The 250,831-nt window shown below is 44.5% G+C and overlaps 3 protein-coding genes and 1 pseudogene across 7 annotated transcripts; 2 read left to right on the top strand and 2 right to left on the bottom strand.

The window, feature by feature from the left end:
* The first annotated feature begins 24,804 nt into the window (after positions 1–24,804).
* Positions 24,805–27,751, top strand: LOC135545308 (transcription factor HES-1-like; annotated as a pseudogene).
* A 2,272-nt stretch (positions 27,752–30,023) lies between these two features.
* On the top strand, positions 30,024–31,717 carry LOC135545307 (transcription cofactor HES-6-like). Its single transcript, XM_064972928.1, has 4 exons — positions 30,024–30,353; positions 30,470–30,556; positions 30,663–30,738; positions 30,885–31,717. The coding sequence occupies exons 1-4, from the start codon at positions 30,270–30,272 to the stop codon at positions 31,328–31,330; spliced, it is 693 nt and encodes a 230-aa protein (XP_064829000.1). The 5' UTR covers positions 30,024–30,269; the 3' UTR covers positions 31,331–31,717.
* A 21,444-nt stretch (positions 31,718–53,161) lies between these two features.
* Positions 53,162–144,590, bottom strand: LOC135546622 (phosphatidylinositol 4,5-bisphosphate 3-kinase catalytic subunit beta isoform-like). 5 transcript variants are annotated; one of them, XM_064975195.1, is made up of 25 exons: positions 144,154–144,589; positions 136,789–136,911; positions 124,591–124,664; positions 92,417–92,603; positions 84,894–85,122; positions 78,328–78,566; positions 70,388–70,570; positions 69,242–69,409; positions 65,508–65,597; positions 64,062–64,313; positions 63,805–63,901; positions 63,493–63,623; positions 63,347–63,397; positions 60,963–61,151; positions 60,630–60,751; positions 60,262–60,405; positions 58,312–58,411; positions 57,702–57,898; positions 57,467–57,576; positions 57,059–57,137; positions 56,366–56,533; positions 56,034–56,157; positions 55,805–55,950; positions 55,548–55,680; positions 53,162–55,427 (listed from the first exon to the last, which is right to left on the bottom strand). In XM_064975195.1, exons 4-25 carry the CDS (start codon positions 92,567–92,569, stop codon positions 55,290–55,292), a joined length of 3,243 nt encoding a protein of 1,080 aa, XP_064831267.1. In that variant the 5' UTR covers positions 92,570–92,603; positions 124,591–124,664; positions 136,789–136,911; positions 144,154–144,589; the 3' UTR covers positions 53,162–55,289. The 5 variants fall into 5 exon arrangements, with proteins under 5 accessions (XP_064831267.1, XP_064831268.1, XP_064831269.1 ...); XM_064975196.1 differs by lacking the exon at positions 144,154–144,589 and adding an exon at positions 139,584–139,869; XM_064975197.1 differs by lacking the exons at positions 136,789–136,911; positions 144,154–144,589 and adding exons at positions 126,160–126,568; positions 126,716–128,348.
* A 12,657-nt stretch (positions 144,591–157,247) lies between these two features.
* Positions 157,248–160,604, bottom strand: LOC135546621 (forkhead box protein L2-like). Its single transcript, XM_064975192.1, has one exon. The coding sequence runs from the start codon at positions 160,285–160,287 to the stop codon at positions 159,370–159,372; it is 918 nt and encodes a 305-aa protein (XP_064831264.1). The 5' UTR covers positions 160,288–160,604; the 3' UTR covers positions 157,248–159,369.
* Between the last annotated feature and the right edge of the window lie 90,227 nt (positions 160,605–250,831).

The following is a 250,831-nucleotide window of genomic DNA, read 5'->3' as shown; positions in this document are numbered from 1 at the left end:
CTGTCTGCTAGCTTTTCCCTCCCTCCACTATATAATTATCTTCTGTCTACTTAAATCTCACTTCTTCTCGAGGGTCTTGCGGCATTTCTTCCGCTCCTCTGTCTCATTCTCCTGTTCCTTCTTCTCCTTTACCTTCACTTCTTCCTTCTTCTCTTGCTTCACTTGGAACCTTTCCTCATCAGGCAGGATGATCATCTCCTTTACCTCAACATAATCAATCTCATCAGGCAGAATGATAATCTCCTTTACCTCAACATAATCAATCTCATCAGGCAGGATGATCATCTCCTTTACCTCAACATAATCAATCTCATCAGGCAGAATGATAATCTCCTTTACCTCAACATAATCAATCTCATCAGGCAGGATGATCATCTCCTTTACCTCAACATAATCAATCTCATCAGGCAGGATGATCATCTCCTTTACCTCAACATAATCAATCTCATCAGGCAGGATGATCATCTCCTTTACCTCAACATAATCAATCTCATCAGGCAGGATGATCATCTCCTTTACCTCAACATAATCAATCTCATTAGGCAGGATGATCATCTCCTTTACCTCAACATAATCAATCTCATTAGGCAGGATGATCATTTCCTTTACCTCAACATAATCAATCTCATCAGGCAGGATGATCATCTCCTTTACCTTCAACATAATCAATCTCATCAGACAGGATGATCATTTCCTTTACCTCAACATAATCAATCTCATCAGGCAGGATGATAATCTCCTTTACCTTCAACATAATCAATCTCATCAGGCAGGATGATCATCTCCTTTACCTTCAACATAATCAATCTCATCAGGCAGAATGATAATCTCCTTTACCTTCAACATAATCAATCTCATTAGGCAGGATGATAATCTCCTTTACCTTCAACATAATCAATCTCATCAGGCAGGATGATCATCTCCTTTACCTTCAACATAATCAATCTCATCAGGCAGAATGATAATCTCCTTTACCTCAACATAATCAATCTCATCAGGCAGGATGATCATCTCCTTTACCTTCAACATAATCAATCTCATCAGGCAGGGTGATCATTTCCTTTACCTCAACATAATCAATCTCATCAGGCAGGATGATCATCTCCTTTACCTTCAACATAATCAATCTCATCAGGCAGGGTGATCATTTCCTTTACCTCAACATAATCAATCTCATCAGGCAGGATGATAATCTCCTTTACCTTCAACATAATCAATCTCATTAGGCAGGATGATAATCTCCTTTACCTTCAACATAATCAATCTCATCAGGCAGGATGATCATCTCCTTTACCTTCAACATAATCAATCTCATCAGGCAGAATGATAATCTCCTTTACCTCAACATAATCAATCTCATCAGGCAGGATGATCATCTCCTTTACCTTCAACATAATCAATCTCATCAGGCAGGGTGATCATTTCCTTTACCTCAACATAATCAATCTCATCAGGCAGGATGATCATCTCCTTTACCTTCAACATAATCAATCTCATCAGGCAGGGTGATCATTTCCTTTACCTCAACATAATCAATCTCATCAGGCAGGATGATCATCTCCTTTACCTTCAACATAATCAATCTCATCAGGCAGGATGATCATCTCCTTTACCTCAACATAATCAATCTCATCAGGCAGGATGATCATTTCCTTTACCTTCAACATAATCAATCTCATCAGGCAGGATGATAATCTCCTTTACCTCAACATAATCAATCTCATCAGGCAGGGTGATCATTTCCTTTACCTCAACATAATCAATCTCATCAGGCAGGATGATAATCTCCTTTACCTCAACATAATCAATCTCATTAGGCAGGATGATCATCTCCTTTACCTCAACATAATCAATCTCATTAGGCAGGATGATAATCTCCTTTACCTCAACATAATCAATCTCATCAGGCAGGATGATCATCTCCTTTACCTCAACATAATCAATCTCATTAGGCAGGATGATCATCTCCTTTACCTCAACATAATCAATCTCATCAGGCAGGATGATCATTTCCTTTACCTCAACATAATCAATCTCATTAGGCAGGATGATCATCTCCTTTACCTCAACATAATCAATCTCATTAGGCAGGATGATAATCTCCTTTACCTCAACATAATCAATCTCATCAGGCAGGATGATCATCTCCTTTACCTCAACATAATCAATCTCATTAGGCAGGGTGATCATCTCCTCTACCTCAACATAATCAATCTCATCAGGCAGGATGATAATCGCCTTTACCTCAACATCAATCTCATTGGTTTCTCCTGTCAGATCTCCATTAGTGTCCTGAGAAACACAATACAACATTGAAACATCTTTCCAGTGCAGCTATAATCTGACAATCTACACAAGCTTTCCTCTACGTGACACCATGTATGTGGATCTGACTGACAGAGAGAGTGGAAGCCTGGTTCTTATCAGGCGTCTTACCAGTACCAGGGTTTCAGTCCTGTCGGTGTTGCTTGTCTGCCCTCCCTTAGTCTGGGTGGAAATGGGTGGCAAATGCGTGGTCTGTGGCCATGCCAGGGTGGGCAGTGGAACCTTCAGTGGGGGTAGGCGATGGGGGAGAGGGAGGGGTGGAGCGGCGGTGGTCTGGAGGCTAGAAGGAGGGATGATAACGGGGAGGAAGAGGGTGGCAGTGGCTGTAGTAGCGGTCCGTGGAGCAGCGGTCAGAGAGACAGAGGTCAAGGAGGTCATAGTCACTGGAGTAGGTGACCTGTAGTTCTGACTCTTGATGGGAAGATTAGAGGTATAAGATTAGCTCACATTATTAATCACAAGATCACAGTGACAAGATACAGCCCACTGGACACAGACATCAGTTCAACATCTACTCCATGTTGGTTCAACATAATTGTCTTGACAAAACAACAGTAATTTAACCAGTGTGTGTCCAGTGGGAGTACATGTGTATCAAAACCTAACAGGTCTCACATGCTGGGAGAATATTGTAGCTGCAGTAATGAATCAGTAATTAATATATGTCTGTATTAATACTGTATGAATCCAGGAAACAACCTACCACTGACTCAAGTGTAGCGAAGTCATTCTGCATGAGAGGCGAGACAGAGGTGCAGGGTTAGATTATGTGGCTAAACCTACCAACTCTCACAGTCTCACGTCAGAATTAGACGTTCATCCATGTTTATCAAACGTCAACTTTCAAAGTTGTTCCAAATGTCACATTTTGAAATGTTTAAGGTTAAGTTTAGGCATTAACTCCAAATGGTTAAGGTAAGGCATTAACTCCAAATGGTTAAGGTAAGGCATTAACTCCAAATGGTTAAGGTAAGGCATTAACTCCAAATGGTTAAGGTAAGGCATTAACTCCAAATGGTTAAGGTAAGGCATTAACTCCAAATGGTTAAGGTAAGGCATTAACTCCAAATGGTTAAGGTAAGGCATTAACTCCAAATGGTTAAGGTAAGGCATTAACTCCAAATGGTTAAGGTTTGGCATTAACTCCAAATGGTTAAGGTAAGGCATTAACTCCAAATGGTTATGGTAAGGCATTAACTCCAAATGGTTAAGGTAAGGCATTAACTCTAAATGGTTAAGGTAAGGCATTAACTCCAAATGGTTAAGGTAAGGCATTAACTCCAAATGGTTAAGGTAAGGCATTAACTCCAAATGGTTAAGGTAATGCATTAACTCCAAATGGTTAAGGTAAGGCATTAACTCCAAATGGTTAAGGTAAGGCATTAACTCCAAATGGTTAAGGTAATGCATTAACTCCAAATGGTTAAGGTAAGGGTAAAGTTTGGGATAGGCTTAAAACAAAAATATAAAAAACAACTTTCTATCGCTGGATTCAAACTTCCAACCTTCAGAATCAGATGCTTACACCTGTCTGCCATTCCTGTCCCCAACACCCTCGCAAAACCGAAACCTAGTTGAAGGTAACAGTGATCAATGTTGCCCCCTAGTGGCTGGTTTCCATGTCATCTCCTGACATCCTCAGATATGGATGGACATTGAATACTAACTTGTATAATGGGTGACCTGGCTGGGCTAAACGTAACACGCACAATGCATTTTTATAAAAACCTAACAAGCCTCCAACATGAGTTAGCCCAATCCAAAATACTGCTGCAATACTGAAGGCTATGAGTTAACCCAATCCAAAATACTGCTGCAATACTGAAGGCTATGAGTTAACCCAATCCAAAATACTGCTGCAATACTGAAGGCTATGAGTTAACCCAATCCAAAATACTGCTGCAATACTGAAGGCTATGAGTTAACCCAATCCAAAATACTGCTGCAATACTGAAGGCTATGAGTTAACCCAATCCAAAATACTGCTGCAATACTGAAGGCTATGAGTTAACCCAATCCAAAATACTGCTGCAATACTGAAGGCTATGAGTTAACCCAATCCAAAATACTGCTGCAATACTGAAGGCTATGAGTTAACCCAATCCAAAATACTGCTGCAATACTGAAGGCTATGAGTTAACCCAATCCAAAATACTGCTGCAATACTGAAGGCTATTATCATTCACAATGTGAATTGTAAAGAAACCTGAATGCTATTCTTCCCTCCTTGTTCTTGCCATTATGCCAGCTGACCTACAGCATGCTGTGGTGTGTGGTGTTACCTCAACTTCCACAGCGGCTATTTTCTGCACTCTGTCCAGCATGGGTTCGATGCCCTCCTCCAGCTCTCTCCAGTAGTTTCTGAAAGAGCCCACGATTAACTCCTGCTGGAGCTTCCAAGCATCCAACATCATCTGGTCTTGCTTGATCTGCTTTCTGATCATGTGACACATGTCGATGTCTTGTACTTTCTCAAAACCTACAAACACATTTTGGACTTTGTCCATGAACTCTGCAGCTGTTTCCTTATCAATTTTCACTGGCTGCGCATTTTGACCTGCTTCACTCTCTTCGTCTTCTGCCACCTTTACTATTTGGCCAGCTCTTCTCCCATTCATTACCTTCTTTACTTGTGGGTGTCTTGATCTTTTTCTGTCTATTCTTCCTGCAACCTCTAGTGCTGGCTTCATCAATCTCTCACCCTTCCCAAACCTCCTAACCATCCTCTCAAAATCAATCCTCTCCTCCAGCTTAGCTTCCTCTTCATTTTTGTTCACCTCCAGAGCTCTGTCCAGGGTCTGGCCTAGGGATCCCAGGTCTTTGGTGACCTTCTCATGGTAGTATGCCAGATCCTCCTTCAAGTATCTCATGGTTCTCTCTCTGGCTTTAACCAACAGGGCCTTCTCTTTCTCCTTCTCCTCACATAGGGGGACTGTCTGTATCATTCACACACACACACACACACACACACACACACACACACACACACACACACACACACACACACACACACACACACACACACACACACACACACACACACACACACACACACACACACACACACACACACACACACACACACACACACACACACACACACACACACACACACACACACACACAGGTCAGCAACAGGTAGTTTTTGGTGAAAAATACTAAAATCATCAGGAATTCAGCTAAAAATGTGTTTAATTCAGGGAATCTGTTCCCAACTATTCCCACTAATAAAATAAGAGATATACTGTATGTGATTGTGTCTCAATGTAATCAAGGTATGAAATTAATTTTCTTTTCAAATAAAATCTCTTTAGGGTTTAGTTGTGGTCAATTTGCAGTGTACAAAGTATTATATGGAGGTGGATATAACAAAATAATAAAAAAATACTCAATCATACACATTAATATGGTATTATGCAAATAGTTACAGCCACATTAAAGTTGACGAACACAGTGGAACACACACACACACACACACACACAAACTATAAGGTCATGCTGCAGGACTGGAGTCCTACCTGTGTGTGTGGCAGGCAGTTGATGGTGGTCCTGTCAGGTGAGGGTGGTCTCGGGCTCTGTTCCACTGGGTCTCGGTTCTTAGCGATGGGCTGCAGAACACCCGTTGGTCTCATAGTCACCTGAGGTCTCCTGTTCCTGCTTCTGGACACACACGGTCTGGGTTCAAAGTCTGGGTTCCTGACCGGAGGACCTAACTGGGAGCACAATGACATGAGAACATGACACTCAAATCCATGCATCTAGCATTTGAACACCATTTTTTTGTTTTTAAGCCATAGCATAGGTCCGCTTACCTGATAGAGTAATAAGGAAATCCATGTGTCAATCACACATGTTCAATAATAATAATAATACTAATAATAATAATAATAATAGGCTATATTTAAATAGGATAGCGCTTTCATTACAGAGTTATCTCAAAGCTCTACTGAGGAAAAACATTACAGAAATGATATACAACAAAAACAACATACATTTACAACAGAGGCAGGTAGTTTTAGGCCTATATGCCACGTGACATTGCTCTTAATTACCATATAACGACGACGGGGTCTGCGCACTGGCTTATAGTACCCTTCCTTACAAGTGTCTGTCTGCATCACTGGAGGGAAGAAGGCCCCAAATTACATTCCGGACAGACAAGATTTGTTAATGAAAAAAACAAAAACATTTGCTTACTTAAATATTCTCTAAAGACACCTTGTTCAAATTTGGTAACAAATAATACATTCACTGCCTTACTTTAAAATTGACCCTCTCTACTGCCATCACAAATCAAGCAAGTAACCTACAATGTAGTGTTCTAGAACTCTTGTAATGTTCTACTTGTTATTATGATGCTCTTGAATAATGTATTTATTATGCACAGATGCAGTGTCATCACATGGCTGAGTTTTGGCCAATACAGGAACATGCAACAATGTATTAAATGTCTGTGTGCATCTTCTAAATAATGGACAGCTGACTCTGATAGGCTAATGGATAAATTATGTAAACCTCATTTCAAGTTTACTGGGTCAGGGCTGTTCTAGGCCGGCCTATATATTACAACAGAAATGAATGGCTATTTACAAGTTCAATGTGTATTTATGGAATCAATCAAATAAGAGACCACCTACAATAGGCACGGGAAATAAATATATTTTAGGTTTCAATGCAGAAAACAGCGTGGTGAATAGACGTGAATAGATTGTAATGGGTTTCTTCCAACTCCTCCTCTGACGAAGAGGTGGAACAAGGATCGGACCAAAATGCAGCGTGGTTCGTTCGATACATCTTTAATGATGAAGAACACGAATAATACAAAACAACAAACGTCGAAAACCGAAACAGCCCTGATTGTTTTTTTTTGTTTTTTTTATTTTTTTTTTAAATAATTTATTATCTTCAATACCATTCATTCTTTACAACTCATAATTTACATACATACTCAAATAATGGTATTTTAATTAAACTAATTAAACTAAACATAAACCCCAAACAAAACCTCAGGGGAGCATCTTCCCTCCCCGTCACCCTACAAAATACCTTTCCCTATCTCCCCGTCCCTAATCTATCCTCTTACAAATCTAAATGACACCCAGCCCTAAACCCCACTTCCACCTCTCCCGAGCAGCATGCTGCCCCCACTTCCTCTCCTCCCTCTTCATCCTCCCCCTCAAATCTCCTCCCACCCTCCTCACTATCCCTTCCACCCCCCAATCTCTCCCTGTCTTCACCATGTTCTGCCTTGCTTCCCATAGCCCCCGTTTAAAGAGACTCATGAGAAGCCAGAGCAGAAACCTGTCCCTATCCGTCCCTCTCGCTCTCCCTACACCCCTCTCTAACCTGGCCCACGTCAATACAAAATCCCCCTTTACCAAACCTAACAACACCCGTGCCCTAGCCCATACTACTCCGGCAAAGGCACAGTCCCAAAAGACATGGCGCACAGTCTCCTCCCTGCCACAAGAGGATCTTGGACAGGTGGGGGATTGCACCAAACTATACCGGTACAAGATGGAACGTACCGGCAAACACTTATGAAGGCTCAACCAATTCAGGTCCTTGAGCCTGTTGTCCAGACCCCGCGCCTGCACTCCCTCCCAGACCACTTCCGAGATGCCCACTACAGGCGCCGATCTCCCTGCCTTTCTGACCTCCACGTACAGGTGCCTATGATCTAAACCTACTCGGGCAACTTCAACCTCAGGGTGCGCACGCAGCCACTTGGCCGCATGACCAAAGTGCCACGGCAGCTGTTCCGCCCGAGGACCCGTGTTAGACCACACCATTACGCTTCTCGCCTGATACGAGAAAAACACCCGCAGGAGGTAACCAGACGGGTGTATCACTGGCTGAGCAAGCTCCGTTAACAAGAAAGAAACAAAAATTGTGTCCAGCTTGAGGGGGAAATGTGGTACCCCCCTACCTCCCTCCCCGATGGGACAGATCATGCGTGCCCTGGCGACCCACTCGCACCTGCCACTCCACATAAACTGAAACACAAGCCTCACTAGAGGCCTGCTCAGACAAGCCGGCAATGGGTAGATGTATGCCAAATACAAGAGACGGCAAAGCTAGGTATTTGTCTTTTATGGGCTGTGCGCAACCGGTCTGCTAAAACCTTTGCAAGTAGCTTGTAATCTACACACAGCATGGTCAAAGTCCGCCAGTTGCCACGGTCTGTTACTTCCCCCTTCTTATATAAGTGACAGCACACCAACAGCCATTGATCCCCCCGGGACCCCCGTCTCAAGGATGGCCTTCAAGACTTCGAGGACCACTGGTCCAAGTATACCCCAAAACATGAGATAAAACTCAGCCGGCAGCCCATCCATCCCAGGCACTTTCCCTTTTCCTATCCTCCTAAGAGCGCTCTCAACCTCTTCTAGTGAGATGTGGGCCTCCATCACATCTCTAATGTCCTCCGGCAACCGCCTGGACAAGTGTTCTCTAAACACATTTCCCTGCTCTACATCTATTTCCCTTTCCTTAAATAAACCTTGGAAATGATCAGTTGTCACCCTGACCATATCCTCTGATTCTCTAACTATACTAACATTTTCTTCCCTAACACCATGCATTACCTTCCTACTCTGTCTTGCCCTAACCAACTTAAAGAACATAGCAGAACAAGTCTCATTATGTTCTAGAAAGCCACTATGCGCACGCTCCAGGAAAGCTCGAGCCTTCCGCTCCTGCAACTCCCTGAGCTGCGCCTTTAGGGTTGCGGATCTCTCCCAGTCAAACGACCCACCGAGGTTGCCTGCCTCGTATTCGAGTTCAATTAACCTTTGGATACGATCCACCTCCCTCCTCTCCTCCCTTTTTTTCCTCTTGCAATACCCTATTATAAAAGCCCTAATCCTCACCTTAACTAATTCCCACCACTCTAACACCCCCTCGCACATGGATCGGAGGCCTCAAGCCTCCAAAAGAAACCATAAAACCCATCAACAAAAGCCTGCTCCTCCAGCACATCCCGATCTAGCTTCCAGTACCCCCTACCAAAGAGGCAGACTGGCAACCCCACCTGAAGGAGCACCCCGTCGTGATCCGAAAAGAAAACAGGCAACAGCCTCCCAGACAACTTACCCAAAGACCTGGGTACAAAAATATAGTCGAGCCTCCGCTCAACCCCCCTGGAGTTGCGCCATTGTAGGACCGTCCATTTTTGGAGTAGTGTGCAGACCACCATCTACCAGACCATGGCAAGCCATTAGCCTGGCAATGGCGCCTGCACTGCTATCCCCCCCTCTTCCTAAATCTGTATTAAAATCCCCCCCTATCACTAATTTCCTATTTGTGACACACAGGGGCGTCAGACAGTCCACCATCTCCCTCCTGTCTGCCACCACCTGTGGCCCATACACCACCACTAATCTAAATTTACAATCCCTTATCGTGACATCCACCCCTATAACCCTCCCCTGCATTACCACAAAAGAATCCTCCACTTTTACCTCCCTGTGCCCACACAAAATCCCTACCCCCGATGAGTGCACCCCCCCAACACCCCAAACCAACTCCCCCTTGTCCCACTCCCTCTTAAACCTACTAACATCCCCTCCATCCCTCAGGTGAACCTCCTGTAAAAAACGAAAATCAAACCCCACACCCTCCAAATAACTAAAAACCACCCTCCTCTTAACAAAATCCCTTAAACCCCTTACTTTTAAACTAACAAAAGTAAAATTAGACTCCATGAAAAAATAAAAACATGTAATACACTCAAATTCTAAACCCAGACAGAAAAAAACAAAAACAGGAGACTCACCCGATGCTCCCCTGCTCCATATCTACCGGTGAGAACACCATCCGTAATCCCGACATCCCCCCCTCTTCCTCCATCACACCATCCCAGGATGCAGGAATAGTGTTTGGCTCCGGGGTGCCCTGCACCCTGGGTCTACCCCCACAATCCTCCCCCTCCCCAGTGTTGCAGCTGGTTTGGAAAAAAAATTGGGGAGGCTGAGTCCCCAAACAAAAACTCCCCACCTCCTCCTGTACCCAGTCCTGAGTCTTGTTAGGTGTGTCCCCAACCAACAGAAGTTGAGGGCCTGGGGAAACCAGCAGCAACCCAGAGGTTTCTCCCACCCCCATCACTCTCTTGGCCATCCCCTCCCCCTCACTGCCGGCCAATCGCACCCTCCTCTTCATTCTCTTCTTTGGTGATGGCGGCAGTGGAGAGATACCACCCTCCCCCCCGCCAGCTCCTCCACCATACCCCTCATCTCTTCTACCAGGGCACTTTCCCCCCAGTCCACTTGCTCTTCCACCGTCTCCTTCTCCACCACTCCTCCCTCGCTTTCTTCTCTCTCATGCTCCTCCACTCGATTGCCTTCTTCCGCCGCTTTTCCTGGTTCTCCTACTCCCGTGCCTTCCGTTTCCTTCTCTCTTCCATCCGCCGCTTCTTGCTCCTCTTCCTTCCTTGTGGCCTTCCCCTCTGGACCTGTACTCTGGTCATGAGGCGTGCTTCCTTCCCCTCCTCTTCTTCCCCCATCCCCCGCTCCTGCTCCTCCCCCAGCCGCAGACGCATATGACCTCTGACGAGCCACACCCATGGCACGTCTTAGGCTTGTCACAATCCCTCGCCTCGTGATCCTCAGATGCACAAAATCTGCATTTTCTTGTACTGCACGAGGCGAATATGTGACCGTAGGCCATACAGCGCCTGCAAAATGGGGGCTGACGTGCATAAAACAACGTCCCCCTGTCAGCCCCTAGGGAGAACATAGCATAACATGGAGGTAGCCACCATGTCCCTTTGGGTCCTCTCTGAGGAGGGCCTGGAAGCCTCTCCTCCCATTCCAAAACCCAAGGGAGTCTTTGAGGTGCCTTGCTGAGGAGACGTTATCCATGTATCTCCCCAGAAAAGCCCTCACCTCTTCGTCCTTAACGTAAGGGTTGTAAATGTTGACAGTTACAACCCTAAAGTTATTCTTCGTCTGGCTTGTTATTTCGTAGTGGCACATCGGCCTCTCACCTCCCACTGCTCTTGCCCTTCTCAGGATATCATTGTGTTTTTCCTCTGTATATAGTGCCACGTCGTATGCTCCCTCCAACGAGTTGCCTTGGAAACAAAACACGTCCTTCACCGTCAGCTTTAGAATCCCCATCAATATTATCCTTCCAAAAGATTCCTGTCCTAAAGGCTCCGACTCCTTTTCCTTCCAAGCAAACCGAATCGTGTTGGCCAGCCCAATCCCAGGGACCGACCGTGTTGATGTATTTAGCACCATCTCCGCAAGGAGAATGGCGCTCGTTCTCTTCTCTTCCAAAACAAGTAAAAAGAAAAACCAAAGTGACCGAGCCTATCTGGTGCAACTACACAGAGACAGGAACAATCACCCACAAACACACAGTGAAATCCAGGCTACCTAAATATGGTTCCCAATCAGAGACAACGATAATCACCTGACTCTGATTGAGAACCGCCTCAGGCAGCCATAGACCAATCTGTACACCCCACACAACCCCAAGACGAAACACACTACAAATAAACCCATGTCACACCCTGGCCTGACTCAATAAATGAAGATAACATAATAAATATAGACCAGGGCGTGACAGATAGGGAGGGTCCGGGTGGGCGTCTGTCCATGGTGGCGGCTCCGGCTCGGGACGTGGAACCCACTCTATGAATGTCTTAGTCCCCCCTCCTCGCGTCCTAGGATTGTCCACCCTCGCCGCTGACCATGGCCTAGTAGTCCTCACCCAGAACCCCACTGGACTGAGGGGCAGCTCGGGACAGAGGGGCAGCTCGGGACAGAGGGGCAGCTCGGGACAGAGGGGCAGCTCGGGACAGAGGAGCAGCTCGGGACAGAGGAAGCCCAGCACTGAGAGGAAGCCCAGCCAGGTAGTTGAATCCGGCAGATCCTGGCTGGCTGGCGGTTCTGGCAGATCCTGGCTGACTGGCGGATCTGGAAGAGTCTGGTTGACTGGCAGATCTGGAAGAGTCTGGTTGACTGGCAGATCTGGAAGAGTCTGGTTGACTGGCAGATCTGGAAGAGTCTGGCTGACTGGCAGATCTGGAAGAGTCTGGCTGACTGGCAGATCTGGAAGAGTCTGGCTGACTGGCAGATCTGGAAGAGTCTGGCTGACTGGCGGATCCTGGCAGACTGACGGCTCTGGCTGCTCCACGCTGACTGGCAGTTCTGGCTGCTTCATGCTGACTGACGGCTCTGGCTGCTCCATGCTGACTGGCGGCTCTGGCTGCTCCATGCAGATTGACAGCTCTGGCGGCTTCTTTCAGACTAACAGCTCTGGCAGCTCCTTGCAGACTGGCAGCTCCTTGCAGACTGGCAGCTCCTTGCAGACTGGCAGCTCCTTGCAGACTGGCAGCTCCATGCAGACTGGCAGCTCCATGCAGACTGGCAGCTCCATGCAGACTGGCAGCTCTGGTTGCTCCAAGCAGACTGACAGCTCTGGCTGCGCTAAACGGGCAGGAGACTCCGGCAATGCTGTAGAGGCGGAAGGCTCTGGCAGCGCTAAACAGGCGGGAGGCTCCGGCAGCGCAGGAGAGGCGAGGCGCACTGTAGGCCTGATGCGTGGTGCTGGCACTGATGGTACTGGGCCGAGGACACGCACAGGAAGCCTGGTGCGGGGAGCTGCCACCGGAAGGCTGGTGTGTGGAGGTGGCACAGGATGGGCTAGACCGTGAAGGCGTACTGGAGATCTTGAGAGCAGTGTTGGCACAAGACGTGCAAGGCTAGGGATGTGCACAGGAGGCCTGGTGCGTGAGGCTGGCACCAACTTCACCAGCCGACTAACACGCACCTCAGGACGAGTATGGAGCGCTAACCCAGGTGCCATCAAATCCCTGACACGTTCCGTCGGGCGAATTCCATGCAAAAAGCACCAACACAGCAACTCCCTCATTTCTCTCTCCTCCAATTTCCCCGTTAACTCCTTCACAGTCTCTGCTTCGCTCACCTCCAACACCGGTTCTGGTCTCCTCCTTGGCTCCTCACGAATAACAGGGAGAGTGGGCTCAGGCCTGACTCCTGACTCTGCCACACTCTCCCTGAGCCCCCCACCAAGAAATTTTTGGGGCTGACTCTCGGGCTTCCATCCGCGTCGCCGTGCTGCCTCCTCATACCAGCGCCTCTCAGCTCTCTCCGCCTCCAGTTCTTCTTTGGGGCGGCGATATTCTCCAGGCTGATCCCAGGGTCCTTCTCCGAACAATTTCTCCTCCCAAGTCCAGAAGTCCTGTGATCGCTGTTGCTGCCTTTGTTGCTTCTCCTGTGGCTCCTGCCCGTTGACACGTTGCTTGGTCCGTTTGTGGTAGGTGATTCTGTAACGGGTTTCTTCCAACTCCTCCTCTGACGAAGAGGTGGAACAAGGATCGGACCAAAATGCAACGTGGTTCGTTCGATACATCTTTAATGATGAAGAACACGAATAATACAAAAGAACAAACGTCGAAAACCGAAACAGCCCTGACTGGTGCAACAAACACAGAGACAGGAACAATCACCCACAAACACACAGTGAAACCCAGGCTACCTAAATATGGTTCCCAATCAGAGACAACGATAATCACCTGACTCTGATTGAGAACCACCTCAGGCAGCCATAGACTAATCTGTACACCACACACAACCCCAAGACGAAACATACTACAAATAAACCCATGTCACACCCTGGCCTGACTAAATAAATGAAGATAACATAATAAATATAGACCAGGGCGTGACATAGATGCTAACTGTGACGGTTATGTAGTTCGGCTGTGCCTTGGAGTGCGGACCAAAGGCTCAAAGTGATTTCAAGCACCGACTGAAAATGCCTTTAAAACTTTAAAACGACCAACAAGAAAATGTCCGTAAAGTAGCTAGCCTACATTTGTTACAAACGTAGGCAAATATGCCAAGGTTAGGCTAGCGTATCAATTAAGACCAATTAGTAGACTACATCATAACTGGTGTCGTGGAAATTTCCTCTATTTACCAAATCATGAGAGCAAACCACACACAAGTCAGAGTTGGTTATCAAAGTCCATCTTTAATTATATGAGCTCTATCACAACCCTGTGACTCTCAGATCAATTCAGTGTCTATCAATGACTTCTCTTAGAGTCCCTTCCACATTTCAACTGAGATCCTTTACAGCAAAGACACACAGGATAAGACAGCATCGGCATAATTCATAGTTCAGCTTTGTCTCCTTTCTCAAACTAAGAACCATAAACCAATCCTCCATATCAACAGGCATATATCAAATCCATCCTATCTTGACAAGATCACAGAGACACACTGACTGGCACATACACGCTTACAGATACACGCTTGACCTCTCCCTTCTCTCCGGCCCAAGCAACTTAGTCTTGACATAGAACAGATACTGCAACCCCGCCACAGTATTATACAAAAACAACATTCTGATGAGAAGTAACTTACAAACATATGATGAATATAAAACATCTTACCTATGTTACCAACTAATTCTGATTATTCCCCAACACTGATGGAGCCCATTATTATTCCGGTAAAATAAGGGCTGTCTGTAAAACCATATTTAGCTAGTCTAAAGTTGCAACATATAATTGAATACTGCTACTGAAGCAGGTTTAGGCCTAGACACCAGCTGCACCAAATCTTCAGATTGGGCTGGAAATATTGAAACAATTAGGCTAATTCACTTGATCAATAGGTTTCAGTGCAAATGCGATAGCCTACTGCCCACACAACGTTCTTTTCACTTGGACATTCCATAATAGTTCATTGTTAGGCCTATGAAAAACAAGTGTAATCGCCAATTGTTGCATATTGGATCAAATGTGGCTTGATCATGTTGGGGAAAACAAGATCCTAATACCCCTGCCACCTAATACCCCCTGTTGGCTATCAACAACAAGGCAACTCCTATGACTAATTGGGAATGGGACGCAAGCGTAGGATTGATCACCCTGTCGCTGGCCGCCTTTGGGGAGGGTGTATAGTGTGAAAGGCCGAAACACCCTAGGAACCAAAGGTACACTACTGACGATGCGCTCCCCAAATTTCACCACGTTCACTGTTTATTAACTCTTGGAAGTGCTTGCACAACGGATAGTAACATCTCATCATGTGTTCTTGGAATCTGAATATCTGGACTTGTCCAGTGACTGTTGAGAAAGATCAGCTGACAACAGGGGAAAGTCCTTGTGGCGGCACGGAGAGACGGCTGACAGGAGGGAATAGACCCCACTGGGACAGTCATGGGGTAGCTTCCCATTTCTGTAGTTTCCCTTGCTTCGCAGTATGTTGGAAACACCCGCTTTAGCTACAGAAAGTCAACATACGAGAATACCCCTAGAGTCTGCGAGAGTGGGGGCGGAAGATGACTCATTGGCTGACAACATGGTAACGACTGGACTAGAAACAACTACGAGTAATGAGAGCACAGCACAAGAGAACACCACAGCAACTGTCACAAGTTCTGCTGCAACAGTGGGCCACAAACAGATGCAGGTATGTGTCTGTGGTTGGAGGAAAGTTACATCACACCATGGGCTGAGGATCCACCAGGGGAAAAAGGGGTGTTTGGGTAAAGAGAGACAGAGAACTCGCATTGATTACTTTCTGCGAAAGCGATCAAATCAGTCGAATGAAGCACAGCAACTGGATGCAAACCATAGTTTGCAGTGCATCAGTACCACTGTCATGGAGGACATAAACTCAAGCACCGAAGTAGCAACTGAGGTGGAACCAACAACAGGAGTGGAACTCACCCAGCCTCCCAGACCTGCAGTCGAGAGGAGACTACCAGGGCACAGACCGTATGTGAAGTGGCCTGGCGCCAGTGACAAGAAGTTGTGGGAAACAGTGAATACTGATCTTACTTTGACCCTCGAGAGACTTCGAGGCACAGTGGAGAAGAAGTTGGAGAGGATGGGGGACATCATCTATGAGTACGGGACAGAAAGATTTGGAGTGGAAGAGGCAAAAGGCGGGACAAAGGTTCCAACCCCACCAGTTTCCAGGAGGCAACAAGAAATCAAGCGCCTCGTTCAAGAAAGGCGGCAGCTTAAGAAACAGTGGAAGAAGGCCTCGGAAGTGGAAAAGGAGGGCATAGAGGCACTTCAGGCTGACATCAAAACCCGGTTGGCATCCCTCCGTAGAGCAGAGAACCTACGGAAACGCAGAAGGAAGAAAGAACAAACTAGAACTCGATTCTACAAAGATCCTTTCAAGTTCCTTAAAAGTCTCTTCACAAAGGAAAAAAGTGGAGCTCTAAAAACAACAAAGAAAGACCTAGAGGAGCACCTGAGAACAACAAACTTTGACTCAAAGCGACATGAACATCTGGCCATCCCATCAGATATCCCACCCATTGAACCCCGGAACATCATATTGAGATCAGCCCTCCGACATGGAAAGAGGTGGAAAACACAGTTCGACGGGCAAGAACAGCATCAGCCCCGGGGCCAAATGGAGTCCCGTACAAAGTGTATAAGAACGCACCAGACGTCCTGAGGTTCCTCTGGAGGCTTATGAGAACAGCTTGGCAGAAGAAGATAATACCCAAAGTGTGGCGTAGGGCAGGCGGGGTCCTGATCCCTAAGGAGAAGGATGCAGTGAACATCAGCCAATTCCGCCCAATCTCCTTATTGAATGTCGAGGGTAAAATCTTCTTTAGGGTCATTGCCCAGAGGATGGCCGAGTACCTGCAAAGGAATGCGTACGTCGATACATCTGTACAGAAGGCAGGAATATCAGGGTTCTCTGGCTGCTTGGAACATTCCAGCATGATCTGGCACCAGATCCAAATGGCCAAGGTGGAGAAAAGGGACCTCCATGTAGTCTTCCTCGACCTCGCCAATGCATTTGGCTCTGTGCCTCATGAACTCCTGTGGTCTGCCTTCAGATTTTTCCACATACCGGACACCATCACAAACCTGGTGAAGTCGTACTTCCAGGATCTGCAGTTCTGCTTCACCACCTCAGAGTTCACCACCTCATGGCAGTGCCTGAATGTAGGTATAATGGCGGGATGTACCATTTCTCCGTTGGCATTCACAATGGCAATGGAGGTTATCATCAGATCCTCAAAATGGGTTGCTGGTGGACAGCGAGTCGACTCTGGTTTCCGCCTCCCTCCACTCAGAGCCTACATGGACGACATTACAACATTGACCACCACTGTCCCATGCACCAGGAGACTGCTCAGAAAACTCGAGGAGAACATCATCTGGGCCCGTATGAAGATTAAACCATCCAAGTCACGCAGCATCTCGATTGTGAAGGGAGTACTCTCTGACCTGAAATTCTTCATCGGAGATGTCCAAATCCCAACAGTGTCTGAGCAGCCGGTAAAAAGCCTTGGAAGGTGGTATGATGCAAGCCTGAAGGACAAAGACCAGGTGCAACAGCTGCGCAAAGACATCAGTAGTAGCCTACAGTCCATCGACAACACCCAGCTACCTGGAAAGTTAAAGGCCTGGTGTCTGCAGTTTGGTCTCCTACCCCGGGTGTTGTGGCCCTTAGCACTGTATGAGGTTCCAATCTCAACAGTGGAGAAGATGGAAAGAGGAGTCACAGGCTACTTAAAGAAGTGGCTCGGAGTTCCACGATGCCTTACCACCATAGGCCTCTATGGAGATGGTGTCCTCAAGCTGCCCCTCACCAGTCTAACAGAGGAATTCAAGTGTGCAAAAACCAGGCTCCAGATGACACTGAATGAATCTCGAGACCCAGTGGTGAGCAACAACGCGCCGACCTTGGCAACTGGGCGCAAATGGAGGCCAGGAAAAGCAGTCCAGGAGGCAACAGCAGCCCTCAGACATGCTGACATTGTGGGTCATGTTCAGCAAGGAAGAGGAGGCCTTGGGCTAACTAGCCGTGCTGCTTGGAGTAAGGCCACTGCACCAGAGCGGCGGAAGATGGTAGTGCAGGAAGTACGCCATCAGGAGGAGGCTGCAAGGAGGGCCAAGGCAGTCTCTCTTGCCAAACAGGGACAGTGGACTCGATGGGACAGTGTGGAGAAGAGGAAGATCAGCTGGAAGGATCTGTGGGCCATGGAAGCGAGGCGGTTGAGCTTTTCAATCAGAGCAACATATGACGTCCTTCCAACACCAGTTAATCTTCACCAATGGTATGGTGAAGATCCGGACTGTGCCCTCTGTTCCATGCCAGCCAACCTCAGGCACATTCTCACAGGGTGTAAAACAAGCCTCACCCAAGGACGCTACACTTGGCGTCACAACCAAGTCCTTAAAAACCTTGCGTCCGCCCTGGAGGACAAGCGAGCTGCCACCAACTCCCTACCACCCACAGCAGCATCACACTCCTTACGGACAAACTTTGTCCGCGAAGGGGTTAAACCACCGAAGAGCGGCTCTACACCATTAGAGCGAGACCAGCTGCGCTTGGCCCGCGACTGGAAAATGCTAGCTGACATTGGCCGGCAACTTGTGTTTCCTCCGGAGATCGCAACCACCACCCTAAGACCTGACATGGTGCTCTGGTCCCGTTCACTCAATAAGGTCTTCATCATTGAGCTCACAGTACCCTGGGAAAACTCAGTAGATGAGGCTTATGAGCGAAAACATCTGCGCTATGCTGATCTAGCTGCCGAAGCACGGCATCATGGCTGGAACACAGAAGTCCGACCAGTGGAGGTGGGCTGCAGAGGTTTTGTGGCAACATCTACAACCAGACTGCTTAGAGACCTGGGAATTAAGGGCCAGAGCCAGCGTTCGGCAATCAAAGCTGTATCAGAGGCGGCAGAAGGCAGCAGTCAGTGGCTCTGGATGAAGAGGAAAGACCCCAGCTGGGCCCCGAAGTGAGAGGGCCAGGAGGTATGCGGTCAACAATGCTTGACTCAGGGAGGAGGACGCCCCTGCCATGCATAGTCCCATGGGATGTTGGCTATCAACAACAAGGCAACTCCTATGACTAATTGGGAATGGGACGCAAGCGTAGGATTGATCACCCTGTCGCTGGCCGCCTTTGGGGAGGGTGTATAGTGTGAAAGGCCGAAACACCCTAGGAACCAAAGGTACACTACTGACGATGCGCTCCCCAAATTTCACCACGTTCACTGTTTATTAACTCTTGGAGGTGCTTGCACAACGGATAGTAACATCTCATCCTGTGTTCTTGGAATCATCACCATGCTTAAAAAGTTGAATAACTACAGCCATCAAAACTATAAAGGGGTTGCCGCGAATTTGAAAGTCACTACAGGCGCCATAGTGGCAAGTAGCCTTCATATTGCAATACATATTCTGTAATCTAAATACAGTATCAAACCAGGTACAGTGTAATGACACAGTACAATACCGTAGAATTGACTTTATTATACTTCTTTTAAAAGGACATGCTACCTCAATCTTAATTCGTTAATTAACGGATGGATGGATGGACGAATGAAATTGATGGCGGGGATTTGGGGTTTGTAAGTCACAGTATTTTACTGTAATATCATGGGATTGGTACAAGCAGGTCAGCTGTGAGGTACACCATATCAATGAATATTTGCTGTTTCACTTCCAAGTTAAACAACAGCATCCAAACTGTAAGTGACTACAGGGCAAAACAGACTAAAAGAACATGGCAAAATGCTCAACCAGATTTAAGGCTTGCTGCCACTCCAATCTGTCCCCTATACATTTTTAAATGATGGTGCACTACTAGCGCATACTTGTTTAATTGTTAGGCCTACAGCACTCTTACCAACAACAGCCTCTTAAAAGACATGCCTCAAAATATGTTAATGAGCCAGCCTATCATGCACCCACTAGGGCCAAAGGCTTTTGGCACTCCAAAAATTCAGTGTATCCTGTGGGATGGAATTACAGTAGCTATCGAAATACAGCAATTATTTCCCTACCTACAACATTTTCCCACAATGCACCATAATTTACAGTATGATGCAGTTTAACATTTGACAGTATTTTACTGTTGATAATACCAAAATGACCTATAAATAACAGTGTAATACCAGTGTGTTAATACAACACTAAAGTTTTAAATGTTCTCACATTATGAAGAGGTATATTTACTTTAGAAGGATATAATGTTTTTGATTCAATTAATAGATAGGCATGTGTAGAGGGATAGTTGTCTAATAGAGGGATAGTAGTCTAATATGGAAAATAGATAATTTCATTGGAAGGATGGATGAAGGGATTGAGACTGACAGGACAGAGAGTAAAGCACTATTTACAGTTGAAGTTGGAAGTTTACATATACTTAGGTTGGAGTCATTAACACTTGTTTTTCAATCACTCCACAAATTTCTTGTTAACAAACTATAGTTTTGGCAAGTTGGTTAGGACATCTACTTTGGTCATGACACAAGCAATTTTTCCAACAATTGTTTACATACAGATTATTTCACTAAAATTCACTGTATCACAATTCCAGTGGGTCAGAAGTTGACATGCACTAAGTTGACTGTGCCTTTAAACAGTTTGGAAAATTCCAGAAAATTATGTCATGGGTTTAGAAGCTTCTGATAGGCTAATTGACATAATTTGAGTAAATTGGAGGTGTACCCGTGGATGTACTTCAAGGCCTACCTTCAGTGCCTCTTTGCTTGACATCATGGGAAAATCAAAAGAAATCAGCCAAGACCTCAGAAAAGCAATTGTAGACCTTGACATGTCTGGTTCATCCTTGGGAGCAATTTCCAAACGCCTGAAGGTACCACGTTCATCTGTACAAACAATAGTACGCAAGTATAAACACCATGGGACCACGCAGTCGTCATACCGCTCAGGAAGGAGATACGTTCTGTCTCATAGAGATGAACATACTTTGGTGCGAAAAGTGCAAATCAATCCCAGAACAACAGCAAAGGACCTTGTGAAGATGCTGGAGGAAACAGGTACAAAAGTATCTATATCCACTTAACCTGAAAGGCTGCTCAGCAAGGAAGAAGCCACTGCTCCAAAACCACCATAAAAAAAGCCAGAGTACGTTTTGCAATGCACATGGGGACAAAGGTCGTACTTTTTGGAGAAATGTCCTCTGGTCTGATGAAACAAATATAGAACTGTTTGGCTATAATGACCATCGTTATGTTTGGAGGAAAAAGGGGGAGGCTTGCAAACCGAAGACCACCATCCCAACTGTGAAGCACGGGGGTGGCAGCATCATGTTGTGGGGATGCTTTGCAGCAGGAGGGACGAGTGCACTTCACAAAATAGATGGCATCATGAGGAGGAAAATTATGTGGATATATTGAAGCAACATCTCAAGACATCAGTCAGGAAGTTAAAGCTTTATCGCAAATTGGTCTTCCAAATGGACAATGACCCCAAGCATACTTCCAAAGTTGTGGCAAAATGGTTTAAGGACAACAAAGTAAAGGTATTGGAGTTTCCATCACAAAGCCCTGCCCTCAATCCTAAGGAAAATTTGTGGGAAGATCTGAAAAAGCGTGTGCGAGCAAGGAGACCTACAAACCTGACTCAGTTACACCAGCTCTGTCAGGAGGAATGGGCCAAAATTCACCCAACTTGGGAATCTTGCAGAAGGCTACCCAAAACGTTTGACCCAAGTTAAACAATTTAAATGCAATGCTACCACATACTAATTGAGTGTATGTAAACGTCTGATCCACTGGGAATGTGATGAAATAAATAAAAGCTGAAATAAATCACTCTCTACTATTATTCTGACATTTCACAATATTAAAATAAAGTGGTGATCCTAACTGACGTAAGACAGGGAATTTTTACTAGAATTAAATGTCAGGAATTGTGAAAAAATGAGTTTAAATGTATTTGGCTAAGGTGTATGTAAACTTCCGACTACAACTGTATTTCTTCCAATTTGGCCAATATTAAAGGCTTATTAAAAAAAAAAGATAAATGTTGATGTGGTAGTGCATGTCCCTCTATATGCATTTCCAATGCGCATTTCAAATCTGATGTTGCAAGTGTGAATTGCCTTATATATATATATATGCCTCTAGATCCGGAATAAGTAACCTGAAAAAGCGGATGTAGACGGGCACACTGGCCCAACGGGAATGATTGTGTTCCTCATAATTAGCAGCCAAAACGAGCGCCGTTTAGGGCGTCTGGGAATGGGAACTAATTGTGGCATTGTCATTCTCACGCTAATTCTGATCACGGTGACGCGAACAGCAGGAAAGGGCGCGAGCACCTCTTTACAAGTTGGCCTTTTAATTCGGGCTTTCTGATATTCTCTCCGCTGTTGCCTCAACTATTTTGATCGATTAGTTGATTTTTGGCACTTCTGTGCCACCAACCCATACCCATAACAAGGTGGAACTTTCTTTTGGAAGTCCCCATTATAGTGCCTGCACAAAAATGTCACAAATTGGCACTCCAACATTGAATAGACAATTGAATCAATTAGGTAGGCCTATATAAAAATGTGATCCACGAAAATGTTTTTGCGTTGTGACACTATATAGATACGATACAGTCCTGTGAACGTAACAATTTTTTCTGTCGGTGGTCGCTACTTTCTGGAAAAGGACGCATGCGCCGCGACCGTGGGATATTTATGTGGGACCCTCTGAAGGACGTTTCCGAGTGACGAGAGACAAGCGGCTGACTGCACGTGGGTTGCGTGACCATATGTCCCATTGGGCTTTGTATGGTCAAAGACCTCCCCAAAAGTCACCCAGGTTTTCTGGAGTTTCACAAGAGACCCCACCACTGAATTCATCAGCCACAGCCTCTTCAGAAAGACACCCATTGTGACTGTATAGGCCTACCGTCTGGATGTATAAGTGGTTTAGAAAGTGAACTCATTCCGGTCCACTAATTCAAAGCCTTGTACACTTGCCTGTCTTCTGTCAGTGCCAACTGCCTACTGAAGGTTCGTTAAGTATTAAGGCTCTAAGGACCACATACCTTTTAGTGTAAATGAATCTATCAAATAAAAAACAACAATATCATCCATAGCTCATGCAAAAATGAGGTAAGCTGTTTTGACATGTCATGTCTTGTTAATAGGCCACCATTCAGGGTTCAGGAAGTAAACTGAAATTACAATTCAATTATTATTATTTTATTTTTCAATGACTTCTAATAAACTGAAAAGTAGAAGCTATTTATTTTCAAAAGTTGTATTATTATTTTTTTTTAAATTCAAATTACTTCCTGAATTGACTGTCTTCAATTCGAATTGACCACTTTAGGCGACACTGTTTCATGTTTGCAAATTCAACAAGTGTTATGACCACTAATTTCACAACTAGGCCATATGCTATTCTCATGCATAACAATGTGATATACAAATATAGCTCATGAATAATCCAAATGAAGTGATCAACGACCACACATAAGCTATTGCTCATACTGACGCTTTATTGTGATGCTGGTTGGTCACACACCTGACAGAAAAACAGCGGTAAGGGCGCACCTGCCCTAACTTCCCATTAGTCACTTCCTACTCCGGGGCTCACTGAGAGAGAGCCTTCTCCCAGTCTGGACCGTCCACTTGTCCTTCCACAGGGTTAGTACTCTCTTCATGGTGTTTAGGTTCGGCTGAATACCGCCCATTGTTCGGTGGGGTTTCCCACGTTCTAGCGTTCGCCCGGCAGTCGTGTGGCTCAAGTCAAACACAGAGCCGCCGCCGTGAATCCCTTAGCCGAAGACCGGCTCGCGGGAGGGACATCTGTCCGTGTGGTCACTCTGACATCTGCTCTCCCTAACTCGGAGTTAGAAAAATTGACAACATATGTTTAGTTTACAGTTTTCAAACCCTTCCTCTGTCTGGCTCAGGCTAATCAAAGTTGTAAGTAAAAATATATATGTATATTCATTAATAATAAATTGTGATCAATATCCGACAGGATGTTCAAGTCATTTATCCTTGTTGATATTCGACAACTCAAAGAGCATCGGAATTCATGTGGAATTAGGTCAAACTACACTCATCCATATCCCGCACCTGCAGAACCAGCAGGTGATGGGATTTAATTTTATTACAAAGAAATTCAGAACATGAAACAAGCACTTTCAATCGATGTATTGAATTTTAATCAATTCATTCGATTGAAATCTGACCAACTTTAGAAAATCCGTTTCAGGAGCCTAGACCTACTGAATTGCTGAACGAGGGCAGAGTTGAAAATAGTTTGAAATAATCGTCATTAACTTTGAATGTAATTGCTATAGGCTTTTCAGTCATGAACATATACAATAGCCCTTGCCATTGCGCGAACATCATTTTGGGTACATCTCAGGAAAAGCATATAGGATACATTCAATAAAAAATATTGACACTTTTCGTTATAGGCTTTTGGCTTAATTGTTCAGAGCAATTAGTTTAGGCGTACTCCTCACTCAGGATTTATTCACTAAAGGGTGGACATCTGTCTCATGTATTTCTTTCCAGAGCTGGTAGCTCGGCTATTGAAAAGAGGCAGTGACCTGTCATCCCTGACTGATGGGAGCGGGCGCTGGGAGCGACCCCGTGTGTGGGAAAATACCTCCGCCAAAGAGCTCGAGCATTCAAATGCTAATTCTGCCCTATAAATAAGAACGGTGCGTGGTGCGGAGGGCCTTACAGACCCTAGACTCAGCCGGGAGAGGAGAGCTATACTCTAACTACACAACTATACGGAGCGTAAAGGATAGATGACAGCTAGCACCATGGCTCACAACGTGGGGAAACAATCGAGTGCCAAGGAGGAGAGAAAGGTATTGCCTTTGTTCCCGCGGATATATATAAACCTAATCAACAGGTGTCTTTTATCGGATATGCTCACACTTAATGATTGTCTGGTCCAATTTGTGACTGTCTGGTCGCCATTAACCCATCGCTTTCCATCTCTAGCTGCGGAAGCCGATAATTGAGAGGAAAAGACGGGAGAGGATTAATAACTGCTTGGATCAACTGAAAGAAACCGTGGTCGGGGCGTTCAGTCTTGATGTGGGTAGGCCTATATACACTGTATTTTAATTGTTATAAATGCTCAATTATATGGAGTGTGAAAGACACAGTGTAAGTTATTCGTTGACCCTAACTTTCCATTTCCCCAAACAGCAATCGAAACTTGAAAAGGCGGACATTCTAGAGATGACAGTGAAACACCTGCAGAATGTTCAGACTCATAGATTCAGTGGTAAGTGTCCAGTCAAGTGGCTTGACTGAAGAAGCCTGCAAGTGCCAGGAGAGTTTTGTTGTGCCTGCATGTAATACTCAATGTAAGCAGCTGGGGCCGTGTCAGCACGTTGGAATGTTAGACACATTTAATGGAGACTGGTGGGAATATTTTCATCAGTGATTGAATAACAGTCAATAAGAACAATAAGAATAATCATGTGAGTATTAGTACTCATTTAGCTTTATTATTTTATTTAGTTTTGATCCATATTCTTTCTTGGTTTAAACTTAAAACAATTGATTAGTCAAGTGTTCTTAATCTTGGTCCAGGGCACTCAAAGGGGTGCACATGTTTTGTGTTTGTCGCAGCACTACACACCTGATTCCACTAACCAGCTCATCATCAAACCTTTGATTCGTGGAATCATGTGTGTTGTGCTGCGACAAACACAAAACATGTGCACCCCTTTGAGTGCCCTGGAACAGGATTAAACACTGCAATGCATTATGCGAGTGGCGCAGCGGTCTAAGGCACTGCATCTCAGTGCAAGAGGCGTCACTATAGTCCCTGGTTCGAATCAAGGCTGTATCACATCCGGCCGTGATTGGGAGTCCCATAAGGTGGCGCACATTTGGCCCACCGTTGTCCAGGTTTGGCCAGTGTAGGCTGTCATTGTAAATAAGAGTTTGTTCTTAACTGACTTAACAAGTTAAATAAATAAAAACATCGATATAATAATTACTCATTTATTTTGGGCAATAGGCCAGTCTGGATGCAATACATCCTGTCACCAACAGATGACGCTATGACCCATGTTTCAAATCAAATCAAATTTTATTTGTCACATACACATGGTTAGCAGATGTTAATGCGAGTGTAGCGAAATGCTTGTGCTTCTAGTTCCGACAATGCAGTAATAACCAACAAGTAATCTAACTAACAATTCCAAAACTAATTTCTTATACACAGTGTAAGGGGATAAAGAATATGTACATAAAGATATGAATGAGTGATGGTGCAGAGCAGCATAGGCAAGATACAGTAGATGGTATCGAGTACAGTATATACATATGAGATGAGTATGTAAACAAAGTGGCATAGTTAAAGTGGCTAGTGATACATGTATTACATAAGGATGCAGTAGATGATATAGAGTACAGTATATACGTATACATATGAGATGGATAATGTAGGGTATGTAAACATTATATTAGGTAGCATTGTTTAAAGTGGCTAGTGATATATTTTACATCATTTCCCATCAAATCCCATTCTTAAAGTGGCTGGAGTTGAGTGATTGACCCAGTGTCTCCTTCCATCCACAGCAGACCCCAACTTAGACTGAGATGCACAGCAGAAGTACAGGCTACATCCAGTTCATGATGCACGAGGTCCACAACATGCTGCTCAGCTGCGAGTGGATGGATAAAGCTCTTGGCTCCCGCCTGCTCAACCACCTGCTCAAATCTCTGCCCCGCTCCAGTGAAGAGCGCCTCTCTCAGGCCAACCCCAACCTCAGGCCTGACACCCACCCACCCAGCCAGGGGCCTGGAGCCCACACTACACCCCTCAGAGGGGACCCCAGGTCTGGTAGGCAGGGACAGAGGGAGGGGCCCCTGTCCCACATTGTGGGGCCCCAGGACAGCCCCCTGCTCCTGCTCGGGAGCCCCCAGCACCTCAGCCCCCACCTGGGCATGCTGGAGATGTGGAGGCCCTGGTAAACTGTACTGGTGTGCTGGATCTTTACGTTAGACCCTCCTCTGTTATGTATCTTATAGATATGCTACTCGGAAGACATTCGATTGTGGGGCGGTTGTGTTCCTGATCTAGGTGTGCTATATATACAGACCTTTCAGTGCTTCCTCTCCAAAGTCTATTTTCCGTAGCCTGCATTGTAGAAGGCGCTTATTCATATTTTTCTTATATTTATTGTATTAACGTCTTTATTTATTAAATAAGAAAAACATTTAGCTTCTTAGCTCTCGTCGCAAATAGCTTTTGTTCTGCTACCTTCTTTGTTTATATTATTAACCAATATTAATACAAATGTGTATGCAATGTGTATGCAATTTCTGCAGTTATCTATTTTTTTATGTGAACACACACACACACTTTCTCCCTCTTATATATAGAGGGCTGTTTAGATCCTATCAACATCATGAGATTAATCCTTGTTAAAAAATATATGAATGATGCTGAGGCCTACAGCTACTATATATTATAGTAAATGTATAAATGGTTAAAAAATGATTAGGCTTATAACATTCATTGTATTTCATTTATTAGACTCTTGCTTGCAGTGTGAATGAATATAAGCAAATGGATTTAGTAATATTCAATTCATGATCTGGTCCAGTTGGACAGGCCATAAATATACAGGTAACTGTCAAAATAAAGGAAACCCTTGAGTAAACGAGTGTTTGGTTAATCACTGGTAATATTTGTGTAGGGCCTACTGGTAGTAGTAGAAGGTAACACGTTCATAATTATTTTCAACTACAGTATTGGCAAACCATTATTTGTTTACAATAGTGAATTATTTTTTTTCGACAAAATGAACGTTATTCATAGGCCTACTGGGTGCATTTTAAAGAAATTATTGAATTCGAAAATTTAAAATGTTGCTGTAGTACATGGTCCCTCTATAATAATTGGCCACAGAGCTAATGAAGCCACCGTGTGTTGGCAGAGAGGGGAGAAAAGAGAAGAGGTGGAGAAGTGCGCCCGATCGATCCCTCTGCGGTTTCTCGAACAAAAGCGGGCCGAGACAGCTGCTCTCTCCCCAGTCCAGACCATTAAGAGGAGAGCTGGAGCGGAGCGTGGGGGTGGCGAGGTGCCAAACCCCTCCACTTCAAAGCCTCTGGACACGGCCTTCATTTAGGTTGTGTATTTGTTCATGGTGCCTAATTGCTGTAGCAAAAACCTTGTGTAAAACTCACTCGTTTTGGTATCATGTTGTTTATCTGGTGACAGGACAGATTTTCGTGCTTGTTTAGATAGACACAAATGCGCTATTGCATGTAATTTGCATGTCAATACGCTGTACATATGTACACATGCAACGACGCCAAATGGTTAAACACCTATCAGACATAAAGAAATAGACAATTGTGCGTTAAAAAAACACAGACAGTGAAATGGGGATAATGGATAAGAGTCCATTTCTAGAAATAACATAGGCTGCGTTTACACAGGCAGCCCCATTCTGATATGTTTTACACTAATTGGTCTTTTGACCAACCAAATCAGCTTTTTTGCCAATAATTGTGCAAAAGATCAGAATTGGGCTGCCTGTGTAAACACAACCATAATAACCCAATTGTTATTGAACAAAAACCTGAAGCTATTTTGGAGGTATAACTGTAAGGGATGAGCAAATACAAACATGCATGACTTTTAAAAAGTATAATTTAAAACTAAGTCGGGTCTATTCAGCAGGTTTTGGGAACCTATTTGTTCTGTGCGTTTTAAGGGGAATGAGGCATCTGAGAGTGCAGTTGAATCCAAATCAGAAATCACCAAAGGGAGAGAACAAATGAGGCGCAGGCTAACACCTGTCGCTTTCTTTGGGGAAGGACCCTTAATTCCCAGGCTGATTCAGTTTAGGCCCAGGGGCCTCTGCCAGCAGCTGCCAACTGAGGCATCGCGTTACATCCGAGAGCCCGCGCTGGGGAAATCTTCAGAGCCCTGAACAGGGACATACAACAAAATGGGACTGGGTAGGGCAAACAAATATTAGAAGAGAAAAAATGACTCAGTCTTGAGATAATCAGCAGTCAGGATTTAAAATAAACAAATATATTACAAATACTCCACATCCAAAGAAATATCTCTCTAAAATGTTTTTTCCTACCCATGGTATCTGCATAATATCTATCCATGTTCTGCCATGAATAGTTCTATTGGCCTCCCTGGTGAAATACATTGGACACATTGGAGCTTTGATAACCCAATGAATAATGAATGGTGTCACGTTCTGACCTTAGTTCTTTTGTTATGTCTTTGTTTTAGTATGGTCAGGGCGTGATTTGGGTGGGTTGTCTATGTTAGTTTTTCTATGATTTGCTATTTCTGTGTTTGGCCTGGTATGGTTCTCAATCAGAGGCAGCTGTCAATCGTTGTCCCTGATTGAGAACCATATTTAGGGAGCCTGTTTTCTATTGTGTTTCGTGGGTGATTGTTTTCTGTTGTGTGTCTGCACCAGCCAGAAGTGTCTTCGGTCGTTTCTCTTCGTTATTTCCGTGTTCATTCTAATGAATATGGACATATACCACGCTACACCTTGGTCCTCACCTTCTTCCACCAACAAAGGCTGTTACAAATGGATATATAATTTGCGATAGCAGCCTCTGTCCCATCCTATTCCTTTTCACAGAATATAGCCTATACTGTACAATTATGGAGGACACAAACACATGGTACAAAAGACGTGTTAGTAACATGCAATGTACTTGTAAGCTACCTTTGTATTTTTCCCCCCAAATTGTCATTATTAAACTTTAGCCTAAATGAATAGCCTTCGGTTGAACAACAACAAAAAACACTGACGCCGAATACGCAACCCAATATATGAATTATTGTGACCACCACTGATCCTCACCGCGCAGCAAGGGCTGGCCGAAGACAAAGGAAAGGGCTCTGATTGGCTCTCACGGTGTGTACACTGTTGTCCGCTGGCTAGTGCAGACAAACCACACATTCATATGCAAATTAGTCCTTATAAATAGCTACACCAGCTCTTTAGCGCCAGCAGTGCGTTTATCAACGATTGTACAATAATCATAGGGCTTCTCGCCTGTCGTGTTTAGATTTTCTCTGACCGGGTCCGTTTGCCAGCTGCTCTCTTTCACGGACCGGGAAAATAGCAGTGGAATAGAAACTGGGATCTCAGACTGACTGCACTGCTCGGGCTCAAAACCAACATGGCCCCCTCGGCTCTGCACATCAAGAACGGATTTGGCATGGATGAGGATGACTACTACGGGATTAATAAAGGGGATAGAAAGGTACCGGTCATCTATGGTTGTAGCGTCGCTGAGCCCATTCTATAGAGTAGCCCACCCTAGTAATGCAGTTATTACATTGTTACAAAGCACTAACAGCCCAAGTGTCATTGTTACAGGCAAGAAAACCTTTGGTGGAGAAGAAGAGGCGTGCTCGTATCAATGAGAGTTTGCAGGAGCTCCGGACCTTGCTCGCTGACACCGACGTGAGTTTGTCGCACCTCCCCTGCTGTAGACTCACCTGGCGCACCTGTCATACAATAGAAGCGAATGTAATCTAATATTTTTCACTTTTGCTCCCCTCGGTTTCAGTCAAAGGTGGAGAACGCAGAGGTACTGGAGATGACGGTGAAAAAAGTGGAGCATATTCTCAAGGATCGTCCCCAAGGTAATCTGTGAGCAATGGAATACACTATCGACAATTCCATCCACTCATTAAATTGCATTTAGGCATAGATCAGGTGCTGCTTATCATAACGCCCACAGTGGGAGTGCAATTGAATCTAAGTAGGCCTAATTTCCTTTCTTCCTCAGAGACTGACATCATGAACCGGGAGGCCAGCGAGAGGTTTGCAGCAGGCTACATCCAGTGCATACACGAGGTCCATATGTTTGTGTCCAACTGTCCCGGGATAGACGCGACGGTGGCGGCCGAGCTACTGAACCACCTGCTGGAGTGTATGCCCTTGAACGAGGATCACTCCCAGGACATGGATATAATATCGGACACTTCCAGCAACAACGGCAGCATTTGGCCAGCCGGCGAGGCAGTGTGCGCGGCACTAGCCTCACCCGGATGCAGGAGTATATCCAGCGGCTCTTCCTCGGCCCTCTCCCCCGTCGCCTCCACCACCTCCAATGAGGACCTGTGCGAGACAGACAGCGAGCACAACCAGGGCGCGACCGACGCACTGGGGAACCAACAGGCCCAGAACATGCCCACTATCAGCTACTACAAGTCCATGTGGAGGCCCTGGTAGTGGCCCGTTCTGGTCAACTGTCCGCCTTTGGGATTTAATAGAAACGTTTGGAGTCTACCTGGCCCCAGGTTGTGACATCATCTGTTACATACCTCGAAAGCGCTTGTCGCTGGAAATTCACTTCCTACTTTTGCGCAATTGGGAACTTCTCATGTTTGTTTTTGTAAATATCTTTATGTAAAGAGGATTTGCATAAGAAAAAGCTATTGTGATGCCTTGAATAGGCTATAAAAATGTTTCCAGTTAAGATTCATACAGATAAAAGGCCCTTTACTCGCCCTGTAACCTTTAAAAGAAACACGTATATTTCCCCAACCACTTGACGCTGTAACAATGTGTAGAATGTTTTGTCCTTAAAATGTCAATGTGATTAATAAAATAATTTAATGAAAATGAGTCTTCATATGTAAAATTAGATTGTTTACACCATTTTACAGAATGATTAAAAAGTAAACCAATTAAAAGGCATTTCAAGCTGAATGACATGACGTCTGTTAGCATAACATTTTAAATGATTGGCAGAGTACCTAATATCACAAGACAATTGAATCGCCCAATTGACAAACAAAGCAATTAAGAGTAACTGCAGCCTGAAACAAACTAACACTTCAGGCATCTTACTGGCCAGGTAATTAACCAATTGCCAAAAAGGCATTGAAACAAAACGATAGGCCTATGAAAGGACTGCGCCATGCTCCCATAATCAAAATCAATTTCTTGAGGCATTTAATCATTCAGTATTTTTAAAGCACCTGGAAACAGAGTCCACAGATCATGTAGAAGTCAATATTGAAAGACACATTTGTGAATTGAATTGAATATAAAGCATAATTACGCACAGCTATCCAAAGCAATTAGCCTACTTGGCCTTTTGACCATGAAAACGCACTCGGCTCCGCTGCATATAGACTACTGATAAGAACATGACAGGTCCTATAGGCTCTCACGGTGGAGTATGAACACGTTCAACCTCCTTTGCTCATTGATTTGCTTAGACAGACATGTTTCAATCACAATTACAGTAGACCGACTGTGCCCTAATGAGTGCCAATGATAAAGATTAAAGTCCACTGGAAAAAAACACTGAAATAGCTGGGTGATTTTGCAACTACAGGCACTTTTGGCATTTCTTATAAAAAAATGTAATACAAGTTTCCTGAAAAATACTTTCATTACGGATGTTAATTTCTTGTCAAATACACATTAATAGATTCACAGACTGTTGTCATCTTTTGATGAAGGAATGAATGGCTAACGCGTCGGATTAGCGTTGAGCAGCCACAGGGGGTTTGTCGCTGGTCAAACCTGGCCACACATTTGGCGAGGTGGAACAACGGGCATGGAAGCAGAGGACGCAATGATCAAAGCTTTGGATCGGCAGGCTACCATTTGATAGAATGGCGACAAAGCCAGCGAGTTGAGAGATACTGACACAGACACAGCTGTAGCCTATAGCTTTGATTCGTCTTTGCACCTGTCAAAGGACATTTCGGAGTGAGAGAAATGTAGACCTAAAGGTTCAAGAGTAGGAAAACACATATTTATCAGTTGGGCTAATACAAAACAACTATATCGTTTTTAAAATACCAATTCATAGATTTTTGCCATGATGACGTCTGTAACATGAGCCATTTTCCTCATTAGTTTTTCAAAGCCTGTTGCTGCTTGGTAAACCCATAGTTCAAAATGTGCATAAAGCAGTCTGTTGCATCATTACAGGGACCCCGGGTCTGTTTCCCATCTTTATCATAAAGGCGCATAATCACCATTAATCTAAGGTGACATGTTGGTGATATTACAAAATTAGTTTTAGCGTCCCGTGAATGATAAAGGTAAATTAACAATTGCACAGCATCCTAACGCATCAGCTGCGGATTCGTGATGGTGAATTTCAATTCCGGGCTTAAAGGTTAGTGACCGGTGCCAGTAGGCATGAGGCTTTCAAACGTGGATGGGGGGATATGGTTCTGAAACGGATCCCCTGGGACTCCCATTTCATCCTTGGATGAGTCTCTCCTCTCAACTGTCTTTGACTCTAAAGAATAATCACGGATTGTTATGGATGGCATGGACCAAAACGCAGCATGGTAAGTGTTCATAATTCTTTATTACTCAAACACTCGAACAAAAATAACAAAGTGAAAAAACGAACAGTTCTGTAAGGCAAATAAACTATACAGAAAAATACTACCCACAAAACACAGGTGGGAAAAAGGCTGCCGAAGTATGATTCCCAATCAGAGACAAAGAAAGACAGCTGCCTCTGATTGGGAACCACACTCGGCCAAAAACAAATAAAAAGAAAAGATAGAAATAAAGAAACTAGAATGCCCACCCTAGTCACACCCTAGCCTAACCAAAATAGAGAATAAAAGCCTCTCTATGGCCAGGGCGGGACACTGACATGACAACAGAACGCTTCCGCCTAGCCCTTCACCGCTCTGACAGTTTCTTGACCCCGCTGTGTTTGATGCTTTCACGCACAACACTCATACAAAGATAACCCTCCCAGAGACGATACTGATTTGAGTCAGGGAAGCCAATATCCCAATAGGCCTATATTAGAAATTGCCTGTTGCTTTTGAACAATATTCACAATCTTACCATCTGGGTTTTCATCGTCTTCATCAGGTTCCAGCTGACATTCAAGTAAAATGTAGGGTGAAAACCCGATGGACCACCATCCCAACAAAACAAACCCTTACTTGTCCAGATCAACATTGGGGGGGAAAGGAAACATTAACATTTTAATGCACCTACAAAAAACGCAATGAACTGTGCTAAAATATCAGGTTCTTAAAATGGCAATGAGACAAATATACACTGACATATACCATGAGACAAATATACACTGATATATACCATGAGACAAATATACACTGATATATACCATGAGACAAATATACACTGATATATACCATGAGACAAATATACACTGATATATACCATGAGACAAATATACACTGATATATACCATGAGACAAATATACACTGATATATACCATTAGACAAATATACACTGATATATACCATGAGACAAATATACAGTGACATATACCATGAGACAAATATACACTGATATATACCATGAGACAAATATACAGTAACATCTGAATTCGTTTTTTGCACACACATTCCTTGCCCTGGTTCTGTGCACACTCACTGGACTCTACCCACACTCTCACACATGCTACACTGAGACTACAACACACACATACAATAGATACACACACACACGCTGATGCCGATTGCCTAGTCACTTTTACCCCTAACTTCATCTACATATTACCTCAACTACCCTGTACCCTTGCACATGGACTCTGTACCGGTACTCCTTGTATATAACCTTGTTATTGTGTCACCATTTCTTTTATTACTTTTCAACTCTATATGGTTGGGAAAGAGCTCGTGAGTAAGCATATCATGGTAAAGTACCTGTTGTATTCAGCACGTGACAAATAAAATGTGATTTGATCCTGCAATTGTTCCAGGCAGTTTCCTATGCATTCATAACCCAAGTTGCTATATGGTTTATGTCCAGCAGCATTGACATGGATCCCTGTTCACTGTATATAGAGCTGGTTTGGTTCCCAATATCCTGTTTATTCAACGCTGGCGTCACACCTCCCATTAATAGCACGGAGGAAAATACAGTCTCCCTCATACTTACACGTAAAGGTTTACAACATTTCAAATTTATACATGAAAAAAAAGAGAATTACAGTATTTGCACTGTGCATGTATCCATAGGAAATACACTAACAATGCAGAGGTTTAGGAACTCAGTTTTATAAATATTGTTGCTCCACTGAGCTGCCTTACTCTTGGAAAAAACAATAAATGACTAGTTTAAAATGGCATCCATTCCTTCAAACCAACAGAACTATGTAGGTGACTGTCCATTGTCTCAGCCAAGTCCACTTAATCTCATATAGGTAAAACATGAAGACAATAGACTTACATTCACAGCCTGTTACACAGGACAGTCACAAACTGAAAAAGAGAATGGTGTAACTTTGATTACTTATGAGGATCAACCTGCAGTACCTTACATATGCAAGAGAGTGTGAGACTGGATGAATTAATTGATTTGGCTTTGTTTGAAAGAAAAATAAAACATTTGTAGTAAGTATATATTTATACTGTCTGATTGTCACTGTTGTTCAAGTATGACTGCCAGGGGCAGACTGGGACCAGAAATTGCCCCTTGCCTTTTCTAACATGCGGCCAAATTTTTCCTGTGAGGCCCCCACACAGGCACATTTTTTCTATTGAGGACCCAATTTTTTGCCAGATAATGAAAATGTTGAGGAAAAACACCCAGGTTAGACAGGCCCACTGGGCTAAAAATGGACCAGCTCACTGTTGCGATGACGGACAGATGCAAGGAGCAACAAGCTTCATAACTTTACAGCAGAAAGAACACCCCGGCGGTCCTACAATCTAAGCTAGATGCCCTCAATCTCTCACAAATTACCAAGGAACCTACCAGGTACAACCCTGTTACGCACGCCTCTATGAAGAGGGAACGCAACACCCTGCTACAACTAAACTCTCCGTGAAGTGAAAAAGGTATGGACTGTAGGTGCAAGAAAGAATGACAACAGGCAGAATGTGGTACCGTTTACCAGGACTTTATTCCTTCACACGGTAATATGGGGAAAAGGGGCTGGACGGAACCAAAGAAAGTAAATCTCAAAGCCCCCCCTCTCCTATCTTACCTGCCTACCCACTACTTACCTAATTTAGCACCACCTGGTGCCCTAACCAAAATACAAGGGGGTGGTCCGCCCAGGTCTTACCTAGTGTGCCTAGACAGTGAATATGCTACGGGTATATGTATGCCCGCGGGCCTCTTGCCTAAGCACTCCCTAGGTGCCTTCCCCTTCCCCCCTGGGAACAAATGAAACAGAATATTAAACAATTTCACAAACAAACTAAGAAACAAAGGACATCAAATAAGCTCTATCTGAGCAACAAACTCACAAAACATACCAACTCTCAGCCCAGCAAAATCTCTAGCAAAATCTCTGCAATGACCTCCCTGCAAGGACCTCCCTGCAAGGACCTCCCTGCAAGGACCTCCCAGCAAAAATCTCTCTAGCAAAATCTCTGCAATGACCTCCCAGAAAAATCTCTCTCTCCTGAACAGAACACTGGCATTTATATAGCTTCAGAATGAATGGGTAATTGGAGACAGCTGCGTCTTGACGAGGGGGTGGGGTCAGCTCTCCAATTAGCCATGGAGTCGACCAATCAGCTGCTTGAGGGATTTCAGGAAGCCATTTCCTAAAATAAACACATGCAAATACACAAACTACAACACATAAACTGGGGAACGTAACAAACCCCAAATCCGTAAACATGGACTCCCTCAGATATCATCATGACCAACTTGCCCTCTAAATACATCTCTGCTGTTTTCAACCGGGATCTCAGCGATCACTGCCTTATTGCCTGCGTCTATTATGGGTCCGCGGTCAAACGACCACCCCTCATCACTGTCAAACGCTCCCTAAAACACATTAGCGAGCAGGCCTTTCTCATCGACCTGGCCAGGGTATCCTGGAAGGATATTGACCTCATTCCGTCAGTAGTGGATTCTTGGTTGTTCTTCAAAAGTGCTTTCCTCACCATCTTAAATAAGCATGCCCCTTTCAAAAAGATGTAGAACTAAGAACAGATATAGACCTTGGTTCACTCCAGCCTTGACTGCCCTTTGACCAACACAAAAACACCTGTACTGCACCAGCATCGTATAGTCCCCACAATATGCAACATTTCAGGGAAGTCAGGAACCAATATTCACAGTCAATTAGGAAAGGCTAGCTTTTTCAAACAGAAATTTCGCTGCAGCTGTACACAGCCCATCTGTAATTAGCCCATATGTCTAGGTTTGTACACTATTGACCCACATGAAGACAGACTCGTCTCTGTGTGTGTATACATGTGCATGTGTGTTTGAGTGTGAGAGGTGTGTGTGTGTGTGTGTGTGAAGCCTGACATTTGACGTACCTTGACGTTGATGGCCTTGGGCAGACGCCCCCCTCCTCACCCAGGGCTGTTCCTTCACTAGCTCCCTCTGCTGGATGGAGGAGAAATGTGTCTGATTCTTCTGCATCAGTGTCAGCCTCTTCTGGTCCTCCCTCAACACCTTCTGGATGTCCCTGCAGGACAAGGAGAGAGAGAGCTCTATTATAAATTATTAACAACAGTGCTTCTCATCTACTCTTCATAGTGTTACAATCATGGCCTTCATAATTAGCTAATAGCCAATTACTAAGTATGATCATAATTCCTATTTCATTACTTGTTATTATTATCAGCAAACTCTAAAGATAAGGTGTACTAGTGTTGGTCAGTAGAAATCATTGTCTCTATAGTTTGGGGCAACATTCTGTTAGAATGGCCTGAATAGAACCATCATGGTGAAATATTGTTGTCACAAGCTACTAACAAAAACGGAGGTACTTATAAGCAAAGAGCAAGTAAACATTCACTTCCTTTCAGCCATTGACATTGTTTTCAAGCAAGATTCAATAGGAACAGTAATAAAATACCAATCAAAAACCAAGTCATAAGAAAACTATCCCCACAATGACCCCCTTCTGTATTGGTGGGTGGTCCTGTCAATCATTTACTATTAGGGCATCTGATAGGTCATCATGATGTTCTCGTCAGCGTTGGCCCTGAGCAGCCAAAGGGGTTCCTGATGGACATACTTGATTAAGTGTTCTCCATCCCCCTCCCCTGGCCTTGACTATGGACTTGGCTCCAGCCTCGGATTCAGCCTCCACCCTCTCTCTGGCCTTAGCCTTGACCTTGGGGTCATTCTCCAGGGAGTCCACACGGCCAAAGTACTTGCAGCTGTCATTGCTCCCTAAAGACAAGAGGAATATTTAATGGCATGAGCCTTGAGACAGAGGGATAATGTGAGGTAATGTGAGGTTGAGAGTTTGAGAGAGACACAGTGTTGCAGTTTGGTTGGGCAAGGTGAGGTACGGATGACTGCTGTGTTTGTGCTGACCATTCCTCCTACCAGAGGCACTGCTTGATGTTCCCTTGTCACCAGAGCAGGACCAAGATCTACACCCAGAGTCAGACACAGAGGATGAGTCGGTCTCATCATGCAGCAGGATGTCCAGCTGGTCACAGGAAGAGTCCTCACAGTGAAGACACTGCAGTACACTGCTGTTGTACAGTGCTGCTGTACTGCTCCACTAGGGGGTGCCATGTTGTCCTCTAGCTGCAGCAGGTTGAGCTGCAGGGGCGAGCTGCAGCGAGACAAACAGTGGGTGGGGTGGGGGGGTGGGGTGGGGGGGGACAGACAGCACCCGTCCAGTGGAGGAAGGGGTGGAGGGGAGGGACACTCTCCGGTCTCCATGGCCAGTGCTTTGGGGGGCTCGGAAGGCAGGCCGAAGGGGAAGGCTTGGGTGGGGTAGGAAGCCTGGGGGACAAACTGAGCCTGCACTGGGAAGGAGGGCTGGGGTGGGAAGGCCTGCTGGGTAGTGTAGGCCGTCTGTGCTGGGAAAGGCAGCTGGATAGAGTAGGTGGTTTGGAAGGGCTGCTGGGTAGTGTGAGCCATCTGAGGGGCTTGGAAGACCTGCTGGGGGTTGAAGGTATTCTGAGTGGGAATTCCAGGGGATGGGGATGCTGGGAGGTGTAGGCTGGTTGGGCAGAAACGAAGAAAAGTGTAGGTGCTGCAGCCATTTGACCAATCTGTCCCAGCTGTCATATTTCACCCATTTGTCCCATCTGAGAGAATATATAGTTGGGCACAACCAACACTCTACTCAGCAAACTGGATGGAGTCTATCACAGTGCCATCCCACCACTGCGAACTGTAGGCTCTCATTGGCTGGCCCTCACTACATATTTGTCGCCAAACCCACTGGATCCAGGTCATCTATATGCTAAAGCATCGCCTAACCTCAGCTCACTGGTCACCATAGCAACACCCACCTGTAGCACACACTCCAGTAGGTATATTTCACTGGTCATCCCCAAATGCCAACACTTACTTTGGTTGCCTTTACTTCCAGTTCTCTGCTGCCAATGACTGGAAGAATTGCAAAAATCACTGAAGCTGGAGTCTTATATCTCCCTCTCTAACTTTAAGCATCAGCTGTCAGAGCAGCTTACCGATCACTGGACCTGTACACAACCAATATGCAAATAGTACACCCAACTACTTCATCCCCATATTATTACTTATCCTCTTGCTCTTTTGCACCCCAGTATCTCTACATGCACATCATCATCTGCACATCTATCACTCCAGTGTTAATTTGCTAAATTGTAATTATTTTTCCTTTATGGCCTATTTATTGCCTTACCTCCCTACTCTCTACGTTTGCACACACTGTACATATATTTTTCTATTGTGTTATTGACTGTACGTTTGTTTATGCGTAACTCTGTGTTGTTGTTTTTGTCGCACTGCTTTGCTTTATTTTGACCAGGTCGCAGTTGTAAATAAGAACTTGTTCTCAACTGGCCTACCTGGTAAAATATATATATATTTTTTTAAATCACTGGGGCCAAGCTTCCTGCCATCCAGGACCTTTATACCAGGCGGTGTCAGAGGAAGGCCCTAAAAATGGCTAGATTCCAGCCACCCTAGTCATAGACTGTTCTCTCTGCTACCACATGGCAAACAGTACCAGAGCTAGGTCTAGGTCCAAGAGGCTCCTAAACAGCTTCTACCCCCAAGACATAAGACTCCTGAACATTTAATCAAATGGCTACCTAGACTATTTGAATTTCCTGCCCCCCCCCCCTCTCTTTTTACACTGCTGCTAGTCTCTGTTATTATCTATAGTCACTTCTGATGAGTCCAAATTTGAGACTGCCGTGTCTTTGTGAGACGCAGAGTAGGTGAACAGATGACCTATGCATGTGTAGTCCCCACCGTGAAGCATGCATGGAGAATGCGGTGTAGGAGGAGAACTGGTACTTCCTCTTCACCATGACGGGGGTGATACAGCTCTCCAGATACCTGATGACACTGTCCAGACAGCTGATCTGCTGTTAGGAGTAGACAGTCTGGTCCTAACAGTAGAGCTCCTCCACACTGTCAGCAGCAGTAGCAGTAATGTCCTTGACAAGCAGAGGTGGCACCGCTGAGTCCTTCAGAAACGTCACAGGACTCTTATGCTGCTGTGCTCCTGCTGGAGATGCATCTGTTAGCAAACACACACTCTCACAGACACACACACACACACACACACACACACACACACACACACACACACACACACACACACACACACACACACACACACACACACACACACACACACACACACACACACACTCTCACAGACACACACACACACACACACACACACACAGACACAGACACAGACACACACACACACACACACACACACACACACACACACACTCTCACACACACACACACACACACACACACACACACACACACACACACACACACACACACACACACACACACAGAGAGAGAGATGGTTTGAGTGGGAAAGAGAAAATAACAGACAATGATTTAGAACACACACATTTACAAACTCCAAAAATGTCAATATTTCTCAACACACACAAACACCACTTACTGTCTGTGGTTTTCCTGGATTCAGGTTTGGAGGGAGAGGGAAAGTAGATCGGCTGGTCCTGACTCTTCAACATGTGGACCCTTTTACAGATCTCCTGGAATGTCCTCTGTAAGACAGAGAGAGATGGTTTGAGTGGGGAAGAGAGACAGAGTGATCTAGCCGAGAAAATAACAAGACAATGATTTAGAATACTGAAGACAACCAGAAGAAATGCAGAGAGTGGTACTAACTCACCGGTGTGGATTTTCCTGGTTCATCAACCACATTCCTGTTCTCAATAGTTTTCCCATTCCAGTGGGAACCGTTGCTGCCATGGCTACCGTAACCACTGGAGCCCATGTTGTGGACCGGCTGTAGGAGGACAAGAACGTGTTGTTGTAGAAACACACAGATGTGATTTTATTAGGATCTCTTTTTTGTCCTAATTTGGACTAATCTTTCAAGAGTCCTTAAACATTAAAGGCAACATTACAGGCAACATCCGTACCGAGCGAAAGGCTAGAGCTGCAGCTTTCAAGGAGCTGGACTCTAATTCGGATGCTTATAAGAAATCCCACTATGCTCTCATACGAACCATCAAACAGGCAAAGCGCCAGGACAAAGATTGAATCCTACTGCATCGGCTCTGACGCTGGTCGGATTTGGAAGGGCCTCGGACTAAACACCTCCCTCTGCAACTGGATCCTTGACGGGCCGCCTCCAGGTGGTAAGGGGAGGCAACAACACATCTGCCACTCTGATCCTCAACAATGGGGCACTTCAGGGGTGTATGCAGTGTCCCCTCCTGTACACCCTGTTAACACAAGCATGACCCCAACACCATCATTACGTTTGCTGACAACACAACAGTGGTAGGCCTGATCCCTGACAAGGATGAGACAACCTATTGGAAGGAGGTCAGAGACCTGGCAGTGTGATGCCAGGACAACAACCTCTCCCTCAATGTGAGCAAGACAATTTAGCTGATCAAGGATTATAAGAAAAGGAGGGCTGAACAGCCCAGTACATCACTGGGGCCAAGCCTCCTGAAATCCAGGACCTACAGTACCAGTCAAAAGTTTGGACTCACCTTCTCATTCAAGGACTTTTCTTTATTTGGACTATTTTCTACATTGTAGAATAATAGTGAAGACGTCAAAACCATGAAATACCACCTATGGAATCATGTAGTAACCAAAAAAAGTTAAACAAATCAACATATTTTAGATGCTTCAAAGTAGCCACCCTTTGCCTTGATGACAGCTTTGCACACTTTTGGCATTCTCTCAACTAGCTTCACCTGGAATGCGTTTCCAACTGTCTTTAAAGACTTCCCACATGTGCTGATCACTTGTTGGCTGCTTTTCCTTCACTATGCGGTCCAACTCATCCCAAACCATCTAAATTGGGTTGACTTTGGGTGATCGTGGAGGCCAGGTCATCTGATGCAGCACTCCATCGCTCCCCTTCTTGGTCAAATAGCCCTTACACAGCCTGGAGGTGTGTTGGGTCATTGTTCTGTTGAAAAACAAATGATAGTCCCACTAAGCCCAAACCAGATGGGTGGCGTATCGCTGCAGAATGCTGTGGTAGTCATGCTGGTTAAGTGCGCCTTGAATTCAAAATAAATCCCTGACAGTGTCACCAGCAAAGCACCCCACACCATCACACCCTCCTCCTCCATGCTTTACGGTGGGAACCACACATGCAGAGATCATCCATTTACCTACTCTGCGTCTCACAGCGGTTGGAAACCAAAAAAAAGCACATTTGGACTCATCACACCAAAGGACAGATTTACACTGGTTTAATGTCCATTGCTCATGTTTCTTTGCCCAAGCTTGTCTCTTCTACTTATTGATGTCCTTAAGTAGTGGTTTCTTTGCAGCAATTCGACCATGAAGGTCTGATTCACACAGTCTCCTCTGAATAGTTGATGTTGAGATGTGTCTGTTAATTGAACTCTGTGAAGCATTTATTTGGGCTGCAATTTCTGAGGCTGGTAACTCTAATGAACTTGTCCTCTGCAGCAGAGGTAACTCTGGGTCTTCCTTTCCTGTGGCTGTTCTCAAGAGAGCCAGTTTCATCATAGCACAAAATAATTTTTGCGACTACACTTGAAGAAACTTTCAAAGTTCTTGAAATGTCCTGCGTTGACTCACCATGTCATGTCAACATTCGTAGTGTCATTCCAAAAAGTGATCAAATTCAACATCTACTCACAGTCTCCAACCTTGACTTCCTCTGCCTCTCAGAGATACGGCTCCATAAAACCTCTCCATATGCTGCTTTGATTGTGATTGGCTACAATGTTTTCAGGAGACTGGATTGAAGGAAGAGGAGGGTGATGATTTACATTAAAGAACATATCCGATGTAAACAAATTGAGTGGTCAAGTGATAATGAACTAGAATGTATTGCCCTGAACGTTACACTGTCTCCCCAAATGTCTTTTACCCTTATTGGAATGTATAGGCCACCTTCCACCAAAAGTGTGTTTTTTGATCAGTTTAATAACATGCTTAGTGAATGTGACTTTGGTAAAGAGGTCATCTTAACGGGAGATTTTAACATTAATTATGAAGACAAGTCTGGTAGGAAAACCCTCAAACGGATCACTAATACCTTTAACCTTTACACTGCTAGTTAAAGGGCCATCCAGGGTGACTTGTTGCTCTAAAACACAGATTGATTTGGTGTTCACTAATAAACCAGAGAGAGTGACTAAATCATTCAATATGGTTACTGGGTTATCTGATCATAATCTGACACTTATAGCCAGAAAGCTGTCTAAGAGCAGGTTTAACCTCTCTACTGTTAGAAAGCCGGATCAACTAAGAATACCTAAGAGTGAATTAAACTATTTTGAAAACACAATTAAGGGAATTAACTGGAATGATCTCTTGTTCTATACAGACATGGAAACTGATAGTCAGGTTTTTCTATCCACAATCTAGACTAAATGGTTTCCTAAAGAAAATCAAATCCAAACCTGGCCAAAAGAGCCCTCTTCCTTGGCTGAATGGAGAAATCTGGAAATTGATGAAAGAACGAGATGCTCTAAAAATAGCCCTAAGATCCATATTAGAGCATGACAGACGTAGGTTTACTATGTTGAGAAATAAGGTGATGAAAGAAATCAGACAGGCCAAGGCAAACTTTTGTATTAACATAATTGGTGAAGCAAAGGGAAATTCTGAATTGATCTGGGAGAATCTAAAAAAGTTAACAGGGAAAGACCATAGTAACACTGCAAAAAGACTAGAAATCATGGTGAATAACAATCTAACACAGGATGCAGTCGAAATAGCAATAGCCTTCATTCCTACTTTATTGACTCTGTCAGGGTACTGACACAGAACCCCTTCACTGGATTTTTGACTCAGTGCTAGTAAATACACTCAACATGTCTTCATCATAAAGGAGGTTTCTGAGTCAAAGGTGAACAAGGTGATTCGCTCACTAAAGAACTCTAAAGCCAAAGATGTGTTTGGGCTGGACTCTACCTTTCTTAACTACAACTTGGAGTCACTCATTGGCCCCATTACTAAGGTCACCAACACATCTATGGGTCTCGGGGTGTTTCCAAGGGTATGGACGTCGGCAATAATAACGGCCATCTTTAAATCGGGTGACCCTGCTGACGTGAGTAACTACAGGCCCATTAGTATACTACCTGTGGTGTCAAAGGTTGTTGAAAAGTGTGTAGCAGAACAACTGATTGCCCACCTCAAAAACAGCTCCTTCACATTACACTCCATGCAGTTTAGTCAGAGCAAAACACTCCACAGAAACGGCCAACTGCTTTCTTCTGGAAAATGTGAAGTCCAAGATGGACAAAGGGGGTGCTGTTGGGGCTGTGTTTCTGGACATAAGGAAGGCTTTTGATACTGTTAACCATGAGATTCTCATCACAAAATTGTCCAAGTTCAACTTTTCCTCTGATGCCTTGAGATGGATGAAATCATACCTTGAAGGCAGAACTCAGTGTGTCAGAGTGAGCAATGAGCTGTCGCCCACTCTTAGCTATGATGTGGGCGTGCCCCAAGGGTCAATACTGGGGCCCCTCCTGTTCAGCCTGTACATTAATGATCTGCCTTCTGTCTGTACTGGGTCTGAAGTTCAAATGTATGCAGATGATACAGTGATATATGTGCATGCAAACAACAAGCTGCACAAGAACTCACTACTGTAATTGTCCAGGTTACAAAGTGGCTCAGTGACTCGTGTTTGCATCTCAATGTGAAAAAAAACTTTTTGCATGTTCTTCACAGAGGGCAACAGATGCTACTGAGCCAGATGTCTATGTGTCAGGGGAGAAGCTCCAGGTGGTATCTGATTAAGTACCTTGGCATCATACTTGATTCCAACCTCTCTTTTAAAAAGCAGGTGAAAAAGGTAATTCAGATATCCAAATTCAACCTAGCTAATTTCCGATTTATACAAAATTGTTTGACTACAGAGGTAGCAAAACTGTACTTCAAATCTATGATACTCCTCCACTTAACATACTGCTTGACTAGTTGGGCCCAAGCTTGCTGTACAACATTAAAACCTATTCAGTCTGTCTACAAACAGGCTCTCAAAGTGCTTGATAGGAAGCCCAATAGCTATCATCACTGTTACATCCTCAGAAAGCATGAGCAATACACCGACGCATGTCTTGTATTCAATATCCTAAATGGCCTGGCTCCCCCTCCACTCAGTGTTTTTGTTAAACAGAAAACCCAAACATATGGCAGCAGATCCACAAGGTCTGCCATGAGAGGTGACTGTATAGTTCCCTTAAGGATAAGTACCTTTAGTAAATCCACTTTCTCTGTGAGAGCTTCCCATGTCTGGAATACACTGCCATCAGACACACATAACTGTACCACATATCACACTTTCACAAAATGCATGAAGACATAGCTAAAGGTCAATCAGATGTGTGAACATGGTCCCTAGCTGTGTGTTGCCGCTTTCCATGTTGTCTGTTGTCTGTAGCTTGTGAGGTGTGGAAACACTTTGTTGCTTTTATGAATTTTGTCTTGCTGCTTTTTGTTCTATGTTTCTCTGTCTGTATGCTACGTCTTGCTTGTCCTATGTTGCTCTGTCTGTATGCTATGTCTTGCTTGTCCTATGTTGCTCTGCGTGTGCTCACTGCTCAATGATTGTCTATATTGTAATTGTTTTTAATAACCTGCCCAGGGACTGCGGTTGAAAATTAGGCGGCTGGTTAAAACCGGCACTTTTACTGAAACGTTGATTAATGTGCACTGTCCCTGTAAAAATAAAATAAACTCAAAATATTTTAGTGGTACTCTTCTGCAGTTTTAAAGCAAGTTTTATTCAATTCTACACTTTTTGCCATGCGGAGGAGAGAAACATTTGCAGTTTTACAGCCAATAACGTGCAATTCTACATTTCTTGCCATAGTGGAGATCATTTTTTTGCAGTTTTAAGCTAATCTCCTGCAATTCTACACATTTTACAATGACTTATGGCATGTTAGTATGACATCTGGGTTAGAGGGACCAAAGTCAAGGGACCAAAGTCAATGGGGGCACCTTAGAGGTCAGGACCCCTAGGCACTTGCACTTCATGGTCAGATGATTAGATACATTTAGATAGCTGACTAGACTAATTTACCAATTGACATATTTTTAGCTGACATGGGCTAATTGAGTGACTGTCAGTGACTGGACATAAGAGAACAACTGCTGATGCACAACCAAATCTCGAAATTGCACCTTGTATATTCTATTATTCTAACTGGCAACAGCAAGTTCAGACCCAGACTGAGTTCTTAAAAATATAAATAAATTGTGACCACTTATTATAGGACATTTCTTCCCTGCCTGTATCATCACAGCCTGCAGTTCAACAGAAGAACTCTGTCCATCACAAATGCAATACACACTATGACACTTATCCTTATCAAATCAAATGTATTACATACACATGGTTAGCTGATGTTATTGCGAGTGTAGCGAAATGCTTGTGCTTCTTGTTCCTACAGTGCAGCAATATCTAACAAGTAACACAACAAATACCTAATACACACACATCTAAGTAAAGTAATGGAAAAAGTATATATCATTATATATATGAGCAATGTCAGAGCGCATAGGCTAAGATGCAATAGATAATATAGAATACAGTATATATGAGATGAGAAATGCAAGATATGTAAACATTATTAAAGTGGAATAATTAAAGTGACTAGTGTTCCATTTAAGGTGGCCAATGATTTCAAGTCTGTATGTAGGCAGCAGCCTCTCTGTGCTAGTGATGCACAATCGAGAGCATCCTGTCGGGCTGTATCACCGCCTGGTACAGCAACTGCTCCGCCCACGACCGTAAGGCTCTCCAGAGGGTAGTGAGGTCTGCACAACACATCACCGGGGGAAAAACTACCTGCCCTCCAGGACACCTATACCACCCGATGTCACAGGACGGCCATAAAGATCATCAAGGACAACAACCACCCGAGCCACTGCCTGTTCACCCCGCTAAATTCCAGAAGGTGAGGTCAGTACAGATGCATCAAAGCAGGGGCCGAGAGACTGAAAAACAGCTTCTATCTCAAGGCCATCAGACTGTTAAACAGCCACCACTAACATTGAGTGGCTGCTCCCAACATACTGACTCAACTCCAGCTCACTTCAATAATGGAAATTGATGTAAAAAATGTATCACTAGCCACTTTAAACAATGCCACTTAATATAATGTTTACATATTCTACATAACTCATCTCATATGTATATACTGTACTCTATACCAACTACTGCATCTTGCCATCTTTATGTAATACATGTATCACTAGCCACTTTAAACAATGCCACTTAATATGTTTACATACCCTACATTACTCATCTCATATGTATATACTGCACTCTATATCATCTACTGCATCATGCCTATGCCGCTCTGTACCAGCACTCATTCATATTTCTTTATGTACATATTCTTTATCTCTTTACACTTGTGTGTATAAGGTAGTAGTTGTGGAATTGTTAGGTTAGATTTCTCGTTGGTTATTACTGCATTGTCGGAACTAGAAGCACAAGCATTCCGCTACACTCACATTAACATCTGCTAACCATGTGTATGTGACAGTTAAAATTATTTGATTTTGATTTAACAGTCTGATGGCCTTGAGATAGAAGCTGTTTTTCAGTGTCTTACCAGCGGAAGTACTAAGTGACAGAACAGATTTATTTATCCAGAAATCCTCTCCATTTAAAACACACCCCAATATTACTGTACTAAGTATTGTATTGATCTCAGATCTGTATGCATCTAACCATTGGAACATTTATGGAAATATATGATTAAGCAATGTCCATACGTTACAGACATAATTGCTAAAATTATATATACTGAACATAAATATAAACGCAACATTTTACAGAGTTACAGTTCATATAAGAAAATCAGTCAATTTAAATAAATACACATTTTCACATGACTGGGAATACAGATACAGTGCTTTCTGAAAGTAATTCAGACCACTTGACTTTTTCCACATTTTGTTATGTTACAGCCTTATTCTAAAATTGATTAAAACATTTTTTTAAATCTACACACAATACCCCATAACAATTCAAAACGTTTTTTTAAACATTTTTTTGCAAAAGTATGAAAAAGAAATAACGATATCACATTTGCAAACGTATTCAGATCCCTTACTCTGTACTTTGTTGAAGCACCTTTGGCAGCGATTACTGTCACAAGTCTTCTTGGGTATGACGCTACAAGCTTTGCACACCTGTATTTAGGGAGTTTCTCCCTTCTTCTATGCAGATCCTCTCAAGCTCTGTCAGGTTGGATGGGGAGCGTAGCTCCACAGCTATTTTCAAGTCTCTCCAGAGATGTTTGATCGGGTTCAAGTCCGGGCTCTGTCTGGGCCACTCAAGGACATTCAAAGACTTGTCCCGAAGCCACTGCTGCATCGTCTTGACTGTTTACTTAGGGTCGTTGTCCTGTTGGAAGGTGAACCTTCGCTACAGTCTGAGGTCCTGAGCACTCTGAAGCGGGTTTTTATTTAGGATCTCTCTGTACTTTGCACCGTTCAGCTTCCCCTTGACTAGTCTCCCAGTCCCTGCCTCTGAAAGACATCCCCACAGCATGATGCTGCCACCACCATGTTTCACTGTAGGAATGGTGCCTGGTTTCCTCCAGACATGATGCTTGGCATTCAGGCCAAAGAGTTCAATATTGGTTTCATCAGACTAGAGAATCTTGTTTATCATGGTCTGAGAGTGCTTTAGGTGCCTTTTGGCAAACTCCAACCAGGTTGTCATGTGCCTTTTACTGAAGAGTGGTTTCTGTCTGGCCAATCTACCATAAAGGCCTGATTGGTAGAGTGCTGCAGATATGGTTGTCCTTCCGGAAGGTTCTCCCATCTCCACAGAGGAACTCTGGAGCTCTGTCAGAGTGAATCGGGTTCTTGGTCACCTCCCTGACCAAGGCCCTTCTCCCCTGATTGCTCAGTTTCACCAGGCAGCCAGCTCTAGGAGAATATTGGTGATTCCAAACTTCTTCCATTTGAGAATGATGGAGGCCACTGTGTTCTTGGGGACTTTTAATGCTCCAGATTTTTTTGGGTACCCTTCCCCAGATCTGTGCCTCGACACAATCCTGTCTCGGAGTTCTACGGACAATTACTTCGACCTCATGGCTTGGTTTTTGCCCTGACATGCACTGTCAACTGTGGGACCTTATATAGACAGACATGTGCCTTTCCAAATAATTTCCAATCAATTGAATTTACCACAGGTGGACTCCAATCAAGCTGTAGAAACATCTCAAGGATGATCAATGGAAACACGATACACCTGAGTTCAATTCATATCAAAGGGTCTGAATACTAAATAAGGTATGTTTTTTATTCGTAATACACTTCAAAAATGTTTAATAACCTGTTTTCGCTTTGTCATTGTGAGGTATTATGTGTAGATTAATGAGGATTGTTTTCATTTAATCCATTTGATAATAAGGTTGTAATGTAAACAAAATGTGGAAAAAGTCAAGGGGTCTGAATACACTGTTGATCACAGATACCTAAAAAAATTAAAATAGCGTTTTGAATCAGAAAGTCAGTATCTGGTGTGACCACATTTGCCTCATGCAGCTTGACATTTCCTTCTCATAGAGTGGATCAGGCTGTTGATTATGGTCTGTGGAGTGTTGTCCCATTCCTCTTCAATGGCTGTGCAAAGTTTCTGGATATTGACGGGAATCGGAACACGCCGTGTCGTACACGTCGATCCAGAGCATTCCAAGAATGCTCAATGGGTGACAGGTCTGCAGGCCACGGAGAACTGACATTTTCACTTTTCAGGAATTGTGTACAGATCCTTGCAACATGGGGCAGTGCATTATCATGATGAATGGCACGACAATGGGACTCAGCATCTCGTCATTCTGTCTCTGAGCATTCAAATTGCAATCGATAAAGTGCAATTGTGTTCTTGGTCCGTAGCTTATGCCTGCCCATACCATAACCCCACCGCCACCATGGGGCACTCTGTTCAAAACGTTGACATCAGCAAACCGCTTGCCTACATGTGACCTACTTGTGTGCATGTACTGACATGTATGGGTAACGGATAGACACACACACAAATGTTTTTAAAAGTATTTTGTCTGTAATGTCTTGGACCCCAGTAAGACTAGCTGTTGCCACTGACGTCGACTAATGGGGATCCTAATCAATCGACTCCATACACGTGGTCTGTGGTTGTGAGGCCGGTTGGACTTCCTGACAAATTCTCTAAAACAATGTTGGAGACGGTTTATGGTGGATAAATTAACATTCAATTCTCTGGCAACAGCTCCGGTGAACATTCCTGCAGTCAGTGTGCCAATTGCACTCTCTCTCAAAACTTGAGACATCTTTGGCATTGTGTTGTGTGACAAAACAGCACATTTTAGTGTGGCCTTTTGTCCCCAGCACAAGGTACACCTGTGTAATGATCATGCTGTTTAATCAGCTTCTTGATATGCCACAACTGTCAGCTGGATGGATTAACTTGGGGGTTAGGAGAAATGCTCACTAACCCGGATGTAAACAAATGTGTATGGAACATTTCTGGGATATTTTATTTCAGCTCATGAAACATGGGACCAACATTGTGGTTGCACAATCTCTGCTATTCTGCATAACTGCAGGCTTCAGAGGTTTCATTGATTTAATGGACTTCTGATTGATTACTCCATTTCTGGAGCTGCAGGTGACAACCATTACCCACATAAAAAGATCATAGTTAAGAGAGCGTTAAATCAGCTGAACATGTAGAATATGCTCTGTCATGTTTATGACATGCGCATAGGTGTAATGTATGATTTATGAACATGCATATTAGATTTGCCATGATGTAGCTTCCATGGCTCCCTCTGCTGGTCATTCCTGGAAGTCATACCATAGCAATGGGAAAAGGGGATACCTAGGCCATTGCACAACTGATTGCTTTCAACCAAAATGTGTCTTCCATATTTAACCCAACTCCTGTGAGTCAGAGTGGCTGCCTTAATAGACATCCCTGGGAGGTTAACTGCTGGTCAAGGGCAGAACGACAGATTTTTACCTTGGCTCCTCCTGGATTCGATCCAGCAACCTTCCGGTAACTGGCCCAACACTCCTACACGCCAGGCTACCTGCTGCCTTATAGATACTTCATTTTCTAATACTGCAACTTGTGGAGCATACCCTTGCACATGTATCAATAAGGGCATTAGTTGATTGACAAATTTAATTTAGAGCTTTTTTTAAGCTCTCAACCCGCTCCACTACAGCCCCACCTCGATGGGGGCGTGCTCAGCCATCCGTTTCCTGTAGTCCATGATCAGCTCCTTCGACTCGATGACAATGAGGGAGAGGTTGTTGTCCTGGCACCACACTGCCAGGTCTCTGACTTCTTCCCTATAGGCTATCATAGACCATAAGAGACATGTTGCACACAGATCTACAGAAGGCAGGAAAACCCTCTATCCCACAAGCCTCTCCCCCATTACCATTCAACGGTGGTGGACATTGAAAAGGAAATTGATGTCAAGCGTGAGTCACTGGCCAAACGACACAAACACACATCTCATGGCTTGTGATTATTAGACACACAGTATCTTCTTCTCTGGCTTGTTACATTCACTAATGTCCGGGTTTAAGGCCGTCAATGACCTGTTTGGTATTCACGGAGGTCAACACGGTCTGCTTCAACGACAGTCATTCACCTGATTGTCAACTTTGACCAAGGTTTGGATACATAGGAGAAAGATACAGGCCCTCTGACATCAAGAGTGACCTACAGCTGTGTTATGAGGTGAATATGGTACCGGAGGGAGATTCAAACAGAGCGAGTGGGCCGCCATCATCAGTGCCACTGGAAACAGAGCAATATAAAAGACTAGTTATTTCAACTGCAGACAGAGAATAGGGGACAAACAATTGTGTAGGAAGAAAATTGAATAGGGGAGGGAGGGGCTATCCACCCACCCATTCCCCTTTTTAATTCAGATTTCTTGAAGTAAACAACTATTACCCAAGCTAGAGTGCTGGGGAAATGATACAATGTAATTATTCCATAAATGCTCCATAATTAACCATTGCAATCAAAGATGAGCACATGTAGTAGTTGTGTCAATGAGTGTTGCTGACTTGGAACAAGCTGTATGTAATTATATCACTACATTTTCACACAGGCACTTTTCCCCTTCAGTTATCACTTTTGACCCAATAAAACAAGCTTGTGTTCAACTTGACAGCTCATAGGAGGTTGCCAAGATGCCCACTGACACCTTTCGCAGAGAAACAACAACCTATCAATCATGGCATTTGCAGGTATAATCAGCTACATAGCACTGTGACCTGCCATCCCCAGATGGAATCCAGGTAGCTGCTGACCCACAAGGTCTATTCAGGATCCATAACCTGGCAATACGGGTTATTGGCTACTTCACCATGTATGACATCACCACATGACATCAGTAGAGAGGCATGTTGGTCCCCTCCAGCAGAGCCCCACTGTGCTCTCCCTCCTTCACTCACACAACCACAGTGGAAAGAATGCAGGCTCTCTGGGCCTGGACTCAATCTGCATTCATCACAGTGCCATAGCCACAGGGATCAAATCTGTGCTCGTCCTTGTGCACTGCCAATTTGTTACGCAAATATACCACATCTTATGCACAGACTCGCTGGCACTGCAGTGATTGAAGGGGCACACACGCACAGTCGCACCCACGCAAACACACAAACGTATTACAAAAGAAAAATGCAGTTAGATGGAAAATAACTTTAATAAAACTCACATGAAAACAAAAAACTGCAAAACCATAAAAGCCTGTACATTTGACAATATTCAGTGTCTGAGAGACTTAAGAAGGCTAGCGGTGAGAAATACAGCAGCAATACACATGAACCCAGTGACAACCATTATAGCCTCAGGCATTAGGGCCCAAGGGTTCATTTACATAATATACATGAACCCACAGTGACAACCATTATAGCCTCAGGCATTAGGGCCCAAGGGTTCATTTACATAATATACATGTAGACTCCTATACGGATATTGCACAAAATCAAAACACAGATACTGGAAGAGCCCCTCATGACAAACCCAGGAAGTAGCTTTGAATCGCAGTGTTACGCCTTCTGCTGGCAAACCCCTCCCACAGGTCCAAAACTCCGCCCATTTCAGTTGATGTAAAAAAAAAAAAACATTTTTCACAAACATTCGATTTTTGAACAGATTATTAAAAACACAGTAAAAACAAACCTAAAACGACAAAGTTCTCTTTTGTTTTGGTCCTAAAAGGCATTTTAGTTACATGCTTCGGTTATTTCTTAGTGAGTTCTTTCATTGTGGTTGTCATGTGAGCAGTTTTGTGCTTTGAAAGACTAGTTCTGGCATCCTTAGGCAAGTCTGTCTAAGACAGAATCTCTATGGGGTAGTGATAATACCTCTATGGGGTAGTGTGGTGAGGACTCACCCTTTGTGCCTGTTCTGTTTGCCCAACAACCACCATGGTTTGATAAAATGGAACACAGGAATGTTACATCCACATTCCAAAGCAGGAACACAAAATAAAGTTTTAGAAACATTTTAAGCTCTCTCTCTCCCTCCGTCCTTTCTTCAAAATGGTGCCAGTGTTTGATGGTCCAATTCATCCCTTTTCTCAAAGCAGAAGCTGCGTGACCAAATTGAACCGCCCCACCCACATGGATGCCTCTTCCCTGGAGCTAAACCACCAAATCAAATCGGTGAATGTTAACTCCACCAAATCTTTCCCGAGAGTTTGTTTTATTCCAAGTAGGATAGCAGCCTTCATGAGAAATATGATAATATTGGTAACTATCTGGTTGTCACCGGGATGGTGTATTCAGTGTGGAGCGCACAGCATGCACGCCAAATCAGTGTTCTTTGCCCCAGCTTGCTGAGCACTGCTTTCCCGCAGTTCTGTTAAGGTTACAGTGAGGGAAATAACTAGCTAGCTACTAGAAGGGGACAGCGGAGTGCGTAAAGTTGAAAAACCTGCACATAAACGCTTCTGTAGCTGTCGGGAGGAGGCGTCCAGAGAATTTGGTCATGAGTGACTCTTTCTCAAGACCATAGGATCAGAGGGTCTCTCTCTCTCTCTAAGTCTGTCTCTAGTAGTCTGGCACATATACATCTTAAACATCTTAGATAGAATTAAATCTTAAATGGCAATAAAATAAAAACAAAAAAAAAAAAAACTAAAAAGATACAATCTGTTCCAGTTTTTAGGCACACTTTCAAGATGGACTGGAGCCTCGTGAGGAAAGGTCCAATAAGACCCACTTCCTCTGGCCATGCGCACGTTTTGGTGTCATTTAAAGACACGCGGGTGAGCCGCTTTGGTCCCCAGTCTTTACGTGTGCTGTCAATCAAACTGTCTGGTGCAAGGCCTGGAGTGGGTGTGATCAACCCCAACCTCTCCCTTTAAGTCCAACACGAGGCAGATCAGAAGTCCTGCTGATAACCACCCCTGTCCCCTTCCTCATTAGTTTAGTCCAGGCTCTATTCCTCAGGTGTTGGGCTCTGACTCTCACTGAGCGAGTGCAACACGCAACCACATTACCCACAAATATGTCACAAGATCAGGGAGAGACAATGGGACTGCTGGACTGGCTGGAGGCACACAGCAGCTTCAAAAGCCAGAGGAAAGGCAAAGGGAGGGGGATTTTAAGCCTGTAAGAGCATGTGTGTTTAAGATGGTCTTCTAGGTCCCCTTCTTTAAGGCCCCAAGCCCAGTCCTGTCTGGTCTTCACCCCTTAGCAACACCGTAGCCCGCTCAATCACGGTTGTCCCAGCCCTGGATAGACCTCAGACCCTCCTAACCCCTGACCTTTAACCCTCCAGCTTCAGGATGTCTGTCTGTTCTAGGAGCGGTTGTCCTTGACCACGTTGTGGGCCATCCAGTTGACTTTGGTGGTCCAGCTCTCTCTCAGCGCCTCGTCAAACTTCTGGCGGAACTGTTTCAGTGCCTCGTCGTCGGTCTTCCCCAGGGCCAGAGAGTCCTACAGGGGAGAAGGGAGGAGACTTAACTACTCTTATCATAACAGATTACTTCTGTAGCACATGTAAACTGTAGCCCATGTGACGTGGCCAACTATATACTGCGTGCGTGTGTGAATTACTTTTAGGTACTGTATATCCTTGACCGAGGTGAGCTCTGGCAGTCCAGCAGTCAGCATGAGGGCAAACAGGGTGATGAAGAGGTTCCCATTTCGCCTCAGAATCAGGTAGGCTTGTTCACAGTAATTACGGAAACTAGGCACAACACACACATTCTGTTTACTATACATTTACTCAAGTAGATAATTGATAAAAGCTAGGCAACAGATAGTGTTCCCGGCCTGGATCACCCGAGTAGTGAAAGGGGACAGAAGCTCACCTGCCAAACTTCTCAGTGTTGCCCGTCTTTCCCTGTTGGATGACGTGGATGAAGTCATGGGTCAGGATGAAGGGGACGCGTTCCCTCTTGATGCCAAACTTGGACTTGAAGTTCCCCAGGATATGCCCAAAGTCTATGTGGAAGAGCTGAGACACAGGATTTAAGAACTTCAGTCCATTAATGAACCTCTGTGATTTAGCCTGTCGTACAGGGGAGCACCTCAACCCACCTGTCCAGTGCTGCGGACCATGATATTGTCACTGTGGCGGTCACCTATCCCCAGGACGTAGGTGGCCACACAGTAGCCTGCACATGACAGGGTGAACTCCTCGATCGCCTTCTCCAGAGCATCTCTGCATAGTACACAAACACAAAATAAAGTGTTGGCCAAGTGGGAGCTTTCACTGGGTTTGCACTGCCAAAGCATAGCAGTTCACTAACATGTTGCCTGTTATATACATACAGTTACATATCTATGAAATAGGTCAGTAATACACAGAACATTGAGAAAGAGCCCTGGTGTAAGACACAAACAAACCCATTGGAAAAGTGTGGTTTTACCCAGTGTTCTTCTCTTTGAGCCAGTTGAGCAGAGCGTCCTTGTTGAAGGCTGCGGCGGCCGCCACGTTGCTGCTGGTCAGCTGGATGTTGGCGATGGTATCCGCCGACGACACCACCTCGATCAGCCCGGACCGGTCACCAGTCGCTAGGCAACCGTAAGGCACAATTCTGCACAGACACATTTTGTTCCAATGAATCATCATCAACACCATTGAGATGCACCCTATAATTATCTCCATGTTGTTTCCTTTTTCCCAGGCTCGGTCTCAGCACGTGACCAGAATGTACGCATGATCACACTCCAAATAACACATCACAGTGGTTTTATGACCCTGTCTGCAGAGCTCCTTCTGCTCGCTGAGCCCTTGTCCCTGTAAGCTAACAGCCTGCCCCCCAGCTCAACTGTCAAAACAATCCCACACACTGCTCAGCTCCAGATGTGGTACACTGTGTATGTGTTAAGAGTATGAGAGCGAGCGCTAGTGTGTGTGGATTTGATTAGGATGAGAAGCGGGAAGTGGGTGTGTGATGCTGGAGGTATGGATGTGGGGAGGTTAGAGGTCAGGCTAGCAGGGGGTGATTTAAGGGTCCCCCCCCAACACAGCTTCCCCTTCCCTACAGAGAACAGGAACAAACAAGCCTTACTGACAGAGTCTGACTGAGGACACACAACTTTTATATTAATATACACACCTCAGGTCCAGATTGGCCTCCTTCCATAGCAGGTCCATCAACCTCAAGATCTGCAGTGTCAACATGTCTTGTCTCAGGTCTGGAAAGAGAGAGGAGTCTTTCATTCATCCTTCCAGCTTCAAACCACCTTCCATAATACACATCCCTCCATCTTGACCTCACTGCTCTCTCCCCCTGAACTTTAGTGATCTTACATTAAATCTCTTAGAGGATGGTAGCCTAGCGCTTAAGGGCACTGGGCCAGTAACTGAAAGGTCGCTAGTTTGAATCCCCCAGCTGACTAGGTGAAAAATTGGTTGATGTGTCCTTGAGCAAAGCACTTAATCCTAATTGCTCATGTAAGTCTCTCTGGGTAAGAGCGTCTGCTAAATGACTAACATGTCAATGTTCGCTCCAACCCCCTCGTACCGTCTCCATTCTTGAAGATGATTCCCAGGGTGTCTCCCCCCAGCAGCTTGTTGTTGTAGACGATCCACAGAGGCTTCATCTTAGAGTCCATGTACCGACACTTCTCCACACTGGCAGGGATGAAAGAGGGAAGGAATGAGGGAGAAAAAGCAAAAAAATAGAGCAAGAGAGTCAAATCATAGTCATCCACATCCCCCTCTCGACTCCCATCGAACCCTCTCCCCCTGGCCCTTACTTGATTCCAGAGAGCAGGACACTGGGGTTGAGAGGGGAGTGCAGGTCAGAGAGGGTCTCTGTGTAGCCACTCTGTCTCAGACAAGTCATCATGGCCTCTTTGGTGAGCATGGCCTCCTTGGTCTTACTGCGGGCGTTCTTGATGGTGCCCAGCTTGATCAGCTCATTTACAGACTTCAGCTTGCTCAGAGCCTCCACCTATGGAGAGAGGGGGCATAATGTTGTTACAACATAGAAGAAACGCAATGTAATAATGATGAAATTACACCACTTCTGTATTGCCTTTCAAATCTGACACAGATGCTACGCATGACAGCATGGGCTTCCTGAAACATCTCACAGTGTGGTAGTTAATTCCAGAACAGGAAGGAGAGCGGTGAACAGGAAGTGGGAGGAAGCTGCCAGCAGTGCGGATGTCAGGGCTAATACAGTAGAGGTCAGAGGTTAGAAATCAGGCTGCTGTCATCTGACTTCTTTATAAATAGCCCCAGTCTGAACTGAAGGGAAACTATAGAATTAGAGGTGGTGACAGAATTAGATATACTGTAGTGATTCATTCACAGGTTAAGGTTGGCGTCAGGGCGTGAGCGCGCCCGTGTTGGGGACCTTACCTGTTTCTTCAGGACCTCAATGTGAGGGATGCTGCCGCGACAGTAAGCCTCCAGAATGAGAGAGAACTGGACAGCGACGGCTGGCATGTGCATCTCTGACCTACAGGGGGCAGCACAGTCACCCTACAGTTACAGTGGCAGTCATACCTGGGGTGAGTTAATGCACATGACCTCACGGAACCAACAAAAAAATACAGCCTGAGGATTATTATTATTATTATTCTTTTTAAATCTTTACACCCACGCGCCCGCCCTGACGCACGCGCCCACCCTGACGCACCCACCCTGACGCACGCGCCCGCCCTGACGCACGCGCCCACCCTGACGCACGCGCCCGCCCTGACGCACGCGCCCACCCTGACGCACGCGCCCACCCTGACGCACGCGCCCACCCTGACGCACGCGCCCACCCTGACGCACGCACCCACCCTGACGCACGCACCCACCCTGACGCACGCACCCACCCTGACGCACGCGCCCACCCTGACGCACGCGCCCACCCTGACGCACGCACCCACCCTGACGCACGCACCCACCCTGACGCACGCACCCACCCTGACACACGCACCCACCCTGACACACGCACCCACCCTGACACACGCACCCACCCTGACACACGCACCCACCCTGACACACGCGCCCACCCTGACACACGCGCCCACCCTGACGCACGCACCCACCCTGACGCACGCACCCACCCTGACGCACGCACCCACCCTGACGCACGCACCCACCCTGACGCACGCACCCACCCTGACGCACGCACCCACCCTGACGCACGCACCCACCCTGACGCACGCACCCACCCTGACGCACGCACCCACCCTGACGCACGCACCCACCCTGACGCACGCACCCACCCCGCACGCACCCACCCTGACGCACGCACCCACCCTGACACACGCACCCACCCTGACACACGCACCCACCCTGACACACGCACCCACCCTGACACACGCACCCACCCTGACACACGCACACTTAGACAAGCACCCTAAGCCTCCTTCACTCACGCCGCAAAACTTACCCTCGTAAAACTGACTTCTCTACCGATCCTCGACTTCGGCGATGTCATCTACAAAATATCTTCCAATACTCCACTCAGCAAACTGGATGCAGTTTATCACAGTGCCATCCGTTTTGTTACTAAAGCACCTTATACCACCCACCACTGTGACCTGTATGCACTAGTCGGCTAGTCCTCGCTACATATTCGTTGCCAGACCCACTGGCTCCAGGTCATCTACAAGTCCATGCTAGGTAAAGCTCCGCCTTATCTCAGTTCATTGGTCACGATGGCAACACCCACCCGTAGCACGCGCTCCAGCAGGTGTATCTCACTGACCATCCCTAAAGCCAACACCTCATTTGGCCGCCTTTCCTTCCAGTTCTCTGCTGCCTGTGACTGGAACGAATTGCAAAAATCGCAGAAGTTGGAGACTTATCTCCCTCACCAACTTCAAACATCTGCTATCTGAGCAGCTAGTCGATCGCTGCAGCTGTACATAGTCCGTCGGTAAATAGCCCACCCAATTTTACCTACCTCATCCCCATACTGTTTTTATTTATTTACTTTTCTGCTCTTTTGCACACCAGTATCTCTACCTGCACATGTTCATCTGATCATTTATCACTCCAGTGTTAATCTGCAAAATAGTTATTATTCGCCCACCTCCTCATGCCTTTTGCACACAATGTATATAGACTCTCTTTTTTTCTACTGTGATATTGACTTGTTAATTGTTTACTCCATGTGTAACTCTGTGTTGTTGTCTGTTCACACTGCTATGCTTTATCTTGGCCAGGTCGCAGTTGTAAATGAGAACTTGTTCTCAACTAGCCTACTTGGTTAAATAAAGGTGAAAAAAATAAATAATTACACACACACACACACACACACACACACACACACACCCTTACACGTACACACCACGTCTCACTCTCTCTCACCTGAGATGCCAGAAGAGGAAGTGTCCTATGTTGCGGTTGCACTGGGCTCTGTTCAGTAGGAAGCGGGTGAGGGCACAGTCATAGTAGGGTTCATAACGTAACACCTGGACCAGCTGGAGCAGGTACTGAGACAACTCCTCATCACTGGGAGGGGGGAGAGCAGGGGGCGGAAAAGGGGTGAGAGGAAAAGAGAGGAGAGGGGGGAGAGCAGGAGCAGAAGAGGGGGTGAGAGAGAGGGAGAGGGGGTGAGAGAGAGGGAGAGGGGGGAGAGCCAGAGCGGGAGTGGAAGAGATAGTGAGTAAGACATTACAACAGTAAGTGAACTAGGAATAGTTATGTGTGAGCGTGTCTGTGAGCGTGTGGGCTACCTCATATCCCTCAGGCAGCCCACAGCGTACTCTCTGACGTACTGGTCTGGATAGTTAAAGTCAAGCAGCTCCAGAGCGTCCCTGGGACTCAGCTTGGGCCAGATCTGCAGCAAGGCCTGGAGCTGAGAGACAGATCATTCACTATGATTAATAACCAATACAGGAGCACAGCAGATCTTTGAAGGGACTGATGAGGGGCACAGTGGTATGGGCTAGGGATTCATTTAGGATCTGACCATTGAGGCACACTAGTTTATTGCCATTGAGAAGAAATTGAGTGTGTTAAAAAACACTATCAATACACAAGACAGATTCATGTGACACAGTATGTACCTGGGCCATGTCCTCATGTTTGCCCCACTTGACGGAGAGCAGCAGTTTGGGCAGTGACTGGGGGAAGTTCTCCATGCAGTCGTAGCGTAGTGTCCAGATGAGGTCCTTCTCATTCTCACACAGCTGGGACAGAGGGTCCCTCTCCATGATCTCCTTCAGCTCGATGTGGAACTTCTTACCGCCTCGGCCCTGTGGGGAAACAGCAGAGGTGGTAAGTTACCACTAGGTGGCAGCACAGGGTAAGAAATCACATTACGTACAGAGGAGTAGCAAGGGGTGCAAAAGGTAGAAGTAACCATTAACCACAGATCTGGAATCAGAGTACACTGCATGTAATCCTATCCACCATCAGAGAGATACAAATAGATCTGTACTTGCATGCATGTTTGATTGCTTTATTGATCAACAATGAAACATTGTTAGTCGACACAGAATAAGAGCTTGAAGCTTGAGACCGTAAGAACGCTATGTAAGTACGCTACAGTCACAAGACGCAGGCCTCCAAATTGTCCCTAGAATTTCTAAGCAAACAGCTGGAGGCAGGGCTTTCTCCTATAGAGCTCCATGTTTATGGAAAGGTCTGCCTACGCATGTGAGAGACGCAGACTCGGTCTCAACCTTTAAGTCTTTACTGAAGACTCATCTCTTCAGTGGATCATATGATTGAGTGTAGTCTGGCCCAGGAGTGTGAAGGTGAACAGAAAGGCTCTGGAGCAACGAGCCACCCTTGCTGTCTCTGACTGGCCGGTTCCCTTCTTTGCACTGGGATTCTCTGCCTCTAACCCTATTACATGTGCTGAGTCACTGGCTTACTGGTGCTCTTTCATGCCGTCCCTAGGAGGGGTGAGTCACTGATGTGATCTTCCTGTCTGGGTTGGCGCCCCCCCTTGGGTTGTGCCGTGGCGGAGATTTTTGTGGGCTATACTCGGCCTTGTCTCAGGATGGTAAATTGGTGGTTGAAGATATCCCTCTAGTGGTGTGGGGGCTGTGCTTTGGCAAAGTGGGTAGGGTTATATCCTTCCTGTTTGGCCCTGTCCGGGGGTATCATCGGATGGGGCCACAGTGTCTGACCCCTCCTGTCTCAGCCTCCAGTATTTATGCTGCAGTACTTTGTGTGTCGGGGGGCTAGGGTCAGTTTGTTATATCTGGAGTACTTCTTCGGTCTTATCCGGTGTCCTGTGTGAATTTAAATATGCTCTCTCTAATTCTCTCTTTCTCTCGGAGGACCTGAGCCCTAGGACCATGCCTCAGGACTACCTGGCATGATGACTCCTTGCTGTCCCCAGTCCACCTGGCCGTGCTGCTGCTCCAGTTCAACTGTTCTGCCTGCGGCTATGGAATCCTGACTTGATCACCGGACGTGCTACCTGTCCCAGACCTGCTGTTTTCAACTCTCTAAAGACAGCAGGAGTGGTAGAGATACTTTTAATGATCGGCTATGAAAAGCCAACTGACATTTATTTCTGAGGTGCTGACTTGCTGCACCCTCGACAACTACTGTGATTATTATTATTTGACCATGCTGGGCATTTAAGAACATTTGAACATCTTGGCCATGTTCTGTTATAATCTCCACCCGACACAGCCAGAAGAGGACTGGCCACCCCGCATAGCCTGGTTCCTCTCTAGGTTTCTTCCTAGGTTTTGGCCTTTCTAGGGAGTTTTTCCAAGCCACCGTGCTTCTACACCTGCATTGCTTGCTGTTTGGGGTTTTAGGCTGCGTTTCTGTACAGCAATTTGAGATATCAGCTGATGTACAAAGGGCTATATAAATACATTTGATTTGAAAACCTCTACCACACACACACACATCCCTGCAAGGGACATGTTTTGGCAAGCCCTCTGCTTCACACGGTGTTAACTGTGTGTCCTGTTCCACAGGGGCTTTAGGATGGGTGATTTGGTTGGTCCCCACAAGGTCAAATGCTATTACTAGGGGGTTTAGGGTTAAGGTTAGAATTTGTGTTAGAATTACGTTAAAAGGTTAAGGCTAGATTTTTAGGGTAGGGTTAAGGTAAGAGTACAGGTAAGGAATAATATGATTTTGAATGAGACTGAATTGTGTGTCCCCACAAGGTTAGCTGTACAAGACTGTGTATGTGTGTGTGTGTGTGGGGGGGGGGTGGAACAGGAGGGCTGATCTTAGCCTCAGATTCCTCCGAGAGACACTATTGTGACAGTGCACCAGCCTGCCAACACCACCCTGGATCAGGACTGACTGGGTTGCCCTGGAAACCAGTCATAGCAATATCCTCCCCTCTGACACATTTGGTGTCTGCTTTCTGTCCTAGAAATGCTTGCAACATGCCTGGCGCCTGCTGCTCTGGAGTAAAGGGAGCACTTGTGTGTGTAAGTGTTTGAGTTGTTGGAACTCACGACAGTACCATGGGCAAGCAGTCGCTTGACCCGGCGATCTCTGCAGCTTTCTCCAGAATCTGCAGAGGTAGACCACACACACATCCATGTCAGTGGTCGAAATACTTCATAATGATTACCATGTTTGAATACGTCAGGGTGTGTGTGTCCTCACCTTGTCGAAGGGGGGGAATAGGATGGGGTGAGGGTTGTAGTCAGGGAGGTGGATGTGGAGTGCTGTAGTGTTCTCAGTGTAAGGGTTGGTCTGGATGGTTCCTATGGGATTCAGCATCTCTTCAAGTTCATCTGGGGGACACAGAAAAATCACTCAAACATGCCACTAACATTTAGTGTATAAGTATGTAGGTGAGTTTCAGAAGTGTGTGTGTGTAGGTGTGAGCGTGTATAGGTTAATTAAAGTGTTTGTAAAATGCATGAAGTGTGTGTGTGTGTGTGTGTGTGTGTGTGTGTGTGTGTGTGCGCTCACCAGGAAAGGAAGACCAGCTGTGAAGGATGATATCTCCAGTCTTCAGCTGTCCTTTATAGTCAAACACCATGGTGTTCACCCAGGCTACAGGGTAGTGCTGCAGAGAGACAGAAGAGAGAGAAAGAGAGGACAGATAAATATATGTATGTGTGCGCGCATGCCTGTGCTTTGTGTGTGTGTGTGTGTGTGTGTGTGTGTGTGTGTGTGTGTGTGTGTGTGTGTGTGTGTGTGTGTGTGTGTGTGTGTGTGGGTCATACCACTTTGCCAGACTTGCGGATGGTCTGGTACTTGTTGATGTGGGCGTTCTTGGTGGACTTCTGCTTCTTGACCTTGTCCATGACGGCGTAGACGGCGAAGCAGAGGCGGGCCATGCGCGGCAGGTCGCTCACGGTAATGTCGAACTCCAGCGTGCGATTCCACACGTGTTCAGAGCGGCCACTGCTCTCGCTGCTCACCGCTGGCTTACACAGCAGCTCTGTGCCATGGAACAAGCCTGCACGTACCTGGACCTGAAGAGAGAGAGAGGGGTTTAGTTCACCATAACAGCATCATAGTGAGCACTAACAGGGATCTACTGTCCATGGGTTAGAAATACAGTTGAAGTTGGAAGTTTACACACACTTAGGTTGGAGTCATTAAACATAGTTTTTCAACCACTCCACAAATGTCTTGTTAACAAACTATAGTTTTGAGAAGTCGTTTAGAACATCTACTTTGCGCCTGACAAGTCATTTTTCCAACAATTGTTTACAGATTATTTCACATATAATTCACTGTATCACAATTCCAGTGGGTCAGAAGTTTACATACACTAAGTTAACTGTGCCTTTAAACAGCACATGGGGAAAAACATCGTACTTTTCGTACAAAATCATACAAATGACCATTGTTATGTTTGGAGGAAAAAGGGGGAGTCTTGAACACCATCCCAACCGTGAAGCACGGGGGTGGCAGCATCATGTTGTGGGGGTGCTTTGCTGCAGGAGGGACTGGTGCACTTCACAAAATAGATGGCATTATGAGGGCAGAAAATTATGTGGATATATTGAAGCAACATCACAAAACATTAGTCAGGAAGTTAAAGCTTGGTCGTAAATGTGTCTTCCAAATGGACAATGACCCCAAGCATACTTCCAAAGTTGTAGCAAAATGGCTTAAGGACAACAAAGTCAAGGTATTGGAGTGACCATCACAAACCCCTGACCTCCATCCTATAGAACATTTGTCGGCAGAACTGAAAAAGTGTGTGTGAGCAAGGAGACCTTTAAACCTGACTCAGTTACATCAGCTGTCAGGAGGAATGGGCCAAAATTCACCTAACTTATTGTGGGAAGCTTATGGAAGGCTACCAAAATGTTTGACCCAAGTTAAACAATTTAAAGGCAATGCTACCAAATGCTAATTGAGTGTATTTAAACTTCTGACCCACTGGGAATGTGATGAAATAAATAAAAGCTGAAATAAATCACTCTTTACTATTATTCTGACATTTCTCATTCTTAAAATAAAGTGGTGATCCTAACTGACCTAAAACAGGGAATTTTTGCTAGGATTAAATATCAGGAATTGTGAAAAACAGAGTTTAAATGTATTTGGCTAAGGTGTACGTAAACTTCTGTTTTTAACTGTACATCCCAGAGCAAACAGTAAAAATGCAACATCAATTCCAGGTTTGCTATCAAGTAATCATCATCAGTGGTTACCTTGGCTGTCTCCTCAGCGTTCACCTTGCTGCCTTTGATTAGGACGATCTTAAACGGGGTGGACACCTCCCATACACACGTATTCACTTGCTAAAGAGAGAAGAGTAACAGAGGGATGAGGAGTGAGAGAAGGAGAGAAGCAACGGGAAGAGGAGAGAGAGAAGGAGAGAAACAGAGGAAAGAGGAGTGAGAGGAGAGTAACAGAGGAAAGAGGAGAGAGGAGAGACGCAACGGGAAGAGGAGAGAGAGGAGAGAAGCAACGGGAAGAGGAGTGAGAGAAGGAGAGAAGCAACGGGAAGAGGAGAGAGAGAAGGAGAGAAACAGAGGAAAGAGGAGTGAGAGGAGAGTAACAGAGGAAAGAGGAGAGAGGAGAGAAGCAACGGGAAGAGGAGAGAGAGGAGAGAAGGAACGGGAAGAGGAGAGAGAGGAGAGTAACAGAGGAAAGAGGAGAGAGGAGAGAAGCAACGGGAAGAGGAGAGAGAGGAGAGAAGCAACGGGAAGAGGAGTGAGAGAAGGAGAGAAGCAATGGGAAGAGGAGAGAGAGAAGGAGAGAAACAGAGGAAAGAGAGGAGAGAAACAGAGGGAAGAGGAGCGAGAGAAGGAGAGAAACAGAGGGAAGAGGAGAGAGAGAAGGAGAGAAACAGAGAAGAGGAGAGAGAGAAGCAGAGTAACAGAGGAAAGAGAGAAGAGTAACAGAGGGAAGAGTAGTGAGAGAAGGAGAGAAACAACAGGAAGAAGAGAGAGAAGGAGAGAAACAGAGGAAAGAGAGAAGGAGAGAAACAATGGGGAGAGAGAGAAGGAGAGAAACAGAGGAAAGAGAGAAGGAGAGAAACAATGGGGAGAGAGAGAAGGAGAGAAACAGAGGAAAGAGAGAAGGAGAGAAACAACGGGAAGAGGAGAGAGAAGGAGAGAAACAGGAAAGAGAGAAGGAGAGAAACAGAGGAAAGAGAGAAGGAGAGAAACAACGGGAAGAGGAGAGAGAGAAGGAGAGAAACAGAGGAAAGAGAGAAGAGTAACAGAGGAAAGAGAGAAGAGTAACAGAGGGAAGAGGAGAGAGGAGAGAAGGAGGGAAGCAACGGGAAGAGGAGAGAGAGAAGGAGAGAAGCAACGGGAAGAGGAGTGAGAGAAGGAGAGAAGCAACGGGAAGAGGAGAGAGAGGAGAGAAACAGAGGAAAGAGAGAAGGAGAGAAACAGAGGGAAGAGGAGCGAGAGAAGGAGAGAAACAGAGGGAAGAGGAGAGAGAGAAGGAGAGAAAGAGGGAAGAGGAGAGAGAGAAGGAGAGAAACAGAGGGAAGAGGTGAGAGAGAAGCAGAGTAACAGAGGAAAGAGAGAAGCAGAGTAACAGAGGAAAGAGAGAAGAGTAACAGAGGGAAGAGTAGTGAGAGAAGGAGAGAAACAGAGGAAAGAGAGAAGGAGAGAAACAACGGGAAGAGGAGAGAGAAGGAGAGAAACAGAGGGAAGAGGAGTGAGAGTAGCAGAGTAACAGAGGAAAGAGAGAAGAGTAACAGAGGGAAGAGGAGTGAGAGAAGGAGAGAAACAACGGGAAGAGGAGATAAATATTTTCATGAGTAAGCAAGGAAAACAGTATACTTTAGTGTAAAGGAATATTCAACACACATACACTGAAGGGTGAGTCACACTGTTGTCAAGCAGAGTAGACTTGCCAAGGTCAGCACAGCAGGAAAAACACTACACATGACTGGCCCTCAACTACAGACCACAAACATGAATAAACAGCAGACTTCCTGTGTTGTATGTGTGTGTGTGTGTGTATATATATATATATGTCTGTGTAAACGAAAGTATTATTTTTGTAAGTGTGTTTGTGAACAAGAGTGTTTTTGAATGTAAGCGTATGTACTGTGTATCAGTGTGTGTATTTAGGTGAGTGCTTATGCGACAGAAGAGTACATGTATATTTTTGTAACGTCTGACTAGAGTACACCACCAAAAGAACAGTCTATCCTCTCAACTAGAGGTCGACCGATTAATCGGAATGGCCGATGAATTAGGGCCGATTTCAAGTTTTCATAACAATCGGAAATCTGTATTTTTGGGGGCCGATTTGCCGATTTTCTCTTCTTTTTTTACACCTTTATTTAACTTGGCAAGTCAGTTAAGAACACATTCTTATTTTCAATGATGGCCTAGGAACGGTGGGTTAACTGCCTCGTTCAGGGGCAGAACAACAGATTTTCACCGGGTCAGCTCGGGGGGATCCAACCTTGCAACTTAGTCCAACGCAATAACGACCTGCCTCGCTCTCGTTGCACTCCACAAGGAGACTGCATGTTACGCGAATGCAGTAAGCCAAGGTAAGTTGCTAGCTAGCATTAAAAACTTATCTTATAAAAAACAATCACTAGATAACTACACATGGTTGATGATATTACTAGATATTATCTAGCGTGTCCTGCATTGCATATAATCTGACTGAGCATACAAGCATCTAAGTATCTGACTGAGCGGTGGTAGGCAGAAGCAGGCGTGTAAACATTCATTCAAACAGCACTTTTGTTTGTTTTGCCAGCAGCTCCTCGTTGTGCGTCAAGCATTGCGCTGTTTATGACTTCAAGCCTATCAACTCCCGAGATGAGGCTGGTTTAACCGAAGTGAAATGGCTAGCTAGTTAGCGCGCGCTAATAGCGTTTCAAACGTCACTCGCTCTGAGCCTTCTAGTAGTTGTTCCCCTTGCTCTGCATGGGTAACGCTGCTTCGATGGTGGCCATTGTTGTTGTGTTGCTGGTTCGGGCCTAGGGAGGAGCGAGGTGAGGGACGGAAGCTATACTGTTACACTGGCAATACTAAAGTGCCTATAAGAACATCCAATAGTCAAAGGTATATGAAATACAAAATGGTATAGAGAGAAATAGTCCTAGAATTCCTATAATAACTACAACCTAAAACTTCTTACATGGGAATATTGAAGACTCATGTTAAAAGGAACCACCAGCTTTCATATGTTCTCATATTCTGAGCATGGAACTGAAACGTTAGCTTTCTTACATGGCACATATTGCACTTTTACTTTCTTCTCCAACACTTTGTTTTTGCATTATTTAAACCAAATTGAACATGTTTCATTATTTACTTGAGGCTAAATAGATTTTATTGATGTATTATATTAAGTTAAAATAAGTGTTCATTCAGTATTGTTGTAATTGTCATTATTACAAATAAAAAAATATATTTAAAAAAATTGGCCGATTAATCGGTATCGGCTTTTTTGGTCCTCCAATAATCGGTATCGGTATTGAAAAATCATAAGCGGTCGACCTCTACTCTCAACCTCTCCTCACAACCTCGAACAAAGCTCTACCATCCTGGAGAGCTGCTGCGTATACAGGCCTGTTGTGTTTCAAGTCCTACTCACTTCTCCTTCTGTCAATGGCCCAACTACCACAAGACATCACTGTCTGACCACAGTCTTTCTTCTTTTCAGATCAGATAGTCTTGTTGATGTTGACATTTAGTTGTAAAGATTGACATTTGAAGCATTGACTGACAGATGTGCAATTTACTGTCCAATGTCACCTGTCACTGTGGAACAGTCGTCATGGTACCTTGGCAATTAAGCTCTAATGAGCAATTAAACTGCACCTGGCCTTTAGAACCAGACGGAACGTCAGAATGACGTCAGAGTGCACCTGCTAAGAGCGGCTAGCAATGTTGAGAAAATGCTCAAAAACATGCACCTACCACACACACACACACACACACATAGTTTGACTGACCGAGGGCCCCCTCCTCTTGGGGGGAAGGGGTAAGGGGGGGTTGGAGCTCTTGCGGTTGACCACAGCTCCGATGGCCGAGATCTCCTTCTCGAACATGGCCTGGACTGTGCTGACCTGGACCAGGGTCAGGTGGGGACACTCCTTAGCCTGGAGACAGGCTTTGATGTACTGGGACAGAGAGGAGAAGACGTGTTAACACACAGAAAGTACTATTCTGTATGCAGTCTTTGGTGCACACACATCCAAACTGAATTTATTTTCAATGTTTTTTTTGTAATGTAGCAGATGCTCTTATCTAGAGCGACTTACAGGCGCAATTAGGGTTGAGTGCCTTGTGCTCAAGGGCACAGACAGATTTTTCACGTAATGAAATTTAAATTCTAACCAGCGACCTTTCGGTTACGCTCTTAACCACTAGGCTACCTGCCGTCCCTTACAAATGTGAATGGTGGACAGACAGACAGACAAGTCTAAATGTTCTGGAGAGATGACAGAAGAGGGAGAATACACAAACTGAGGAGGGATGAGAGGTCAAAGAGGAAATCAGACACACAGATGGAAGGTAACCCATATCTAATGTACAGACATGATTCCTGGATCTAAACACTGGGTCACAAATAGGACTCACAAATAGGACCCTTTTCTGCAGGGTGTAATGGTCACAGTCGGCTTCATCACACACGGAAACACACTCATACACAGATGGATTCAGTCATGCACACATACCAGGTCTGTGAGTAACAGTAATGTGTTCCAGGAAGACAGTGTTATTTATGAGGCGTTATTAGGACAGCAGTCAGATGACTGTTTCTGGATCACTGCATCTCATTTATGGTCAACGAGACATTCCTAAACCCACTCCCTACATGCTCTGACCTTGGAACACTTACCGTTATGGTCGAAGACTATATACTACTTATGACATTAATGATTAAGGAATGGTTGAGATAAACAAGGTCACTGTCAGAGGAGAGTTGAGGTCAGCACAGCACATGTAGAGGGTAAGAGAATGAGAAAAGGAGCAGTTTGATGGTAAGAAAGCACTCTACAGAGGGTTTGGGGGTTAAAGGTGAAGGGGTCATAGGGTATAATTTGGGTCCCTTTGCACTGTGTGCACTGAGGTCGAGCCTAAGAGTAAAGGGTCACCTTGTACTGTATCAGGGGGTGGTCTCCACAGAGGAACTCCAGCTTATCGCTGACCCTCAGAACGTACTGCTCGGCCTGGCGTCCCTCCTCCTCGGGGCCGTGGGTCGTCAGCCATTTCCTCAACGCCTGTTCCATCAGCTCACTGGGACTGGTGCTGGGCCACACCTTCAGACTGGCTGTGTCCTGGAGAGAGAGAACATTATCCTCATTAACGGCAACACACAGAAACATGGTGTGGTGTACTTCAAATGTTCTATATAGAAGTGAAATCTCATGATACTGAGGTGAGAGGACAAGGGGCGGACAGTAAAATAACAGAGAGAAAGACGGTGAAGGGGGGGTAAAGGGATATAGATTATCCTGCAGTGTGTGACAAGGTTTAACACCGAATGCTTACAGAGCATTCAGACAGAGAAACACCCCCCCCCCCACCCAACCTGCCTTGCAGCCTGGCGCCAAACCTGGTCGTGTGGGCACAGCCTTCACCCACTCACAATGCTATGACAACCACATACTGCACATCACCATGGTGACACCACCCAGATTGGTCAAGTTCCAAATAGAGCGGTAATAATTATTCAAATGATTTCACACTGTCATTACAGCCAATACATTAGGACTATGGTGACTATGGCTACTTTCAGGTAATTGCCTTAAATAAAATGGTAACTATAGTACCTTGTAGCTTCAAGTGCATGAGTGCTGTTTCACAATGTAATGTCCAAGTAAATAGCATGTTTACAAGTAGTAAAATAAGGGTTTGTTCAGTCAACTGAAAACCAGGGCAACCAACCAATGGAGTTAACAAGACTATAGACAATAAAAAGGTCCACTTCCTATGCCTAATGTGGACTCATAAATAACACACTGACTTCCTGCCACCATCCACCTGGACAGAACACAGACGGTAAGGGTTTGGGCCATGTAGTGTGCAGTGGGCTATGACCCTAGCGTGGTGGGGGCCCGAGCGTGGTGGTGATCTGAGCTCATTTGTTGACTTACCACCGAATCTATAAAAAAAAAAGTGGCAAACTCCATATGTATAACTACCAGTGATTTATTGAGTAAATACCACCAAATCTACACACACTTATTTCAGATAGGACACACAGTAGTTTGTAGTGAAGTTGATAGTGAGAGGTGTGTTTGTGAGAGAGAGAGGGAGGGCAAGAGAGCGATACAGAGTCAGCGTCCTCAAATGTCCTCTTTTTCCTTGGTTTCAGTGGAAATGCCCTTTGGTCAGGCGCATGTGTGTGTGTGTGTACGTGCATATAGGAGTGTGTTAGGGGCTTCATTGTCTCGTGAGGATGGAACTATGACTGATGGTGGTGGTGACCCATTTAGTGCCGTCACTCTGCCAGTCTGGTTCAGTCATATGACCAAGTGCTATTAGGGGCCAGCCAACTGTCACATGACCCGGTCCCATTAGGGGCCAGCCAACAGAGGAGATAAAAGAGGAGAGAATATCTGTCTGTGAGAGAGTTTGTTTACTGGCCTGTAGCCTACTGAGTATACCAAACACTAGGAACACCGTCCTAATGTTGAGTTGCACCCCCCCTCTTCCCTCGGCCCTCAGAAAAGCCTCAATTTGTCGGGGCATGGACTCTACAAGGTTTCGAATGCATTCCACAGAGATGCTGTCCCATGTTGACTCCAATGCTTCCCACAATTGTGTCAAGTTGTCTGGATGTCCTTTGGGTGGTGAACCATTCTTGATACACCTGGGGAAACTGTTGAACGTGAAAAACCCAGCAGCATTGCAGTCCTTGACACAAACCGGTGCTCCTGGTACCGACCACCATACTCCGTTCAAAGGCATTTAAATATTTTGTCTTGCTCATTCACTCTCAATGGCACACTTACACAATTCAAGTCTCAATTGTCTCCAGGCTTTAAAATCCTTCTAATCACCTTCATCTACACTGACTGAAGTGGATTTAACAAGTGACAATAAGGGATCATAGCTTTCACCTGGTTAGTTTGTCATGGAAAAAGCAGGGGTTCTTAATGTTTTGTATACTCCGTGTATCTATACTGTTGTCTGTTTATGATGACTACTGATTGATGACAGCTGAGAGTGTGTAGTATTGTTAATGTGATGACAGCTGAGGGTGTGTAGTATTGTAAATGTGACTACTGATTGATGACAGCTGAGGGTGTGTAGTCTTATTGTAAATGTGATGACAGCTGAGGGTGTGTAGTCATATTGTAAATGTGACTACTGATTGATGACAGCTGAGGGCGTGTAGTCATATTGTAAATGTGATGACAGCTGAGGGTGTGTAGTCATATTGTAAATGTGATGACAGCTGAGGGCGTGTAGTCATATTGTAAATGTGATGACAGCTGAGGGTGTGCAGTCATATTGTAAATGTGACTACTGATTGATGACAGCTGAGGGCGTGCAGTCATATTGTAAATGTGACTACTGATTGATGACAGCTGAGGGCGTGTAGTCATATTGTAAATGTGACTACTGATTGATGACAGCTGAGGGCGTGTAGTCATATTGTAAATGTGATGACAGCTGAGGGCGTGTAGTCATATTGTAAATGTGATGACAGATGAGGGCGTGTAGTCATATTGTAAATGTGATGACAGCTGAGGGTGTGTAGTATTGTAAATGTGACTACTGATTGATGACAGCTGAGGGTGTGTAGTCATATTGTAAATGTGATGACAGCTGAGGGTGTGTAGTCATATTGTAAATGTGATGACAGCTGAGGGCGTGTAGTCATATTGTAAATGTGATGACAGCTGAGGGCGTGTAGTCATATTGTAAATGTGATGACAGCTGAGGGTGTGTAGTATTGTAAATGTGACTACTGATTGATGACAACTGAGGGTGTGTAGTCATATTGTAAATGTGATGACAGCTGAGAGTGTGTAGTATTGTAAATGTGATGACAGCTGAGGGTGTGTAGTATTGTAAATGTGATGACAGCTGAGGGTGTGTAGTATTGTAAATGTGATGACAGCTGAGGGTGTGTAGTATTGTAAATGTGATGACAGCTGAGGGTGTGTAGTATTGTAAATGTGATGACAGCTGAGGGTGTGTAGTATTGTAAATGTGATGACAGCTGAGGGTGTGTAGTATTGTAAATGTGATGACAGCTGAGGGTGTGTAGTATTGTAAATGTGATGACAGCTGAGGGTGTGTAGTATTGTAAATGTGATGACAGCTGAGGGTGTGTAGTATTGTAAATGTGATGACAGCTGAGGGTGTGTAGTATTGTAAATGTGATGACAGCTGAGGGTGTGTAGTATTGTAAATGTGATGACAGCTGAGGGTGTGTAGTATTGTAAATGTGATGACAGCTGAGGGTGTGTAGTATTGTAAATGTGATGACAGCTGAGGGTGTGTAGTATTGTAAATGTGATGACAGCTGAGGGTGTGTAGTATTGTAAATGTGATGACAGCTGAGGGTGTGTAGTATTGTAAATGTGATGACAGCTGAGGGTGTGTAGTATTGTAAATGTGATGACAGCTGAGGGTGTGTAGTATTGTAAATGTGATGACAGCTGAGGGTGTGTAGTATTGTAAATGTGATGACAGCTGAGAGTGTGTAGTATTGTAAATGTGATGACAGCTGAGGGTGTGTAGTATTGTAAATGTGATGACAGCTGAGGGTGTGTAGTATTGTAAATGTGACTACTGATTGATGACAGCTGAGGGCGTGTAGTCATATTGTAAATGTGATGACAGCTGAGGGCGTGTAGTCATATTGTAAATGTGATGACAGCTGAGGGTGTGTAGTCATATTGTAAATGTGATGACAGCTGAGGGTGTGTAGTCATATTGTAAATGTGATGACAGCTGAGGGTGTGTAGTCATATTGTAAATGTGATGACAGCTGAGGGTGTGTAGTATTGTAAATGTGACTACTGATTGATGACAGCTGAGGGCGTGTAGTCATATTGTAAATGTGATGACAGCTGAGGGTGTGTAGTATTGTAAATGTGATGACAGCTGAGGGTGTGTAGTATTGTAAATGTGATGACAGCTGAGGGTGTGTAGTATTGTAAATGTGATGACAGCTGAGGGTGTGTAGTATTGTAAATGTGATGACAGCTGAGGGTGTGTAGTATTGTAAATGTGATGACAGCTGAGGGTGTGTAGTATTGTAAATGTGATGACAGCTGAGGGTGTGTAGTATTGTAAATGTGACTACTGATTGATCTCAGTCAGTCGTCAACTTCTGGTCTCGTCTCTGTGCTGTTTGTTGCTACATGCCAAACTCAGTTTTTAGTTTTAATACATTTACCAATGTCTTAGTTTTTCCTCCTCGCTCAACTTATTCACCCCCTTGCTGTTTTTCCCATTTTGTTGTACCACCAAGCAAGCGGCACTATGAAGACCAAGGAGCTCTCCAAACAGGTCAGGGATAAAGTTGTGGAGAAGTACAGATACGGGTTGGGTTAAAATAAATATCAAACTTTGAATATCCCACGGATCACCATTGAATCCATTATTTTTAAAAATTTAAAGAATATGGCACCACAACAAACCTGCCAAGAGAGGGCCGCCCACCAAAACTCACGGACGAGGCAAGGAGGGCATTAATCAGAGGCAACAAAGAGACCAAAGATAACCCTGAAGGAGCTGCAAAGCTCCACAGAGGAGATTGGAGTATCTGTCCATAGGACCACTTTAAGCCGTACACTCCACAGAGCTGGGTTTTACGGAAGAGTGGCCAGAAAAAAAGCCATTGCTTAAAAGAAAAAAAATAAGCAAACACATTTGATGTTTGCCAAAAGGCATGTGGGAGACTCCCCAAACATATGGAAGAAGGTATTCTGGTCAGATGAGACTAAAATGTAGCTTTTTGACCATCAAGGAAAACACTATGTCTCGCACAACCAAACACCTCACATCGAACCAGAGAACACCACAGTAAAGCATGGTGGCAGCATCATGCTGTGGGGATGTTTTTTATCAGCAGGGACTGGGAAACTGGTCAGAATTGAAGGAATGATGGATGTCGCTAAATACAGGGAAATTCTTGATGGAAACCTGTTTCAGTCTTCCAGAGATTTGAGACTGGGACGAAGGTTCACCTTCCAGCAGGACAATGACCCTAAGCATACTGCTAAAGCAACACTCGAGTGGTTTAAGGGGAAAAATGTAAATGTCTTTGAATGTCCTAGTCAAAGCCCAGACCTCAATCCAATTGAGAATCTGTGGTATGACTAAAAGATTGCAGTACACCAGCAGAATCCATCCGACTTGAAGGAGCTTTTCAGTTTTGCCTTGAAGAATGGGCAAAAATCCCAGTGGCTAGATGTGCCAAGCTTATAGAGACATACCCCCAGAGACTTGCAGCTGTAATTGCACGCTCAAGTTCTGTTTTTCTTGTCTTTATTTCACAATAAAAAATATTTTGCATTTTCAAAGTGGTAGGCATGTTGTGTAAATCAAATGATACAACCCCCAAATTCCAGGTTGTAAGGCAACAAAATAGGAAAAATGCCAAGGGGGTGAATACTTTTGCAAGCCACTAAGTCGTAACATTAACACTATGCCATCTAATTGCAGTCGCTATACTCATAATATACAGGAGAACTATCACCTTATAAGCCATGTGGCAAGCACAGCTTCAGATGCAATCGTTAGGCAACAGCAATTTAAGTGTAGGAATGCTGTCGGCATGCTCAACCGGTGTCACTCATTCAGCCGACAGAAACTTCTGCACATTAAGCAATGAGTCGGAGGCCGAGCTTCCTCAGGTGATACACAATGTCAACTTTCACTGCTATGTGGACAACACCGCTGTACATTTCGATGAAACATGGTGAAGCCCCAAAATTGCCTACCTTCGAAGCTTGTGTTTCAGACATAAGGAAGTGGATGGCGGAAAATGTTTTACTTTTAAACTTGGACAAAACAGAGATGCTTGTTCTAGGTCCCAAGAAACAAAGATCTGCTGTTGGATCTGACAATTAATCTTGATGGTTGTACAGTCGTCTCAAATAAAACCGAAGGACCTCTGCGTTATTCTGGACGCTGATCTCTTTTGAAGAACATATCAAGAATATGTCAAGGACCGTTTTTTTCCATCTTCGTAACATCACAAAAATCTAACTTTTTGTCCAAAAATTATGCAGAAAAGCTAATCCATGCATTTTTAATTTCTAGATTAGATGACCGAAATGCTCTACTCTCTGGCTACCCGGATAAAGCACTAAATAAACTTCAGTTGGTGCTAAACACGGCTGCTAGAATCTTGACTAGAACCCCAAAATGTGATCATATTACTCCAGTGCTTGCCTCTCTACACTGGCTTCCTGTTAAGGCAAGGGCTGATTTAAAAGTTTTACTGCTAACCTACAAAGCACTAAATAGGCTTGTTCCTACCAATCTCTCCGATCTGGTCCTGCCATACATACCTACGTTACGGTCACAAGACGCAGGCCTCCTTATTGTCCCTAGAATTTCTAAGCAAACAGCTGGAAGCAGGGCTGTCTCCTATATAGCTACATTTTTGGAATGATTTGCCTATCCATGTGAGAGACGCAGACTCGGTCTCATCATTTAAGTCCTTACTGAAGACACATCTCTTCAGTAGATCCTATGATTGAGTGTAGTCTGGCCCAGGGGTGCGAAGGTGAAGGCAAGGCACTGGAGCGACGAACTGCTCGTGCTGTCTCTGCCTGGCCAGCTTCCCCGTCTCCACTGGGATTCTCTGCCTCTGACCCTAATACAGGGGCTGAGTCACTGGCTTACTAGTGCTCTTCCATGCCGTCCCTAGGAGGGGTGCGTCACTTGACAGGGTTGAGTCACAGACGAGATATTCCTGTCCTGTTTTGCACCCCGTCGGGCTTGTGCAGTGGAGGAGATCTTTGTGGGCTATACTCAGCCTAGTATGTTTGTGGTCTGTTGATATCCCTCTAGTGGTGTGTCCCCTGACGCACCCGTCTCAGTCTCCAGTATCTATAAAGTATAGTCTATGTGCCGGGGGACTAGGGTTAGTCTGTTATATCTGGTGTAATTTTCTTGTCTTATCTGGTATCCAGAGTGAATTTAAGTGTGCTGCAATTCTCTCTCTCTCCCCCTCTCAGTGGAACGAAGCCGTAGGATCATGCCTCAGGACTACCTGGCCTGATGACTCCTGCTGTCCCTAGTCCACCTGGTCGTGCTGCTGCTCCAGTTTCAACTGTTCTGCCTACGGCTTGGGAACCCTGACCTGTTCACCGGAGGTGCTACCTTGACCTGCTGTTTTCAACTCTCTCGCACCTGCTGTCTCGACCTCTGAATGCTCGGCTATGAGAAGCCAACTGACATTTACTCCTGCGGTACTGACCTGTTGCACCCTCTACAACCGCTGATTATTATTTGACCCTGCTGGTCACCTATGAATCTTTGTTCTTCAAGATGTTCAATCTGGCCTTAAATGGTCATGTACTGTTATAATCCCCACACGGCACAGCCAGAAGAAGACTGGCCGACCCTCAGAGCCTGGTTCCTTTCTAGGTTTCTGCCTTTCTAGAGTTTTTCCTAGCCACTGTGCTTCTACATCTGCATTGCTTGCAGTTTGGGGTTTTGGGATGTATAGCCTAAAACTGTATAGCACTTTGTGGCATCTGTATAGCACTTTGTGGCATCTGTATAGCACTTTGTGGCATCTGTATAGCACTTTGTGGCATCTGTATAGCACTTTGTGGCATCTGTATAGCACTTTGTGGCATCTGTATAGCACTTTGTGGCATCTGTATAGCACTTTGTGGCATCTGTATCTGCTGATGTAAAAAGTGATTTATAGATACATTTGATTGATCGATTGATTACAACTGAGGGTGTGTAGTATTGTAAATGTGACTACTCGAAGACAGCGACATTCACCCCATTGTTGGGCATATGTTGCTCTCTGAGTGTGTGTGTGTGTGTGTGTGTGTGTGTGTGTATTTCTGATGGGAAATATTGTGCTCCCATTGTTAGGTACCTGGGACTGGTCGAAGTGCATGGTGACTTTGAGGCTGGCTTCGGCCTGTTTGTCGTTGACACCGTCTGTGACGGGTGTGGCTCCTCCCCCTGGCTCCAGCTGCGGAGAGAAACAGGCCTGCAGCCACTCGCTCCATGTCATCAGCTGTACCCGCTGCATCTTCTCCTCGCTGATACGGAACATCTTACTGCGGAAGTCCTTCACCTCCTGGTCCTGCAGAGCGTCCAGCTCGTGGAGACCTGTGAATGGTTCATGAAGCTTCATAAGTACTTCATGACAGCTTTATAAGCATTGCATAACGACTTTGCAGGTGATTGGAAGTGCATAACAAGGCCACAAGAGATTTTCCAGCATTTTATACCAAAGATGTATTTTATTGATCATGTTCCGTTTGTGAACACCTATGAGCAGTCATTAAGCTATATAAGCACGGTGAAAGAGGTTCTAAGAGGCCACACACACACACCATAATGACATGTAAAACCTCTACATGAGTGGGTCTCACAGCACTGCATTAAAAGGCATTACCATTCATGTTTAATGCACTCCCTCTGACTGACACATACCTGGCATGGTAACAAGTAGCAATTCATGTTTATGAGGGATTACAAATGACAATCCAATCTCAACAGTGTTGAACTCTAGCCTACTGTTTTCATTGAAATACAACTGTCACTGGCTATAAAATCTAGATCCTAAATTCATCATATCTACTAGTTGAACAGAGCTCGGTATTTTGGGGCCGTCAAATGCTTTGAATGATAAAAACATGTTGACATTTAAAACCATTAAACATTCATATGACCCTCGGCTCTCAGAGGATGCCTCTGGTCTGCATTATTAGCCAGAACTCCCTCAGTGTGTGTGTGTGTGTGTGTGGCTATCCAGAACTCCCTCAGTGTGTGTGTGTGTGTGTATGTGTGTGGCTATCCAGAACTCCCTCAGTGTGTGTGTGTGTGTGTGGCTATCCAGAACTCCCTCAGTGTGTGTGTGTGTGTGTGTGGCTATCCAGAACTCCCTCAGTGTGTGTGTGTGTGTGTGGCTATCCAGAACTCCCTCAGTGTGTGTGTGTGTGTGTGTGTGGCTATCCAGAACTCCCTCAGTGTGTGTGTGTGTGTGTGTGTGTGTGTGTGTGTGGCTATCCAGAACTCCCTCAGTGTGTGTGTGTGTGTGTGTGGCTATCCAGAACTCCCTCAGTGTGTGGCTATCCAGAACTCCCTCAGTGTGTGTGTGTGTGTGTGTATGTGTGTGGCTATCCAGAACTCCCTCAGTGTGTGTGTGTGTGTGTGGCTATCCAGAACTCCCTCAGTGTGTGTGTGTGTGTGTGTGTGTGTGTGGCTATCCAGAACTCCCTCAGTGTGTGTGTGTGTGGCTATCCAGAACTCCCTCAGTGTGTGTGTGTGTGTGTGTGTGTGGCTATCCAGAACTCCCTCAGTGTGTGTGTGTGTGCGTGTGTGTGTGTGTGTGTGGCTATCCAGAACTCCCTCAGTGTGTGTGTGTGTGTCTATCCAGAACTCCCTCAGTGTGTGTGTGTGTGTGTGTGTGTGGCTATCCAGAACTCCCTCAGTGTGTGTGTGTGTGTGTGGCTATCCAGAACTCCCTCAGTGTGTGTGTGTGTGTGTGTGTGTGTGGCTATCCAGAACTCCCTCAGTGTGTGTGTGTGTGTGTGTGTGTGTGTGTGTGTGGCTATCCAGAACTCCCTCAGTGTGTGTGTGTGTGTGTGTGTGTGTGGCTATCCAGAACTCCCTCAGTGTGTGTGTGTGTGTGTGTGTGTGTGTGTGTGTGTGTGTGTGTGTGTGTGTGTGTGTGTGTGTGTGGCTATCCAGAACTCCCTCAGTGTGTGTGTGTGGCTATCCAGAACTCTCTCAGTGTGTGTGTGTGTGTGTGTGTGGCTATCCAGAACTCCCTCAGTGTGTGTGTGTGTGTGTGTGGCTATCCAGAACTCCCTCAGTGTGTGTGTGAGTGTGTGTGTGTGTGCGTGTGTGTGTGGCTATCCAGAACTCCCTCAGTGTGTGTGTGTGGCTATCCAGAACTCCCTCAGTGTGTGTGTGTGTGTGTGTGTGTGTGTGGCTATCCAGAACTCCCTCAGTGTGTGTGTGTGTGTGTGTGTGTGTGTGTGGCTATCCAGAACTCCCTCAGTGTGTGTGTGTGTGTGTGTGTGTGGCTAGCCAGAACTCCCTCAGTGTGTGTGTGGCTAGCCAGAACTCCCTCAGTGTGTGTGTGTGGCTAGCCAGAACTCCCTCAGTGTGTGTGTGGCTAGCCAGAACTCCCTCAGTGTGTGTGTGTGTGGCTAGCCAGAACTCCCTCAGTGTGTGTGTGGCTAGCCAGAACTCCCTCAGTGTGTGTGTGGCTAGCCAGCACCTCAGGGCTGTTTTGAGTACCGCTTACTGACAAAAGCCTTTTACAGATCACATCTGACAAAAAAAGCAGAGCCAAGAGGGAGAATATCAACATGGGATGAGTCTCCTTCAATTACTATCACTGATTCCCTCTCTGAACACGCCTGGTTGGCCAGCAGCCTAGGGGACCTCCATAGACCCCTACCATCTATGTCCCCATACACCCTCAGGCCAACACGACTGTGTGTGTTTGTTCACACACACCCGCAATTGCTAATAACCCATCCGCAACCACCCGACTATATGTGAACTAAATAAACCCCTATATGAAGACTAAATAAACCCTTGCTCAACAGAGTAATGTAATAGATAGATAGCATGAATACTTCAATCTAGTTGACGTCGGTAAAGTTCTCTCTGTCATCATTGGCAGAGCAAAGACATTTAGGGGTTGGGGAGAAAATACAATAACGCAGCAACAAAAATATTTTCTGTGCAAAATATCCAAATAACATTAATTTGACTGGTTGTAAAGAAAAAGAAAGCTGTGAAAACGACCCAATGTGTTTCTGATAAGATTTCAGTTCGGCTTGGATGCATATTTTATGTGGTTGAAATATCAGCTTTTATGATGAAGTACATACTATCTGTAGAGGTACTAACTGAGCATTGCATTCCCTCAAGATGCAGAAAGAAAATCACATTTCTCGACTCCTGTAAAATTAAAGGTAAAATTAAATTTGGTGTATAATTTTACTGCAAGAAATGCTTAATCCTACAGTCAGTGTCCAGGTTCCAGTTTCCATTTAACCCATCTGAACAGTAGGCTACTGTTCCCTTGACGTGCCATAGGCCTATTTGAATTCTCTGTCGAGTTACCGTCAAATTTGTATAGCGCCTCACAATCATCACACAGCCACACTGCTATCATCCTCTTTTACCCCTTTACCAACTATTTCCTAAACTGTACTTTTCTGGCCTTCCCACCTCTTCATTTTCAACTCTCCTTTCGGCAGCTTTTGTCTTATTGAATTAAACTTCGACAATGTTCTTTTTCAAAATCAAACTTTGTCACATGAGCCGAATACAACAAGTGTAGACTTTACTGTGAAATGCTTCATTACAGGCCCTAAACCAACAGTGCAGTTCAAGAAGAAGAAACGATTTAGCCTCTGTATTGATGTTATCCATCTCTGTCTGTTCCTAAAGCATTATTTGGCGATTGGCTGTGTAGGCTCTTCGGTACGTGTACAGTTCGGCCCTAAAGCTTAGGCTCATGACAGCCTAAAATAATGAAAATAAAATGTCAATACAGCAGATGGATATACAATTGTTTTTACAGATTGAATTAAGAGAAACAACCTGTACGCCACCCAATATTTAACCTTTAATGACCCTAAACCCGTCCGTCCTGGATATAACCGCGGGGGGCGCGGGTAATGAGTAAAACCGCATCACCAGTGTGTAAGCGTGCATGCATATACATGTGTGCAATAACATTTATTTTTGTGTGTATCAACTCAATAGACTGACCGTTCCACCCAGGGGCTTTATCTTCCCTACCATTACCGTGATGGTCTGGCTTGCCGCCTCCACTCAGCACAGCGCCTTAGCACCATCACAGATAATACTGAGTGACAGACGATGTAACAGACATCAGGAGCCTGTCTATTCAAATCGGATTGTTTTGCATCCGACGGGCCTGACGTCAGCTGATATTGGGATGATGACATAAAACATCTGAAAAGACGACTCACATCTGACAGCCAAGGCAAAGATATCAATACACTGGAGACAGAGATTAACCGGTGGTGGTGTGTCTGCAGAGTGTGTGTGTGATCACTATCTAGGAGCATCACTACCCTGTTCAAACATCAGTGTGGGGGTCTACTGTAGCTGTGTGTCTGCAGAGTGTGTGTGATCACTATCTAGGAGCATCACTACCCTGTTCAAACATCAGGTCGAACATCAGTGTGGTCTACTGTAGCTGTGTGTCTGCAGAGTGTGTGTGTGATCACTATCTAGGAGCATCACTACTCTGTTCAAACCACAGGTCAAACATCAGTGTGGGGGTCTACTGTAGCTGTGTCTGCAGAGTGTGTGTGATCACTATCTAGGAGCATCACTACTCTGTTCAAACCACAGGTCAAACATCAGTGTGGGGGTCTACTGTAGCTGTGTCTGCAGAGTGTGTGTGTGTGATCACTATCTAGGAGTATCACTACTCTGTTCAAACCACAGGTCAAACATCAGTGTGGTCTACTGTAGCTGTGTCTGCAGAGTGTGTGTGTGATCACTATCTAGGAGCATCACTACCCTGTTCAAACATCAGTGTGGGGGTCTACTGTAGCTGTGTCTGCAGAGTGTGTGTGTGATCACTATCTAGGAGCATCACTACTCTGTTCAAACCACAGGACAAACATCAGTGTGGGGGTCTACTGTAGCTGTGTCAGAGTGTGTGTGTGATCACTATCTAGGAGCATCACTACCCTGTTCAAACCACAGGTCAAACATCAGTGTGGGGGTCTACTGTAGCTGTGTCTGCAGAGTGTGTGTGTGATCACTATCTAGGAGCATCACTACTCTGTTCAAACATCAGTGTGGGGGTCTACTGTAGCTGTGTCTGCAGAGTGTGTGTGTGATCACTATCTAGGAGCATCACTACCCTGTTCAAACCACAGGTCAAACATCAGTGTGGGGGTCTACTGTAGCTGTGTGTCTGCAGAGTGTGTGTGTGATCACTATCTAGGAGCATCACTACTCTGTTCAAACCACAGGTCAAACATCAGTGTGGGGGTCTACTGTAGCTGTGTCTGCAGAGTGTGTGTGTGTGTGATCACTATCTAGGAGCATCACTACTCTGTTCAAACCACAGGTCAAACATCAGTGTGGGGGTCTACTGTAGCTGTGTCTGCAGAGTGTGTGTGATCACTATCAAGGAGCATCACTACCCTGTTCAAACCACAGGTCAAACATCAGTGTGGGGGTCTACTGTAGCTGTGTGTCTGCAGAGTGTGTGTGTGATCACTATCTAGGAGCATCACTACTCTGTTCAAACCACAGGTCAAACATCAGTGTGGGGGTCTACTGTAGCTGTGTCTGCAGAGTGTGTGTGTGATCACTATCTAGGAGCATCACTACTCTGTTCAAACATCAGTGTGGGGGTCTACTGTAGCTGTGTCTGCAGAGTGTGTGTGTGATCACTATCTAGGAGCATCACTACCCTGTTCAAACCACAGGTCAAACATCAGTGTGGGGGTCTACTGTAGCTGTGTCTGCAGAGTGTGTGTGTGTGATCACTATCTAGGAGCATCACTACTCTGTTCAAACCACAGGTCAAACATCAGTGTGGGGGTCTACTGTAGCTGTGTCTGCAGAGTGTGTGTGATCACTATCAAGGAGCATCACTACTCTGTTCAAACCACAGGTCAAACATCAGTGTGGGGGTCTACTGTAGCTGTGTGTCTGCAGAGTGTGTGTGTGATCACTATCTAGGAGCATCACTACTCTGTTCAAACCACAGGTCAAACATCAGTGTGGGGGTCTACTGTAGCTGTGTGTCAGAGTGTGTGTGTGATCACTATCTAGGAGCATCACTACTCTGTTCAAACATCAGTGTGGGGGTCTACTGTAGCTGTGTCTGCAGAGTGTGTGTGTGATCACTATCTAGGAGCATCACTACCCTGTTCAAACCACAGGTCAAACATCAGTGTGGGGGTCTACTGTAGCTGTGTCTGCAGAGTGTGTGTGTGTGATCACTATCTAGGAGCATCACTACTCTGTTCAAACCACAGGTCAAACATCAGTGTGGGGGTCTACTGTAGCTGTGTCTGCAGAGTGTGTGTGATCACTATCAAGGAGCATCACTACCCTGTTCAAACCACAGGTCAAACATCAGTGTGGGGGTCTACTGTAGCTGTGTGTCTGCAGAGTGTGTGTGTGATCACTATCTAGGAGCATCACTACTCTGTTCAAACATCAGTGTGGGGGTCTACTGTAGCTGTGTCTGCAGAGTGTGTGTGTGATCACTATCTAGGAGCATCACTACTCTGTTCAAACCACAGGTCAAACATCAGTGTGGGGGTCTACTGTAGCTGTGTCTGCAGAGTATGTGTGTGATCACTATCTAGGAGCATCTCTACCCTGTTCAAACCACAGGTCAAACATCAGTGTGGGGGTCTACTGTAGCTGTGTGTCAGAGTGTGTGAGTGAGAGAGTAGGTGTCACCTTTTCCAATGAGCACGCCGATCTTGGAGTCGAGTAGGCGTTCGGCGCGGCCACAGTTACGTGTGACCAGTTTGAGCATGGGCCAGAAGGGCCTGACATCACAGAGGCGCCTGGTCTCATCCTCCAGCTCCTCGTGCACCGCTGCCTGGTTCACACACTCAAACATGTGGCCCTCCATCTCCCCCAGAGAAGGGAACAGGGGGTATGACTGGGCCTGCTTCCATAGGAGCTATGAGGAAGGAGGAGGAAGAAGAGGGGGATAACAGAGTTATTACAGAAACTATGGCAAGACAAGTTGACAATCTACCTGTATCACAGGCGACACAGAGACAGGCTCAGCCTCTACAATATAGGATCTACAACAACAAGTGGAACCTCAATTATTAGCCAATAGCATCATGACTCACATCACAATAATACAGAGTCTAAAGCCAACAGTAGTTCTAAGAATCAGCATGACTGAAATGTTAACAACCAATGGATGAACAACAACCATATGATGATGACAGGGAAATATAAACATGACACAGGTCCTGAATAAACCAATCAGGACATGAATCATACTTCCACAAACCAATCAGGACATGAATCATGTCCCGTTGCGCAGTCACAGGGTGTGTTTGTGTTTGAGCCAAAAGGTCACCAAGAAGATAAACATGGGGACAGAGTAGAAGACAAGGAGTCATGTCACCTCATGTCATACAAACAAGTTAAACCCCTTGCCACAACATTCTTCTGCCATAATCAACTTACTGATCATAACATCAGACCAAGTCCCCAAAGTATAGACCTATAGAGGCTAAAACAAAAACACTCCCGGTTTTCAACTTTTACCACATCCTAGATTGAATTACTGTTTACTATTTGGCTGTCCTATGTTCACATGACAAATAATTGCTGTTACTTAACAAATGTGTTGTTATTATCCATTGTGTGACATCTAATTATCTGTCACATTTAACCACCATGCTATTTGTAACCAACCAGAGACCACATGATCACTACTGTTAACTAAAATGACACTCCCTCTTAGAAGTCAGCACCTTGAAGCAACAGAATAACTTAAGACATTTTATTACAACTTCATTTCTTTCAACAGTATCTTTTGAATATTTTTGTCTGACATTCAGTTTATTTTTTATTTCATACACATTGGATGGGCATGCAATGTAACAATGTATTTTTCCCCTAAAACGACACTTATTGGGTACAAGTAACAACGGTTCCTGTGCTGTTGGCTAGTCGAGGACGAATATCAGGCCACATATCCTTATATTAGAATAAAAGTGAAAGATTAGGTATTCTAATGGTGGCTGAGCGGATGTGTCATTGTGCCCCTGATAAATGTCATGCCCACGTCCTGTCTGCGCTCCACCCAGCTACTGTGCTGTCTAGAAAATAGTGCCTGGGTGGGGTTTAATGTTAGCTGGCTGGCAAGCCTTTTGTCTGGTGACGTCTCTCCTCCTAAACATCTTTAGTTGGGGGAAATACATCTCCCCCAAATGGCTTTATTAGCATGGGAAACATATGTTAACATTGCCAAAGCAAGTGAAGTAGATAATATACAAAAATGAAATAATCAAAATGAACAGTAAACATTACACATACAGAAGTTTAAAAATAAAGACATTACAAATGTTATATATATGTATCATATATAACATTTGTAATGTCTTTAGTATTTTGAAACTTCTGTATGTGTAATGTTTATATATACACACACACACAGACTGTTGTAAAGATGTACAAATGGTTAAAGTACAAAAGGGAAAATAAATAAACATAAATATGGGTTCTATTTACAGTGGTGTTTGTTCTTCACTGGTTGCCCTTTTCTTGCTGCTGTGACGGCACACTGTGGTATTTCACCCAGTAGATACGGGAGTTTATCAAAATTGAATTTGTTTTTTTTCCGAATTCTTTGTGGGTCTGTGTAGTCTGAGGGAAATATGCGTCTCAAATATGGTCATAAATTTGGCAGGAGGTTAGGACGTGCAGCTCAGTTTCTACCTCATTTTGTGGGCAGTGTGCACATACTTCTCTTGAAAGCCATGTCTGCCTACGGCGGCCTTTCTCAATAGCAAGGCTATGTTCGCTGAGTCTGTACATAGTCAAAGATTTCCTTACATTTTGGGTCAGTCCCAGTGGTCAGGTATTCTGCCACTGTGTACTCTCTGTTCAGGGCCAAATAGCATTCTAGTTTACTCTGTTTTTTGTTAATTACTTCCACACATGGGAAATAATTATATTTTGGTTTTCTCATGATTTGGTGGGGTTTAATTGTGTTGCTGTCCTGGGGCTCTGTTTGTGTTTGAACAGAGCCCCAGGACCAGCTTGCTGAGGGGACCCTTCTCCAGGTTCATGGCTTTGTTATGGAAGCTTTGGGAATCACTTCCTTTTAGGTGGTTGTAGAATTTAAACAGCTCTTTTCTGGATGTTGATAATTAGTGGGTATCGGCCTAATTCTGCTTTGCATGCTTTATTTGGTGTTTTATGTTATACATGGAGGATATTTTTTCAGAATTCTACATGCAGTCTTAATTTGGTGTTGGTCCCAATTTGTGAATTCTTGGTTGGTAAGCGGACCCCAGACCTCACAACCATAAAGGGCAATGGGTTCTATAACGGATCCAAGTATTTTTAACCAGATCCTAATTGGTATTAGAGGTCGACCGATTATGATTTTTCAACGCCGATACAGATTATTGGAAGCAGCGTTACCCATCGCTCCAAAAAAGCCGCGGCACTTGCAGAGCAATGGGGAACAACATCTCCAAGTCTCAGAGCTAGTGACGCTTGAAACGCTATTAGCGCGCACCCCGCTAACTAGCTATCCATTTCACATCGGTTACACCAGCCATTAGGCTGATAGGCTTGAAGTCATAAACAGTGCTGTGCTTGCGAAGAGCTGCTGGCAAAAAGCATGAAAGTGCTGTTTGAATGCTTACGAGCCTGCTGGTTCCTACCACCGCTCAGTCAGACTGCTCTATCAAATCATAGACTTAATTTAACATAACACACAGAAATAGGAGCGAGCCTTTGGTCATTAATATGGTCGAATCCGGAAATTATCCTTTCAAAAACAAAACTTTTATTCTGTCAGTGACTGTGCGTGCAATGAACGCAAGAGAAGTGACAATTTCACCTGGTTAATATTGCCTGCTAACCTGGATTTCTTTTAGATAAATATGCAGGTTTAAAAATATATACTTCTGTGTATTGATTTTAAGAAAGGCATTGGTGTTTATGGTTTAGTCGTCCAACGATTGTACTTTTTTCGCAAATGCGCGTTTGTTAAATCATCCCCCAGCGTTGCATCAATTATATGCATTGGAAAGCTACCGCGGTCATCCCCCTCTTCGAAGGGGATGACACTCTAGGCCCAAACTGCTACAGACCTATATCTATCCTACCCTGTCTTTCTAAGGTCTTCGAAAGCCAAGTTAACAGATTACCGACCATTTCGAATCCCACCGTACCTTCTCCGCTATGCAATCTGGTTTCAGAGCTGGTCATGGGTGCACCTCAGCCACGCTCAAAGTCCTAAACGATATCATAACCGCCACCGATAAAAGACATTACTGTGCCGCCGTTTTCATCGACCTGGCTCAGGCTTTCGACTCTGTCAATCACCACATTCTTATTGGTAAACTCAACAGCCTTGGTTTCCCAAATGATTGCCTCGCCTGGTTCACCAACTTCTCCAATTCTCCAATAATGTTGCTCTTGCTGCTGGTGATTCTCTGGTACACCTCTATGCAGAAGACATTCTGTATACTTCTGGCCCCTATTTGGACACTTAACCAACCTCCAGATGAGCTTCAATGCCATACAACTCTCCTTCCGTGGCCTCCAACTGCTCTTAAATGCAAATAAAACTAAATGCATGCTATTCAACCGGTCACTGCCCCACCTGCTCGCCCGTCCAGCATCACTACTCTGGACGGCTCTGACTTAGAATACGTGGACAACTACAAATACCTAGGTGTCTAGTTAGACTGTAAACTCTCCTTCCAGACCCACATTAAGCATCTCCAATCCAAAATTATAACGCAACAAAGCATCCTTCACTCATGCTGCCAAACATACCCTCGTAAAACTGACCATCCTACTGATCCTCGACTTCGGTGATGTCATCTATAAAATAGCCTCCAAAAGTGCCATCCGTTTTGTCACCAAAGCCCCATACACTACCCACCATTGCGACCTGTACGCTCTCGTTGGTTGGCCCTCAATTCATACGCGTCGCCAAACCCACTGGCTACAGGTTATCTACAAGTCTCTGCTAGGTAAAGCCCCGCCTTATCTCAGCTCACTGGTCAGCATAGCAGCACCCACTCGTAGCACGCACTCCAGCAGATATATCTTACTGGTCACCCCCAAAGCCAATTCCTCCTTTGGTCGTCTTTCCTTCTAGTTCTCTGCTGCCAATGACTGGAACGAACTGCAAAAATCTCTGAAGCTGGAGACTCAGACCTCCCTCACTAGCTTTAAGCACCAGCTGTCAGAGCAGCTCACAGATCACTGTACCTGTACATAGCTCATCTGTAAATAGCCCATCTATCTACCTACCTCATCCCTATAGTATTTATCTTTACATGCTAGTATCTCTACTTGCACATTCATCTTCTGCACATCTACCATTCCAGTGTTTAATTGCTAAATTGTAATTATTTCGCCACCATGGCCTATTTATTGCCTTACCTCCCTTATCTTACCTCATTTGCACTCACTGTATATAGACTTTGTTTTCTTTTGTTCTACTGTATTATTGACTGTGTTTTGTTTACTCCATGTGTAACTCTGTGTTGTTGTATGTGTCGAATTGCTATGCTTTATCTTGGCCAAGTCGCAGTTACAAATGAGAACTTGTTCTCAACTAGCCTACCTGGTTAAATAAAGGTGAAATTAAAAATGTAAAAACGCAGGACACGCTAGATGAACTAGTAATATCATCAACCATGTGTTGTTATAACTAGTGATTATGTTTGTTTAGGTTTATTGCTAGCTAGCATCTTACCTTGGCTTCTAATTGCATTCGCGTAACAGGCGGGCTCCTCGTGAGGCAGGTGGTTAGAGCGTTGGACTAGTTAACTGTAAGGTTGCAAGATTAGTTCCCCGGGCTGACAAGGTAAAACTCTGTTGTTCTGCCCCTGAACAAGGCAGTTGACCCACCGTTCCTAGGCCGTTATTGAAAATAAGAATGTGTTCTTAACTGACTTGCCAAGTTAAATAACGTTTTTTTTTTTATCGACGGCAAAAACAATGGCCGATTTCCGATTGTTATGAAAACTTGAAATCGGCCCTAATTAATCGGCCATTCCGATTAATCGGTCAACCTCTAATTGGTATATCAAATTTTATGATCATTTTGATGGCATAGAGGCCCTTCTTGCCTCGTCTCTCAGATCGTTCACAGCTTTGTAGAAGTTATCTGTGGCGCTGATGTTTAGGCTGAGGTATGCATGTTTTTGTGTGCTCTCGGGCAAAGGTGTCAAGATGGAGTTGTTTTTGTGGTCCTGGCAACTGGACCTTTTTTGGAACACCATTATTTTGGTCTTACTGAGATTTACTGTCAGGGTCCAGGTCTGACAGAATCTGTGCAGAAGATCTAGATGCTGCTGTAGGCCCTGCTTGTTTGGTGACAGAAGCACCAGATCATCAGCAAACTGTAGACATTTGACTCCTCGCCTTCTCGCATTCTGCCGTCACACACAGATGCTTTTTCATTTCATTGAGCTTTCCTCCATATCTCCTCTTCACTGGCTCCAGGGAATAGATTTCCACTGAACAAGCCCTCAGTAGCCCTCTCTAAACCTAATTCAACAACAGGTAGCCAGACTGTAGCTTAACGGCTAGCCTACTTACCAGGACATAACACATAAGACTGCACAACTACAAAAAAAGATGTTAGCCACGTTATCTGGACATACGAAAAGCAGAGACACAAACAAACACTTCTGTGAATTGGAGTGTTCAGTTACTCCTCATTAGGAACACTGGAGTCAGGGGTGATTCAGAGAAACAGACATTACATACTGTTCACACTCACAGAACAAACGTTTGAACAACTCCAGGTGCTATTCAACTAAGCCTGTCTGAAGAAAACATGCCGTCTCTGTGCGCGCGTGTGGGGGTCTCTCTGTGCGCGCGTGTGGGGGTCTCTCTGTGCGCGCGTGTGGGGGTCTCTCTGTGCGCGTGTGGGGGTCTCTCTGTGCGCGTGTGGGGGTCTCTCTGTGCGCGCGTGTGGGGGTCTCTCTGTGCGCGCGTGTGGGGGTCTCTCTGTGCGCGCGTGTGGGGGTCTCTCTGTGCGCGCGTGTGGGGGTCTCTCTGTGCGCGCGTGTGGGGGTCTCTCTGTGCGCGCGTGTGGTCTCTCTGTGCGCGCGTGTGGGGGTCTCTCTGTGCGCGCGTGTGGGGGTCTCTCTGTGCGCGCGTGTGGGGGTCTCTCTGTGCGCGCGTGTGGGGGTCTCTCTGTGCGCGCGTGTGGGGGTCTCTCTGTGCGCGCGTGTGGGGGTCTCTCTGTGCGCGCGTGTGGGGGTCTCTCTGTGCGCGTCTCAGACTGGTGGATAACACCAGGAGGGAGAGGGATCTCACCAAAGGGTAAAATAAAAAGCATCCTCCAAAGTATTTACACTTTAAACTAGAATCATAAAAAAAACACTAATTGGGACCAAAATATAACACCTTAAATGACAGTAAAAACTACAGTGGATTGTTATATTGCTGACCTTTGGCCTCCATCTCACCCCACCTCAACCCACTAGCCGGGTCACGTATGATGTCATAGCATTATTTGCATGCAGTGAGTGCAGCTCAGAGACAAACAAACCGCGCCAGCCGCCAGCTGTGTCATAACACCCATTAGACAGCGTCTGTCTGGACTGAAGAGGAGACGGCAGTCTACAGCAGCCTACAGCTTGTTCTAGTTGTTATGATGGCCTTTTACAATGGCTCAGAACCAGAACTTCAGCCAGTCAACACATTCTTTAAAAACATCCTAACCAATCTGCGTTAAACTAATGAATGTTGTAAACTAATGTGTTGCCTTCTATTCTAATTGGAGAGATAGGAAAGCCTGTAAGGTTGAAGATGCTGTAGAGCTGGGAAGGCAATGTGGATAGAAATCCATAGCATTATAATTGTACTGAATTCTCATGAGAAAAACATCTTGATGCACAGTAGGCCTTTTCTAGGAGTCTATACTTTCCAATGCTGCTCTAAATGGCAACTGCACTGATTTGACTGCTGTCTGAAATGATTAAACCTAAGGATAGACACTCCTGTTAACTACAGACAACCCAGCAAAAATACCTACAAGCGTCATAAAATCACGTAATTCCACTGACACACACAACAAACACATACCCACTCTCCCAAAACACATACCCACTCTCCCAAAACACATACCCACTCTCCCAAAACACATACCCACTCTCCCAAAACACATACCCACTCTCCCAAAACACATACCCACTCTCCCAAAACACATACATACTCGAGCCTACCCCCTGTTCCCCTCCTACCAGTTTGATGTGTTGTATGGTGGCCTCTCTGGGGACGTCCATCTGAATGTAGATGCCGGTGGGTAACAGGAAGTCCACAGTGACCAGGTCCTCTCCAGACAGCTGGGAGTGGGCTGCCCACATGTCCATGAGGTTTGTCATGGCAGGAGGCATCGTAGGGACCAACACCCAGCTCAACCATAAGGACCTGGGATGAGGAAAGAGGACCGTTAGGGGGAGTAACCATGAACTGCTGAAGAACCACACAACCACATGGTACACAACTCAGACTTCTTCCAATTCCTATTGTCCTATTGAGAGGCAGGCATAATCTGATGCCCTTTACTAATGACTAAAGGTTGGGTGGTGTCTGGCTGAGGAGCCTGTATTGCTCCATCTTCACCCCCGGGGGGAGCCCTCTATAACACTGAGACCGGCCATGGTTGGGTGAGCGCCAGCCCTCAGAGGAATGCCCACTAAGCAAACACAGGAACAAAAGGTCACCAACCTCTCTTCTCACCCATGACAACATGCTCTGGTTCCCCCCCTCGCCTGGACCCGAGGCCGTTGCCAAGGCAATTATCAAGTAAACGGGGAGTCAAGGTAAATTTAGCTGCCATTTCTCAAATCCTCCTGTGAGTGTGCAATGATGGATGTTAGTGTGGGACTAGAGTTGCCAGGTTTTCAAAATTCCTTTCTAAAATGTAACGGATGTGATGTTTCTGGTTTTAGGGGGTGGTTCAAGTACCACCGCCCAAACACACACACAAACAGTAAGTGCTTCAGCAGCTTTGGTAAAGAACCACATGCTTCCCAGTTTCCATTCTGGCTCAGTGTTTCACCACAATAGACCATCCACACTCACCGTTGCCTTTCTGTAATGACCTCTTCCTAAAGAGCTTGTGTTTAAGTGCTCTAGCAGACCACAGTTCAATCTCCATTTTGGCTCAATAACACTAAAGGTAAATCAAGCAGCAGCCCCATTGTCTCTAATGGTGTTAAGTGCTTGGGTCCATTTTGGCTCCGCAGCGAATGCAGGATCATGCCCATTTGGAGCCACCATCTTGGCCACCCTTCCGGCGCCGACAGAGATGGCCGCCTCGCTTCGCGTTCCTAGGAAACTATGCAGTTTTTAGTTTTTTTTACGTGTTATTTCTTACATTAGTACCCCAGGTCATCTTAGGTTTCATTACATACAGTCGAGAAGAACTACTGTTTATTAGATCAGCGTCAACTCACCATCAGTACGACCAAGAATATGTTTTTCGCGACGCGGATCCTGTGTTCTGCCTTACAAACAGGTCAACGGAATGGATCGCATGCAGCGACCCAAAAAAACGACTCCGAAAAAGAGGGAAACGAGGCGGTCTTCTGGTCAGACTACGGAGACGGGCACACCGTGCACCACTCCCTAGCATTCTTCTCGCCAATGTCCAGTCTCTTGACAACAAGGTTGATGAAATCCGAGCAAGGGTAGCATTCCAGAAGGACATCAGAGACTAACGTTCTGTGCTTCACGGAAACATGGCTCACTGGAGAGACGCTATCCGAAGCGGTGCAGCCAACGGGTTTCTCCACGCATCGCGCCGACAGAAACAAACACCTTTCTGGTAAGAAGAGGGGTGGGGGCGTATGCCTTATGGCTAACGAGACATGGTGCGATGAAAGAAACATACAGGAACTCAAATCCTTCTGTTCACATGATTTAGAATTCCTCACAATCAAATGTAGACCGCATCTACCAAGAGAATTCTCTTCGATTATAATCACAGCCGTATATATCCCCCCCCCCCCCCCAAGCAGACACATCGATGGCTCTGAACAAACTTTATTTAACTCTTTGCAAACTGGAAACCATTTATCCGGAGGCTGCATTCATTGTTGCTGGGGATTTTAACAAGGCTAATCTGAAAACAAGACTCACTAAATTTTATCAGCATATCGATTGCGCAACCAGGGGTGGAAAAACCTTGGATCACTGTTACCCTAACTTCCGCGACGCATATAAGGCCCTGCCCCACACCCCTTTCGGAAAAGCTGACCACGACTCCATTTTGCTGATACCTGCCTACAGACAAAAACTAAAACAAGAAGCTCCCACGCTGAGGTGTGTCCAATGCTGGTCTGACCAAGCTGACTCCACACTCCAAGACTGCTTCCATCACGTGGACTGGGACATGTTTCGTATTGCGTCAGATAACAACATTGACGAATACGCTGATTCGGTGTGCGAGTTCATTAGAACGTGCGTTGAAGATGTCGTTCCCATAGCAACGATTAAAACATTCCCTAACCAGAAACCGTGGATTGATGGCAGCATTCGCGTGAAACTGAAAGCGCGAACCACTGCTTTTAAATCAGGGCAAGGTGTCTGGTAACATGACTGAATACAAACAATGCAGCTATTCCCTCCATAAGGCTATCAAACTAGCTAAGCGTCAGTACAGAGACAAAGTAGAATCCCAATTCAACGGCTCAGACACAAGAGGCATGTGGCAGGGTCTACAGTCAATCACGGACTACAGGAAGAAATCCAGCCCAGTCACGGACCAGGATGTCTTGCTCCCAGGCAGACTAAATAACTTTTTTGCCCACTTTGAGGACAATACAGTGCCACTGACACTGCCTGCAACGGAAAAATGCGGTCTCTCCTTCACTGCAGCCGAGGTGAGTAAAACATTTAAACGTGTTAACCCTCGCAAGGCTGCAGGCCCAGACGGCATCCCCAGCCGCGCCCTCAGAGCATGCGCAGACCAGCTGGCTGGTGTGTTTACGGACATATTCAATCAATCCCTATACCAGTCTGCTGTTCCCACATGCTTCAAGAGGGCCACCATCGTTCCGGTTCCCAAGAAAGCTAAGGTAACTGAGCTAAACGACTACCGCCCCGTAGCACTCACTTCCGTCATCATGAAGTGCTTTGAGAGACTAGTCAAGGACCATATCACCTCCACCCTACCTGACACCCTAGACCCACTCCAATTTGCTTACCGCTCGAATAGGTCCACAGACGATGCAATCTCAACCACATGCACACTGCCCTAACCCATCGGGACAAGAGGAATACCTATGTGAGGATGCTGTTCATCGACTACAGCTCGGCATTCAACACCATAGTACCCTCCAAGCTCGTCATCAAGCTCGAGACCCTGGGTCTCGACCCCGCCCTGTGCAACTGGGTACTGGACTTCCTGACGGGCCGCCCCCAGGTTGTGAGGGTAGATAACAACGTCTCCTCCCCGCTGATCCTCAACACTGGGTCCCCACAAGGGTGCGTTCTGAGCCCTCTCCTGTACTCCCTGTTCACCCACGACTGCGTGGCCACGCACGCCTCCAACTCAATCATCAAGTTTGCGGACGACACAACAGTGGTAGGCTTGATTACCAACAACGACGAGACGGCCTACAGGGAGGAGGTGAGGGCCCTCGGAGTGTGGTGTCAGGAAAATAACCTCACACTCAACGTCAACAAAACTAAGGAGATGATTGTGGACTTCAGGAAACAGCAGAGGGAACACCCCCCTATCCACATCGATGGAACAGTAGTGGAGAGAGTAGCAAGTTTTAAGTTCCTCGGCATACACATCACAGACAAACTGAATTGGTCCACTCACACAGACAGCATCGTGAAGAAGGCGCAGCAGCGCCTCTTCAACCTCAGGAAGCTGAAGAAATTCGGCTTGTCACCAAAAGCACACACAAACTTCTACAGATGCACAATCGAGAGCATCCTGGCGGGCTGTATCACCGCCTGGTACGGCAACTGCTCCACCTCAACCGTAAGGCTCTCCAGAGGGTAGTGAGGTCAGCACAACGCATCACCGGGGGCAAACTACCTGCCCTCCAGGACACCTACACCACCCGATGTTACAGGAAGGCCATAAAGATCATCAAGGACATCAACCACCCGAGCCACTGCCTGTTCACCCCGCTATCATCCAGAAGGCGAGGTCAGTACAGGTGCATCAAAGCTGGGACCGAGAGACTGAAAAACAGCTTCTATCTCAAGGCCATCAGACTGTTAAACAGCCACCACTAACATTGAGTGGCTGCTGCCAACACACTGACACTGACTCAACTCCAGCCACTTTAATAATGGGAATTGATGGGAATGATGTAAATATATCACTAGCCACTTTAAACAATGCTACCTTATATAATGTTACTTACCCTACATTATTCATCTCATATGCATACGTATATACTGTACTCTATCATCGACTGCATCCTTATGTAATACATGTATCACTAGCCACTTTAACTATGCCACTTTGTTTACATACTCATCTCATATGTATATACTGTACTCGATACAATCTACTGTATCTTGCCTATGCTGCTCTGTACCATCACTCATTCATATATCCTTATGTACATATTCTTTATCCCCTTACACTGTGTATAAGACTGTAGTTTAGGAATTGTTAGTTAGATTACTTGTTGGTTATTACTGCATTGTCGGAACTAGAAGCACAAGCATTTCGCTACACTCGCATTAACATCTGCTAACCATGTGTATGTGACAAATAAAATTTGATTTGATTTTAACATGATCAGCTATGCAGATACAACTGTTCTTTGACTGTCATTCAACACTCAGAACTAGAACTGGGCCATTCTCTCAGGGAGACAATTACTGAGCCACCAAGACAGGGCTAAGTAAACACACACACCGACCCATTGGTAAGTTGTGGAACTAAGCACTAGATCTGGGACGATAAACCAAAAATGATCAACAGCGACCATATCGATCACTTTTCGCAGGCATTTTTCTGATTTCGTTCATTATGATAAGTAGCCTATACTAGAGAAATGTGAAGTTTGAAATGAAATAAGTTTGCTGATATGGGTGATTGTTAATGGGACAATTGATGGTGGTACAACCATCAAACGAGTAGTAGAAGTTTAAACGTATTGCTCTATTTATCGTTATCTCATCAATTCAGGTGATTCATGTCCATATCCTCCAACTCTACTAAGCACCTCATCAAATGTGCAGTTGAATGCCTGTCTCAGACAAACAATGCAGGAAGCCATAGGGTGACGTCATGAAGGAGCCCAGGTTACACACATGAAAGGAAACATGACACCACAGTGCGTCTGTCTGACGCAGTCACACCTAACATGAGGAAACACACACTGGACATCAGTAGACTGGCGGCAATTGCAATGAGTGTGCTGTACAACGACATACTATGGCATGGATGGAGCTGCCTGACATGTCTGCTCCTGCCACACACACACACACTCCAGGTGAGCAGGGTTACCAGGTGCATGATGGAAGCCAACCAGCCAGAGGTCTGATTCTGGGTCAGGTTTCACAGGGAGAGGGAGCTGGTGTGAGAACAGAGGACAGGCCTGGGGGGAGAGGCTGGTGTGAGAACAGAGGACAGGCCTGGGGGGGGGAATGGTGTGAGAACAGAAGATAGGCCTGGGGGGGGATGGTGTGAGAACAGAAGACAGGCCTGGGGGGGGGAATGGTGTGAGAACAGAAGATAGGCCTGGGGGGGGGGAGAGGCTGGTGTGAGAACAGAGGACAGGCCTGGGGGGGGGGGGAAGGCTGGTGTGAGAACAGAGGACAGGCCTGGAGGGGGGGGGGGGGAGGCTGGTGTGAGAACAGAGGACAGGCCTAGGGGGAAGAGGCTGGTGTGATGGAGTTAATATGGAAAAAAGTTTGGCGTTGTAATGACTGAATTTTCGGGGTTTTTTCATAGCCAAACGTGATGAACAAAACGGAGCGATTTCTCCTACACAAATAATCTTTTTGGAAAAACTGAACATTTGCTATCTAACTGAGAGTCTCCTCATTGAAAACATCCGAAGTTTTTCAAAGGTAAATTATTTTATTTGAATGCTTTTCTTGTTTTTGTGAAAACGTTGCCTGCTGAATGCTAGGCTTAATGCTATGCTAGCTATCAATACTCTTACACAAATGCTTGTGTAGCTATGGTTGAAAAGCATATTTTGAAAATCTGAGATGACAGTGTTGTTAACAAAAGGCTACGCTTGTGAGCCAATATATTTATTTCATTTGTGATTTTCATGAATAGTTATTAACGTTACATTATGCTAATGAGCTTGAGGCTATGATTACGCTCCCGGATACGGGATTGCTCGACGCTAGAGTTAAGTGTCCAACGGAGGGCCAGAGGTATACAGAATGGTGTCGTCTGCATAGAGGTGGATCAAATAATCACCAGCAGCGAGAGCGACATCATTGATGCATACAGAGAAGAGAGTCGGCCCGAGGATTGAACCCTGTGGCACCCCCATAGAGACTGCCAGAGGTCTGGACAACAGGCCCTCCAATTTGACATACTGAACTCTATTGGAGAAGAAGTTGGTGAACCAGGCGAGGCAATCATTTGGGAAACCAAGGCTGTTGAGTTTGCCAATAAGAATGTGGTGATTGACAGAGTCGAAAGCCTGAGCCAGGTCGATGAAAATGGCTGCACAGTAATGTCTTTTATCGGTGGCGGTTATGATATCGTTTAGGACCTTGAGCGTGGCACCCGTGACCAGTTCTGAAACCAGATTGCATAGCGGAGAAGGTACAGTGAGATTCTAAATGGTAGGTAATCTGTTTGTTAACTTGGCTTTTTTAAGACCTGAGAAAGGCAGGGAAGAATAGATATAGGTCTGTAGCAGTTTGGGTCTAGTGTCTCCCCCTTTGAAGAGGGGGATGAACACGGTAGATTTCCAATCTATGGGAATCTCAGACAATACGAAAGAGAGGTTGAACAGACTAGTAATAGGGGTTGCAATTATTTCTGCAGAAAAAGAGGGTCCAGATTGTCTAGCCCGGCTGATGTGTAGGGGTCCAGATGTTGCCTCTCTTTCAGATCACCAGCTATCTGGATTTGGGTGAAGGAGAAGTGGGGAAGGTTTCGGCGAGTTGCTGTGGGGAGCGCAGGGCTGTTGACCGGGGTAGGGTTAGCCAGGTGGGAAAGCATGGCCAGTTGTAGAAAAATGCTTCTTGAAATTCTCAATTATTGTGGATTTATCGGTAGTGACAGTGTTTCCTAGCCTCAGTGCAGTGGGCATCTGGGAGGAGGTGCTCTTATTCTCCATGGACTTTACAGTGTCCCAGAACTTTTTGGAGTTTGTACAACAGGATGCAAATTTCTGTTAGGAAAGCTAAGGCTAGCTTTTCAAACTGCCTGTGTATATTGGTTTCTAACTTTCCTGAAAAGTTGCATATCACGGGGGCTATTCTATGCTAATGCAGAACACCACAGGATGTTTTTGTGCTGGTCAAGGGCAGACACGTCTGGAGTGAACCAAGGGCTATATCTATTCCTAGTTCTACATTTTTTGAATGGAGCATGCTTATTTAAGATGGTGAGGAAGGCACTTTTAAAGAATAACCAGGCATCCTCTACTGACGGGATGAGGTCAATGTCCTTCCAGGATACCCCGTCCAGGTTGATTAGAAAGGCCTGTTCGGTGAAGTGTTTTAGGGAGCGTTTGACAGTGATGAGGGGTGGTCGTTTGACCGCAGACCCATTACGGATGCAGGCAATGAGGCAGTGATTGCTGAGATCTTGGTTGAAAACAGCAGAGGTGTATTTGGAGGGCGAATTAGTTATGATGATATCTATGAGGGTGCCCGTGTTTACGGATTTGGGGTTGTACCTGGTAGGTTCATTGAACATTTGTGTGAGATTGAGGGCATCAAGCTCAGATTGTAGGATGGCCGGGGTGTTAAGCATGTCCCAGTTTAGGTCACCTAGCAGCACGAGCTCAGAAGATAGATAGGGGGCAATCAATTCACATATGGTGTCCAGGGCACAGCTCGGGCAGAGGGTGGTCTATAGCAAGCGGCAACGGTGAGACTTGTTTCTGGAAAGGTCAATCTTTAGAAATAGAAGCTCAAATTGTTTTGGTACAGACCTGGATAGTAAGATAGCCTACTGAGTTCTCTCTCTGCAGTAGATTGCAACACCGCCCCCTTTGGCAGTTCTATCTTGGCGGAAAATATTCTAGTTAGGGATGGAAATTTCAGGGTTTTTGGTAGTTTTCCTAAGCCAGGATTCAGACACGATTAAGACATCCGGGTTGGTAGAATGTGCTAATGAAAACTTAGTGAGTAGGCTTCTAATGTTAACATGCATAAAACCAAGGTTTTTACGGTTACAGAAGTCAACAAATGAGAGCACCTGGGGAGTAGGAGTGGAGCTAGGCACTGCAGGTCCTGGATTAACCTCTACATCACCAGAGGAGCAGAGGAGAAGTAGGATAAGGGTACGGCTAAAGGCTATAAGAACTGACTGTCGAGCACGTTCGGAACAGAGAGTAAAGGGAGCAGGTTTCTGGGCACGATAGCATTGATTCAAGGCATAGTGTACAGACAAAGGTATGGTGGGAAGAGAGTACATTGGAGGTAAACCTAGTCATTGAGTAATGATGAGAGAGATATAGTCTCTAGAGACATTTAACCCAGGTGATGTCAACGCATATGTGGGAGGTGGAGCAACATGGTTGGTTAAGGCATATTGAGCAGGGCTATAGGCTCTACAGTGAACCACTAACCAGGACAGTAATGGACAAGGCATATTGATATTAGGAGAGGCATGTGTAGCCAAGTGATTGTATGGGTCCAGTGAGTGGTTGGGCTGGCTGGGGACACAGCGATTCAGACAGTTAGCAGGTCGGGGCTAGCAAGCTAACATAAGGGCCTTAGAGGGACGTCGCGAAGGGGCAAAGTCTGTTCTTGCCTCCTCGTGCGGTGGCGTCGATAGACCAGTCGTGGAATTAGTAGGGTTCCAAGTAGAAGAGGGGTCCGAATCCAATTGGCAAAATGGGTATAGTGGTCCAAGAAACTGGCCGATGGATCAGCTAACAGTCCAATATGCTGTAGATAGCTAGCAGGCCGCGGTCAGCAGAATAGGCCTTCAGGGGACATCGCGCCTGAGGGCCTGTTGGGCTCCTCGGGCAGATTATGTCGGTTTTCCAGTCGTGAAATATTGGCGGGGTTCAGTCGGAGGTAAATAGAAATACTTTAGAAAAAAAAACAGATCCACACCACATTGGGTGAGGTGGGTTACAGGAGTGTATTTTTAAGTTGAGCTTTAGTAAAAATATTAAAAAGAATGCGAAGAAAAATATATAAAAAGATGTATACATGGGACGAGACAAGACGTCTGACTGCTACGCCATCTTGGAAATATATTTTTTTGCCGTTTAAAAGCTATATGTCTTGAAATTCCACCTGCAGCCGTAAGCCTGCACCTGGAGCCGGCCCAGGGTGCGTATTTCGGTAAGAAATTTAACACTGGGGACTGAATCCAATACGTGTGATACATGTGTCCCGAACATAGCTAAATGAACATAGAGTTGAAGTCGGAGGTTTACATACACCTCAGCCAAATACATTTAAACTCAGTTTTTCACAATTCCTGACATTTAATCACAGTAAAAATTCCCTGTTTTAGGTCAGTTAGGATCACCACTTTATTTAAAGAATGTGAAATGTCAGAATAATAGAATAGAGAATTATATATTTCAGCTTGTATTTCTTTCATCACATTCCCAGTGGGTTAGAAGTTGGCATACACTCAATTAGTATTTGGTAGAATTGCCTTTAACCTGTTGATGCTCTGGGGGCGCAATTTCATTTTTGGATGAAAAACGTTCCCGTTTTAAACAAGATATTTTGTCACAAAAAGATGCTCGACTATGCATATAATTGCTACCGTTCGAAAGAAAACACTCTGACGTGTCCAGAAATACAAAGATCTTCTCTGTGCGTGCCCTAAAACGTGAGCTTCAGGCAAAACCAAGATGAGATGGCATCCAGGAAATGACAAGGATTTTTGAGGCTCTGTTATTCATTATCTCCTTATATGGCTGTGAACGCAAGAGGAACGAGCCTGCCCTTTCTGTCGTTTCCCCAAGGTGTCTGCAGCATTGTGACGTATTTGTGGGCAGATCATTGGAAGATTGACCATAACAGACCACATTTACCACGTGTCCGCCCGGTGTCCTGCGCCGAAATTGGTGCGCAAAGTCACCTGCCAGTATTTTTCCATGGGACACAGAGAGGAAAGCAAGCTTCCACGAACTGCATGTCAATGAAGAGATATGTGAAAAAACACCTTGAGGATTGATTCCAAACAACGTTTGCCATGTTTCGGTCGATATTATGTAGTTAATCCGGAAAAAGTTTCACGTTGTAGGTGACTGCATTTTCGGTTCGTTTCGGTAGCCAGACGCAATGTAGAAAACGGAACGATTTCTCCTACACACAGACGCTTTCAGGAAACACTGCGCATTTGGTATGTGACTGAGACTCTCCTCATTGAAAACATCAGAAGCTCTTCAAAGGTAAATGATTTTATTTATCTGGTTATCTGGTTTTTGTGAAAATGTTGCGTGCTACATGCTACACAAAATGCTATGCTAGCTTTGCATACTCTTACACAAATTAGTCAATTTCTATGGTTCAAAAGCATATTTTGAAAATCTGAGATGACAGTGTTGTTAAGAAAAGGCTAAGCTTGAGAGCAAACGCATTATTTTAATTTTATTTGCGATTTTCAGAAATCGTTAACGTTGCGTTATGCTAATGAGCCTGAGGCTTTAGTCACAAACCCGGATCCGGGTTGGGGAGTTTCAAGAAGTTAAATTGTTTAACTTGGGTCAAATATTTCGGGTAGACTTCCACAAGCTCCCCACAATAAGTTGGGTGAATTGGCCTATTCCTCCTGACAGAGCTGAAGTAACTGAGTCAGGTTTGTAGGTCTCCTTGCTCGCACACACCTTTTCAGTTCTGCTCACACATTTTCTATGGGATTGAGTCAGGGCTTTGCATTGGCCACTCCAATACCTTGACTTTGTTGTCCTTAAGCCATTTTGCCATAACTTTGAAAGTATGCTTGGCGTCATTGTCCATTTGGAAGACCAATTTGTGACCAAGCTTTAACTTCCTGACTGATGTATTGAGATGTTGCTTCAATATATCCACATCATTTTCCTCCTCATGATGCCATCTATTTTGTGAAGTGCACCAGTCCCTCCTGCAGCAAAGCACCCACAGAACTTGAGGCTTCCACCCCCGTGCTTCACGGTTGGGATGGTGTTCTTCGGCTTGGAAGGTTTGCAAGCCTCCTCCTTTTTCCTCCAAACATAATGATTATCATTATGGCCAAACAGTTCTATTTTTGCTTCATCAGACCAGAGGACATTTCTCCAAAAAGTTGAATCTTTGTCCCCATGTGCAGTTGCAAACAGACTATCTTTTTTTAATGGTGATTTTGGAGCAGTGGCTTCTTCCATGCTCAGCGACATTTCAGGTTATGTCAATATAGGACTCGTTTTACTGTAGATATCGATACTTTTGTACCGGCTTCCTCCAGCATTTTCACAAGGTCCTTTGCTGTTCTGGGATTGAGATGCACTTTTCGCATCAAAGTACGTTCATCTCTAGGAGACAGAATACGTCTCCTTCCTGAGAGGTATGACGGCTGCGTGGTCTCATGGTGTTTATACTTGCGTACTATTTTTTGTCCATATGAACATGGTACCTTCAGGCATTTGGAAATTGCTCCCAGGGATGAACCAGACTTGTGGATGTCTACAATTGTTTTCTGAGGTCTTGGCTGATTTCTTTTGATTTTCCCATGATGTCAAGCAAAGAGGCACTGAGTTTGAAGGTTGGCTTTGAAATACATTCACAGGTGCACCTCCAATTGATTCAAATGATGTTAATTAGCCTATCAGAAGCTTCTAAAGCCATGACAACATTTTCTGGAATTTTCCAAGCTGTTTACAGGCACAGTCAACTTAGTGTATGTAAATTTATGACCCACTGGAATTCTGATAGTGAATTATAAGTGAAATAATCAGTCTGTAAACAATTGTTGGAAAAATGACTTGTGTCATGTAATGACTTCAAACTTCCGACTTCAACTGTAGATAAATGCAAATCTCACAGGTCGAGTTAACCTGATGAGATTTCCCTGGTATCGTGAGTCAATGATTGTGTGTGAGACATACAGGTGTGATGTCATTATGACAGTGTAAAGGGTATGGGAGAATGTGTAAGGTGTATGTGAAAGCAGAGGAGTCACTGAAGAACTAGGACATTCTAGTCCATATTAATTACCCTTAGCAAATGACACACGTATTACACTGTCACACTTAATTAAATAATTCCATCATGGTCAGTGTGGAAAGAAAGGACTGTTGTCAAGGTAACACTGATCTATTGAAAAGGTCTCCAACAACTTTGTGACTAATACTTTATGATTATTAACACGTATGTCCTTATGTTCTTCGTAAACTGTCGCAGAGTCTCACTCTAGTACTCTAGTCTACGGTGGGGCAGTGTGTGTGTGTGTGTGTGTGTGTGTGTGTGTAGATAAGAGGCCCCTGTGACACAAAACTATTACAGTAAGTTAAGAAAGAGGATCTACCCTACACCCCCCTTCTCACTCACACACTCTATACTAGTGCAGCCTGAGTCAGCGTTTCCTCTAGCTCGGGGGGTGTTCAGGAGGGGAAGGGGGCTTAGGGACTGTCCTGACCACATCCAGTCACACTGGTCCACATCAGCCCACACGTTGCTATGTCATACCCCTTCCCGCTCTGAACATGTTAACTCCCCTTGTGAGTGGGGAGGTAAATGGTGTGTCTGTGTGGGGGGAAATAGAGTGTGTGTGTGTTGTCAGCAGGGCACTGAGTGGGGGGGGGAATAGGTGTGGTCAGTAAGGCGATGAGTTGTGGAAGTGTTGTGGTACACAGTGGTAGCACATGTAGGTGACTAAAACACATTCTGATGTAGCACCGGTATGTGTGTAAACCTGTGGTTCTGACTCAGTGAGGCCTGACCTAACAGGTGGTGTGTGTGTGTGTGTGTGTGTGTGTGTGTGTGTGTGTGTGTGTGTGTGTGTGTGTGTGTGTGCATGAGGGTTGTGAAAGGTGTGTATATGTGAAAGTCCCACCCTCACTGCTGCTCAAACATGACAGAAAATGTAGAAAATCACTAGACGGTCCTATTTGTGGATTTAGTGTGGCTATAGACTTCAGACAGGATATGATAACAGGAAATGATAGAAAAAACTGAAGAGGATAAATACCCTCTACTGTAGTTCACATGTAGACCTACTGTAGCTAAACCAGTGGTCAACAATCAAATGGAAACATTAGGCCTATTATTGAGGATGTATATGGTATATGGTGAAGATAACAACATTGTGTGTGCAAGGCTTTGAATGCATTTACTAAAAAACACACACACTGCGGTTTTCCCTCTGTCCCTGTCTCTGTGGTAAACATCAGTGTCATCTCTTGTATTTGTCCAATTTAGGGGAAATGGCCCAGAATATTGGATTTAGCACTCTCTCTACAACCCTCCTCTACCTCCTCTCTGCTCTGTCCCTCTCTCTCACCCCTGTATCAGAGGGCACTGATGTGGCCAAGAGTTATGGCCAGGCAGACATCACAAATCATTGTGACATCCTAAATCATCCATTGTGACGTCATAAAGGCCTGTTCTAAACTCCCTCCCCACTTATGGCTGCAGGGTGACTGTGTGTATAATAGTACTACTGAGATTGGGGATGGCGATGCAGGTTCTGATTGGAAGGGGTAGGGAGTAGAGGGAAGGATAAACCTTTGAAAGGAGCAGCATAGCCTAAAGTTCACATACCACATGCTCAACACACGCCTGAATACTGAACATCACTCTACCAATCATCTCCCACTCTTTGAAACTGTTCCAACAACACTGCTAAGCTTGTGTGTGTAATGACAGTTGTGTGATGCAGCATCACTACAGCAGGGAGATTGGTGGAGGATTGTGCCAGTGTGTCATATCCCCTCTGAGACAAGTCTGGCACCCCCCCTCCTTCGTGGTATGTGAACACATACACCTACTCATAAACAAGGACCATTCACAATACACGCGCTCCACAGCCAGACGTGAACGCGCCACAGACACACCAGCTCTCCACAGCCAGACACACCAGCTCTCCACAGCCAGACACACCAGCTCTCCACAGCCAGACACACCAGCTCTCCACAGCCAGAAATGGTTCTTATATCATGTAGTCTTTGGAATCCACTCAGTGTGCAGCGTGGCTGCACTTGACATGAACCTCAGGCCTCTGGGAGAACATTTGGGTGGAGGCAGAGAACTCACTCCTGCCAAACATAACGAATGGAGAGAGAGAGAAAGAGTAACAACGAGATGGGGAGGGAATGAGGAGAGAGGAAACAGCAAGAAAGAAGATTGAGAGACGGCAAAACATGATGTTAATATGCATTTCTCTCTGTGTGGATACAGTAAGCTGCAGTGTTAATTGTGTTCAACCTGAGGTCACACCCCTCCAACGCCTGTGTCATAATTATGACCTCGTGACCCCAACATGGCTTTTAACATGGCTACTGGCAAACATACTGCGAACTAGAACACAGAAACACAGAGAATATTAAACCCTGGCAGGATGACACAGGGGCTGCTGGAAGTCACCTCGGATAATCAACACATGCGATAGAAATAGGCCAATGGTGTTAAAACAAAGTTACACCTACATTACGATCATAGGAGCTTTAATGAAAGAAAAAAAAGCTATTGTTATGCTAATTAACAAATTCACTGTGTAAATATAATGAAATATTCATAGTTGCACATAACATAGCCTGCCACCTTATAAAGAAAGATCTCGGTTGGAGGAGAAGTGCCCATTTGTCCTTTAATCCAGTGTACTTTGTGTTTTTATTTATGCATACACGTGTATAGATGATGTAATACATTATAGATGATGCCTGTAACATGTTTGACTACGTTTTTTTTGTATCTCAAAATCCAATTTGAGTGGTCCACAATCTGATTTAAGTTTTTCATTCTTATCATTTTATATTTTGCTAACTCCACATATGTTGTCACTGGGCTGAAAAAAAAAATGTTTTAAAGCTAATTTCCTTAAAATTCTACACATTTTGCAGTGGTGCTGAGATAAAATGTGCAGTTTTAAAGATAATTGAATGTAATTCTACAGACTTTGACATAGCTTCTGCCGTGTTCTTATTCTGAGTGACTCAAACATGAATAAATGTAGATTTTGGTGATTGAAAAAGAGATTTGAGAACTAGCAATCATATTTTTGGTAGTGGCGGTAACAATGTAGCAGCAGTGGCCCACCACTGCTAAATGGATATAGGGAAAAGACTGCACAAACACTCACAGCAAAGGTCACAATAACAAGCAGCTCTTCTAACAAGGAGCTCTCCATTACTGAGAGTTTTAGAATGTTCACACCTCCCTCAGGGAATGAGAGGGAGAGAGAGAGAAAGTGGAGGACAGAGTGATAGCAAGAGGAAAATAGAAAAAGAGGAGGAAAGGGCAAAACGAGTGTAGAGTAACAGAAGAAGCATACTTTTATTAAGCAATATTATTTCAGGATTAAAAGTTGCAACAGACAGGGAATCAGAGATAGAGGGAAGAGGGAAGAGGAGAGAAAGTTGTTTATGGGTGGAGGGAGAGAACAAGAGGGTTAAATGGGGATATATGGTGCTGGCAATAGAAGGAGAGAGAGAGGATGAAGAAGAGAACAGAGAGGGGAAGAGAGCGAGGATAGAGAGGGAAAGAAAGAGAACAGAGAGAGAGAGAGAGAAGGGAAGAGAGAGATGGGAGTTATAATGTTTGCCTGTGGCGGGCGAGCTGACCTGGGTCTCTACAATAGTCCTCTGTCCCCCGTCAGCTCAATCATCTGTGTGTGTGTGTGTCTTTCAGAGTGTCAGTGAAGGCAGTCCCGTGCCCCACCCCACACAAACACTGGCCTTGTGTCAACCCTGCCCCCACCCCTCTCACCCCATCAGACCCGTTGCATTCCCCCTGCAGGGAAAACTGTTAGGCCACAAAAGCCAAACAGGCCACTACAACCCAGCAAAACACAAGGGCCACAGAGATCAGTTACGATGGCGCCGGATGGGAGGGCTGCAGTCTTATTGGCTTTTTTTTAATTGTTCCAAACTTGTTGTTTTACATAATGTTGCTGCTACCGTCTCTTATGACCGAAAAAGAGCTTCTGGACATCAGCACTGCAATTACTCATCTCAAACTGGACGAGGAGTTCTTCTTCAATGATTCGGACGCGAGAGATATACTACAGACACCTGACCAGGCCCAGATCCTCGCGATTCACTGGAGAAGGAATCACAGATTTAGTGGGAAAAGATCAGGGTGCCTTGCAAGGATCAGGTGACGAGTGGATAATCTGCCCTTGTCTTCCGTCCAGCAAGCTCATGTTCAATCGCTGGGAAATAAAGGGGACGAGCACGTATATCCTACCAACTGGACATTAAAAACTGTAGTATCTTATGTTTCACTGAGTTGTGGTTGAACACTACATTTGGGAAATCTGACCATAATTCTATCCTCCTGATTCCGGCTTACAAGCAAAAATTAAAGCAGGAAGCACCAGTGACTCAGTCTATAAAAAAAAGTGGTCAGATGAAACAGATGCTAAACTACAAGACTGCTTTGCTAGAAGACTGGAACATGTTCCGGGAATCTTCCGATTGCATTGAGGAATACACCACACCAGTCACTGGCTTCATCAATAGGTGCGACGAGGACGTCGTCCCCACAGTGACTGTACATACAAAAGGGAAGCAAGGCCGAGAGTTGCCCAGTGGCACGAGCCTACCAGACTAGCTAAATAACTTCTATGCTCGCTTTGAGGAAAGTAACACTGAAACATGCATGAGAGATCACGCTCTCCACAGCTGATGTGAGTAAGACCTTTAAACAGGTCAACATTCACAAGGCCGCAGAGCCAGACGAATTACCAGGACGTGTACTCCGAGCATGCGCTGACCAACTGGCAAGTGTCTTCACTTACATTATCAACCTCTGTCTGAGTCTGTAATGCAAACATGTTTCAAGCAGACCACCATTGTCCCTGTGCCCAAGAACGCCATGTGACCTGCCTAAATTACTACCAACCCGTAGCACTCACGTCTGTAGCCATGAAATGCTTTGAAAGGCTGGTCATGGCTCACATCAACACCATTATCCCAGAAACTCTAGACCCACTCCAATATGCATACCGCCCCAACAAATCCACAGATGATGCAATCTCCATTGCACTCCACACCATCCTTTCCTACATGGACAAAAGGAACACCTATGTAAGAATGCTGTTCATTGACGACAGTTCAGCGTTCAACACCATATTGCCCTCAAAGCTCACCGCTTAGCAAAGGGCCCTGGGACTAAACACCTCCCTCTGCAACTGGATCCTGGACTTCCTGACGGGCCGCCCCCAGGTGTTAAGGGTATGTAACACATCTGCCACACTGATCCTCAACACAGTGGCCACTCAGGGGTGCGTGCTTAGCCCCCTCCTGTACTCCCTGATCACTCGTGACAGCATGGCCAGGCACAACTCCAACACCATTACATTTGCTGATGACAACAGTGGTAGGCCTGATCACCGACAAGACAGGAGGGTCAGAGACGTGACTGTGTGGTGCAAGAACAACAATCTCTCCCTCAACATGATCAAGACAAAGGAGAGGATTGTGGACAACAGGAAAAGGAGGACCGAGCACACCCCCCCATTCTCATCGACGGGGCTGTAGTTGAGCAGTTTGAGAGCTCCAAGTTCCTTGGCATCCACATCACCAACAAACTAACATGGTCCAATCACACCAAGACAGTCGTGAAGAGGGCATGATAAAACCTACAAAGGTAGTGTGTACGGCCCAGTACATCACCGGGGCCAAGCATCCTGCCATCCAGAACCTGTATACCAGGCGGTGTCAGAGTAAGGCCCTAAACATTGCCAAAGACTCCAGCCACCCTAGTCATATACTGTTCTCTCTGCTACCGCACGGCACCAGAGCGCTAAGTCTAGGTCCAAGAGGCTCCTAAATAGCTTCTACCTCCAAGCCATAAGACTCCTGAACGGCTAATCAGATGGCTACCCAGAATATTTGCATTACACCCCCCCCCCCTAGAAGGGAAAAGAATAAAAAGTAAAATAAGAATAACAAATTATTAAAGAGCAACAGCAAATAACAATACCGGGGCTGTATACAGGGGGTAGCAGTGCAGAGTCAATGTGTGGCGGCGCCGGTGTCAAGGTAATTGGGGTGCTATGTACAGTGGGGCAAAAAAGTATTTAGTCAGTAACCAATTGTGCAAGTTCTCCCACTTAAAAAGATGAGAGGCCTGTAATTTTCATCATAGGTACACAGACAAAATGAGAAGAAAAAAAATCCAGAAAAATCACATTGTAGGATTTTTAATGAATTTATTTGCAAATTATGGTGGAAAATAAGTATTTGGTCACCTACAAACAGGCAAGATTTCTGTCTCTCACAGACCTGTAACAACTTCTTTAAGAGGCTCCTCTGTCCTCCACTTGTTACCTGTATTAATGGCACCTGTTTGAACTTGTTATCAGTATAAAAGACACCTGTCCACAATCTCAAACAGTCACACTCCAAACTCCACTATGGCCAAGACCAAAGAGCTGTCAAAGGAAACCAGAAACAAAATTGTAGACCTGCACCAGGCTGGGAAGACTGAATCTGCAATAGGTAAGCAGCATGGTTTGAAGAAATCAAATGTGGGAGCAATTATTAGGAAATGGAAGACATACAAGACCACTGATAATCTCCCTCGATCTGGGGCTCCACCAAGATCTCACCCCGTGGGGTCAAAATGATCACAAGAACGGTGAGCAAAAATCCCAGAACCACATGGGGGGACCTAGTGAATGACCTGCAGAGAGCTGGGACCAAAGTAACAAAGCCTACCATCAGTAACACACTACACCGCCAAGGACTCAAATCCTGCAGTGCCAGACGTGTCCCCCTGCTTAAGCCAGTACATGTCCAGGCCCGTCTGAAGTTTGCTAGAGAGCATTTGGATGATCCAGAAGAAGATTGGAAGAATGTCATATGGTCAGATGAAACCAAAATATAACTTTTGGGTAAAAACTCAACTCGTCGTGTTTGGAGGACAAAGAATGCTGAGTTGCATCCAAAGAACACCATACTTACTGTGAAGCATGGGGGTGGAAACATCATGCTTTGGGGCTGTTTTTCTGCAAAGGGACCAGGACGACTGATCCGTGTAAAGGAAATAATGAATGGGGCCATGTATCGTGAGATTTTGAGTGAAAATCTCCTTTCAGCAAGGGCATTGAAGATGAAATGTGGCTGGGTCTTTCAGCATGACAATGATCCCAAACACACCGCCCGAGCAATGAAGGAAAGGTCCTGGAGTGGCCCGAGCCAGTCTCTAGATCTCAACCCTATAGAAAATCTTTGGAGGGAGTTGAAAGTCCATGTTGCCCAGCAACAGCCCCAAAACATCACTGCTCTAGAGGAGATCTGCATGGAGGAATGGGCCAAAATACCAGCCACAGTGTGTGAAAACCTTGTGAAGACTTACAGAAAACATTTGACCTCTGTCATTGCCAACAAAGGGTATATAACAAAGTATTGAGAAACTTTTTTATTTGACCAAATACTTATTTTCCACCATAATTTGCAAATAAATTCATAAAAAAATCCTACAATGTGATTTTCTGGATTTTTTTTCTAATTTTGTCTGTCATAGTTGAAGTGTACCTATGATGAAAATTACAGGCCTCTCATCTTTTTAAGTGGGAGAACTTGCACAATTGGTTGCTGACTAAATACTTTTTTGCCCCACTGTACATAGCACCCCAATTACCTCGACACCGGTGCCGCCACACATTGACTCTGCACTGCTACCCCCTGTATACAGCCCCGGTATTGTTATTTACTGTTGCTCTTTAATAATTTGTTATTCTTATTTTACTTTTTATTCTTTTTCCCTTCTAGGTATTTTATTAAAACTGCATTGTTGGTTAAGGGCGTGTAATTAAGCATTTCACTAAGGTCTACTACACCTGCTGTATTCGGCGTAGAGGTCGACCGATTATGATTTTTCAACGCCGATACCGATAATTGGAGGACCAAAAAAGCCGATACTGATTAAATCAGCCGATTAAAAAAAAAAGGATTTGTAATAATGACAATTACAACAACTGAATGAACACTTATTTTAACTTAATATAATACATCAAAATACATTTAGCCTCAAATAAATAAACATGTTCAATTTGGTTTAAATAATGCAAAAACAAAGTGTTGGAGAAGAAAGTAAAAGTGTAATATGTGCTATGTAAGAAAGCTAACGTTTAAGTTCCATGCTCAGAACATGAGAACATATGAAAGCTGGTGTTTCCTTTTATCATGAGTCTTCAATATTCCCTGGTAAGATGTTTTAGGTTGTAGTTATTATTGGAATTTCCTATGACTATTTCCCTCTATACCATTTGCATTTCATTAACCTTTGACTATTGAATGTTCTTATAGGCACTTTAGTATTGCCAGTGTAACAGTATAGCTTCCGTCCCTCTCCTCGCTCCTCCCTGGGCTAGACCCAGGAACACAACGACAACAGCCACCATTGAAGCAGTGTTACCCATGCAGAGCAAGGGAAACAACCGCCCCAAGGCTCAGAGCGAGTGACGTTTGAAATGCTATTAGCACGCGCTAACTAGCTAGCCATTTCACTTCGGTTACACCAGCCTCATCTCGGGAGTTGATAGGCTTGAAATCATAAACAGCGCAATGCTTGATGCACAACAAAGAGCTGCCGGAAAAACACGCAAAAGTGCTGTTTGAATGAATGTTTACGCGCCTGCTTCTGCCTACCACCGCTCAGTCAGATACTTAGATACTTGTATGCTCAATCAGATTATATGCAACGCAGGACACGCTAGATAATATCTAGTAATATCCTCAACCATGTGTAGTTAACTAGTGATTATGATTGATTGTGTTTTATAAGATAAATTGCGAGCTAGCATTAAACTTACCTTGGCTTACTGCATTTGCGTAACAGGCAGTCTCCTTGTGGAGGGCAACGAGAGAGATGCAGGTTGTTATTGCGTTGGACTAGTTAACTGTAAGGTTGCAAGATTGGATCCCCTGAGCTGACAAGGTGAAAATCTGTTGTTCTGCCCCTGAACAAGGCAGTTAACCCACCGTTCCTAGGCCGTCATTGGAAATAAGAATGCGTTCTTAACTGACTTGCCTAGTTAGATAAAGATTAAATAAAAAGGTATAAAACATTTTTTTTTAACCTCTTGAAACTCTAGGGGCGCTATATCATTTTTGGATAAAAGGACGTTCCCGTTTTAAGCGCAATATTTTGTCACAAAAAGATGCTCGACTATGCACATAATTGGTAGCTTTGGAAAGAAAACACTGACGTTTCCAGAACTGCAAAGATATTTTCTGTGCGTGCCCTAGAACGTGAGCTACAGGCAAAACCAAGATGAAACGGCATCCAGGAAATGAGCAGGACTTTTGAGGCTCCGTTTTCCATTGTCTCCTTATATGGCTGTGAATGCGAGAGGAATGAGTCTGCCCTTTCTGTCGTTTCCCCAAGGTGTCTGCAGCATTGTGACGTATTTGTAGGCATATCATTGGAAGATTGACCATAAGAGACCACATTTACCAGGTGTTCGCCCGGTGTCCTGCGCCGAAATTGGTGCGCAAACCTCAGCTGCAAGTATTTTTCCATGGAATTCAGAGAAGAAAGCAGGCTTCCACGAACTATATATCAATGAAGAGATATGTGAAAAAACACCTTGAGGATTGATTCCAAACAACGTTTGCCATGTTTCGGTCGAAATTATGGAGTTAATTCGGAAAAAGTTTGACGTTGTTGGTGACTGAATTTTCGGTTCGTTTCGGTAGCCAAATGTGATGTACAAAACGGAGCGATTTCTCCTACACAAAGATGCTTTCAGGAAAAACTGAACATTTGCTATGTAACTGAGAGTCTCCTCATTGAAAACATCCGAAGCTCTTCAAAGGTAAATGATTTTATTTATTTGGTTATCTGGTTTTTGTGAAAATGTTGCGTGCTAAATGCTACTCAAAATGCTAAGCTAGCTTAGCATACTCTTACACAAATTAGTGAATAGCGATGGTTCAAAAGCATATTTTGAAAATCTGAGATGACAGTGTTGTTAAGAAAAAGGCTAAGCTTTAGAGCAGGCGCATTATTTTCATTTTATTTGCGATTTTCAGAAATCGTTAACGTTACATTATGCTAATGAGCTTGAGGCTATAACTGTATACAGGTTTTTTTCATAGCCAAACGTGAACAAAACGGAGTGATTTGTCCTACACAAATAATATATTTTTTGAAAAACTGAACATTTGCTATCTAACTGAGAGTCTCCTCATTGAAAACATCTGAAGTTCTTCAAAGGTAAATGATTTTATTTGAATTATTTTCTTGTTTTTGTGAAAATGTTGCTGGCTGAATTCTAGGCTTATAGCTATGTTAGCAATCAATACTCTTACACAAATGCTTGTTTAGCTATGGTTGAAAAGCATATTTTGAAAATCTGAGATGACAGTGTTGTTAACAAAAGTCTAAGCTTGAGAGCAAATATATTTATTTCATTTCATTTGCAATTTTCATGAATAGTTAACGTTGCGTTATGCTAATGAGCTTGAGGCTATAAATAGAATCCCGGATCCGGGATTGCGCGACGCAACAGGTTAATAAATAAAAAGTCGGCGCCCAAAAATACCGATTTCCGATTGTTATGAAACTTGAAATCGGCCCTAATTAAAATCGGCCAACCTCTCATTTGGCGCATGTGACAAGTAACATTTGATATGATTTGATCACACGGCACTGGGACCCACACCGGATTAGTGTAATGTGTGTACTCTGTGTGGTTTATTTTGGCATGAAGCTGTTGGACTCCTTTTCTCCTGCTGCCACGCAAACACACTCACACCCAAGTATATCCATATATATATAGCAAACACTGGCTACACATACTGCATATATTTTGTGGGCAGTGAGCACATAGCCGGACTTCTCGAGAGCCAGGTCTGCCTACGGCAGCCTCTCAATAGCAAGGCTATGCTCACTGAGACTGTACATAGTCTCTCCCTATTTCCCACGTTTCAGGCCACGCCCCATTCCCTGACTGTCAAATGAGCAACAAGCAGACGCCCACTGGCTAAGTGGCTGCTATGGCCCTTCCGTTTCGTTGTGATCGCGGTTGAGTCTTCACAGCAGCGCGTCGAGGGTTGAAACAGGTTCAGCTCTGTCTTCTGACAATCAGCTCATTTAACAAAAACGAACATTGAGGAAGTACCCCCCTATGAGCAAATGTGGAAACTATGACGACAAAAGAGGAAATATGATGAGCGATAGAGCCATGAGGCTCAAGACAAGGGCGGAATGGTGATAGTTCCTCAATATTCTCCTCTCCTTAAATCATATTCAATCATCTAGAAAATAAAGGTAAGTGAAAGAAATATGACAGATGCCTCAAGGTGATTAAGCACCTATGTCCAAAAGTTTATCTATTTGTCCTTCCCATTTTACCAGAAGAAATCGAGGAGAAACAGAGACTGATACCTATTTCTACCTAAGAATAGTAGGCTAAGGCAGGAACAGGGAAGTTGAGCTATCCTCTTTCAAAGCAAGACTGATGAAGAGGTATTCTAATGTCACTGTCAAAGCACAATGCTAGGAGTGTCTTCAAACCAGTCGCTGGCTCCAGACTAGCTATAAAGAAGTCCCAAACTGTCTCTGCTCCCGATAATGCTCAGACAGAGAACACTGGGAACAAACGTATAAAAATAACCCCAAGCTGTCTTGAATGTAACACAATGCACACACACACACACACACACTCTCCCTCTTCCTGTGTGCGTGTCTCAAACAAAGGCACGAACAGGCTCCAGGTGACTATTGCCAGGGACACTGTGCTCTAGTAAGCAATACTTTAGTGTCCTTCCGATAGTCTGTCTGTCGGTCTCTCTCCATCTGTCGGTCTTGTCCTTCCCTGCAGGTTTTAACTTTCCAACTCTGTCAGTCAGTCTGAGCTCTTTTAAATTAAAACCAAACTGCACGGTTGCTGTACATACATTGAATGAGAGTACAATAACATACATTAACAATAATATGGAAACCTACCCCTATACTGTATACAGAGCATTCTGAAACTATTCAGACCCTTTGACTTTATCCACATTACAGACTTATTCTAAAACGGATGAAATAGCTTTCCCCCCCACTCTGTCTGCACACACACCCCATAATGACAAAGCAAAAACTGGGGTTTGGAAATGATTGCAAAAAAACGAAACAAATGAAATACCACATTTATATAATTATTCAGACCCTTTACTCAGTACTTTGTTGAAGCACCTTTGGCAACGATTACAGCATCAAGTATTTTTTGTTTATTTTAACTAGGCAAGTCAGTTTAGAACAAATTATTATTTACAATGACGGCCAACACCGGCCAAACCCTAACCAGGACGACGCTGCGCCAATTGTGCGCTGCACTATGGGACTCCTGATCACAGCCGGTTGTGATACAGCCCGGGATCAAACCAGGGTCTGTATTGACACCTCTTAGACCACTGCCACTTGGGTATGACGCTACAAGCTTGGCACATCTATATTTGGGGAATTTCTCCCATTCTTCTCTGCAACTCCACTCAAGCGCTGTCAGTTAAGATGGGGAATGTCGCTGCACTATTTTCAGGTCTCTCCAGAGATGTTCGATCGGGTTCAAGTCCGGGCTCTGGCTGGGCCATTCAAGGATATTCAAAGACTTGTCCCAAAGCCACTCCTGCGTTGTTTGGCTGTGTGCTTAGGGTCATTGTCCTGTTGCAGAAATGTTTTGGTACCCTTCCCCATATGCGCCCTCGACACAATCCTGTCACAGAACTCTACGGACAATTCCTTCAACCTCATGGCTTTGTTTTTGCTCTGACACGCACTGTCAACTGTGGGACCTTCAATAGACAGGTGTGTACCTTTCCAAAGCATGTCTAATCAATTTAAAATTTACCACAGGTGAACTCCAATCAAGTTGTAGAAACTTCTCAAGGATGATCAATGGAAACAGTGCACCGGAGCTCAATTTCGAAAGCAAAGGGTCTGAATACTTATGTCATTTCTGTTTTTGTTTTTAATAAATTTGCCACAATTTCTAAAAAACATGTTTTCACTTTGTCCTGATAGGGTATTGTGTGCAGATTGATGAGGAAAACAAATAATGTAATCCATTTTAGGATAAAGCTGTAATGTAGAAAATGTGGGAAAGGTCAAGGAGTCTGAATACTTTCTGAATGCACTGTGTTTAAACTCAGCACAAAAACTATGAAATTCAGGGTCCTGAAAAGTGACAAAGACAACAAGGTTTAAACAATGTTACCCATATGCTTTTAATGACTTACAAACAACTCAAATCTATTCAGAATGCCCTCTTAAATCAGCTGATATCTCAAAGGTCTGTACAGAAACCCAGCCAAACACCCCAAACAGCAAGCAATGCAGGTGTAGAAGCACAATGAATGAACATGCACCTGTGAAACGGTCGTTAAGTCACTAACAGCTTACAGAAGATAGGCAATTAAGGTCACAGTTATGAAAACCTGGGATACAAAAGAGGCCTTTCTACTGACTCTGAGAAACACCAAAAGAAAGATGCCCAGGGTCCCTGCTCATCTGTGTGGACATGCCTTAGGCATGCTGCAAGGAGGCATGAGGACTGCAGATGTGGCCAGGGCAATAAATTGCAATGTCTGTACTACGAGACACCCAAGACAGCGCTAAACGGAGACAGGACGGACAGCTGATCATCCTCAGCGGCAGACCACATGTAAAAACACCAGCACAGGATCGGTATATCCGAACATCACACCTGCGGGACAGCTACAGGATGACAACAAAAACTGCCTGAGTTACACCAGGAACGCACAATCCCTCCATCAGCGCTCAGACTGTCTGCAATAGGCTGAGAGAGCCTGGACTGAGGGCTTGTAGGCCTGTTGTAAGGCAGGTCCTCACCAGAAATAACCGGAAACAATGTTGCCTACGGGCACATTTCCACCGTCGCTGAACCAGACAGGACTGTCAAACAGTACTCGTCACTGACGAGTCGCGGTTTTGTCTCACCAGGGGTGGTCGGATTTCCATGAGCGTTACACCGAGGCATGTACTCTGGAGCGGGATCGATTTGGAGGTGGAGGGTCCGTCATGGTCTTGGGCGGTGTGTCACAGCATCATCGGACTGAGCTTGTTATTGTTATTATCTCAACGCTGTGTGTTACAGGGAAGACATCCTCCTCCCTCATGTGGTACCCTTCCTGCAGGCTCATCCTGACATGACCCTCCAGGAACTTGCAGGTACCTTGGTGGAAGAGTGGGGTAACATCTCGAAGCAAGAACTGGCAAATCTGGTGCAGTACTTAATGCAGCTGGCCACACCAGACACTGACTTACTTTTGATTTTGACCCCCCTCCCCCCTTTGTTCAAGGACACACGATTCCATTTCTGTTAGTCACATGTCTGTGGAACATGTTCAGTTTGTCTCAATTGTTGTATCTTGTTATGTTCATACAAATATTCACACATGTTAAGTTTGCTGAAAACAAAACGCAGGTGACAGTGAGAGGACATTTCTTTTTTTACCGAAATAGATCTACCATTAGTCCTTTATAAATACTGGCTAGTCTCACATGCAGTGAGTTAACCTTATGGGTAGTGGCCACACTGTAGTGATGTGTTAATAATACCACCAAAACAATACGAATAGGCACCACAGAAGGGTTTCCTAGGATTGTATGTGGAAGGTTTCCTGGTAGCACACCACATATCACCCAAAAGGCATTCCAGTGAAAAGAATACAACTATAAATCAAAACACAACAAAAATATATTCTTGAGAGAAAAAACAAGTTTGAACTCCAAATCCGGGAATGGCCAGTGCCATTCCACTTTAGCGCTTAGACAGTCAAAAAAGGTTTGTGCCACCGTCGTAACCATTTCTTGTGCTCTCGGGTGATGGTCAAGGTAGGAAGACGGGAAGAGCGACAGGACCAAAGAGACAGGCTGAACCAGAGATAATAGAATCGGGGTCTTTTTCCACATTATTCTGAGTGGCAACAGATGGAGGGAGTAGGTTGAGAGAGGGAGTAGGTTGAGAGAGGGAGTAGGTTGAGAGAGGGAGTGAGAAAGAAGGGAGAGAAAAGCGGGGTTGACAACATCCACTCCTCATCCACTCGGCCTACGGAGCCCACTGGTTCCACTCGGCCTACGGAGCCCACTGGTTCCACTCGGCCTACGGAGCCCACTGGTTCCACTCGGCCTACGGAGCCCACTGGTTCCACTCGGCCTACGGAGCCCACTGGTTCCACTCGGCCTACGGAGCCCACTGGTTCCACTCGGCCTACGGAGCCCACTGGTTCCACTCGGCCTACGGAGCCCACTGGTTCCACTCGGCCTACGGAGCCCACTGGTTCCACTCGGCCTACGGAGCCCACTGGTTCCACTCGGCCTACGGAGCCCACTGGTTCCACTCGGCCTACGGAGCCCACTGGTTCCACTCGGCCTACGGAGCCCACTGGTTCCACTCGGCCTACGGAGCCCACTGGTTCCACTCGGCCTACGCTTTGACCTCTTTCTCCCCTCTCTCTCTAAAAGAAAACCTGCGACTGGTCAGGCTGTCTGACCTGCCCGCTCGACTCTATCCCCTCCTCCCTTCTTCAGACCATCTATATATATATATCCCATTTAGCAGACGCTTTTGTCCAAAGCGACTTACAAGTCGGCTGGGGCCACTACTTTTACATATGGGTGGCCCCAGCGGGAATCGAACCCACGACGCTTGGCGTTGCAAGCGCCATGCTCTACCGACTGAGCCACACAGGACCCTGATTATGCTCCCGGATACGGGATTGCTCGACGCTAGAGTTAAGTGTCCAACGAAGGGCCAGAAGTATACAGAATGGTGTCATCTGCGTAAAAGGTGGATCAAAGAATCCCCAGCAGCGAGAGCGACATCATTGATGTATACAGAGAAGAGAGTCGGCCGAGAATTGAACCCTGTGGCACCCCCATAGAGACTGCCAGAGGTCCGGACAACAGGCCCTCCAATTTGACATACTGAACTCTATCGGAGAAGTAGTTGGTGAACCAAGCGAGGCAATCATTTGAGAAACCAAGGCTGTTGAGTCTGCCAATAAGAATGTGGTGATTGACAGAGTCGAAAGCCTTAGCCAGGTCAATGAATACGGCTGCACAGTAATGTCTTTTATCGATGGTGGTTATGATATCATTTAAGGACCTTGAGCGTGGCTGAGGTGCACCCGTGACCAGCTCTGAAACCAGATTGCATAGCGGAGAAGGTACGGTGAGATTCGAAATGTAGGGGAATCTGTTAACTTGGCTTTCAAAGACCTTAGAAATGCAGGGTAGGGTGTTGACTAAGGGGTAGAGGTAACCAGGTGGAAAGCATGGCCAGCTGTAGAAAAATGCTTCTTGAAATTCTCAATTATTGTGGATTTATCGGTAGTGACAGTGTTTCCTTGCCTCAGTGCAGTGGGCATCTGGGAGGAGGTGCTCTTATTCTCCATGGACTTTACATTGTCCCAGAACTTTTTTTGAGTTTGGACTACAGGATGCAAATTTCTGTTTGAAAAAGCTAGCCTTAGCTTTCCTAACTTCCCTGAAAAGTTGCATATCACGGGGGCTATTCGATGCTAATGCAGAATGCCACAGGATGTTTTTGTGCTGGTCAAGGGCAGACAGGTCTGGAGTGAACCAAGGGCTATATCTATTCCTAGTTCTACATTTTTTTGAACGGAGCATGCTTATTTAAGATGGTGAGGAAGGCACTTTTAAAGAATAACCAGGCATCCTCTACTGATGGGATGAGGTCAATGTCATTCCAGGATACCCCAGCCAAGTCGATTAGAAAGGCCTGTTCGATGAAGTGTTTTAGGGAGCGTTTGACAGTGATGAGGGGAGGTCATTTGACCGCAGACCCATTACGGAAGCAGGCATTGAGGTAGTGAGATCTTGAGTGAAAACAGCAAAGATGTATTTGGAGGGCGAATTAGTTACGATGATATCTATGAGGGTGCCCGTGTTTACGGATTTGGGTTGTACCTGGTAGGTTCATTGATCATTTGTGTGAGATTGAGGGCATCAAGCTCAGATTGTAGGATGGCCGGGATGTTAAACACATCCCAGTTTAAGTCACCTAGCAGCACGAGCTCAGAAGATAGATGGGGGCAATCAATTCACATATGGTGTCCAGGGCACAGCTGGGGGCAGAGGGTGGTCTATAGCAAGCGGCAACGGTGAGACTTGTTTCTGGAAAGGTGAATTTAGAAGTAGAAGTAGAAGTTCGAATTGTTTTGGTACAGACCAGGATAGTAAGATAGCCTACAGAGTTCTCTCTCTGCAGTAGATTGCAACACCGCCCTCTTTGGCAGAAAATATTATAGTTCGGGATGGAAATTTCAGGGTTTTTGATGGTTTTCCTAAGCCAGGATTCAGACACGACTAAGACATCCGGATTGGCAGAATGTGCTAAAGCAAACATAGGGAGTAGGCTTCTAATGTTAGCATGCATGAAACACAGGCTTTTATGGTTTACAGAAGTCAACAAATGAGAGCACCTGGGGAGTGAGAGTGGAGCTAGGCACTGCAGGTCCTGGATTAACTGCTACATCACCAGAGGAACAGAGGAGCAGTAGGATAAGGGTACGGCTAAAGGCTATAAGAACTGGCCGTCTAGCATGTTCGGTACAGAGTGCAAAAGGAGCAGGTTTCTGGGCACGATAGCATAGATTCAAGACATAATGTACAGACAAAAGGTATGGTAGGAAGAGCGCACATTGGAGGTAAACCTAGGTATCTTCACATGGTCTTTCCTATCATTGCTATGTGGATGACACTCAACTACTTTTCTTCTGACACCCAGGTTGCGACACACATCTCTGTGTGCCTGGCAGATATCTCAGCTTGGATATCGGCCAATCACCTCAAGCTCAACAGGATGGATCTGCGCTTCCTCTTGGGGAAGGCGAACCCACTCCAAGACCTCTCCATCATGGTTGACAACTCCATGGTGTCCCCCTCCCAGAGTACAAAGAACATTGTTGTGACCCTGAACACCCTGTTGTTCTCTGCAGACATCAAAGCAGTGACCCGCTCCTGTAGGTTCATGCTCTACAACATCCGTAGAGTACAACCTTACCTCACACAGGAAGTGGTGCAGGTCCTAATCCACGCACATGTCCTCTCCCATCTGGACTACTGCAACTTGCTGTTGGCTGGGCTACCCGCTTGTGCCATGAAACCCCTGTAACTTACTACTAGACCATGGTACTTTCCCTACAAAGCAGCAAGAGGAAATTCCCCTCCTTCCTTCAGGCTATGCTCAAATTTCTTGAACTGCATAGTTGGTTAGGGGCTTCTAAGGAAGCATTTCACAGTAGCACTGAATTTGCTGATAGCTACTTTGAGGAAATATTTACTATGACAGATGTGGTTGTCCCACATAGCCATCTTAAAAATTAATTAACTTTAGTCACACTGGATAAGAGTGTCTGCTAAATGACTCAAATATAAACAACAAAAAAGGAGAACGATAGAAAAGATACATGTCCAAGAGAATAAAAACATGTTTGGCTTTACGTTACATATTTCTCTCACACAAAGCTCTTAGAGACAGACCATTGCTTATTGAGTTCATTGGATTCAATAAATCTTGCTAGGAGCCAAGCAGAGGCACAGTGTCACCATTTACCACAGAACACTACTTTGGTATGTATACAGGCATCTATGTACACAAGCACAATTATGGAGTCAGTCATAGCCCCATAGTCACAGGCTCAGTCATAGCCCCATAGTCACAGGCTCAGTCATAGCCCCATAGTCACAGGCTCAGTCATAGCCCCATAGTCACAGGCTCAGTCATAGCCCCATAGTCACAGGCTCAGTCATAGCCCCATAGTCACAGGCTCAGTCATAGCCCCATAGTCACAGACTCAGTCATAGCCCCATAGTCACAGGCTCAGTCATAGCCCCATAGTCACAGGCTCAGTCATAGCCCCATAGTCACAGGCTCAGTCATAGCCCCATAGTCACAGGCTCAGTCATAGCCCCATAGTCACAGGCTCAGTCATAGCCCCATAGTCACAGGCTCAGTCATAGCCCCATAGTCACAGGCTCAGTCATAGCCCCATAGTCACAGGCTCAGTCATAGCCCCATAGTCACAGGCTCAGTCATAGCCCCATAGTCACAGGCTCAGTCATAGCCCCATAGTCACAGACTCAGTCATAGCCCCATAGTCACAGGCTCAGTCATAGCCCCATAGTCACAGGCTCAGTCATAGCCCCATAGTCACAGACTCAGTCATAGCCCCATAGTCACAGGCTCAGTCATAGCCCCATAGTCACAGGCTCAGTCATAGCCCCATAGTCACAGGCTCAGTCATAGCCCCATAGTCACAGGCTCAGTCATAGCCCCATAGTCACAGACTCAGTCATAGCCCCATAGTCACAGGCTCAGTCATAGCCCCATAGTCACAGGCTCAGTCATAGCCCCATAGTCACAGACTCAGTCATAGCCCCATAGTCACAGGCTCAGTCATAGCCCCATAGTCACAGACTCAGTCATAGCCCCATAGTCACAGGCTCAGTCATAGCCCCATAGTCACAGGCTCAGTCATAGCCCCATAGTCACAGGCTCAGTCATAGCCCCATAGTCACAGGCTCAGTCATAGCCCCATAGTCACAGGCTCAGTCATAGCCCCATAGTCACAGACTCAGTCATAGCCCCATAGTCACAGACTCAGTCATAGCCCCATGCTACTACAAAAGATTCTAGAACTTTGAAGGAGACACTATATAGTTCTTCCATCCTGGTCCTGGGGATTCATAAAACAGACATCTGAACACAGGCCAGAACTAGGGATGGAGAACAGTGACTTACTAGAGCAGTGAACGAGGCCAATATTTCAGGTTGTAGTTAGACATCAAAGCGAAACTGCATGGTGACAAGGCTACGTAGTGTTCACCTAGCAGATTTTCCCAAACTATGCTGGTGTATTTCCAACATTCTCCGCCTGTCGGGACACCACCCTGCCAGATTCCAGCACTCTGAGCGCAATGCATTCCAGAACACGCACGCAACCACACACATGCAAACATTCGCAGGTGTCCTTTACAGTCATTTAGCATTTTCTTTACCGTAATGTAGGTGGGAAAAGCACATTCTAACTTCCCAAACAATTTGGCGATGGCATGTTCCCTTGGGGCTTTCCCTAAAGACACAAACACATGCAGGTCTTACCTATAGTCTCCTGGAGGCTTTTATTCCCTGTGGCTCTCCTCCATGTTGGGTGTGTCAGGGGAGGGACACTGCATCTGTGGAGCAGAAGGAACAACATCAGTGTGTGTGGTTGCGTGAGTGAGTGAAAAAATAAAATTACAAGCAGTTTCACAGAATCTGATAGGGCATGACTACTTTGCGTGTGTGGTTTTCCCTGGAGTGTGTGTGGGGTGATGCTTTGAATAATGATCTTTGACACACACACCACGTATACACATACATATACAATGGGGCAAAAAAGTATTTAGTCAGCCACCAATTGTGCAAGTTCTCCCACTTAAAAAGATGAGGTCTGTAATTTTCATCATTGGTACACTTCAACTATGACAGACAAAATGAGGGGGAAACTGCCTCTGAAAGCATTTGATTTGCTGTTTAGCAGTCTTATGACTTGGGGGTAGAAGCTGTTCATGGTCCTGTTGGTGCAAGGCCTCATGCCAAATCATTTCAGCCTCTTGAAGAGGAAGAGGCGATGTTGTGCCCTCTTCACAACTGTGTAGGTGTTTGTGGACCAAGGGTTGGAACCAGTTCAGGGATATGAACCGAAAACTGGATTTTTTTATTTATTGAGGAACAGAACCCAAATCTGAAACGAAAGTGATCCATCTTCTGGGAACAGAACCTTAATTTTAAAAAGCATGGAAAACTTAATAGCGTTCCAGAAATGTTTTTCCAGTCCGACAAAAATTGTTACAAGTGCCTGCGCAAAGCCTTCACTGTCAATCAGAAATGTATTCCTGCATCTGCCTGCCAGCTGGAAATCTTTGCCAGTGGGTGTGTGGGTGTGCATAGGTTACCTGCCCCTCCCCTGTGAAGCATAGGTTACTGTAGCCTACAGACAACATTACAAGTGTTCAGAAATTAGGGAGAGATGTTTCATTAGAGAAGAACAGATTCACTTTAACGTTCGTTAAGGATACTATAGTCATGTTTCACATTGGATTTATTAACTACAAAAAGGTAAGACGTGTTTTTAATTCTAGTGCTGCTCTGGACACAAGCTTATTAGCTAGCTAGCTGGTCCAACATCAAACCAACTCGAAGGTTCAAAGGCATTCAAAGTTCCTCCATAAAAGTCACTCCTCCGTAGGTATAATTCTATGGGCCTAATTCAGATAATGCATGTCATAACAAGATGCCCAGTGCTTCAAGGCAAGCTTTCTCAATTCTCTCTCCTCACCCGCAAAATTTCAGTTACATCACACCCTACACTGACTGGCAGCACAGTGAGTGTCTTTCATTATGATTCAACGATGCTGTTACGGCAAAATACAACTTTCCTATACAGACTAAACCGCTTACCCATCTATTTCAGAAAGGAACAATAAAAAAACAATACTTTGTCCCCTGTTAGAACAGGTTCAGAACTTTAATTTGCTGGTGTGAATATTGGAACCGAATTTAAAAAAAAAAATGGTTTCGTTCAGAATGAAAACTATTGGAAAATGATTTATGTTCCATCCCGTGGTGTGGACCATGATAATTCCTTAGTGATGTCTGACACAGAGGAACTTGAAGCTCTCGACTCACTCCACTACAGCCCCATCGATCAGCTCCTTTGTCTTGCTCAGATTGCGGGAGAAGTTGTAGTCCTGGCACTGCCAGATCTCTGACCTCCTCCCTATAGGCTGCCTCATCGTCGTCGGTGATCACGACCACAGTCGTGTTGTCAGCAAACTTGACGATGGTGTTGGAGTCGCCCCCGTGTTGATGGTAGGCATGGTGGATGGGTTGTTGCCTACCCTCAACGCCTGGGGGCAGCCATCAGGAAGGCCAGGATCCAGTCGCAGAGGGAGTTGTTCAGTCCCAGAGCTCGGAGGGGATTATGACGTTGAAGGCTGAGCTGTCGTCAATGATCCATATTCTTACATTGGCATTCATTTTGTCCAGGTGGGTGCATGCAGTGTGGGGTGCAATAGAGATCGTGAAATTTGTGGACCTGTTGGGACAGTATATGAATTTGAGTGGGTCCAGTGTGTTTGGGGTGGTGGTGTTGTACATGTGACATTCAAATTTGAAACTGATGTGAGCAATGAAAAGCCTTTTAAAACATTTCATGGCATAGTGAGTCATTCAGGCAGGTTACCTTGACATTCTTGGGCACAGGGACTATGGTGGTATGCTAGAAACAAGTTGGTATTACAGACTGGATTAGGGATTAGGTTGAAAATGTCAGTGAAGACACTTTCCATCTGGCCCCGCGGCCTTGCGAACGTTGACCCGTTTGAAAAGGACTTACATCGGCTACAGAGAGCGAGACCACATGGTCAGTGAGTGTTTGAGAAGGAACTAGAGGAGCGAGAGATGTGGTTCTCTGAGTGTGAGACTATATGTATATATCTATAGGCACTTTAACCAAAGTGGCATTTCACTGCCCCTCTTTCCTCTCCAGCCAAGAGTAGACAACAGGTATTGCAAGTACTTCATCTCAGATAATCCTGCAGCTCACCCTTCCTCCTCCAAAAAAAAGGAAAAAGGTGTTCAATTAGTTAAACTAAGTATATTAATTCTAAATTGTACATAATATACTCAGTACGCACATACCACAACATTACCCTGCTGTTTACATAAAGCACATGTATTACACCACCTCCGTCATTTAAAGGGCTATATCCCCTCACTATGGGCAGAGGAAATGTAAACTCCGTGGTATGGTAGATAAACATATTGCAGGCACACACACGAGGAGGAAGGCTGCAGACTTCCTGTGTTTTCCCAATGGCAAAGATGGCCAATCTTGTTAAGGAGGGCGTGACCCTGGGCAGCCCAGGAAAACATGCCAGAGTTTAGTTGTGTGTTTTTTTGTCTGTCTGTTCACTACACAGTGACACTCAGGATGGAACACGTCAACCACCTTTAAGGGACTGGATAAATTCACAGAAAGAGAGCGATGAAATGGTCGTAATCAAATATACTGCACGCAGTCACACACACACACAGTCCATTCTGAGTTTCTCCAGAATAGGGTTTGGAAATGGACAGCTAAACATGTCAAACAAACAAGCAGACACACACACACACCGCAAAAAAAAACCTACAAGCGGCAGACTCACGCTCATTCCAGGAACTGTGTGGCTGTAGCAGTACTGATACGATCTTGTAGTCTGGAGAGTCAATGTTTAACTGACTGGATGGATTCATAGGGATCTGGGCTTATCAAAGCTCTCACATCACATGACCCAATACATCCAAGAGCTGTGTGTTCCTCAGTCTGTCAGTGTCTTCTTTTATGTGTGTGTCTGAATGAGTATACGGTTCATTGCCATCTGTGCGTCTGTGTCAGTCTCGGCCTGTATCGCTCTACCAGGAAACCCTGATGCTAAACGCTAACCAAAACGCCAAACCCCTAGCAACACAGCCCACAAATCAAATGTTATATTTGTCACATGCTTTGTAAACAGTTGTAGATGAACAGTGAAATGCTTACTTATGAGACCTTCCCAACAATGCAGAGAAATATATAGAAAACAATAACAAGGAATAAATACATAATGAGTAATGATAACTTGGCTATATACACTGGTACCAGTACTGAGTCAATGTGCAGGGGAATAAGGTCATTTTGGTAGACTTGTACATATATGTACGGGTAAAGTTACTAGGCAACAGGATAGATAGACAGTAAGAGCAACGGATGTGATGAGTCAAAATAATTAGTGCAAAAAGGGTGAATGTTGATAGTCCTGGTAGCTAGTGATTTAACTAACTACACAAAACTAAAATAAAATGCAACATTATTCCCATGAGCTGAAATAAAAGATCCCAGACATTTTCCATACCCACAAAAAGCTTATTTAACATTTGTTTACATCCCTTTTAGTGAGCATTTTTCCTTTGACAAAATAATCCATCCCACCTGACAGGTGTGGCATATCTAGGAGCTGATTAAACAGTATGATCACTAAACAGGTGCAGTTGGTGCTGGGGACAATAAAAGACCACTAAAATGTGCAGTTGTCACACAACACAATGCCACAGATGTCTTCAAGTTGAGGGAACGTTCAATTGGCATGCTGACTGCAGGAATGTCCACCAGAGCTGTTGGCAGAGATTTTAATGTTAATTTCTCTACCATAAGCCACCTCCAATGTCGTTTTAGAGAATTTGCCAGTACGTCCAGCCGGCTTCACAGCCGTAGACCACATGTAACCATGCCAGCCCAGGACCTCCACATCCAGCTTCTTCACCTGCAGGATCGTCTGAGACCAGCCACCCGGACAACTGATGAAACTGTGGTTTTGCACAACCGAATAATTTCTGCCCAAGCTGTCAGAAACCGTCTCAGGGAAGCTCATCTGCATGCTCGTCGTCCTCTCCAAGGTCTTGACCAGACTGTAGTTCGGCGTCGTAACCGACTTCAGTGGGCAAATGCACACCTTCGATGGCCACTGGCATACGGGAGAAGTGTGCTCTTCACGGATGAATCCCGGTTTCAACTGTACTGGGCAGATGGCAGGCAACGTGTATAGCGTCGTGTGTGGGCAAGCAGTGATCTGATGTCAACATTGTGAACAGAGTACCCAATAGTGGTGGTGGGGTTATGGGGTCATGGACAATGAACACAATTGCATTTTATCAATGGCACATAGATACTGTGACGAATTCCTGAGGCCCATTGAGCGTGTCATTCATCCGATACCATCACTCCATGTTTCAGCATGATAATGCACAGCCCCATGTTGCAAGGATCTGTATTCAATTCCTGGAAACTGAAAATGTCCTAGTTCTTCCATGGCCTGCATACTCATCAGGCATGTCACCTATTGAGCATGTTTGGAATGCTCTGGATCGACAGGGTGTTCCAGTCAATGTCCAGCAACAGAGCCATTGAAGAGGAGTGGGACAACATTCCACAATCAACAGCCTGATCAACTCTGGGTGAAGGAGATGTGTCACGCTGCATGAGGCAAATGTTGTCACCCCAGATACTGACTGGTTTTCTGATCCCGCCCCGGAATCTGTGACCAACCTACGCATATCTGTATTGACAGTCATGTGAAATCAATAGATTAGGGTCTAATTATTTTTTTTTTCCTTATATGAACTGTAACTCAGTAAAATCTTAGAAATGTTATCATGTTGCTTTTATATTTATGTTCAGCATAATTAGCAGTCTTATGGCAGAGACACAGGGGTGCAGTTATTGATCCATTCCTGTAAAACAGCACACTACTACTAGAGAGGAGGAGACTAGAAATAGATCCACCGTACATCTAATCTGCCTGGAACCCCAGTAAAAAAAGGGGCATTGTTGTTCAAGCGTGCTTTGCAGGCTAAAATAACACTGGGCTCTTCACTGAATCAATGGCTAACTAGCGGGCAGGCTCATGGCGCTAGTCAAACAACGACAGCGTGACGTAGCACTATGCACAAAGCCGTGGTGGATGATGCAGTTCTGGGTGCTGCATCGGAGCTCTGAGCGTAGATGCTTACACAGACAGAAAGCCTTAACACACACCCAGTATACACTTCTTCAAAAATAGTCAGAAATAATCTAAGATAAACACTAATGCATATTTCTTGAGTTAAGTTTTTGCAGAGGAGTTCTTAGTCACTCAATTTTGCATCTGACAAAGATGTTTGGTGCAGTATTTCTCAAGTGAAAAAAATCTGCATGAGGACAAATCGTCTCTCGTTGAATGACAGGCACTTCCTTTAAGAATCCTTGCTGTTGACCAATCGCGGAAGAGGGAGGTCGTAGACTTTGGCTTGCCTCAAGAAAAAAGGTGCTCAAACAGTTCAAAGCAAACATAAATGTCACAAAATCTACTTTTTCTTAAATTAGGAACATTTTCTATAACTTTGACTTCAGAAATGTGGAGTAGATCTGGAGAAAAACCACAAATTGAATCACTTTTTAGATTAAGTTCACGGGGGTGTAGAATTTCCATAGGCACTAAGTAACAGCCCATTTTTCACCTTGTCTAGAGAACACTGCCTACATGACATGAAGACAGACCCGTATCAACTGACTAGATCTGAAGACCCACCAGCCAGAGACACACCACAACCTAATCTGCCACCTTTAAACAATTCCCAAACTGTTCCACTCTTATCACTGTACCAACACCACACTGGCAGCCTGGCTCAGTCAAACCCTTTCTACCACTTACCTTTCCCATCACACACCCCCTTCATCTCCTCCACCCATCCCCTCTGTGGTATGCAAGGAATGTAGATTCTGAGGGGTGAATCACACCCTCCCCACCCAACTCTGTCTCCCTCTCCACCTCCCCACTGACCCCACTCCCACTTCTTACCCATGTCCTGCTACCCCCTACCCTCAGAACTATACCACCCCCTTTCATTACATTACAAAATGGCACCCCCTGAGGTGCAGTGTCACCATCTCAACACTGTGGACTTGTCTTCTTATATCACCAGAGGCTGCTGAGGGGGAGAACAGCTCATCATAAAACAAGGCCTCAATACACACTCAGTGTTGATAGTACCTTCAAACCATGAGTGTCTCAGAGTACAATGATCCACTTACTGTTCTCAAGCGAGATCTGTTGTCCTTCCACCTGAGAGCCATTGGGGATCCATTCAAAATGCTGCACTTACAACAATCTCCATTGAGCATGTTTTAATCCAGAACTAGGCTTAATATCTAGGTCTGAGTTACGGTTATACATCTGATAACTGAGTCTCAGTTGAGCATGTTTTAAGACCAGAACTAGGCTTAATATCTAGGTCTGAGTTAGGGTTATACATCTGATAACTGAGTCTCAGTTGAGCATGCTTTAAGACCAGAACTAGGCTTAATATCTAGGTCTGAGTTAGGGTTATACATCTGATAACTGAGTCTCAGTTGAGCATGCTTTAAGACCAGAACTAGGCTTAATATCTAGGTCTGAGTTAGGGTTATACATCTGATAACTGAGTCTCAGTTGAGCATGCTTTAAGACCAGAACTAGGCTTAATATCTAGGTCTGAGTTAGGGTTATACATCTGATAACTGAGTCTCAGTTGAGCATGCTTTAAGACCAGAACTAGGCTTAATATCTAGGTCTGAGTTAGGGTTATACATCTGATAACTGAGTCTCAGTTGAGCATGTTTTAAACCAGGACTAGTCTAGGTCTGGGTCTGAGTTAGGGTTATACATCTGATAACTGAGTCTCAGTTGAGCATGTTTTAAACCAGGACTAGTCTAGGTCTGGGTCTGAGTTAGGGTTATACATCTGATAACTGAGTCTCAGTTGAGCATGTTTTAAACCAGGACTAGTCTAGGTCTGGGAAAACTGGCCCTAGTAGTTGTACTCTTCACATCCTCTCAGCAACAACTAGACAAGATGGTGCCGGCAGACATGGCAGCTCTGCTTCTAGCTCCTAAGCAACTTTAAACAAGCATTTCGCTACACCGCAATAACATCTGCTAAATATGTACAGTACCAGTCAAAAGTTTGGACAAACATACACATTGAAGGGTTTTTCTTTATTTTTACTATTTTCTGCCAAGAGTGTGCAAAGCTGTCATCAAGGCAAAGGATGGCTACTTTTAAGAATCTCAAATATATTTTGATTTGATTAACACTTGTTTACGACATGATTCCATAAGTAATTTCATAGTTGATGTCTTCCCTATTATTTTACAATGTAGAAAACAGTCAAAATAAAGAAAAACCCTTGAATGAGTAGGTAGAACCAATAACATCTGCTAAATATGTATGAACTCGGCCTCCCGGGTGGCACAGTGGTCTAAGGCACTGCATCTCAGTGCCCGCTGTGCCACCAGAGACTCTGGGTTGCGAGCCCAGGCTCTGTCGCAGCCGGCGGCAACCGGGAGGTCCATGGGGCGACGCACAATTGGCCTAGCGTCGTCCGGGTCAGGCCGGTAGGGATATTCTTGTCTCATTGCTCACTAGCGACTCCTGTGGCGGGCCGGGCGCAGTGCATGCTGACCAGGTCGCTAGGTGCAGTGTTTCCTTTGACACATTGGTGCGGCTGGCTTCCGGGTTGGATCCGCGATGTGTTAACTTCTTGAAACTCCCCATCCCGGATCCGGGTTTGTGACTAAAGCCTCAGGCTCATTAGCATAACGCAACGTTAACGATTTCTGAAAATCGCAAATAAAATGAAAATAATGCGTCTGCTCTCAAGCTTAGCCTTTTCTTAACAACACTGTCATCTCAGATTTTCAAAATATGCTTTTGAACCATAGAAATTGACTAATTTGTGTAAGAGTATGCAAAGCTAGCATAGCATTTTGAGTAGCATTTAGCACGCAACATTTTCACAAAAACCAGATAACCAAATAAATAAAATCATTTACCTTTGAAGAGCTTCTGATGTTTTCAATGAGGAGACTCTCAGTTACATACCAAATGTGCAGTTTTTCCTGAAAGCGTCTGTGTGTAGGAGAAATCGTTCCGTTTTCTACATTGCGTCTGGCTACCGAAACGAACCGAAAATTCAGTCACCTACAACGTAAAACTTTTTCCGGATTAACTACATAATATCGACCGAAACATGGCAAACGTTGTTTGGAATCAATCCTCAAGGTGTTTTTTCACATATCTCTTCATTGATATGCAGTTCGTGGAAGCTTGCTTTCCTCTCTGTATCCCATGGAAAAATACTGGCAGGTGACTTTTGCGCACCAATTTCGGCGCAGGACACCGGGCGGACACCTGGTAAATGTGGTCTCTTATGGTCAATCTTCCAATGATCTGCCTACAAATACGTCACAATGCTGCAGACACCTTGGGGAAACGACAGAAAGGGCAGGCTCATTCCTCTCGCATTCACAGCCATATAAGGAGACAATGGAAAACAGAGCCTCAAAAATCCTTGTCATTTCCTGGATGCCATCTCATCTTGGTTTTGCCTGAAGCTCACGTTCTAGGGCACGCACAGAGAATATCTTGGTATTTCTGGACACGTCAGAGTGTTTTCTTTCGAAAGCTATCAATTATATGCATAGTCAAGCATCTTATTGTGACAAAATATCTTGTTTAAAACGGGAACGTTTTTCATCCAAAAATGAAATAGCGCCCCCATAGATGTAAGAGGTTAAGAAGCAGTAAGCGCTCTCTCACACACGCTCTCTCTCTCACACACACACGCTCTCTCACACACACACGCTCTCTCACACACACACACACACACACACGCTCTCACACACACACACGCTCTCTCACACACACACACACACACGCTCTCTCACACACACACACACACGTTCTCTCACACACACACACACGCTCTCTCACACACACACACACACACACACACGCTCTCACACACACACGCTCTCTCACACACACACGCTCTCTCACACACACACGCTCTCTCACACACACACACGCTCTCTCACACACACACGCTCTCTCACACACACACGCTCTCACACACACACGCTCTCTCACACACACACGCTCTCTCACACACACACACTCACTCTCACACACGCTCTCTCACACACACACGCTCTCTCACACACACACGCTCTCACACACACACGCTCTCTCACACACACACGCTCTCTCACACACACGCTCTCTCACACACACGCTCTCTCACACACACGCTCTCTCACACACACGCTCTCTCTCTCACACACGCTCTCTCTCTCACACACACGCTCTCTCTCTCACACACACGCTCTCTCTCTCACACACACGCTCTCTCTCTCACACACACGCTCTCTCTCACACACACGCTCTCTCTCTCACACACACGCTCTCTCTCTCACACACGCTCTCTCTCACACACACGCTCTCTCTCACACACACGCTCTCTCTCACACACACGCTCTCTCTCTCACACACACGCTCTCTCTCACACACACGCTCTCTCTCACACACACGCTCTCTCACACACACACACACTCTCTCTCACACACACACACACGCTCTCTCACACACACACACACGCTCTCTCACACACACACACGCTCTCTCACACACACACACACACGCTCTCTCACACACACACACACACGCTCTCTCACACACACACACACACGCTCTCTCTCTCACACACGCTCTCTCTCTCACACACGCTCTCTCTCACACACGCTCTCTCTCACACACGCTCTCTCTCTCACACACACAAACACGCTCTCTCACACACACAAACACAGGAATGCAACATAGCACACATTACGCTCCCAAACACACAGGTCCTCAAGGGGGCTTTACAGAGGACCCTGCATCATCAAGGACTGGCCGTAAACAATAGACTGTCCATTACAAGCACAATACACAGCCACACTAGGACACTTATATTACAGCTCTATTACACACTTAAAGTCCATATATTTGAATGATCTAAGAGAACTGTGATGATGGTGTGAGAGGAATGTGTGTTTCACTCTTTACCTTAACCCCTGTTCTCCCAGGTGGGAAGGGGCTGTGTGTGAGGGGGATATAGTTGTCAGAGGAGCCCTGTTCTCCTCCCAGGTGGGAGGGGGCTGTGTGTGAGGGGGATATAGTTGTCAGAGTACCCCTGTTCTCCTCCCAGGTGGGAGGGGGCTGTGTGTGAGGGGGATATAGTTGTCAGAGTACCCCTGTTCTCCTCCCAGGTGGGAGGGGGCTGTGTGTGAGGGGGATATAGTTGTCAGAGTACCCCTGTTCTCCTCCCAGGTGGGAGGGGGCTGTGTGTGAGGGGGATATAGTTGTCAGAGTACCCCTGTTCTCCCAGGTGGGAGGGGGATATAGTTGTCAGAGGAGCCCTGTTCTCCTCCCAGGTGGGAGGGGACTGTGTGTGAGGGGGATATAGTTGTCAGAGGAGCCCTGTTCTCCTCCCAGGTGGGAGGGGGCTGTGTGTGAGGGGGATATAGTTGTCAGAGGAGCCCTGTTCTCCTCCCAGGTGGGAGGGGGCTGTGTGTGAGGGGGGTATAGTTGTCAGAGGAGCCCTGTTCTCCTCCCAGGTGGGAGGGGGCTGTGTGTGAGGGGGATATAGTTGTCAGAGTACCCCTGTTCTCCCAGATGGGAGGGGGCTGTGTGTGAGGGGGATATAGTTGTCAGAGGAGCCCTGTTCTCCTCCCAGGTGGGAGGGGGCTGTGTGTGAGGGGGATATAGTTGTCAGAGGAGCCCTGTTCTCCCAGGTGGGAGGGGGCTGTGTGTGAGGGGGATATAGTTGTCAGAGGAGCCCTGTTCTCCTCCCAGGTGGGAGGGGGCTGTGTGTGAGGGGGATATAGTTGTCAGAGGACCCCTGTTCTCCCAGGTGGGAGGGGCTGTGTGTGAGGGGGTATAGTTGTCAGAGGAGCCCTGTTCTCCTCCCAGGTGGGAGGGGGCTGTGTGTGAGGGGGATATAGTTGTCAGAGTACCCCTGTTCTCCCAGATGGGAGGGGGCTGTGTGTGAGGGGGATATAGTTGTCAGAGGAGCCCTGTTCTCCTCCCAGGTGGGAGGGGGCTGTGTGTGAGGGGGATATAGTTGTCAGAGGAGCCCTGTTCTCCCAGGTGGGAGGGGCTGTGTGTGAGGGGGATATAGTTGTCAGAGGAGCCCTGTTCTCCTCCCAGGTGGGAGGGGGCTGTGTGTGAGGGGGATATAGTTGTCAGAGGACCCCTGTTCTCCCAGGTGGGAGGGGGCTGTGTGTGAGGGGGGTATAGTTGTCAGAGGAGCCCTGTTCTCCTCCCAGGTGGGAGGGGGCTGTGTGTGAGGGGGATATAGTTGTCAGAGTACCCCTGTTCTCCCAGATGGGAGGGGGCTGTGTGTGAGGGGGATATAGTTGTCAGAGGAGCCCTGTTCTCCTCCCAGGTGGGAGGGGGCTGTGTGTGAGGGGGATATAGTTGTCAGAGGAGCCCTGTTCTCCCAGGTGGGAGGGGGCTGTGTGTGAGGGGGATATAGTTGTCAGAGGAGCCCTGTTCTCCTCCCAGGTGGGAGGGGGCTGTGTGTGAGGGGGATATAGTTGTCAGAGGACCCCTGTTCTCCCAGGTGGGAGGGGGCTGTGTGTGAGGGGGATATAGTTGTCAGAGTACCCCTGGGTGTTGTAAATCAGTTACCTTCTGCCTGCCTGACTGAACAAAAGTCTGACCCAGCCTAGGTCATGGTGCAACACACACACACACACACACGAGGGTGAGAAGGAGGAGTAGCAGACATTTCCATGATGTCTGCTCACCAGTGCACAAATACTAGCACAATATATTGTACATGTACATTAAAATCCACACGTGCACATTTTTGTGTCGGTGTCACACAACACACCTTACCTGTATGAGTGATGTACAGTATTTGGTTAAGAACAGCCAGAGGTCAGGTGGTAAACAACAGGCAGATGAGGGAGAGGAACTGCAGCCCAGACGGACCAAAGTGTCCAGGAAGGGTGGGTCCATCTATCTCTCAGCAGGGCAGGGGAGAGAAGGTAATGAGGTTTCTTCACCTTAATTAATACAACTAGAAAATATCCCATTGTCATCAACTGAAAATGTCCCTGACTGTACATACACAGAGTAGGTAGGCGGCAGGTAGCCTAGTGGTAAGAGCGTTGGGCCAGTAACCGGAAAGTCGCTGGTTCGAATACCCGAGCCGACAAGGTGAAAAAATATATTCGTGTGCCCTTGAACAAGGCACTACACCCTTATTTGGCTCCAGGGGTGCAGTACTACTATGGCTGACCCTGTAAAACGACACATTTCACTGCAACTATTTGGGTCACATATGACAGTATGTTCTGTAAGGTTCACTAAAACTACTTAAGGCGGCGTTGTCATGGTGAGTAGGGCAGTGTCACTCCCTCAAGTTACAGAGAAGTCTAAACCTCCAGGTCAGGACCACATCCCTCTTCTCTACCTCAGTCTGACCTTGACTGACAACTCAAACTGAATTCTTCCACTACTCTATGTTCACTACAGACTTCAGTCAGACTGCCATCGTTGAAGTCATTTGCAGTGATGTCAAAATGAGGAGTGTTGTACAAAACAAAGCCATTGGATCATCTAACCAGAGTATCAAAGTCAATGACGAATTTACAAAACAGAGCTTTACTCACAGGTGTCCTGGCTTTGGCCCAACCCATTTGTTTCTGTGACCACTCAAAATGATTAGAATGTGTCTGCATTCTAGAAATTGTCAGGGAGGTACTCAGTTTCAGACTCATTGTGAAGAATAAACTAACGTCCGTGGGCATAGCATTTGGCCAGAGCAGGGAGTTTGGGTAGCCCGGGAAAGTCTACCCCTCACCTCTCATCAAGCTCTTCTTCTCCAACTCTACTTGCCTCACTTCTCTTTCTCTACAGTATAGCCATCCAACCCCATTCTACACCAAGCAAACCTCAATCCAACCCCCATTCTATACTAACCCTCAATTCAAAACTAGATCTGTCTATGCCCATCTGCATCTTTCTTTCCTTCCATTGACCTATCAACCTTTCAACTTCTATTTCCTCTCTCCTTTACAAAACAAAGTAATTAGAGATCGACCGATTAATCGGAATGGCCGATTAATTAGGGCCAATTTCAAGTTTTCATTACAAATCGGAAATCTGTAATTTTGGGTGCCGATTTTGCCTATTTAAAAAAAAAAAATTAAAAAAAATACACCTTTATTTAATCTTTATTTAACTAGGCAAGTCAGTTAAGAACACATTCTTATTTTCAATGACGGCCTAGGAACGGTGGGTTAACTGCTTTGTTCAGGGGCAGAAGGACAGATTTTTACCTTGTCAGCTCAGGGATTCAATCTTGCAACCTTCCAGTTAACTAGTCCAATGCTCCAACCACCTGCCTCACGAGGAGCCTGCCTGTTACGTGAATGCAGTAAGAAGCCAAGGTAAGTTGCTAGTTAGCATTAAACTTAATCATAATCACTAGTTATAACTACACATGGTTGATGATATTACTAGTTCATCTAGCGTGTCCTGCGTTGCATATAATCGATGCAGTGTGCATTCACGAAAAAGGATTGTCATTGCTCCAACATGCACCTAACCATAAACACCAATGCCTTAAAATCAATACACAGAAGTATATATTTTTAACCTGCATATTTAGCTAAAAGAAATCCAGGTTAGCAGGCAATATTAACCAGGTGAAATTGTGTCACTTCTCTGATGAGTCAGGCGAACTAATTTGCCAGAATTTTACGTAATTATGACATAACATTGAAGGTTGTGCAATGTAACAGGAATATTTAGACTAATGGATGCCACTCGTTAGATAAAATACGGAACGGTTCCGTATTTCACTGAAAGAATAAACGTCTTGTTTGAGATGATAGTTTCCGGATTCAACCACATTAATGACCTAAGGCTCGCATTTCTGTGTTATGTTATAATTAAGTCTATGATTTGATAGAGCAGTCTGACTGTGCGATGGTAGGCACCAGCAGGCTCGTAAGCATTCATTCAAACAGCATTGCACTGTTTATGACTTCAAGCCTATCAACTCCCGAGATTTGGCTGGTGTAACCGATGTGATGTGAAATGGCTAGCTAGTTAGCGGGGTGTGCGCTAATAATGTTTCAAACGTCACTCGCTCTGAGACTTGGAGTAGTTATTCCCCTTGCTCTGCATGGGTAACGCTGCTTCGAGGGAGGCTGTTGTCGTTGCGTTCCTGATTCGAGCCCAGGTAGGAGCGAGGAGAGGTATGGATGCTATAGTGTTACACTGGCAATACTAAAGTGCCTATAAGAACATACAATAGTCAGGTATATGAAATACAAATGGTAGAGAGAGAAATAGTCCTATAATTCCTATAATAACTACAACCTAAAACTTCTTACCTGGGAATATTGAAGACTCATATGAAAGTTGGTGGTTCCTTTTAACATGTTCTCATGTTCTGAGCAAGTAACTGAAACGTTGGCTTTCTTACATAGCACATATTGCACTTTTTTCTCCTAAATTTTGTTTTTGCATTATTTAAACCAAAATTAACACGTTTCATTATTTATTTGAGGCTAAATTGATTTTATTGGTGTATTAAGTTAAAATACGTGTACATTCAGTATTGTTGTAATTGTAATTATTACTTTACATGTAAAAAAACAACAAAAACACATAGGTACCGTCTTTTTTTGTCCTCCAATAAATCGGTATCAGCGCTGAAAAATCTAAATCGGTCGACTTCTAAAACTAATGTATATTAACCACCCCTTCTATCCGCCTTTATTGTCTGCCTGCATAGCTGTACCTCTCCTTTCTGCCTCTTCCTTTCTCCCCGATGTTCATCGCTCCTCCTCCCTCCTCTCGGAATTCCTCTGCAGGTCTTGGCTTGTGAAGCAGGAAAGTGGATAATTCCACTTTCCTGGCTGTTCTCTTACTGGACATGTCATACTTCCTATATGTCTGCCTGTCCTGTATATGCTCATTAAAGCACCACTATATGTGTAATTATATTATATATATATATATTTTTTTTTTTTTTTTACACACACATACATACATACATATATATATATACATACATATATACATATACATATATACACATATACATACATATATACATATACACATATATTACACACACACATACATACATATATATTACACACACATATATACATACATATACATATACATACACATATATATATTACACATATAGTGGTGCTTTAATGAGCATATACAGGACAGGCAGACATATAGGAAGTATGACATGTCCAGTAAGAGAACAGCCGAGGAAATTAAGCCACAGAAGGTAGTTGGCTCGTGGGATACAACTGTTTGATGGGGCATGACACACACCCACCCCAAACATACACACACAGGAGCACAGCTGCTCACACACTGGCTTCCTTTCAGATTTCCAAGAGAATATTACACAAGCCATCAATGGCTGTGAGGGGTGATTCCATTTGACTGTGACAGCAGGAAGTGTGTGTGAACCAGTTAGGGAGCGAGGGGACAGTTGAGGGGGATGGTGGCAGCAGAATTTGCAGATGCAGGTGTCTCATTCCTTTAACAAGAACACTGACTACTGTACAAAACACACCCAACCTCAACTGTATTGTATAAACAGGCAGGTGGTGAGTACATTTACATGAAGAATACTTGACACATTGGAAAGACTTAACAAAAACACAGAAATACAATGCTATTTAGCCCAAAACGGAGAGTACACAGGAAAGCTTTGACTATGTACAGTCTCAGTGAGCATAGCCTTGCTATTAAGAAAGGCCGCTGAAGGCAGACCTGACTCTCAAGAGAAGACAGGCTATGTGCTCACTGCCCACAAAATGAGATGGAAACTGAGCACCGCTTCCTAACCTCCTGCCAAATGTATGACCATATTAGAGGCACAGATTTCCCTCAGATTACAGATAAAGAATTTGAAAACAAACCCGATTTTGATAAACTCCCATATCTACTGGGTGAAATACCAGTGTGCCATCACTGCAGCAAGATTTGTGACCTGTTGCCACAAGAAAAGGGCAAGCAAGTGAAGAAGAAACACCATTGCAATTACAACCTATATTTGTTTATTTATTTTCCCTTTTGTACTTTAGCTATTTGCATATCATTACAACACTGTATATAGACATGACAGTGTAATGTCTATTCTTTTGGAACTTCTGTGAGTGTAATGTTACCTGTTCTTTATTTCACTTTTGTATATCATCTACTTCACTTGCTTTGCAATGTTAACATGTTTCCCATGCCAGAAGAGGAGACACACACACACTGCAACTGGCTAATTTAAAGGTGTAGGAACCGTAGAAAACAAGTCCTTTTAGCCATCACTGTTCACTATGAGGAGATCAAAGTTCTCATGCGACGCAGATCTTTTAATAACTTTTACTCCGTCATTAAGTTTCTTAGGAGAGGCCTGGTTGTGGAGTAAATAGCAGGTTGTCTAAAGGGCTGCATTGTTAAGGAGACTGACGTCAGCAGCGTTATCAGTGCCCCCCCCACCCACCACCTCAGAGGGGGCTTGAGAACAGCCCCGCCCAACATGGGGCTGCCTGGCCAGCAGCCAGATTAAACATCTCTCCTCTGTTTCCCACAGGGTTAACAGACCAACTCAAAATAACATTATCCTTCAAGAGAGAACTAAATACAAGTCCAATTGATTAGTAGACACATTTCAATGAGAAGCTACAGTAAATACTTAACATTATCTGTATACAATCAGAGCTCCAAATGTCAACTTAATCATGACGTGTTCACCAATGATCCTCGCTTTCTGCACTATTGAACACAGTACAATCATGAGGCTACACACAAACCCTTTTAATAGTTTAATATTATCACTCACAGACAATTCAGATCTAACCTTTCTTTCCGATAAGTGCATTAAAGCTCTGAAATATAATTTGTTGGCCACCCTCTGGGAAAACTCTTAAAATAGTGTGTGTATGTAGAGCACAGCTACCAGAACAGTGTGTGTGTGTCTGTGTGCGTGTATGTGCTTGTGTACTGTATGTGGAAATAAGTCAAGTGTGTTTATTAAGTGTTTATGCAGACAAATTGTCCCCTCGGAGGAACAGAGTTCTCTCTCACATGACTGAGAGAAATGCTCCATTCATGGCTCTAGTCGCCACCACCTCTCCCCCAGACCCCGTGTGTTAGTGCTCCGGGGGCTGTGTGTGTGTGTGTGTGTTGTAATTTGCTCTCATAGCCACACTATAGTTGACACACACTCCTATTTGTGTCCCCGACGGTCCCCTGACCTGTGACATCATGGCTCCCTCGTCTCGTCCGGCTGGGATGCTTACTGACTTACTGTCACATGGTGCTTCGGTCCCAGCCAGGCACTGATTCACAAAACCAACACACACAGTCTGAATCCAATGATTATTTAGACAATAATAGAGCAATGGGATTTGTGTGTGGAGTGAGATGGTAAAGAAAGAAGAGAGAAACATGTCTTGAGGTGTAACACATGTCAATTCCGTTGTCTTATCTTGAATGGGAGTGAAACGGGTGTGTGGACCAAATCGACACATCTCAGTCATACAGTGAAGCTAAGTCACATACTGTTCATATCCACTTTAACCACTATAGAATATGCTGCCAAATCATTAGACCTGGCCTACTTTAAAATGCATTATTCAAAAACCACTCCACCATTTCCTGGTCGCTAAAATTAAAATAGTTTACCTAATTTCAGTATGTGACAAAACAACCAAGTATAATAATTGTGCCATCTTAACCACTGTAAAATATCTTTACCAAAACCAAAAATATAGCATTTTCAGCTGTTTAAAGCTGGTGTACACAACCTAAAGTAAAAGATGCAAAAATGAAACTTAAGACAAGAGAAGCATAGAAATAGTGCACATAGGACAGATCTACCACGTCTTAGACTTGTTTTCAACGAGAAAGAAATATATAAGTTATAGATCTGTCAATGTGAATTTCGTCAGGTCGCACAAAAGGTTAATATTGCTCCTTAAAGGAGAAAATCTGAGATAGACATGCTCAAACTTGCATGAGCATTTGAGTTCATGAAATATATGTAAAATTGCGACACTTAATTCACTAATATTTAATATTATAAAAGACAGGTAAGGTGCGTCATCACATTGGCTAAGCAATAACTATGTCAAAGTCTCAAAGACATAGGTCGCTTGGAATTACAGTACTAGACATTTGTTTTTTGTCACCAAGTGTGCTCGGACATAGCCTATCCAAGTGCTAGCAGAGGCCTATAAGCTGACAAAGTGGGACAAAAGGCCTGGCGAAAATGACAAACAATGTGCTACAACAATTACTTGAATAACATATTCATACATTTTTGGGGACATGGCAGACAGTCATCTATAACGGCATTGACAGGCAGGCAATCATGACTCTACTCCAGAAATGCACTATCCACCGGTCAACTGCTAAATTCTACCCAGCCTCACCAAAAACTTCCCGGTTTTAAAACTACCGCGAGACAAACGTCGATGAGACTTGCCCTATTTTACCACTCTGCCAATGTTCCACGGCGGAATTCCCTTCCGTTTGAGAACGCGAAGGCATAGATTACATAAATTAATCATGACATAACCGACAGCAAAGAAAATCTATGTTATCAAGTGTAGCCTAAACATGTCCCCATCGTGTCATCCGTAGCCTATAGTCAAACCGTGGTTCTGTATAGACTGAGATCAGGCGAAAAGCAGCAGCGACTGCGTCAAACCAGAGTTTTAATGACAAGTCACCAAAGAATATTATACAACGACACCTAACATACCCGACCCAGCTGCATTGTAAAATAAATAGATTAATCATTTTGAGACCAAAACATGTCGCTACTTTCAAAGGCCCATATTAATAAACGACTACAATCCGGTGATATTTTGCATTGTCTACCTAACTCGGGGGGTTTGTAGTTCACATGGTCCCTGGTGTGGGCGAAACTTACGGATGAGAACACTAGGGATAAGGCAGAAAGCGTCATTGGGTGCTCAGAGAGCAAACCAATCATTAAACTCGTTTCGAAACGTTGCCTATTGTTTGACAAAAATAGGAAACGAATCTTTTCCCGACAAAAGTGCAAATGTAGCTTATAACTTCAAACAACAATCTGGGTGAGGTCTCGACACAACATAGCACTTCAACTCCACCTCGGTCGACTTGCTCAATGACTCCATGTAGGCTAGCCTACTAATTCGAGGAAGCGATGGAATAGTGCCAGGGACTTACCTTGAGTGATATTCTTGTTGGGAATATGAAAATAACGACCGTACGAATGAGGAAATAGGCCTAGTTAAAAGTTGTTTTCTCTCGATTGAATCCACAAGAACGACAGGTTTTCTCGCGTTTGAATCCACAAGAACGAGAGTTAGGCTTTAGAAACAGAATATGCCGATGCGTGGCAAGAGCCGTGAGAGCCCGCTGTCTTCTCCCTGCAGGACAATGCGGCCAGGTAGGCAGATCGGCGTTGGCTTCCTGTTTTTCAGAAGGTGAAAAACGCACAGCTCAGTTGCTGTTCGTTTTTTTCTTATTCTCTCCCTTCCCTTTCTCCCCCTCCCTGCGTAGCCTACACTGTTCTTGCAGCCGCCTAGTGCTCAGCCGGCTTTGCATCTCCTATGTTCATATCCCCGGCATGTAACTTCGGGCTAGAGATTTCACCCGGAAACACAAAGTTCTGAAACCTCTCCAACTAATTGAGATGGGAAAAAACGCGAGTGGAATTTGCCAGTTGTAACATTCCAACGCTGCCAAAGGCGCGTCGATTATCCCGGTGCATTATTTTGGGAGGGGGTCGCGTGTTGTCTTGAGCCAGTCATTATACAGGACTTTCTGTGCCAGCTGGTGCCTGCCTGGTTGTGATGCTGTTTTTAAAAAAAATAGGTACACTATGCCTTATTTTTAATGCTAATAACTGTAAAGGCAGTGCATTAATATATAGCTTAGCCTACTATGAATAGGCCTACATAACCAACATGTAGCCCCATAGGCTAATAGTCCACATTAAACTAGGCTACATGATTCATCATGGTTATGACTTAAACCGTCTCAAAGAAAGTAATGATAAGCCAGGGGTATTTTATTAGGTATTATTCATTGAATAATAATGTGTGCACCATGCAACACAAGTCAGTTGCCTCATCATCAATTGAAGGGGCAGCAAGTTGACCCTTTGGCAAGTTGGTCGTATGTCCTCTGATCCATCATATTTTGTCAAGCACAGTGGCAAAACGCAAGAAAAAAATATTATTTGGTCAGATACATTAGTCCACCGTTGAAGCAGGGAGAAAAGTAACCGATTAATGAAAGAGCTGTGATGCCCCCTGCTGGCTTGGTTATATAAACGAATACATTTTCTTACGTCATTCTTGACCGAGAACAGGGATGCGTTCAGTTCGATTCAATGTTTGCTACGTTGAGTGAAGGTTTGTACTGAACGAAGGGTTCCCCCAAAACAGTGAGCACCGTTTAACAGTCTTTGAGGTACGTTTGCTCCCTTTTGGTAAGTTTGCAACAAAGTGTGGCCTTATTAATATGCGTATGACCATTTGAAATAGCAAAACCCATGCAGCGTACCATATGGTAATCCCCCTCTGGACCACCATCAGATTTTCAACTGGTTGTTCAGTTGTTCAGTACCGTTTCCGTTGAATTCAACGTTGCACACCGTCATACTGAACACACCCCATGAGTGAGTTTAGGAAAGGAGATAATGCAGAACTAACCAGTAGTGTTCCAGAGATGGTCAAATGCTGTGCACTGTATGGGGAATAGGATGTAATGTGTGGGTGATGATAACACTGATTGAGAAATAACATTACTAAAGTTATCTGACCTATAACGCTGATTGAGAAATACAAATCTGTCGTTCTGCCACTGAACAGGCAGTTAACCCACTGTTCCTAGGCTGTCATTGAAAATAAGAATTTGTTCTTAACTAACTTGCCTAGTAAAATAAAGGTAAAAAAAAAAACTCATATGACCGATAACACTGATTGAGAAATAACATTACTAAAGTTGTCTGACCTATAACACTGATTGAGAAATAACATTACTAAAGTTGTCTGACCTATAACACTGATTGAGAAATAACATTACTAAAGTTGTCTGACCTATAACCACTGATTGAGAAATAACATTACTAGAGTTGTCTGACCTATAACACTGATTGAAAAATAACATTACTAAAGTTGTCTGACCTATAACCACTGATTGAGAAATAACATTACTAACGTTGTCTGACCTATAACACTGATTGAGAAATAACATTACTAAAGTTGATTGAGAAATAACATTACTAAAGTTGATTGAGAAATAACATTACTAAAGTTGATTGAGAAATAACATTACTAAAGTTGTCTGACCTATAACACTGATTGAAAAATAACATTACTAAAGTTGATTGAGAAATAACATTACTAAAGTTGATTGAGAAATAACATTACTAAAGTTGTCTGACCTATAACACTGATTGAAAAATAACATTACTAAAGTTGTCTGACCTATAACACTGATTGAGAAATAACATTACTAAAGTTGTCTGACCTATAACACTGATTGAGAAATAACATTACTAAAGTTGTCTGACCTATAACACTGATTGAAAAATAACATTACTAAACTCATATGACCCCAGATTTCATAAACATGTGGAATATGTGAGACATTTCTCCTAGAGCTTTAATCTGATGGATGGAAATGTTTACCATTTCCAATGCCACTTCAGTCTCTCTCTATCTCAAACACACACACACACATTATTGAACTTCAAGAAGCACTTTCATTATTTGGTGTAGTATAATATTTAATTCCAGAAGAGGGCGGTACATAGCATCCTAGAATGTGCATCAACCTTTATCCCAAAGACCTCTAAATATATTTTGTAGGGCCAGGTTCACGGCCAAGAGCATGCCTAGTTTTCATTCAGTAAAAGTCATGAATTGAATGTAAGCTTCCCTCATTGGCTGAAACCTAAAAAATATACCCCTACCCCTCATTATTACATTTGTAAAATAGTAAGCCTAAGAATGTAAATAAGTATACAAGCATGAATAGAATACTGTAAGTATTGTGAAGTCACTTGGTGACTTTGGTTCCACCACATCAGCATGGGAGACAGCAGCCTACAGTGGGAATGTAATACATGCCTCTAAAACATCATAATAAAAATGCCACCAATTTGAGGACAGCCCCACTGAATACAATACCCCAATTGAACCCCTGTTGGTTGATAAAGTGGTGGTTATATACAAGCAGCCCTCACATGCAGCTTTCCAAACCATTCCCAGCCTCTGAGGCAAGCTGGGAATATGACTAATGAAATAGATTGTCTTTCAAAGGAAACCTTCTGCTCTGTGAAGCTGGCCAGAGCCATGGACAGGCTGTGTCATGTGTCATATGGCCTACATAGGCAGCCCCCCCATAACATTCTCATTATCTTAAATTTGCTAAACATAATCCGGGCTCAAAGGGAATGGCCAGATCGCTGTATGGCTGACTCCAGCATGCTTCTATTACGGAGTTATTCTCCTCTTATTCAATTAAATGTACCGTAACTCAATCCAAACCTGCTCGCTGCATAATCTCATAACACGAGATAAGCGTGTAATAAAAAGCACATTGGATTTGAAAGGAGACCTCATGCGAATGCGTATAATTACGGGTATCAAAATGTAATCATTTGTTTAATTGTGAGCCCTTGCCAAGAGGTATGTAATTGTTTGAAAGAAATACGTTGTTTCTGTGGCTGAAATTGGATTGTACTGTGATGGGATCTGGGATGTGACGAGGCTACGCTTGATTGGAGAGTTGGAGACCCAGGGTCAAGCTTAAGGCAAGCTTCCTGTTTTATGCACATACACAGCCAATGGAGAGAAAGACTCACTGGAGAGACATCCTCATCGTTCTTGATGGTACAGTACATAGAAAATGACATAACTCGTGAAAATCATGTCGTAATCAACATGCAATTATATGCATTATTGTGTTTTAACTGGGCTAGTTAAATCACCTGCATAGTGCCATGTCACTACATCCTGGTCCTATACCTCTAGCCTGGATATGCTGGTCATTTTTCTAAATAATTCCTGTATCCGTGATGTTTAATGAAGCATTTAATGAACACAGAATGGAACCATGCAACGTGTAATGGTTTACAGGGGTGTGCCCCTAGAGAATGGATGTGGCCCCAAACTGGCATGTGGAAACAGACTCTTTCAGGGGTACAGAAGGAGTGAATTGGAAACACTGACCAGCACCCCAGCCCTAGGACAACAACATTCAAAGTCAATATATTATAATTGTTGTGGTAGAAGGGCACCTAAGGATATGCTTGTTTTAGTATGTTTTATCCTTATACAAAACGCCAAGTGAGCCTGGCAACCCCATCCACATTGCTCCAGCCAACTGATGTTTCTTATCAATGATGAGTCTCCATGAATTTGTAGAATGGGAACACATTCTGTCCTTTCTGATTGGTTCCAGAAACCAATAGGTGTGGCCAGACTTTAGTGATCAAGTTATTCACTTTGATGCTCTGATTGGTTAGATTTGTTAGAGATTATTTAATCGCTGATTAATTGGTTTTGTACAACGCCCCTCATTTTAAATTCACACAAACGACTTCTAGAATAGCAGTTTCAGACAATATGTGTAGGCGGTAGGATCGATAGAGCTGAGAAATTAAATTCAGGGTGAGTCGTCAGGCAAGTCTAATATGTCATATTTCTCAATGAAAATGGATGTAGACACATACCTGAAACTAAACAATACAAATATGTAATTAAAATTCTGTTTAGCAGGTGTTGAGCTATAATGGGCCCCAAGGGTCCCAGGTTTCACGATTAATCCGTGGAAATTAGAAATGGCCCCGGAGAGCTGCTTAGCCCACTCTTGCCAATTCACCAGAAGTTTTCTTAAAGCACAAAGAGGGGAAGAGGTTAAAAATAGCCTCCATCAACGGGCACTATGGGAAAAGGATTCGCATTTAAAAACCGACAAAGCAATTTAGAGCTCATAATCAAGAGAAGGGGAAGTGTTTTTTTTAGAGTGTATCGCATTTCCCTTTGCAGAAGCGGCCAGCCACTTCTGCCAGTCAGAGGTAAGCCAGTGGTCATTCAGCAGATTGTGTGAAGGTACAATTCAAGCAGTTTGAACATGGTGATACATGGATTTATCCTAAACTAGCCTATATTCCATTGAATTTCAGATGGTCATATAGCCCAGTCCCAGGTATGCAACTATTTGAAGTTCTACAATTTCAACCCATATGCCAATTATTTATGTAAATTACAAATAGGAAACATTTATGAAATGCACATAAATGAATCACCCATAAGTATTCCCTTACAGTGTTACCCCACATTTCTGGAGCTCCAGACTTATTTGTAGACACGCGCGGAGCACCATAGCCTATAAACGATGCCCTGTTCCTTGGCAGTGGTGCGAGGTGACATTTTGGTGGCCCCATTGTGGCGGGGAGAGAGAGAAGTCGGTGCGTGATGTTACCCTGGGTACACGGTTAGTCATTCTCCCTGAGTGGATGGCAGCTCATCTTGCGTATTTATAGTCACGTATTAATTATATACGTTTAATTAACTTCTGTCTTCTTTTGGCCGAGGGTCCTGTCAACAAACCCGTGTGTGTATTTACTATTTATAATCTATCGTAGTGTATCAAAACACATCGTCATTATTATTTTGGTAGATTCGGTTATTATTTCATGTAATTTATTGTTTCTCTGGCTTTTCATTAAGATAAAAAATCCACTGTAATTGAAAACGTCACGTAGATCAGTGTGACGAGTAGATTACATTGGAGATCCACCAAGGGATGCTCAGAAAGAAAAAAAAACGTGTTTGCAATGTCATATAAATAGGACAAAGCTTTTGGACCGAATTAACTTTTAGTATTTCTGGTACAAGGGAGGGGAAAACTCACGCTGATCCTAACAATTGCCGGATTTTCTGCGAATCAAATCTTTTCATATTTTCCTGTTTCGAGCTAGTGTATACCAAACAGTGGTGACCCCACTCTCCTTTTCAATTGGTTTGGGGTGATGTGGGCTGCGTCCAAATGGAAACGGTTGAGCTTAATTCTCAAACATTCCCAAGAATGCCATAAATTCCATTGTGTGAGAGCATTGGGAAACTGGCAACCTGTGAGTGACTCGGGTGTCCGGGGGTGCCCTAGCGTGCGCAGCTGCCGCACTCGCCTGTCACCTCACGAGCCGGGGATGAACGCACGCACACTGGCGTTCCCAAAACGTGTTCAGGTACGCCTGGCGAGAGGGGTTGGATGGAGGAAGAACTTGAGGGTCAAATGTGTTCTGTGAGAATGATTTGACCTCATTCGTCTTTTTGATTATAATCTGTCATCTCTGAGAGCACAACAAAGGATACAATCACGGTTGTTCACTGGGTGCTCAACGGAAAGACACGCAAAAACAAAAACAAACATTGTGCGAAACCTTTTCACCTCATCATGAAATAATAAAGAAATAATAAAAACATCCTTTTGACCCCCATTGGATGCAAGGCATGTGTGTACCCCCATTCCTCTCACACCGACACACACACACCAGTGGTGTAAAGTACTTAAGTAAAAATACTTCAAATGTGTCTACACTACTTAAGTATTTTGGGTTGGTATCTGTACTTTACTCTATTTTTGACAACTTGTACTTTTACTTCATTTACATTCCTAAAGAAAATAATGTACTTTGTACTCCATATATTTTCCCTGACACCCAAAAGTACTCCTTACATTTTGAATGCTTAGCAGGACATGCAGGAAAATTGTCCAATTCAGCCTTCTGGTTTCCTGTTGCAACAAGGCACTGAAGTAATATTGCAACAGAAAAAAAAGCAAAGGCAAAATCCTAGAGTAAAACCTGGTTCAGTCTGCTTTCCAACAGACACTGGGAGACAAATTCACCTTTCAGCAGAACAATAACCTAAAACACAAGGCCAAATCTACACTGGAGTTACTTACCAAGACAGTTTTGACTTGAATTGGCTTGAAAAGATATGGCAAGACTTGGAAATGGCTGTCTAGCAATGATCAACAATCAACTTCACAGAGCTTGAAGAATTTGTAATATTGTACAATCCAGGTGTGCAAAGTTCTTAGAGACTTATCCAAAAAGGCTCAAAGCTGTAATCGCTGCCAAAGGTACTTCTACAAAGTATTGACTCAGGGGTGTTAATAGTTATGTAAATTAGATATTTCTGTAATTCAGGCTGTAACACAACAAAATGTGTAATAATTCAAGGGTAGGAATTCTGAATGCACTGTAGACATATAGGCTATCCCGACGGACAAGCTAAGGTTGTAAAAAAACAAACAGATTTGTGCCTGACTTGAGTATGAGGCTCTTCATCATCATCATCATCATACAAATAAAAATAAACGTTTTACTTCATGATAAAGGCTTTACGAGTTGTGATTTAACTACACTCCATACTGAAATGTTGTCTACATTGGGTGCCTACTCAGAAGAGCACGCTCAATAGCCTTGTTTTGCAGAAAGTTTATGATTAGGCTAATTTACATGTTGTACCAATATGATTATTTATTTTGGTTTTGTAATAGTTTTCATGTCTTATTATTATGGTATCATAATTAGTGTAATAGTGTGCATAAGCCTCGCATAGCTTAATAGGTTTACACATTTTTGACGTATGCTAATTCAATTCAACGCTCCATAATGCGGTGCAAGACTCTTCAGCTAAGATACAGTGAACTCCTGATATAAGCAACTGTTTTGAATTCATGTATATGAGAAACTTACAGGAATAATATGTACTGCATTGCAATTAAAGGTATCGTATACATTTGGAAATGTGGATATCATTTGGACTCCACGTGAGGCCTATTCAAATGCAATCCTCTTCAGTAAAGTGATGCAAGCATTGTTGTGATAGTTTTACACGTGCCACCATAATAGTTTGTGTGTTTTAATGTTTTAAGTTTGAATGTTTTATAAGCACTCACGTGTTTCGTGCTTTCTGTTGGTAATATGGATCAAATGTTTATAAAGAGTTATTTAAACGCCAGGCTACTATGGTACCTAATTTTTGCCTACTCCGTAACCCAAGGTATGACATGTTCGGGACCTACATATCTCTCCTAAATTATCAAATGAATGAGCTTCCAAGAGAGAGTGAATACGCCTGTTAGAGCACTGACCATCGAGATCCGATTAAATTATATATAAACTATATATTATATATTTTATTCTAAGTCCTAATTAAATGGCAATTACCGCATCTGCATGTTCCATATAGTGAAGGAGCGAGGAATTCCTGATTCGAGCTATTCTTATCTCCCGCAGCCGTGGGGACATCTCGCATGCAGGACCACTGTTCCAGCGCGTCTGGCTCAGCTCAGCTGAACTGGCAACCTTTCTGTTAAAATGCACACCTGTCGCACCCACACACTGAACAAAGACATGCATGCGCCCCATGCACCGCAAATGTGTGTGTGTGTGTGTGTTTAAACAATCTCACGGCTTTCCCAAATTTACTTCAGATTCTGATGTTTATCCACGTTTCTCCAAACGTTAAATTTCGAAGTTGCTCCAAAAGTCAAAATTCTAAGTGTTTTTGACATGTTAGGTTGACGACTCCTGCATCATTCAATTTTTCCAAATGTGAAATTTCGAAGTTAAGGGTTAAGGTTTTGGATATGATTAAACCATTATGTTTAGGGATTCATTCCTAATATTTAAGTTAAGGGTTAAGGTTTGGGCTATGGCTAAAAAATACAAATAATTAAATGAACGTCTACCACTGGGATTGAACATACAACCTTCGGATCCGGAGTCATGGGACTGTTTTTGACACCCTGGATTGACTCCTCTTGCTCAGTATCATTTCGTTTCTCCAAATGTCAAATTTTGAAGTTAAGGTTTGGGATAGGATTTTTAAAAAGTATACCACTGGGATTGAACATGCAAGTTTAGGCATTTATTCCCAATGGTTAAGTTAAGGGTTAAGGTTTGTCCACAACTCCCAAAACACAAGCCTACTTGAAGAAAATAGCGCTCACTGTTGCCTCTAGTGGCTGGTTTTTAAGGAATTTCCTGACTACTTCAGGACAGGGACAGAGGTCCAATTTCTAAGTCAATCTTGAGCGATATGCTTGGTGTGTTATACTGTATCTGTGCATACAATGTTATTGGGTCTGGTTTTATGCACATACATACAGTGCCATCAGAAAATATTCACACGTGACTTTTTTCCCGCATTTTGTTGCGTTACAAAGTGGGATTAAAAATGATTTAATTGTTGATTTTTTTGTCAACGATCTACACAAAATACTCTGTAATCTCAAAGTGGAAGAATTTCTAACATTTGTAAAAATAAAAATAAAAAATACATTAAAAACTAAACATCAATATATCTTGATTACATATAGTAAGTATTGGACTCCCTGAGTTGAAATCACCTTTGGCAGGGTAACTAAAGTTATCTGACCTATAACACTGATTGAGAAACAACGGGTCGGCAGGGTAGCCTAGTGGTTAGAGCGTCGGATTAGTAACCGAAAGGTTGCAAGTTCAAATCCCCGAGCTGACAAGGTAGAAATCTGTCGTTCTGCCCCCGAACAGGCAGTTAACCCAATGTTCCTAGGCCGTCATTGAAAATAAGAATTTGTTCTTAACTGACTTGCCTAGTAAAAATAAAAAATTAAAACAGTTGACAGGGAGCTTTCCACAGTCTCTAAGAGCTTTCCACACCTGGATTTTTCAACATTTGCCCATTATTATTTTTTAAATTCTTCAAGCTCTGTCAAATTGATTTTTATGTCTTGCCATACATTTTCAAGCAGATTTAAGTCAAAACTGTAACTTGGCCACTAACTTGGCCATTCACTGTCTTCTTGGTAAGCAACTTCTGTTTTAGGTTATTGTCATGCCGAAAGGTGAATTCATATCTCCAGTGTCTGGTGGAAAGCAGACTGAACCCGGTTTTCCTCTAGTATTTTGCCTGTGCTTAGCATCATTCCATTTCTTTTGTATCCTGACAAACTCTCCAATCCTTAACGATTACAAGCATACCAATAACATGGAACCACCACTATGCTTGAAAATATGGAGTGATACTCAGTAATGTGTTGTATTGGATTTGCCCCAAACAAAATACTTTGTATTCAGTACAAAAAATACATTTCTTTGACACATTTTTTGCAGCATTACTTTAGTGCCCTGTTGCAAACAGGATGCATGTTTTGCCAAATAGGTTAGTATTGTGAAGTAACTACCATTAACATCCATTAAAATCTGTAACTGTTTTAAAGTCACCATTGACCTTATGGTTTCTTCCTCTCTGGCATCTTAGTTAGGAATGACGCCTGTAACTTTGTAGTGACTGGGTGTATTGATACACGATCCAAAGTGCAATTATTAGCTTCACAATGTCTAAAGGGATATTAAGTGTCTGCTTTTTATTACATTTGTACCCATTGTATTTTTACCCATCTACCAATAGGTGCCCTTCTTTGCGAAGCATTGGAAAGGCTTCCTGGTCTTTGTGGTTGAATCTCTGTTTGAAATTCAGTGCTCGACTGATGGATCTTACACAGAAGAGGTAGTCATTCATAAATCGTGTGAAACACTATTACTGCACACAGAGTGAGTCCATGCAACCTATTTTGTGACTTAAGCACATTTTTACTCCTGAAATACTTATTGACTCAAGACATTTCAGCTTTTCATTTTTCATTAATTTGTAAAATTTCTAAAAACATAATTCCACTTTGACATTATGGGGTATTGTGTGTAGGCCAGTGACCCCCCCACAAAAAAAAAATTGATCAATTTTAGATTCAGGCTGTAACACAACAAAATGGGGGGAAAGTCAAGGGTGTGAATACTTTCTGAAGGCACTGCATACTGTACGAACAGTAAACTAAAAGAGAAAGATCTATTGCAACATCTAAAGTAGGCCTAAAATGCATTGGTCATGTCTTTGTCAAAGCGTGTACTCAACAAATGTAAATAAACAAAACGCAACTCTACGGTTGCATGTGCCGGGACATTGTTTTACACGACATGTTCGGGTCCTCTATACCGATACTCAGACATACTCAGAATCCTGTTCCTGCTCATATCATCAGCATGAATGTTGGCTGTGGAATTGTAACAATTAATACAACATATTGTATGTTTAATGTTGAAAATAGCGATGCTAACAATTATAATTATTATACTATTCTAATATAGGCTACCATAATCATAATTTTACGAATGTATTAATACGTTCAGGTGGATAAATAGACAAAGCAAGATATTAATTACATATCCATCTTCGGCTAAATGTAGGCTAATCTCCGAAGATGGTACATTTACCAGGTCGCTGAATTTAAGAAGCATGTTTATAATACACTGGCCTTTCATACGCGCCCTTGTCTCCTTGTTGTTTAGAAAACATGAATGTGAAGAAACAGAAAATATACACAGTTAGGTCTTCATTCCAACCATGTCGCACAGGATGGAGATGTGTCAAAAGTGCTGTACGCGCGCTGCTCATCCAGCGCGCTAAACAGAGAGACATACCAGGTACAGTAAATACATCTGTGGGATGGAGCGCCACGTGGCTTCGCTGAGCTTGAATGAGTGCACAACTAACAACTCATTAGTCTATGTCTTTGAACGAATGTTTGTTCTTTTTCCTCTTTGCTGAGGTGGTTTTAGTCCCTAAGTTAAATAAAAATGTGTATTAGAGTGCACAATTCTAAAGTTGGATGACTTATATATAGGTTCATTTTCCAGGTCTAATTAATTCAGTCTTCTATTATCAATATGAGTATTATGACACATTGAGTTGTTTCTCATGTTTATTTATTTATATCCTACAAAGATTTGTTGAATTTAGCTTCTGCTATAACAACATAAATCACACATGAAATTTCACAACAAGCATTTTCCTCCATTCTCGGCTATGTATGGCTAAATGCATTTACTTTCGTTTGTGGGTCGAAGCGATTTATTCTCTGATATTCAAAATACATTAAATGACTATTTGTTTAGGTTAAAAATAACAAATTGGTCGCTTGGTTGTCTGTGTTTAAACGAGGGATGCTATACACATAGTTCAATACGCTATATAGGCTCATATGCATATCTATTCTCCAGTTATGGAATACGCCCACACAGAAAGCTAAAAACGTTAACCATTATGCTTTCTGTTGGGCTGCATGTATCTACATATTGCCTCATACACATGTGATTACAAAGGTGGGCTAATGCCCAACCGAGGCCCTTCAGCTGAAAGTAAAACGATGCAAAAGTGGCACCAGGCCTATTAATAAACATGCACCTGCTGATAGTATGATAACTGCTTTATATACAATGGCTGTTTATCAAATGTGCTTCAAGGCATAGACTATAACTGGGAAAACACTATATAGGTCAATAAGTCATGAGTTTCATTTTCATCATAATCATCTTCTCCAAGCGTACAAACGACAAGGACATGTACTCTTTTCGTGACTCACCTTGCCCGCACAATGAATAACGAATTAAAGGGTCACAATATCCTCTGTGCGCATCACATTTGCATCCATACAAGCATATCAAGCAAACAAGTATTTGGTTATCATATATTAATGGCAACTTGTGCTAACTTGTATGTATAAAAATCCTTAAATCATCATTTTAAAAACGTTTTAAACCATACGAGAGTCACCCGATAACTCTTCGAGTATGAACCTGAGTGTGTTGAAATGGATAATAGGTGGACGAGGTGTGAGAATAGACGTGTATTGAAAGCTTCTCACTCGTCACCACGTCTCTCTTTTCAAGAGCGTCACTGCCCCAAGGGTTGGCAACCGCTCTCGTGGGCCTCACGAGGAAGTGCACGTAGGCCTACATCTGATTCAGCGCGTCCAGACAAAAACGATAGACGTGTGTAAAGTTATAACATCATTCTCCAGTGATAGACCATAGCAAATTAGGCATCAACATGAAACATCGTTTCAATCTAGGCGGATGTATTTGTTTTGTAGCCTGTAGGTCGGTTAAGTGTAGGGATTGTAGAGACTGAAATACGTTTTAAACGTTCACGACACGACATATTGCCTAGAGGCTTAGTAGGTTTTATGGTTTGTTTAGCAAAAGATGTTGGAAAACAGTATGGTGCCATCCATTACTTTGCGCTCAACCCAGCCCACTCACACGTCACTTGTCTTAGCTCATATGTAAGAAATGGTCTTAGCTCATATGTAAGAAATGGTCTTAGCTCATATGGATACACATAGCTTGATTTCCAGCAGATAAGCCAATAAAGTTCTAGGCTATATAAATTGAAAATATTTGTCCAACATGCCTTAGGATAATTTATTCGAATATCTGGACAACCCGACTGATAGCCAAGCAATGTGTAAGACACGTCAGTCCCCGTCAATCGTTAGATAAGAATCGTGCAGTAATGGTAAACTACATAGTGTAACAGAACATTTGTTTCGTGTGGATGGCAAAATTATTTCGAATTCATCCATGACTAAACTCATTGGTTCACCAAATTCACCTTATTGTAAATGATAATAACAGGCCATAATAATAATCATAATAACAATAATAATGACATTCATTTATAATAATAATAATACAGTAATAATAATCAAGTGCCACTGAGCAATTATGCATGAGCAGTTGATAATCACACAGAGAAAACCCTCCATGCTCCTTGGAAAAGCTCACTGAGCTGAAGCCACAATTCGTTTAAACACATAATGGAGGTTAGCCTACATCATATGGGGATAATGATTAAATGGAATGACTGGGATGGCGACCCTTAACTTCTGCAGCATCTGTTTCTGCTAAGCATTCGCCCTCGGAACAACGACTGCCAAAATACCCTCTGAAGTTCACAACGTCTTCTTAAACACGCACAGCTTTTTCTTTGATTTTCTCTCTTCAATTGTTGCACTCTGCTGACAAATGAGTTGCCGTAGATGTATTTTGTAACTCTAATAATGAATGTAGACTATTCAGATAAAGCAGAAGTTCACGCTTTCATTTTGGCCAAAAGTTGTAATGCATGCAAGTTCCCAGAGCAGGCCACGCAGTGTTTTCATGTGTTAAGCAACAGGGTTGGCACTGGAATCAAATGAAGGTCGAATTAATAGCTTAGCAGTTCAAATGCTTTAGAATTCAATTGCATTTTCCAAAACTACTTTCGAACTGAAGAATATATATTTAGTGTAAAACACTGAAATATACAACCAACTACCAGTAAACTAAACTTTAGCTAAACTGTACAAAACTATTAGGCCGTATTACGCATCTGCTAGATGTTTGGATATGTTTTACGCAAAGGATTTACATGCCAAACATGTTGAAATAACTGAAATTTAACATGAACATTTTCAAGACAAAAATACACATTCGGGTTTAGACCTAAGTGAACAACTTTCACGGATAGAATTCCAATTAACTTCATCTGTGGAATGTATAGTTCTAAGCCTACGTTGCAAGCCGGATAATAACGGCCATGCATTTGTTTAGTGATAGACCACATAATAATAATATTAATAATAATAATAACGAACATAATATTATCGTTGATAATTGTTGAAATTTGTGGTTTAGACAATACCGTTTTTGCAAAAATAACGATTAATTAATGACCAATGTTTTACGTTGAAAGAAATACAAGTTTATTAAGAAATTCAAAATACTAGAAAAAGAGGGAAAAGTGCTAATTTAACATGGTCCCAACATGAATGAGACAAAAATAATTACGATTATAAAAAAACAAGAAAGGTTAACAAAATCTGGCACTGGACTGAATGTTATCGGAAACCAAACCATCTCTATCAGAGGTCACGAAGCCTAAAAAGTCGATGACCCCCGAAGTAACACATCTTTGGTATTGCTCCTTCTGACGGTGCCCTATCTCCCCACCTGCATCCCGAGTAAGAACTGTGACACGGTAATAAAAAAAATAAAGACAGGCTAAAGAATCAACATTTCACCTGGTTTTGCTGGAGTCCGCTCAGTGCACTATACTGGTTCAAATACGTAGGAGTTCTAATTCAATTATCACTCGTTCAGGTGATGTTTAAAATTCCAAGACATGGAGAGGGTTTTGTTTGTTTGTTTTGTTTTCATGGAATTCGTATCCCCGTGAAAAGGGAACTGGTCGGATTTGACAAATATAACATACAATAGCACGGCCTTCTGTCCAATGCAATAAAAAGTTATGCTACCTCGTGCTTAGTTGTGACCACTTAATCTCACAATTTACAGTTTTTGAAAATTCTCTCACCATCCCCACTTGGATGTCTTTCCATATGAATGTTCAGTACATTATTTGGATCAAAAGAGCCCGTCATAGTATTGTCTCTTCAAAAATAATTTTGTTTCTGTTTTGAATACACAGGAATTGACTTATTGTCTTTCTCTCACAAGAGTCCATTTTACAAGTGGCCCTCTGGTAAACTCTAAATGTCAATCCTCGTGTGTAACGCGGAGTGTTTGCTCTCGTGATCCCAATACGAACAGTGCATCATGGAGAGCTCCGTAGGCTGGCGGGAGCAGGCGAACTGCAGGCCACCTCCGTTGCTGGAGGACACCGGGGGAGGCGCAGCGGTCGCCGGGCTCAGCTGCTGGGCATGGTGAGCGTGCGGGTGGTGGTGATGGCTCATGCCGTTATAAGAGTTCACCATACTGGGGAGACCCATGCTCTGCACCCGGGAGTACGGGTTGTATGAGGAGGGAGCGGACAGTCCTTTCACATTTACTGGACTCACGTTGCCACCGGCCATCTGACAGGAGGTGTAGGACATCGGGGTGGGCGGTTGGCCCAGCGACCACGAGTTGTTCATGAAGCTGGACTGCAGGTACTTTGGAGGGGACAGGTAGCCGTACCCATCACCGCCGAAGAGGGATTTCCCGGGCTGGAAATGGGTCGGTGGAGGTCTGAAGGGACGTTTCATTCGACGTCTCCTTCTGTAGTTTCCCTTCTCGAACATGTCCTCGCACGCCGGGTCAAGGGTCCAGTAATTCCCCTTTCTCTCGCCGCCTCCCTCGCGAGGAACTTTGATGAAACATTCGTTCAGACTCAAGTTATGCCGGATACTGTTTTGCCAGCCTTTCTTGTTTTTCTCGTAGAAAGGGAATTTGGTGATTATATACTGGTAAATACCAGATAGAGTCAGGCGCTTCTCTGTGCTCTCTCGGATGGCCATGGCAATGAGAGCCACATACGAATATGGTGGTTTTTGAGACGGGTCCGTTTTCTCCGAACCCTTTTCCTGGACCGGTTCCTCCTTCGGTCGCTCCTTGTCCTTCGCGGTGTTGGTGTCGTGGACCATCAGGGCCATTGCGTCATCCTCTGGGTTTTGGTAAGTGTCCATCATTGCGCACACCAAAACAAAAACAAATCCAGCACAAATACAGAACAACAAACGCGATTATCTACACTTGCAGAAAATTATATTCGCCTTCGCACCTCAAAATGGACTCCAATACAAAACTCTGACGCTGCCTCCTTAACGTTTAGCGCGCAGAGAAATTCGAGTTTTGAGCCACAGTTTGTGACTTGTTATGCACTAGCCTCTCCTCTAGAACATACTTTCTCCCAAACTGGTTTGTGATGGAAGCGCAGCCCAGGTTGTGGTTTGATTCCTCTCTTAGCCCAGCCCTTTTCGCTTTTTTCCCCCCACAGGCAGGCGGTAGGCCTGCGAGTGGCGGTAGCTCTCCAGTGCGTCGTGCGACGTACTGCTCTGTGATTTGAGCGCATTAGACGAGTTCCGCCTCTGTTGGTTTACAGCTGCGTGGTGAGGAATCTCTCTTGTCTGCCCACTTCACATTATCAAATACATATTCCTATTCACACACGGTACAAAAATAACACGTGTTATAGTGGGGCTTAGACAATATACCACTCATTGCAAATTAATAGGAAACAGCTTAGAGAAAAGTTAGTGTGTCAAATAAAAATGATTAAGAGGAAGAGAACTTCAATGTACCGTAAATCATTTCATGAATTTCAATGACATTAAAAAGCACTTGTTGCATGGGACAGAGTTATATTTGACAAAATAGCCAACTATTACTTCCTGTATTTATGTTGACTTATAGTTAGTTTGCACAAAAATAATAGCCTATCGACTATGCATAACTGATAATATTTTTGTTTGCATGGACTGCACTTTTCAATATTGTCCAATGATAAAACAAAGTAGGCATAATATAAATAGTATTTTAAGCTATTGTAAGTAAATATCATCGGCCTATATCCTCAGATTTACCTCAATATGTTTCTAAATTCCGTCTGACTGCAGGCTGAAGCCTCATTAGCTACTGACCGCTTGTCCGCAGCAGCCGCAGAAAACCTGGATTGATAGTGCCGCTTAATTAGCAGGCGTTGTGGTGGAGGTGTATGGAGGGGGTATACATTTCCCTGGCCACCCATGTGGGTCCCGTCGACTTTTTCCGGGATGGTATTTCCGTGCTATGAGAGTTTACGCAGGTGGAACAGCATTGGCATATGTGTCATCGCCCGCCACCAGCCCACAGTCTGGACCCGGCCGGTCGCTTGTAGAGAAGCCCCGGCTCTCCTCACCAGGGAACAGCTGAACAGCAGTAAGAGCCAACCGTCTCTCAGCGCGCAATTACTTGAGGATACCGAGGGCAGCTTCCAGCCCTAAAATAAAGACTTTTCTCAGGTTCCTGATGATTGTTTTCACATATGTTTTTGGACCATAAACATATGCTGAAAATATATGACTAATTGTGTCTAGTTCAGATAGCGTCGACAAAATAAATGAAGTGGTTACTTTTACTGTAAGAGTACTTTTAAAATGGGTGTCAACTTATACAAATAGCAATGAAATAAAGAACAATAACAATGCATCATCATACATAGTCTCTCCTAGGCCTACAATGCATAGAAAGGCCAATCAAATCTTATATTTCTGCATGAGTGTGGAAAAATGCACAAAATAAGTGTAGGAACGTATTTTGTTGATAAATGTGCTATAATATGCTACATATTTAGGATGTGTTGTATTATGCATGGTCAAGTCAAATGTGTTTGGGGATATCATTTCACCAAAATGCCCAAACATTCGTTTTCACAAAGATTACAAATATATTTTGGATAGCAAACACACATGAAAGTCAAGGATACAGTTGGTTTGTTTTATTATTTTAAATGGAGGTGAATACAGGCCTATACTTCATTAACGTTCTACTTTAACAAAGCGACACAGATGCGGTACAGTGGTTTTTAAGTGAGTGAAAACAAAGAAGACACCACAAAACTGGATCCTTTCGATGGGCAGTGCTGACAGTGCCCGTGTGTTTAGTAATACCTCGTGATTTGGAGAGTTGTTTAGTCTTCTTTATTGTTGCGGAGAAAGGGTGGTCTCTTCTGTTCCCATGCGCCCAACTCCATGATGATTAGAAGATGGAACACAAATTGATAGAGAGAAGAGAAATTGCTGAACGGTCAACAATCATAGATATTTTCATACAATCATTTTGTTATTATCATATTGTTATTAAACAATCAGTAATAACAACAGTCGCAGTAATGTCTATTGCACAATAACACCAATGACTGTAATAACACCATTCGACTACCAGTAGGTCTACTTAAGGTTCAGAAGGTTGAAGAAAACGAAAAGAAAACGATTAAAAAAAACATTTTGGAACATCGTGGGAAGGAAAACAAAATAGAACATTTCAAAACAATGTTTAAAAGGCTACAAAGTCTCAAACTCAAGGCTAAAATTGTAGATCTGTTTTAATAACTGTTTTTGTTAAAACTGGAATATTTTGAAAAACGATTTAGCATTCATGTGACAATAAATAATGTATTGTTGCCTAGGTCAGGACTTGTCTATGCCCTGCATGGTTTACAGTCGGAACGCTTTTTGATTTCAAGGAATCTCTTGGCAAAATAGGTTCTACTGTATTGGAACCAAGTGTTGGCCTATAGGTATTTATCAGCCATTAATGGCACTTATATGGTTTCTATTTTCCATCTAACATTTTATGAATACCACGAGATTGTTTATTTTTTTATCAACAATACATACCTTTTATTGACAACTCTGGACGCTTGCTTGAGTCTCACTCCAAACGACTGCAAGGAGAGGTCGACATTTCCCCGGGACACCTCGCTCACCTGCGCGAGGCATCTGGGCCTGACTGCCACAGTCACGCGCGTCACGTCACAACAAGATGTAAATAAACATGTTAAGAATCAGTAAACACCCCGAGCGCGAGGCCAATGTGTAACCTGAACTATAGCTTGGCTTTAGAGCTCGCTGTGGAATGTTAATTCGATTGTCGCTTGTTTTCTTTATATCACGTTTTAAATTGGATAAAAGTGAATGAAGGAAAGTTGTTGGTTGTCAAAATAAGGTGCATATTTTTAATGAACCTATTATAACCTTTACACTGTGCTAAGACATGGTATAGGCGCACTGAGAAATTAACAGTCTCAATGAACCAAGATTGCACCAAACGGATCATGCAAATATTCACAATAAAATGGTGCAGAAAGAGAATAGTTGTATAGAGGGCAAGATGGGTATTGCCTCTGGATATACTATTGAAGCTAGGCTATACTGTCTAAAACACCAGGCATCATTATTCTTCAACGACTGACTGATTTCAATAGGAGCTCACATTACCAATGGGACTCGTCATTTGGTGATGGATATGTTCAAATATTAAACTAAATGACGTAACATGCATACGCATTAACCAGGCCTACTACCAAGTTTAAGCTAAATAACAATTCAATTGTTATATTGAACGAATTCATAGCCTATCTGGACAAAAAATGCATACATGCAACAAACCATAGGCAAAGAAAGCTTTATCACTCATGTACAACAGAGAGAATAGGAGAGAGATGAGATAGACGCAGGGTAGCCTATGTTTTCCTCTTAGATAAATACACACCCTCTACAAATCCCTCTCAAATTATCTCTTGATCCCCAACAATCATCGGCGAATAAACGCTTACTGCAATAAAAAGATACAATGTAAAACAACTCCACAGCTGACAGGGTTCTGTTGCGGCTTCTCAGACACGTGAATTGCAGTGATGATATATCACGTCGTAAATTCACCGAGGTTGTTATAGTTTTCTGTAAGTAGAAGTCCAAATAATAATATGAACAACGACATTAATAAACTATCCGATTATTAGTGGCAACCACCACAATGATACAGAGAAATAACAAAAACACCAAAAATTGATAGAGCGCGTGAATACGCCTCTGTGTGTGTCGAAAAGCCCGTTTGTAGGCCTACTATAGGATAACAAACCAAACATGGCAGCACCATCTCTTAACCGGCCCTCAGCTTTAATGCACTTTGAAAGAGCGAAATTCCTGTCCTCGCGCACTTCCTGCGCTCGGTCTAGGCGAGGATGTTTATGATAGGGTGCGCGAGAGGAATGCGGAGGACGAGATCCGCCAGGTCAGGCAGGGACCAGGCCGGGGCGAACTCACCGAGTCACAGCCCACGGAGTGAAGCCATGCACTGGCAGCAGTATATCCATTTGTACAAGACAGAAATTAGGTTTAGGATATAGGGTAGTCTATAAACATAGAACATGCATTTGTAATTGTGGTTAACAATACCCATCATTTTTGAATTATGTAAATGTGAATGTTCTCATTAATAATACGTTTCCACAAATTCTCGATCAATATTTGTTATAGTAATTGAACTGCCTCAATAATATTTTCCCCACAGTAGGGCTATACTGCATCTGGCTATCACATTCAGACGTAGCCATGCGTAGCTCTTATAGATGAGCCGAGCATTATTACTGTTTGGTATTTAATCTAATCTGTGTAAATTATAAAAACCATCTACCAAATTTCCTGAACCGTTGAAGAACAGATCTTTTTTAAACATAATTTTTGCATACCTATACATGTTTTCGTTTAGTCTTTATATCGAATAAATCCCTCACAACTATTACTATTTGATCAGTTAAAAACCAACTCAGATCCGCCTTTCCCTTTTGACCGTTTAAGCGTCAACGGTATTGATGTGGTCCCAGCCCAAGCCATATCTCTGTTACCTGTGACACACTTTTTTGTCTGTTTCTTGGGCCACGTGGAGAAGAGATGGATTCTTCTGTGAGGAAGGAGGACGCGTCACAATGCTGCTCCATCAGGTTTTCTAGGCTATACCGACCTACAAAATATCCATTTCAGTTAGTCTACATTCTGTCATCTATTCATGTAGCCTATTGAAATATAGATAACGGACTACATATATTTTGCAAAATAGTTTGGTCTCTGTTGAAAACAAATCTGCTTCTGTGAAAGTTCCCAGAACATTCGTTAGGTTGCAGCAAATGTTCTCAAAACACAAAAACCTGTTCCGATGTGCTGATGATTAGACAATGTTTGTAGGACTATACAAAATTCGCCCGATTGTTGCAAGAACGATCCCAAAACACATTTAATCTGTTCCTTACCTGGAAACCTAATGACAACATTTGGAGAATGTTCTGTAGTTGTTATAGATTTTTAGTGAATGTTAGGAGAACATTCCAAAGATATTTCAGTTAAATCATTTTTTCTTTAATTACATTTTGTTATCAAAAGCATATATGCTGTATATTTATTTTATCCTAATGTTAGATACAACCTCAACTAGAACTTCATGGGAATCTTAACTGGGATAACTGGTGAGTAAATATCATGTAGTTGAAAATAAAATGAAACCAACCCTGATCTGAACTAACAAGAAAAGCACTCTCTCTTTTAATGATTACTAAATGTTTCTCAGTCTTAAATTAGGAAAACAAATATTTTGAAATGTTATGTTGTTATGTTATATTTCTAATAGAGACTGATGAATACAGATATGACAAGTAGGCCACCTCAGGTGTTGGTGCTTGAATGCCCTTTGGTTTGTCCAATCAGGCCTTGTTGCTCGGGTCTCTGGAGTAATCTGTACCAAAAACACACCCTGCAAAACACATATTAAACATGAATGAGTTCACTGTTTGATGCAGGTATGTGTGTATTTGAGAGTGTTGTGTAAGGAAGTGTGTTTTTGCATGCATGTGTATGTGTGTGCATTGCATGTGTATGTGTGTGCATTGCATGTGTGTGTGCACACAATCATTTTATCATGACAGAAATGGGCAATGAACAGAAATGACAACAAAACAAAACATGCTCCATCAGCCCCTCCAGGGTCACCCGGCGCATGAAGGTGTCGGTGCATCTGCATTGAGCAGGTTGATAATGGTGCCGGAGGGGATGGCTCCTGTTTTACGGGCTCCAAACCAACTGTGCTATTTTGTTTATTTTTTCGCATTTTTTGTAATTCATATTGTACATAATTTTGCTGCTACCGTCTCTTATGACCGAAAAGAGCTTCTGGACATCAGAACAGCGATTACTCACCTCGAACTGGACAAAGATTTTTTACTTAATGAGTCCGAAGCGAAGGATATACTGCTTTGTCAAGACAAGGCTCAACGAGCTGTATAAGGCCATAAGCAAACAAGAAAATGCTCATCCAGAAGTGGCACTCCTAGTGGCCCGGGGACTTTAATGCAGGCAAACTTAAATCCGTTTTACCCAATTTCTACCAGCATGTCACATCTGCAACCAGAGGGAAAACAACTCTAGACCACCTTTACTCCACAAACAGAGATGCATACAAAGCCCTCCCTCACCCGCCATTTGGCAAATCTGACCATAACTCTATCCTCCTGAATCCTGCTTACAAGCAACAACTAAAGCAGGAAGCCCCAGTGACTCGTTCAATACAAAAGTGGTCAGATGACGCGAATGCTATGCTACAGGACTGTTTTGCTAGCACAGACTGGAAAATGTTTCCATGATTCATCGAATGGCATTGAGGAGTATACCACCTCAGTTATCAGCTTCATCAAAAAGTGCATCAATGACATCGTCCCCACAGTAACCGTACGTACATTTTCCAACCAGAAGCCATGGACTACAGGCAACATTCGCACGAGCCAAAGGTTAGAGCTGCCGCTTTCAAGGAGTGGAACACTAATCTGGATGCGTATAAGAGGGGAGGACAGGAGAAGGGGAGATGGAGGGATCTGATGAAAAAGAAGGAAGTACCTACAGCCCTCATGCAGCGCCTCAAATGTGTCTCTTCCTCTCCAGAAAGGAGAGGACAGAGCAAATAAACAGGGACCTCCCTCCTGCTATCTTCCTTCTACCCAACCTTTACCTCCCCCTCTACCTCTCCCTTGTTATCCTCCCTCCAAACCCCCTCTACCTTCTCCCCGTTATCCTCCCTCTACCTCCCAATGTTATTCCCCCTCTAACCCTCCCGACCTCCCACTGTTATCCTCCTTATACCCCTTTTACCTCCCCTGTACCTCCTCTACCCCCCCTGTTATCCTCCCTCTACCCCCCAACTCACTCCTGTTATTCTACCTCTACCCCATTTACCTCCCCTGTTACCTCCCACTACTCCCACTCTACCTCCCCCATTATCCTCCCTCTACTTTCCCCCTGTTATCCCCCCTCTACCCCCCATCTCCCCGTTATCCTCCCTTTACCCCCCCTGTTATCCCCCCTCTACCACCCCCGATTTATCTTCCCTCTACCACCTCTATCTCTCCCTGTTACCCCCCTCTACTCCCACTCTACCTCCCCCTGGTGTCCTCCCTCTACCCCCCCTCTACCTCCCCATGTTATCCTCCCTCTACCTGTCCTCTACTCCCCCTCTTTCTCCCCTCTACCTCCCCATGTTATCCTCCCTCTACCCCCCTCTACCTCCCCATGTTATCCTCCTTCTATCCCTCCTCTACCTCCCCTCTACCCCCTCTACCTTTCCTCTACCCCACCTCTACCTCCCCATGTTATCCTCCCTCTATCCCTCCTCTACCTCCCCTCTACCCCCCTCTACCTCCCCATGTTATCCTCCCTCCATCCCTCCTCTACCTCCCCTCTACCCCCCCCCACCTCCCCATGTTATCCTCCCTCTACCCCATCCTCTACCTCCCAGTGTTATCCTCCCTCTATTCCTCCTCTACCTCCCCTCTACCTCCCATGTTATCCTCCCAATATCCCTCCTCTACCTCCCGTCTACCCCCCCATGCTATCCTCCCTCTACCCCCTCCACCCCCTGTTATCTCCCTTTCCCACCCCCCAGTTATCTTCTCTCTACCACCTCTATCTCCCCCTGTTAACCCCCTCTACTCCCACTCTACCTCCCCCTGGTGTCCTCCCTCTACCCCCTCTACCTCCCCATGTTATCCTCCCTCTACCTGTCCTCTACTCCCCCTCTTTCTCCCCTCTACCCCCCCTCTACCTCCCCATGTTATCCTCCCTCTACCCCCCATCTACCTCCCCATGTTATCCTCCTTCTATCCCTCCTCTACTTCCCCTCTACCTCTCCTCTACCCCACCTCTACCTCCCCATGTTATCCTCCCTCTATCCCTCCTCTACCTCCCCTCTAACCCCCCTCTACCTCCCCATGTTATCCTCACTCTATCCCTCCTCTACCTCCCCTCTACCCCCCCTCTACCTCCCCATGTTATCCTCCCTCTACCCCATCCTCTACCTCCCCGTGTTATCCCTCTATCCCTCCTCTACCCCCCTCTACCTTCCATGTTATCCTCCCAATATCCCTCCTCTACTTCCCATCTACCCCCCCATGCTATCCTCCCTCTACCCCCTCCACCCCCTGTTATCCCCCTCTACCCCCCCTCTACCACCCCCATTTATCTTCTCTCTACCACCTCTATCTCCCCCTGTTACCCCCCTCTACTCCCACTCCACCTCCCCCTGGTGTCCTCCCTCTACTTCCCCCCTCTATCTCCCCATGTTATTCTCCCTCAACCCCCTGTTATCTCCCCCTCTACCCCCCCCCCCATTTATCTTCCCTCTACCCCCTCTATCTCCCCCTGTTACCCCCTCTACTCCCACTCTACCTCCCCCCTGGTGTACTCCCTCTACTTCCCCCTCTACCCCCCTCTATCTCCCCCTGTTATCCCCCTCTACCCCTGCTGTTATCACCCTCTACCACCCCCATTTATCTTCCCTCTACCCCCTCTATCTCCCCCTGTTACCCCTGTCTACTCCCACTCTACCTCCTCCTGGTGACCTCCCTCTATCCCCCCACTATCTCCCCATGCTATCCTCCCTTTACTTCCCTCCTCTACATCCCCCTCTTATCCTCCCTCTACCCCCCGGTTATCCTCCCTCTATCCCCCCTCTACCCCCTCTACCTCCCCCTATTATCCTCCCCCTACTTCCCTCCTCTACCTCACCCTGTTATCCTCCCCCTACCTCCTACTGTGTTGTGCGCACACACACACACACACACACACACACACACACACACACACACACACACACACACACACACACACACACACACACACACACACAGCACGCACAGACAAACACCTTCCAAGCTACTGTATAGTGTGACGTTATACCCTGTATCCACTCTCAAAATAACTAGTGTGATTGTGTGTGTGTTTTTGTGTCGGTCTGTTTTAAGAGAGAAAATGTGTTAAAAAAAGGGTGGGGGGGCTTTCTTACTTTCTAAATCCCCCTTTCCAACACACAGATAATTGTCAAAAATGATAAAGGAGCCCCCCTCCTCCATGTCTCCTCTCTCCCCTATCCTTCACCCTGAGCGGAAGGTGGCTGTGGTGTATTCTGGTGGCGCTGTGTGTTTGTCTTCCTTATCGCCCAGGGGAAGCCTATGGGAAGCGCTAAGCTCCGCTCCTCTGCTCTTCTCTGCGCTCCCCTTCCCTCCCCTGCTCTTCCCTGCGCTCCCCTTCCCTCCCCTGCTCTCCCCTGCACTTCCTTGCTCTCCCCTGCTCTCCCCTGCCCTGATGTCTCAGTAATATCATCCATCACACCCTTATTAACTAACAAGCCTGTAGTATCTACAGTAACCTAACAGTAACGCCACAATGGGACTGCTGCTTGGACAGTAAAGTATCTATTCTATTGGTTGTCCTCTGCCTAGGTCTATGAGCTGCATTCCTATTCCTCTATGGTGTAAAACAACAGATGATCTAACCACTGTGACGGACAAGAGAAGAAGAGGGGAGAGGAGGGGAGAGAGACAATGTGTTCCTGTTAACCTCTGCTGAAAGGTGAAGCTCTGGAGACTCCTGCCAACAAGATTCTCTTTGAGGTTTTCTTGAACCGGGGCAAGGGCCTAAATGACTCACAGGAGCGAGTGTGTGTGTGTGTGCGTGTGTTTATATATGTTTGTGTGAGAGAGAGTAAGATAGGGTTATGTTTGAGGAAATCGGTGTGAGTGTGTGTGTGAGTGAGAGTTTGTGCGTGTGAGTGAGTGTGTATGAGAGAGAGCCTCACCTTCCAAAATAAGAGAGAGAAAAAAACAGCTCATTACAATGTAAAGCCAGGCATCACAGGCTAATAGGGATTCTTTCCCTTTATTTTTGCCTGTGTTGCCTGGCTTTACAGTGTTAAAACCCACCTTTCACAAGGCTAACCTTCCAAAGACACCCGTCAAGTTAGAATCACACTCAAATCTTCCCAACCCAACAATAGTAAAAAATAAAATAACTTTTCCTCATCATATCGGATGGGATTAGATTCCAGACCAAATCATAACAAGTCACTTCGTTAGATGTAATTGCCCAGGTAGCATGACTTCTATGACCAAACAAACATGGCTGCCGAAAGACACTGAAGACAGATCAAGCTACTGTTTGACAGGAATCAGCGGACAGAACTCAAACAACCACCATTTTACAACCCACACAACTCAGTCCCTCTCTCTCTCTGGCTTAGTGTCAATAAAAACTACAAACTGATTACACTGTTCTGACGTCTAAATGCAGAAACACGCAGATAAAAAGAGGATTAAACGTTGAATGGCACAAAGGAAAAGATGGCTGGAATCAATCTTGAATGTGTTGACCTTCACAGTTGAGATGTATAGTCTCACATTAATGGTGCAGAACCAGAAAGATACAGTCAGGTGGGTAAGACTGGGTTCAATTCTGCATAAGTGGAATGTCTGTCTGTGTGTCTGGCTGGCTGTGGCTGTTGCTGTGGCTGGGGTTAGTGAGGATATTGGGGCCTGCCTCTAGCTCTACCCTATGAATCAGAAAACCCACCACCAACGCTTCATACTCACTTTCCTCATATCCCACCCAATACCTTGCCTCCTCCTTCCCCTCAGTGTTGTCAAGTTACAAGAGTTACTCAATGTAACACAATGCAATACTTTATCTGTGCTCTCTGTGTCTACTATTCAATTGAATTGAAATCAAGGGGCTTTATTGCATGGGAAACATATGTTAACATTGCCAAAGCAAGTGAAGTAGATAATGAACAAAAGTGAAATAAACAATGTAAATGAACAGTAAACATTACACTCACAGAAGTTCCAAAATATTAGTTCAGAAGTTCCAAAAGACATTTAATATGTCAAATGATGTGTATATACAGTGTGGTAACGATGTGCAAATGGTTAAAGTACAAAAGGGAAAATAAATAAACATGGGTTCTATAAATATGGGTTCTATTTACAGTGGTGTTTGTTCTTCACTGGTTGTCCTTTTCTTGTGGCAGCAGGTCACACATCTTGCTGCTGTGATGGCACACTGTGGTATTTAACCCAGTAGATATGGGAGTTTATCAAAATTGTGTTTGTTTTCAAATTCTTTGTGGATCTGTGTAATCTGAGGGAAATATGTGTCTCTAATATGGTCATACATTTGGCAGGAGGTTAGGAAGTGCAGTTCAGTTTCCACCTCATTTTGTGGGCGGTGAGCACATAGCCTGTCTTCTCTTGAGAGCCAGGTCTGCCTACGGCGGCCTTTCTCAATAGCAAGGCTATGCTCACTGAGTCTATACATAGTCAAAGCTTTCCTTAAGTTTGGGTCAGTCACAGTGGTCAGGTATTCTGCCACTGTGTACTCTCTGTTTAGGGCCAAATAGCATTCTAGTTTGCTCTGTAGCGAGGCTATACTCAATAGCAAGGCTATGCTCACTGAGTCTGTACGGAGTCAAAGCTTCCCTTTAGTTTTGGTCAGTCACAGTGGTCAGGTATTCTGCCACTGTGTACTCTGTTTATTTTTTTTGTGAATTCTTTCCAATGTATCGAGTAATTATCTTTTTGTTTTCTCATGATTTGGTTGGGTCTAATTGTGTTGCTGTCCTGGGGCTGTGTGGTCTGTTTGTGTTTGAGAACAGAGCCCCAGGACCAGCTTGTTTAGGGGACTCTTCTCCAGGTTCATCTCTATGTAGGTGATGTCTTTGTTATGGAAGGGTTGGGAATCACTTCCTTTTACAGCTCTTTTCTGGATTTTGATCATTAGTGGGTATCGGCCTAATTCTGCTCTACATGCATAATTTGGTGTTCGACGTTGTACACAGAGGATATGTTTGCAGAATTCTGCATGCAGAGTCTCAATTTGGTGTTGGTCCCATTTTGTGAGTTCTTGGTTTGTGAGCGGACCCCAGACCTCACAACCATGAAGGGCAATGGGTTCTATAACTGATTCAAGTATTTTTAGCCAGATCATAATTGAAATGTCAAATTTGATGTTCCTTTTGATGGCATAGAATTGCCTTGTCTCTCAGATCGTTAACAGCTTTGTGGAAGTTACCTGTGGCACTGATGTTTAGGCCAAGGTATGCATGTTTTTTGTGTGCTCCAGGGCAACGGTGTCTAGGTGGAATTTGTATTTGTGGTCCTGGCAACTGGACCTTTTTTGGAACACCATTATTTTTTGTCTTACTGAGGTTTACTGTTAGGGCCCAGGTCTGGCGGAATCTGTGCAGAAGATCTAGGTGCTGCTGTAGGCCCTGCTTGGTTGGTGACAGACACACCAGATCATCAGCAAACAGTAGACATTTGACTTCAGATTCTAGTAGGGTGAGGCCGGGTGCTGCAGACTGTTCTAGTGCCCTCACAAATTGGTTGATATATACTGTATGTTGAAGAGGGTGGGGCTTAAGCTGCATCCCTGTCTGACCCCACGGTCCTGTGGAAAGAAATGTGTGTGTTTTTTTTTCAATTTTAACTGCAGACTTGTTGTTAGTGTAAATGGATTTTATAATGTTGTTTTTCCCCAACACCACTTTCCATCAATTTGTATTGCAGACCCTCATGCCAAATTGTCTCAAAGGCTTTTTTGAAATCAACAAAGCATGAGAAGACTTTGCCTTTGTTTTGTTTGTTTGTCAATTAGGGTGTGCAGGGTGAAGATGTCATATGATAATTTGGTATAAAGCCAATTTGAAATTTGCTCAGCACATTGTTTTCACTGACGAAATGTTCAAGTCTGCTGTTAATGATAATGCAGAGGATTTTCCAAAGGTTGCTGTTGATGTATATCCCACGGTAGTTATTGGGGTCAAATATGTCTCCACTTGGGGGGATCAGTCCTTCGGTTCCAAATATTAGGGGAAATGCCAGAGCTAAGGATAATGTTAAAGAGTTTAATGATAGCCAATTGGAATTTGTTGTCTGTATAATTTATAATTTAATTGAGGATACCATCAACACCACAGGCCTTTTTGGGTTGGAGTTTTTTTTATTGTCCTGTAGTTCAATGTAATTGGAGAATCCAGTGGGTTCTGGTAGTCTTTAATATCTGATTCTAAGATTTGTATTTGATCATGTATATGTTTTTGCTGTTTATTATTTGTTATAGAGCCAAAAAGATAGGAGAGGTGGTTTACCCATTCATCTCCATTTTGGATAGATAATTCTTTGTGTTGTTGTTTGTTTAGTGTTTTCCAATTTTCCCAGAAGTGGTTAGAGTCTATGGATTCTTCAATTACATTGAGCTGATATCTGACATGCTGTCCCTTCTTTTTCCGTAGTGTATTTCAGTATTGTTTTAGTGATCCACCATAGGGAAGGCGGAGACTCAGGTTTTCTGGGTCTCTATGTTTTTGGTTGGACAGGTTTCTCAATTTCTTTCTTACGTTTTTGCATTCTTCATCAAACCATTTGTCATTCATTTTCTTCCTTTTTCTGCTTGAATTTGTTTGATTTGTTGGGGAAGCTGAGAGGTCAAATATAGTGTTAAAATTTTCTACTGCCAAGATTACACCTTCACTATTACAGCAGAACGTTTTGTCAGCATTCCAGGTAATTCCAGGTAATTCTTTCCAAAATCAGGTTGTAGGTTCGCGTTTGGATTTGGAGTGAATGTCATGTTGTGGAGGGTAGTATCCTGTATATGTCCCTGTCCAAGTTTATCTAACTCTAAATCTATCTTTAAAAAAACATGCTGAAAAATGTGGGAGCTCTTCTGCTCATGCATGACCTCTCTCTCCCTCTTTCTCTCTCACACACACACACAAAACCCAGGGTTGCCAAAGTAACCATGCTTTTTAAAAACATTTTTTTAAATCTCTCTCCAGCATGCCACCTTGCCACTGGAAAATAGCTCAGAGTGCATGTGGGTGGCTGTGAATAAGGTAAGAGATGTTATCTCCCTGCTCTACTAATAGAGCCCAATGAGAAACACAGTCTCTATAAGTCCTGAATGGGTCCACCAGCTGGCCCTGTGTCTGTCTGTCTGTCTCTCTCTCTCTCTCTCTCTCTCTCTCTCGCTCTCTCTCTTTCTCTCACACATTATTTCTCTGTCTGTCTGTTCCTCTCTATCGCTCCCCTCCATCAACAGGTTATTCATCCATCGTTCATTATTCATTAACCCATCCTACTTGGTAGGGGAGGATGCGACGCTACTCTGCTAATACTAGTTGCCTTGATTGACCAACCACACACTGCATCATTAGTGACCATCTGTTAGTGTTGTGCTGCCAGCAGATATAATAATGACTGACATATGAAGTAACTGAAAAACAGACAGAGGGGCAACAGTGTTCGTTGAGAAAGCACATTGACAGGGCCTCTCAAGGTGCTCAAGAGTTAACCATACTGAACTGCCAAAATCATCTCAACAGAAATATCAAATGTATGTATACCAGGCAGGTCACCTGTGATACAAGTTAGCATTCACCGTCCATCGATGTCTGAGGACCTGGAAACCGTCACTAGGGGCAACAGTGAGCGCTGTTACCTTCAAGTAGGTTTCGGTTTTGCCAGGGTGTTGTGGACAGGGAGGCGTAAGCATCTGCCTCTGGTGCTAAAGTTTGAATGTTTGAATCCAGCGATAGACAGTTGTTTTTGATATTTTTAGTTTTAAGCCTATCCAAACCTTAGAACGTGCGTTGAAGATGTCGTTCCCATAGCAACGATTAAAACATTCCCTAACCAGAAACCGTGGATTGATGGCAGCATTCGCGTGAAACTGAAAGCGCGAACCACTGCTTTTAATCAGGGCAAGGTGACTGGTAACATGACCGAATACAAACAGTGCAGCTATTCCCTCCGCAAGGCTATCAAACAAGCTAAGCGTCAGTATAGAGACAAAGTAGAATCTCAATTCAACGGCTCAGACACAAGAGGTATGTGGCAGGGTCTACAGTCAATCACGGACTACAAGAAGAAAACCAGCCCAGTCACAGACCAGGATGTCTTGCTCCCAGGCAGACTAAATAACTTTTTTGCACGCTTTGAGGACAATACAGTGCCACTGACACGGCCTGCAACGAAAACATGCGGTCTCTCCTTCACTGCAGCCGAGGTGAGTAAAACATTTAAATGTGTTAACCCTCGCAAGGCTGCAGGCCCAGACGGCATCCCCAGCCGCGCCCTCAGAGCATGCGCAGACCAGCTGGCTGGTGTGTTTACGGACATATTCAATCAATCCCTATACCAGTCTGCTGTTCCCACAAGCTTCAAGAGGGCCACCATTGTTCCTGTTCCCAAGAAAGCTAAGGTAACTGAGCTAAACGACTACCGCCCCGTAGCACTCACTTCCGTCATCATGAAGTGCTTTGAGAGACTAGTCAAGGACCATATCACCTCCACCCTACCTGACACCCTAGACCCACTCCAATTTGCTTACCGCCCAAATAGGTCCACAGACGATGCAATCTCAACCACACTGCCCTAACCCATCTGGACAAGAGGAATACCTATGTGAGAATGCTGTTCATCGACTACAGCTCGGCATTTAACACCATAGTACCCTCCAAGCTCGTCATCAAGCTCGAGACCCTGGGTCTCGACCCCGCCCTGTGCAACTGGGTACTGGACTTCCTGACGGGCCGCCCCCAGGTGGTGAGGGTAGGCAACAAAATCTCCACCCCGCTGATCCTCAACACTGGGGCCCCACAAGGGTGCGTTCTGAGCCCTCTCCTGTACTCCCTGTTCACCCACGACTGCGCGGCCTCGCACGCCTCCAACTCAATCATCAAGTTTGCGGACGACACAACAGTGGTAGGCTTGATTACCAACAACAACGAGACGGCCTACAGGGAGGAGGTGAGGGCCCACGGAGTGTGGTGTCAGGAAAATAACCTCACACTCAACGTCAACAAAACTAAGGAGATGATTGTGGACTTCAGGAAACAGCAGAGGGAACACCCCCCTATCCACATCGATGGAACAGTAGTGGAGAGGGTAGTAAGTTTTAAGTTCCTCGGCATACACATCACAGACAAACTGAATTGGTCCACTCACACAGACAACATCGTGAAGAAGGCGCAGCAGCGCCTCTTCAACCTCAGGAGGCTGAAAAAATTCGGCTTGTCACCAAAAGCACTCACAAACTTCTACAGATGCACAATCGAGAGCATCCTGGCGGGCTGTATCACCGCCTGGTACGGCAACTGCTCTGCCCACAACCGTAAGGCTCTCCAGAGGGTAGTGAGGTCTGCACAACGCATCACCGGGGGCAAACTACCTGCCCTCCAGGACACCTACACCACCCGATGTTACAGGAAGGCCATAAAGATCATCAAGGACAACACCCACCCGAGCCACTGCCTGTTCACCCCGCTATCATCCAGAAGGCGAGGTCAGTACAGGTGCATCAAATCTGGGACCGAGAGACTAAAAGACAGCTTCTATCTCTAGGCCATCAGTCTGTTAAACAGCAACCACTAACATTGAGTGGCTGCTGCCAACACACTGACTCAACTCCAGCCACTTTAATAATGGGAATTGATGGGAAATGATGTAAAATATATCACTAGCCACTTTAAACAATGCTACCTAATATAATGTTTACATACCCTACATTATTCATCTCATATGTATACGTATATACTGTACTCTATCTATATCATCTACTGCATCTTTATGTAATACATGTATCACTAGCCACTTTAACTATGCCACTTTGTTTACATACTCATCTCATATGTATATACTGTACTCGATACCATCTACTGTATCTTGCCTATGCTGCTCTGTACCATCACTCATTCATATATCTTTATGTACATATTCTTTATCCCCTTACACTGTGTATAATTAGTCTTGGAATTGTTAGTTAGATTACTTGTTGGTTATTACTGCATTGTCGGAACTAGAAGCACAAGCATTTCACTACACTCGCATTAACATCTGCTAACCATGTGTATGTGACAAATAAAATTTGATTTGATTTGATTTTTAACCCATACCTTAACCATTTGGAGTTGATGACTGAACTTAACACGAACCTTAAATATTGGGAGTAAATGCCTAAACCTAACCGTAAACACATTGACGTTTTGAACAACTTCGGGTGTCTGTGGGTAGAGGAGGGTTTTGGGTTACCCAGAATACAGCTGGAGCAGCCCAGTCTCCCTGGTCCAATCATCATCACCTAATTACTGTTAGACAAGGCTATAGGATTCAAAAGCAGGATCAATGGGAGAATAAGCATTGACTTGTGTCCTAAGTCATAGATCAATCAATTTCACATCTGAGAATGAAGAGAGAGAGAGAGGGGGGAGGGTTTAGAGAAGTGAGAGGGAGTGTAAAGGAGGGAAAGAACAGTAAAAGGGGGATGAAGGAGGGAGAGAGTACTCGTTCATCAGCGTTCCTAGAGGAGGACTGAGGTCTGTCTCCCGGACAATATTCCGCTGAGAGCTAAAGCCTTCACAATCACTGACCATTTTGAATCCCACCGAACATTCTCCGCTGTGCAATCTAGTTTCTGAGCTGGTCACGGGTGCACCTCAGCTGCGCTCAAGGTACTAAACAATATCATAACCGCCATCGATAAAAGACAATACTGTGCATAAGTCTTCATCGACCTGGCCAATGCTTTCGACTCTGTCAATCACTGTATCCTTATTGGCAGACTCAACAGCCTTGGTTTCTCAAATGACTGCCTCGCCTGGTTCACCAACTACTTCTCAGACAGAGTTCAGTGTGTCACATTGGAGGGCCTGTTGTCCGGACCTATGGCAGTCTCTATGGGGGTACCACAGGGTTCAATTCTCGGGCCGACTCTTTTCTCTGTATATATCAACGATGTCGCTCTTGCTGCGGGTGATTCTCTGATCCAGCTCTACGCAGACGACACCATTCTGTATACATCTGGCCCTTCTTTGAACACTGTGTTAACTAACCTCCAAACGAGCTTCAATGCCATACAACACTCATTCCGTGGCCTCCAACTGCTCTTAAATGCTAGTAAAACCAAATGCATGCTTTTCAACCGTTTGCTGACCGCACCCGCCCGACTAGCATCACTACTCTGGACGGTTCTGACGGTTCTCACTACTCTGGACGGTTCTGTGAACAACTACAAATACCTAGGTGTCTGGCTAGACGGTAAACACTCCTTCCAGACCCATATCAATAACCTCTTGAAGCTATAGGGGCGCTATTTCATTATTGGATAAAAAAACGTGCCGGTTTTAAGCACAATATTTTCTCACAAAAAGATGCTTGACTATGCATATAATTGACAGCTTTTGAAAGAGAACACTCTGACGTTTCCAAAACTGCAAAGATATTGTCTGTGAGTGCCCCAGAACTGATGCTACAGGCGAAACCAAGATGAAACTTCAAACAGGAAATGAGCAGGATTTTTGAGGCTCTGTTTTTCATTGTCTCCTTATATGGCTGTGAATGCGCAAGGAATGAGCCTGCCCAATCTATCGTTTCCCCAAGGTGTCTGCAGCATTGTGACGTATTTGCCCGCTAAATGCTACGCTAAATGCTACGCTAGCTATCAAAACTCTTACACAAATGCTTGTTTTACTATGGTTCAAAAGCATATTTTGAAAATCTGAGATGACAGTGTTGTTAAGAAAAGGCTAAGCTTGAGAGCTAGCACATTCATTTCATTTCATTTGCGATTTTCATAAATAGTTAACGTTACGTTATGCTAATGAGCTTGAGGCTATAACTGGATACAGGTTTTTTTCATAGCCAAACGTGAAACAAACGGAGCGATTTGTCCTACACAAATAATATTTTTTGAAAAACTGAACATTTGCTCTCTAACTGAGAGTCTCCTCATTGAAAATATCTGAAGTTCTTCAAAGGTAAATGATTTTATTTGAATGATTTTCTTGTTTTTGTGAAAATGTTGCTGGCTGAATTCTAGGCTTATAGCTAGCTAGCTATCAATACTCTTACACAAATGCTTGTTTAGCTATGGTTGAAAAGCATATTTTGAAAATCTGAGATGACAGTGTTGTTAACAAAAGTCTAAGCTTGAGAGCAAATATATTTATTTCATTTCATTTGCGATTTTCATGAATAGTTAACGTTGCGTTATGCTAATGAGCTTGAGGCTATAAATAGGATCCCGGATCCGGGATTGCTCGACGCAAGAAGTTAAACATCTCCAATCCAATCCAAAATTAAATCTACAATCGGCTTCCTATTTCGCAACAAACCCTCCTTCACTCACGCCGCCAAACATACCCTTGTAAAACTGACTATCCTACCGATCCTCGACATCGGCGATGTCATTTACAAAATAGCTTGCAATACTCTACTCAGCAAACTGGATGCAGTCTATCACAGTGCCATCTGTTTTGTCACCAAAGCCCCTTATACCACCCACCACTGTGACCTGTATGCTCTAGTCTTCTGGCCCTCGCTGCATATTTGTCTCCAGACCCTTTCTTTTTTTCTATTGTGTTATTGACTGTACGCTTGTTTATTCCATTTGTAACTCTGTGTTGTTGTGTCACACTGCTTTGCTTTATCTTGGCCAGGTCGCAGTTGTAAATGAGAACTTGTTCTCAACTTGCCTACCTGGTTAAATAAAGATGAAAAAAAAGAATACTTAAAAACTTCAAGCTGCATACTGGACCCTATTCCAACTAAACTACTGAAAGAGCTGCTTCCTGTGCTTGTTGAACATAATAAACGGCTCCCTATCCACGGGATGTGTACCAAACTCACTAATAGTGGCAGCAATAAAACCTTTCTTGAAAAAGCCAAACCTTGTCCAAGAAAATATAAAAAACTAAATCGGCCAATATCAAATCTCCCATTCCTCTCAAACTCACTGCCTTCCTGAAGTCTAATAATGTATACTAAACACTTCAGTCTGGTTTTAGACCCCACCATAGCACTGAGACTTCACTTCTGAAGGTGGTAAATGACCTTTTAATGACGTCAGACCGAGGCTCTGCATCTGTCTTCATGCTCCTAGACCTTAGTGCTTCTTTTTATACCATCGATCACCACGTTCTTTTGGAGAGATTGGAAACCCAAATTGGTCTACATGGACAAGTTCTGGCCTGGTTTAGATCTTATCTATCTGAAAGATATCAGTTTGTCTCTGTGGATGGTTTGTCCTCTGACAAATCAACTGTTAATTTTGGTGTTCCTCAAGGTTTCATTTTAGGACCTCTATTGTTTTCACTATATATTTTACCTCTTGGTGATGTCATTCAGAAACATAATTTTAACTTTCACTGCTAAGTGGACGATACACAGCTGTACATTTTGATGAAACATGGTGAAGCCCCAAAATTGCCCTCTCTGGAAGCCTGTTTTTCAAGGGCAGCTTTTTTCCATCTATGTAACTTTGCAAATATCAGACACTATCTGTCCAACATTTATGCAGAAAATGTATCCATGCTTTTGTCACTTCTATATTAGACTACTGCAATGCTCTACTTTCCGGCTACCCGGATAAAGCAATAAATACACTTCAGTTAGTGCTAAATACGTCTGCTAGAATCCTGACTAGAACCCAAAAATTGGATCATATTACTCCAGGGCTAGCCTCTCTACACTGGCTTCCTGTCAAGGCAAGGGCTGATTTCAAGATTTTACTGCTAACCTACAAAGCATTACATGGGCTTGCTCCTATCTATCTCTCTGATTTGGTCCTGCCGTACATACCTATACATACTCTATGGTCAAAAGACACAGGCCTCCTTATTGTCCCTAGAATTTCTAAGCAAACAGCTGGAGGCAGGGCTCTCTCCTATTGAGCTCCATTTTTATGGAACAGTCTGCCTACCCATGTGAGAGACACAGACTCGGTCTCTACATTTAAGTCTTTACTGAAGACTCATCTCTTCAGTAGGTCCTATGATTGAGTGTAGTCTGGCCCAGGAGTGGGAAGGTGAACGGAAAGGCTCTGTAGCAACAAACCACCCTTGCAGTCTCTGCCTGGCCGGTTCCCCTCTCTCCACTAGGATTCTCTGCCTCTAACCCTACCACAGGGACTGAGTCACAGGCTTGCTGGTGCTCTTCCATGCCATCCCTAGGAGGCGTGCATCACTTAAGTGGGTTGAGTCTCTGACGTGATCTTCCTGTCCGGGTTGGTGCCCCCTCGGGTTCGTGCCGTGGGGGAGATCTTCGTGGGCTATACTCGGCCTTGTCTCAGGGTAGTAAGTTGGTGGTTGATGATATCCCTCTAGTGTTGTGGGGGCTGTGCTTTGGAAAAAATGGGTGGGAATATATCCTTGAAAATAAAAGAGAGCTGCACACTCTAGGAGTTCAGATGCAAAAAGTTAATTACCAACGTTTCGACAGCCAAGCTGAGTTCACCAGGGTATAATCACAAACACTGCGGGATGACTCGTTTATATAGTGTCAAAAGACACAGATGTCTGTAATCATGGCCAAGAGTGGCCTAATATCATAACCTCTTGAAACTCCCCATCCCGGATCCGGGATCGTGACTAAAGCCTCAGGCTCATTAGCATAACGCAACGTTAACGATTTCTGAAAATCGCAAATAAAAGGAAAATAATGCGCCTACTCTCAAGCTTAGCCTTTTCTTAACAACACTGTCATCTCAGATTTTCAAAATATGCTTTTGAACCATAGCAATTGACTAATTTGTGTAAGAGTATGCTAAGCTAGCTTAGCATTTTGAGTAGCATTTAGCACGCAACATTTTCACAAAAACCAGATAACCAAATAAATAAAATCATTTACCTTTGAAGAGCTTCGGATGTTTTCAATGAGGAGACTCTCAGTTACATAGCAAATGCGCAGTTTTTCCTGAAAGCGTCTGTGTGTAGGAGAAATCGCTCCGTTTTGTACATCACATTTGGCTACCGAAACGAACCGAAAATTCAGTCACCTACAACGTCAAACTTTTTCCGAATTAACTCCATAATATCGACCGAAACATGGCAAACGTTGTTTGGAATCAATCCTCAAGGTGTTTTTTCACATATCTCTTCATCGATATATCGTTCGTGGAAGCCTGCATTCTTCTCTGAATTCTGTGGAAAAATACTTGCAGCTGACTTTTGCGCACCAATTTCGGCGCAGGACACCGGGCGGATACCTGGTAAATGTGGTCTCTTATGGTCAATCTTCCAATGATATGCCTACAAATACGTCACAATGCTGCAGACACCTTGGGGAAACGACAGAAAGGGCAGACTTACTCCTCTCGCATTCACAGCCATATAAGGAGACAATGGAAAACAGAGCCTCAAAAATCCTGCTCATTTCCTGGATGCCGTCTCATCTTGGTTTTGCCTGAAGCTCACGTCCTAGGGCATGCACAGAAAATATATTTGCAGTTCTGGAATCGTCAGAGTGTTTTCTTTCCAAAGCTACCAATTATATGCATAGTCGAGCATCTTTTTGTGACAAAATATTGCGCTTAAAACGGGCACGTCTTTTTATCCAAAAATGATATAGCGCCCCTAGAGTTTCAAGAGGTGTTAATAATCAAATATTAAAATGTCATACAAAGAACAGCATACAAACAACAAATGGATAGCATACGATCATAGATTCATTTGACTACACAAGCTTACAAACAATTACAATGGCAAAGTCACAATAATCACAAAAATGGCTTCAGATCAAAATCTACGTTGAGACCGAAGGGCACAAGGGTCTTTAAATTAAAGATCCAGGCAGCCTCTCGTTTTAACAATAAATTATCAAGGTCACCCCCTCTTCTAGGGAGGGTGACATGTTCGATGCCAATATAACGCAGAGACGAAATCGAGTGGCCTGCCTCCAAGAAGTGGGCCGCAACTGGATAAGTAAAGTTTTTACACCTAATGGTGCTACGATGCTCTGAGATACGTACTTTTAATTTGCGCTTTGTTTTACCTACATAATTTTTACCACAAGGACAAGTTATAAGATAAATAACTGCCTTAGTGGAGCACGTAATAACACCTTTTATTGGGATCTGTTTCCCTGTTTGGGGGTGTTTGAAGGATCTACATTATAAGTGCCATTGCATTGAGCACAGCCATTACATTTGTAATTTCCATCCAGTAGGGGCGCAAATAGACGTTGTTCAGGAATATCTTGGGGTGGTAAATCAGAGTTTACCAAATGGTCTCTGAGATTTCTGCCCCGCGAGAATACGACCAAGGGAAGGTCTGAAAACACATTACCGAGACTATCATCGGATCTTAGGATGTGCCAATGTTTGTGAACAATTCCCTTAATTTGTTCAGAGCACTTTGAATAGCGGGTAGTTAGAACGCAAGAATATCCTGCCTGGTTGGCCCTGTCCGGGGTATAGTAGGACGGGCCATAATGTCTCCCGACCCCTCCTGTTTCAGCCTCCAGTAATTATTCTGCAATAGTTTATATATTGGGGGGCTAGGGTCAGTCTGTTATATCTGGAGTATTTCTCCTGTCTTATCCGGTGTCCTGTGTGAATTTAAGTATGCTCCCTCTAATTGTCTCTCTTTCTCGCTCTCTCTCTCTCTTCTCTCAGAGGACCTGAGCCCTAGGACCATGCCTCAGGACTACCTGGCCTGATGACTCCTTGCTGTCCCCAGTCCACCTGGTCGTGCTGCTGCTCCAGTTTCAACTGTTCTGCCTGTGGCTATGTAACCCTGACCTGTTCAGCGGACATTCTACCTTGTCCCGGACTTGCTGTTTTTGACTCTCTCTCTAACGCACCTGCTGTCTCTACCTCTGAATGATCGGCTATGAAAAGCCAACTGACATTTACTACTGAGGTGCGGACCTGTTGCACCCTCTACAACCATGATGATTATTATTTGACTCTGCTGGTCATCTATGAACATTTGAACATCTTGGCCATGTACTGTTATAATCTCCACCCGGCAGAGCCAGAAGATGACTGGCCACCCCTCAGAGCCTGGTTCCTTCTTGAGTTCCTGCCTTTCTAGGGAGTTTTTCCTAGCCACCGTGCTTCTACATCTGCATTGCTTGCTGCTTGGGGTTTTAGGCTGGGTTTCTGTATAGCACTTTGTGACATCAGCTGATGTAAAAAGGGCTTTATAAATACATTTGATTGACTGATTGATTGATACATCTCTCATGTTGTGAGGGTGGGATTATACATCTTCCATGCTGTGAGGGTGGGATTATACATCTTCCATGCTGTGAGGGTGGGATGTATACATATCTCATGCTGTGAGAGTGGGATGTATACATCTCTCATGCTGTGAGGGTGGGATGTGTAGATATCTCATGCTGTGAGAGTGGGATGTGTAGATATCCCATGCTGTGAGGGTGGGATGTGTAAATATCGCATGCTGTGAGGGTGGGATGTGTAGATATCCCATGCTGTGAGGGTGGGATGTGTAAATATCCCATGCTGTGAGGGTGGGATGTGTAGATATCTCATGCTGTGAGAGTGGGATGTGTAGATATCTCATGCTGTGAGAGTGGGATGTGTAGATATCCCATGCTGTGAGGGTGGATGTGTAGATATCCCATGCTGTGAGGGTGGATGTGTAGATATCTCATGCTGTGAGAGTAGGATGTGTAGATATCCCATGCTGTGAGGGTGGATGTGTAGATATCTCATGCTGTGAGAGTGGGATGTGTAGATATCTCATGCTGTGAGAGTGGGATGTGTAGATATCCCATGCTGTGAGGGTGTATGTGTAGATATCCCATGCTGTGAGGGTGGATGTGTAGATATCTCATGCTGTGAGAGTGGGATGTGTAGATATCTCATGCTGTGAGAGTGGGATGTGTAGATATCCCATGCTGTGAGGGTGTATGTGTAGATATCCCATGCTGAAAGAGTGGGATGTGTAGATATCTCATGCTGTGAGAGTGGGATGTGTAGATATCCCATGCTGTGAGGGTGGATGTGTAGATATCCCATGCTGTGAGGGTGGACGTGTAGATATCTCATGCTGTGAGAGTAGGATGTGTAGATATCCCTTGCTGTGAGGGTGGATGTGTAGATATCTCATGCTGTGAGAGTGGGATGTGTAGATATCTCATGCTGTGAGAGTGGGATGTGTAGATATCCCATGCTGTGAGGGTGGATGTGTAGATATCCCATGCTGTGAGGGTGGATGTGTAGATATCTCATGCTGTGAGAGTAGGATGTGTAGATATCTCATGCTGTGAGAGTAGGATGTGTAGATATCCCATGCTGTGTGGGTGGATGTGTATATCTTCCATGCTGTGAGGGTGGGATGTGTATATCTTCCATGCTGTTTGCCCTCACAGCTATCTTCTCTCACTCTCTCTCTGTCTCTCCATCCTCTCTCTCTCCATACTTCTCTTCCTCCTTCTCTCTCTAAAGGTAATGCTTCAAGGGCTCCTGATTTAAACCAGCTTAAAGTGATCATGTTTACACTATCAGAGCCAGTGATCTACCACACAGGGTGTCGCCGAGGCAACAGGGCTGCAGCCACAGAGGCAGAACTGAGCACACCCTACCCTCCATCAGACAAACCTGACCTATGGGGATGGAGACTGTGTGTGTTATGCTTCTGTGCGACCAGTGTGTGTGTATATGTGTGTGTTATCTCCCTGCAGGAAGGGGAGAGGGGACTTTTAGGGGGAACTAAGGTTACCCCCCCGATGGAGGCAGCGCGAGGTCATCCCACCGTGGGATGCTTCTCTGGGGGCGACCTTGTGGCCCCGTGAGCAGATGGGACTTCTGAGGGGAGGAGAGGAAGGAGCAGGCGAGGAGACCCCCGGAGTATAGGACCCCCGGTGCGGCCCTCAAATCCCTCCCCTCCCCGGCCTGGCTCAGCCAGAGCTGACCAAATGTGTTCCTAATCAGGGAAAAACACAAACCATTATTTTATTAAGGAGAGAGGGTCGCTGAGGCAGGACACACACACATACAGGCAGCACACACACACGTACAGGCAGGACACACATACAGGCAGGACACACACACGTACAGGCAGGACACACACACGTACAGGCAGGACACACAGGTACAGGCAGGACACACACACGTACAGGCAGGACACACACACGTACAGGCAGGACACACAGGTACAGGCAGGTTTGCACACACACGTCAGGCAGGACACACACACGTACAGGCAGGACACACACACGTACAGGCAGGACACACGCGTACAGGCCGCACACACACGTACAGGCAGGACACACACACGTACAGGCAGGACACACATACAGGCAGGACACACGTACAGGCAGGACACACGTACAGGCAGGACACACGTACAGGCAGGACACAAACACAGGCAGGACACACATACAGACAGGACACAACAGGCAGGACACACATACAGGCAGGACACACGTACAGGCAGGACACATCAGGCAGGACACACGTACAGGCAGCACACACACACAGGTGCACACACGTACAGGCAGGACACACGGGCAGGCAGGACACACGTACAGGCAGACAGGCAGGACACACACATACAGGCAGGACACACACGTACAGGCAGGACACACGTCCAGGCAGGACACACACAGGCAGGACACCAGGCAGCACACACACGTACAGGCAGGACACACGTACAGGCAGCACACACACGTACAGGCAGGCTTCAGGCAGGACACACACGTACAGGCAGGACACACGTACAGGCAGCACACACACGTACAGGCAGGACGCACACGTACAGGCAGGACACACACGTACAGGCAGGACACACACGTACAGGCAGGACACACGTACAGGCAGGACACACGTACAGGCAGCACACACACGTACAGGCAGGACACACGTACAGGCAGGACACACAGGTACAGGCAGGACACACACGTACAGGCAGGACACACGTACAGGCAGGACACACGTACAGGCAGGACACACATACAGGCAGGACACACAGGTACAGGCAGGACACACACGTACAGGCAGCACACACACGTACAGGCAGGACACACGTACAGGCAGGACACACGTACAGGCAGGACACACACGTACAGGCAGGACACACACGTACAGGCAGGACACACATACAGGCAGGACACACGTACCGGCAGGACACACATACGGCAGGCAGACACACACGTACAGGTAGCACACACACGTACAGGCAGACACACACACGTACAGGCAGCACACACACACAGGCAGGACACATATTTTACAGGCAGGACACACGTACAGGCAGGACACACACGTACAGGCAGACACACACGTACAGGCAGGACACACACACGTACAGGCAGACACACACGTACAGGCAGGACACACAGGTACAGGCAGGACACACACACGTACAGGCAGGACACACGTACAGGCAGGACATACAGGTACAGGCAGGACACACACGTACAGGTAGCACACACACGTACAGGCAGGACACACATACGTACAGGCAGACACACACGTACAGGTAGCACACACACGTACAGGCAGACACACACACGTACAGGCAGCACACACACGTACAGGCAGGACACATACACGTACAGGCAGGACACACGTACAGGCAGGACATACAGGTACAGGCAGGACACACACATGTACAGGCAGGACACACCGGTACAGGCAGGACACACGTACAGGCAGGACACACACACATACCGGCAGCACACACACGTACAGGCAGGACACACACACGTACAGGCAGCACATACACGTACAGGCAGGACACACACGTACAGGCAGACACACACATACAGGCAGCACACACGTACAGGCAGGACACACACACGTACAGGCAGCACACACACGTACAGGCAGGACACACACACGTACAGGCAGACACACACGTACAGGCAGGACACACACACGTATAGGCAGCACACATGTACAGGCAGGACACACACACGTACAGGCAGGACACACACACGTACAGGCAGACACACACGTACAGGCAGGACACACACACGTACAGGCAGCACACACGTACAGGCAGGACACACACACGTACAGGCAGGACACACACACGTACAGGCAGCACACACGTACAGGCAGCACACACGTACAGGCAGGACACACACACGTACAGGCAGACACACACGTACAGGCAGGACACACACACGTACAGGCAGACACACACGTACAGGCAGGACACACATACGTACAGGCAGCACACATGTACAGGCAGGACACACACGTACAGGCAGGACACACGTACAGGCAGGACACACACAGGACACACGTACAGGCAGGACACACACGTACAGGCAGACACACACGTACACACACGTACAGGCAGACACACACGTACAGGCAGGACACACGTACAGGCAGCACACACACGTACAGGCAGGACACACGTACAGGCAGCACACACACGTACAGGCAGGACACACGTACAGGCAGGACACACGTACAGACAGGACACACACACGTACAGGCAGGACACACACGTACAGGCAGGACACACATACAGGCAGGACACACGTACCGGCAGGACACACATACGTACAGGCAGACACACACGTACAGGTAGCACACACACGTACAGGCAGACACACACACGTACAGGCAGCACACACACGTACAGGCAGGACACATACACGTACAGGCAGGACACACGTACAGGCAGGACACACACGTACAGGCAGACACACACGTACAGGCAGGACACACACACGTACAGGCAGGACACACGTACAGGCAGGACACACAGGTACAGGCAGGACACACACACGTACAGGCAGGACACACGTACAGGCAGGACATACAGGTACAGGCAGGACACACACGTACAGGTAGCACACACACGTACAGGCAGGACACACATACGTACAGGCAGACACACACGTACAGGTAGCACACACACGTACAGGCAGACACACACACGTACAGGCAGCACACACACGTACAGGCAGGACACATACACGTACAGGCAGGACACACGTACAGGCAGGACATACAGGTACAGGCAGGACACACACATGTACAGGCAGGACACACCGGTACAGGCAGGACACACACGTACAGGCAGGACACACACACATACCGGCAGCACACACACGTACAGGCAGGACACACACACGTACAGGCAGCACATACACGTACAGGCAGGACACACACGTACAGGCAGACACACACATACAGGCAGCACACACGTACAGGCAGGACACACACACGTACAGGCAGCACACACACGTACAGGCAGGACACACACACGTACAGACAGACACACACGTACAGGCAGGACACACACACGTATAGGCAGCACACACGTACAGGCAGGACACACACACGTACAGGCAGGACACACACACGTACAGGCAGACACACACGTACAGGCAGGACACACACACGTACAGGCAGCACACACGTACAGGCAGGACACACACACGTACAGGCAGGACACACACACGTACAGGCAGCACACACGTACAGGCAGCACACACGTACAGGCAGGACACACACGTACAGGCAGACACACACGTACAGGCAGGACACACATACGTACAGGCAGCACACACACGTACAGGCAGGACACACGTACAGGCAGGACACACACGTACAGGCAGGACACACGTACAGGCAGGACACACGTACAGGCAGGACACACGTACAGGCAGGACACACACGTACAGGCAGACACACACGTACAGGCAGGACACACACACGTACAGGCAGACACACACGTACAGGCAGGACACACATACGTACAGGCAGCACACACACGTACAGGCAGGCAGGCAGCACACACACGTACAGGCAGGACACACGTACAGGCAGGACACACGTACAGGCAGGACACACGTACAGGCAGGAAACACACGTACAGGCAGGACACACACACGTACAGGCAGCACACACACGTACAGGCAGGACACACGTACAGGCAGGACACACGTACAGGCAGGACACACACACGTACAGGCAGGACACACACGTACAGGCAGGACACACGTACTGGCAGGACACACACGTACAGGCAGGACACACACACGTACAGGCAGGACACACACGTACAGGCAGGACACACACGTACAGGCAGGACACACACACGTACAGGCAGACACACACGTACAGGCAGCACACACACGTACAGGCAGACACACACACGTACAGGCAGACACACACGTACAGGCAGCACACACACGTACAGGCAGGACACACATGGAACAGGCCGACACACACATGGACATGCACACATACACTTATGTGCACACACATGTATGCAGACATACACAAAACACAGCCTAACAGACACATATGGTATTCCCATACTGCATATGGTACTCACATACTGCACGCGGTACTCAGATACTGCAAGCAGTGCTCACATACTGGACCCGGTGCTCACATACTGCACTTACGTCCACACTTGATTTTAAAATGCATTTTCAAAACAAGTACAGGGTGATATTTGGTCCATATTGAAAAGTGAATAAATCACCACAACATACATATTAGTTTTTTTTCTCAAATTGCCCTCATTTAGAATCTATCTATCTCTCCTCCCATCTGCCTACATCTCTCTCCCTCTCTTCAGCAAAACAAACGGAAGGATTAAGGATTGGCGGAGGGATAATGAGAGTCTGGTGAGGAGTGTTGACCGTAGAGGTGCTGCAGATTAGGGGGGCAAGCCTCATTCGCACACTCCTTCCTAAAAGCAGCTAATGTTTCTTTTGAAGAAATAATCCTGTTTGGCTGCTTAATGCCACTCTCCAATTTAATGGGACTTGTCTGGTTTCACCACAGCCAGCTACTTCCGAGGGAGAGGGTAAAAATGCATTGTGTGTTGAGGTTTGAGTGACGGTGTGGCTTAGACTAAAGACATAGTTAAGGTCCTCCATAGATATTTACATATGAAAATACACATTTGCAATTACATTGATTCAGAATGACAAAGTAGCTAATACATTCACTTAGATATATGTGCACCGGTGCATGTAATGTATTAGTTATATATATATATTTCGCTTACACAGTACCAGTCAAAAGTTTGGACACACCTACTCATTCCAGGGTTTTTCTTTATTTATTACTATTTTCAACATTGTAAAATAATAGTCAAGCCAAAAACCTATGAAATAACACATAAGGAATCATTTATTAACCTTAAAAGTGATAAACAAATTAAAATATATTTTATATTTCAGATTCTTCAAAGATGCCACACATTGCCTTGATGACAGATTTGCACACTCTTGGCATCCCCTCAACCAGCTTCATGAGGTAGTCACCTGGAATGCATTTCAATTAACAGCTGTGCCTTGTTAAAGTTAATTTGTGGAATTTCTTTCCTTCTTTTAATGTGCTTGAGCCAATCAGTTGTGTTGTGACAAAGTAGGGATGGTTTACAGCCCTATTTGGTAAAAGACCAAGTCCATATTATGGTAAGAACATCTCAAATAAGCAAAGGGAAACTACAGTCCATCATTACTTTAAGACTTGAAGGTCAGTCAATGAGGAAAATGTCCATACATTTTAAAGTTTCTTCAAGTGCAGTCCCAAAAACCATCAAGCGCTATGATGAAACTAGCTCTCATGAGGACCGCCACAGGAAAGGAAGACCCAGAGTTACCTCTTCTGCAGAGAATACGTTCATTAGAGTTACCAGCCTCAGAAATTGCAGCCCAAATAAATGCTTTATATAGTTCAAGTAACAGACACATCTCAACATCAACTGTTCAGATGAGACTGTGTGAATCAGGCCTTTATGGTCGAATTGCTGCTGCAAAAAAACACTATTAAAGGACACCAATAATAAGAGACTTGCTTGGGCCAAGAAACACAAACAATCTGTCCTTTGGTCTGATGAGTCCAAATTTGAGATTTTTGGTTCCAACCTCCATGTCTTTGTGAGACACAGAGTCGGTGAACGGATGATCTCCACATGTGTGGTTTCCACCGTGAAGCATGGGGCAGGAGGTGTGATGGTGTGGGGGTGCTTTTCTGGTGACACCGTGTGTGATTTATTTAGAATTCAAGGCACACTTAACCAGCATGGCTACCACAGCATTCTGCAACAATACACCATTCCATCTGGTTTGCGCCTAGTGGGACTATAATTTGTTTTTCAACAGGACAATGACCCAAAACACCTCCAGGCTGTGTAAGGGCTATTTTACCAAGAAGGAGAGCGATGGATTGCTGCATCAGATGACCTACCCTCCACAATCATCCGACCTCAACCCAATTAAGATGGTTTGGGATGAGTTGGACCGCAGAGTGATGGAAAAGCAGCCACAAAGTGCTTACCATATGAGGGAACTACTTCAAGACTGTTGGAAAAGCATTCCAGGTGAAGCTGGTTGAAAGAATGCCAAGAGTTTGCAAAGCTGGCAAAGGGTGGCTACTTTGAAAAATCTAATATGTAAAATATATTTTTGATTTGTTTAACACTTTTTTGGTTACTGCATGATTCCATATGTGCTATTTTAACGTTTTGATGTCTTCACTATTATTCTACAATGTAGAAAATAGTACAAATAAAAAAAACTTGAGTAGGTGTGTCCAAACTTTTGACTGGTACTGTATATGCACACTAGATGACTAATAGGGGGCGCTGCTTTAAAGCCACATTTCCCCATCGTGGCACTCCCCTACCATTGTAAAACATATTTTGGAAGCTATAGAAATGCATTTATTAACGTTTGCATTCATTTTGCCACAAGTGTTCTGTCACAGACACATCAATCCATACTTTTAAAATATATTATGTGAGCTAAATATAAAAATTAAAAATAGAAAAAACTTTAAAAACATTTTCCTTATAGTATACCTGTTTGAGATTAGTAATGCTACTGTCCCCATTATAACAAAAAAAACAACACTTAAAAACACTTAATTACATGTCATTTGGTCCTGAAACATTGAATTCAAATACTGTAGAATTCCATTAATTCCTAGGAAGGACTGCTCCTTCAGGGGAGTGTCAATATGGCCTGTCAATGGCTTCAACGCCTCTCAATGGCCAATACATAGCATCAGCAATTCAGGGTTTATTTACATCATCGGTCAATACAGAGATATTATCAACAGCAAGACCACTCGTCGATTTTGTTCATACACACTGCCCCCTGGTGGTAATGATGATAAACAGCCTTGCACAGGCCGGACTGACATTCAGATCACAGACATGTCTGTTTGGTTTGGTTTCCAGTTGCTATTTAAAATATCTGCTGCTTGGTCAGATAGACAACCAAAACACACATACGAGAGCTAGCTCAGGGAGAGATGCTCAATAATATGATACCCAATATCAAAGACTGCCAGAGTGTGTCTGTCTTTGTGCTTTGATATGGCGATAAACAATATCAAATATGTGGTGTTAGTCGGTTGAGAATGTGATCATAAAGAGGGGTTGGAGACCAGCTTGTTGCCCACCCACCTTCTAAAGAACTACTAGTCTCCTCTAACGTCACACACAACCCCCCACACAGACATACATTTGAAGTCGGAAGTTTACATACATAAACAAATAATGAAAGGCACCAAACTTTAGTAGACTTTGTTTTATTTCACTCAAAGTGCCCATCTACTTGTCTACCCAGGCTTAGGTTGGAGTCATTAAAACCTGTTTTTCAACCACTCCACAAATGTCTTGTTAACAAACTATAGTTTTGCCAAGTCTGATAGGACATCTACTTTGTGGATGACACAAGTAATTTTTCCAACAATTGTTTGCAGACAGATTATTTCACTTATAATTCACTGTATCACAATGCTAGTGGGTTGACTGTGCCTTTAAACAGCTTGTAAAATTCCAGAAAATTATGTCATGGCTTTAGAAGCTTCTGATAGGCTAATTGACAACATTTGAGTCAATTGGAGGTGTGCCTGTGATTGTATTTCAAGGCCTTCCTTCAATCTCAGTGCCTCTTTGCTTGACATCATGGGAAAATCAAAAGAAATCAGCCAAGACCTCAGACAAAACAATTGTAGATCTCCACAAGTCTGGTTCAACCTTGGGAGCAATTTACAAACGCCTGAAGGTACCACGTTCATCTGTTCAAACAATAGTACGCATGTATAAACACCATGGGACCATGCAGCTGTCATACCGCTCAGGAAGGAGACTCGTTCTGTCTCCTAGAGAGGAATGTACTTTGGGGCAAAAACTGCAAATCAATCCCAGAACAACAGCAAAGGACCCCGTGAAGATGCTGGAGGAAACAGACACAAAAGTATCTATATCGACAGTAAAACGAGTCCTACATCGACAAAACCTGAAAGGCAGCTCAGCAAGGAGAAGCCACCACTCCAAAATCGCCATAAAAAAGCTAAACTACAGTTTGCAACTGCACATGGGGACAAAGTTCGTACTTCTTGGAGAAATGTCCTCTGATCTAACAAAAATAGAACTGTTTGGCCATAATGACGATCATTATGTTTGGAGGAAAAAGGGGGAGGCTTGCAAGCCGAAGAACACCATCCCAACCATGAAGCACGGGGGTGGCAGCATCATGTTGTGGTATTGCTTTGCTGCAGGAGGAGCTGGTGCACTTCACAAAATAGATGGCATCACGAGGAGGACAATGATGTGGATATACTGAAGAATCATCTCGAGACATGTCAGGAAGTTTACGCTTGGTCGCAAATGGGTCTTCCAAATGGACAACGACCCCAAGCATACATCCAAAGTTGTGGCAAAATGGCTTAAAGACAACAAAGTGAAGGTATTGGAGTGACCATCACAAATCCCTGACCTCAACCCTATAGAACTGAAAAAGCATGTGTGATCAAGGAGGCCTACAAACCTGACTCAGTTACACCAGCTCTGTCAGGAGGAATGGGCCAAAACTCACCCAACGTATTGTGGAAAGCTTGTTGAAGGCTACCAAAACGTTTGAACCAACTTCAACAATTTAAAGGCAATGCTGCCAAATACTAATTGAGTGTATGTAAACTTCTGACCCACTGGGAATGTGATGAAAGAAATTAAGGCTGAATCACTAATTCTCTCTACTATTAAAGACATTTTTAAAATAACTTGGTGATCCTAACCGACCTAAAACAGGAGATTTTTACTGGGATTAAATGTTAGGAATTGTGAAAAACTGAGTTTAAATGTATTTGGCTAAAGTGTATGTAAACGTCCGACTTCAACTGTACGTGTGTCACGTCTGGTCAAGGTGGGTGGAATCAGGCGCAGAGAGCAGAAATGCGAATAATAAAGTTTATTCTCCGGTGAACAAAACAACAGTCAACCCAAAAGCAAGACAGGGTGAAAATCTCCAAGACAGGGAAAAGATAACCGGGAGAAAAACAAACAGCAAACACCGACAGACAAAACGAAATGACAAAATAACAATCCCGCACAAAACACAAGGGCGGGACAACCTACATAAATACAGATACTAATTAACTAAACAACACACAGGTGAAACCAATTAGACAAAACCAACAGATACACGAAAAAAGGATCAGTAGTGGCTAATAGGACGGTGACGACGACCGCCGAGCACCACCCGAATGGGCAGGAGAGCCAACTTCGGCGGAAGTCGTGACAACGTGCACAAACACACCCATACAGGTAACTGCCATAATAAAGGAAACTTCTGTAAATGAGTGATACAAGGTATATTGAAAGCAGGTGCTTCCACACGTGTGGTTCCTGACTCAATTAAGCAATTAACATCCCATCATGCTTAGGGTCATGTATAAAAATGTCCAGTTACCTATTATTTTGGCTTCCATGGCGAAAAGATATCTCAAGGACTTTGAAAGAGGAGTCTTAAAAGAGCATGGCAGGTTTAAAGTGTGTGTGTCACCAGATCTCAACCCAATTGAAGATTTATGGTAGATTCTGGAACAGCACCTGAGACGGTGTTTTCCACCACCATTAACAAAACACAATTATGTAATTTCTCAATGAAGAATGGTGTCATGTCCCTAGAATCTATGCCAAGGTTCATTGAAGATTTTCTGGCAGCTCGTGGTGGCCCAACACTTTATGTTGATGTTTCCTTTATTTTGTCAGTTACCTCTATAATACTTCAAACTCACCCGTCCAAACTCCATTTTGGGACAATGCTACTCCCTGTGTTAAAATAAATCATAATAGATCCAAGAACACCTGCCTTTGTACTGGTCATCAGCATGCCATCCTCCCCCTCCTCTCCTCCATGTATCTGTCAGACTAGCCATCCTCCCCCTCCTCTCCTCCATGTATCTGTCAGACTAGCCATCCTCCCCCTCCTCTCCTCCATGTATCTGTCAGACTAGCCATCCTCCCCCTCCTCTCCTCCATGTATCTGTCAGACTAGCCATCCTCCCCCTCCTCTCCTCCATGTATCTGTCAGACTAGCCATCCTCCCCTTCCATGTATCTGTGAGACTAGCCATCCTCCCCCTCCATGTATCTGTCAGACTAGCCATCCTCCCCCTCCATGTATCTGTCAGACTAACCATCCTCCCCCTCTATGTATCTGTCAGACTAGCCATCCTCCCCCTCCTCTCCCCCATGTATCTGTCAGACAAGCCATCCTCCCCCTCCATGTATCTGTGAGACTATCCATCCTCCCCCTCTTTATATCTGTCAGACTAGCCATCCTCCCCCTCCATGTATCGGTAAGACTAGCCAACCTCCCCCTCTATGTATCTGTCAGACTAGCCATCCTCCCCCTCCTCTCCTCCATGTATCTGTCAGACAAGCCATCTTCCCCCTCCATGTATCTGTCAAACTAGCCATCCTCCCCCTCTATGTATCTGTCAGACTAGCCATCCTCCCCCTCCTCTCCTCCATGTATCTGTCAGACAAGCCATCCTCCCCCTCCATGTATTTGTCAAACTAGCCATCCTCCCCCTCTATGTATCTGTCAGACAAGCCATCTTCCCCCTCCATGTATCTGTCAAACTAGCCATCCTCCCCCTCTATGTATCTGTCAGACAAGCCATCTTCCCCCTCCATGTATCTGTCAAACTAGCCATCCTCCCCCTCTATGTATCTGTCAGACTAGCCATTCTCCCCCTCCTCTCCTCCATGTATGTCAGACTATCCATCCTCCCCCTCTTTGTATCTGTCAGACTAGCCATCATCCCCCTCCATGTATCGGTAAGACTAGCCATCCTCCCCCTCTATGTACAGTGAGGGAAATAAGTATTTGACCCCCTCTCAATCAGAAAGATTTCTGGCTCCCAGGTGTCGTTTATACAGGTAACGAGCTGAGATTAGGAGCACACTCTTAAAGGGAGTGCCCCTAATCTCAGCTTGTTACCTGTACAAAATACACCTGTCCACAGAAGCAATCAATAAATCAGATTCCAAACTCTCCACCATGGCCAAGACCACAGAGCTCTCCAAGGATGTCAGGGACAAGACTGTAGACCTACACAAGGCTGGAATGGGCTACAAGACCATCGCCAAGCAGCTTGGTGAGAAGGTGACAACAGTTGGTGCGATTATTCGCAAATGGAAGAAACACAAAATAACTGTCAATCTCCCTCGGCCTGGGGCTCCATGCAAGATCTCACCTCGTGGAGTTGAATGATCATGAGAACCATGAGAATCATGAGGAATCAGCCCAGAACTACATGGGAGGATCTTGTCAATGATCTCGAGGCAGCTGGGACCATAGTCACCAAGAAAACAATTGGTAACCCACTACGCCGTGAAGGACTGAAATTCTGCAGCGCCCTTAAGTTCCCCCTGCTCAAGAAAGCACATATACATGCCTGTCTGAATCAGAGGACAAATGGGTGAAGGTGTTGTGGTCAGATGAGACCAAAATTGAGCTCTTTGGCATCAACTCAACTTGCTGTGTTTGGAGGAGGAGGAATGCTGCCTATGACCCCAAGAACACCATCCCCACCGTCAAACATGGAAGTGGAAACATTATGCTTTGTGGGTGTTTTTCTGCTAAGGGGACAGGACAACTTCACCTCATCAAAGGGATGATGGACGGGGCCATGTACCATCAACTCCTGGGTGAGAACCTCCTTCCCTCAGCCAGGGCATTGAAAATGGGTCGCGGATGGGTATTCCAGCATGACAATGACCCAAAACACATGGCCAAGGTAACAAAGGAGTGGCTCAAGAAGAAGCACATTAAGGTCCTGGAGTGGCCGAGCCAGTCTCCAGACCTTAATCCCATAGAAAATCTGTTGAGGGAGCTGAAGGTTCGAGTTGCCAAACGTCAGCCTCGAAACCTTAATGACTTGGAGAAGATCTGCAAAGAAGAGTGGGACAAAATCCCTCATGAGATGTGTGCAAACCTAGTGGCCAACTATGAGAAACGTATGACCTCTGTGATTGCCAACAAGGGTTTTGCCACCAAGTACTAAGTCATGTTGTGCAGAGGGGTCAAATACTTATTTCCCTCATTTAAATGCAAATCAATTGATAACATTTTTGACATGCGTTTTCTGGATTTTTGTTGTTATTCTGTCTCTCACTGTTAAAATAAACCTGTATGTACCCCAAGCGACTTACAGCTGTAATCGCAGCAAAAGGTGGCGCTACAAAGTATTAACTTAAGGGGGCTGAATAATTTTGCACGCCCAATTTTTCAGTTTTTGATTTGTTAAAAAAGTTTGAAATATCCAATAAATGTCGTTCCACTTCATGATTGTGTCCCACTTGTTGTTGATTCTTCACAAAAAAGACAGTTTTATATCTTTATGTTTGAAGCCTGAAATGTGGCAAAAGGTCGCAAAGTTCAAGGGGGCCGAATACTTTCGCAAGGCACTGTATTTGTTTTTTCCCTTTGTATATATTTCGTAGATATTGTTTTATATATTTAACCTCAGTTTCAACATATTCTCCTGCAACCCGCCTCACCGAATGTGGAATGTATCTGCTATTTTCTATACTTTAGAACCTGGAACCCCCAACAGAAGCTAGCCAGCTAACTAGCTACTAGCTAGTAGTCAGTTAGCCACTGCTAGCGGTCATCAGCTAACCTTAGCCCGGTCAACTCCTGCCAGTCTGCACAGTGCGATTCAACCTAGAGCATACCAAACTGCTCTTTCTCCACATCTCCGGCTTCCTACCACAAGCTCTGAACCTTTTCACCTGGATCATCGCAGCTAGTTAGCTGCTATCCGAGTGGCTACCCTGTGGCTAACGTCTCTGTCCCGAAGCAAGCACCAGTGAGCCTGGAACTAGCCTTGTGCTAGGCCCATCTCCCGGCTAGCTGAAGAGGTCCATCAGCCACTCCTTGGGCTACAATACACATTTTACCAATTGGCCTGGACCCCTTTTATTGCCAACACGGAGCCCCGCCGATTCCATCACGACTGGTCTACCGATGTAATCCGCCCGAGGGGTTTCAACAGGCTCCTCCGTCGCGACGTCCCCTGAAGGCTCATTCGCTAGCCTGCTAGCCATGGCCTGCTAGCTGTCTAGAGCTAGCTGTCTAGAGCATATCGGACTGCCGAAGAGGACCATCAGCCAATTTCTTGGGCTACAATACCTATTTTGCCAATTGGCCTGGACCCTTCTACTGCCGATCCAACACGACTGGTCTGCCGACGTAACTGTCTGAGGGGGCTACAACAGACTTCCTCCTAAGCGTCCTCCTAAGGCCCTTTTGCTAGCCTGCTAGCTCCGGGCCATTAGCTGTCTGAATCGTCATTTCTCCAGCTCTCCTAGCTACCCACTGGTCCCTATGATCACTCGGCTACGCATGCCTCTCCCTAATGTCAATATGTCTTGTCCATTGCCTTTTTTGGTTAGTGATTATTTTCTTATTTCACTGTAGAGCCTCCAGCCCTAGTCAATATGCCATAGCTGGCCCGTTTGTTTCACCTCCCACACATGCAGTGACCTCACCTGGTCTAAATGATGTCTCTAGAGACAAAACCTCTCTCATCGTCACTCAATGCCTAGGTTTACCTCCACTGTGTTCACATCCTACCATACCTTTGTCTGTACATTAAGCATTGAATCTATTCTTCCGTGCCCAGAAACCTGCTCCTTTTACTCTCTGTTTCGAACCACTAGACGACCAGTTCTAATAGTGTTTAGCCGCACCCTTACCCCACTCCTCCTCTGTTCATCTGGTGATGTAGAGGTTAATCCAGGCCCTGCAGCGCCTAGCTCCACTCCCATTCCCCAGGCGCTCTCATTTGTTGACTTCTGTAACCGTAAAAGCATTGGTTTCATGCATGTTAACTTTAGAAGCCTCCTCCCTAAATTTGTTAAACTCACTGCTTTAGTACGCTCTGCTAACCCAGATGTCCTAGCCGTGTCTGAATCCTGGTTTAGGAAGGCCACCAAAAATCCTGACATTTCTATCCCTAACTATAACATTTTCCAACAAGATAGAACTGCCAAAGGGGGTGGAGTTGCAATCTACTGCAGAGATAGCCTGCAGAGTTCTGTCATACTATCCAGGTCTGTGCCCAAACAATTTGAGCATCTACTTCAAAAATCCACCTTTCCAGAAACAAGTCTCTCACCGTTGCTGGTTGTTATAGACCACCTTCTGCCCCCAGCTGTGCCCTGGACACCATATGTGAATTGATTGCCCCATCTATCTTCAGAGCTCGTACTGTTAGGTGACCTAAACTGGGACATAATTAACGTCCTACAATCTAAGCTAGATGCCCTCAATCTCACACAAACGATCAATAAACTTACCAGGTACAAACCCAAATCTGTAAACACGGGCATCCTCATGGATATCATCCTGACCAACCTGCCCTCTAAATACACCTCTGCTGTCTTCAACCAGGATCTCAGCGATCACTGCCTCAATGCCTGTGTCCGTAATGGGTCTGCGGTCAAACGACCACCCCTCATCACTGTGATACGCTCCCCAAAACACTTCAGCGAGCAGGCCTTTCTAATTAACCTGGCCCGGGTATCCTGGAAGGATATTGACCTCATTCCGTCAGTAGAGGATGCCTGGTTATTCTTTTAAAGTGCTTTCCTCACCATCTTAAATAAGCATTCCCCATTCAAAAAATGTTGAATCACGAACTGATATAGACCTTGGTTCACTCCAGACCTGACAAAACATCATGTGACGTACTGCATTAGCATCAGATTGCCCCCGCGATATGCAACTTTTCAGGGAAGTTAGGAACCAATATACACAGGCAGTTAGGAAAGCAAAGGCTAGCTTTTTCAAACAGAAATGTGCTTCCTGTAACACAAACTCCATAAAGTTCTGGGACATTGTAAAGTCCATGGAGAATAAGAGCACCTCCTCCCAGCTGCCCACTGCACTGAGGCTAGGAAACACTGTCACCCCCAATAAATCCACGATAATTGAGAATTTCAATAAGCATTTTTCTACGGCTGGCCATGCCTTCCACCTGGCTACCCCTACCCCGGTCACCAGCCCTGCAGCCCCCACAGCAACTTGCCCAAACCTCCCCCATTTCTCCTTCACCCAAATCCAGATAGCTGATGTTCTGAAAGAGTTGACCAAATCTGGACCCCTACAAATCAGCTGGGCTAGACAATCTGAAAGTATCCGCCGCAATTGTTGCAACCCCTATTACTAGTCTGTTCAACCATTCTTTCGTATCATCTGAGATCCCCAAAGATTGGAAAGCTGCCGCGGTCATCCCCTTCTTCAAAGGGGGAGACACTCTAGATCCAAACTGTTACAGACCTATATCTATCCTACCCTGCCTTTCTAAGTTCTTCGAAAGCCAAGTTAACAAACAGATCACCAACCATTTCGAATCCCACCGTACCTTCTCCGCTGTGCAATCTGGTTTCCGATCTGGCCATGGGTGCACCTCAGCCACGCTCAAGGTCCTAAACGATATCATAACCACCATCGATAAAAGACAATACTGTGCAGCCGTTTTCGTCGACCTGGCCAAAGCTTTTGACTCTGTCAATCACCACATTCTTATCGGCAGACTCAACAGCCTTGGTTTTTCAAATGACTGCCTCGCCTGGTTCACCAACTACTTCTCAGACAGAGTTCAGTGTGTCAAATCGGACGGCCTGTTGTCCGGACCTCTGGCAGTCTCTATGGGGGTGCCACAGGGTTCAATTCTCAGGCCGATTCTTTTCTCTGTATACATCAATGATGTTGCTCTTGCTGCTGGTGATTCTCTGATCCACCTCTACGCAGATGATACCATTCTGTATACTTCTGGCCCTTCTTTGGACACTGCGTTAACCTGTTGAGTGTAGGGGGCAGTATTTTGATGTTTGGATGAAAAACGTACCCAAATTAAACTGCCTATTTCTCAGGCCCAGAAGCTAGAATATGCATGTAATTGTCAGATTAGGATAGAAAACACTCTAAAGTTTCCAAAAACTGTCAAAATATTGTCTGTGAGGATAACAGAACTGATATTGCAGGCGAAAACCTGAGGAAAATCCAACTAGGAAGGGCCTCTTATTTTGAACGCTCCCTGTTCTATTGCATGCCTTCCCTCCATTTAAAGGGATATCAACCAGATTCCTTTCCCTATGGTTTCCACATGGTGCGAACAGTCTTTAGACATAGTTTCAACCTTTTATTCTGAAAAAATGAGCAAGAACGATCACATCGCGTCAGTGGATGGCTGGGTGCCAGCAGAGTTTTGCATGCGCAACAGCTTGGAGCAGACATTTTCTCTCTCTCCTATTAAAAAATCTACGGTCCGGTTGAAAAATTTACGATTATTCATTATAAAAACAACCAGAGGATTGATTATAAAAAACGTTTGACATGTGACATCTACGAACTTTACGGATACTATTTGGAATTTTCATCTGCCCCGTCGTGACCGCTCGAGCCTGTGGATTTCTGAACAAAACGCGCCAAACAAATGGAGGTATTTTGGATATAAAAATAATCTTTATGGAACAAAAGGAACATTTATTTTGTAACTGGCAGTCTCGTGAGTGCAAACATCCGAAGATTATCAAAAGTAAGAAATTAATTTCATTGCTTTTCTGACTTTCGTGACCAATCTACTTTGCTGCTAGCTGTTTGTAATGTTTTGTCTGCTGAGAGAGATGTCCTTACATAAACACTTGGTTTGCTTTAGCTGTAAAGCTTTTTTGAAATCTGACACACCAGGTGGATTAAAAACAAGCCTAGCTGTGTTTTGCTATATTGCACTTGTGATTTCATGAAAATTAAATATTTTTAGTAATTTAATTTAAATTCGACGCGCTGCAATTCATCGGATGTTGACGAAAATGATCCCGCTAACGGGATGGGTGCGCCAAGAAGTTAACTAAACTCCAGACAAGCTTCAATGCCTAACAACTCTCCTTCCATGGCCTCCAACTCCTCTTAAATGCAAGTAAAACTAAATGCATGCTCTTCAACCGATCGCTGCCCGCATCTGCCCAGCCGTCCAGCATCACTACTCCGGACGGCTCTGACTTAGAATATGTGGACAATTACAAATACCTTAGTGTCTGGTTAGACTGTAATCTCCCCTTCCAGACTCACAGTAAGCATCTCCATTCCAAAATTAAATCTAGAATCGGCTTCCTATTTCGCAACAAAGCATCCTTCCAAACATAACCTCGTAAAACGGACTATCCTACCGATCCTTGACTTCGGCGATGTCATTTACAAAATAGCCTCCAACACTCTACTCAGCAAATTGGATGCAGTCTATCACAGTGCCATCCGTTTTGTTACCAAAGCCCCATATACCACCCACCACTGCGACCTGTATGCTCTCGTTGGCTGGCCCTTGCTTCATATTCGTCGCCAAACCCACTGGCTCCAGGTCATCTATAAGTCTTTGCTAGGTAAAGCCCTAATAATTGCTCCCACACTTGATTTCTTCAAACCAAGCTGCTTACCTATTGCAGATTCAGTCTTCCCAGCCTGGTGCAGGTCTACAATTTTGTTTCTGGTTTCCTTTGACAGCTCTTTGGTCTTGGCCATAGTGGAGTTTGGAGTGTGACTGTTTGAGGTTGTGGACAGGTGTCTTTTATACTGATAACAAGTTCAAACAGGTGCCATTAATACAGGTAACGAGTGGAGGACAGAGGAGCCTCTTGAAGAAGAAGTTACTGGTCTGTGAGAGCCAGAAATCTTGCATGTTTGTAGGTGACCAAATACTTATTTTCCACAATAATTTACAAATAAATTCATAAAAAATCATACAATGTGATTTTCTGGATTTTTTTTCTTCTCACTTTGTCTGTCATAGTTGAAGTGTACCTATGATGAGAATTACAGGCCTCTCTCATCTTTTTAAGTGGGAGAACTCTCACAATTGGTGGCTGACTAAATACTTTATTGCCCCACTGTATAAACACCATGGGACCACACAGCCGTCATACCGCTCAGGAAGGAGACGCGTTCTGTCTCCTAGTGATGAATGTACTTTGGTGCGAAAAGTGCAAATCAATCCCAGAACAACAGCAAACGACCTTGTGAAGATGCTGGAGGAAACAGGTACAAAAGTATCTATATCCACAGTAAAACACGTCTTAAATCGACATAACCTGAAAGGCAGCTCAGCAAGAAAGAAGTCACTGCTCCAAAACTGCCATAAAAAAAGCCAGACTACAATTTGCAACTGCACATGGGGACACAGATCACACTTTTTGGAAAAATGTCCTCTGGTCTGATGAAACAAAAATAGAACTGTTTGGCCATAATGACCATTGTTTTGATTGGAGGAAAAGGGGTAGACTTGCAAGCCGAAGAACACCATCCCAACCGTGAAGCAAGGGGGTGGCAGCATCATGTTGTGGAGGTGCTTTGCTGCAGGAGGGACTGGTGCACTTCACAAAATTGATGGTATCATTAGGACAGAAAATGATGTGGATATATTGAAGCAACATCTCAAGACATCAGTCAGGAAGTTAAAACTTGGTCGCAAATGGGTCTTCCAAATGGACAATTACCCCAAGCATACTTCCAAAGCCCTGATCTCAATCCTATAGAACATTTGTGGGCAGAACTGAAAAAGCGTGTGCGAGCAAGGAGGCCTACAAACCTGACTCAGTTACACCAGCTCTGTCAGGAGGAATGGGACAAAATTCACCCAACTTATTGTGGGAAGCTTGTGGAAGGCTACCTGAAACGTTCGACCCAAGTTAAACAATTTAAAGGCAATGCTACCAAATGCTAATTGAGTGTATGTAAACTTCTGACCCACTGGGAATGTGATGAAAGAAATAAAAGCTGAAAGAAATAATTCTCTACTATTATTTTGACATTTCACATTCTTAAAATAAAGTGGTGTGTAACGCTCGTCCTCTTCTTCTGACGAGGAGTCGCAAGGATCGGACCAAAGCGCAGCGTGGTAAGTGTTCATGTTTTATCATTTTAATGAAACAAAACTGAACACTGAAATACAAAACAATAAACGTGAAGTAATCAAAACGAAACAGTCCCATGTGGCACAAACACGAACACGGACTCAAAAGTGAAACCAGGCTCCCGAAGTATGATTCTCAATCAGGGACAACGATTGACAGCTGCCTCTGATTGAGAACCATACTAGGCCGAACACAGAAATCCCAAATTATAGAAAAACGAACATAGACTGCCCACCCAACTCATGCCCTGACCATACTAAAACAAAGATATAATAACAGAACTAAGGTCAGAACGTGACATGGTGATCCTAACTGACCTAAGACAGGGAATTTTTACTCGGATTAAATGTCAGGAATTGTGAATAACTTAGTTTAAATGTATTTGGCTAAGGTGTATGTAAACCTCCGACTTCAACTGTATATTCAACCTTTACTGGCCCATGGTGTTGTGTGTGAATGTTGATCCTTTTAGTAAGCCTGGAAAAGACCCTCCAACCCAGACTTATACCACACACCCTCTCCACCGAATAGCAGAGGAAGCAAAAATGTTATTTCTTTGCCACGCTTGCATTTATCCACTGATTCCTTTTCGAACCACTCATTGTTGAATCTTCGATTTTCAACTTGTTGTTTAATGTTTATGTCCAATGGCCAATGAGCACCGATACGTTTTATCAAAAATGTATCTCCATATGACAAGGATTTGCCAGTAGATTGTCGAGGTGATTCATGATGATGACTGCTTGTCAAGCTTGCTAAGTAAGATTGCTAAGTAAGATCAGTCCAATCAAAGCTGCTTTAGATATAACATGATTTGACATCATTTTATCTGTGGCCAATAACTTTAGCCTTCTTGGATGGGCACTTCTAATGTAAATCAATGGCAGCACCCAAGGGGGCTTGAACTTTCTAGCTCTCCCTGTGGAATTTGCGATGACGTTGTGTCCCCATGACTAACAGAACACTGAGCCAATCAATGCACAACTAGAGAAACTTACCAACCCTTACGCTCTGTATTTTTTCAGCTGGCTGCCCCTCCACCACAGAAAGCACTGAGCTACGCTGAAACACCTGCTTGTTGGTGCTGTCTTACTCAAGAAAGCAAATAATACACCATGTTTGTATGTGGCTTTATTTACTCAATTTTCCTTTTTTATTTTTATTTTTACATTGTTTGCAAACTGATATGTGACACATTTTAATGCCAAAAAATAGGCAACACCAAAAAATAAAAGACTAGCCATCCTCCCCCTCCTCTCCTCCATGTATGTCAGCCCGGATGAACAGGAAGAACCAGCCCCCATCTCACAGGGAGGCGAACGAGGAGTCACACACTCTTTTCACACCTCTCTTTCTCTCTCCGTCTGAGACACACACAAACACGCACACGCACTCTTGCTGGTTTCTCAAACGTTAGCATTCTGCCTCAGCTCAACCGTAGCACCCACCAGACAAGAAAGAGAGGGGGGAAGCTAAACCTGAAGCTAAATCTCCCCATCTTTGTCTTCTCTTTCCCTCCCAATCTTTATCATCTCTGTTTCTTCCTCTCTTTATCATCTCTGTTTCTTCCTCTCTTTATCATCTGTCTGTTTCTCCATCTGTTTATCATCTTTGTTTCTCCATCTCTTTATCATCTCTGTTTCTCCATCTCTTTATCATCTCTGCTTCTTCTTCTCTTTGTCAATTCTGTTTCTTCCTCTCTTTATCATCTGTTTCTCCATCTCTTTATCATCTCTGTTTCTTCCTCTCTTTATCATCTCTGTTTCTTCCTCTCTTTATCATCTCTGTTTCTTCCTCTTTATCATCTGTCTGTTTCTTCCTCTCTTTATCATCTGTCTGTTTCTTCTTCTCTTTATCATATGTCTGTTTCTTCTTCTCTTTATCATGTCTGTTTCTTCCTCTCTTTATCATCTGTCTGTTTCTTCTTCTCTTTATCATCTTTGTTTCTCCATATCTTTATCATCTATGTTTCTCCATCTCTTTATCATCTCTGTTTCTCCATTTCTTTATCATGTCTGTTTCTCCATCTCTTTATCATCTCTGTTTTTCCATCTCTTTATCATCTTTGTTTCTCCATATCTTTATCATCTATGTTTCTCCATCTCTTCATTGTCTCTGTTTCTTCCTCTCTTTATCATCTCTGTTTCTCCATCTCTTTATCATCTCTTTCTCCATCTCTTTATCATCTCTGTTTCTTCCTCTCTTTATCATCTGTCTGTTTCTTCTTGTCTTTATTATCTGTCTGTTTCTCCATCTCTTTATCATCTCTGTTTCTTCCTCTCTTTATCATATGTCTGTTTCTTCTTCTCTTTATCATCTGCCTGTTTCTTCCTCTCTTTATCATCTCTGTTTCTCCATCTCTTTATCATCTGTCTGTTTCTTCCTCTCTTTATCATCTCTTTTTCTCCATCTCTTTATCATCTCTGTTTCTTCCTCTCTTTATCTTTGCTATTTCTCCATCTCTTTATCATCTCTGTTTCTCCATATCTTTATCATCTGTTTCTCCCTCTTTGGTCTTTGGGAGACTCCATCATATCACACTAATCAGTGGATCTAAGATATGACCACATGAACTTAAATAACGCTGCTCATTTCATTCTCCTCGGGAGTTTCACAAAATATGAAATGTAGAGATTAACCTTTATCTAGTCCTTTTTTTTACTAAATTAAAATAATATTTTCCTTTGTCGAAAACCAACGAAGTGGAAGAAAGGCATTTAAGTTTTGTCAGTCAGAACTAGTTTGGGGGTTTCCTTAGCTCTGTGTCTCGCATCATATCATAATTACCTGCTATATTTTTGTGTGACCATAACTAGCCATATCTAATTGTGCTTTGAAGGTCAGAGCTAAAGTTAGAAATGACAAGAAACAGGTGCATTACTTCAAATCAAAGTTGAAAGGCAAGCTGACCCCGCACCAAACACAGTTCTTAGACTTCCTACCAAAAGCCTCGGCCTTCCACACTCCAACTGTAAAAAGCCCATTAGTGATAGAGAAGGAAACAAACACTCCACTCCTACTTTGTACTCTTCCTTTCTTTCCAATCTGCACGCTTACTCACGGGCACAAATCATTTCATAACAGGCTGGGGGGCGTTCGTGTTTGTGTGTATACATCAAAGCCCTGCACACGCACACAGAGGAACACGGACAAAATAAAAGGGGCGCAAGAAAACAAACATAACCCTTTGTTCTGGTGGTGGAGGCCCATCTCAGCCCTGATTAGAGAAGAAGGAAAAGAGAAAGAGAGGAGGAATGCTCAGATCTGCCGGACCCTCGCTCTGACGTTCCGATCTTGGCCCCCCGTCATAACCGCTCCGGAAGCAGGAATTATTTTAGAAGGGTTTGGAATAATGAATGAACCGGAAAGTGTCCGTCGTCGTACACTTGGATCAGCGGGAAGTTGCACTGTGGTGGGGTTAGAGACAGTGGCACGACATGGCTACTAGCTGATTAGAGCCTCCAGGATACCAGGATGGAGCATGCCCTCGTTGGGTGACTTCCTATAGGTGGATGCAGGATATTCAAAGAGCGAGCACACCCTCCGTGGAATAAACTCACCTACCTGCCCAGATCCCACTTCTGACACCATTACGTCTATTTAGAGATAGGGTCAAAAGAGACAACGGCAAGTATCCATTTAAAAAAGACAGTGGATCTTTAACTGAATGTGGGTTTGAAATGAAACAGATCTACAATGAGCACCATGGAATCATGCATTCCAACTGACTTTGAAACAGGACTGTCTGAGTTCAGCATTTGAAGTGATATGCCTTTTTTGAGTTGTCAAAATGTCTCACTCTAACCTTTAACCCCTCCCTGCTCTCTTACAGTCCAGAACTAACTGCCTGGATCTGAGACAGCATGCTCTGAGTAAACTTAACCCAGTTTAACACAGTGGCAAGGGCAAGGTCATGAGCACAGGTTCAACAGGATTCCAAGGTAGAAAAATAGATGCATGAATATAATCAATATAACGCCTGTCAGTAGTGTCACTCTGATTCCACAGCAAGGGAAAGCAGGATTACACTGCCACTCAAGTTTTGATTACAACTGCTACCCCTTCATTACTACGCATTTCAATATGGCATCATATTTAGACCTGTTTTGATTGTATTTATGTGAAAAAATAGTTGTATCTTTGTGTGGTGTGTGAGATTGTATCTGACTGCTGTAAATCACACACAGGTGTGTTCCCTTCCTGCTTCCCATGACTGCCTCCAAGCTAACCTCTTAGCCACATACCGTCTCGCTTTCACCCCCCCGTCTCTCTAACTCACTCTCTTCCTCCCCTCCCCTCCCTCTCTCTTTCACTCTCTCCCCCTTCTGTCCCCCTCTCTCTCCCCTCTCATTCTCTCCCCATTTCTCTCTCTCTCCCTCCCTCTAACTCTCTCTCTCTCTCTCAATTCAATTCAGACTTTTTTCCACATTTTGTTAAGTTACAGCCTTGTTCTAAAATGGATTAAACTGTTTTTTTGTTCCCCTCATCAATCTACACACAATACCCCATAATGACAAAGCAAAAACAGGTTTTTATACATTTTTGCACATTTATTATAAATAAAAAAATGAAATTTTACATTTACATAAGTATCCAGACCCTTTACTCAGTACTTTGTTGAAGCACCTTCGGCAGCAATTACAGCATTGAGTCTTCTTAGGTATGATGCTACAAGCATGGCACACATGGGGAGTTTCTGAAATTCTTCTCTGCAGATCCTCTCAAGTTCTGTCAGGTTGGATGGGGAGCGTCGCTGCACAGCTATTTTTAGGTCTCTCTTTTTTAGGTCTCTCTAGAGATGTTCAATCAGGTTCAAATCCGGCTGGGCCACTCATGGACATTCAGAGACTTATCTCGAAGCTACTCCTGCATTGTCTTGGGTGTGTGCTTAGGGTCAATGTCCTGTTGGAGGGTGACCTTTGCCCCAGTCTGAAGTCCCTGGCACTCACAGGTTTTCATCAAGGATCTCTCTGTACTTTGCTCCGTTCATCTTTCCCTCGATCCTGACTAGTCTCCCAGTCCTTGCTGCTGAAAAACATCCCCACAGCATGATGCTGCCACCACCATGCTTCATCGTAGGGATGGTGCAGGTTTCCTCCAGAACATGGTTTCATCAGAGCAGAGAATCTTGTTTTTCATGGTCTGAGAGTCTTAAGGTACTTTTTGGAAAATTTCAAGCGGGCTGTCATGTGCCTTTTACTGAGGAGTGGCTGCCGCCTGGCCAATCTAACATAAATGCCTGATTGGTGGAGTACTACAGAGATGGTTCTCCACAGAGGAACTCTAGAGCTCTGTCAGAGTGACCATCGGGTTCTTGGTCACCTCCTTGACCAAGGCCCTTCTCACCTGAATGCTCAGTTTGGCCGTGCGGCCAGCTCTAGGAAGAGTCTTGGTGGTTCCAAACTTCTTCCATTTAAGAACTATGGAGCCCACTGTGTTCTTGGGGATCATCAATGCTGCCAACATTTTTTGGTACCGTTCCGCAGATCTGTACCTCGACACAATCTTGTCTCGGAGCTCTACAGACAATTCCTTGGACCTCATGGCTTGGTATTTGCTCTGACATGCAATGTCAACCGTGGGACCTTATATAATCAAAGGGACCAATCAAGTTGTAGAAACATCTCAAGGATGATCAATGGAAACAGGATGCACCTGAGCTCAATTTCGAGTCTCATTGCAAAGGGTCTGAATACTTAAGCAAATAAGTTTATTTTTTTTATACAATTACAAAAATTGATTTGAGTAATTATGGGGTATTGTGTGTAGATTGCTGAGGAACTGTCTTTATTTAATCCATTTTAGAATAAGGCTTATTTATTTGAATAAAATTTAATTTTTATGTAACAACAAGTCAAGGGCTTGTAACAATAACAAAAGTACAGTAAACATTACACTCTTTCCCTTTCCCCTTTACAGTGGTGTTTGTTCTTCACTGGTTGACATTTTCTTGTGGTACAAGTTCACAAATCTTGCTGCTGTGAATGCACTGCGGTATTTCACCGAAGAGATATAGGAGTTTAGCAAAATTGGATTTGTTTTCGAATTCTTTGTGGGTCTGTGTAATCTGAGTGTCACGGATCGCTAGGAGTGGTGGGTGTGGAGTCAGGCGCAGAGAGCAGTGCTTCCAATGAATACACTTTATTCAGCTGGGTCCAGCCAACAACCAGGCAAAATGACCAAAAAAACGAAACCAGGTTTCCTTCCCAAACCAGGGAAAATAATGGACAGCAAACACGTAAGAGAAAAACAATAATACACCACTGACATAAAGGATAAACCCGCACAAAAGCAGGCGGGACCTGGGAGTTTAAATAGCCCTTAATTAACAACAAATAAGATATAGGTGAAAACAATCAAGACAAAACCAACAGAAAAGAAAAAGGAATCGGTGGCAGCTAGTAGACCGGTGACGATGACCACCGAGCGCCGCCCGAACAGGGAGAGGAGCTACCTTCGGTGACAGCCAGTAGACCGGTGACGATGACCACCGAGTGCCATCCGAACAGGGAGAGGAGCCACCTTCGGTGGCAGCCAGTAGACCGGTGACGATGACCACCGAGTGCCGCCCGAACAGGGAGAGGAGCTACCTTCGGTGGAAGTCGTGATACTGAGGGAAATATGTGTCTCTAATATGGTCATACGCTTGGCAGGTGGTTAGGACCTGCAGTTCAGTTTCAACCTCATTTTGTGGGCAGTGTGCATATAGACTGTTTTCTCTTGAGAGCCAGGTCTGCCTACGGAAGTCTCTCTCAACAGCAAGGCTATGCTCACTGAATCCGTACATAGTCAAAGCTTTCCTTAATTTTGGGTCAGTCACGGTGGTCAGGTATTCTGCCACTGTGTACTCTCTGTTAATGGCCAAATAGCATTCTAGTTTGCTCTGTTTTTTTGTTAATTCTTTACATTGTGTCAGTAATAATATTTTTGTTTTCTCATGATTTGGTTGTGTCTATTGGCTCTAATTGTGTTGCTGTCCTGGAGCTCTGTGGGATCTGTTTGTGTTTGTGAAAAGAGCCTCAGGACCAGCTTGCTGAGGGGACTCTTCTCCAGGTTCATCTCTCTGTAGGTGATGGCTTTGTTACGGAAAGTTTGGGAATCACTTCCTTTTAGGTGGTTGTAGAATTTAACGGTTTCTTTGATAATTAGCGGGTATCGGCCTAATTCTGCTCTGCATTATTTGGTGTTTTTTACTTTGTACACAGACTATATTTTTGCAGAATTCTTCGTGGAGGGTCTCAATTTGGTGTTTGTCCCATTTTGTGAATTCTTGGTAGGTGAGCGGACCACGGACCTCACAACCATGAAGGGCAATGGGTTCTATAACTAATTCAAGTATTTTTTCGCCAGATCCAGGTATTTTTTGTGTACTCTAGGGAAACAGTGACTAGATGGAATTTGTATTTGTGGTCCTGGCAACTGGACCTTTTTTGGAACACCATTAGATAAACTGTCAGGGCCCAGGTCTGACATAATCTGTGAAGAAGATCTACGTGCTGCTGTTGGCCCTCCTTGGTTGGGGGGAGAAGCCCAGATCATCAGCAGACCTTAGACATTTTTCTTCAGATTCTAGTAGGGTGAGGCCAGGTGTTGCAGACTGTTCTAGTGCCCTCGCCAATTCATTGATATATACAGTTGAAGTCGGAAGTTTACATACACCTCAGCCAAATACATGTAATCTCAGTTCTTCACAATTCCTGACATTTAATCCTAGTTAACATTCCATGTCTTAGATTAGTTAGGATCACCACTTTATTTTAAGAATGTAAAATGTCAAAATAACATTAGAGATAATGATCTATTTCAGCTTTTATTTCTTTCATTACATTCCCAGTGGGTCAGAAGTCTACATACACTCAATTAGTATTTGGTAGAATTGCCTTCAAATTGTTTGAAACTTGGTTCAAATGTTTCGGGTAGCCTTCCACAAGCTTCCCACAATGAGTTGTTTGAATTTTGGCCTATTCCTCCTGACAGAGCTGGTGTAACTGAGTCAGGTTTGCTCTCACATGCTTTTTCAGTTCTGCCCACACATTTTCTATGGGATTGAGATCAGGGCTTTGTGCTGGCCACTCCAATACCTTGACTTTGTTGTCCTTAAGCCATTTTGCCACAACTTTGGAAGTATGCTTGGGGTCATTGTCCATTTGGAAGACCCATTTGCGACCAAGCTTAAACTTCCTGACTGATGTCTTGAGATGTTGCTTCAATATATCCACGTAATTTTCTGTCCTCATGATGCCATCTATTTTGTGAAGTGCACCAGTCACTCCTGCAGCAAAGCACCACCACAACATGATGCTGCCAACCCCGTGCTTCATGATTGGGATGGTGTTCTTCGGTTTGCAAGCCTTCCCTTTTTTCCTCCAAACATAACGATGGTCATTATGGCCAAACAGTTATATTTTTGTTTGATCAGCCCATGGGACATTTCTCCAAAAAGTACGATCCTTGTCCCCATGTGCAGTTGCAAACTGTAGTCTGGCTATTTATGGTGGTTTTGGAGCAGTGGCTTCTCCTTGCTAAGCGGCCTTTCAGGTTATGTCGATATATAGGACTCATTTTACTGTGGATATAGATACATTTGTGCCTGTTTCCTCCAGCATCTTTACAAGGACCTTTGCTGTTGTTCTGGGATTGATTTGCACTTTTCACACCAAAGTACGTTCATCTCTAGGAGACAGAGCGCGTCTCCTTCCTGAGCGGTATGATGGCTGCATGGTCCCATGGTTTTATACCTGCGTACTATTGCTTGTATAGATGAATGTGGTACCTTCAGGCATTTGGAAATTTCTCCCAAGGATGAACCAGTCTTGTGGAGGTCTACAATTTTTTTGTCTGAGGTCTTGGCTGATTTCCCTTAATTTTCCCATGACGTCAAGCAAAAAGACACTGAGTTTGAAGGTAGGCCTTCCATAGGTACACCTCCAATTGACTGAAATTGTGTCAATTAGTCTATCAGAAGACTCTAAAGCCATGACATAAATTTCTGGAATTTTCCAAGCTGTTTAAAACACAATCACCTTAGTGTATGTAAACTTCTGACCCACTGGCATTGTGATACAGTGAATTATAAGTGTAATTATCTGTCTGTAAAAAAATGTTGAAAAAATTACTTGTGTCATGCACAAAGTAGATGTCCTAACCGACTTGCCAAAACTATAGTTTGTTAACAAGAAATTTGTGGAGTGGTTGGAAAACAAGCTTAAATGACTCCAACCTAAGTGTAAGTAAACTTCCGAATTCAACTGTATGTTTGTAGAGGGTGGGGCTTATGCTGCATCCCTGTCTCACCCCACAGCCCTGTGGAAAGAAATGTATTTTTTTGCTAATTTTAAAACACACACTTGTTGTTTGTGCACATGGATTTTATAATGTCGTATGCTTTTCCCCAACACAACGTATCATCAATTTGTAAAGCAGACCTTCATGACAAATTGAGTCAAAAGCTTTTTTGAAGTCAACAAAGCATGAGAAGACTTTGCTTTTGTTTTTGTTTGTTTGTTTGTCAATTAGGGTGTGCAGGGTGAATACGTGGTCTGTCGTACAGTAATTTGGTAAAAAGCTAATTTGCCATTTGCTCAGGACATTGTTTTCACTGAGGAAATGTACAAGTCTGTGTCACGACCTGACCGTAGAGAGCTTTTTATGTCTCTATTTTTGTTTGGTCAGGGTGTGATTTGGGTGGGCAGTCTATGTTCAATGTTCTATGATTTTCTATTTCTATGTGTTTGGCCGGGTGTGGTTCTCAGTCAGAGGCAGCTGTCTATTGTTGTCTCTGATTGAGAACCATACTTAGGTACCCTTTTCCGCACCTGTTTTGTGGGAAGTTAACTTTGTCTTTGTTCAGGGCACATAGCCCAAAGCTTCACGGTTTGGTTTTTGTTCTTCGTTTTGTCGGCGTTTAATAAAGAGAAAATGTACGCTTACCATGCTGCACCTTGGTCCTTCAGCCAGCCGTGACAGTCTGCTGAACCTCTTGATACTCCCCATCCCGGATCCGGGATCGTGAATACAGCCTCAGGCTCATTAGCATAACGCAACGTTAACGATTTCTGAAAATCGCAAATAAAATGAAAATAATGCGCCTGCTCTCAAGCTTAGCCTTTTCTTAACAAGACTGTCATCTCAGATTTTCAAAATATGCTTTTGAACCATAGCAATTCACTAATTTGTGTAAGAGTATGCAAAGCTAGCTTAGCATTTTGAGTAGCATTTAGCACGCAACATTTTCACAAAAACCAGATAACCAAATAAATAAAATCATTTACCTTTGAAGAGCTTCGGATGTTTTCAATGAGGAGACTCTCAGTTACATAGCAAATGTTCAGTTTTTCCTGAAAGAATCTTTGTGTAGGAGAAATCGCTCCGTTTTGTACATCACATTTGGCTACCGAAACGAACCGAAAATTCAGTCACCAACAACGTCAAACTTTTTCTGAATTAACTCCATAATATCGACCGAAACATGGCAAACGTTGTTTGGAATCAATCTTCAAGGTGTTTTTTCACATATCTCTTCATTGATATATCGTTCGTGGAAGCCTGCTTTCTTCTCTGAATTCCATGGAAAAATACTTGCAGCTGAGGTTTGCGCACCAATTTCGGCGCAGGACACCGGGCGGACACCTGGTAAATGTGGTCTCTTATGGTCAATCTTCCAATGATATGCCTACAAATACGTCACAATGCTGCAGACACCTTGGGGAAACGACAGAAAGGGCAGGCTCATTCCTCTCGCATTCACACCCATATAAGGAGACAATGGAAAACGGAGCCTCAAAAATCCTGCTGATTTCCTGGATGCCGTTTCATCTTGGTTTTGCCTGTAGCTCACGTTCTAGGGCACGCACAGAGAATATCTTTGCAGTTCTGGAAACGTCAGAGTGTTTTCTTTCCAAAGCTATCAATTATATGCATAGTCGAGCATCTTTTTGTGACAAAATATCTTGTTTAAAACGGGAACGTTTTTCATCCAAAAATGAAATAGCGTCCCCAGAGTTTCAAGAGGTTAATGCAGAGGATTTTCCCAAAGTTGGGATAATATAGGTTCATTACTCCCTGGGATAATATAGGTTCATTACTCCCTGGGTTGATATAGGTTCATTACTCCCTGGGTTAATATAGGTTCATTACTCCCTGGGTTAATATAGGTTCATTACTCCCTGGGATAATATAGGTTCATTACTCCCTGGGATATTATAGGTTCCAAGGACTAGTGCCTCCTTACTCCTCAGCTATACAATTGGTGTGTGTGAGTGTGTGTGTGTGTGTGTGTGTGTGAGTGAGTGGTGGCAGACATCTGGCCAGACAGAGGACCCTCTGTTCCCTATATGTTTTCCTTGGGGGCTCAAGGCTGAAACCTTGGTCTACCACCTATCTCTCATCATGTGAACACAACACTGTTGTGAGGCTTGAGATGAGAGACATTTAAATCATCAAGGTCTATGTCTGTTGGTGTAGTGTGTGTGTATCACTGTAGGTTATATACCAAAGTATGTTAAGACAGGGATATTATCCATATTATGACAGTGTTGTGTACACATTATGACAGGTAATGGGATATGAAAAGATAGTAGTAGTTTATTCAGGTTGTGTCCTTCCCCAACATCTCCTACAGTCTCTAGTCTATTGGTGGTAAATCTCTCTCACAATTCTGTCAACATGGTACTTGCCAGTTATTTGCTACAGCAATGTGTGTGGTTCTTTAAATAATTCAATTGGTAACTAGCTAACAAATGGTTAAAAAAATCTATTGTCTTTTCTATAATAGCCTGAGAGAGAATCGAATATCAGCTTTGAGAATATAATTCCTATCAGAGATACACACTGCTGGGCTGGTGTAGGAGTGACTGTTATGAAAACACCATGGGACCCTTTGTGGATAGAGCACGGTTCGCGCACACACACGCACGCACGCACGCACGCACGCACACACACACACACACACACACACACACACACACACACACACACACACACACACACACACACACACACACACACACACACACACACACACACACACACACACACACACACGGGACATAGATGATGTCTAAATGGAAGTTCACTTGTATCTGCTTCCTATCGCTCCTCTGTCACAGACTGCCCTCTCTATCTGCCAGACCAGAGGTGTTGACAAACACCATGTTCTCCTGTTCACCACTCTATCCACCCCCTCCATCCCCCTGCCCCAACCTGTGGCCAGAGTCCTCCTGGGAACCAAGCATCTCCACCCAGCGCCCTATCAGATTGTTGACATATAGAGATACACTCGCAATGAAAATATTTTTCTTCTCCGAACACTGATATTGGCCTACATGCTATTTATCCCCTTTGGGAGAGCTTCTGTCTGTATATGTGTGTGTGTGTGTGTGTGTGTGTGTGTGTGTGTGTGTGTGTGTGTGTGAATGTTGAAGCCGGAAGTTTATATACACTTTAGCTTAATACATTTAAACTCTGTTTTTCACAATTCCTGACTCAGAGAATGACAGACAGACAAATGTGTCTTGGCTGATTTCTTTTGATTTTCCCATGATGTCAAGCAAAGAGGCACTGAGTTTGAAGGTAGGCCTTGAAATACATCCACAGGTACACCTCCAATGGACACATATGATATTAATTAGCCTATCAGAAGCTTCTAAAGCCATGACATACATTTCTGGAATTTTCCAAGCTGTTTAAAGGCACAGTCAACTTAGTGTATGTAATCTTCTGACCCACTGGAATTGTGATACAGTGAATTATAAGTGAAAGAATCTGTCTGTAAACAATTGTTGGAAAAATGACTTGTGTCATTCACAAAGTAGATGTCCTAACCGACTTGCCAAAACTATAGTTTGTTAACAAGACATTTGTGGAGTGGTTGAATATACGTTTTACTGACTCCAACCTAAGTGTATGTAAACTTCCGACTTCAACTGTATGTATGTATGCATGCATGTGTGTGTGTGTATGCATGCATGTATGTGTGTGTGTGCTGACATTTACACTAAATGTCTGCCACTGGCATTCCTTGCCTATTTCTCACTAAGAGGGAGGTTGTCAAGGAGAGGGGGGGCAGCTTGAGGGTGGACAGGGTCAGTTCAGGGAATGAGTTAGACTGAGGGTAGACAAGGTCAGTTGAGGGTATGAAGCAAGAGGAGAGAGGCTCATTGTGGGGGAGGAGGGGGGGTAATGGGATAGGGCAGGGTGCATCTAAGCATGCAATGTGTAGTATCCATAGAGGCTAGCATAGGCACATTGTTGATTAATGCAGTAAGACAGAATGTCAATAGGTCGGAGATAGATGGACAGTAGGGAACCAATGTATACGAGTAGACGAAAACAGGACTCACTCACACATCCCCCGTCATGCCGGCTGGAACATAGGGCAGCAACAAAGGCTCTCCCCTTCTTTCTGTCTCTGGCCATCTTCTCCACCGTGCCCCAGCTCTGCTGATGTTGTTGGAGCTCTGCCTACATTTTTCTCCACCACCATGTCTTGGGGCCGACCCTCTGGAGTCCAATGTTCAGCTATTCTTGGGATGGAGGCTGTAGTAAGAGAAGAGCAGAAAACAGTAAAAGGGAATGGTTCTGGGAGCAATACAAACCACTATGTGGCATGTTGGGGTAAAAAGTGAGGGGACTGAAGGTGATGGTAGCTATGATTCCTGTCTGAAGACCTAAAAGGCTAAGTCACTTCCTCAAACCCCCCTATACTGCCTGGATGCTACCCCAAAGGAACCCAGTGAAAACAATCATTTGTTTAGGACCGCCCAGGACCCCAGTGGACATTTATGTCTGTGGAATTGCATGATTATTTTTACCCAACACAGGAAGGAACCCTTTGATAATAAACCGTATGTGTGGGGTGATGACAGATCTCATTAACCCTTTTATGAACGAGAGGAGCGCTGGAACGGAGAGACGGGGTGTGTGTGTGTGTGTGTGTGTGTGTGTGTGTGTGTGTGTGTGTGTGTGTGTGTGTGTGTGTGTGTGTGATGTGAACGTGTGCCTAGATGACGCCGCAAGAGTTGCCCCCGACCTTGAGGATCACACACACACACACACACACACACACACACACACACACACACACACACACACACACACACACACACACACACACACACACACACACACACACACACACACACACACACACACCTAAACATACATCCAACACAGACCAGCCTCCTTTCACTTACAGTACATCCAAGAGGGATTGACTTCCAAGATACAGGTACAGAATATTCCTCAATTAAAATATTTGTATTAAATAATTCAAAAGTCATTAGATATTTACATATTACAGTATATGACCATGGTTTGTGTTGAATACAATGTCGGTAATAAAAAGACTTGAACTGGAAAACCCCTGAAAAACACTGGGCAGGGTCATAGGGGACCAAAGCAGAGCCCTATGGGCTGGCTAAAGTCTACCTGCTATTACCTTGCCAGCTACATCAACTCTAAATCAAATCAAATTTTATTTGTCACATACACATGGTTAGCAGATGTTAATGCGAGTGTAACAAAATGCTTGTGCTTTTAGTTCCGACCATGCAGTAATATCTAACAAGTAATCTAACCAAACAATTTCACAACAGCTACGTTATACACACAAGTGTAAAGGAATGAATACGAATATGTACATAAAAATATATGAATGAGTGATGGTCGAACGGCATAGGCAAGATGCAGTAGATGGTATGGAGTACAGTATATACAGTGGGGCAAAAAAGTATTTAGTCAGCCACCAATTGTGCAAGTTCTCCCACTTAAAAAGATGAGAGAGGCCTGTAATTTTCCTCATTGGTACACTTTAACTATGACTGACAAAACGAGAAAAAAAAATCCGGAAAATCACATTGTAGGATTTTAAATTAATTTATTTGCAAATTATGGTGGAAAACTGATGGTAGGCTTTGTTACTTTGGTCCCAGCTCTCTGCAGGTCATTCACTAGGTCCCCCCGTGTGTGTCAGGATTTGGCCAGGGTTGTTCCGGGTTTTGGTCACTAGATGCCCCCATTGTGCTTTTTGACCTCATGTTTTTTCCCTTGTTCCCCATTATTATTTGCACCTGTGCCTCGTTTTCCCTGATCCCTGATTGTATTTAAACCCTTAGTTTCCCTCAGTTCTGTGCTCTGTGTTTGTATGTTAGCACCCAGCCCTAGTGTTCTGTGTATTCTTGTCGATTCCGGTGGATGCTCTTGTGGAATTCTGTTTTTGTTTTCGAGTATCTCTTGAGGCTTTTTTGTGCTATTCCTACCACCTTTTGGATTTGCCATTTTTTGTATTGAAGGACTTCTCCTTTTTACTTTATTAAATACACCGTCTTAAGTACTGCTGTGTCTGCCTCATCTTCTGGGTTCTGCTGACTATTCGTGGCTCAGTTGGTTAAGTGACTGTTTCTCACTCCGGAGACCCAGGTTCGTAACCGGGTCCTGACAGTGTGGTTCTGGGATTTTTGCTCACCGTTCTTCTGATCATTTTGACCCCACGGGGTGAGATCTTGCGTGGAGCCCCAGATCGAGGGAGATTATCAGGGGTCTTGTATGTCTTCCACTTCCTAATAATTGCTCCCACAGTTGATTTCTTCAAACCAAGCTGCTTACCTATTGTAGATTCAGTGTTCCCAGCCTGGAGCAGGTCTACAATTTGTTTCTGGTGTCCTTTGACAGCTCTTTGGTCTTGGCCATAGTGGAGTTTGGAGTGTGACTGTTTGAGGTTGTGGACAGGTGTCTTTTATACTGATAACAAGTTCAAACAGGTGCCATTAATACAGGTAACAAGTGGAGGACAGAGGAGCCTCTTAAAGAAGAAGTTACAGGTCTGTGAGAGCCAGAAATCTTGCTTGTTTGTAGGTGACCAAATACTTATTTTCCACCATAATAAATCCTACAATGTAATTTTCTGGATTTCTTTCTTCTCATTTTGTCTGTCATAGTTGAAGTGTACTTATGATGAAAATAACAGGCCTCTCTCATCTTTTTAAGTGGGAGAACTTGCACAATTGGTGGCTGACTAAATACTTTTTTGCCCCACTGTACATATGAGATGAGTAATGTAGGGTATGTAAACATTATATAAAGTGGCATTGTTTAAAGTGGCTTGTGATTCATTTAATTACATCAAGATGGCAAGATGCAGTAGACGGTATAGAGTATGGTATATACATATGAGATGAGTAATGTAGGGTATGTAAACATGATATAAAGTGGCATTGTTTAAAGTGGCTAGTGATACATTTATTACATACATTTTTCCATTATTAAATTGTCTAGAGATTTGAGTCCGTATGTTGGCAGCAGCCACTCTCTGTTAGTGATGGCTGTTTAACAGTCTGATGGCCTTGAGATAGAAGCTGTTTTTCAGTCTCTTGGTCCCAGCTTTGATAAACTGACCTCGCCTTCTGGATGATAGCAGGGTGAACAGGGAGTGGCTCGGGTGGTTGTTCTCCTTGATGATATTTTTGGCCTTCCTGTGACATCGGGTGGTGTAGGTGTCCTGGAGGGCAGGTAGTTTGCACCCGGTGAAGCGTTGTGCAAACCTCACTACCCTCTGGAGAGCCTTACGGTTATGGGCGGAGCAGCTGCCATACTAGGCGGTGATACAGCCCAACAGGATGCTCTCGATGGTGCATCTTTAGAATTTGTGAGGGTTTTTGGTGACGTGCCAAATTTATTCAGCCTCCTGAGGTTGAAGAGGCTCTGCTGCGCCTTCTTCACCACGCTGTCTGTGTGGGTGGACCATTTCAGTTTGTCCATGTTGTGTACGCCAAGGAACTTAAAACTTTCAACCCTCTCCACTACTCTCCCGTCAATGTGGATAGGGGGCTGCTCCCTCTGCTGTTTCCTGAAGTCCACGATCATCTCCTTTGTTTTGTTGACATTGAGTATGAGGTTATTTTCCTGACACCACACTCCGAGGGCCCTCACCTCCTCCCTGTAGGCCGTCTCGTCATTGTTGGTAATCAAGCCTACCACTGTAGTGTCATCTGCAAACTTGATGATTGAGTTGGAGGCGTGCATGGCCACGCAATCGTGGGTGAACAGGGAGTACAGGAGAGGGCTGAGAACGCATCCTTGTGGAGACCCAGTGTTGAGGATCAGCGGGGTGGAGATGTTGTTGCCTACCCTCACCACCTGAGGGCAGCCTGTCAGGACCTAGTTGCACAGGGCGGGGTCGAGATCCAGGTCTCGAGCTTAATGACGAGTTTGGAGGGTACTATAGTGTTAAATCCTGAGCTGTAATCAATGAACAACATTCTTTCATAGGTATTCCTCTTGTCCAGATGCGTTAGGGCAGTGTGCAGTGTGATGGCGATTGCGTCGTCAGTGGACCTATTGGGGCGGTAAGCAAATTGGAGTGGGTCTAGGGTGTCAGGTAGGGTGGAGGTGATATGGTCCTTGACTAGTCTCTCAAAGCACTTCATGATGACGGAAGTGAGTGCTACAGGGCGGTAGGCATTTAGCTCAGTTACCTTAGCTTTCTTGGGAATAGGCACAATTGTGGCCCTCTTGAAGCATGTGGGAACAGCAGACTGGGATAAGGATTGATTGAATATGTCCGTAAACACAACGGCCAGCTGGTCTGCACATGCTCTGAGGACACAGCCGGGCATGCCGTCTGGGCCTGCAGCCTTGCGAGGGTTTACATGTTTAAATGTTTTACTCACGTTGGCTGCAGCGAAGGAGAGCCCGCAGGTTTTGGTAGCGTGCCGTGTCAGTGGCACTGTATTGTCCTCAACGCGAGCAAAGAAGTTGTTTAGTCTGTCTGGGAGCAAGACATCGTGGTCCGCGACGGTGCTGGTTTTTCTTTTGTAGTCTGTGATTGACTGTAGACCCTGCCACATACCTCTCGTGTCTGAGCCGTTGAATTGCGACTCCACTTTGTCTCTATACTGATGCTTAGCTTGTTTGATTTCCTTGCGGAGGGAATAGCTACACTGTTTGTATTCGGTCATGTTTCCGGTCACCTTGCCCTGATTAAAAGCAGCACTTTCAGTTTTGCGCAAATGCTGCCATCAATCCACGGTTTCTGGTTGGGGAATGTTTTAATAGATGTGGTGGGTACAACATCACCGATGAACTTGCCAATAAACTCGCTCACTGAATCAGCGTATTCATCAATGTTGTTGTTCAACGTTATGCGGAACATATCCCAGTCCACATGATCGAAGCAATCTTGAAGCGTGGAATCCGATTGGTCGGACCAGCGTTGAACAGACCTGAGCGTATGTGCTTCCTGTTTTAGTCTCTGTCTATAGGCTGGGAGCAACAAAATGGAGTTGTGGTCAGCTTTTCCGAAAGAAGGGCGGGGGAGGGCCTTATATGCGTCACGGAAGTTAGAATAACAATGATCCAGGGTTTTGCCAGCCCGGTTTGCGCAATCGTTTTCAAATTAGCCTTGTTAAAATCCCCAGCTACAATAAATACAGCCTCAGGATATGTGGTTTCCAGTTTACTTCGAGTCGAATGAAGTTCTTTCAGGGCCGTTGATGTCTCCGCTTGGGGGGAAATATACACAACTGTGATTATGATCGAAGAGAATTCTCTTGGTAGATAATGCGGTCGGCATTTGATTGTGAGGAATTCGGACCAAAAGGACTTGAGTCAGGTAACCAAAAGGACTTGAGTTCCTGTATGTTGTTATGATCACACCACGTCTCGTTAATCATATGGCATACACCCCCGCCCTTCTTCTTACCAGAGAGATGCTTGTTTCTGTTGGCGCAATGCGTGAAGAAACCAGGTGGCTGTACCGACTCCGATAGCGTGTTTCGAGTGAGCCATGTTTCCGTGAAGAAACAAAAAAGGGTACAGTCTCTGATGTCTCTCTGGAAGGCTACCCTTGCTCGGATTTCGACTACCTTGTTGTCAAGACACTGGACATTGGCGAGTAGTATGCTCGGGAGCGGTGCACGATGTGCCCGTCCACGAAGCTTGACCAGAAGACCGCTCAGTCTGCCCCTTCTACGGCACAGTTGTTTTGGGTTGTCGGCTGAGATCCGATCCATTGTCCTGGGTGGTAATCCAAACAGAGGATCCTCTTCGGGAAAGTCGTATTCCTGGTCGTAATGTTGGTGAGTTGACGTTGCTCTTATATGCAATAGTTCCTCCTGACTTTATGTAATAAACCTAAGATTTCCTGGGGTAACATTGTAAGAAATAACACACACAAAAAAAATACTGCATAGTTTCCTAGGAACGAGAAGCGTGGCAGCCATCTCTGTCGGCGCCGGTTAGGTAAAGAAAAGACCTGGTCAGATGTCGTCCACAGACAGATGTCAGGCTCCGGAAGATATCCAAGTTTAATCGACTCAGAATGACAGACAGACAGAAATGTACTATGGCCTATCTTACCGTGTTGACTGAGACACAGACAGACAGGGCCATACCAACTCTGCCGGCTGCCATCCTGTTGACCACTAGAACAACCTCAACCTTAACTCAGAGCAGGTGAACAAGTGTATATCCTGGCCCTCTATATAAAAGAGCTGATAGATAGGCCACAGCACTGGGAAATTCAATGAAAACTAGGAAGAAATACAGATCAAATCAAATGTTATTTGTCACATGCACCAAATTCACCTTACAGTGAAATGCTTACTTACAAGCCATTAATCCACAATGCAGTTTTAAGAAAAAAAGTGTTGGGAAAGTATTTACTTAAATACACTGGAGAAAAAAAAGTTGAAGTCGGAAGTTTACATACACCTTAGCCAAATACATTTAAACTCCGTTTTTCACAATTCCTGACATTTAAGCCTGGTAAAAATTCCCTGTCTTTGGTCAGTTAGGATCACCAGTTTATTTTAATATTGTGAAATGTTAGAATAATAGTAGAGAGAATGATTTATTTCAGATTTAATTTCTTACATCACATTCCTAGTGGGTCAAAAGTTGACATACACTCAATTAGCATTTGGTAGCATTGCCTTTAAATTGTTTAACTTGGATCAAACATTTTTGGAAGCCTTCCACAAGCGTCCCACAGTGGGTTGGGTGAATTTTGGCCCATTCCTCCTGACAGAGCTGGTGTAACTGAGTCAGGTTTGTAGGCCTCCTTGCTCGCACATGCTTTTTCAGTTCGGCCCACAAATTTTCTATGGGATTGAGGTCAGGGCTTTGTGACTCCAATACCTTGACTTTGTTGTCCTTAAACCATTTTGTCACAACTTTGGAAGTATGCTTGGGGTCATTGTCCATTTGGAAGACCCATTTGCGACCAAGCTTTAACTTCCGGACTGAAGTCTCGAGATGTTGCTACAATATATCCACGTAATTTTCTGTCCTCATGATGCCATATATTTTGTGAAGTGCACCAGCTCCTCCTGCAGCAAAGCACCACCACAACATGATGCTGCCACCCCCTTGCTTCATGGTTGGGATGGTGTTCTTCAGCTTGCAAGACTCCCCCTTTTTCCTCCAAACATAATGATGGTCATTATGGCCAAACAGTTCTATTTTTGTTTCATCAGACCAGAGGACATTACTTCAAAAAGTACGATCTTTGTCCCCATCTACAGTTGCAAACCGTAGTCTGGCTATTTTATGGCGGTTTTGGAGCAGTGGCTTCTTCCTTGCTGAGCTGCCTTTCAGGTTATGTCGCTATAGGACTCATTTTACTGTGGATATAGATACTTTTATGCCTGTTTCCTCCAGCATCTCCACACGGTCCTTTGCTGTTGTTCTGTCTCTAGGAGACAGAATGCATCTCCTTCTTGAGCGGTATGACGGCTGCATGGTCCCATGGTATTTATACTTGTGTACTATTGTTTGTACAGATGAACGTGGTACCTTCAGGCGTTTGGAAATGACTCCCAAGGATGAACCAGACTTGTGGAGGTCTACAGTTTTTTCCTGGGGTCTTGGCTGATTTCTTTTGATTTTCCCATGATGTCAAGCAAAGAGGCACTGAGTTTGAAGGTAGGCCTTGAAATACATCCACAGGTACACCTCCAATTGACTCAAATTATGTTAATTAGCCTATCAGAAGCTTCTAAAGCCATGACATCTTTTCTGGAATTTTCCAAGCTGTTTAAAGGCACAGTCTACTTAGTGTATGTAAACTTCTGACCCACTGGAATTGTGATATAGTGAATTATATGTGAAATAATTTGTCTGTAAACAATTGTTGGAAAAAATACTTGTGTCATGCACAAAGTAGATATCCTTACCAACTTACCAAAACTATAGTTTGTTAACAAGAAATTTGTGGAGTGGTTGAAAAACAAGTTTTAATGACTCCAACCTAAGTGTATGTAAACTTCCGACTTTAACTGTATATATAAAAATAACAAATCATTAAGGAGCAACAATAGAATAACAATAGCAAAGATATATACAGGGGGTACCGATACAGAGTCAATGTTCGGGGGCACTGGTTAGTCAAGGTAATTGAGGTAATACGTACATGTAGGTAGAGGTAATGTGACAATGTATGGATAATAAACAGAGAGTAGCAGCAGCGTTAAAATGGGGGCTGGGGACAATGCAAATAGTAGCCATTTTATTAGCTGTTCAGGAGTCTTATGGCTTGGGGGTAGAAGCTGTTAAGAAGCCTTTTGGACGTAGACTTGGCACTCAGGTACCGCTTGCCGTTCGGTAGCAGAGAGAACAGTCTATGTCCCGGGTGGCTGGAGTCTTTGGCAATTTTATGGGCCTTCCTCTGACACCGCCTGGTATAGAGGTCCTGGATGGCAGAAAGCTTGGCCCCAGTGATGTACGTGGCTGTACACACTACCTTCTGCCGAGCAGTTGCCATACCAGGCGATAATGCATCCAGTCAGGATGCTCTCAATGGTGCAGCTGGAGAACTTTCTGAGGTTCTGAGGTCACATGCCAAAACTTTTCAGTCTCCTGAGGGGGAATAGGCTTTGTTTTGTTCCCTCTTCATGACTGTTTTGGTGTGCCTTGACCATGAAAGTTTGTTAGTGATATGGACAACAAGGAACTTGAAGCTCTCCACCTGCTCCACTACTGCCCCGTCGATGAGAATGGGGGTGTGTTTGGGCCCTTTTTCTGTAGACCACAATCATCTCCTCTGTCTTGATCATGTTGAGGGAGAGGTTGTAATCCTGGCATCACACTGCCAGGTCTCTGACCTCCTCCCTATAGGATGTCTCATCATTGTCGGTGATCAGGCCTACCACTGTTGTGTCGTCTAAAATGTAATGATTGTGTTGGAGTCGTGCTTGGCCATGCAGTCATGGGTGAACAGGGAGTACAGGAGGGGACTGAGCACTCACCCCTGAGGGGTCCCTGTGTTGAGGATCAGTGTGGCAGATGTGTTGTTAGCTATCCTTACCACCTGGGGGCAGCCAGTTAGGAAGTCCAGGATCCAGTTGCAGGGGAGGTGTTTAGTCCCAGGGTCCTTTGCTTAGTGATGTGCTTTGAGGGCAGTATGGTGTTGAACGCTGAGCTGTAGTCAATGAATAGTATTCTCACATAGGTGTTCCTTTTGTCCAGGTGTGAAAGGGCAGTGTGGAGTGCAATAGAGATTGCATCATCTGTGGATCTGTTGGGACGGTATGCAAGTTGGATATGGTCTAGGGTTTCTGGTATAATGGTGTTGATGTGAGCCATGACCAGCCTTTCAAAGCACTTCATGAATACATACGTGAGTTCTACGGTTTGGTAGTCATTTAGGCAGGTTACTTTGGTGTTCTTGGGCACAGGGACTATGGTGGTCTGCTTAAAACATGTTGGTATTGCAGACTCAGTCAGGGACAGGTTGAAAATGTCAGTGAAGACACTTGCCAGTTGGTCAGTGCATGCTCGGACTTCACGTCCTGGTAATTCATCTGGCCCTGCAACCTTGTGAAATGTTGACATGTTTAAAGGCCTTACGCACATCCGCAACATAAAATGATGGACAAATAAGAGAGGATGGAGAGAAAGAAAGTGATGAATCAAGAAGGAAATTAATAAAATGAAAAAAGACAGTGGATATTAAGAAAGGGGTTAGGCAAAGTAGAGAGGAAATAGTAAGCAGGACAGAATCAAAGAAGATAATGGAGACAGCGAGAATAAGAGAACAAAGGGGAAAGAAATGTCCATTGCCTTTGACATCCCAGGCATCCCATTGGTAGTTGGGATGACAAAAATAGGAAGTGGGGGTAAGGTGGCGGCGATCTGACTGGACCACTCCCCACCTCGCTTGTGTGCGTGCCCTCAGATAAGAGGCTCAGAGTGGTCAATTGTGTCATTTAAAACAAACATGAGAACACAAAGTGTTCTCGGTTCCGGGTTGGAGCGAGCGGTCGCATCTACACTTCGGTCCGCAGGTAGTATAACTTTTCATTACATTTCATTATAGTACAACGGTTTGATTTGTCTAATCTTAGCAATTTCTTCTTAGCTAGCTACATAGCCATCTTTGTATCAAAGATAATTGCGTAATTATCGTATTTCGTCGTCCTAACGTAGTCTTCACTGCTATCTGCCCAGCAGCTAGCTAACGTCCACTAGCACAGCAGCTAGCTAACGTCCACTAGCACTGTAGAAACTATTACACTCAACGACTCGATTAGTGTAGTGTTAGCTAGCTAGATAGTTGTCTTTGCTGTCTTCGTATCCAAGGTAATTGTGTAGTTTAGAGTGTGTAGACTTAGAGTGATTATCTTAATTTACCAAGGTTAGCTAGCCAGCTATTTGTCGTCCTATTTGTCGTCCTTAACGTAGGAGTCACTGCTAGCTAGCTAGCTAGCTAGCCAACAGCAACAGCTAGCCAACGTCTTCCGAATTGAACTTCAACAACCCGGTCAACATTCCGCCTCGCTCCACAGGTAGTATCACATTTTCATTTCACTTCATTACAGTACAACGGTTTGATTTGTTTGATCGTAGCTAGCTAGCTACATAGCCGTCTTTGTATCGTCTTTGTATCTAAGACAATAAGACAATTGTGTAGTCTGGAGCGATTCTCTAGGTTAGCTAGCCAGCTATTGTCGTTCTTTTAACGTAACGTTACGTAATCAACACTGCTAGCTAGCCAGCTAGCCCCCGAATAGCAGCACTGTAGAAACTATTACACTCGACGGAACGACTTGATTAGTGTAGTGTCAACAACGTAGCCACTGCCAGCTAGCCTACTCCAGCAGTACTGTATCATTTCAATCATTTTAGTCAATAAGATTCTTGCTACGTAAGCTTAACGTTCTGAACATTCGATAAGTGTAGTCCACTTGTCATTCCAATCTCCTTTGCATTAGCGTAGCCTCTTCTGTAGCCTGTCAACTATGTGCCTATCTATCCCTGTTCTCTCCTCTCTGTACAGACCATACAAACGCTCCACACCGCGTGGCCGCGGCCACCCTAATCTGGTGGTCCCAGCGCGCACGACCCACGTGGAGTTCCAGGTCTCCGGTAGCCTCTGGAACTGCCGATCTGCGGCCAACAAGGCAGAGTTCATCTCAGCCTATGCCTCCCTCCAGTCCTCGACTTCTTGGCACTGACGGAAACATGGATCACCACAGACAACACTGCTACTCCTACTGCTCTCTCTTCGTCCGCCCACGTGTTCTCGCACACCCCGAGAGCTTCTGGTCAGCGGGGTGGTGGCACCGGGATCCTCATCTCTCCCAAGTGGTCATTCTCTCTTTCTCCCCTTACCCATCTGTCTATCGCCTCCTTTGAATTCCATGCTGTCACAGTTACCAGCCCTTTCAAGCTTAACATCCTTATCATTTATCGCCCTCCAGGTTCCCTCGGAGAGTTCATCAATGAGCTTGATGCCTTGATAAGCTCCTTTCCTGAGGACGGCTCACCTCTCACAGTCCTGGGTGACTTTAACCTCCCCACGTCTACCTTTGACTCATTCCTCTCTGCCTCCTTCTTTCCACTCCTCTCCTCTTTTGACCTCACCCTCTCACCTTCCCCCTACTCACAAGGCAGGCAATACGCTCGACCTCATCTTTACTAGATGCTGTTCTTCCACTAACCTCATTGCAACTCCCCTCCAAGTCTCCGACCACTACCTTGTATCCTTTTCCCTCTCGCTCTTATCCAACACTTCCCACACTGCCCCTACTCGGATGGTATCGCGCCGTCCCAACCTTCGCTCTCTCTCCCCTGCTACTCTCTCCTCTTCCATCCTATCATCTCTTCCCTCTGCTCATACCTTCTCCAACCTATCTCCTGATTCTGCCTCCTCAACCCTCCTCTCTTCCCTTTCTGCATCCTTTGACTCTCTATGTCCCCTATCCTCCAGGCCGGCTCGGTCCTCCCCTCCCGCTCCGTGGCTCGACGACTCATTGCGAGCTCACAGAACAGTGCTCCGGGCAGCCGAGCGGAAATGGAGGAAAACTCGCCTCCCTGCGGACCTGGCATCCTTTCACTCCCTCCTCTCTACATTTTCCTCCTCTGTCTCTGCTGCTAAAGCCACTTTCTTCCACTCTAAATTCCAAGCATCTGCCTCTAACCCTAGGAAGCTCTTTGCCGCCTTCTCCTCCCTCCTGAATCCTCCTCCCCCTCCCCCCCTCCTCCTCTCTGCAGATGACTTCGTCAACCATTTTGAAAAGAAGGTCGACGACATCCGATCCTCGTTTGCTAAGTCAAACGACACTGCTGGTTCTGCTCACACTGCCCTACCCTGTGCTCTGACCTCTTTCTCCCCTCTCTCTCCAGATGAAATCTCGCTTCTTGTGACGGCCGGCCGCCCAACAACCTGCCCGCTTGACCCTATCCCCTCCTCTCTTCTCCAGACCATTTCCGGAGACCTTCTCCCTTACCTCACCTCGCTCATCAACTCATCCCTGACCGCTGGCTACGTCCCTTCCGTCTTCAAGAGAGCGAGAGTTGCACCCCTTCTGAAAAAACCTACACTCGATCCCTCCGATGTCAACAACTACAGACCAGTATCCCTTCTTTCTTTTCTCTCCAAAACTCTTGAATGTGCCGTCCTTGGCCAGCTCTCCCGCGATCTCTCTCAGAATGACCTTCTTGATCCAAATCAGTCAGGTTTCAAGACTAGTCATTCAACTGAGACTGCTCTTCTCTGTATCACGGAGGCGCTCCGCACTGCTAAAGCTAACTCTCTCTCCTCTGCTCTCATCCTTCTAGACCTATCGGCTGCCTTCGACACTGTGAACCATCAGATCCTCCTCTCCACCCTCTCCGAGTTGGGCATCTCCGGTGCGGCCCACGCTTGGATTGCGTCCTACCTGACAGGTCGCTCCTACCAGGTGGCGTGGCGAGAATCTGTCTCCTCGCCACGCGCTCTCACCACTGGTGTCCCCCAGGGCTCTGTTCTAGGCCCTCTCCTATTCTCGCTATACACCAAGTCACTTGGCTCTGTCATAACCTCACATGGTCTCTCCTATCATTGCTATGCAGACGACACACAATTAATCTTCTCCTTTCCCCCTTCTGATGACCAGGTGGCGAATCGCATCTCTGCATGTCTGGCAGACATATCAGTGTGGATGACGGATCACCACCTTAAGCTGAACCTCGGCAAGACGGAGCTGCTCTTCCTCCCGGGGAAGGACTGCCCGTTCCATGATCTCGCCATCACGGTTGACAACTCCATTGTTTCCTCCTCCCAGAGCGCTAAGAACCTTGGCGTGATCCTGGACAACACCCTGTCGTTCTCAACTAACATCAAGGCGGTGGCCCGTTCCTGTAGGTTCATGCTCTACAACATCAACAGAGTACGCCCCTGCCTCACACAGGAAGCGGCGCAGGTCCTAATCCAGGCACTTGTCATCTCCCGTCTGGATTACTGCAACTCGCTGTTGGCTGGGCTCCCTGCCTGTGCCATTCAACCCCTACAACTCATCCAGAACGCCGCAGCCCGTCTGGTGTTCAACCTTCCCAAGTTCTCTCACGTCACCCCGCTCCTCCGCTCTCTCCACTGGCTTCCAGTTGAAGCTCGCATCCGCTACAAGACCATGGTGCTTGGCTACGGAGCTGTGAGGGGAACGGCACCGCAGTACCTCCAGGCTCTGATCAGGCCCTACACCCAAACAAGGGCACTGCGTTCATCCACCTCTGGCCTGCTCGCCTCCCTACCACTGAGGAAGTACAGTTCCCGCTCAGCCCAGTCAAAACTGTTCGCTGCTCTGGCCCCCCAATGGTGGAACAAACTCCCTCACGACGCCAGGACAGCGGAGTCAATCACCACCTTCCGGAGACACCTGAAACCCCACCTCTTCAAGGAATACCTAGGATAGGATAAAGCAATCCTTCTCAACCCCCCCTTAAATGATTTAGATGCACTATTGTAAAGTGGCTGTTCCACTGATGTCAGAAGGTGAATTCACCAATTTGTAAGTCGCTCTGGATAAGAGCGCCTGCTAAATGACTTAAATGTAAATGTAAAGTACGATTTATATGTCCTAAGCCAAGGAGACACACACACACACACACATACACACACACATATCATATATGTAGGATCAATACATCCTTTTAACACTTGCCTTTGTCTCCCACACCAACACAAGGGCAGGACAGGGTAACTCCCTCCCCTATATCTCACTTTATCTTTCTCATTCTCTCCCTCAGGCTTGTCTGTCCTTGGGCTCCATATCAGTCAAAACACGGAACCTCCTTCTCTGAAAGCCAAGTGTCTGAAAAGCTTAAGGTTTTACAAACTTAACCAACCTGAGGAAAAGCTTCTATGTGTACGTTGCACACATACATGGTAGGGTAAGAGTGTGTGTGTGTTTGTGTGTGCGCTTACCTGAGCCCCCAACACCTGAGAGAGAGGTGGGGTCTGAGAGGGGCTGATCTCACATGTCCCCAGACAAAGACCCCAACACCTGCAGGTGTACAGGTCAGGGGTTAGGATGGGAGAGGGAATGTGTGTGCGTGTGAGGGGAGAGGTCACTGCCGGCCTGTCTTTAAGCATGAGCAGAGAAGAACATGAATAGGTGTGTGTATGTGTGTCCGTGTGTTCATGTAACGGTGAGTGTGTGTGTGAGTGTATGTGTAGGTATGTGAGTAATATGCATGAGTAGAGAAGGATATGAGTGTGTGTGTCTCTTCACGTCAGTGCTTCTCCATACAGCACAGGTGTGCAATAGGGCTATTGTGATCCGCCGGACTTATCCCCACCCCCCACACTTCTACCTGTCAGCTACCTAGGCTTTGAAGTTTGCCAAGCCTTTCACACTCCCTGTGTTTGTGTGTGGAAGCAGCTCAAAGATTCACACACAGAGGGGCAGATGGACAGAGGGGCAGATGGACAGAGGGGAAGAGAGAGAGGTAAGAAATAAGAGAAAAGGAGGAGAGTAATGTAAACACTGTTTCTATATAAATACATGAGCTCACAACTCTACACAACCACCATATCCTACAATGTTATGTATTTCACTTTTAAAGTGGTTTGTTCGTATTTACAGTGCCTTGCGAAAGTATTCGGCCCCCTTGAACTTTGCGACCTTTTGCCACATTTCAGGCTTCAAACATAAAGATATAAAACTGTATTTTTTTGTGAAGAATCAACAACAAGTTGGACACAATCATGAAGTGGAATGACATTTATTGGATATTTCAAACTTTTTTAACAAATCAAAAACTGAAAAATTGGGCGTGCAAAATTATTCAGCCCCCTTAAGTTAATACTTTGTAGCGCCACCTTTTGCTGCAATTACAACTGTAAGTTGCTTGGGGTATGTCTCTATCAGTTTTGCACATCGAGAGACAGAATTTTTTTCCCATTCCTCCTTGCAAAACAGCTCGAGCTCAGTGAGGTTGGATGGAGAGCATTTGTGAACAGCAGTTTTCAGTTCTTTCCACAGATTCTTGATTGGATTCAGGTCTGGACTTTGACTTGGCCATTCTAACACCTGGATATGTTTATTTTTGAACCATTCCATTGTAGATTTTGCTTTATGTTTTGGATCATTGTCTTGTTGGAAGACAAAATCTCCGTCCCAGTCTCAGGTCTTTTGCAGACTCCATCAGGTTTTCTTCCAGAATGGTCCTGTATTTGGCTCCATCCATCTTCCCATCAATTTTAACCATCAATTTTAACCATCTTCCCTGTCCCTGCTGAAGAAATGTTTGTTGTATTTCTTAGTGGGGTTTTTTAGTTATTGGGATTGTGGCTGATTTAGGGGTGTGTGATGCATAGGTTTGGCTGCCTGAGGCGGTTCTCAATCAGAGTCAGGTGATTCTCGTTGTCTCTGATTGGGAACCGTATTTAGGTAGCCTGGGTTTCACTTTGTATTTCGTGGGTGATTGTTCCTGTCTCTGTGTTAGAGTTCACCAGACAGGCTGTATAGGTTTTTCACGTTCCGTTTGTTGTTTTTGTTATTTCATGTATCGTCATTTGTTCTATTAAAAACATGAGTAACCAACACGCTGCATTTCGGTCCGACTCTCTTTCGACAAACGAAGAACGCCGTTACAGAATCACCCACCACACACGGACCGAGCAGCGTGTTAACAGGCAGCTGGAGCAGCGAAGGGAGGACGTTATGGACAGCAGAGGATTGGAGTATACGACGTGGGAAGAAATAGACAGGTGGGCGGCCGACCCAGAGAGAGTGCCGGAGCCCGCCTGGGATTCGCTGGAGCAGTGCGAAGAGGGCTATAGGATAATGGAGTTGAAAAGAGTGACACGGCGGCGCAGAGCGAAACCAGAAAATCAGCCCCAAAAATGTATTGGGGGGGAGGGGCTCAGAGGGAGAGTGGCTGAGTCAGGAGATAGACCTGAGCCAACTCTCCCTGTTTATCGTGAGGAGCCAAGGAGGAGACCAGAACCGGTGTTGAAGGTGAGCGAAGCAGAGACTGTGAAGGAGTTAATGGGGAAATTGGAGGAGAGAGTAATGAGGGAGTTGCTAGTTTGGTGCTTTAGGTATAAGATTCGTCCGACGGAGCGTGTCGGGGATTTAATGGCACCTGGGTCAGCGCTCCATACTAGTCCTGAGGTGCGTGTTAGTCGGCTGGTGAAAAATGTGCCAGCCTCACGCACTAGGCCTCCTGTGTACCTACCTAGCCTTGCGCGTCCTGTGCCAGTCCTGCTCTCAGGCTCTCCAGTACACCTTCACGGTCCAGTCCATCCTGTGCCACCTTCACACACCAGTCCTCCGATGGTAGCTCCCCGCACCAGGCTTCCTGTGCGTGTCCTCGATCCAGTACCACCAGTTCCAGTACCACGCACCAGGCCTTCAGTGCGCCTCACCTGTTCAGCGCAGCCAGCGCTTTCTCCCTCTCCTGCGCTGTCAGTCTCCCGCCTGTTCAGAGTTTCTAGAGCCTTCCTCCTCCAGCGCTGCCAGCGGAGCAGAGCTGCCAGTCTGCATGGAGCAGCCAGCCAGTCTGCATGGAGCAGCCAGAGCTGCCAGTCTCCATGGAGCAGCCAGAGCTGCCAGTCCAGCATCTGCCAGTCTCCATGGAGCAGCTAGAGCTGCCAGTCTGCATGGAGCAGCTTGCCAGTCTGCATGGAGCAGCCAGAGCTGCCAGTGCAGCCAGACTTCCAGTCTGCCAGCCAGAGTTGCCAGATCTGCCATGGAGCAGCCAGAGCTGCCAGTCTGCATGGGGCAGCCAGTCAGTCTCTTCCAGAGTTGCCAGTCTGCATGGAGTTGCCAGTCTGCATGGAGTTGCCAGACTCTTCCAGATCTGCTGCCAGTCAGCAGACTGCTGGAACAGTCCAGAGCTGTCAGTCTGCCAGAGCTGTCAATCAGCATGGAGCAGCCAGAGCCGCCAGTCAGCTTCCAGATCAGCCAGAGTCAGTCTGCCAGACTCTTCCAGATCTGCCAGTCAGCCAGACTCTTCCAGATCTGCCAGTCAGCCAGACTCTTCCAGATCTGCCAGTCAGCCAGACTCTTCCAGATCTGCCAGTCAGCCAGACTCTTCCAGATCTGCCAGACAGCCAGACTCTTCCAGATCTGCCAGTCAGCCAGACTCTTCCAGATCTGCCAGTCAGCCAGACTCTTCCAGATCTGCCAGTCAGCCAGACTCTTCCAGATCTGCCAGTCAGCCAGACTCTTCCAGATCTGCCAGTCAGCCAGACTCTTCCAGATCTGCCAGTCAGCCAGACTCTTCCAGATCTGCCAGTCAGCCAGACTCTTCCAGATCTGCCAGTCAGCCAGACTCTTCCAGATCTGCCAGTCAGCCAGGCTCTTCCAGATCTGCCAGTCAGCCAGGCTCTTCCAGATCTGCCAGTCAGCCAGATTCTTCCAGATCTGCCAGTCAGCCAGATTCTTCCAGATCTGCCAGTCAGCCAGACTCTTCCAGATCTGCCATTCAGCCAGACTCTTCCAGATCTGCCATTCAGCCAGATTCTTCCAGATCTGCCATTCAGCCAGATTCTTCCAGATCTGCCAGTCAACCAGACTCTTCCAGATCTGCCATTCAGCCAGATTCTTCCAGATCTGCCAGTCAACCAGACTCTTCCAGATCTGCCAGTCAACCAGACTCTTCCAGATCCGCCAGTCAGCCAGTATCTGCCGGATTCAACTGCCTGGCTGGGCTTCATCTCAGCACTGGGCTTCTTCTCAGTACTGGGTTTCCTCTTAGTGCTGGGCTTCCTCTCAGTACTGGGCTGCGCCTCAGTCCCGAGCTGCCCCTCAGTCCCGAGCTGCCCCTCAGTCCCGAGCTGCCCCTCAGTCCCGAGCTGCCCCTCAGTCCCGAGCTGCCCCTCAGTCCCGAGCTGCCCCTCAGTCCCGAGCTGCCCCTCAGCCACGAGCTGCTCCTCAGTTCAGTGGGGTTCTGGGTGAGGACTATTCGGCCATGGTCGGCGGCGAGGGTGGATCATCCCAGGACGCGAAGGGGAGGAACTATGACATTTATGGAGTGGGGTCCACGTCCCGAGCCGGAACCGCCACCATGGACAGACGCCCACCCAGGAACCTCTCTATGGTTTTGAGGTGCGGAGTCCGCACCTTAGGGGGGGGGGGGGGTTCTGTCACGCCTTGGTCTTAGTATTTTGTGTTTTAGTTAATTAGTTGGTCAGGCCAGGGTGTGACATGGGTTTATGTTTGTTGAATTTCTTAGTGGGGTTTTTTAGTTATTGGGATTGTGGCTGATTAGGGGTGTGTGTTGCATAGGTTTGGCTGCCTGAGGCGGTTCTCAATCAGAGTCAGGTGATTCTCGTTGTCTCTGATTGGGAACCGTATTTAGGTAGCCTGGGTTTCACTTTGTATTTCGTGGGTGATTGTTCCTGTCTCTGTGTTAGTGTTCACCAGACAGGCTGTATAGGTTTTTCACGTTCCGTTTGTTGTTTTTGTTATTTCATGTATCGTCATTTGTTCTATTAAAAACATGAGTAACCAACACGCTGCATTTCGGTCCGACTCTCTTTCGACAAACGAAGAACGCCGTTACAAAGGCACTGTACCTCGTATCACTGAACTTCCATTGAAATTACACTTGTAGGGCAAGTTAATAGGAAATTTAATTACATTTTTAAATGTGGCACAAGTATATTCTCCCCCCTCTCGACTCTACCAAACTCCTTAGCCATCTTGTGTGATATGGAGTTTGGCGTAAGCTAGTCTCTCTCTCTATAGATATATGCAGTAAAAACAGATAGATCTCCCCACCTCTTTTTATTTAACTATGCAAGTCAGTTAAGAACAAATTCTTATTTACAATGATGGCCTACCCCAGCCAAACCCTAACGACGCTGGGCCAACGGTGTGCCGCAATATGGGACTCCCAATCACAGCCAGCTGTGATAGAGCCTGGAATCGAACCAGGGTCTGTGGTGATATCTCTAGCACTGAGATGCAGTGCCTTGGACCACGTACTAGTTAGTCCTGTCTGGATGTCTCTGGTATCATGTATTTATCATGACACAAGGCGATACCCAAACGCAGACACAGGAGGCAGATGGTTGGAGCCTTACAATATTTAATAATCCAACAGGGTAAGTCAAGAGAATGGTCGTGGCAGGCAGAATCAAGGTCAGGGCAGGCAGGATGATCAGGCAGGCAGAATCAAGGTCAGGGCAGGCAGGATGATCAGGCAGGCAGAATCAAGGTCAGGGCAGGCAGGATGATCAGGCAGGTGGGAAAGGTCAGGGCAGGCAGGATGAGTCAGGCAGGGGTCAAAAGGAGGACTTATCAAAAAGTGAATGGGAAAAAGGGCAGGCAGGATGAACATACAAGGTCACTGGCAGGCAGGATGAGACAGGCAGAAACACAGGGATAAATACACTGAAGAAAATCAGGGCAGGCAGGACACCTGGCAGGTGGGAGACAATCACAAGGAGAGGTGAAACAGATCAGAGCATGACAGTATTAGTTAGTTCTGTCTGGATGTCTCTGGTATCATGTATTAGTTAGTTCTGTCTGGATGTCTCTGGTATCATGTATTAGTGCTGTCTGGATGTCTCTGGTATCATGTATTAGTTAGTTCTGTCTGGATGTCTCTGGTATCATGTATTAGTTAGTTCTGTCTGGATGTCTCTGGTATCATGTATTATTTAGTTCTGTCTGGATGTCTCTGGTATCATGTATTAGTTAGTTCTGTCTGGATGTCTCTGGTATCATGTATTAGTTCTGTGTGGATGTCTCTGGTATCATGTATTAGTTAGTTCTGGCTGGATGTCTCTGGTGTTTTCTCAGGCAGACTGGCTGATGGCTACAGTTGACTCAGGTGATGACAGTCTGCCGTGGGCCTCTGATCACACAAACACAACCTTACCATGCTTTCAATCCCTTTTTAGAGGGGGTAGAAGTCTCTCTCTGTGCGTGCGTGTGTGTGTAACAATACTCTTACTGGTTATAATCTGTGTAACCGGACATGCAAGTTTTTTTTGACTGTTTGTTTGGAACATTGAAAAGGATAGATAGAGGGAAGGTTGGTGTCTAGGTGCATTCAGGTTCCTTTTTCTATTTGACCTTTGCACTTTAGGGGGTGGTTTTACATTTCACGTTAATTGGTGCAGAGTGTGTGTGTGTGTGTGTGTGTGTGTGTGTGTGTGTGTGTGTGTGTGTGTGTGTGTGTTGAGCCCATGTCTGTGTATCCCAGGTGTGTTATGGTGCTTTTTGTCCAGGCGGATCCTGGGGAATGGCAGGAATTTCTCCCAGCCGGTTTGGTCACAGTTTCCCGGCCCAAGCCCCACTCTCACTCCACACCCCTGCCCTAAGACCACTGACAGACAACCCGCAATGAGCAGACACCTGGCCTATCTCTCTGACACACTCACGTGCACTTGTACACATGCAAGAAAGCAAGCACACATACTGACAAGCATCCACACACATCCTTACAAATGCACATTCATGCACACACAAAGACACAAGGCACTCACATATACAAAGGCATACTATAACTTACACACACACTGGCACAGAGACACACACCCAGTCACCCTTTGGGAGTGACGGAGAAACCCAGGGATCAGCAGAAACACTCTCGAGAAACAAGAGAAGAGAGACCAGGTGGAAGATACAACTCAACAGCAGTCATCAGAGAAAGAAGGAGGGAGGGAGAGAAAGAGAAGGGAGAGAAAAAGAGAAAGAATACTGAAGTGAAAAAAGAAAGATGTGTGAGTAAAGGAGACAGCCCATTGTCTTATTTGTGGAGAATAAATGAAGGTTGTCTTCTGTCTGTCTGAGTGTCAGCGAGGGTGGGGCCAACCTGTCAATCAGGTGTTAACACCACCTGAGTGTTCTTTCAACCCTCATTTCCTCTGCTCACCACTCCCTGTCAATCACACCAAGCCTCACCGACACTACACTCACACATGCACTGCTGTGTGTGTGTGTGTGTGTGTGTGTGTGTGTTTTGGTTTTACTATCCTTGTGAGGACCAGAAAAATGTTAACAACTGGGGACATTTAGCTGGTCCCCACAAGGAAAAGGGGAATTTTAGGCTAGGGGGTTAGGTTTAGGGTTAACATTAGAATAAGGGTTAGAATTAGTAGTTAGGGTTAGGGTTCGAGGTTAAGGAAAATGGGATTTTGAATGGGAATCAATTGTTTGGTACCCACAAGGACAGTACAACAAATGTGTGTGTGTGTGTGTGTGGGTATGTGTGAACCTAAAATAAGGTGAGGTTACTCAATTAAAACATTTAAAAACATTTATTTTATTCATATTTTTGAAGTTTAACAATTGTCGCAACTTGAGTGATTTAAAGTCTGTCTCCTCAATAGACCACCCGAAGGAGTGAAAATAATTTAGCTAGAAGAGAATCCCCGATGTCTCTCCCTTCCCCGATCCCAAACACCCCAGGGCATGGTCTTCTCTGTCTCATCTCTCTCCCTTCCCCGATCCCAAACACCCCAGGGCATGGTCCTCTCTGTCTCTTTTTCTACAACTTTTCAGCCAAGACAAACACAAGTTGTGTGATATATTCACCCGCTCCTCCGCCCTCCAAACCCTCACCTGGCCAAGTGTTAGCAAAACTAGGACTAAGGGGAGGGCTGCACCACCATGGTAACTCTGACTGCTGCAACAACCAGGGGCGGACTTGGACAAGAACTCAGCCATGGCATTTTATCCACACCAACCCACATCACCCCCTCACCTCAACCATACACACACACACCCACCCCCACACATAAACCCTACACCCTACACCCTGACCCAACACACCATACTTAGACACAGGCAGTAGTGCTGACACTGGTAGTACAGTACAGCGTTTCTCAACCATTTTTGTACCAGTGACTGGCTCATGTTTAAAACAAATACAATATGGAAAAACATCACCGGAGATACAACTCACCACTAACTGTTAGTCTGTCTGGATATACAACTCACCAGTATAACTGTTCCTCTACTCTAGACATTTTGTTTGCTTTCCTGTTGTCTGTCTGTCTGTCTGTCTGTCTGTCTGTCTGTCTGTCTGTCTGTCTGTCTGCCTGCCTGCCTGCCTGCCTGCCTGTCTGCCTGCCTGCCTGCCTGTCTGTCTGCCTGCCTGCCTGCCTGCCTGCCTGTCTGTCTGTCTGCCTGCCTGCCTGCCCTGTCTGTCTGTCTGCCTGCCTGCCTGCCTGCCTGTCTGTCTGCCTGCCTGCCTGCCTGCCTGCCTGCCTGTCTGCCTGCCTGCCTGCCTGCCTCTGTCTGTCTGTCTGCCTGCCTGCCTGCCTGCCTGTCTGCCTGCCTGCCTGATTTGTTATAAAAGTGCCTTTCATACAGTTCATTCGGAAAGTATTCAGACCCCTTGACTTTTCCCACATTTTGCTACAGTCTTACTCTAAAATTGATTCAATCGTTTTTTCCCCTCATCAATCTGTGCACAATACCCCATAACGACAAAGCAAAAACAGGTTTTTAGAAATGTTGGCAAATTTATAAAAAATAAAAAACGGAAATATCAAATTAAGTATTCAGACCATTTACTCAGTACTTTGTTGAAGCACCTTTGGCAGCAATTACAGCCTTGAGTCTTCTTCGGTATGACGCTACAAGCTTGGCACACCTGTATTTGGGGAGTTTCTCCCATTCTTCTCTGCAGATCCTCTCAAGCTCTGTCAGGTTGGATGGGGAGTGTCGCTGCACAGCTTTTTTCAGGTCTCTCCAGAGATGTTCGATCGGGTTCAAGTCTCTGGCTGTGCCACACAAGGACATTCAGAGACTTTTCCGAAGCCACACCTGCATTGTCTTGGCTGTGTGCTTAGGGTCATTGTCCTGTTGGAAGGTGAACCTTCGTCCCAGTTTGAGGTCCTAAGTGCTTTGGAGCAGGTTTTCATCAAGGATCTCTCTGTACTTTGCTCCGTTCATCTTTCCCTCGATCCTGAACTAGTTTCCCAGTCCCTGCCACTGAAAAACATCCCCACAGCATAATGCTGCGACCACCATGCTTCACCATAGGGATAGTGCCAGGTTTCCTCCAGACCAGACGATTGGCATTCAGGTCAAAGAGTTTTGTTTCTCATGGTATGAGAGTCCTTTGGGTGCCTTTTTGCAACCTCAAAGCTACCATAAAGGCCTGATTGGTCACCATGCTTCTACACCTGCATTGCTTGCTGTTTGGGGTTTTAGGCTGGGTTTCTGTACAGACCTTTGAGACATCGGCTGATGTAAAAAGGGCTTTATAAATACATTTGTTTGATTGATTGATTGGTGGAGTGCTACAGAGATGGTTGTCATTCTGGAAGGTTCTCCCATCTCCACAGAAGAACTCTGGAGCTCTGTCAGAGTGACCTTTGGGTTCTTGGTCACCTCTCTGACCAAGGACCTTCTCCCCCGAATGCTCAGTTTGGCAGGGCGGCCAGCTCTAGGAAGAGTCTTGGTGGTTTCAAACTTCTTCTATTTAAAAATGATGGAGGCCACTGTGTTCTTGGGGACCTTCAATGATGCATAAATGTTTTGGTACCTTTCCCCAGATTTGTGTCTCGACACAATCCTGTCCCGGAGCTCTACGGTCAATTCCATTGACCTCATGGCTTGGTTTTGCTCTAACATGCATTGTCAACTGTGGAATGATTTTGATTGAAATACGCTGATTTGTGGCTTGATTGATCCATATTATGCGGTAAATGTGTGATGATTGGTTGAAATTGTGAGCCCTCTCTTTGTACTGCGGTGATGGGTCAGTTTTATGCAATAATATTGGAATGATTTAACTGTTTTATATGAACATTTGTGAAATTTGCAAGCCCTGGTATAATATGTGGGGGATTTGGGATTTTGCGATCATAGAATTGTGGAATCCTGGGGGAGGTCTCTCCCCTGAATCAACACCTACCCTAAGTGTTAATTACTATTACAAGACTCCAGACTAACATTTCCCCTGGTGTCACCACTATTTTTCAACATGAACTTTTATTCAAGAAATAAGTACTTCTATATATATATATATATATATATGCATGACTCATGATAGTTTGTGCAACCTAATCCAGTAATTGCCATGAATTTTGGTTTGACAATTAGACTATAGTTGCTATATTTTACTGACAAAGAAAGCCAAAATAGCACAAACTAATATCATGGGCTAATTAATTTGGGGTTCAACATCTGTGGAAGTGGAAACACATTAACTAGACCACTAACTCCAAGTATCATAGCCTCTGTTTGTAGTCATGTATTCATCCAAAAGTAAATATAATGTCACATTTTTTTTAAAGTTGTACTACCCATGAGACCTATAGGTCTATGCCTTCGCAACGGTCGGTGCACATATAAAGCCATATCAAATATCTTGGTTGTAAAATAGTTGCTATTGTGCTGAGTATTTAGTTAAGAATTAATAATTACACCTAGGGAAAGCTAAGGCCCTCCTCTCGTCGACATGTACAATGGGACGAAACTTCCAAAGCTGTGTGTTTCCCATGATTGCATTTTAAAATGTTATATGATCAGAACACATTTATCTCCCAAGTGCATGGAGGGAGAGGGGAGTGGTTCGCTCATTACAGGAGCAGGCCCCAGCGAAACAGGCACAGGGGCATGGTACACACTTCCATTACAGGAATCATGAGGATAATGCACTTTACTCTTTGACCAAATCATGGTTTTAGCCACCCTAAAAATGTTATGTTTTGAGTGAGGTGACAATGTAGAATGTGCTCTTTCTACGTTTATAGGCACGTTTCCGTACGATCCATGATCTTGGTTGTCTATGTCTAACTGATGACAGAGTTGGAGCAGGTCTCTTTGCTCATGCCACATGACCTCAGCTCAGCCTATCAGAAAACTGGGCTGGCTCGTCTAGGTAGGGGGGCTGGCCGTTGCCTACTGATCAGCCATTATATGTTAGTATAACAGAAAAATTGCACAAAAAAAAACAACTATTAACATGCCCATGGGCCCCCGGCCATGTCACCTTTTTCATTAATTTTTTATTTAGAACAAATATTTGTGTGTGTGTGTGTGTGTGTCAACTTTGACTAGTCCACGCAACAACAAAAAATGGTCAAGTCCATCTGGTATTTGCCAGAATTGCCAGATAGCCAATCGACCCCTGGCAGCAAACATACTCTCATATGAAACCAGCTCAGTGATGTTATATGTTATTTTTAAGCTGTTAGTGAGTGATACAGACTAATTACATTATTGCTATAAAATTGCAAAGTAAGAAATACAAAGTTTGACCATAGAAATGAGCAATAAAAGGCAGCAGGAGAACATTTAAGAAACAACAGAGAGAGAAAAAGCCACCCTACGTGCATGTATCCACACAGCTGTGGTGTGTCTCTGTCACTCTGCTGATCTCTGTTTCACTGAGAATTCCACTGTGGGCCTCTAATAGACTGGAGGCCCCTGACTGCACACACTGACTTGCTATTGGTTCCCCAGGGACCACGGACCACCGACACACAGACAGACTGCACACTGGCCTGTGTGTGTGTGTGTAACACCTGTCTACTGTTGTAATGTATGTCTGAGAATGTGTGTCGAGCACATAATTATAGAATATTGTGCGAGAGCATGATGTAAACTACTGCAGTTGGTTGCTTACCGATGCCGTTCAAAAATTGTTTTTGCAATCTATAGGATGAGAGAGATGGAGAACAGAATGATGAAGTGTTTAGAGAGAGGGAAAGATTAATTAAGAGAAACATAACAAGAGAGAGTTAGAGCGAAAGACCAGAGAGAGTGAACAAGAATGAGAGAGAGTAAGTAAAGGGGGTAGAATTGGAGAGATGAAACAGGAAGTGGAGTGGCTTTATACTCCTCTCTGATCTACATGACTGAACCAGATGTTGGATATGGCTACAGGGCTGAGGCTGGGGGGTCATGCTCTGTACAGTCCTCTGGCCTGGTGTGTGTGTATGTGTTTGTGTGTGTGTGTGTTGTGTGCCTGTTGAATGGGGGGGGGGGTGGCACAGATTCTGTCACTGAGATTACCACTGTCAGGGCTCTGACAAGCCCTCTCAAAACAGACAGAGAGATGGGAGGAGGAAGAGAGAGAGAGAGAGAGACGCTAATGGAGCCAGAAAGATAGAAGATGGGAGAAATACAAAGAAAGAAAGAGAGAAATAAATGAAGTGAAAGTGAAAGAAATGACAACAATAAAGGAGGACTAAAACTGAGATGTAGACATATAGTCTATAGAAGAGCTAAATAGACATATAGTCTATAGAAGAGCTAAATAGACATATAGTCTATAGAAGAACTAAATAGACATATAGTCTATAGAAGAGCTAAAAAGACATATAGTCTATAGAAGAACTAAATAGACATATAGTCTATAGAAGAACTAAATAGACATATAGTCTATAGAAGAACCAAATAGACATATAGTCTATAGAAGAACCAAATAGACATATAGTCTATAGAAGAACCAAATAGACATATAGTCTATAGAAGAACTAAATAGACATATAGTCTATAGAAGAACCAAAAAGACATATAGTATATAGAAGACCCAAATAGACACATAGTCTATGGAAGAACCATAGAGAGACAGTCTATAGAAGAACCATAGAGAGACAGAGTCTATAAAAGAACCAAATAGAAAGACAGAGACTATAGAAGAACAATAGAGAGACAGAGACTATAGAAGAACCAAATAGACATAGTCTATAGAAGAACCAAAAAGACATATAGGATATAGAAGACCCAAATAGACATATAGTCTATAGAAGAACCATAGAGAGACAGAGTCTATAAAAGAACCAAATAGAAAGACAGACTATAGAAGAGGAGTAGAGAGACAGAGACTATCAAAGAACCAAATAGACATATAGTCTATAGAAGAACCAAATAGACATATATTCTATAGAGGAACCATAGAGAGACAGAGTCAATAGAAGAACCAGAGTGACAGAGACTATAGAATAACTAAATAGACAAATAGTCTATAGAAGACCTAAATAGACATATAGTCTATAGAAAAACTATAGAAGAAGAACCATAGAGAGACAGAGTCTATTGAAGAACCATAGAGAGACAGAGACTATGGAAGCACTAAATAGAAAGACAGAGAATATAGAAGAACCAGAGAGAGACAGAGTCTATAGAAGTACAAAATAGACAGACCCAAACAGACATATAGTCTATAGAAGAACCAAATAGACATATAGTCTATAGAAGACCCAAATAGACATATAGTCTATAGAAGAACCAAATAGACATATAGTCTATAGAAGAACCAAATAGACATATCGTCTATAGAAGACCCAAATAGTGACAGAGACTATAGACATATAGTCTATAGAAGAACCAGATAGACATATAGTCTATAGAATAACTAAATACACATATAGTCTATAGAAGAACCAGATAGACATATAGTCTATAGAATAACTAAATAGACATATAGTCTATAGAAGAACTAAATAGACATATAGTCTATAGAAGCGCTAAATAGACATATAGTCTATAGAAGAACTAAATAGACATATAGTCTATAGAAGAACCAAATAGAAATATAGTCTATAGAAGAACCAAATAGACATATAGTCTATAGAAGAACCATAGAGAGACAGTCTATAGAAGAACCATAGAGAGACAGAGTCTATAAAATAATCAAATAGAAAGACAGAGACTATAGAAGAACCATAGAGAGACAGAGACTATAGAATAACTAAATAGAAAGACAGAGTCTATAGAAGAACCATAGAGAGACAGAGACTATAGAATAGCCATAGAGAGACAGTCTAAAGAAGAACCATAGAGACAGAGTCTATAGAAGAACCATAGAGAGACAGAGACTATAGAATAACCATAGAGAGACAGAGTCTATAGAAGTACTAACTAGAAAGACAGAGTCTATAGAAGAACCAAATAGAAAGACAGAGACTATAGAAGAACCATAGAGAGACAGAGACTATAGAAGAACCAAATAGACATATAGTCTATAGAAGAACCAAATCGAAATATAGTCTAAAGAAGAACCAAATAGACATATAGTCTAATTAAGAACCATAGAGAGACAGAGTCTATAGAAGAACCAAATAGACATATATTATATAGAAGAGCCATAGAGAGACAGAGTCTATAGAAGAACCATAGAGAGACAGAGTCTGTAAAAGAACCAAATAGAAAGACAGAGACTATAGAAGAACCATAGAGAGACAGAGACTATAGAAGAACCAAATAGAAAGACAGAGTCTATAGAAGAACCATAGAGAGACAGAGACTCTAGAAGAACCAAATAGACATATAGTCTATAGAAGAATCAAATAGACATATAGTCTATAGAAGAACCAAATAGACATATAGTATATATAAGAACCATAGAGAGACAGAGTCTATAGAAGAACCAAATAGACATATATTCTATAGAAGAACCATAGAGTGACAGATTCTATAGAAGAACCATAGAGAGACAGAGTCTATAGAAGAACCAAATAGAAAGACAGAGTCTATAGAAGAACCAGAGTTACAGAGACTATAGAATAACTAAATAGACATATAGTCTATAGAAAAACTAAATAGACATATATTCCAATTAAGAACCATAGAGAGACAGAGTCTATAGAAGAACCAAATAGACATATATTATATCAAAGAACCATAGAGAGACAGAGGCTATAGAAGAACCATAGATAGACAGAGTCTATAAAAGAACCAAATAGAAAGACAGAGTCTATAGAAGAACCATAGAGAGACAGAGACTATAGAAGAACCATTACATTTACATTTACATTTAGTCTATAGAAAAACTAAATAGACGATATTACAAATTACCAAATAGAAAGACAGAGTCTATAGAAGAACCAAATAGACATATATTATATCAAAGAACAGAGACTATAGAAGAACCAAATAGACATATAGTCTATAGAAGAACCAAATAGACATATAGTACTATAGAAGAACCATAGAGAGACAGATTCTATAGAAGAACCATTACATTTACAGATAGTCAGAGTCTATAGAAGAACCAAATAGAAAGACAGAGTCTATAGAAGAACCAGAGTGACAGAGACTATAGAAGAACTAAATAGACATATAGTCTATAGAAGACAAAAGACATATAGAAGAAGAACCATAGAGAGACAGATTCTATAGAAGAATTAAATAGAAAGACAGAGACTATAGAAGAACCATAGAGAGACAGAGTCTATAGAATAACAAAATTGACAGACCCAAACAGACATATAGTCTACAGAAGAACCAAATAGACATATAGTCTATAGAAGACCCAAATAGACATATAGTCTATAGAAGAACCAAATAGACATATAGTCTATAGAAGAACCAGATAGACATCTAGTCTATAGAATAACTAAATAGACATATAGTCTATAGAAAAACCAAATAGACATATAGTCAATAGAAGAACCAAATAGACATATAGTCTATAGAAGACACATAGAGAGACAGAGTCTATAGAAGAAACATAGAGAGACAGAGTCTATAGAAGAACCATAGAGAGACAGAGACTATAGAATAACCATAGAGAGTCAGAGACAATAGAAGAACCATAGAGAGACAGAGACTATAGAAGAACTAAATAGAAAGACAGAGTCTTTTGAAGAACCAAAGAGAGACAGAGACTATAAAAGAACGAAATAGACATATAGTCTATAGAAGAAACAAATAGACATATAGTCTAAAGAAGAACCAAATAGACATATAGTCTAATTAAGAACCATAGAGAGACAGAGTCTATAGAAGAACCAAATAGACATATATTATATAGAAGAACCATAGAGAGACAGAGTCTATAAAAGAACCAAATAGAAAGACAGAGACTATAGAAGAACCATAGAGAGACAGATACTATAGAAGAACCAAATAGACATATAGTCTATAGAAGAACCAAATAGACATATAGTCTATAGAAGAACCAAATAGACATATAGTCTATAGAAGAACCATAGAGAGACAGAGTCTTTAGAAGTACCATAGAGAGACAGAGTCTATAGAAGAACCAAATAGAAAGACAGAGTCCATAGAAGAACCAGAGTGACAGAGACTATAGAATAACTAAATAGACAGAACCAAACAGACATATAGTCTATAGAAGAACCAAATAACCTCTCCACGTCTACCTTTGACTCATTCCTCTCTGCCTCCTTCTTTCCACTCCTCTCCTCTTTTGACCTCACCCTCTCACCTTCCCCCCCTACTCACAAGGCAGGCAATACGCTCGACCTCATCTTTACTAGATGCTGTTCTTCCACTAACCTCATTGCAACTCCCCTCCAAGTCTCCGACCACTACCTTGTATCCTTTTCCCTCTAGTCTCATCCAACACTTCCCACACTGCCCCTACTCGGATGGTATCGCGCCGTCCCAACCTTCGCTCTCTCTCCCCCGCTACTCTCTCCTCTTCCATCCTATCATCTCTTCCCTCTGCTCATACCTTCTCCAACCTATCTCCTGATTCTGCCTCCTCAACCCTCCTCTCTTCCCTTTCTGCATCCTCCTCTGTCTCTCTGCTAAAGTGACTATGGTGTATAGCGAGAATAGGAGAGGGCCTAGAACAGAGCCCTGGGGGACGACCATTGCGAGGGAAAAGGATACAGGTAGTGGTCGGAGACTTGGAGCGGAGTTGCAATGGAGTGGAAGAACAGCATCTAGTAAAGATGAGGTCCTTTATTGCCTGCCTTCTAGTATTTTCCTCCTCTGTCTCTGAGGTCAAAAGCCAGGAGAGGAGTGGACTCTAAATTCCAAGCAATGAGTCTAAAGGAAGCTCTTTGGGAGGTTCTCCCCAGGACTGTGAGAGGTCCTCCTCAGGAAAGGAGCTTATCAAGGCATCAAGCTCATTGATGAACTCTCCGAGGAAACGATAAATGATAAGGATTTTGATAAATGGAATTCAAAAGGATAGACAGATGGGTAAGGGGAGAAAGAGAGAATGACATCCGATCCTGAAAGTCAAAGGACGACACCGCTGGGTTCTGCTCACACTGCCCTACCAGTTGTGCTCTGACCTCTTTCTCACCCCTCTGACCAGAAAATCAGGGTGTATAGACGTGAACCGGCCGAGAGAAGAGAGAGCAGCTAGGACCCTATCAGTCCTATCTGTCTCCAGATCCATGTTTCCGTCAGTGCCAAGAAGTCGAGGGACTGGATAGAAGGCATAGGCTCATCAACTGATACCCTGACCTTGCTGGCCGCAGATCGTCTTCCAGAGGCGAGAGTTGAACCCCACTAAAAAACCTACACTGGGACCCTCAGATGTCAACAACTACAGACCAGTATCCCTTCTTTCTTTTCTCTCCAAAAGAAAGAACAGAACTATCCTTAGACACTCTTATTGATCTCTCTCAGAATGACTGCTTCTAGCTGATCCAAATCAGTCAGTAATAGTTTCTAAGTGACTAATTCAACTAGACTAGCTCAGTGTCTCTGTATCACGTTAGTTAAAGCTCCGACACTAGCTAAAGCTAACTCTCTTTCCTCTGACTACACAATCCTTTAGATATCGGCTGCCTTCGATACTGCACACCAAAACAAATGAACCATCAGATCCTCCTCTCCACCTTCTCCGAGTTGGGCATCTCCGGCGTACGTAATAGTTTCTACAGTGCTGCTACCTGACTAGGTCGCTCCTACCAGGTGGCGTGGCGAGAATCTGTCTCCTCGTTAAAAGAACGACAATGGTGTCCCCCAGAAAATCTGTTCTAACTACACAATTG

This window comes from Oncorhynchus masou, chromosome 9 (assembly GCF_036934945.1).
Source record: "Oncorhynchus masou masou isolate Uvic2021 chromosome 9, UVic_Omas_1.1, whole genome shotgun sequence".
Lineage (NCBI taxonomy): Eukaryota > Metazoa > Chordata > Actinopteri > Salmoniformes > Salmonidae > Oncorhynchus > Oncorhynchus masou.
This window is presented reverse-complemented; position numbering and strand designations above follow the sequence as displayed.

What these genes read in the sequence shown, in the direction of transcription:
- LOC135545307 (XM_064972928.1), top strand. Translation starts at nt 30,270, where the DNA reads ATGGCCCCCTCGGCTCTGCACATCAAGAACGGATTTGGCATGGATGAG. An exon ending in TTAATAAAGGGGATAGAAAG is followed by an intron (nt 30,354 to 30,469) that starts GTACCGGTCATC and finishes TCATTGTTACAG; the next exon opens with GCAAGAAAACCTTTGGTGGA. An exon ending in CCTTGCTCGCTGACACCGAC is followed by an intron (nt 30,557 to 30,662) that starts GTGAGTTTGTCG and finishes CCTCGGTTTCAG; the next exon opens with TCAAAGGTGGAGAACGCAGA.
- LOC135546622 (XM_064975198.1), bottom strand. Translation starts at nt 92,569, where the DNA reads ATGCCTCCTGCCATGACAAACCTCATGGACATGTGGGCAGCCCACTCC. An exon ending in GGCTGCCTGAGGGATATGAG is followed by an intron (nt 60,406 to 60,629) that starts GTAGCCCACACG and finishes CCCCCCTCCCAG; the next exon opens with TGATGAGGAGTTGTCTCAGT. An exon ending in AACACTGAGAAGTTTGGCAG is followed by an intron (nt 55,681 to 55,804) that starts GTGAGCTTCTGT and finishes TGTTGTGCCTAG; the next exon opens with TTTCCGTAATTACTGTGAAC.
- LOC135546621 (XM_064975192.1), bottom strand. Translation starts at nt 160,287, where the DNA reads ATGATGGACACTTACCAAAACCCAGAGGATGACGCAATGGCCCTGATG.